Below are 288358 nucleotides of genomic sequence, written 5' to 3' on the forward strand. Positions count from 1 at the left end.
TCTGGGAAGGTTTTCCACGAGATGTTGTAACAATGCAGCGAGAACTTGCTTCCATTCAGCCACAAGAGCATTAGTGAGGTCGGGCCCTGATGTTGGGCGATTAGACCTGGCTCGCAGTCGGCGTTCCAATTCATCCCAAAGGTGTTCGATGGGGTTGAGGTCAGGTCTCTGTGCATGCCAGTCAAGTTCTTCCAAGCCGATCTCGACAAACCATTTCTGTATTGACCTCGTTTTGTGCACAGGGGCATTGTCATGCTGAAACAGGAAATGGCCTTCCCCAAACTGTTGTCTAGAATGTCTTTGTAATGCTGAAGCATTAAGATTAATCGTCACTGGAGCTAAGGGGCCTAGCACGAACCATGAAAAACAGCCTCAGACCATTATTCCTCCTCCTAACTTTACAGTTGGCACTATGCATTCGGACAAGAAGCGTTCTCCTGGCATCTGCCAAACCCAGATTCATCTGTCGGCCTGCTAGATGTTGAAGCGTGATTCATCACTCCAGAGAACGTGTTTCCACTGCTCCAGAGTCCAGTGACGGCAAGCTTTACACTGCTCCAGCCGACTTGGCATTTTGCTTGGTGATCTTAGGCTTGTGTGCTGCTGCTCGGCCATGGAAACCCATTTCATTAAGCTCCTGACGAACAGTTATTGTACTAATGTTGCTTCCAGAGGTAGTTTGGAGCTCAGAAGTGAGTGTTGCAACCCGAGAACAGAAGATTTTTACGCTCTATGCGTTTCAGCACTTGGGAATTCCATTCTGTGAGCTTTGTGGCCTACCACTTCACAGTTAAGTCAGCGATGCTTCTTGACGTGTCCACTTTACAGTAACAGCACTTAAAGTTAACCGGGGCAGCTCTAGCAGGGCAGAAATTTGAGAAGCTGAATTGTTGGAAAGTTGGCATGCCGTCCTATGACGATGCCACATTGAAAGTCACTGAGCTTTTCAGTAAGGTCATTCTACTTCCAATGTTTGTCTATGGAGATTGCATGGGCGTGTGCTTGATTTTTATGCACCTGTCAGCAACGGGTGTGGCTGAAATATCCAAATCCACTCATTTGAAGGCGTGCCCACTTACCTTTGTACATATAGTGTATGTGCATTAGGGAATCACATGGGTATTTGGGATCTCGGGACTGTCCCGGGAACACTCTTCACATTTCCTGAAAAAATAAAATGACAAGACCCGGGAAATTACATTTCCCCCCAAATCAAATTGTATTGGTCACTTACACATGGGTAGCAGATGTTATTGTGAGCGTAGCAAAATGCTTGTGCTTCTAGTTCCGACAGTGCAGCATTATCTAACAAGTAATATCTAACAATTCCACAACAACTACCTAATACACACAAATCTATGTAAAGGAATGGAATAAGAATATATAAATATATGGATGAGCAGTGACAGAGCGGCATAGACAAGATGCAATAGATAGTGTAGAATACAGTATATACATATTAGATGAGTAAACCAGTGTCACCACTAATGCAATTCCACAAAATACACAACATTCACAGTATCAGATTAGCAAAACGTAAAACAGCACATTATCCGAACATGTTGTCCGTGGAAGCCTTTAGTCTAACGTGTACTGCACACAAAGTTGCCATAAAAAAAATAAACATGGACACTGCCGGATTGCACACGCGACCCGGATGCAGTTAATAAACCCTCCAGTAACCCCCGACACACCTATATAATGTATACAGCCTTTAAAATAACGCTTGCCTCTTTGAACTGTCACTGTGACTCTTCAGACAGTGACAAATTTGATAGGCCGTGGCACAATTCACTACATAGGCGTGTCTCTGTCACAGACATGAAGTCTGTTAATAATTCAGAAAGGCATGAATAATGGTGATTGAGAAAGTTACAGACGCACAAATATCATACCCCTCCAAAAAAAAATTAAGCTCCCCGTTATTGTAATGGTGAGAGGTTAGCGTGTCTTGGGGGTATGATATTTGTGTGTCTAACTTTCTCACTCCTCATTATTCACAGTTCATTCAGGACTATCCGTAATCATGGTAGCATCCACATCAATGTCGAAGTTTTTAGAAACATTATTTACAGTAAGTGACTCTAAAATTACACAATACATAATTTACCATTCATTTCTTTTGGGCACAAAATCATCTGAACAACTAAACCAAAACAAACAGCAAATGCATCCAACAAGTTTGTAGCGTCACAAGCGTGATGTAATCAATGTGTACTAGGAATATGGGACCAAATACTAAACGTTTGACAACTTTAATACACAAGTGAATTTGTCCTCCCCCCCCTAAAATGGGGGGACTATGTACACAAACTGCTGTAATTTCCAAACAGTTCACCCAATGTCGATTTAAAATGTCCTCAAAGTAAAGCTGACAGTCTGCACTTTAACCTCGTAGTCATTGTATCATTTCAAATTCCAAGTGCTGGAGTACAGAGACAAAACAATAACAAAAATGGTCACAGTCACAATACTTTTGGAGATCACTGTATGTGACCTAATGCACAATTTTCGGAGGCTATTTTTGGCTCGTGAGCTTTACCTTCAGAACTACTGGCTAAAAAGTATACAAAAGAACCGGAGAATCTCTTTAAGGTCAATGGCATCATGAAGTTTACCAAGTACCAGGATATTTTAGCCAAAAACCTGGTTGCCTCTGCCAGGAGGCTGAAACTTGGCCACAAGTGAATCTTCCAGCAAGACAATAACCCATAATCCACAAAGAAATGGTTAATTTACCACCATCAGCCTCCAGACTTGAACCCCATTGAAAACCTGTGGTTTTAATTTTAGAAAAAGGCTGTGCCATTATCCTCGCAAGGGTAAGGTCCTGGAGTACTGAAAGCAGGGTTGCCAATAATTTAACAAAAATTACTTGTTAAAGAAAATCTCATTCTCTGAGCAATTATATTAGTATAAAATAATCATACTTTCCCAAAAATTGGAGCATGCAATATAGCTCTCTCTCTCCCTCACTACCCCTCTTTCTCCCCCCCCCAACATAAGATTCACACCGTTTTTGAATGCTTCCCAAACCAAGGGTGTATTCACTAATGCACACCGTAGCAAAACGTTTGTTGTTGGACAAGTTGAGGTAGTTCCTCCCCGCTTTGTTTTCTTCAATTTGTTTCAAAGACATTCTGACAACGGCAAGGGAAGATGTTATCATTTTGACATAAAGTAACACAGCAAGGCCACGCAGATGTCTTTTGACTGTCAGTCAAACAATCGATCATACAGCAGAGCAGGGTGGTGTTGGATTTAGAGTCACTCAATCATGCAGTGAACCCCAAACACACACCTGACTTCTTCTCCATCGCTCGCTCCCCATAAACTTCAACCCTTTAAACAGAGGCAATAAAAACAAAGACAGTGTGTCCCTGCCGTTCTCTCTCCCTCTCCCCCCCCCCCCCCCCCTCTCTCTCCCTCTCTCTCTCTCCCCCACCCCCTCACTCTCTCGAACTCTCTTTGATCTCTGCTTCCCTCTTTCCGGCAACTTCACTTCCATCGGCCATCCAACTATTGTCTGTAGTCTCTCTCTTTCTCCCCCCTCCCCCTTTCTTTCTTTCTCTCTCTCTCTCTCTCCTAGTGCCCAGGATTTTTTTGTTGTTGGCATTGCTCCTGTTTGTTTTCAGCCATTTTGGGGACTGGCAGTGCTCGTAACAAACTGCTTAAATGGCGTCCTCTGCCTTTCTCTCTCTCCCTCTCTCTCTCTCTCTCTCGCCCTCCCTATCTTGCCGGGCTTTGTGTATATAAAGTAGTGTGTCTGTGTGTGTGGTTGGAGAACAACACTTCCAAATAAAAAGAGGATTGGATTCGGGGTGTGGGGGGGAATTCACTTGCTGGAAAAAAAGACAAAAATACTGACAATCATGTGCACAACTGAAGTGAGAGAAAGAGAGTGGAGCAAGTGAGAGAGAGTGGATCAGGTGAGAGAGAGTGGAGCAAGTGAGAGAGAGTGGAGCAAGTGAGAGAGAGTGGAGCAAGTGAAAAAGAGTGGAGCAAGAGAGAGAGAGAGTGAGGGGGAGAGAGAGAGCGAGGGGGAGCGAGCGAGAGAGAGAGAGCGAGCGAGAGAGAGACCGAGAGAGACAGAGTGTGAGAGTCGCTCCTGCCCTCTGTCTTTACACACTGCTGCCTGTGTGTGCGCCGTCTCTCCTTGCCTGCACTCTCTCACACACACACACTCACGCAGACGCACGCTCACACAGACCGAGGGAGAGAGCGGATAGAGCGAGCAAGAGAGAGAGGAGGGAGAACACATCGCAGCAGAGATGCAGCAGGAGGTTTTCCGAGGTACGTTGTCTTGTTGTGTGCTTGCCTAGCAGTGAAAGGGAGGCTGATATGTTTCTCTCTCTTTTTCGTCTGCTTGTTTCTCTCAGTCACGCCATTGCCTGGTTGTTTTGTATGTCAGGAGAAATGTAATATTTGTTTTAAGTGTGTGTAAGGGTTGGTGTGTGTGTGTGTCTGTGTGTGTGTGTGTGTGTACTGTGTGTGTGTACTGTGTGTGTGGGGCCAATAAGAGGCCTTGTCTCCCTCCTCCTCCTCGGTCTCGCTGGCGTACCACGCAGTTCTTTTTCAGGAGCGATGACTCGTTCAGAGATTGTGATGAAACTTAAAAAATCTCTGCGTCTTTCGCATCTGCATGAAACACTCCAGATTGGGGGGTCTAGCTAATGTGTATCAGAGCAAGGCGGTAGACGTGAGCATGACATGGGCTCTGTGTGAGAAACCTTTTCTCACTGTGACTGGTCAGCCGACTTAACTCCCAAAATGACACAAGGAGTTGGTGAAAAACTTGCACATACACGTCCCTGATAGCGAATCTAGTGCCGAGGTTAAATTATTCTCGCCTCTCCTGTCTGTTCTTTGGTGTGTCATCAAAATATCCTTCTAGTGCCAGGTTGTTATTTTGGAAGCGGAAGGAGGTTCTTGCTAAGCCTTGGAGGGCATTTTAACGTCACAGACCCATTGTTGTTTCCCTAACCAACCCTGCTTTCTTTTTCCAAAACAACAGTCCCTCTGCCAAATATTTCCACATTCCTGGTCACCATGGCCACCAAGCCTCTGCCTTCACTGTATGGGAAATATGACCTACAATGCCACAGGGCTTTAGGGGTCAGAGGTCAGGAGTTATAGGGAGCCTCGTTGCTTAGCGCCAGTGGCAGTTGATGAATTTCCAGCCAACAGTTTTCTGTTTGACTTGTTGTTTGTATACTGGCTAGATTATGTCAATGGCATCCAATGGAAGACTTGAATACCCTGGCAATGTTGGTTTTGCGTACAATTTCCACTTAAACCATTCCAGTTGTCCAGTTCGGAAATGGAGATTTCAGCGTGCAATGTTAAGCATAAATCTCTCGTTGAAATGAATGACTTCCGCAGAAGTATGATTTGACCAGAGGTTTGAGTTATGTATGCATCTATAAAGTCAGGATTTGTCCCTTTGCTGGGTGATGCGCTCTAGTCGTACGGTTGAGAAATGACGAGAGCAGAAGACACATTTCCGTTGTTCGCTGTAACTGTGGACAATAAAGTTGTATTGTTTTACGCTGCACAAACCTAACTGACCTGCACTGTGTCTTCAGAGGGACTGTGTGCGAAATTTAAAATGGTTTTGGGGAAAATTACCCCAAAAAGGTCAGTGGGTGTTGTTTCCATTCTTTATTACAGGGGTCAGAATGATGATAATTATGTGCCGGGTTGAGAGCTAACGGACCATGGAGTGTGGCGTTTTAACATGGAGCAGGCTCGCTGGTGCGTGGAGTGGCATGCCAAATTGTAGCGATACCACAGATTACACTGAGGGGGGGGGGGGGGCCATGTTGACACGCTGAGCAGGATCTGAAAGACAAGGAAACCATGAAATCTGGACCAGGAAGAGATGTGTTTGAAGTTACACTATCTACCCTTCCAACCCTCCTCTCTCCACCCTCCTCTCTCCACCCACCACTCCCCGACCCATACCATCATCCCTTCCTCCCCTTCTCTTCTCCTCCTCCTCCCTCTGCCCATCTGGCTGGCTCCTCCATGTTTTCTGGGCCGGGGGGTTATGGAGAGTTCAGTGTCTCTCCCTCTCTCTGTCTCCAACGACAGCCCCCTTTTCACGACCCAACTGGTGCCCCCCTTGCTGGCCGTTCCACACTGGGGAGAACCCAACCGACACCTTCCTATTTCCACAATCCCACTCCACTCGCTCACAGTGCGGAACGAGTAAACCCCCCCCCCCCACACACTCCAATCCGGCCCCCCACATTTCCCCCCGTGTGCTGGCTGAAACCCACCCACCAGTCTCTTGCAGTAACTAGTCTATGGCTGGGCTGTACATATAATGGAGATGGGATCAGAGCCATTGCATACTAACTGATTAGGACTCTAGGTACTTTTAATAGTGGCATGGTCACTGTGACCCGAGTATAGCGTTGATGTTTTTCCTCTTGCTGACGTTGTGATTCTGCCTTGTGTTCATCTACATAGCTTAGTCAGTCATTTGTGCCACACAAGCCGTACTTGCACTTGCTGTTCTGTTTTTTTGTGTGTTTTTTTTCTCTTTTCAGCACCGTGGGTGAAAATAGATGTACAATCCTTCAGCGGACATGTTTGTTTGTGCGGAACACTGTGCTTCAGAAGGGCACTGTATTTGTGGGGGGCGAGGCTGGGTCCTTGGCACACTGAGGGTCAGATGCTTGCTTGCGTGTGAGGGGGGAGGGGGTGTATGCATGCGCGTGACTGTGTGTGGTACGTGATTGTGTTGTGTGTGTGTGTGTGTGTGTGTGTAAAGCTCCCCGTCACGCTTGGCCAGACCGTCGTTCAGGGCCTGTTTGTGGAGAGGCAGTTGTGTGCGTCACAGCGAGATGAAGAGAGAGAGGGCGGCAGACGCATTTTCCCATTTGCGGCGTAAACACCAGATGAAATCGTGACATTTTTTTGCCCTCACGCCGTCTCACGGTGTGTCCGCCTACGAGTAGCTGGCGTCTAAATGACATTTGTTTGTCATTTAGCAGACACTCTTATCCGGAGCAACTTGCTGTAGTGAATGCAGACATTTTTCGTACTGGTCCCTCATGGGAATCGAACCCACAGCTCTGGTTTTGCAAGCTCAATGCGCTACCAACTGAGCCACACGGGACTAATACCAAGTGACAGTGTGTTGTCAGAGCAGACTGCACAGTAAACATATCCACATATTTCTCAAGAAGACACATCTACTTTAAAGGGAGACTTCAGGATTTTGGCAATGAGGCCTTTTATCTACTTCCCCAGAGTCAGATGAACTTTTATGTCTCTATGTCCAGTATGAAGGAAGTTAAGCCGTGTAAGGACAGGATATGGTTTACTGGGCATGAGCACAACCCACCACATTTGTCATTTTAGTCCCGTCTGAATCTGCCATGTCAGTCATTACTTGGCATGTAGTTATTATTCCAGCCCTGAAAAATCCCTGTTTTTTGGCTGAACTCTCAGGTCCTCTGATAGTCCCGTGTGAATCGTCATCCCCGTGTTTTGGCTGAACTCCCAGGTCCTCTGATAGTCCCGTGTGAATCGTCATCCCCGTGTTTTGGCTGAACTCCCAGGTCCTCTGATAGTCCCGTGTGAATCGTCATCCCCGTGTTTTGGCTGAACTCCCAGGTCCTCTGATAGTCCCGTGTGAATCGTCATCCCCGTGTTTTGGCTGAACTCCCAGGTCCTCTGATAGTCCCGTGTGAATCGTCATCCCCGTTAAGCAGGTGCTGCACCCAGGTCCTCTGATAGTCCCGTGTGAATCGTCATCCCCGTGTTTTGGCTGAACTCCCAGGTCCTCTGATAGTCCCGTGTGAATCGTCATCCCCGTTAAGCAGGTGCTGCACCCAGGTCCTCTGATAGTCCCGTGTGAATCGTCATCCCCGTGTTTTGGCTGAACTCCCAGGTCCTCTGATAGTCCCGTGTGAATCGTCATCCCCGTTAAGCAGGTGCTGCACCCAGGTCCTCTGATAGTCCCGTGTGAATCGTCATCCCCGTGTTTTGGCTGAACTCCCAGGTCCTCTGATAGTCCCGTGTGAATCGTCATCCCCGTTAAGCAGGTGCTGCACCCAGGTCCTCTGATAGTCCCGTGTGAATCGTCATCCCCGTGTTTTGGCTGAACTCCCAGGTCCTCTGATAGTCCCGTGTGAATCGTCATCCCCGTGTTTTGGCTGAACTCCCAGGTCCTCTGATAGTCCCGTGTGAATCGTCATCCCCGTTAAGCAGGTGCTGCACCCAGGTCCTCTGATAGTCCCGTGTGAATCGTCATCCCCGTTAAGCAGGTGCTGCACCCAGGTCCTCTGATAGTCCCGTGTGAATCGTCATCCCCGTTAAGCAGGTGCTGCACCCAGGTCCTCTGATAGTCCCGTGTGAATCGTCATCCCCGTGTTTTGGCTGAACTCCCAGGTCCTCTGATAGTCCCGTGTGAATCGTCATCCCCGTGTTTTGGCTGAACTCCCAGGTCCTCTGATAGTCCCGTGTGAATCGTCATCCCCGTGTTTTGGCTGAACTCCCAGGTCCTCTGATAGTCCCGTGTGAATCGTCATCCCCGTGTTTTGGCTGAACTCCCAGGTCCTCTGATAGTCCCGTGTGAATCGTCATCCCCGTGTTTTGGCTGAACTCCCAGGTCCTCTGATAGTCCCGTGTGAATCGTCATCCCCGTTAAGCAGGTGCTGCACCCAGGTCCTCTGATAGTCCCGTGTGAATCGTCATCCCCGTGTTTTGGCTGAACTCCCAGGTCCTCTGATAGTCCCGTGTGAATCGTCATCCCCGTTAAGCAGGTGCTGCACCCAGGTCCTCTGATAGTCCCGTGTGAATCGTCATCCCCGTGTTTTGGCTGAACTCCCAGGTCCTCTGATAGTCCCGTGTGAATCGTCATCCCCGTGTTTTGGCTGAACTCCCAGGTCCTCTGATAGTCCCGTGTGAATCGTCATCCCCGTTAAGCAGGTGCTGCACCCAGGTCCTCTGATAGTCCCGTGTGAATCGTCATCCCCGTTAAGCAGGTGCTGCACCCAGGTCCTCTGATAGTCCCGTGTGAATCGTCATCCCCGTTAAGCAGGTGCTGCACCCAGGTCCTCTGATAGTCCCGTGTGAATCGTCATCCCCGTGTTTTGGCTGAACTCCCAGGTCCTCTGATAGTCCCGTGTGAATCGTCATCCCCGTGTTTTGGCTGAACTCCCAGGTCCTCTGATAGTCCCGTGTGAATCGTCATCCCCGTGTTTTGGCTGAACTCCCAGGTCCTCTGATAGTCCCGTGTGAATCGTCATCCCCGTGTTTTGGCTGAACTCCCAGGTCCTCTGATAGTCCCGTGTGAATCGTCATCCCCGTGTTTTGGCTGAACTCCCAGGTCCTCTGATAGTCCCGTGTGAATCGTCATCCCCGTTAAGCAGGTGCTGCACCCAGGTTGGGGAAGAACACGGGACCAAAGTGCTATGCCCGTAGCCTACAGATGAAGGAACTGGTTTGTCACATATCAACTTTCCTGGTGCCGTACTTCTCTTTTTTTTTAAAAGATGAAGTGGACGATATTGTGCCAATGAGTTGATAAATTGCCAAATCTGTCAGGTCGTTTAAATGTCTGCGTAGGTTAGTTCATGGTTGTCATTGATATGGATTGTTATTCTGACTGTCTTTGACCTGAAGGTCATTAGGTCAACATTAGGTCATCCCTAGACATTTGAAATATCTTTACGACAAGAAGAGCCTCCAGGCTTCTGTCTTAACGGTCCATTTTGAATGAAGAAAAAAAAAAAGAAATACAGGGGCAGTCTGGGAAAACTAATTCCGTCCGTTTTGTGCTGGAGTAACCATTACACAACCGACATTGTATAGTAATACTAGTCCTGTGCGAATAGGGCTATAGAGGTAGGTTGCCAAAATAGTCACTGTGTTTGCCTGTATATCCAGGTAAATACTGAGCAAGTGGGATTAGCAGCGTAGTTGTGCGACTTTACTGTGTATTTCGTTGTGTATCATTTCAGTGTATGGGTGGCGTGTCCCTTTCCGCCTTTATATCCTCTTTCTTCAAAGCTCCTCTTATTCTGTTCTGTAATTCAGTTCATTCCACCTGTACAGACTCTCTGTCTGTTGCGGATTGCGCCCCTGCTTCTCGCCATTGTTTTACGTATAGTTTTACACCCATGGCATCAGTAGTTTGTTTTTGTGGCTGTGGGTGCTTGCCGGTGCCTTTATTGTATATATGACTGCGTGCATTTCTGCCAATGGGGATGTGTTTGTGTCTGTCTGTCTGTGCGCTATCTGCCTTTCCGTCGGCCTGTGCTGTGTGTATGTGTGTTCCTGTTTCCAGCCTGGCCCTCTCTCTTCCTTTCTCTCCCTCTCTCTCTCTCCCTCTTCCCTCTGCAATAACAGTGCTGACCTAGTTTCTGCCTGTTCAGGGCTGCCTGTGGAATTTTACAGAGGCCTTTCTGCCTTGCTGCTTGAAAACACAAGCAGAAAAGCATGACTGTGGATTTTTATTTTTGTCGCATCATTAAGGCCTCAACATCCATCTCCCCAATCTGCAGACCCCACAGAACGGCCTGTGCTAAATAAGTAATTACAATAAAATTGCCTATTGCAGGCAAATCTGTGAGCTGGCGTGTATGAATAGATAGCAGGCAAGTGGATCTGCCGCAATCGCTGCTAGAATTAGAATGGAAATGGGAAGCGCCCCGTCGATCTTTGCTCGTCCTCTCGAGCTTAACTGCGACAGAACCGGATGCAGCGGGCGGAAAAACACCCCTCCTCCACTATCCTCCCTGCCTCTCTCCCTGGCTTCCACTTTCCTTCCCTCCCTCTCTCTCTCCCTCTGCCTTCACAAATAATGGTTAGAGTCATGGCCGGCAGTTTCTGACCACTACCAGGAATGGGCCAGCAGGCTGTGATGAGAATCACCCCCCTTTTCCCCCCACCGTGTCTGTTAAACGGGACCTATTTGTTTTAAGTCCACAGGGCTATGGGATGCAAGTCGACACTCTATTCCAAGGGAATCTTGATTAAATCTTGATTAAATCTGAACGCCTTCCAATTAGGTGACGTGAATGTTGTGACACAGCCAAGATGGATCCCTGGAACTTCTTTCCAGTCTCTGTGTGCTGAAATCTAAACCAGCATTACCACATATTCCTTCTTCTTCTCTCTTTCCCTGCTCTCGCCATTCCTTTTTGGATTTTAATATCAGCTGACGTTTGTTGCGCTCTTAAGCAACTTTAAGCATTTCCTTAGCATAATTTCCTTAGCATAATTTCCTTAGCATAATTTCCTTAGCATAATTTCCTTAGCATCGTTTCCTTAGCATCGTTTCCTTAGCATCGTTTCCTTAGCATCATGAAGGAATCTTTTTTGGATAGGAATGGGTATTTTCTTTCTTGTATAATACATTCAAATGTAGTGCTTATCCACAGCGACTTACAAAACTCGCATGCAGGGATCCATTCTAGCTGTAACACTCATCTCTTCTTGTCGTTTCGCAGGTTTTGGGGGCTGGTCATGGTGTCCTGGCTGGAGGTGTTGGACCCCCTCCACGCAGGCCTCTTCTTGCTACGCCTGAACGAGCAGCACCTGCCCGCCGGGCCCACCCTCTTCTGTGACGTCAACCTCATCGCCACCAGCGACGCCAAGTTGGCCGCCTGCTGCCAGTACTTCCGCCAGCTGCTGCTGTCGACGTCTTCCCCACCGCCTACGACTCCTGTATTAGGCAGCCACCACCCGCCGTCTACCCCCTCTTCCAGGCTCATCCAGGGGGCTGAGCTGGACCTGCCTAACCTCCAGTCCTGTGTGCTGTCCAACCTGCTTGACTTCATCTACTCCTCCCGTGTTGCCCGCAAGGGCTCCAAGGGGACCAGGCATCTGTCGGAGGCGGGCCTCAGCCTTAGAGTGCCCATCTTGACCAATCTGGTTGAGGAAGAAGAGGAGGCGGAACCAGGGCAGATGAAGGGTAAAAGCCGGCAGTGCCGAGGAGGGGAGGCCATGATGGAGGGGCTGATGAATGATGAGGCAGACGGCCCCGAGAACGCTAAGATCACCCTCAGCTTCCCCCTCAGTGCCGCCCTGCCCGCCGCCCTCACCGTTCACAACCACCGCCCCTCCTCAGCCACATCCTACCCCCGCCGCCGACACTCCTCCTCGGCCTCCAAGGCGTCCAACGAGGTGTCAGCATGGAAACTGGATGCCACCACCACAGACAAACGGCGGCCCTTTAACCCCCCCCAGCGGGACAGCTCCCCGTCCTCTTCCTCCGCCTCCTCTTCCCCTTCCTCCTCTTCCTCTCCTATGGATCTTACCGCACTGGTCAAAAAGGACATCAAATCCCCCCCACCTCTTTTCAAAGCCGGTCTGGACTCCCAGTTCCACAGGTTCCCCCCCAGGTCTTCCAATGGACCTTTAGGTGGTTACCCAGGGGAGGGTCACAGACTGACCAATGGCACGGCCTCACCCTCAAAGACTGCACAGATCCTGTTCAACCTGAGCACTGTGGCCTATCGGGGCCAGGGGGGGCGGGGCACAGACAGAAAGGAGAAAACAGGGAAAAAAGGAGGGAGGGTGGGCAGCCCCCAAGTTGGAACAAACCTACGTCCACCCAACCTCCACCTTTCTCCTCCTCTTCCTCACCCCTCTGAGTCTTTCACTCTTCCTCCTCACTCCTCCTCCACCCCCCCAGATGGCCCCGAGCCGGAGCTGATATGTGGGGTGTGCCACCGCCTCTTCAGCTCCGCCTTGTCTCTCACGGCCCACATGCGGCTGCACCGTGGCGGCCGGGCCCTCAGCTGCCAGCACTGTGGCAAAGCATTCATCCACAACAAGAGACTGCAGTCCCACGAGGCCTCCTGCACGCACGCTCTGAACCCGGCCCTCCCATCTAGCATCCCCCTTCTCCCCATCCTGGCCAAAGAGGAGCCCCTGGAGGAAGGGGAGGTTAGGGTGGAGGGAGGACAGATTGTGGGGGCAAGTGAAGAGGATATGAAGCCTGGGAAAGGGAAAAAAGGGCGAGGTCTCCTGGTTCGGCATGAAGGCGACGTGTCAGAGCTGGTGGGGGACGAGGACCACTTCGTCAAGGTGGTGGACGGCCATGTCATCTACTTCTGCTCGGTGTGCGAGCGCTCCTACATGACCCTGTCCAGCCTCAAGCGTCACTCCAACGTGCACTCGTGGCGCCGCAAGTATCCCTGCCACTTCTGTGACAAGGTGTTCGCCTTGGCCGAGTACCGCACCAAGCACGAGGTGTGGCACACGGGCGAGCGACGCTACCAGTGCATCTTCTGCTGGGAGGCCTTCGCAACGTACTACAACCTGAAGACCCACCAGAAGGCTTTCCACGGCATCAGCCCGGGCCTCATCTCCAGCGAAAAGACAGTCAACGGCGGTTACAAGCAGAAGGTCAACGCCCTCAAGTTCTACCGCCTGCTTCCTATGCGTTCCCAGAAGAGACCCTACAAGACCTACAGTGACTCCCTGGCCAACAGCCTGCTGCTGCCCCCGTCTGACCCCCCTGCCGTCCCCTTGCCTCAGCCCCTGGACTGCAGCCTGCCCGGCTCCCTGGACCTTCACAGCCTCATCAGTTGCTCTCTACCCAAGGGTGTGAAGCCTGACCCTGACAAGTTCCCTGCTGGCTTCCCCCTCTCAGTGGGCCTAGAGCAGGGAGAGATCCCCACACTGCCCCCCTCCCTAACAGGTATGGCCTTAGGGAGAGTAGCTGACAGAGAGACAGAGTCAGAGCAGGTAGATAGCTGTGGCAGCAGCTCCAAGGCATCCGTTCGTAACAAAGTCAAAACTCCAAAGGTCAGCGGTAACCCAGAGTTGGGTTTGTCTTCTGTCATCACGTACGGCCACTCCAAGCCCTCCGTCATAGTGCATGGCACAGCGGCGCCATCCGTCATTGTCCATAGCAACCAGGTCACCTCTGGGGCCGGGAAAGGCCCCCTGAGCAGTCCCTCCCCTGAAGCTAGCAACAGCCAGACACTCCCCAAGGTCAGTGCCAAGCCTGTTAAAATTCACAGGGAAAGTACAGAGAGCCATAGGAAGAGAGCTAAATTAGTGGATAGTTCAGATGCCACAGAGGAGGGGGAGAGGAGATCAGAAACAGGTCGGTCCCATCATAAGTCCCGCAAGGGGCACAGCAAGAGTGACAGCTCCTCAGCCAAACAGTCGTCCACAGGGTCAGAGGGCAAAGGGGCCGGGCCGCTGTGCCAGATCACGGTGCGGATAGGCGAGGAGGCCATGGTCAAACGCAGCATCTCCGAGACGGACCTCAAGAGGGACAGGAGCCCCCCTCCTTCCAGAGCCAAAAGGATGGACTCCTCCCCACATGACTCCAAGGAACCTCGCCACTCCCACCACCACCACCACAAACACCGCTCCCATCGCAGCTCTAGTGTCGAAGCTGAGGGGGAGAGAGGAGGAGATGGGGTGAGAGAAAATGGAGAGGGGGACAGCCGGAAGAAAAGCCCAAAAGCCACGGGCAAGGTCAGAGAGTACTACTTCCGCCAGGAGGTGCGCAAGCAGGGGCAGAGTGAGGATGATGAGGACAACCTCTGGAGGCCCTACTACTCATACAAGCCCAAGAGGAAGGCCCCTCATGCCCACAAAACAAAGAACTGGCAACGCAAACTCCACTACAAACGCTCCCTCCGGCTAATGAGGAGGGCAGAGAGACTCATGGACCATGTGAATAAGGAAGACCAAGAGAAGGAGGATGGAAAGATGGATGAGGTGGAGCAGGAAGTGGGGGAGGTGAAAGATCACATGGTGCAGGAGGAGGGAGAGGCACCTGAATCGTTCAGTACTTCCTCTATACCTTCAAAAGAGAAGGACAAAGAGGGGGAGGAAGAAATCGGGGAAGCCCACCTTAAGCTCGCTGATCCTCCCCTGGTCTCTCCCCAGCCCCCATTGTCTACCTCAGTCCCCCTTATGGACACAAAACGCCGGCCCTGGTCCGATGGAAGTGCGTCGGAGTGCGATACGTGTGGCCGCTGGTTCTCCAGTTCCAGGAAGCGGGATAAACACGAGCTTAGCCACCTGCTAGAGTTTGTGTGCCTCCTCTGTAGGGCCCCCTTCCCTTCCAGGGACCAACTAGAGGACCACCAGAGAGCCCAGCACCCCAAAGCCCCCAACCCCTCGTCTGTGCCATCCCGAGCGGGGTGTCAGTCACGAGATGAGGGCATGGAGACAGAGACGGAGTTAACAGAGGTAGACAGGGCGAGAGAGAGGGCTATACTAGGGAAGGGAAGTCCAAGTTGCCTAAGCAGAAGGTCATTGGCGAGACACACCTGTCCGCAGTGCCATAAGGTGTGCAAGACATCCTCAGCGCTAAACCGCCACGTGAGGCGCCACGAGTTAAGCAGCTCCCCGGAGAGAGAAAAGGAGGAGACGCAGACAGAGTCAAAAACAGCAGCAGCAGCAGAGACAACAGTTAGCACTGTTAGCAAAGACGTAGACACCACGAGTGACCATGTTCCCATTGTTCACTCTGTCCCCGTTATCAGCTACCCTATCCCAGAGACACAGCATAGTAGCGAGGCCATAGAGCCGCTGCAGTGCGCAAGCCAGCCTAGCGAGGTGAAAGCAGAGCACCAAACTCCAACACTGTGCAGCGGCCCTGAACTCAAAGAACTTAATGAACTCACAACTCCCATTCCTGACAGAGAGCCCAGTCCTCAGATTATTCAGCCCCCTCCAGAGATCCCCACAGCCGACCGGCCGACACCATCTCCCTCCCTCTGCTACTCCTCGGCACTCCAGGGTGTGCTGGTCATGAGCAGCGGAGCTGAATGTCTGGACTACCGGACCCCCAGGAAGAGGAGTCTGGAGGGGCAGAACCACAGGAGGACCAGCCCTGCACCTGTCACTTCTCCAAATATGGCCCCGACCTTGCAGATGAGAATCAGCCATACTGCTGCTCCTCTGTCCGTTGCCATGACAACAGTGCCCCTCCAAGGGGTCTGTGGTGTGAAGCAGGAGGGTGATATTGTGGGGAAAGGACAGAGGGAGGGATGTGGGATGGGCCTCCTCCATCATGCTGGTTTTAAGAACTCACCAGTGGCCCAAGATCTCAGGGTCCCACCCTTGTCCAGGAGCCCCAGTCCCAACCAAGCACAAGACCTGACCATGTCCTCGATTCTAGCCAGGGAGAGGGAGGTGGAGAGGGAAAGGCAGAGAGAATGGGAGAGGGAGATGAAGAGAGAGCTGGAAAGGGAACAGGATATGGAGAGAGAGTTGGAAAGGGGGAGGCAGAGGGAAAGGGATATGGACAGAGAGCTAGAAAGGAGGAAGCAGAGGGAGAGGGAGATGGACAGAGAGCTAGGAAGGAGGAAGCAGAGGGAGAGGGAGATGGACAGAGAGCTGGGAAGGGAGAGGCAGAGAGAAAGGGAGATGGAGAGGGCTCAGCAGTCAAGGGGAGCATCACTACAGGAGCAGCCCAGAGACATGGAGGGGACCCTCCTGGTACCCAAAGAGGAGCCGATTAGTCCCGCACCGTCCCCGATACACACACCAATTCAAACTGCTATTAACAGCCCACCCTTGCAGAGGCGGCCCTCCAAGTTTCCCAGCCACTTCCCCACTGCTATGGACCTGCTGATGCAGGCCAACCAACAGGTTGCCCAGTCCCTGCGTGGCACACAGGGTCTCCAGAGGTTTCAGTTGCCCCCTGGGTCGGTCAGTGGCAGCGACCGCCCTTCTGCCCATGCCCTGTTGCTCCCCCGGGACCCCCCACCGTCCGAGGAAGAGCCCCTGGACCACTCCCCAACGCCATCGAGAGACCCTCACAGAGGGGAGGTCACTGCCAGGGGATACCCCATGCAGGACTACCCGCTGCCCCTCATCGTCCAGGGTGGCTACCGCTCTGGCAAGAAGCAGGAGGACAACCTGCTCATGTCCTACCCGACGGGGCCTCTCGCCTTCGGGCCGCTGGGGAAGATGGTGCCTACCGGGGATCTTGCCAAACTGCCGTTCTACCCCGACCCCTACCACCTGCTTTACGGGCCGCAGCTGCTGGCCTACCCCTACAACCTGGCCACCCTGCCCATGGCTCTGAACATGATGGCCCCCGGGGGGGAGAAGGTGGAGCCGTTGCCCTTCCTCCCTGCCCTCTTCAACTACGCTGCTGCAGCTGGTCCCTACGCTGGCATGGCGCCACACCACCTAGTGGGGAACCCCAGCCTCTACAACAGCAGTGGCGGCAGCAGCAAGAAACAGCGGGACAACAGCAACGGAAAGTTGTAGAAGGTGTATATAGAAATGACATCTGAGGAATATTTCAAAGCGGACGACCAGTCCCTGTAGTGGAGAAGGAAGGGTGCCATCGGCTCCTTTGTAGTGCGTACACTTGCACAGTCCCCTGCCTCTCTTTTGTAAAGTAGCGATCAGAGCCAAAGCGTTGAATCAGGAGGAGGGATGATGGGAAGTGGGGGAGTGAAGTAAGAGGAGGAGAGAAAAAAGACAGATCCATCATTCCCCTCTCCTTTCCTCTGGCTCGCCCCATTCACCTCTGGTTTCTGTTCTCACGTCTTTCAGTAGTAATAGTTCTAGAGCTTGATTAATTGTCCTCTCAAACTTGTTACGACAATATCTATAATATAAGAATAACAACAGCTAACAGGGTGTGTTTTGCGAATCATTTGTTTCGGTCCGCTTCCCATTCTGTTGACCGCATATAAATACAGGGGAGGCCTTGTTTTAGGGACAGAAGGGATCAGCCAAAATGGACATAATTCGACATGGTGGGAGTCGGAGCATTAAATTACACTGTGTGAGTGTGTGATATGTGTGATTGCTTTAGTAAACTTGTGCTCCAAGTGTCTGTGAGAGCTTTATATGAACAGGTAACATGCACAGTATGTAGGAATTCTGTTTGTGAACGCTGAGGTGGGATTCTGCTTGTTTGGCGTGGATGTGTGTGAGTGGCTGTATGGCTGCCATCTGAGTGCTGATCGTTCCATGGGGTTCTGAGGCGTTAGCAACATTCTAACACTAGATGGACTAGGCATTATAGGTCAGTGCATAGAAGCATTAGAAGGAATTCCTCTATTTCCCGTTCACAAAGCAGCAACTCTAGCGAACCTTTTGCCTGGAGTAGAATCTGTATTTGTGTCAATTGCCGATCTTGTGAGCTTATGTTACCTCCAGTAACCATAGTGGCCAGATGACTTTCAGTCCAGGTCACTAACCTAAGACCATAGTGGCCAGATGACTTTCAGTCCGGGTCACTAACCTAAGACCATAGTGGCCAGATGACTTTCAGTCCGGGTCACTAACCTAAGACCATAGTGGCCAGATGACTTTCAGTCCGGGTCACTAACCTAAGACCATAGTGGCCAGATGACTTTCAGTCCGGGTCACTAACCTAAGACCATAGAGTGGCCAGATGACTTTCAGTCCAGGTCTGCTTCGAGGTTCATGTTAGTTTTTACCTTGTGCATAACAACTGGAAAACATTCCTAGAAAAAGGGAGGGAAGACTTGACACTTGTAGCTGTTATGCACATGTACTGTAGCTGGCCACTGGGTGACAATCATAGGCTAGTGTAGACCATACACTTCCAGTTGTCCTTGTACTCATCTCATTTTTTCCAAGGATTGAAAATAATAAAACAAGAATCAGTCAACCTTTTTATTCTTGTGGCCTTTTCCCTCCCCCTGATGCCCCCTGGTGTCCACCAAAGACCCACTCCATTTGCTAGGCCGTGTTGAAGAGAGGGAGTGTACAAGGAAATACATAGAGATGGAATCAGGGCAGGGCAATTTCTGTGATCCTAAGAGAGAGATTAAAAGAGAAACACAGAGGCCAGGGCGCACCTAGGCCAGTACCCTCAACGGCGCTTCCTACATCTTGATGTCGAATCAAAAAGACCCCTCCCCCTCCACTGAAAGGAGATAGAAAAGGACAAGGCGAATGGAGTCGGAAGACGCAGTAAGATCACGCCACACTGAGGTCTGCTTGTCTCAGACAGCTTTTTGTGTTCCAATAGCTCCTCTCCTCCCTCCCTCCTTCTGCGCTCTGGGGTAGAGAAGCGAGAGGTGACGTAATCGTCTCCCACAGAGCTGGTGTTGAAGGGCCGGGCTTAGCAGCATCCACTGTGCCGCTCTGAGTTTCCCAGAATCCTGTGGGTCTTTTTCCTGTCCTGAGTCTTTCTCTGTGTGATTTATGTGTTACACTACATTTTTGGATTTGTTTAACTTTTTCTACCCCCTTTAGCTAGCGAGACAAAAGTGGATTCAGCAAAAGGGGGTTTGAGTACACTTATAAATATGAATGTAATTTTAGTCAAGAGGTTATTGAAGTACAAAATGCATTAAAGGTAGATGGATTTCAGTTTTTCTGACTTGAAAAATAACATGTGTAAAGAGTCGTTATGAAGTCTGGTATGCATATATACTGTACAGTCCTAGGAACGTCAAGAAACTTGGGTTCTGTATCCACTAAAGCATGAGCAACACTCGCTTCCTAACAGTTTATATCCTCCTAGGTATCCAAAATCACTCACTTTCTCTTCCCCATAACTTTGTTTCTTTTTCCTTCCACATCCTGTCCTTTTCCCCATTATCTCAGCTCTCAATCTCGGTTTTGTCTCGGTTGTATTTGTTCCGGAGTATAACCCCCTCAAAAAGAGCAGCTGCCACGTTTATTTCTCAGAATCAGTATGGGAGCTGTCCAATTATCCCCCTTCCTCCCCAAACAAACACACACTTTACACCACCTCTTTGAAGTGTGTAATGGGTATGTGTGTATGATGCCACCGCTGTGCTGTTCGTTTCGGGCAGGAGGACGAAAACACAGCGTGACCAACCGCAGGGGCTTGCGGCCTCCACTTGGGTGTGGTTACAAGCCTTTTGTGCGTCTCGTGTGTGTGTGTGTGTGTGTGTGCGCATTTCTCTGTGTGTGTGTGTGTGTATGTGTGTGTCTGTGAAAAAGGAAAACCAAAACAAATCTGCTTCTATGCAGCATATCCCTCGGGGTATTGGGACCTCCTGTATTTTTTATGTTGCCTTTTTCAGTGGTTTTGTTCCAGAGCCCCACCTCCCTACCCAGCTGTAAAGACTCTCTCCATACTATACCTATCGAAGGCCATTTCACTATATGGACATATTTGTGTTTTGTAAAAAAACATTTCTTATGCCATAGTTTTGCCATCATGGCAATCAATCATTGACCAAACGCCTGCAAATAGACATAAAGAGTGAATTCTGGTGATGAAATACACATTTACAGTATGTTTAGTAAGTTCAAATGAATTGTGCCTCCGCTTTGATATATTGAAACGTAGCTGTATTGAAATGGTGAGGATCTTCCAGATTTCAGACAAGGTGCCTTTTTATGGCATAAGAAATGTAAATGGTATATGGCTGAATTGATCAAAATGGCAAATAACTTGAAGAAAAACCATGTGGTTTAGAGTGCTATGAAGCTGGTCATAGTTCTAGGGGTGTGGCTAAACAGTTTGGTATTGTGTATGTTTAGGTAAATACTGTGCCATAGTTTTTAGAGTCCTCAAATACGTTACCGTTTTCTTTCTTCTTCAAATATATCAAATGTTTTACTGTTGCCTGATAACGTTGTCTCTGGATTTGATACAAAGGCTTGTAGCCACAGCTTTCCCAAAGTCTCTTGTTTGTTTACTTCCTTGTTTCTTTAACTTGTTCCTCTTGTTCTCCTCTCTCCTCTTCGCTACAATCAAACAAATAAAGTATTAACCTGATGACCCAACAGAAAGAAAGTCTCATGTCTGATTTGAACATCTGCACTGAGATAAAAACCGATTTGCCCTATTATTTTAATCACTGTATAACGTGTTCCTCAACATTCTTTGTTCTCCACAAGGTACTGTGGTACTGGTTGGTACTGTGGTACTGGTTGGTACTGTGTTTGTTGAAGCAAATTCAAAGTATATAACAATAACAATAGCATAACAATAGCTGGTGTTGTACTACACCACCAAGCAATACAGTTAGCTGTTACTGTTGTTGTACTACACCACCAAGAAATACAGTTAGCTGTTACTGATGTACTACACCACCAAGCAATACAGTTAGCTGTTACTGTTGTTGTACTACACCACCAAGCAATACAGTTAGCTGTTACTGTTGTACTACACCACCAAGTAATACAGTTAGCTGTTAATGTTGTACTACACCACCAAGTAATACAGTTAGCTGTTACTGTTGTTGTACTACATCACCAAGCAATACAGTTAGCTGTTACTGTTGTTGTACTACACCACCAAGCAATACAGTTAGCTGTTACTGTTGTACTACACCACCAAGTAATACAGCTAGCTGTTACTGTTGTTGGACTACACCACCAAGTAATACAGTTAGCTGTTATTTTTGTACTACACCACCAAGCAATGCAGTTAGCTGTTACTGTTGTACTACACCACCAAACAATACAGTTAGCTGTTACTTTTGTACTACACCACCAAGCAATACAGTTAGCTGTTACTGTTGTACTACACCACCAAGCAATACAGTTAGCTGTTACTGTTGTTGTACTACATCACCAAGCAATACAGTTAGCTGTTACTGTTGTTGTACTACACCACCAAGTAATACAGTTAGCTGTTACTGTTGTACTACACCACCAAGCAATACAGTTAGCTGTTACTGTTGTACTACACCACCAAGCAATACAGTTAGCTGTTACTGTTGTTGTACTACACCACCAAACAATACAGTTAGCTGTTACTGTTGTTGTACTACACCACCAAGCACCACAGTTAGCTGTTACTGTTGTTGTACTACACCACCAAGCAATACAGTTAGCTGTTACTGTTGTTGTACTACACCACCAAGCAATACAGTTAGCTGTTACTGTTGTTGTACTACACCACCAAGCAACACAGTTAGCTGTTACTGTTGTACTACACCACCAAGTAATACAGTTAGCTGTTACTGTTGTACTACACCACCAAGCAATACAGCTAGCTGTTGCTGTTGTACTACACCACCAAGCAATACAGTTAGCTGTTACTCTTGTTGTACTACACCACCAAGCAATACAGTTAGCTGTTACTGTTGTACTACACCACCAAGTAATACAGTTAGCTGTTACTGTTGTACTACACCACCAAGCAATACAGTTAGCTGTTGCTGTTGTTGTACTACACCACCAAGCAATACAGTTAGCAGTTACGGTTGTACTAAACCACCAAGCAATACAGTTAGCTGTTGCACAACACCACCAAGCAATACAGTTAGCTGTTGCTGTTGTACTACACCACCAAGCAATACAGTTAGCTGTTACTGTTGTACTACACCACCAAGTAATATAGTTAGATGTTACTGTTGTACTACACCACCAAGCAATACAGCTAGCTGTTGCTGTTGTACTACACCACCAAGCAATACAGCTAGCTGTTGCTGTTGTACTACACCACCAAGTAATACAGTTAGCCGTTACTGTTGTACTACACCACCAAGCAATACAGTTAGCTGTTGCTGTTGTACTACACCACCAAGCAATACAGTTAGCTGTTACTGTTGTGTTTGTTGTACTACACCACCAAGCAATACAGCTAGCTGTTGCTGTTGTACTACACCACCAAGTAATACAGTTAGCCGTTACTGTTGTACTACACCACCAAGCAATACAGTTAGCTGTTACTGTTGTGTTTGTTGTACTACACCACCAAGCAATACAGTTAGCTGTTACTGTTGTTGTACTACACCACCAAGCAATACAGTTAGCTGTTACTGTTGTACTACATCACCAAGTAATACAGTTAGCTGGTACTGTTGTTGCACTACACCACCAAGTAATACAGTTAGCTGTTACTGTTGTACTACACCACCAAGTATTACAGTTAGCTGTTACTGTTGTTGCACTACACCACCAAGTAATACAGTTAGCTGTTACTGTTGTTGTACTACACCACCAAGCAATACAGTTAGCTGTTACTGTTGTGTTTGTTGTACTACACCACCAAGCAATACAGCTAGCTGTTGCTGTTGTACTACACCACCAAGTAATACAGTTAGCCGTTACTGTTGTACTACACCACCAAGCAATACAGTTAGCTGTTACTGTTGTGTTTGTTGTACTACACCACCAAGCAATACAGTTAGCTGTTACTGTTGTACTACACCACCAAGCAATACAGTTAGCTGTTACTGTTGTACTACATCACCAAGTAATACAGTTAGCTGGTACTGTTGTTGCACTACACCACCAAGTAATACAGTTAGCTGTTACTGTTGTACTACACCACCAAGTATTACAGTTAGCTGTTACTGTTGTTGCACTACACCACCAAGTAATACAGTTAGCTGTTACTGTTGTTGTACTACACCACCAAGCAATACAGTTAGCTGTTACTGTTATACTACACCACCAAGCAATACAGTTAGATGTTACTGTTGCTGTACTACACCACCAAGCAATACAGTTAACTGTTACTGTTGCACTACACCACCAAGTAATACAGTTAGCTGTTACTGTTGTACTACACCACCAAGGAATACAGTTAGCTGTTACTGTTGTACTACACCACCAAGCAATACAGTTAGCTGTTACTGTTGTACTACACCACCAAGCAATACAGTTAGCTGTTACTGTTGTTGTACTACACCACCAAGCAATACAGTTAGCTGTTACTGTTGTTGTACTACACCACCAAGCAATACAGTTAGCTGTTACTGTTGTTGTACTACACCACCAAGCAACACAGTTAGCTGTTACTGTTGTACTACACCACCAAGTAATTCAGTTAGCTGTTACTGTTGTACTACACCACCAAGCAATACAGCTAGCTGTTGCTGTTGTACTACACCACCAAGCAATACAGTTAGCTGTTACTCTTGTTGTACTACACCACCAAGCAATACAGTTAGCTGTTACTGTTGTACTACACCACCAAGTAATACAGTTAGCTGTTACTGTTGTACTACACCACCAAGCAATACAGTTAGCTGTTGCTGTACTACACCACCAAGCAATACAGTTAGCAGTTACGGTTGTACTACACCACCAAGCAATACAGTTAGCTGTTGCACAACACCACCAAGCAATACAGTTAGCTGTTGCTGTTGTACTACACCACCAAGCAATACAGTTAGCTGTTACTGTTGTACTACACCACAAGTAATACAGTTAGATGTTACTGTTGTACTACACCACCAAGCAATACAGCTAGCTGTTGCTGTTGTACTACACCACCAAGCAATACAGCTAGCTGTTGCTGTTGTACTACACCACCAAGTAATACAGTTAGCCGTTACTGTTGTACTACACCACCAAGCAATACAGTTAGCTGTTGCTGTTGTACTACACCACCAAGTAATACAGTTAGCTGTTACTGTTGTGTTTGTTGTACTACACCACCAAGCAATACAGCTAGCTGTTGCTGTTGTACTACACCACCAAGTAATACAGTTAGCCGTTACTGTTGTACTACACCACCAAGCAATACAGTTAGCTGTTACTGTTGTGTTTGTTGTACTACACCACCAAGCAATACAGTTAGCTGTTACTGTTGTTGTACTACACCACCAAGCAATACAGTTAGCTGTTACTGTTGTACTACACGACCAAACAATACAGTTAGCTGTTACTGTTGTACTACATCACCAAGTAATACAGTTAGCTGGTACTGTTGTTGCACTACACCACCAAGTAATACAGTTAGCTGTTACTGTTGTACTACACCACCAAGTATTACAGTTAGCTGTTACTGTTGTTGCACTACACCACCAAGTAATACAGTTAGCTGTTACTGTTGTTGTACTACACCACCAAGCAATACAGTTAGCTGTTACTGTTATACTACACCACCAAGCAATACAGTTAGATGTTACTGTTGCTGTACTACACCACCAAGCAATACAGTTAGCTGTTACTGTTGCACTACACCACCAAGTAATACAGTTAGCTGTTACTGTTGTACTACACCAAAAAGGAATACAGTTAGCTGTTACTGTTGTACTACACCACCAAGTAATACAGTTAGCTGTTACTGTTGTACTACACCACCAAGTAATACAGTTAGCTGTTACTGTTGTACTACACCACCAAGTAATACAGTTAGCTGTTGCTGTTGTACTACACCACCAAGCAATACAGCTAGCTGTTGCTGTTGTACTACACCACCAAGTAATACAGTTAGCCGTTACTGTTGTACTACACCACCAAGCAATACAGTTAGCTGTTGCTGTTGTACTACACCACCAAGTAATACAGTTAGCTGTTACTGTTGTGTTTGTTGTACTACACCACCAAGCAATACAGCTAGCTGTTGCTGTTGTACTACACCACCAAGTAATACAGTTAGCCGTTACTGTTGTACTACACCACCAAGCAATACAGTTAGCTGTTACTGTTGTGTTTGTTGTACTACACCACCAAGCAATACAGTTAGCTGTTACTGTTGTTGTACTACACCACCAAGCAATACAGTTAGCTGTTACTGTTGTACTACACGACCAAACAATACAGTTAGCTGTTACTGTTGTACTACATCACCAAGTAATACAGTTAGCTGGTACTGTTGTTGCACTACACCACCAAGTAATACAGTTAGCTGTTACTGTTGTACTACACCACCAAGTATTACAGTTAGCTGTTACTGTTGTTGCACTACACCACCAAGTAATACAGTTAGCTGTTACTGTTGTTGTACTACACCACCAAGCAATACAGTTAGCTGTTACTGTTATACTACACCACCAAGCAATACAGTTAGATGTTACTGTTGCTGTACTACACCACCAAGCAATACAGTTAGCTGTTACTGTTGCACTACACCACCAAGTAATACAGTTAGCTGTTACTGTTGTACTACACCACCAAGGAATACAGTTAGCTGTTACTGTTGTACTACACCACCAAGTAATACAGTTAGCTGTTACTGTTGTACTACACCACCAAGTAATACAGTTAGCTGTTACTGTTGTACCACACCACCAAGTAATACAGTTAGCTGTTACACTTGTGTGTGTGTGTGTGGGGGGGGGGGGGGGGGGGGGGGCATACTAAATCAACATATGCATGGCTTTTCACCCTTAAACCTAATCATAATTATACATTGTTTTTCACTAAATGCAGTTATTTGGTTAAAACTGGGAAAGGATAGGGTTATTAGGAGGTAGTTAGTGAAAGGATAGGGTTATTAGGAGGTAGTTAGTGAAAGGATAGGGTTATTAGGAGGTAGTTAGTGAAATAATAGGGTTATTAGGAGTACGTTCGTGAAAGGATATGGTTATTAGGAGTACGTTCGTGAAATAATAGGGTTATTAGGAGTACGTTCGTGAAAGGATAGGGTTATTAGGAGGTAGTTAGTGAAAGGATAGGGTTATTAGGAGGTAGTTAGTGAAAGGATAGGGTTATTAGGAGGTAGTTAGTGAAAGGATAGGGTTATTAGGAGGTAGTTAGTGAAAGGATATGGTTATTAGGAGGTAGTTAGTGAAAGGATATGGTTATTAAGAGGTAGTTAGTGAAAGGATGGGGTTATTAGGAGGTAGTTAGTGAAAGGATAGGGTTATTAGGAGGTAGTTAGTGAAAGGATATGGTTATTAGGAGGTAGTTAGTGAAAGGATAGGGTTATTACGAGGTAGTGAAAGGTTTTGTTTGAGGTCGGAAGTGATTTCCAAGACCAATGTCCATTTCCGAGAACATGTAACTTTTTGAAACCCCTCTTAAGAGTGACACACAGTGGCACAAGAAGGTACTGCAAGATTATATCCCTGTAACGTAAAACCGTTGAACTCTTCTCCAGTTAACTCTGTGGAATCCAGGTTGTCTGGTTATTAAAGGAGCTTTCCAGTAATACGCTGACGGGAAAAATGTTAATCAGGGCATTTGACTTGTACTGCAGGAGTAGAACAGTGCTGATCTGGAAGTGGTCTCAACTGCCAATCACTAAAGCAATTTACAGATTTATTTTTAGGTGCACTAAAGAAGTAATCTCATATTTTGCAAAAACTTGGGGATGTCAAACAGAGCAAGATGTCGGGACACTGTGACGTAAAACCAATCAGACTAAATATTTTGACTCCTTCGTCTGGTGATAGCTTTCCCGTTGCAGGGCATTTGATTTTATTTAACTAGGCAAGTCAGTTAAGAACAAATTCTTATTTTCAATGACAGCCTAGGAACAGTGGGTTAACTGCCTGTTCAGGGGCAGAACGACAGATTTGTACCTTGTCAGCTCGGGGGTTTGAACTTGCAACCTTCCAGTTACTAGTCCAACGCTCTAACCACTAGGCTACCTTGGCATGAGAGGACTACTCTTGTCAGCATCATCGTACCCTTCCTGGAAGCGGAGTGTGTCCTCAGATGACCATACAGGAATGCTGCCAAGACAGCAGCGTAAAGACACCCCAACACACTTAGCCACTGCTCTCTCAGCCAACAGTCAAGGTCTCAGTAGAACTGGTAAACAACCATCAGTCGACACTGACGTCTGTTTGACCATAGATAGAGAGGTAGTGATGGATCACATCGATCAGTTGCGATCTCATTATCAGTTGAGAAAAATCATGCCATGATCTCTTGTTCTGTAAGAGAACATTCCGTATTGAAAAGTTGGTCTCGGATGGCCTATGAGCTCATCAATACTTTGTCCTGGTTTTCTCTGTCACTGACACTTCCTCTTTCCCCCTCTTGTCTTTTTATCAGTCTCTTGCTTTATTTTCACTGGTTTTCTGTGTTTCCCCTTGCACTTTCCCTCTCTCTCATCTACAAACAGTTACATTTGACATTTGAGCAATTTAGCAGACACTCTTATCCAGAGTGACTTAAAGTTAGACATAAACAAGCAACAAATACTCCTAGGAATCAATAGCCACTGCATATGTACACTAAATTACCAAACGTATGTGGACACCTCCTTGTGGAACATCTCATTCCAAAATCCTGGGCATGAATATGGAGTTGGTCCCCCCTTTGCTGCTATAACAGACTCCACTCTTCTGGGAAGGTTTTCCATGAGATGTTGGAACATTGCTGCGGGGACTTTCTTCCATTCAGCCACAAGAGCATAAGTGGGGTTGGGCAATGATGTTGGGCAATTACGCCTGGCTCGCAGTCCAATTCATCACAAAGGTGTTCACTGGGGTTGAGGTCAGGGCTCTGTGCAGGCCAGTCAAGTTATTCCACACCGATCTCAACAAACCATTTCTATATGGACCTCGCTTTGTGCACGGGGGCAATGTCATGCTGAAATAAGAAAGGGCCTTCCCCAAACTGTTTTCACAATGTTGGAAGCACAGAATTGTCTAGAATGTCATTGTATGCTGTAGCCTTAAGATTTCCCTTCAGTGGAACTGTTGGACTGCCAGATGGTGAAGTGTGATTAATCCCTCCAGAGAACACGTTTCCACTGCTCCAGAGTCCCAATGGCGTTGAGCTTTACACCACTCCAGCCAATGCTTGGTGATCTTGTGTGCGGCTGCTTGGCCATGGGAGGCTTGTGTGCGGCTGCTCGGCCATGGAAACCCATTTCATGAAGCTCTCAGTTAACAGTTCTTTGCTGAAGTTGCTTTCAGTGGCAGTTTGGAATTTGGTAGTTAGTGTTGCAAACGAGGACAGACTATTTTTACGCACTACACACTTCAGCACTCGGTGGTCCCGTTCTGAAAGTTTGTGTGCCCTACCACACAAACTAGACGTTTCCCCTTCACAATAACAGCGGTTACAGTTGACCGGGGCAGCTCTAGCAGTGCAGAAATGTGAAGAACTGACTGGTTGGAAAGGTGGCATCCTATAACGGTGCCAAGTTGAAAGTCACTGAGCTCTTCAGCAAGGCCATTCATTCTACTGCCAATGTTTGTCTATGGAGATTGCATGGCAGTGTGCTCGATTTTATACTTTTGTATGTATAGTGTATTTGCCCTATGGTCTCTTTGAAGCACAGAAGGTTGGTGCCATCTTAATTGGGGAGGATGGGCTCGTGGTAATGGCTGGAGTGAAATGCTGGAATGGTATCAAATACATTAAACACACGGTTTCCATGTGTTTGATTCCATTCCATTTGCTCCATTCCAGCCATTATTATGAGCCGTCCTCCCCTTAGCAGCCTCCACTGCTTTGAAGGTAGGATTCTGGCGGGCTCACGTAGCTCTGGCTCACTTCAAGTCAGGCGTCAGAGTGTTACGGTAGATCACTAGCCCCACCACTACTACCACAGGGTTAGTTCAGAGTGAGTGGAATGGATCAACTACTGTGTGGTTCTGGATACTGGTAGGGTGGCTCGTTGAAGATGATGTCAGGTGGACTGCTGCTGGGTTTATGTCTCACTTTTCTGGGATTGGAAGCTGAGGGACAAGGGAACGAATGCGGAAAGGTACGTAAAAATTCTCTCACAACTGAAAATGTACAGGTTTCAAATGAGGTCCAAGGTGTTTTTCTCATGATATTCCTTTTCTAGGTTCATTATCATTGGATTTGGGAAAATATACAATATTGGTTGTAGTGTTGCCTTTACTGTAATCTCTTGTGGGCAGACTATATAAACGAAACATCTGACCAAATTACGCATGATTTTACTTCTGGGCTAACTGAGATTACCTTTACTGTAATACAGAGAAACTGAATGGCGCAGTGAAAGAGACTTTGCTCAGTAGTCTGTGGGTGTCACGTTTGTCGTAACGATGAGACCAAGGCGCAGCGTGATAAGTGTACATAACTCAAAAAAACACACATACCATCCTCGTCACACCCTGATCTAACCAAAATAATAAAGAAAACCAAGATAACTAAGGTCAGGGCGTGACAGTACCCCCCCCAAAGGTGTGGACTCCCGGCCGCAAACCTAAACCTATATGGGAGGGTCTGGGTGGGCATCTAACCTCTGTGGCGTCTCTGGTTCTGGACGCCGCCCCCCTTCTTTAGCCTGAGTCCGTCTTGTAGCACTGATCCGTGGATCATCGTTGGAGGCTCTGGACTGCAGATCCTCGCCGTAGGCCCCGGGCTGGGGACCCTCGTTGCGTGTTTTCGCCGTTCCTCCCGTGCTATCTCCACCTGCCTCTATGGTAGGCGATCCTCTCCTGCCAGTATTTCCTCCCACGTCCAGGATCCTTTACCGTCCAGTATTTCGTCCCATGTTCATGCTTTCTGCTCCATCAAACGCTGCTCCTCCTTTTCACGCTGCTTGGACCTTTTATGGTGGGTTGTTCTGTCACGTTCGTCGTAACGATGAGACCTAGGCGCAGCGTGATAAGTGTACATAACTCCTTTAATAAAAGAGAGAACACTGAACAAAACTATACAAAACAACTAAATGAACCGTGAAGCTACGTACCGTGCCTTGCGAAAGTATTCGGCCCCCTTGAACTTTGCAACCTTTTGCCACATTTCAGGCTTCAAACATAAAGATATAAAACTGTATTTTTTTGTGAAGAATCAACAACAAGTGGGACACAATCATGAAGTGGAACGACATTTATTGGATATTTCAAACTTTTTTAACATGTCAAAAACTGAAAAATTGGGCGTGCAAAATTATTCAGCCCCCTTAAGTTAATACTTTGTAGCGCCACCTTTTGCTGCGATTACAGCTGTAAGTCGCTTGGGGTATATCTCTATCAGTTTTGCACATCGAGAGACTGAAATTTTTTCCCATTCCTCCTTACAAAACAGCTCGAGCTCAGTGAGGTTGGATGGAGAGCATTTGTGAACAGCAGTTTTCAGATTCTCGATTGGATTCAGGTCTGGACTTTGACTTGGCCATTCTAACACCTGGATATGTTTATTTTTGAACCATTCCATTGTAGATTTTGCTTTATGTTTTGGATCATTGTCTTGTTGGAGGACAAATCTCCGTCCCAGTCTCAGGTCTTTTGCAGACTCCATCAGGTTTTCTTCCAGAATGGTCCTGTATTTGGCTCCATCCATCTTCCCATCAATTTTAACCATCTTCCCTGTCCCTGCTGAAGAAAAGCAGGCCCAAACCATGGTGCTGCCACCACCATGTTTGACAGTGGGGATGGTGTGTTCAGGGTGATGAGCAGTGTTGCTTTTACGCCAAGCATAACGTTTTGCATTGTTGCCAAAAAGTTCAATTTTGGTTTCATCTGACCAGAGCACCTTCTTCCACATGTTTGGTGTGTCTCCCAGGTGGCTTGTGGCAAACTTTAAACAACACTTTTTATGGATATCTTTAAGAAATGGCTTTCTTCTTGCCACTCTTCCATAAAGGCCAGATTTGTGCAATATACGACTGATTGTTGTCCTATGGACAGAGTCTCCCACCTCAGCTGTAGATCTCTGCAGTTCATCCAGAGTGATCATGGGCCTCTTGGCTGCATCTCTGATCAGTCTTCTCCTTGTATGAGCTGAAAGTTTAGAGGGACGGCCAGGTCTTGGTAGATTTGCAGTGGTCTGATACTCCTTCCATTTCAATATTATCCTCCTTGGGATGTTTAAAGCTTGGGAAATCTTTTTGTATTCAAATCCGGCTTTAAACTTCTTCACAACAGTATCTCGGGCCTGCCTGGTGTGTTCCTTGTTCTTCATGATGCTCTCTGCGCTTTTAACGGACCTCTGAGACTATCACAGTGCAGGTGCATTTATACGAAGACTTGATTACACACAGGTGGATTGTATTTATCATCATTAGTCATTTAGGTCAACATTGGATCATTCAGAGATCCTCACTGAACTTCTGGAGAGAGTTTGCTGCACTGAAAGTAAAGGGGCTGAATAATTTTGCACGCCCAATTTTTCATTTTTTGATTTGTTAAAAAAGTTTGAAATATCCAATAAATGTCGTTCCACTTCATGATTGTGTCCCAATTGTTGTTGATTCTTCACAAAAAAATACAGTTTTATATCTTTATGTTTGAGGCCTGAAATGTGGCAAAAGGTTGCAAAGTTCAAGGGGGCCGAATACTTTTGCAAGGCACTGTATATGACTAGTGCAAACAGGCAACTAAACATAGAATATAACCCACAAAACCAAAATGGAAAATGGCAACCTAAATAGGATCCCCAATCAGAGACAACGATAAACAGCTGTCTCTGATTGGGAACCAATTCAGGCCACCATAGGCCTACATACCTAGACATACCAAAACCCCATAGATATACAAAAATCCATAGACAAGAAAAAACACACATACCACCTTTGTCACACCCTGACCTAACCAAAATAATAAAGAAAACAAAGATAACTAAGGTCAGGGCGTGACAGTGGGCGGAAAGAGCGTGTCAGGTCACCCTTACTCTACTCCACTGGTTTGAACTCACCCATATTTAGCTCTATAAATGTATAATTATGACTGGTACATAAGAGAATGCCATATGTTCATTTGACTTTGCCATACATTTGGCATGATGTTAAATATATGCACAAGTAAAGAGTGTGGGTGTTCTGTGTATATTGAGACTTAGGGATGTGCCACTGGGAAAAAACTGGTTGAATCACCGTTGTTTCTATGTCATTTAAGGTATTTTTTTATCAATGTGATGACCTGAACGTGGAAAACTGATTGGATTTGCAAAAGGTCATCACCATAAGGGCATGTGTAAACCATAAACTAAAAGCACAGCTATCATGCTTGTAAACCAATCACAGTGTTCCAAAACCATATGAATAGATGGCTCTTCATAAAAAAATGTTTTGTTGTTACATTTAAAAATGACGTTATTTTCTTAGTAGGTAACATCAGAGGTCGTCAGCCTGTGAGAGAAGTCGGAGCTCAGGGTGTCACGACTTCTACCGAAGTTGTTCCCTCTCCTTGTTCGGGCGGTGTTCGGTGGTCGATGTCACCGGCTTTCTAGCTGCCACCGATCCATGTTTCATTTTTCCTTTTGTTTTGTCTGTTTACACACCTGGTTCCCATCTCATAATTATGTTACTTATTTAACCCTCTGGTTTCCCTTTCTGTTTTGTCTGTTTTACACACCTGGTTCCCATCTCATAATTATGTTCCTTATTCAACCCTCTGGTTTCCCTTTCTGTTTTGTCCTTGTTTTGTAACGGGACTTTTGTTCCGTTCTTGGATTGAGTAAATACAGTGTTTTTTTACTCTTACCTGTGTCCTGCGCCGGACTCCTTCGCTCTTCTAGATAGACTCTGACACAGGGATGATAGACGAGTTTCACCACTGTTAATGCTGCATCCATAACCAAGTGGGAAGGTGGTATTTTTACTGAGAAAAATCCACTTGAATGCCCCTCCAACTCCTAATTACTAGTGGGAAACTCGACTATCATCCCTCAGCTCCGACTTCTCCCACATGCTGACCTCTGACGTCACCTACTAAGGCAGGGGTCAAAGTCATTCCACGAAGAGCCTAGTGTCTGCGGGTTTTTGGTTTTTCATTTCAATTAAGACCTAGACAACCAGGTGAGGGGAGTTCTTTACTAATTAGTGACCTTAATTCATCAATCAAGTACAAGAGAGGAGTGAAAACCTGCAGACACTCGGCCCTCGGTGGAATTGACACGTGTACTAAGTAAATTCCCTCCATAACAGCATTTTTGGCAGTTAAATGTAACAACAAACCATTATTTATAAAGAACAATCTATTCATATGGATTTGGAACACTACGATTGGTTTACAAGTATGATAGCTGTGCTTTTGGTTTATAGTTGACACAGTTTGTAGGCTATTAGCCAATCAGTGTTTCTCAACAAGTTCAAAGCATGTGAATGCATTCAAATAGTATTTAAGACTTCACAGACGTGCACATGATTCTTTCACTGCAATAATACCTGACATTAACATTATTCCAGGTGGTCACTCTTATCTTCTGTCTTCGGTTCTCCCTGTTGCACACAACAAGCTTTGATTACCTGTCGCAACGGGATTTATGGCAGATTTTAGACGACATCATCAACCCTGTTACAGTCAACTCGGCTATACTTGATTTGGCAATTAATAATTAGTATTTTTTTCATTTAACCTTGATGGGCAAAACATTTTTTCAATTAAAGTTCAACATGCATATTTGTGACAGAATGTTAAAATGAGGTGAAATAAAACATTTGTTTTTCACGAAGTTACACTACCCAACAAGGTACTAATTTGGTGGAATGACCCTTTCACATTATTTAAAGGGGTCACTCTGTCTTCTGTCTCGATTTAGTTTTCTTGCAGCACTTGCGGAAGCAGAAAATGCATGTTTTAATGGATACAACTATGACAAGTGCCACTATGGTGAGCAGAGCAGCTGCCACATCTAGAGAGTGGTACTGGTACCAGCTCAGGTTATGGGCCTCCACCCTCAAGTGCTTAGCCCCTTTGTTACGCATCACAAACTCGATCCAGAACACAGCTGTATCCAAGGGTTTCATTGGTTGGTCGTGGTGGATTCTTGACAGCCTCATCATGCTTGCTTTATACCTGGTGAAAGGGGAATAGAGACAGTTATTTCACTGCACATTTTCAACAGTTGCCCAAAAGGTTGGCGTGAGGAAACCAGTTGTGTATTTGTGACTTACGATGGATCATTGATCACACTGTTGAGGCCATCCACAAGGTCTTTGGATGTCATCTTGTTGAAGTCCACCATTACAGCAGCTCCCTTGTTTTTCATGTGGATGATATTGTCTGGCTGGTCAGCGAACAAGGGGATGCCCACCATTGGGACTCCATGGTAAATGGATTCATATAGTCCGTTAGTCCCACCGTGGGTGACAAAGGCTTTGGTCTTTGGATGACCTTTTTGATACAGCACAACGAGAGGAAGCAGGGTTGTTGAACACTGTTGTACGCAAGGAATGTTTATATGTTTATGACTGTTATCAAGAAAGACATATCACCAAGTAAATCATTTTGTGGAATCCATTCATAAACTCTTGTGTTGGGGGCGAGAGTCTCTGGTTTCTCCCCACTGTATCTCCACAGCACCTATGGTGAGAAAACAGGAATATGAATGAGAACCTGCAATGAAACGGTACTTATAACAAGAAGCTATGTTTTTTTGAAGGCTCCCTGATGGCCAAATGCAAAGTGTAAGCTAGCTGGTTTGAATCGTACAAATGGATCCAATATCGGGATCAAGGAGACGATGACACCTCTACTTATAACAATGTTACAAAGCTTTTTTTTTTTTTTTTTAAAGCAACAGACTAACCTTCTGTGGTATTTGTCCCAATGCAGTGGCTATGGTGTTTCCCCTCTCTTTAGTGAGGTTCTTGATCATGGATCCCAGGGAAAACACCACGATTCCATCATCTCCTGAACTCTGCACAAAGTCCTCCATGGCCTGAAATTCAACACAATCTGTTTCCTTATGGTTCAATGTTATCAGCCCAATAGACTGTAGATAATAGATCATCTTGTAAGACAGTCGATACGTTTGTGTTGAAAAGCCTTACTTTTGAAAGGAGTTTTGCAGGTTTGCAGTGAAGGCCTCCCACAAATTTAAAGTTGGGAAGGAAAGGTCGAGGATACTCAAAGTCCCAGTAGGTCCGTATCAACCAGATATCTGCCTTCCCCAAGATCTCGCATAAAGTCGTAGGTCTGCCTGATAAATGTCGAGATGCATTATGAATTAGACGCAGTACTGCTGAATAAGTGGTCCACAAAAGCTATACAAGCTAATCAGTAATTATATTGTTACAACTTTTACAGCGGATTCTCTCTCTCAGAATGTTACAGTTATTGTACTAGAAAAGCCATTGTGCATATGAATCATTCGATAACAAACATGTTGCAGATTTGCACACAGAACAGCTTCAGTAGAGTGTAGACCTAGCCCTATATATAACATCAATGGGGAAAGCACTGCTTCAATCAGAGCTCTGTCAAAGGAGTACCTAACTTGATTTAGCTTATCCACTTAATCAAATATATACACAAATAAACCAAGTCATGATATTACATTCCTCTTGTAGATATTCCAATCTTTCTAAAAACCAAAACCTGAGATTGAGCTTGTGGTGCAAGGACCCTTCCAACTTTTTGACAAATTCTGATCAACTTACCCTTGATGCCACTGTAGTACTTATCAATGGTCTGTAGGCAGTGTATAGAGAAAAAGCTAGAATGTATCATGTACGTAACAAAATTGTGAACCCGCTCAAAAAAACTCATTTGGTCTGTGTACGTCAAAGGGGGGGCAGGAACAAAAGAGGGGGGCGCTGGTATCTGCCCGCAGTGCCTCTCCATAGTCATGCCAAATGTAAACCTCAGCGAGATAATGAAAGGCACGTTAAGAGCATCTGCCATTAAGTCACTGCATGGCATCATTGGATCAGAAAGGACTGCGTCAAACTCCCACTGTCTCAGTGTGTCCATAAGCTCTTTGTTGTGGAACATGGCATCACACATGTTGAGATGTAGAGCTGTCATACTTCCCAACACTTCCCGGATCTTCAGGCCCACCTGCAACATTGAGGCGTTCTGAGCCTCGTATATCCAGAAGTTTAGGAAGTCCTCCTGGAGAGACTCCAAATCATGTCTCTCAAAAGGAACATTATACACCTTGAAGCTGAAACCCTCTGGTTTGGTATAGTTGACTGAAGGTGAGGCAGAGCAAACCAGCACTGTGACACTATGGTTTCGCTCCACTAGTTCTTCCAGGATCACACGCATGTTGAGCCAGTGACTGAACTCCCCAGGAAAGACCAGCACATTACCACTGTGTGTGCCCTGACACCCACAGAGAATGAGGAGGGCCATGGACATCAACAACCTCCCAGACACCATTGTAGCGGAGTAGATAGAGACAGAGAGGACCTCTATGCGTTCAACAACGACATACAGGTTTTGACTAGAATTGTGTAAGATCAACCTGACTATAAAAGAGTTATGTGTTCTCCTCTGCAGTCTCAAAGTCTATAGGTTATGTCAGAGATAACCATGGTACACATTTGCACACTGCACAGCTGTGTAAAATCTGCCACTGCCAATTTACCTTGGACTTCAGAACCTGAACCCTCTTTCTTCAATGAGGCAAAAGTGCATGTCTAAAACGACGTATACTCGTTCACCTTTCGGTTTTTGTAACTTTTTCCAGAGTAGTATAAAAGAACAGGGTTTCAAGTTTACAATGGGGTATTAGAATCAAAATTTGATGAACCTTGATTTGCTTACTTCTGACCGCAAGAGCTGTCAGCCCAAAGTAGTTTTAGGAAGGCACCTGTGCGACCAGTTTCTATCCGGTAGATGGCAGTGTTCCTTTCTCTATGGTGGCAATGCTTATATGTTGATTTCTTTCCTTGACAGGCATGCTAAGGAAAGAAGCTAGCAGCAGAACGTTCAAAGGACTTAGCATGTTCATACGTGTCATTGTATAAAAATACAATTATGGCGAATTGTGACTATTTAACAACTCAGCTAACATCTGTCTTGAACCCACTTTTGAAAATTGTGGTCCTGGAACGACTGGGAATTGTAGAGGATGGCGCATTTTAAACTTCGGCTGGAGGTGTCCAAGATTACATTTGAGAACGAACAGTGGTGTAAAGTACTTAAGTAAAAATACTTTAAATAACTACTTAAGTAGTTTTTTGTGGTATCTTGTAACAATATGTGGTATCTTTTTTACTTTTTACTCCATACATTTTCCCTGACACCTAAAAGTACTCATTACATTTCGAATGCTTAGCAGGACAGGAAAATGGTCCAATTCACGCACTCATCAAGAGAACATCAAGAGACTCCCAAAACATAAATGCTTGGTTTGTAAATGATGTCAATGTTGGAGTGTCCCCCTGGCTATCGATAAATAAATAAAAAACAAAAATTGTGCCATCTTGGTTTGCTTAATATAAGTAATTTGAAATTATTTATACTTTTACTTTTGATACTAAAGTATATTTTTGCAATTACATTCACTTTTGATACTTACATATATTTAAATACTTTTAGACTTTTACTCAAGTAGTATTTTACTGGGTGACTTCCACTTGAGTTATTTTCTATTAAGGCATCTTTACTTTTACTCAAGTATGATAATTGGGTACTTTTTCCACCACTGACAACAAAGCACTGAAACTGTTGAATGAATCTAACAAAAATAAATTACAAATTACTGTCGACAGCGGGGATCGACAATGTTCCATTTGTCGTCGTCATGTCGGATTTCCAGCTCCTGGTAAAGGTAGCTAGCTTGCTCTCGAAAACCTTTCTTCTTATCGATAGGGTTTACAGCGGTTAGCTCCGCCCATGGTTGGCTGCGCGTGAACTACAATTATGATGCGATGTTTCAACGTTTAGAAACATAAATCATCCCTTGCGAAACGGTTTTCGAAATGTATGTTGTTATGGATATGTGTACGGTTCGTTCAATCACTATCTGAACTTAAACAACTAAGACGGATAATCATTTGAACAGTGCAGACGAGAACCTCACTCCCAATTTGTTTTTTTCCTTCCGTCAAGACCAGTATGTATATTTGTATGTAGAGAGTGCCAATCGAAACAGCATGGGAAAGAGAACACTGAAATTGCTTATTTCTTTAAGTCTCGACGTAGCCTCGAGACAGTGGAAAGTTTTGCTGGAGAAACTGAGGAAGAAGGGGAATTTCCAACACCAACATCACAAATAAGGGATCCGGGTGACTCAAAGTGAAAATGAAACCCAAACCGGGGTGGTGCGAATAGTTTCCAATAGAAATTAATTTTCATTTGGCAGGATTTGCAGAGGCGCTTGGGAAGATGCCTTTTGTAGACCTGAGGCCAGAGATCAAAATCAAGAGCATCATTATGGCGAGAAGTGGTTCGGACAGAGCTGGGGTTGCCCAGCATTCAAATACTGGAATCTGGAAAATGAGTCAAAATGGCAATGCAATGTGGGTGTAGAGTCATTGTTTTTATTTGACATGCTACCTCAGTGATGATTCATGTCGCAACCATAGATGTGTGGTACTGTGATACCAACGTACTGTTCGTAGAGGACTGTCAGATTTATTAAAATGTTATTTTCTTTCTGTTCATTTTCTATTGAATAATGTTATTTGACTCATTAATTAAATACATCTTAACAGATAAAATAAGCTTATTGACATGTTTTAAATGTGTTTTTAAAAAACATTTATACTGGTATTCTAAATATACTGTAATTGATTAATATTGAGATTACAGTGGGAAGGCACATTTTAAGATAGAAAGACAGTTTGTAGCCTATGAAGTTAATATAATATTGTTTGACCAGTGACCTCATTGTTGCTTGCTTTATAGTTGTGCAAGTACATTTTAAATGCATTTTAAAATCTTAATCTCAAATTGAAATGATAAAATTCTAAATTCCTTTTGGTACTTGCACCACACCATACTTACTGCATGACCAACTCGTCAATAGCTCCTCCCCAAATAGGAAGTCGTGCACAAGCATTGTTTACAATTTGCCAGGCAAAGGTAGAAGACAACGTGAATACGTGTAGGTTTTGATGACAATTCATCACATTATTGTTGTTTTCTAAAAAAAAAAGTTTAAGATTTATTAGCAAATGACAATGGAGAATGCTGGCCACTTTCAAAGTCAGCTAACCTCCCTCATGAACGCGGTAGTGACGGCAGCGGTCGTGGAAATAGTCCGACTGGTAGAGGACAGCGCCGTGGTCCTTCGCCAACAGTTGTCCAAAAGTAAACTGGAGAACGAAGCATTAAAAGTCGAAAACGAGTCGAATAAAAAGAAGCTGCAAATTTTGGAAGGCAAGTCGATGGCGGCAAAGCAACGTTCTGTCGCTCGTCATGAAGCTGATGGCAGGAAATGTAACTCGTGTGGATGGTTGGAAACTAAGTTGATTGCATTTGCTTTGTTACACGATTTATTTTTTGGCAAATAATCAAACATGTATTTTATGGTTTCTTTTGTTTATGGTAATTGTATAGATGAACTTGTCCACACAAAAGACGATGGAAAGGGAGAGAAGACAGGTGCAGGGCTGCAATCTCAGGATCCGGCTGGCCAATCCCAGGTTTGTATACGGGCATTTCCATGTAAAAGGCCCATGAGTACTAATTATTAGTTCATAGGAGTACATTACATTTGGTGTCAAATGAAAGCTAAGAGGCTAAATGAAGGCATATATAAATGTTTCAACCATTTTCCATCCTAAAAATTAGCAATAAGCAAAGACTGATTTCTGGTCAAACATGGAAAATGGATCTTACTACTACTACTACTACTACTAGAGGTCGACCGATTATGATTTTTCAACGCCGAAACTGACTATTGGAAGACCCCAAAAAGCTGATTAATCGTCGATTTTTTTATATCTATATTTGTAAAAAATGACAATTACAACAATACTGAATGAACACTTATTTTAACTTAATATAATACATCAATAAAATCTATTTAGTCTCAAATAAATAAAGAAACATGTTCAATTTGGTTTAAATAATGCAAAAACAAAGTGTTGGAGAAGAAAGGAAAAGTGCAATATGTGCCATGTAAGAAAGCTAATGTTTAATTTCCTTGCTCAGAACATGTGAAAGCTGGTGGTTCCTTTTAACATGAGTCTTCAATATTCCCAGGTAAAAAGTTTTAGGTTGTAGTTATTATAGGACTATTTCTCTCTATACCATTTGTATTTCATATACCTTTGACTATTGCATGTTCTAATAGGTACTTTAGTACTGCCAGCCTAATCTCGGGAGTTGATAGTCTTGAAGTCATAAACAGCGCAATGCTTGAAGCACAGCGAAGAGCTGCTGGCAAATGCAGGAAAGTGCTGTTTGAATGAATGCTTACGAGCCTGTTGCTGCCTACCACCGCTCAGTCAGCCTGCTCTATCAAATCATAGACTTAATTATAATATAATAACACACAGAAATACGAGCCGTAGGTCATTAAATGGTCAAATCCGGAAACTATCATTTCGAAAACAAGATGTTTATTCTTTCAGTGAAATACGGAACCGTTTTGTATTTTATCCAACTTATGGCATCCATAAGTCTAAATATTGCTGTTACATTGCACAACCTTCAATGTCATGTCATAATTATGAATAATTCTGGCAAATTAATTACGGTCTTTGTTTGGAAGAAATGGTCTTCAGACAGTTCGCAACGAGCAAGGCGGCCCAAACTGCTGCATATACCCTGACTCTGCTTGCACAGAACGCAAGAGAATTGACACAATTTCCCTAGTTAAAAGAGGCAATATTACCTAAATATGCAGGTTTAAAAATGTATACTTGTGTATTGATTTTAAGAAAGTTCATTGATGTTTATGGTTAGGTACACATTGTAAAGAAACGGCAGTAACGACAGTGCTTTTTTCACGAATGCGCTTGTTAAATCACCTGTTTGGCGAAGTAGGCTGTGATTCAATGATAAATTAACAGGCACCGCATCGATTATATGCAACGCAGGACAAGCTAGATAAACTAGTAATATCATCAACCATGTGTAGTTAAGATTGATTGTTTTTTCTAAGATAAGTTTAATGTTAGCTAGCACCTTACCTTGGCTCCTTGCTGCACTTGCATAACAGGTGGTCAGCCTGCCATGCAGTCTCCTCATGGAGTGCAGTGTAATCAGCCATGATCGGTGTCCAAAAATACAGATTATGTTAACTTGAAATCGGCCATAATTAATCGGCAAATCCGATTTATCGGTCAACCTCCTACTACTACTATTACTACTACTACTAATACTACTACTAATAATAATACAAAGAGAATCACAAAGATGCTGTGAAAACAAACAAAACCAATGTAGAGATCTGGCACATCTTGGGCAATCGTCTTCCACAGCTTCAGATGATAAGGTGCTGTTCAGCTGGGCAGTAGTTTAAGTGGAACAAGTGGAGTGGATGTTTTCTTAAACGACATCTAGCAGAAAATGTCTTACAAGGTATTTGAAATGCATCAAAACACAATGTTACCACTACCAACTAATATCAACATTTAAATGTAGTTTTGCAGAAATCATTAGCCTGTAAGTTTAAGAAATATATTGTTATATTTTTACCAAAACACCACATATCTTTAAGTGGGAAGATTATGAAAGTTTACAGAAGTAACAATTAAAGGTAGAGCTACCAATTAGTTGTAGTTTACTGATCATTTGGTTTATGATTTATTTAGTGATTAAAACGTGTCACTCTGTTTCCAAATCGGTAACAGAATGACCAAAAAATTATTTGCAAAATGACTGCAACTGAATTGGCTACAATAGGAAATCATAGTAGACACAAACCACAGTTGTGTCTCCTGCTACTGTCCTGCCTTCCACTGGTATAACTGTTATGTTCAGCTCATAGTGTCTCCTGCTACTGTCTTCCCTTCCACTGGTATAACTGTTATGTTCAGCTCATAGTGTCTCCTGCTACTGTCCTGCCTTCCACTGGTATAACTGTTATGTTCAGCTCATAGTGTCTCCTGCTACTGTCTTGCCTTCCACTGGTATAACTGTTATGTTCAGCTCATAGTGTCTCCTGCTACTGTCTTCCCTTCCACTGGTATAACTGTTATGTTCAGCTCATAGTGTCTCCTGCTACTGTCCTGCCTTCCACTGGTATAACTGTTATGTTCAGCTCATAGTGTCTCCTGCTACTGTCCTCCCTTCCACTGGTATAACTGTTATGTTCAGCTCATAGTGTCTCCTGCTACTGTCCTCCCTTCCACTGGTATAACTGTTATGTTCAGCTCATAGTGTCTCCTGCTACTGTCTTCCCTTCCACTGGTATAACTGTTATGTTCAGCTCATAGTGTCTCCTGCTACTGTCTTCCCTTCCACCAGCCTACTGTTATGTTCAGCTCATAGTGTCTCCTGCTACTGTCCTCCCTTCCACTGGTATAACTGTTATGTTCAGCTCATAGTGTCTCCTGCTACTGTCTTCCCTTCCACCAGCCTACTGTTATGTTCAGCTCATAGTGTCTCCTGCTACTGTCTTCCCTTCCACTGGTATAACTGTTATGTTCAGCTCAGTGTCTCCTGCTACTGTCCTGCCTTCCACTGGTATAACTGTTATGTTCAGCTCATAGTGTCTCCTGCTACTGTCCTGCCTTCCACTGGTATAACTGTTATGTTCAGCTCATAGTGTCTCCTGCTACTGTCCTGCCTTCCACTGGTATAACTGTTATGTTCAGCTCATAGTGTCTCCTGCTACTGTCTTCCCTTCCACTGGTATAACTGTTATGTTCAGCTCATAGTGTCTCCTGCTACTGTCCTGCCTTCCACTGGTATAACTGTTATGTTCAGCTCATAGTGTCTCCTGCTACTGTCCTGCCTTCCACTGGTATAACTGTTATGTTCAGCTCATAGTGTCTCCTGCTACTGTCTTCCCTTCCACTGGTATAACTGTTATGTTCAGCTCATAGTGTCTCCTGCTACTGTCTTCCCTTCCACTGGTATAACTGTTATGTTCAGCTCATAGTGTCTCCTGCTACTGTCTTCCCTTCCACTGGTATAACTGTTATGTTCAGCTCATAGTGTCTCCTGCTACTGTCCTGCCTTCCACTGGTAAAACTGTTATGTTCAGCTCATAGTGTCTCCTGCTACTGTCTTCCCTTCCACTGGTATAACTGTTATGTTCAGCTCATAGTGTCTCCTGCTACTGTCTTCCCTTCCACTGGTATAACTGTTATGTTCAGCTCATAGTGTCTCCTGCTACTGTCCTGCCTTCCACTGGTATAACTGTTATGTTCAGCTCATAGTGTCTCCTGCTACTGTCTTCCCTTCCACTGGTATAACTGTTATGTTCAGCTCATAGTGTCTCCTGTTACTGTCTTCCCTTCCACTGGTATAACTGTTATGTTCAGCTCATAGTGTCTCCTGCTACTGTCTTCCCTTCCACCAGCCTACTGTTATGTTCAGCTCATAGTGTCTCCTGCTACTGTCTTCCCTTCCACTGGTATAACTGTTATGTTCAGCTCATAGTGTCTCCTGCTACTGTCTTCCCTTCCACCAGCCTACTGTTATGTTCAGCTCATAGTGTCTCCTGCTACTGTCTTCCCTTCCACTGGTATAACTGTTATGTTCAGCTCATAGTGTCTCCTGCTACTGTCTTCCCTTCCACTGGTATAACTGTTATGTTCAGCTCATAGTGTCTCCTGCAACTGTCTTCCCTTCCACTGGTATAACTGTTATGTTCAGCTCATAACTTTATTTATTTATTTTTCTGTCCAGTGGGGTTCACAGCAAGAGTGTGAAAACAGTCTGGACAACCCCCTCACTCTCCCTGTCTCTCTTCTGTCTCTCTCCAATTAATGTCACTTCTCTTGGCTCTTACTGACGCCTACCCATGAGTCCCCTCTCTTTCTATTTACTGTAACCAGCCACCTCACCCACTGAGCACCAGGTTTCCATGGACGTTGAAAAGTAGTTGAAATTTGGTCAATCCACATCTGAACCAATCATAGACATCTCTTTCACAAGTTTGGACAACCGTAGGGAAAAGTAGAGGGTAGCTCAGTACAGTCGGAGAACTCCTGTAAAATATTGTACATATTTAGTTGATTTAAGTGTTGTTTTTTAAATTGTAACATCTTTTTGTGTGTTTGATAACTCATTGAATTTCTAGCGAATATGTTTAGTGTCCTTGACCAATGGAATGGCAGATTGATTTGTTTGCTTTGCTTAGCTGCCTGACTACTGTTTGCATTACAGAGATGCATTCAGCACCGCTTCTAGTTAAACCCAGCCAAAGTGAGTGGACTACAGTGTGGAGATGGCTGAGGGCTCCCTTGTAGTGAGGGTGGCTTTATACACTGGACTGACGTGAGGTGAGTTTTTAGCGCCGTATCGGCAGCAGAAGAAGCGTCACCCAAGTGGATGTTACACATCACTAGTGGAGGAGTTGTCCTGTGGCTACCGAGGGCTGGGGACTGAGAACAACGTCAGGACCGGCTAGCTAACTCTGCCATCATCTAACCTGTCCCTCCCTAGTACCATCTAACTCGGCTGCCAGATGAATGGAGGCCTTCACCAAGAGCAGGCACCATCTGAAGCTGTCAAGAATTCACTCTCATATTTTTTCTTAATTTTTTTTACTGCAGTTTTGTGTTCTTGTACCGATTTGTACTGTGATGTCCAAACTTGTGAAACATAGACGTCCATGATTGGTACAGATTTGGTCAAGCCCGGACCAACCAAATGTGGTAGCCAGTATGTGGAATAATACTCAAAATGATATTATATTTTTGTACCATGAAGAGAATGACATTCGTAATTATACATTTCTGTGTAGCACAAATCAGAGACCCATGATGTCATTCTGTCACTATAATTGTGTTATAGGGTGTTAATCCACTTAATTTACTGTAGTTCAATAACTAAAATCGTTTTTTTTATTTTTTTATTTGAAGGTGTCATTCTTTCTGCAGACATCATTCTGTCTTAATTCAAAGTTAGATATTTAAGAGTTTTTGGAAAATTTAGTAACATAAAAAAACAGATTTTACCTGCATTCTGTTACCAAACTTTACATCTGCACTGCACTTCCTGTAAATTAATTTTTGTAACATTTTCAGTGGAAATTGTTAAAAGTTGTTACCATGGAGAAGGATGGAATGAAAGTACTTCGCATCAAGAAGGAAATAAATGATGACACAGAACATGACACACCATCTCCAGTGACAGGTGAGTGTGACAGTTTGACGTATCACAGTTCTATGTTTGAGAATAGTGCATAACCTTTTGCCCAGACTGTACATATGAAGCTTTTTGAAGTGACTTTCACAAGTTGTATTTACTGTAATGGCACCTGTGTCTGTTTCAGATGAGCAGCTGTGTCCCAAAGAGGACATGGTGTTTTATAAGGAGTGGAGCCAAAGCCTGTGGCGAGACGACAGAACAGAGGAAGAAACTCCAGGATCATCAATGACCCAGCATCAGGTCAGTCCACTTTCCATCAGAGTTTTTTAAAATGTTTAAATCTTAGTTCAGGCCTATGTGATACAAACACACATGCTGTTGAGATGGTTGGTTGTGAGATACACAAATCTATTGAGCCATGTTTTGGTCATAAAAAAAAACTAATCAGAGACATGACAAAAGATGGGAAAGGGAAGTAAAATACAACAGTCAAATAATCAAACCCAAACAATGGAAAAGTTCTTCAAGAAGTGAACCTGTCCCAGTCATCGAAGTGTCTCCAAAGGTCCAGCAGCATCTGGAAATGAACAACTAACTCAATCCCCTAAAAAGACAACAAAGACCGACACATAAAAAAAACTAAAAAAACACTCATGAAGCTTTTTGAATGTACAGAAGTGGCGTGTTGTATCGACATAGGCCTCTGACTACCAGGCAGGCTACAAAGTCCCTCTACGTGTTTACTTACATACAGTTGGTCGTCTTCTTACAGAACGGAGGGCTACTTCAGTGCAGTAAGCTGAATCCCTCCACTCCCATCCTCAAAGTCTTCTGTGATCCTGAACGAGACACGTATCCCGACTACCGATTGAAGAGGGAATCTCTGAATTATCTGTTCTCCTTGGCCCTGACTGGTCAAGACAGACAGACGGCAACATTCAAGATCCTCGTCTTTATTTACTGGTTGGCCCACGGGACCTCCTATAAAACTGTCTCGGAGACTTTCGGAATCCCTCTGTCCAATGCTACCAGCATCGTCCGCGACGTTGCGGACAAACTGGTCAAGCTCTCTCTGAAGATTGTAAACAAGCCCTCTTCAGGCGAGCTGGCTCTCACGGTGCAAGGGTTCGGCAGACTGGCCCGTCACCCGGTGTTTGAGAAGGCTGTGGGGGCCATAGGTGGGTGCCACGTCAGGGTCAAGATCCCCGGTGTACCGCAACCCCAACAGCGTCCAGGTGACCAGCCCCTCCCTGAGAAGGCCCTCCCCACCATCAACTTCCAAGGGGTCTGCGACCACACGGGCAGCTTCATCGACGTCTTTGCGGGGCTGCCTGGGTCTATGACCGACGTGAGGATCCTGAGGCACAGTCCCCTTTACAAATGTGCCCTCTACCCTCCACCTGGATGCTTCCTCCTAGGCGACGGCGGGTACCCTTGCCTACAGACGCCTGTGTGCATCATCACACCCTATTCAAAGTCTGACCAGAACCCGGTGCACGTCCAGTTCAACCAGCACCACGCCATGGCTCTCTCCTCCATCGAGAGGACCTTCGGCATCATGAAGAAGCGCTGGCACATGATCTTCCTGCAGCCTCTTGAGCTCCACCCAAGCTTCATCCCCAAAGTGCTGGCGGTGTGCACCGTGCTGCATAACATCTGCCTCAGGTCGGGAGACTTGCTGGAGCCAGTGAAGATTGAGGATGGAAGCAAGGTGACAGAGGCTCTGAAGGAGTGGCTAGCGTCCAATGAGACCAGCGGAGAGGTGTTGAGGGACAGTTTGGCTCAACAGATCTCTACAATGAAATGCATGGCCACTGTGAAAGATGAGCGAGGTACATCTGCACCAGCAAACATGACAGCAGTGCAAAAAGAACACGCTTACAACATAGTGGTGATGGAACATTGATTTGGTGATCACAATTGATGGGTCGAATAAGTCACCATCAGTCACCGATTACACCACTGGCTAGCTGTGATACTTCATGTGCCCTTAAGTGGTGGTGGAACTGTTACTACTGACATTTTTGACTTTTTCACTAAAACAATTAAGCATAGTCATATGCCAGTGTTTCTTTACCATGTCAAAAATCATCCACTTTATTTCAAATATGATTTCCTTTATACTGTACACAGTATAGTGAAACACGATTTGGATTATGTTTTTGTGGGTGGGGTAAATGAGTGGGTCAGGTATTCAAATATGATTTCCTTTATACTGTACACAGTATAGTGAAACACGATTTGGATTATGTTTTTGTGAGTGGTGTAAATGAGTGGGGCAGGTATTCGAACTTGTTGCTGTCTTTTTGATCAATTCAGTGATTATTACAAGTGTGATCTACTCAAACGAGTTATACTGTATACTCCATATGATTGATAGGGGGCGCTACCACCTTGCCCCCATCTTGGCACTCCCCTATTTAGCATAAAAATTAAGTGAGAAAATATATGAACATTTTCCTTAAAGTACATTTATTTTTAGAGTACTAATGTTACCGTCCCCACTACAACAACAAAAATACTTAAATACATGTAATTTTGTCCTTAACATTTAAACTACTGTAGAATCCCTTTCATTCCTATGGAGGACTGCTCCTACTAGGGAGTGCCATATGGCTGACTGGTGGCTTCAAAGCCTCTCAATGACCAATACATGGCATCAGTAGTCCTTGGTTTATATACATCGTTTCTACTTGTTACGTTTTCTTTTTCGGTTGAGTTGAAAATAAAGCAATATATCTACCTCCAAATCCTTTGTAATGCGAATGGATTAATTATTTTCTTGTGCCTTAGCCTTTCTGCCCTATAATACTATGGTTTATTCAAATGTGTGTGTGTGTGAGAAGGTTTTCCTGAATTTTCAATGCAGTAGTTTCGGCTTAGAAAAACTGAAAGGTTATGTTACTTCCCAAAGGTACCACCAGGAGGCACTGAATGAATTAGTGTTATTACTGTATGGATACTCAAAGCATCCCCTATAAGCAGGCGGGTTTAAATCTGTCTTCGGGGACCCGCAGCCGTTTCATGTATTTGAACTATTCCATAGCTAGCTCACCTGCTTCATCTAGTCACCTAAGCATCAAGCCCTTGAATAGGGGAGTTGGGTCAAGACTACAACAAAATTGTGAAGCATCTGGGTGGGGTCCCCAAGGAGAGGTTTGAAAACCACTACCCTATAGTCTTTGATAAAAGCATTCTTCATTGTGCCACCTAAAGGGACATTTTTACCTTAGAGAAAAATACGACATGGTAGGTTCATGGTGCCAGGCTAATTTCAACCACCAATGCACTCCGTGATAAAACAGACCAAAGCACTCTTCCATCCTCAAGGCATATATTATTTTGGCAACTGATTTCAATGTTTCATTGATTCTCATTTATTATTTGGTCTTTTCACAGAGAAGGAAAAGGAGAGTTGTAAATGATGCAGATTGGATTAAAGAGGAGGATGATTGGATTAAAGAGGATGAGGACATCCTAGAGCAAACCCATGGAAGTGCAAGTGTTCTTCGAGTAACCATATTTAGGTTTGTGAAGTGGATATGTTCAGTGCTCACTTAATAGCACTCAATGAATAGTCAAAACCAACTGATTCAGTTATTTTACAATTGAAACATGGTGTTTTAAAATCGACAAATCATTCTTCTCCATGTTTTTTGCAGATTGATACTTCAGTCAATCCACTCAGTGATTTGTCAGATTTGAACAGACGCTTTCCTCATTTTGCAGCCAAGAGAATTACATGGCTAGGATAACAGAGTTTGAGAGGCAGATTATGGTCTGTTAAGGACAAACAACAGGATTGTTGGGGGATACCAATGCCAACAGTGGTGGAAAAAGTACCCAATTGTCATACTTGAGTAAAAGTAAAGATACACTTTTACTTAAGTCATTTTCTATTAAGTTAAGTCGCCCAATAAAATACAACTTGAGTAAAAGTCTAAAAGTATTAGGTTTTAAATATACTTGTAAAGGCAAAAATATACTTAAGTATCAAAAGTAAAAGTACAAGTATAAATAATTTCACATTTTTTATATTAAGCAAACCACAATATTTGTATTTTATTTTAAATTTACGGATAGCCAGGGGCACACGCCAACACTGACATTATTTACAAATTAAGCATTTGTGTTTAGTGAGTCCGCCACATCAAAGGCAGTAGGGATGACCAGAGATTCACACTTATCAATTTCTCTGTCCTGCTAAGCATTTGAAATGTAATGAGTATTTTGTGTATCAGGGAAAATGTATGGAGTAAAAAGTCCATTATTTTCTTTAGGGATGTCTCAATTTACATCAACATAGCTCAGGCAGTAGGAAGCTCTCTCATCCATTTATATGTAGATGATAGTCTTATACTCAGCTGGCCCCTCACCGGATTTTGTGTTAAATACTCTACAACAAGCTTTCCTAGTGTCCAACAAGCTTTCTCTGCCCTTAACCTTGTTCTGAACACCTCCAAAACAAAGGTCATGTGGTTTGTTAAGAAGAATGCCCCTCCTCCCACATTTGTTATTACTACCTCTGAGGGTTTAGAGCTTGAAGTAGTCACCTCATACAAGTACTTGCTCATCACTGTCCTTCTCTCAGCACATATCAAAGCTGCAGGCTTAAGTTAAATCTAGACTTGGTTTCCTCTATCGTAATCGCTCCTCTTTCACCCCAGCTGCCAAACTAACCCTGGTTCAGATGACCATCCTACCCATGCTAGATTACGGAGACATAAGTTATAGATCTGCAGGCAAGGGGGCTCTCGGGCGGCTAGATGTTCTTTACCATTCGGCCATCAGATTTGCCACCAATGCTCCTTATAGGACACATCACTGTACTCTATACTCCTCTGTAAACGGATCATCTCTGTATACCCGTCGCAAGACCCACTGGTTGATGCTTATTTATAAAAGTCTTAGACCTCACTCCCCCCTATCTGAGAGATCTACTGCAGCCTTCATCCTCCACATACAACACATGTTCTGCCAGTCACATTCTCTTAAAGGTTTCCAAAGCACACACATCCCTGGGTTGTTCCTCTTTTCAGTTCCCTGCAGGTAGCAACTGGAACTAGCGGCAACAAACATTCAAACTGGACAGTTTTATCTCAATCTCTTCATTCAAAGACTCCATCATGGACACCTTACTGACAGTTGTGGCTGCTTTGTGTGATGTATTGTTGTCTCGACCTTCTTGCCCTTTGCTGTTGTCTGTGCCCAATAATGTTTGTACCATATTTTGTGCTGCTACCATGTTATGTTGTGTTGCTACCATGCTGTGTTGTCATGTGTTGCTGACTTGCTATCTTGTCTGTCTTTATGTAGTGTTGTCTCTTGTTGTGATGTGTGTTTTGTCCTAATATTTATATTGTATTTATTTTTAATCCCAGGCCCCTGTCCCCACAGGAGGCCTTCTGCCTTTTGGTAGGGCGTCATTGTAAATAAGAATTTGTTCTTAACTGACTTGCCAAGTTAAATAAAGGTGAAATAAAAAAAAGTACAAGTTGTTACAAAATATAAATTAAGTACAGATACCCCAAAAAACTATGTAAGTAGTAGTTTAAAGTATTTTTTCTTAAGTACTTCACACCACTAAATGCCAAGAAGAAACAGAATAAAACAACTAATCTGGATGGACAGTGAACAAGAGCAAGAGTACAAGCAAGTCAGGACGGTTAACGGTGGAGGTACAAGACACTGTTGACAAAAAGGAGAACCGTTGAGGAAGTCCGAGTAATGGCAGAGGAAATGTTTTTCCCAAATGGACTTTCAATTAAAAAAAGACAACTGAAGGACTATCATAGAGAAATCAGATAGGTATTCTCAAGTAAACAATTCAAGCACTGCGGAGGAACGATATGTGGAAACCAAAGTCTGAGGTCTTTGACTCTCTTTGTACAAAGGCACACATTAGAGATTTTTACCTTTGTCGTACTTCAGTTTGGTGGTAGTTAGCCTTATTTAGGAAGTGCCTAGTTCTTGTGTACACAAGTACCATGTCTTTGATTCATTTGATTATATTTGGCTATATAAAATATGTGAGTGGAACTCTTCAGTCTACTGTGTTATATGTAGGCTAATCAAACTGCAGTCTACTTGTTTAGGTTTTTATTGATCTCGAGTAAAGTTTATCTGCTGCTGTTTTGGATATGTCATACATTTTCATATTCCCTTATTGTGTGTTTTGGCTATGTATGGGGAGATTGAAAGCACAACTGTAAATTCAATGCACTCCTCCCATTCTCACCTTCTAAACTCAGCAAAAAAAATAAATGTCCCTTTTTCAGGACGCTGTCTTTCAAAGATGATTCGTAAAAATCCAAATAACTTCACAGATCTTCATTGTAAAGGGTTTAAACACTGTTTCCCATGCTTGTTCAATGAACCATAAACAATGAATGAACATGCACCTGTGGAACGGTCATTAAGACACTAACAGTTTACAGACAGTAGGCAATTAAGGTCACAGTTATGAAAACTATGGACACTAAAGAGGCCTTTCTACTGATTCTGAAAAACACCAATAGAAAGATGCCCAGGGTCCCTGCTCATCTGCGTGAATGTGCCTTAGGCATGCTGCAAGGAGGCATGAGGACTGCAGATGTGGCCAGGGCAATAAATTGCAATGTCCGTACTGTGAGATACCTAAGACAGCGCTACAGGGAGACAGGACAGACAGCTGATCGTCCTCGCAGTGGCAGACCACGTGTAACAACACCTGCACAGGATCGGTACATCCGAACATCACACCTATGGGATAGGTACAGGATGGCAACAACAACTGCCCGAATTACACCAGGAACGCACTATCCCTCCATCAGTGCTCAGACTGTCAGCAATAGGCTGAGAGAGGCGGGACTCAGGGCTTGTAAGCCTGTTGTTAGGCAGGTCCTCATCAGACATCACCGGCAACAACGTCGCCTATGGGTACAAACCCACCATCACTGGACCAGACAGGATTGGCAAAAAGTGCTCTTCACTGACGAGTCGCGGTTTTGTCTCACATGGGGTGATGGGTCGAATTCGTGTTTATCGTAGAAGGAATGAGCACTACACTGAGGCCTGTACTCTGGAGCGAGATCGATTTAGAGGTGGAGGGTCCGTCATGGTCTGGGGCGGTGTGTCACAGCATAATCGAACTGAGCTTGTTGTCAGTGCAGGCAATCTCAACGCTTTGTGTTACAGGAAAGACATCTTCCTCCCTCGTGTGGTACCCTTCCTGTAGGCTCATCCTGACATGACAATGCAACCAGCCATACTGCTCGTTCTGTGTGTTTTCCTGCAAGACAGGAATGTCAGCGTTCTTCCATGGCCAGCGAAGAGCCCGGATCTCAATCCCATTGAGCACGTCTGGGACCTGTTGGATCGGAGAGTGAGTGCTAGAGCCATTCCCCCCAGAAAGGTCTGGGAACTTATAGGTGCCTTGGTGGAAGAGTGGAGTAACATCTCACAGCAAGAACTGGCAAATATGGTGCAATCCATGAGGAGTTGATGTACTGCAGTACCTAATGCAGCTGGTGGCCACACCAGATACCGACTGTTACTTTTGATTTTGACACCACCTTTTGTTCAGGGACACATTATTAAATTTTTGTTAGTCACATGTCTGTGGAACTTGTTCAGTGTATGTTTCAGTTGTTGAATCTTATGTTCGTACAAATATTTACACATGTTAAGTTTGCTTAAAATACACACAGTTGACAGTGAAAGGACGTTTTTCTTTTTTTGCTGAGTTTATTAGTGATGGGTCGTTCGCGAACGAGTCGGCTCTTGTAGGTGAAAGTTGGGAGCCAGCTCGGGTATCAGAAGAGCCTAATCTATTTATAAAAAAAATAAGGATATGAATAATCAAAAGATTTAAATGAATAGAATGAACTAATTCAAAGGATTAAAAAATGTAATAATATAGGCCTAAATGCTCAAGCGCGCACATTAGTTCTGACTGTCTGTTCAGACTAACAGCCTCACCTGTTGTTCCTGTCAATCAGACATGCAGTGTCAACCAATGAACCAAAGATGCGTGAGGGAGGGCCGAGCCAACTCACTCACAGTCACACACTTAGCAGCCGAGGAGAGGAAGGACAGCTGTGAAAACAACAGCTAGAAAATGAGTCGGAAGCACAGTAGCATTTGGGTGCATTTTAGTAATGTAGATAATGTTAGAGCACAGCGTAGAATTTGCCAAAACAAAATCTCATATAAAGCCGGTTCTACACACAACCTACACCGGCATATGCAAACTGTGCACCCAACTGTGAAGCGAGCTGTAGCGGAGCTTCGAGAAAATAGCGGGCCTGCTAGTGATAGTGGTGGAGCCAGCAATGTGTCCAGTCAGTCAAGTAGGCCTACTCCTGGACTCACAGCAACACAGTCTTCTATGGACCAGTTTATGCCAAAGTCTATGTCTGTAGCAAAACAAGGCCAAATTGATATTGCATTGGCTAAAATGATTGCCAACAATTTCCAGCCATTTTCGATCATGGAGATCAGAGGTTTTAGATATTATAGCAATAGTCTAAATCCAATGTAGACAATTCCAAGCAGGAAAACCCTTTCAAAATCACTTATTCCACAACTGTACGAGAGCACACAGGCTTCAGTGTGGGAAAGAGTCCAAAAAGCTACTGCTGTTTGCCTTACCACTGACTGCTGGACATCAAGGGTAACCACTTCTTACATGTCGGTTACATGTCACTTCATTGAAGATGTTTCGATGTCTAGCTGTCTTCTGGACTGCTTTGAGTTCAGCGACAGACACACCTCAGAGAACTTGGCAGAGGAACTGTTGAGAGTGGCCAGAGAATGGCAAGTAGATGGAAAGGTGGTTTGTTATGTTAGCTAACATAACCAAAGCCATGAAAATGTTTAAATGGACCCATCATCCATGTCTTGCCCACACAATCAACCTGATTGTAAGAGATGCTCTGAAGGTGAAGAAACCCACTGTGGACAAAGTTAAAGCAGCTGTGGAATACTTCCACAGGGTACATACAGTAGGTGCTGAAAAACTAAACTCTACACAACGCCAGATGGGCATGCCTGAGCTGAGGCCTTAACAAGACTGCACTACAAGGTGGAATTCAACATTTTATATGTTGAAGCGGTTTCTTGAGTCAAAGGATGCCATCATCTCTACCCTGGCCATTGTCAATGCACCTGTTGATGCTCTGACCCAAGAGGAATGGGAGGTGGTTGAGGAGGTGTGCAGAGTCCTGGAACCCTTTTAGCAGGTCCCTGTGGAGATCAGTGGAGAGAGGTACAGTAAGCAGTTATTACTACATCATTATTTAATCCAATATTATATATGTACAGTTGAAGTCGGAAGTTTACAAACACCTTAGCAAAATACATTTAAACTCAGTTTTTAACAATTTCTGACATTTAATCCTAGTAAAAATTCCCTGTCTTAGGTCAGTTAGGATCACCACTTTATTTTAAGAATGTGAAATGTCAGAATAATAGTAGAGAGAATGATTTAAGTTGGGTGAATTTTGTCCCATTCCTCCTGACAGAGCAGGTGTAACTGAGTCAGGTTTGTAGGCCTCCTTGCTTGCACACACACTTTTTCAGTTCTGCCCACAAATTTTCTATAGGATTGAGGTCAGGGCTTTGTGATGGCCACTACAATACTTTGACTTTGTTGTCCTTAAGCCACTTTGCCACAACTTTGAAAGTATGTTTGGGGTCATTTTCCATTTGGAAGACCCATTTGTGAAAGCCTTAACTTCCTGACTGATGTCTTGAGATGTTGCTTCAATATATCCACATAATTTTCCTTTCTCATGACGCCATCTATTTTGTGAAGTGCACCAGTCCCTCCTGCAGCAAAGCACCCCCACAACATGATGCTGCCACCCCTGTGCTTCACGGTTGGGATGGTGTTCTTCTGCTTGCAAGTCTCCCCTTTTTCTTCCAAACATAATGATGGTCATTATGTCCAAACAGTTCTATTTTTGTTTCATCAGACCAGGGGACATTTCTCCAAAACGTATGATGTTTGTCCCAATGTGCAGTTGCAAACCGTAGTTTGGCTTTTTTATGGAGGTTTTGGAGCAGTGGCTTCTTCCTTGCTGAGCGGCCTTTCAGGTTATGTCGATATAGGACTCGTTTTACGTGGATATAGATACTTTTGTACCTGCTTCCTCCAGCATCTTCTCATTTTTTGCTGCTGTTCTGGGATTGATTTGAACTTTTCACACCAAAGTAAGTTCATCTCTAGGAGACAGAGCGTGTCTCCTTCCTGAGCTGGCTGTGTGGTCCCATGGTGTTTATACTTGCGTACTATTGTTTGTACAGATGAACATGGTGCCTTCAGGCATTTGGAAATTGCTCCCAAGGATGAACCAGACTTGTGGAGGCTGAAGAAATTCGGTTTGTCACCAAAAGCACTCACAAACTTCTACAGATGCACAATCGAGAGCATCATGGCGGGCTGTATCACCGCCTGGTACGGCAACTGCTCCGCCCACAATCGTAAGGCTCTCCAGAGGGTAGTGAGGTCTGCACAACGCATCACCGGGGGCAAACTACCTGCCCTCAAGGACATCAACCACCCGAGCCACTGCCTGTTCACCCCGCTATCATCCAGAAGGCGAGGTCAGTACAGGTGCATCAAAGCTGGGACCGAGAGACTGAAAAACAGTTTCTATCTCAAGGCCATCAGACTGTTATACAGCCACCACTAACATTGAGTGGCTGCTGCCAGCACACTGACACTGACACTGACTCAACTCCAGCCACTTTAATAATGGGAATTGATGGGAAATGATGTAAATATATCACTAGCCACTTTAAACAATGCTACCTTATATAATGTTACTTACCCTACATTATTCATCTCATATGCATACGTATATACTGTACTCTATATCATCGACTGCATCCTTATTTAATACATGTATCACTAGCCACTTTAACTATGCCACTTTGTTTACATACTCACCTCATGTATATACTGTACTCGATACCATCTACTGTATCCTGCCTATGCTGCTCTGTACCATCACTCATTCATATATCCTTATGTACATATTCTTTATCCCCTTACACTGTGTATAAGACAGTAGTTTTGGAATTGTTAGTTAGATTACTTGTTGGTTATTACTGCATTGTCGGAACTAGAAGCACAAGCATTTCGCTACACTCGCATTAACATCTGCTAACCATGTGTATGTGACAAATACAATTTGATTTGATTTTGATTTGATTTCTGCGGTCTTGGCTGATTTATTTTGATTTTCCCATGATATCAAGCAAAGAGGCACTGAGTTTGAAGGTAGGCCTTGAAATACATCCACAGGTACACTTCCAATTGACTCAAATTATGTAAATTAGCCTATCAGAAGCTTCTATATCCATGACATAATTTTCTGGAATTTTCCAAGCTGTTTAAAAGCAGTCAACTTAGTGTATGTAAACTTCTGACCCACTGGAATTGTGATGCAGTGAAATAATCTGTCTGTAAACACTTGTTAGAAAAATGACTTGTGTCATGCACAAAGTAGATGTCCTAACCGACTTGCCAAAACTGCAGTTGAGAAGAAATGTGTGGAGTGGTTGAAAAACAAGTTTTAATGACTCCAACCTAAGTGTATATAAACTTCTGACTTCAACTGTATATGAGCAGTAGATGAGAATGTAGTATCAGTAGACAAAATATGAACCTGAACTCATAACTTACTGTTCTCTCGTTTCAGCTATGTGACAGCCTCAAAAATGATACTCCTGTGTAAGGGTCTGCAGCGAATCACAGCCAGCCGCCAGAGAGAAGCAAATGTAACCACAGGACATGTGGCAGAGTTGATGGACACCCTATGTTCATCAATGGACAGAATGTTCCACAGAATGGAATATGATCATGCGCTATCAGAAACCGCTGCACTTGACCCCAGGTTTAAGAAGTTAGCCTTCAGTGATGCCAGAGCAATTGATGAGGCTCTTCAAAGAATAACCTCAGCAGCAGGGAGGGACAGCTCCAGCAGTCTGTTGGCTCAGGCACCAGGGCAACAGGAAGAAGAGGGATCAGATGGAACAGAAGCACCAGCAGTAGTGCCACAAACGTCTGCTGTTTGGATGTTGTTTGACGAGAGAGAAACTGGGGATGCAGCACGAAGGAATCCCTCAGCAGATGCCATAACGGAGGTCCGATCCTATTTGGAGGAGCCCCTCCAAATATCTGCAGATCCTCTGAGCTGGTGGAAGAACAAGGCCTCTGTCCACCCACGGCTTACTAAGTCATGACAGGGAGACTTTGCATAGTGGTCACATCCGTTCCCTCTGAGAGGGTCTTCTTGAAAATGGGACAAATAATTACTGAGAGAAGAATCCGCATCAGCCCCTCGAAAGTGAGGCAGCTTGCTTTTCTGAATGCAAATCTCTCATAAAAGCAAAATATGATCAGCATTGCTGTGTGCTGCTGGTTATAACATGGCAATAAAGAAGAGAGAGAAAAGAGGGACCAGTTTAATGTTTTCAGTGGGATGCTGCAGTTTTGCACATGATTTGTTTTTCTTTGATATGGTGCAATATTCTATTATTATGTTGTTCAGATTGTATTCGTTTTGAATTGTTACATTTATATGCACTTTGTTTATATACATTAAAAAAGTTATACTTTAAATGCACATGTGTAAAAACATCCTTTTTACATTTATTTCAATTTGTGGGATGCTGCAGTTTTGCAAATTGCTATTTATTTTTCTTTGATATGGTGCAATATTCTATTATGCTGATCAGATTGTATTCGTTTTGAATGGTTAGATTTATATGCACTTTGTTTATATACATTACAAATGTATAATTTAAATGCAAATGTTTAATAGTATTATGTTACATAACAAACCAATGCGTCTTTAAATACATTGTGGTTAAGGTAGATTATGATTTCATTTAATAATTTAATCATAATTGTTTTCACAGCAATCATAGTCAAACTATCGCAAACGGTTTGACTTGAAAAAATACAAAACATATATTTTTTTTAAAGAGCCGTTTGGGAGCCAAAAGAGCCGAGCCGAACGAGCCGGCTCACTGAAAAGAGCCGGAATGCCCATCACCACCTATTGCCGATGGCCGAAAAACTAGTAGTGCGCTATGATAACATATGGGGAGGGGCATCCGAGCAGTGAGCTATGTTGTATTTGGTTGTATGTGTAACTTCTTATTTATACCTCAATGTGTGTAACTCCGAGTCGGGGAGATGATGAAGATTAGCCTACGCGCTATGTAAAATTGTTACAGCAGCACAGCCATTCGTAACTATTTGGCGCTCGCGCCACGTGGAGCGAAAGGCTACATTTATCGTGTTACATTTTATCCTACATGTTATCGCTTTGGTTTTTTAGCAACAACCGTCTTTTTTTGTTGCGTAGCAATAATGAAAACACAGTGATCTGACTGCCGCACTTCTCATCTCTACAAGGTTAGTAGGCGTGACATGACTCTTCTTGCCTAAACCACGATTTGTCATGAAAGGCGGGAATTCATTGTTACAGTGTTAAACTTAATTGTAGCAATGAATTGTTTTACAATCGTGTGAACGGGCAACAGTCCATACGTTTGGCAGGTTTTCTTTGTTATTGGTCGTTAGGTGATGCGACACGACAACGGCTCTTGTTCGCCTGGCTGCGCGGTTTCTGTGACGGATAAATGGGCCTCTGCTCTCTTATAATATTGCTAGAATAACGTCGCTTGCTACAACGGTCAAATGGGTTGTTTAGTGAAATTAGATGATTGGAAATGTGCGGACTGGATTTTTCTTTTTTTTCTCAAAATCACATTCCCAACGTCTTTAGGCTGAGCACTTACTCAAAATGTATATGCCAACGCAGGCATGTTGTCATTCACACATGGCTAAATCTTACATAACATCCATGTGTGGATTACAGCCTGCCTCGGTTGGCATATGCATTTTGAGTAAGTAACTAAACAACCCATTTGACCATCACTCACAGAGAGGCTGCTGTCTATATACAGACTCGAAATCATTTGCCACTTTAATAAATGGATCACTTGTCATTTTAATAATGCCACTTTAATAGTGTTTACATATCTTGCATTACTCATCTCATATGTATATACTGTATTCTATTCAATCTATTGCATCTTGCCTGTGCTGCTCGGTTATCGTTCATCCATGCATTTATATGTACATATTCATATTCCACCCCTTTACTTAGATTTGTGTGTATTAGGTAGTCGTTGTGGAATTGTTAGATGACTTGTTAGATATTACTGCACTGTCGGAACTAGAAGCACAAGCATTTCGCTACACTCGCATTAACATCTGCTAACCGTCTGTATGTGACCAATAAAATTTGATTTGATATATATATACAATTTATGCTTGCTCTGGCAATGGGGTCCAGAACGTACTAAGGGTGTGGCACAATAGCGGAGTCTGGAAGCCAAATATAGCTCCATCCATCCCCATGCGCCTCCCAAATGTAACAATGGCCTTCTCCCATTTGACTGTCTGCCCATCTAATTTCATTACTGTCTGAATAGTGTCAAACGACCTAAAATATATATACATATCTTTCAAAAGATATTAGCATACTTTCAATATCATCCCTCAAAAAAGTAGTCGGATTTTGAGTGCTCATTTAATGTTCAAAGCATCTGACCTGTGTTTTTTTATTTTATTTTCCACCTGGACATAGCCCTAAACCATGTCAAAATATGTAGAATAGTAGGAAATTAGCTTTAAAATATTCAATGTCCTCCCTTCTAGGGTTTGTGCCAGTGGGCAAGGAAATTCACACAGCAAATCTCACTCCAAACTTTCTTCAAAAGTTGTCAGCCCTGAAAATGCATGTGTTGATGAATTGCATGTGGCCAGTCCACCTGCATGGTGTGTGTGAGCTTTGAGAAATAAATGTACACGGTCGCGGCCAAGGGCGTCTGCGTAGCCAGGTTATATTTTAGATGCACGATGCGCTGCAAGCTCCGCCTCTCCCAGCTACTCATTGGTTTTTAAAAGCATGTACACAGGTGGGTGATTAAAAGATGAACTAGGTGTCCAGTTGGTGGCGGTAATGCACCTTCAATTTGTTTGCCAACCGCCATATAAAATCCACAGAAGAAGAAGACAGATGAAGGAGGAGAGATTTATCAAAGAAAACAAACAAAGCTAACCTAGGTTTCCTCTTTTTATCTGTGGATTAATTGTCGGAGTAGAGAACACATGATTTTGTTTGAATCAACATGGGTCAAAATTCTACAAAGATCCAGTTGGTAGAGCAGGAGTACTTGCAACGCCAGGGTTGTGGGTTTGATTCCCACTGGGGACTTGTACGAAAAAAATATGAAACTGTAAGTTTCTCTGGATAAGAGCATCTGCTAAATAACTAAAATGTAAAAAAAGAAAAAAAGGAGCATTTGAATTTCAGGTAAAATAACAACCCAATGTTTATTTTCCAGGACAAATTAGCTAGCCACAGCAAGCTAGCTAAATGTCCATGAATGTTTCATGTGTGTTTCGACCTATCCCCAAAATTAATATAGTTGGTTCACAGTTGATTTAGGTATTTTAACCAGCGTGTCATGAACATGTCTGGTGGAGATAGACAAAATCAACATGCACAGGATGGTGCACGCGCAGAGCCTATCTGATCAGCTTGTTACGCCTCGTTATTGAGCAAAATGGTATGCAGCAGCATCATATGTATGCAACAAAAGTTCAACATTCACCTTCTGCAATCATTTCTGTCAAGCTGTCTACACGTAAACATTTTTGTTATTGTGTGTTTAAAAAAAATGTTTACCCCCCTTTTCTCCCCAATTTCATGGTATCCAATTTTTACTAGCTACTATCTTGTCTCATCGCTACAACTCCAGTATGGGCTCGGGACAGATGGTTGAAAGTCATGCGTCCTCCGATACACAACCCAACCAAGCCGCACTGCTTCTTAACACAGCGCGCATCCAACCCAGAAGCCAGCCGCACCAATGAGTCGGAGGAAACACTGTGCACCTGGCAACCTTGGTTAGCGTGCACTGTGCCCGGCCCGCCACAGGAGTCGCTGGTGCGCGATGAGACAAGGATATCCCTACCAGCCAACCCCTCCCTAACCCGGACAACGCTATGCCAATTGTGCGGCGCCCCACGGACCTCCCGGTCGCGGCCAGTTACGACAGAGCCTGGGCGCGAACCCAGAGTTTCTGGTGGCACCGCTGGCGCTGCAATACAGCGCCCTGAACCACTGCGCCACCCGGGAGGCGCTACACATACAATTTGATGCATACGTTCGATAAATCGAACGTATGCACCACACAGAACGCATTGCAACTGCTTCTGCAACGCAGTGCTGCAAGGCAAACGGAGCGTTCCATTGGAAATGAATGTACAGTACCAGTCAAAAGTTTGGACACCTACTCATTCAAGGGTTTTTCTTTATTCTTACTAGTTTCTACATTGTAGAATAATAGTGAAGACATCAAAACTATGAAATAAAGCATATGGAATCATGTAGTAACCAAAAAAGTGTTAAACAAATCAAATATATTTTATATTTGAGATTCTTCAAAGTTGCCAACCTTTGCCTTGATGACAGCTTTGCACACTCTTGGCATTCTCTCAACCAGCTTCACCTGGATTGCTTTTCCAACAGTCTTGAAGGAGTTCCCACATATGCTGAGCAGTTGTTGGCTGCTTTTCCTTCACTTTGTGGTCCAATTCATCCCAAACCATATCAGCTGGGTTGAGGTCGGGTGATTGTGGAGGCCAGGTCATCTGATGCAGCACTCCATCACTCTCCTTCTTGGTCAGATAGCCTTACACAGCTTGGAGGTGTGTTGGGTCATTGTCCTGTTGAAAAACACCCCACACCAACACACCTCCTTCTCCATGCTTCACGGTGGGAACCACACCTGCGGAGGTCATCCGTTCACCAATTCTGTTTCTCACAAAGACACAGCGGTTAGAACCAAAAATCTCACATTTGGACTCATCAGACCAAAGGACAGATTTTCACCGGTCAATGTCCATTGCACATGTTTCTTGGCCCAAGCAAGTCTCTTCTTCTTATTGGTGTCCTTTAGTAGTGGTTTCTTTGCAGCAATTCGACCACGAAGGTCTGATTCATGCAGTCTCCTCTGAATAGTTGATGTTGAGATGTCTGTTACTTGAACTCTGTGAAGCATTTATTTGGGCTGCAATTTCTGAGGCTAGTAACTCTAATGAACTTATCCTCTGCAGCAGAGGTAACTCTGGGTCTTCCTTTCCTGTGGGGGCCCTCATGAGAACCAGTTTCATCATAGCGCTGTTGGTGTTTTTTGTGACTGCACTTGAAACTTTCAAAGTTCTTCAAATGTTCCGTATTGACTGACCTTCATGTCTTAAAGTAATGGTGGACAGTTGTTTATCTTTGCTTACTTGAGCTGTTCTTGCCATAATATGGACTTGATCTTTTATGACATAGTGCTATCTTCTGTATACCACCCCTAACTTGTCACAACACAACTGCTCAAAAGCATTAAGAAAGAAAGAAATTCCACAAATTAACTTTTAGCAAGTTAATTAACCTGTTAATTGAATTGCATTCCAGGTGACTACCTCATGAAGCTGGTTTAGAGAATACCAAGAGTGTGCAAAGCTGTCATCAAGGCAAGGCTGTTCGCTGATCCATCGGCCAGTTTCTTGGACCACTATACCCATTTTGCCAATTGGACTTGGACCCCTCTGCTACTTGGAACCCTACTAATTCCATGACTGGTCTATCGATGTCACCGCACGAGGAGGCAAAAACAGAGTTTTCCCCATCGCAACATCCCTCTAAGACCATTCTGCTAACTTGCTAGCCCCGGCCTGCTAACTGCTAGCCTGCTATCCTCGGCCTGCTAACTGTCTGAATCGCCGTGTCCCCAGCCAGCCCAACCACTCACTGGACCCATACAATTCACTTGGCTGCGCATGCCTCTCCCTAATATCAATATGCCTTGTCCATTACTGTCCTGGTTAGTGATTACTGTCTTATTTCACTGTAGAGCCTCTAGCCCTGCGCAATGTGCCATAAACAACCGTGTTGTTCCATCTCCCACATATGCGATGACATCACCTGGTTTAAATGTCTCTAGAGACTATCTCTCTCATCATTACTCAATGCCTAGGTTTACCTCCAATGTACTCTCTTCCTACCATTCCTTTGTCTGTACATTAAGCCTTGAATCTATGCTATCGTGCCCAGAAACCTGCTCCGTTTACTCTCTGTTCTGAACGTGCTAGACGGCCAGTTCTTATAGCCTTTATCCGTACCCTTATCCTACTTCTCCTCTGTTCCTTTGGTGATGTAGAGGTTAATCCAGGACCTGCAGTGCCTAGCTCCACTCCTACTCCTCAGGTGCTCTCATTTGTTGACTTTTGTAACTGTAAAAGCCTTGGTTTCATGCATGATACCATTAGAAGCCTACTCCCTAAGTTTGCTTTATTCACTGCTTTAGCACATTCTGCCAACCCGGATGTCTTAGCCATGTCTGAATCTTGGCTTAGGAAAACCACCAAAAGCCCTGAAATTTCTATCCCTAACTATAACATTTTCCACCAAGATAGAACTGCCAAAGGGAGCGGTGTTAGCCTGCAGAGTTCTGTCTTACTATCCAGGTCTGTACCAAAACAAGTCGAGCTTCTACTTCTAAAAATGCACCTTTCCAGAAACAAGTCTCTCACCGTTGGCGCTTCCTATAGACCACCCTCTGCCCTGGACACCATATGTGAATTGATTGCCCCCCATCTATCTTCTGAGCTCATGCTGATAGGTGACCTAAACTGGGACATGTTCAACACCCTGGCCATCCTACAATCTAAGCTTGATGCCCTCAATCTCACACAAATTATCAATGAACCTACCAGGTACAACCCCAAATCTGTAAACACGGCACCCTCATAGATATCATCCTAACATTACGGGCATCCGTAATGGGTCTGCGGTCAAACGACCACCCCTCATCACTGTCAAACGCTCCCTAGAACACTTCAGCGAACAGGCCTTTCTAATCGACCTGGCCGGGGTATCCTGGAATGACATTGACCTCTTCCTGTCAGTAGACGATGCCTGGTTATTCTTTAAAAGTGCCTTCCTCACCATCTTAAATAAGCATGCTCCGTTCAAAAAATGTAGAACCAGGAATAGATATTGGATAGCCCTTGGTTCACTCCAGACCTGTCTGCCCTTGACCAGCACAAAAACATCCTGTGGCGTTCTGCATTAGCATTGAATAGTCCTCGTGATATGCAACTTTTAAGGGAAGTTAGGAACCAATATACACAGGCAGTTAGGAAAGCGAAGGCTAGCTTTTTCAAACTGAAATTTGCATCCTGTAGTACAAACTCAAAAAAGTTATGGGACACTGTAAAGTCCATGGAGAGTAAGAGCACCTCCTCCCAGCTGCCCACTGCACTGAGGCTAGGAAACACTGTCACTACCGATAAATCCACAGTAATTGAGAATTTCAATAAGCATTTTTCTACGGCTGGCCATGCTTTCCACCTGGCTACCCCTACCCCGGTCAACAGCCCTGCGCTCCCCACTGCAACTCACCCAAACCTCCCCCACTTTTCCTTCACCCAAATCCAGATAGCTGATGTTCTGAAAGAGCTGCAAAGCCTGGACCCCTACAAATCAGCCGGGCTAGACCATCTGGACCCTCTCTTTCTAAAATTATCTGCCGAAATTGTTGCAACCCCTATTACTAGCCTGTTCAACCTCTTTCATATCGTCTGAGATTCCCATATCCCCCTCTTCAAAGGGGGAGACACTCTAGACCCAAACTGCGACAGACCTATATCTATTCTACCCTGCCTTTCTAAGGTCTTTGAAAGCCAAGTTAACAAACAGTTTACCGACCATTTCGAATCTCACCGTACCTTCTCCGCTATGCAATCTGGTTTCAGAGCTGGTCATGGGTGCACCTCAGCCATGCTCAAGGTCCTAAATGATATAATAACCGCCATCAATAAGAGACATTACTGTGCAGCCGTATTCATCGACCTGGCTAAGGCTTTCGACTCTGTCAATCACAACATTCTTATTGGCAGACTCAACAGCCTTGGTTTCTCAAATGATTGCCTCGCTTGGTTCACCAACTACTTCTCCGATAGAGTTCAGTGTGTCAAATCGGTGGATCTGTTGTCCGGACCTCTGGCAGTCTCTATGGGGGTGCCACAGGGTTCAATTCTCGGGCCGACTTTCTTCTCTGTATACATCAATGATGTCGCTCTCGCTGCTGATTCTCTAATCCACCTTTACGCAGACGACACCATTCTGTATACCTCTGGCCCTTCTTTGGACACTGTGTTAACTAACCTCCAGATGAGCTTCAATGCCATACAATGGCCTCCAACTGTGGCCTCCAACTGCCCTTAAATGCAAGTAAAACTAAATGCATGCTCTTCAACTGTTTGCTGCCTGCGCCTGCCCGCCCATCCAGCATCACTATTCTGGATGGTTCTGACTTAGATTATGTGGACAACTACAAATACCTAGGTATCTGGTTAGACTGTAAACTCTCCTTCCAGACTCACATTATACAATCGGCTTCCTATTTCGCAACAAAGCACCCTTCACTCATGCTGCCTAACATACCCTCGTGAAACTGACTATCCTACCGATCCTCGACTTCGGTGATGTCATTTACAAAATAGCCTCCAACACTCTACTCAATAAATTGGATGCAGTCTATCACAGTGCCACCTGTTTTGTCACCAAACCTCCATATACCACTGCGACCTGTATGCTCTCGTTGGCTGGCTCTCGCTTCATACTCGTCGCCAAACCCACTGGCTCCAGGTCATCTACAAGTCTCTGCTTGGTAAAGCTCCGCCTTAGCTCACTGGACACCATAGCAGCACCCACCAGTAGCATGCGCTTCAGCAGGTATATCTCACTGGTCACCCCCAAAGCCAATTCTTCCTTTGTCCGCCTCTCGTTCCAGTTCTCTGCTGCCAATGACTGAAACGGACTGCAAAAATCTCCCTCACTAGCTTTAAGCACCAGCTGTCAGAGCAGCTCACAGGTCACTGCACCTGTACATAGCTCATCTGTAAATAGCCCATCCAATCTACCTCATCCCCATACTGTATTTATTTATTTATCTTGCTCCTTTGCACCCCAGTGTCTCTACTTGCACATGCATCTTCTGCACACCCTACCACTCCAGTGTTTAATTGCTATATTGTAATTACTTCGCCACCATGGCCTATGTATTCCCTTTCCTCTCTAATCTCACCTCATTTGCACATGCTGTATATAGATTTTTCTACTGTATTATTGATTGTATGTTTGTTTATTCTATGTGTAACTCTGTGTTGTTGTATGTGTCGAACTGCTTTGCTTTATCTTGGCCAGGTCGCAGTTGTAAATGAGAACTTGTTCTCGACTAGCCTACCTGGTTAAATAAAGGTGAAATAAATCAAATAAAATGGCAAAGGGTGTGTACTCTGAAGAATCTCAAATATAAAATATATTTGATTTGTTTAACACTTTTTCTGGTTACTACATGATTCCATATGTGTTATTTAATAGTACTGATGTCTTCACTATTATTCTACAATGTAGAAACTAGTAAGAATAAAGAAAAACCCTTGAATGAGTAGGTGTGTCCAAACTTTTGACTGGTACTGTACATTCATTTCCAATGGAACGCTCCGTTTGCCTTGCAGCACTGCGTTGCAGAAGCAGTTGCAATGCGTTCTGTGTGGTACATACGTAGGATTTATCTAACGTATGCGTTAAACTGTATGTGTAGACGGCTTGACAGAAATGACAGCAGAAGGTGAATGTTGAACTTTAGTTGCATACATATGATGCTGCTGCGTACCATTTTGATTGGTACTGTGCTTCCCGTTGTACCTAAACGCAATGACGCTGTCCGTGTGATCGAGGCGTTAGGTCATGCCTTCATGGTCGTCATTCAGCCAGTCAGCCTTTACAAATGGAATCTGTCACATCACCCGCCTTGACGAAGTGCTTGGTCACTCCTTCATGGAAATCATCACCAAGGACATGTAGGCTATCTTTGAATATTCATCATGTTGAATGGAAATTGCTGTAGTCCACCATGCGACATTGCTGTTTACTAAACACCACATGGCCAAGATTGACACAATGGAGGATTACTCCTACTCCCTGATAGGTGATAAACCGCGTGGCTTTTACTCCATTTCTTCTTGGTGACCAGACAGGTTTATTTCATGCGGGTTTCTGCCATATGATTTCGAACTGGAAATGTTCAGCACTGAAAATCTACAGTTCTACTGAGAAGGGCCCAAATTATTATTTTTGGGATCACAATTTTCCCCACAGATAGATTCCATCAATGTAATTGTCTGCATAATTTACAAATCCCCCATATATTTTTTAGTACATATGTATTCCCTTATTTTCCCCTAACCCTACCACCCCTCACCTAATTGGAGCAAACTAATGGACAACAACAGGCTTCTACATCCAGCTTATACACACTATATACATTTTACGGACACAGTATATTTTACAATAATGATCTTTTGTTTGTTTTTAGTCCCGTCCTTCAGCGACCCTCAACCTCCCATCTATCTGAACACATCCAGTTTTCATGTCTATTTGCCATATATTTTTGATCTGTTCTGTGATGATCCACAACGGTTCTGAACCTTTTCTATTCTCGTAGTTTCTACAGATTGTAAAGGAAAGATAAACCTTTTTGCTAAGAGTATTATTGATCGATTGACTATGACTTTTTAAATCACTAAGCAGTGCTATTTGCAGAGTTGGCTCCAGGTAAATGTTGCAATTTCTGAACCTGCGACCAAAAACAGGCTACTTAAGGACAGTACCAAAACAAATGATCTAATGACTCTGCCTCCTCACAGCAAAATCTGAAGAGCTGGTATGGTTGTATCACCCATATATATAACATTATATTGGTTTCAAGAATTTTGTATAATTTAAATAGAAAAATTCATAAGTTTTGAATCCAGCTTAGTTTTGTGTATCAGTTCATAAACCATGGGCTCAAGCTGGCTAGATTTACATCTAGGTTATTTTGATTGTCTCCCTGTATAGCCTAAATAAATAAGCCTAATGCGTAAAATGAGCTATTTGAGTACATTTATTTGAAAATCTATTAAATGGAGACAAACCTTTTTATCATGTTAGATATGAAAACAGACCGTTTGAACAGATGGAAGGCCTAATCTTTCTGGTTTTGTTATGACAGTAACAACTAGGGCAGTTGGTGCTCGGAGACACTGATATATTTGGTAGTGGAGCAGCTGTCTGGTTTACTCGAGGCTGGAATGATAAGGTGTGGGGGGAGTAAAGAAACATTTACACATTGCTATGACACGTTAATGGCTTGGGAAAACTGGAAAATAACTCTTTGTAGTCCTGCTGTTCAAATGTCCGCAATAAAAATCATTTCAATTTCATGGAGGGCTGTTCTTGTATAGAAAACATCCTGCATCAAACCTGCTCAATGGTGGCTTTAAATAACTGGAATGAATGACATTTACCCCACTAATAGGTCTGTGGTTGCTAGGCTGCCAGTGTTTCTTCTAGAGGCGTTGAAATGGTGCCTGGGGCTGCTTTAGGGCAGTGACAGCCTTTCGAGAAAATAGCCCAGGCTCACCTCTGCACACATATGATTTATTCAGGAGACAAAGGGTGGTGTCCTGTTCATGGAGATCCTGAGCGCCCTGCTTTCCTCACCACAGAGCAGCAGCATATTTCCAACCCCACTCTGACGGCTCTGGGCTGCTACACCTCCACTCTATCCACCCACCTTCACTTCACCTCCACTCTATCCACCCACCTTCACTTCACCTCCACTCTATCCACCCACCTTCACTTCACCTTCACTCTATCCACCCACCTTCACTTCGCCTCCACTCTATCCACCTACCTTCACTTCACCTCTATCTACCCACCTCCACTCCACCTTTATCTACCCACCTCCACTCCACCTCTATCTACCCACCTCTATCCACCCACCTTCCCTTCACCTCTATCTACCCACCTCCACTCCACCTCTATCTACCCACCTCTATCCACCTACCTTCACTTCACCTCTATCTACCCACCTCCACTCCACCTCTATCTACCCACCTCTATCCACCCACCTTCCCTTCACCTCTATCCTCTATCTACCCACCTCTATCTACCCACCTCCACTCCACCTCTATCCACCCACCTTCACTTCACCTCTATCCTCTACCTACCCACCTCTATCTACCCACCTCCACTCCACCTCTATCCACCCACCTTCACTTCACCTCTATCCTCTATCTACCCACCTCTATCTACCCACCTCCACTCCACCTCTATCCACCCACCTTCACGTCACCTCTATCCTCTATCTACCCACCTCTATCTACCCACCTCCACTCCACCTCTATCCTCTATCTACCCACCTCCACTCCACCTCTATCTACCCACCTCCACTCCACCTCTATCCACCCACCTTCACTCCACCTCTATCCACCCACCTCCACTCCACCTCTATCCACCCACCTTCACGTCACCTCTATCCTCTATCTACCCACCTCTATCTACCCACCTCCACTCCACCTCTATCCTCTATCTACCCACCTCCACTCCACCTCTGTCCACCCACCTTCACTTCACCTCTATCCTCTGTCCACCCACCTCCACTCCACCTCTATCCACCCACCTCCACTCCACCTCTATCCACCCACCTTCACTTCACCTCTATCCTCTATCTACCCACCTCTATCTACCCACCTCCACTCCACCTCTGTCCACCCACCTTCACTTCACCTCTATCCTCTGTCCACCCACCTCCACTCCACCTCTATCCACCCACCTCCACTCCACCTCTATCCACCCACCTCCACTCCACCTCTATCCTCTATCTACCCACCTCTATCTACCCACCTCCACTCCACCTCTATCCACCCACTTCCACTCCACCTCTATCCACCCACTTCCACTCCACCTCTATCCACCCACCTTCACTCCACCTCTATCCACCCACTTCCACTCCACCTCTATCCACCCACCTCCACTCCACCTCTATCCACCCACTTCCACTCCACCTCTATCCATCCACCTCCACTCCACCTCTATCCACCCACTTCCACTCCACCTCTATCCACCCACCTCCACTCCACCTCTATCTACCCACCTCCACTCCACCTCTATCCACCCACCTCCACTCCACCTCTATCTACCCACCTCCACTCCACCTCTATCCACCCACTTCCACTCCACCTCTATCCACCCACTTCCACTCCACCTCTATCCACCCACTTCCACTCCACCTCTATCCACCCACTTCCACTCCACCTCTATCCACCCACCTTCACTCCACCTCTATCCACCCACTTCCACTCCACCTCTATCCACCCACCTCCACTCCACCTCTATCCACCCACTTCCACTCCACCTCTATCCTCTATCCACCCACCTCTATCCACCCACCTCCACTCCACCTCTATCCACCCACTTCCACTCCACCTCTATCCACCCACCTCCACTCCACCTCTATCCACCCACCTCCACTCCACCTCTATCCACCCACCTCCACTCCACCTCTATCCACCCACCTCCACTCCACCTCTATCCACCCACCTTCACTCCACCTCTATCCACCCACCTTCACTCCACCTCTATCCACCCACCTCCACTCCACCTCTATCCACCCACTTCCACTCCACCTCTATCCTCTATCCACCCACTTCCACTCCACCTCTATCCACCCACCTCCACTCCACCTCTATCCACCCACTTCCACTCCACCTCTATCCACCCACTTCCACTCCACCTCTATCCACCCACTTCCACTCCACCTCTGTCCATCCACCTCCACTCCACCTCTATCCACCCACTTCCACTCCACCTCTGTCCATCCACCTTTACTCCACCTCTATCCACCCACCTTCACTCCACCTCTGTGCACTAACCTCACTCCACCCCTGTGTACTCCAGTAACAACAATTAACCTGTGGGCCAGAGTCAATGGCATTGCTGGGACTGTAAGTATAGCTTGATAAGATTCAGGTTTAGCTCTTTGTGTTCAGTGTTTGTTCTGTTTTGTGTGTGGGGTAGTGTACTAACGACTTTCCGTGTGCTGCTCTAGGGAACCACTGCACTGAGACGTTAGTATCCTGTCTCCCCAGATTTAGAATCTGGCCTCCCTAAATTTAGTATCCGGCCTCCCCAGATTTAGTATCCGGCCTCCCCACATTTAGCATCCGGCCTCCCCAGATTTAGTATACTGTCTCCCCAGATTTAGTATCCTGTCTCCCCAGATTTAGTATCCTGTCTCCCCAGATTTAGTATCCGGCCTCCCCAGATTTAGTATCCGGCCTCCCCAGATTTAGTATACTGTCTCCCCAGATTTAGTATCCTGTCTCCCCAGATTTAGTATCCTGTCTCCCCAGATGTAGTATCCTGTCTCCCCAGATTTAGTATCCGGCCTCCCTAGATTTAGTATACTGTCTCCCCAGATTTAGTATCCTGTCTCCCCAGATTTAGTATACTGTCTCCCCAGATTTAGTATCCGGCCTCCCCAGATTTAGTATCCGGCCTCCCCAGATTTAGTATACTGTCTCCCCAGATTTAGTATCCTGTCTCCCCAGATTTAGTATCCTGTCTCCCCAGATTTAGTATCCTGTCTCCCCAGATTTAGTATCCTGTCTCCCCAGATTTAGTATCCTGTCTCCCCAGATTTAGTATCCTGTCTCCCCAGATTTAGTATCCTGTCTCCCCAGATTTAGTATCCGGCCTCCCCAGATTTAGTATCCTGTCTCCCCAGATTTAGTATCCGGCCTCCCCAGATGTAGTATCCTGTCTCCCCAGATTTAGTATACTGTCTCCCCAGATTTAGTATCCTGTCTCCCCAGATTTAGTATCCTGTCTCCCCAGATTTAGTATCCTGTCTCCCCAGATGTAGTATACTGTCTCCCCAGATGTAGTATCCGGCCTCCCCAGATTTAGTATCCTGTCTCCCCAGATGTAGTATACTGTCTCCCCAGATTTAGTATCCTGTCTCCCCAGATTTAGCATCCGGCCTCCCCAGATTTAGTATCCTGTCTCCCCAGATGTAGTATACTGTCTCCCCAGATTTAGTATCCTGTCTCCCCAGATTTAGCATCCGGCCTCCCCAGATTTAGTATCCTGTCTCCCCAGATGTAGTATCCTGTCTCCCCAGATTTAGTATCCTGTCTCCCCAGATTTAGCATCCGGCCTCCCCAGATTTAGTATCCTGTCTCCCCAGATGTAGTATCCTGTCTCCCCAGATTTAGTATCCGGCCTCCCCAGATTTAGTATCTGGCCTCCCCAGATGTAGTATCATGTCTCCCCAGATTTAGTATCCGGGCCCCAGATTGAGTATCCTGTCTCCCCAGATTTAGTATCCTGTCTCCCCAGATTTAGCATCCGGCCTCCCCAGATTTAGTATCCGGCCTCCCCAGATGTAGTATCATGTCTCCCCAGATTTAGTATCCGGACCCCAGATTTAGTATCCTGTCTCCCCAGATTTAGTATCCTGTCTCCCCAGATTTAGTATCCGGCCTCCCCAGATGTAGTATCATGTCTCCCCAGATTTAGTATCCGGACCCCAGATTTAGTATCCGGCCTCCCCAGATTTAGTATCCGGCCTCCCCAGATGTAGTATCATGTCTCCCCAGATTTAGTATCCGGACCCCAGATTTAGTATCCTGTCTCCCCAGATGTAGTATCCTGTCTCCCCAGATTTAGTATCCGGCCTCCCCAGATTTAGTATCCTGTCTCCCCAGATTTAGCATCCGGCCTCCCCAGATTTAGTATCCTGTCTCCCCAGATGTAGTATCCTGTCTCCCCAGATTTAGCATCCGGCCTCCCCAGATTTAGTATCCGGCCTCCCCAGATGTAGTATCATGTCTCCCCAGATTTAGTATCCGGACCCCAGATTTAGTATCCTGTCTCCCCAGATTTAGCATCCGGCCTCCCCAGATTTAGTATCCGGCCTCCCCAGATTTAGTATCATGTCTCCCCAGATTTAGTATCCGGACCCCAGATTTAGTATCCTGTCTCCCCAGATTTAGTATCCGGCCTCCCCAGATGTAGTATCATGTCTCCCCAGATTTAGTATCCGGACCCCAGATTTAGTATCCGGCCTCCCCAGATTTAGTATCCGGCCTCCCCAGATGTAGTATCATGTCTCCCCAGATTTAGTATCCGGACCCCAGATTTAGTATCCTGTCTCCCCAGATGTAGTATCCTGTCTCCCCAGATTTAGTATCCGGCCTCCCCAGATTTAGTATCCTGTCTCCCCAGATTTAGCATCCGGCCTCCCCAGATTTAGTATCCGGCCTCCCCAGATGTAGTATCCTGTCTCCCCAGATTTAGTATCCGGCCTCCCCAGATTTAGTATACTGTCTCTCCAGATTTAGTATCCTGTCTCCCCAGATTTAGTATCCGGCCTCCCCAGATGTAGTATCCTGTCTCTCCAGATTTAGTATCCTGTCTCCCCAGATTTAGTATCCTGTCTCCCCAGATTTAGTATCCTGTCTCCCCAGATTTAGCATCCGGCCTCCCCAGATTTAGTATCCGGCCTCCCCAGATGTAATATCCTGTCTCCCCAGATTTAGTATCCTGTCTCCCCAGATTTAGCATCCGGCCTCCCCAGATTTAGCATCCGGCCTCCCCAGATTTAGTATCCTGTCTCCCCAGATTTAGCATCCAACCTCCCCAGATTTAGTATCCTGTCTCCCCAGATTTAGCATCCGGCCTCCCCAGATTTAGTATCCTGTCTCCCCAGATTTAGTATCCGGCCTCCCCAGATGTAGTATCCTGTCTCCCCAGATGTAGTATCCTGTCTCCCCAGATTTAGTATCCTGTTTCCCCAGATTTAGCATCCGGCCTCCCCAGATTTAGTATCCGGCCTCCCCAGATGTAGTATCCTGTCTCCCCAGATTTAGTATACTGTCTCCCCAGATTTAGTATCCTGTCTCCCCAGATGTAGTATCCTGTCTCCCCAGATTTAGTATCCTGTCTCCCCAGATTTAGTATCCGGACTCCCCAGATGTAGTATCCTGTCTCCCCAGATTTAGTATACTGTCTCCCCAGATTTAGTATCCTGTCTCCCCAGATGTAGTATCCTGTCTCCCCAGATTTAGTATCCTGTCTCCCCAGATTTAGTATCCTGTCTCCCCAGATTTAGCATCCGGCCTCCCCAGATTTAGTATCCGGCCTCCCCAGATGTAGTATCCTGTCTCCCCAGATTTAGTATCCGGCCTCCCCAGATGTAGTATCCTGTCTCCCCAGATGTAGTATCCTGTCTCCCCAGATGTACTATCCTGTCTCCCCAGATTTAGTATCCTGTCTCCCCAGATTTAGTATCCGGACTCCCCAGATTTAGTATCCTGTCTCCCCAGATTTAGTATCCGGACCCCAGATTTCGTTCTCAGTTTTTTACTTAATGATTTTGGTCACTTTTCTGATATTTGTTTCTGTGACATTGTATATGAAAGGTAAGATAAATCTAATGGCATTTCCCAATGGTCCATTTTCAACAAAGAAACGACTCATTTGGACATAGCAAAATGCTCTGCATTTGAAGGGAAATGGAGGGTTGGAAAAGCTAATGAAAATCAGAAAAGACGAGTGGAGCTGATGATTAGTAGACCGTTGTTATGTTATGTCTTACTGTTCAAGTGTTGGACAAAGCGTTTTTCCTTTCACCCTTTCATATCTCATCATATATCCAAAAGTCCATCATTGTTTCTATAGAACACATATTGTAACAGATTATATTTAGGTTTTAAACCTCAAAGTACCAATTCATCTTCTTACACATTATTTGCATAGCTAAGTCATAATACTAATCCCTGACATCAATTTGCAAGCTGAACACCGTCTTCACCCGCTTTGAGGATAATACAGTGCCACCGACACTGCCCGCTCAAGGACTGTGGGCTCTCGTTCTCTGTGGCCGACGTGAGTAAGACATTTATGCGTGTTGACCCTCGCAAGGCTGCCGGCCCAGACGGTATCCCTAGCCACGTCCTCAGGGCATGCGCAGACCAGCTGGCTGGTGTGTGTGTTTATGGACATATTCAATCTCTCCCTATCCCAGCCTGTTGTCCCCACTTGCTTCAAGATGTCCACCATTGTTCCTATTCCCAAGAAAGCAAAGGTAACTGAACTAAATGACTATCGCCACGTAGTACTCACTTCTGTCATCATGAAGTGCTTTGAGATGCTAGTTGAGGATCATATCACCTCATATACCCTATACCCACTTCAATTTGGATACCGCCCCAATAGATCCACAGACAATTCAATCGCACTGCACACTGCCCTATCCCATCTGGACAAGAGGAATACCTATGTAAGAATGCTGTTCATTGACTATAGCTCAGCCTTCAACACCATAGTACCCTCCGAGCTCATCATTAAGGTCGGGGCCCTGGGTCTGAACCCCGCCCTGTGCAACTGGGTCCTGGACTTCCTGACGAGCTGCCCCCCTCCCCTGATCCTCAACACTGGGTCCCCACAAGGGTGCGTGCTCAGCCCCCTCCTGTACTCCCTGTTCACTCTTGACTGCGTGGCCATCTATGCCTACAACTCAATCATCAAGTTTGCAGATGACACAACAGTAGTAGGCCTGATTACTAACAATGACGAGAGCCTACAGGGAGGAGGTGAGGGCCCTGGCGGAGTGGTGTCAGGAAAATAACCTCTCCCGCAACGTCAACAAAACAAAGGAGCAGATTGTGGACTTCAGGAAACAGCAGAGGGAGCACGACAATATCCACAGTGACGGGACCGCAGTGGAGAATGTGGAAAGTTCCTCGGCGTACACATCACTGACAATCTGAAATGGTCCACCCACACAGACAGTGTGGTAAAGAAGGCGTAACAGCGCTTCTTCAACCTCAGGAGGCTGAAGAAATTTGGCTTGGCACCTAAATCTTTTACAGATGCACAATTGAGATCATCCTGTATGACCGCCTGGTACGTCAACTGCACCACCCGCAACCGCAGGGCTCTCCAGAGGGTGGTGCGGTCTGCGCAACGCATCACCGGGGGCACACTGCCTACCCTACAGGACACCTACAGCACCCAATGCCACAAGAAGGCCAAAAAGATCATCAAGGACATCAACCACCCAAGCCACCTCCTGTTCACCCAGCTACCACCCAGAAGGCGAGGTCAGTACAGGTGCATCAAAGCTGGGACAGAGAGACTGAAAAACAGCTTCTATCTCAAGGATGACTGTTAAATATCCATCACTACCCGGCTACCACCCGGTTACTCAAACCTGCACCTTAGAGGCTGCTGCCCCATATACATAGACATGGAATCACTGGTCACTTTAATAATGGAACACTGGTCACTTTAATAATGTTCACATACTGCTTTACTCATCTCATATGTACAGTGCCTTGCGAAAGTATTCGGCCCCCTTGAACTTTGCGACCTTTTGCCACATTTCAGGCTTCAAACATAAAGATATAAAACTGTATTTTTTTGTGAAGAATCAACAACAAGTGGGACACAATCATGAAGTGGAACGACATTTATTGGATATTTCAAACTTTTTTAACAAATCAAAAACTGAAAAATTGGGCGTGCAAAATTATTCAGCCCCCTTAAGTTAATACTTTGTAGCGCCACCTTTTGCTGCGATTACAGCTGTAAGTCGCTTGGGGTATGTCTCTATCAGTTTTGCACATCGAGAGACTGACATTTTTTCCCATTCCTCCTTGCAAAACAGCTCGAGGTTGGATGGAGAGCATTTGTGAACAGCAGTTTTCAGTTCTTTCCACAGATTCTCGATTGGATTCAGGTCTGGACTTTGACTTGGCCATTCTAACACCTGGATATGTTTATTTTTGAACCATTCCATTGTAGATTTTGCTTTATGTTTTGGATCATTGTCTTGTTGGAAGACAAATCTCCGTCCCAGTCTCAGGTCTTTTGCAGACTCCATCAGGTTTTCTTCCAGAATGGTCCTGTATTTGGCTCCATCCATCTTCCCATCAATTTTAACCATCTTCCCTGTCCCTGCTGAAGAAAAGCAGGCCCAAACCATGATGCTGCCACCACCATGTTTGACAGTGGGGATGGTGTGTTCAGCTGTGTTGCTTTTACGCCAAACATAACGTTTTGCATTGTTGCCAAAAAGTTCAATTTTGGTTTCATCTGACCAGAGCACCTTCTTCCACATGTTTGGTGTGTCTCCCAGGTGGCTTGTGGCAAACTTTAAACAACACTTTTTATGGATATCTTTAAGGCTTTCTTCTTGCCACTCTTCCATAAAGGCCAGATTTGTGCAATATACGACTGATTGTTGTCCTATGGACAGAGTCTCCCACCTCAGCTGTAGATCTCTGCAGTTCATCCAGAGTGATCATGGGCCTCTTGGCTGCATCTCTGATCAGTCTTCTCCTTGTATGAGCTGAAAGTTTAGAGGGACGGCCAGGTATTGGTAGATTTGCAGTGGTCTGATATTCCTTCCATTTCAATATTATCGCTTGCACAGTGCTCCTTGGGATGTTTAAAGCTTGGGAAATCTTTTTGTATCCAAATCCGGCTTTAAACTTCTTCACAACAGTATCTCGGGCCTGCCTGGTGTGTTCCTTGTTCTTCATGATGCTCTCTGCGCTTTTAACGGACCTCTGAGACTATCACAGTGCAGGTGCATTTATACGGAGACTTGATTACACACAGGTGGATTGTATTTATCATCATTAGTCATTTAGGTCAACATTGGATCATTCAGAGATCCTCACTGAACTTCTGGAGAGAGTTTGCTGCACTGAAAGTAAAGGGGCTGAATAATTTTGCACGCCCAATTTTTCAGTTTTTGATTTGTTAAAAAAGTTTGAAATATCCAATAAATGTCGTTCCACTTCATGATTGTGTCCCACTTGTTGTTGATTCTTCACAAAAAAATACAGTTTTATATCTTTATGTTTGAAGCCTGAAATGTGGCAAAAGGTCGCAAAGTTCAAGGGGGCCGAATACTTTCGCAAGGCACTGTATATACTGTATTATATTCTACTGTTCTTAGTCAATGCCACTCTGACATTGCTCGTCCTAATATTTATATATTTCTTAATTCCATTATTTTACTTTTAGATATGTGTGTATTGTTATGAATAGTTAGATACTACTGCACTGTTGGAGCTAGGAACACAAGCATTTCACAACACCGGCAAAAATATGTGCATGTGACCAATAAAATTTGATTTGATTGTGAGCTTTGATTTCATTTTCACCCAAAACATGTTTGACAGTAGCCAATGACAAGGTCTGTGAACATAGGAGTAATATTTGCCATTCTTTTTGACAGATTCCATCAAACTTTCCTGTTATCACATATTACTGGGCACAGTGAAACCTTCACCGACTGTAGGGAGACCTTGCCTGTCTATGACCTTATGTGACTTGGCTTGACTTTACTGAAATGGCAACTAGCTTGAAAAACTGCTTGAAAAACTGTTGACAACTCAAAGGACAACTTCACTGAAATGATTCTTTCATGACACAGAATCAGGTTGCTCTGTTCAGTTTATTTTCTTAAGAAGCCTCAGGATATAGGATACTGAGGATACATCTCATGTTTCTTTCAGGAATTCTAACATTAGTCTAATAAACCTTTTTTCCGACTTATTCCCGGACCCTTATACTCTTCGCCTCTAGTCTGAGTCTAGACTGAGACTACAATTCTCAGTCTCCCAAGTCGCTGTTTTATCAGCGAAAAATAATTCTCAGAAATGCTTAAATTGCCACAGGGGCAGTGCTTCTGTACATGCTATTCTTTTGATCTTCTGACTATCACCCTCTCTCTCTGGGTGATGAGGTAGAGCAGGTTTCTCTCTCTCTGGGTGATGAGGTAGAGCAGGTTTCTCTCTCTCTGGGTGATGAGGTAGAGCAGGTCTCTCTCTCTCTGGGTGATGGGGTAGAGCAGGTCTCTCTGGGTGAGGAGGTAGAGCAGGTCTCTCTCTCTGGGTGATGGGGTAGAGCAGGTCTCTCTGGGTGAGGAGGTAGAGTAGGTCTCTGGGTGAGGAGGTAAATCAGGTCTCTGGGTGAGGAGGTAAAGCAGGTCTCTCTGGGTGAGGAGGTAAAGCAGGTCTCTGGGTGAGGAGGTAGAGCAGGTCTCTCTCTGGGTGAGGAGGTAGAGCAGGTCTCTCTCTGGGTGAGGATGTAGAGCAGGTCTCTCTCTCTGGGTGAGGTGGTAGAGCAGGTCTCTGGGTGAGGAGGTAGAGCAGGTCTCTCTGGGTGAGGAGGTAGAGCAGGTCTCTGGGTGAGGAGGTAGAGCAGGTCTCTGGGTAAGGAGGTAGAGCAAGTCTCTCTCTCTGGGTGAGGAGGTAGAGCAGGTCTCTCTCTGGGTGATGGGGTAGAGCAGGTCTCTGGGTGAGGAGGTAGAGTAGGTCTCTCTGGGTGAGGAGGTAAAGCAGGTCTCTGGGTGAGGAGGTAAAGCAGGTCTCTCTGGGTGAGGAGGTAAAGCAGGTCTCTGGGTGAGGAGGTAGAGCAGGTCTCTCTCTGGGTGAGGAGGTAGAGCAGGTCTCTCTGGGTGAGGATGTAGAGCAGGTCTCTCTCTCTGGGTGAGGTGGTAGAGCAGGTCTCTGGGTGAGGCGGTAGAGCAGGTCTCTGGGTGAGGAGGTAGAGCAGGTCTCTCTGGGTGAGGAGGTAGAGCAGGTCTCTGGGTGAGGAGGTAGAGCAGGTCTCTGGGTAAGGAGGTAGAACAAGTCTCTCTCTCTGGGTGAGGAGGTAGAGCAGGTCTCTCTCTCTGGGTGAGGCGGTAGAGCAGGTCTCTCTCTGGGTGAGGAGATATAGCAGGTCTCTGGGTGAGGAGGTAGAGCAGGTCTCTCTGGGTGAGGAGGTAGAGCAGGTCTCTCTCTGGGTGAGGAGGTAGAGCAGGTCTCTCTCACTCACTCCTTCATAATGCAGCATTGTCCACGATTTACCCAGTTTTATCAGTTCAGCTTGACTGCTTCAAGCTTGTTATCTACGCTCTTAGAAAAAAGGGATCCAAAATGGGTATTTGGCTGTCCACATAGGAGAACCCTTTTAGGTTCCATATAGAACCCTCTGTAGAAAGGTTTCCACATGGAACCCAAAATGGTTCTACCTGGAACCAAAAAGGTTCTACCTGCAACCAAAAAGGGTTTTTACAAAGGGTTCTCCTTCAAGGTTCTAGACTTGTTTTAAAGGTGAGAGTGTGTGTAGTTAGATTATGAGTAAGAGTGAAGTTAGATTATAATGACTTTGACCAGACCGATTCACAGCATGACCAAGCTATAGGTCTACCGCATGTCTATTACTATATCATTTGTCATTGACTTTCAGGCATTTGTATGAATTTCAAAGGAAATGTCTGAATAAACAATCTTATCAATTAGAAACTAGAGTTGGTTCTTAGTGAAAGCATGCCTCCTGGCAGAAATGTTGCTTTTGGTGAAATGACACGAAACAAAGCAATGAGTGTAGGGGTTGAATGCATAAATACTTTCCATGTTCTCACACACTCACATTCTGACTTGAAATATCACTCACAACTTTTCGCTCTGCTCCTGTTACATTTGTGTTAGTGGGTCGGAGTGCGGAACCTATGCATTTCTGTGCATTGAGGACCAAGAATGTACACAAGGATTGGGCTCTGAATTCTTGCTTAATCTACAGACAAAGGGAGAACAGGTATTCGGGCCTCGTCTTTGACTCAAATGCCAAGCGCTTTATAGACCGTACATATTTAAATAAATGGAGTGTGAAGTTGTGACCTGGCAGAGGGATGGATATCTCAGCACAGCTAATAGTACAAGCTACAATCCAGTGGGTCTCGGACATACAGTGCTGTAGTGTAGTGAGAATGGCTCCATCTCCTCCTCGCAGCAATGTGCTAGTATGTAGAACATGTCCTGTATTTCTATTATGTAAATAACGTGCTTAGAGCTGATTAGACAAATCTTCTCTCTGTCTTTTAGATGTTGATCGTGTTCCCCACTCTTTTGCCCCTAGTTTCAACCGATCCCCCGAGCACAGGATGAAGGGTCGAACAGATGCCCCGCGCGATAGGTGAGTGTCTACCTTTTTTTACTTGACAATCATGGTTCGTTTTTTTCTGAGTGACTTGTTAATTTTAGTCGTTCGTTTGACCTGCATGATCGGAATATAGATCATGCTGCAGACTGCATTGAGAATAAAAAATATGTTTAGAAATGTTAATTGATGGCATGGTGCAAGAATGAATGTGATTCATTGATTATTGAATGTTATGATGGACACAGCTTTGTAGAACCAAAACATACATCTAGTCCTCTGCTCAACAAACGCGAACTCAAGAACGAATCGTTTGGGGGTCTGCAGTTCGCGAACGATGTTGTGCTGATCACACTCACGGCAGTTAAGCAATGCATTCCGACAACAGTTGTTCACAATCTAGTCCGGTTTCGTCCACAGCTAGACCTACTGTCAAAAGTATCAATAAATAATCTTATTTGTTTGCCTACCAATCAACAACTCTACATTGTTTAAAGCAGACGTTTACAAGTCTCGGTCACAAATGACAGCTCCAATACACCCCCTATGGTGAACGAAATGTGAACGAGAGGCTTGTAGAAACATGACTCTTTCAAGTTTTCAGTTCATCGTTCGCCGGTAGGGGGTCCTGTGGGCTATAGGCATTACTGACTCAAATGAACGAAATTAGTCGAGAGATTTCTTCTGTTGATTTAACGAGTCGAAAAGATCGGAGTCAGTAAAAAGAGCCAAACTTTCCATCAGTTCTGCCCATGGTGCCTCTTCCTCTCACTTGTTTCTCGCTTCCGCTCTCAATCTGAACCCCGTCGTATTTGGGGTGGGGGATTGCAATGTGTGGCATTGCCTCTAAGCAAAGCTATGGTACTGAAAAGTGACTTTGTACTGTTTTCAATCAATTAATGTAGAGAATAGATTACATTTCCAATGTACTTTTATAAAATCTGCTAATGCTCTTTGGCTGGTAGCACTTTATTTCACGGTACATAAATTACTTTCTATTTATTAAGAAATTACATGGTAAATACACATCAATAACCTATGAATTACTTGCTTGTTTCTAATATTTCCCTCCCTAACCCAGGGGCTGGTTGGTGGGGGTTATCTTCTTCATCCTGGGACTCGGGACGCTGCTACCATGGAACTTCTTCATGACCGCCTCCATGGTAAAACTAACATGCGTCTTTAACCACAGGTCCAGGATCAGATAGTTATTTAGTCCCCTAAAGGCTACAGTTAGCATATAGGGTAATCTGATCCTAGATATGTGGTTTTGGGCAACTTTAGACAGATCTAGGATCAGATCTACTCTGGCTCAGGTTCAACACTGTATGTATGATACATACACACTTGTTGAACTTTATCCAAAGTAGAACATTGACTTCCTAAGGAATTCACTTGAAAAGTAAGTCTTTTTTGAAAATCAGGTGGAACTGTTATTTTATGTTACCCTTTTTTTTTTACCAGGTAAGTTGACTGAGAACACATGCTCATTTACAGCAATGACCTGGGGAATAATTACAGGGCAGAGGAGGAATGAGCCAATTGGAAGCTGGGGATGGTTAGATGGCCATGATGGGCAGATTGGGAATTTAGCCAAGACACCGGGGTTAACACCCCAACTCTTACGATAAGTGCCATGGGATCGTTAGTGACCACAGAGAGTCAGGACACCAGTTTAACTTCCCATCTGAAAGAGGGCACTGTACACAGGGCAATGTCCCCAATCACTGCCCTGGGGCATTGGGATATATACAGTGCATTCGGAAAGTATCCAGACCCTTTGACTTTTTCCACATTTTGTTATGTTACAGCCTTATTCAAAAAATGATTACATTGTCCCCCCCCCATCAATCTACACACAATACCCCATAATGACAAAGCAAAAATATGTTTTTAGATTTATAAAAAAAAAACTGAAATATTACATTTACATAAGTATTCAGACCCAATAGTCAGGACTTTGTTGAAGCACCTAAGGCAGTGATTACAGCCTCGAGTCTTCTTTGGGTTTCTCCCATTCTTCTCTGCAGATCCTCTCAAGCTCTGTCAGGTTGAATGAGGAGTGTCGCTGCACAGCTATTTTCAGGTCTCTCCAGAGATGTTCGATCGGGTTCAAGTCCGGGCTCTCGCTGAGCCACTCAAGGACATTCAGAGACTTATCCCGAAGCCATTCCTGCGTTGTCTTGGCTGTGTGCTTAGGGTCATTGTCCTGTTGGGAAGTGAGCCTTTGCCACAGTCTGAGGTCCTGAGCGCTCTGGAGCAGGTTTTCATCAAGGATCTCTCTGTACTTTGCTCCGTTCATCTTTCCTTCGATACTGACTAGTCTCCCAGTCCATCCCGCTGAAAAACATCCCCACAGCATGATGCTGCTACCACCATGCTTCACTGTAGGGATGGTGCCAGGTTTCCTCCAAACGTGACTCTTGGCTTTCAGGCCAAAGAGTTCAAGCTTGGTTTCATCAGATCAGAGAATCTTGTTTCTCATGGTCAAAGTCCTTTAGGTGCCTTTTGGCAAACTCCAAGCGGCTGTCTTGTGCCTTTTACTGAGGAGTGGCTTCCGTCTGGCCACTCTACCATAAAGGCCTGATTGGTGGAGTGCTGCAGAGATGGTTGTCCTTCTGGAAGGTTCTCCCATCTCCACAGAGGACCTCTGGAGCTCTGTCAGAGTGACCATTGGGTTCTTGGTCACCAAGGCCGTTCTCCCCCGATTGCTGTTTGGCTGGTCGGCCAGCTCTTAGTGATTCCAAACTTCTTCCATTTAAGAATGATGGAGGCCACTGTGTTCTTGGGGACCTTCAATGCTGCAAAAATGTTTTGGTACCCTTCCCCAAATCGGTGCCTCTACACAATCCTGTCTCGGAGCACTACGGACAATTCCTTGGACCTCGTGGCTTGGTTTTTGCTCTGACATGCACTGTCAACTGTGGGATCTTATATAGACAGGTGTATGCCTTTCCAAATCATGTCCAATCAATTGAATTTACCACAGGTGGACTCCAATCAAGTTGTAGAAACATCTCAATGATGTTCAATGGAAACAGGGTGTACTTGAGCTCAATTTCGAGTCTCATAGCAAAGGGTCTGAATACTTATGTAAATAATGTATTTCAGTTTTTTATTTGCAAACATCTCTAAAAACCTGTTTTCGCTTAGTGGTTATGGGGTATTGTGTTAGATTGATTGAGTAAAAAATGTATTTAATCCATTTTAGAATAGGGCTGTAACGTAACAAAATGAGTAAAAGTAAAGGGGTCTGAATACTTTCTGAATGCACTGTATATTTATTTATTTTTTACCGGAGGAAAGAGTGCTCCCTACTGGTCCTCCAACACCGCTTCCAGCAGCATCTGGTCTCCCATCCAGTACCAACCCTGCATAGCTTCAGAGGCAAGCCAGCAGTGGGATGCAGGGCGGTATGCTGTTATCCCTAAGAGTCAGATGCTGTTTGTATGTGTGTGTACACAACTGTATGTGTGGCAGGTAGCCTAATGGTTAAGAGCATTGTCCCAGTAGCCGAAAGGTTACTGGTTCAAATCCCCAAGCCCACTAGCTTAAAAATCTGTTGATGTGCACTTGAGCAAGGCACTTAACCCTAATTGCTCCTGTAAGTCGCTCTGGATAAGAGAGTCTGCTAAATGACTAAAATGTAAATGCATATTGTTTAAAGAGGATTTGCTGAGTTGTTGGTGTCAAACGTTTTGTCTAAGAGGGATTTAGTGTGACTGGCCGAGTTGGGTAGATTACTTTTTAAACATATCTGTTAGTTACTAGTTACCTGTCCAAAATTGCAATCAGTAACGTAACTGTTAGATTCCCCAAACTCAGTAACATAGACTGATTACTTTCAGTTACTTTTGGATTACTTTTCCTTCCTTTAAGAGGCATTAATTAGAAGAAGACAAACAGGATCCATCAAATGAGTTTGGTGTGTCAACACAGTGGTCTCTAACTTGTAGTCAGACACGCTCAGGTTGGAACAAACTTCAACTTGAGTCTTTTTTCAATGATGAATTGAATTTAAGAAACCAGAAAAGTATCATAATGTATTTTTTACGCAAACAACCTTGCTGAATTTTAAAAGTAATCCAAGAAGTAATCATCTAGTTTTTCAAAAGTATCTGTAATCTGATTACAGTATTTTTGCTGGTAATTTAACTGATTTGTTAGGGGGGGGTTGTAATCAGATTACATGTAGAAGATTACATGTAACCAGTTACTTCCCAACCCTGGTGACTGGCCCCCTGGTGTTTTGTAGTCTTGCGTCACCAAGTACCGGTATGTTGAAGTTAACCGCTCGTGGTGTGGTTAGAGGTCATGGATTTTCCACGTCGCTGTGTGGTCAACCATGTGACCAGGTTGTGTGTGTACAGCCTCTTAGGCCTAGCTCTCTGAATATTCAAATGTCAAACCCCACAACTCATTCCCCTAGGGTAAGCTGTGATATTTGGTATACCCTACACGTTTGTAGAACTACTTAAAGAATAGGCCTATTGGTATAGGAATGAGTGACTTGTGACAAACAACATCGTATTGAACGTTAATGTAAACTAAACTGGGTCATCTCATGAGTCCTGTGTGGCTCGGTTGGTAGAGCAAACGGCCAGGATCCTGGGTTGGATTCCTGCTGGGGCCCACCCATACTAACGTTTTGATAAAAGCTCCTGGAAAATGGCATATATTATTATTTATCTTTTTCTCTTCTGTCGTTAGTATTTCAACCGCCGCCTTAACAAGACTGAACGGAGCAACGGCACGGTGGTCTCCCACAAAGAGTACTACTTCAACAACTGGATGACTCTGCTGTCCCAGCTCCCCCTGCTGCTCTGCACTCTGCTCAACTCCTTCTTCTATCAGCGGTGAGACAGCACTTCTTCTCTCAGGTTTACAAGTCATCCAAATGCCCTTCCAAGAAACACCCTTCTACTGCACACTTGGCTGATGAGCTTGTGTGTGTGTGTGTGTGTGTGTGTGTGTGTGTGTGTGTGTGTGTGTGTGTGTGTGTGTGTGTGTGAACAACCCTTTTGAATTGGCCATTTTATTCAACTGCAAATAGGTGAAAAAGAAAAGTCTATACAGTGGATTTTAGAGGGGCTTTACTCAATAGATAAAAAATATGTCACACACTGTCTGGGTGGTGTAATTTACTACGCTCTAATCCAGTGAGATTGAGAATGAACGTTTTGTGTGTGTTTGTGCGTAGGATATCGGAGATGGTGCGGATAGCGGGCAGCCTGGTCTTCATCTTCATCCTCTTCATCCTCACTGCCATCCTGGTCAAGATCCCCATGGAGGAGGACCGCTTCTTCTCTGTTACCATGGCTACCATCTGGTTCATCAACTGTGAGTAGGACATTATTTTGTGTGTGTGTTTGGGGGGGGGGGGGGGGTCATTGTATGTGTTACTGGGTATTGGGTGGATGGTGGGGAATCATGTTGTGTGTGGGGGTGGAATTGTGTGTGTTTGAGTAAGTGTGTGTGTTTGTGTTTGACTGGGTATTGTGTGTGTGTGTGAGCACGCTATATCATTAACTCTCTCTCACCCTCCTCTCTCTCACTCTCTCTCTCTCTCTCTCACCCTCTCTCTCTCTCACCCTCTCGCTCTCTCTCTCTCTCTCTCTCTCTCACCCTCTCGCTCTCTCTCACCCTCTCTCTCTCTCTCTCTCTCACCCTCTCGCTCTCTCTCTCTCTCTCTCTCTCTCTCTCTCTCTCTCTCTATCTCACCCTCTCTCTCTATCTCACCCTCTCTCTCTCTCTCTCTCTCACTCTCACCCTCTTTCTCTCTCTCTCACCCTCTCTCTCACCCTCTCTCTCACCCTCTCTCTTTCTCTCTCTCTCTCTCTCTCTCTCTCTCTCTCTCGCTCTCTCTCTCTCTCTCTCTCTCTCTCTCTCACCCTCTCTCTCTCTCACCCTCTCTCTGTCTCTCTCTCTGTCTCTCTCTCACCCTCTCTCTCTCTCTCTCTCTCTCTCTCTCGCTCACCTTGTAGCGTTTGGAGCGGTGCTACAGGGCAGTCTGTTTGGCCTGGTGGGCCTCCTTCCTCAGAAGTACAGCGCTGTGTTCATGAGTGGCCAGGGGCTGGCCGGCACCTTCGCTGCTATCGCCATGCTGGTCTCCATAGCCAGTGAGTCACACACACAAACAAATATCTAGAACCCACAAATATACAAATAACTACTTGTAAATAAACATGCAAAACTCACATCAGAGATGCTCAGTGGCAAATCATTCAACTGAGGCAAATGTGGAGTCTTATGCTACAGTACATTGTCGAACATCTCATTCCAAAATCATGGTCATTAATATGGAGTTGGTCCCCCCTTTGCTGCTATAACAGCCTCCACTCTTCTGGGAAGGCTTTTCACATTAGTGAGGTCGGGCACTGATGTTGGGCGATTAGGCCTGGCTTGCAGTCGGTGTTCCAATTCATCCCAAAGGTGTTCGATGGGGTTGAGAGCTCTGTGCAGGCCAGTCAAGTTCTTCCACACCGATCTCAACAAACCAATTCGTTATGGACCTTACTTTGTGCACGGGGGAATTGTCATGCTGAAACAAAGAAAGGGCTGTCCCCAAACTGTTGTTACAAAGTTGGATGCACAGAATCATCTAGAATGTCATTTTATGCTGTATCGTTAAGATTTCCCTTCAGTGGAACTAAGGGGCCTAGCCTGACCCATGAAAAACAGCCCCAGACCATTATTCCCTCTCCACTAAACTTTACAGTTGGATCTATGCATTCGGGCAGGTAGCGTTCTCCTGGTATCCGCCAAACCCATATTTGTCCGTCAGACTGTCTGATGGTGAAGCGTGATTCATCACTCCAGAGAATGCGTTTACACTGCTCCAGAGTCCAATGGCGGCGAGCTTTACACCACTCCAGCCGACGCTTGGCATTGCGCATGGTGAACTTAGGCTCGTGTGCAACTGCTCGGCCATGGAAACCCATTTCATGAAGCTCCCGATGAACAGTTCTTGTGCTGACGTTGCTTCCTGAAGCAGTTTAGAACTCAGTATTGAGTGTTGCAACTGAGGACAGACGATATTTACGAACTACGCACTTCAGCTCTCGGCGGCCCCGTTCTGTGAGCTTGTGTGGCCTACCATTTCACGGCTGAGCTGTTGTTGCTCCTAAAAGTTCCCACTTCACAATAACATCACTTACAGTTGACCGGGGCAGCTTTAGCAGGGCAGAAATTTGAAGATCAGACTTGTTGGAAAGGTGGCATCCTATGACGGTGCCATGTTGAAAGTCACTGAACTCTTCAGTAAGGCCATTCTACTGTCAATGTTTGTCAATTGAGATTGCATGGCTGTGTGCTCAATGTTATACACCTGTCAGCAACAGATGTGGCTGAAATAGCCAAATCCACTAATTTGAAGGGGTGTCCACATACTTTTTTACAGTCGTGGCCAAAAGTTTTGAGAATGTCACAAATATTAATTTCCACAAAGTTTGCTGCCTCAGTGTCTTTAGATATTTTTTTGTCAGATGTTACTATGGAATACTGAAGTATAATTACAAGCATTTCATAAGTGTCAAAGGCTTTTATTGACAATTACATGAAGATGATGCAAAGAGTCAATATTTGCAGTGTTGACCCTTCTTTTTCAAGACCTCTGCAATCCGCCCTGGCATGCTGTCAATTAACTTCTAGGCCACATCCTGACTCATGACAGCCCATTCTTGCATAATTAATGCTTGGAGTTTGTCAGAATTTGTGGGGTTTTGTTTGTCCACCCTCCTCTTGAGGATTGACCACGAGTTCTCAATGGGATTAAGGTCTAGGGAGTTTCCTGGCCATGAACCCAAAATATCGATGTTTTGTTCCCTGAGCCACTTAGTTATCACTTTTGCCTTATGGCAAGGTGCTCCATCATGCTGGAAAAGGCATTGTTCATCACCAAACTGTTCCTGGATGGTGGGAGGAAGTTACTCTCGGAGGATGTGTTCCATTCTTTATTCATGGCTGTGTTCTTAGGCAAAATTGTGAGTTAGCCCACTCCCTTGGCTGAGAAGCAACCCCACACATGGATGGTCTCAGGATGCTTTATTGTTGGCATGACACAGGACTGATGGTAGCACTCATCCTTGTCTTCTCCGGACAAGCTTTTTTCCAGATGCCCCAAACAATCAAAAAGGGGATTAATCAGAGAAAATGACTATCCCAGTCCCAGTCCAATCTCTGTACCGATTGCAGAATATCAGTCTGTCCCTGATGTTTTTCCTGGAGAGAAGTGGCTTCTTTGCTGCCCTTCTTGACACCAGGCCATCCTCCAAAAGTCTTCGCCTCACTGTGCGTGCAGATGCACTCACACCTGCCTGCTGCCATTCCTGAGCGAGCTCTGTACTGGTGGTGCCCCGGTCCCGCAGCTGAATCAACTTTAGGAGACGGTCCTGGTGCTTGCTGGACTTTCTTGGGCACCCTGAAGCCTTCTTCACAACAATTGAACCACTCTCCTTGAAGTTACTGATGATCAGATAAATGGTTGATTTAGGTGCAATCTTACTGGCAGCAATATCCTTACCTATGAAGCCCCTTTTGTGCAAAGCAATGATGACGGCACGTGTTTCCTTGCAGATAACCATGGTTGACAGAGGAAGAACAATGATTCCAAGCACCACCCTCCTTTTGAAGCTTCCAATCTGTTATTCAAACTCAATCAGCATGACAGAGTGATCTCCAGCCTTGTCCTCGTCAACACTCACAGCTGTGTTAACGAGAGAATCACTGACATGATGTCAGCTGGTCCTTTTGTGGCAGGGCTGAAATGCAGTGGAAATGTTTTTGGGGATTCAGTTCATTTGCATGGCAAAGAGGGACTTTGCAATTAATTGCAATTCATCTGATCACTCTTCATAAAATTCTGAAGTATATGCAAATTGCCATCTTACAATCTGAGGTAGCAGACTTTGTGAAAATTAATATTTGTGTCATTCTCAAACCTTTTGGCCACGACTGTATATAAAGTGTAGGTGTGTATATTTGCTTTATATATACAGTGCCTTGCGAAAGTATTCGGCCCCCTTGAACTTTGCGACCTTTTGCCACATTTCAGGCTTCAAACATAAAGATATAAAACTGTATTTTTTTGTGAAGAATCAACAACAAGTGGGACACAATCATGAAGTGGAACGACAATTATTGGATATTTCAAACTTTTTTAACAAATCAAAAACTTAAAAATTGGGCGTGCAAAATTATTCAGCCCCCTTAAGTTAATACTTTGTAGCGCCACCTTTTGCTGCGATTACAGCTGTAAGTCGCTTGGGGTATGTCTCTATCAGTTTTGCACATCGAGAGACTGAAATTTTTTCCCATTCCTCCTTGCAAAACAGTTCGAGCTCAGTGAGGTTGGATGGAGAGCATTTGTGAACAGCAGTTTTCAGTTCTTTCCACAGATTCTCGATTGGATTCAGGTCTGGACTTTGACTTGGCCATTCTAACACCTGGATATGTTTATTATTGAACCATTCCATTGTAGATTTTGCTTTATGTTTTGGATCATTGTCTTGTTGGAAGACAAATCTCCGTCCCAGTCTCAGGTCTTTTGCAGACTCCATCAGGTTTTCTTCCAGAATGGTCCTGTATTTGGCTCCATCCATCTTCCCATCAATTTGAACCATCTTCCCTGTCCCTGCTGAAGAAAAGCAGGCCCAAACCATGATGCTGCCACCACCATGTTTGACAGTGGGGATGGTGTGTTCATTGTGATGAGCTGTGTTGCTTTTACGCCAAACATAACGTTTTGCATTGTTGCCAAAAAGTTCCATTTTGGTTTCATCTGACCAGAGCACCTTCTTCCACATGTTTGGTGTGTATCCCAGGTGGCTTGTGGCAAACTTTAAACGACACTTTTTATGGATATCTTTAAGAAATGGCTTTCTTCTTGCCACTCTTCCATAAAGGCCAGATTTGTGCAATATACGACTGACTGATTGTTGTCCTATGGACAGAGTCTCCCACCTCAGCTGTAGATCTCTGCAGTTCATCTAGAGTGATCATGGGCCTCTTGGCTGCATCTCTGATCAGTCTTCTCCTTGTATGAGCTGAAAGTTTAGAGGGACGGCCAGGTCTTGGTAGATTTGCAGTGGTCTGATACTCCTTCCATTTCAATATTATCGCTTACACAGTGCTCCTTGGGATGTTTAAAGCTTGGGAAATCTTTTTGTATCCAAATCCGGCTTTAAACTTCTTCACAACAGTATCTCGGACCTGCCTGGTGTGTTCCTTGTTCTTCATGATGCTCTCTGAGCTTTTAACAGACCTCTGAGACTATCACAGTGCAGGTGCATTTATACGGAGACTTGATTACACACAGGTGGATTGTATTTATCATCATTAGTCATTTAGGTCAACATTGGATCATTCAGAGATCCTCACTGAACTTCTGGAGAGAGTTTGCTGCACTGAAAGTAAAGGGGCTGAATAATTTTGCACGCCCAATTTTTCAGTTTTTGATTTGTTAAAAAAGTTTGAAATATCCAATAAATGTCGTTCCACTTCATGATTGTGTCCCACTTGTTGTTGATTCTTCACAAAAAAATACGCAAGGCACTGTATGTATATTTGAACATTATCTATGATTGAATGTATGAAACAGAGTGCCCATCTTTCTAACCAACAGAGGATCACAGTGGAAATAGTCTCTAGACTTTTTGTGTATATATCTGTATACCTTCAAATGATCCTATATGTATCTTTTGCCTGGTGTAACATTTCATGTATTTTCAGTTGTCAAATCAAATAAAAAAAAATATAGACAAATGAGTATGATGTGGCCTCTGAAACTCCACTTGTAAGTAGTTCTCTGACCTCTCCTTTCTCTTTTGTGTGTGTGTGTGGTTGTGTGTGTGTGGTTGTGGTTGTGTGTGGTTGTGGTTGTGTGTGTGTGACAGGTGATACGGACCCTGAGACGGCTGCGTTGGGTTACTTCATCACGCCGTGTGTAGGAACCCTGATCACTTTGCTTAGCTACCTCCTACTGCCTCGCCTGGTGAGTTGCTCAGCCTTACAGGACTAGAATGTAATAGAAGCCCTGGTAGATACCACAGGTTGGGCCTCAGAACAGACCCTGTATCCCCCGGGCCTGTAGCTGACCATACTGCAGTACGGCATGACTTTGTTTTACCTGAGGAATCTGTGTTCAAGGTCAGGGAATGTTCAGTCTGTCTCATTTGGCCTCTGCTCCGGTCTCATCCAGGAGTTTGCCCAGTTTTACTTGGACAAGAGCAGGAGTTATGAGGTGGAGACTGCAAATGAGCTGCTGAAAGGTGAGGCTGCTGAAAGCTGTGAGAGAAGATGTGGGTTATTTTGTGCTCATATATCTCACCAATGACCATCCACAGCAGTGCAGATTGTCACTGCTAGTACTCTCCTTTACACTCAGGGGTTGTATGCAAAGTTCCCTTTAATTGTTTTTGGCACTGAGCTGTGCGGCAGTCTCGGGCTTGGGAACATTGGTTGTACATATCCAAACATCTCAGAGTAGGAGTGCTGATCTAGGTCTAGGTCTCCCCCCGTCCATGTAATCGTGTTAATTGTGATCTAAAAGGCAAAGGCGATCCCAAATCAGAACTCCTACTCTAAGACGCAAGATGCATACAGGCCATGGTCTGAATAGAACTGATTCAACAGATCATTATCCCATTAGCCCAGTTTATTCACATTTATCCAATTAGTGCAGCAACCTCTCCCAGACAAAGAGCTGCCCTGTGGGACATTTACAGATCAGACACTATTAAACCACCCCATCACTCTCCTGTTAACGTCAATATATGTTTCCATGGAAATTAACAAAGGTCTAGGAAAGCCAGGGCTGTTCAATATCGGTCCGGGAGGGATCAGGGACTTCTAATTAGGGACTACAGTAATCCAGCCATAGCTTGGTCCAGTTTTTCCTGATGAGGTCATGGGGTGAGGAAAAACTCCTGGCCCTATTCTTAACAGATAATGTAGTAGTCTGGTGGGCTCCAGAAACTAGTGTCCATGCCTCCCTCCCTTTATAATGACATCTGCCATCCCTCCCACACACATTTACATCTGCCTGTTGATTGGTCAGTGTTAGGTCAAGTCAATCTATTTTCCCTGAAATATTTATCTTTCTTTCAGTGACAGAGAGTGGCACGGCGGAGAACGGCAAGCTGTATGGCCACGACAATGGCTCATTGGCCAATGGAGGTGCCAGTGGCGAGGAGGTGGAGGTAAAGGGGGCTGGGGTCAGTCCCAAGCAGGCCTTCTTAACCCTGGAGCAGGCTGAGGTCAGGGACAGGAAGTCCACCGTCATGGAGGTGTTTAAAAAGGTAATGCTGACCTCTGTTGTTACTCAGCAGGCTCTCTACTGGTCATATATTTATTTTTTATTTTTTTATTTTCTAAATATATGGCTCTGGTGTATAGTTGAGGTCCAATTCCCTACCATTTTCTGAAGTGTGCACTTGTTCACTCCCCAACATGCATTAAAAGCACCAGAGGAATTTAAGCATGGGAGAGTTTCCACTATATTTCTTACCTTGTCCCTCTCTCTCTCTCCAGATATGGGTGATGGCTTTCTGTGTTGTTTTTGTCTTCACCGTCACTCTCGCTGTGTTCCCTGCCGTCACTGTGGACGTCAAGACCATATACCCTGGGAAATGGGGTATGTATACACTTTTAGAAAAATCAGTTTCAAAAGGGTTCTTCGGCTGTCCCCGTAAGAGAACCCTTTCTCGTTCCAGGTAGAACCATTTTCTACCTGTAACCAAAAGGGTTCTTTAAAAAGATATCCCATGGGAACATCCGAATAACCCTTTTAGGTTCTAGATAGCACCTTTTTTCCTAAGAGTGTAGATATGTATACTGTATGTTTAATATGCATGAGATGTAAAACTCAGATGAAGCACCTCTCTCCCTCTTCCTCCCATCAGAACCTTATTTCATCTCTGTGTGTTGCTTCCTCATTTTCAACGTGTGTGACTGGATCGGCAGAACTGTCACCACCCTGGTCCAGTGGGTAGGTGTCTGATCCCATTTCATCTCTGTGGATTAATGTCATTTTATTACACATTTGATAGGATCACAATGGATTTGATTTATGTAACAACTTTCGAGGTTTCTCAGTGTTTTATAATCCTTCACTTTCTTTCCCAGCACGAAAGTTTTAGTTCTTAGTATTACATTTAGTTATTATTCTAAAATGATTTTATTGTGTCTATCCAACCTTGTATATCAGTAACATTTCTCTGTGTATGTGGACCACAGCCCCCCAAGGAGAGTTGTCTGTTCCCGGGGCTGGTGGTCTCCAGGGTGGTGTTTGTTCCCCTGCTGATGTTCTGTAACGTCCAGAGCCGCTCCTACCTCCCCGTCCTCTTCTCCCACGACGCTGCCTTCGCTTTCATCATGATGCTCTTCTCCCTCTCCAACGGATACTGCGTCTGCCTCTCCATGTCCTACGCCCCACAGTGAGTAGAAGTAACACACGCGCGCACCATACGTGACAGTCCCCTGTCATAACATTATGCCAGTTATTCACGTATTGACTAATCCAATCTACTTGTCATGGTGTCACTCTTCTTTAGTCACCTTTGGCTTAACAAGTTCTTGGTACCACTTCTCTCCCCCACACACTCTGGAGTTCTCTTCCAGTCACCTGACATACTTTTTCTCTCACCCGACCATGCCAACTTCCTTGTTGCCACTGTAACACCACAACAAAACCTACCCTATATCTGCGGTGTATTCAATAGGAACCACACGAGCAGAAACCGGAAGGGGCCTACCCGAATTTGTCCAATAAGAAATGCTTGTGTTTTATTTTTCCATGACAAATAATTTTGCTACAGTATGCTTATGAATACACGCCTGTCTCTCTCTCCGTCTCCTCCGAGGTTGGTGACTCCTAAAGATGCAGAGACGGCCGGGGCCCTGATGACTTTCTTCCTGGCCCTGGGCCTCTCCATCGGGGCCGCCCTGTCCTTCCTGCTGCGACTACTGGTCTAGACACACACACATCAGAGGACCACCACCATCAGTCAACAGCCACCTCCATCCCCATCCGTAAAGTGACGGGACACGCCATGACACGCCATAACATCATCCACTTCCATCGTCATACCTAGAAGGACCCAGGCTGGGAATAGAGCTGCCTAAACAAAAGCCTGCATCAAAATGATATTAGTACTGACCACAATAGATATTATACCAGGGATTGAATATCATCTCCCCAGCTGCCTGACATGCACAACACGTATTGAAATAACTGAGATATGAAGGGTATGACGTTACATGACTAGCTACTTTACAACTGGTTTACAGTGGTTAGTAGTAAAAGACTCTGGTTGCCTCTCATCGGACAACAATGAATAGACACAGTCGGTGCCAAACAGTTTTAAACTTGGGTCCTTATTTTTGAGTTGGACCATTTTAAGGAGTCTTTTTGTATAATGTGTGTTTCCCTGTTGTTTTCTTAAGGCACTAACCTTAGTCAAGAACAGTAGCTAGAGGAGTTTATGGAGAACTAATGGATTGTTCCACAAAGTAGATTATTTTCTCATGGAAGTCTTATTTTCATAACGACATCAGATGAAATCAGGATTACTAGCTCTGATGAGTAAGTACTTATATTTTTCAACAAAGCCTTTGATTTGATTGAAAACTTCTGATTTATTTTGGATATCATGACAATATGAAATAGTACATTATTTTTGCACGGAAGACCAATTCAATTATTTCCCTTAGTTTGCATTTGGTTACAGATAGGTTTCTTCATTATGTTATTTGCACATCAGTACAAAGGCACTACATTACACAGACAACATGGACATCGGTCTGTGGACATCAGCATACTCATGTCATTCTAGCCCATTGGAGTGGAGAGGACCACTTGGGGTGTGTTCAATAGAGTGAAATGTAGTTCCTAGAAAATACTCCATTCACTTCCTGTTCATGTCAGGATAATGGCCCAGTAGGACAGGTTTTAGAAACAGGATATGATGCAGTGTAATGATAGGAACAGAGGGCAAGGAGGTGATGGGAACCAGACCACATTCCACTCCTCCTCCTTCCCACTGTTCTCCTGAGGGTAGCGTTCAGTCTGACCATAACAGTGTTTCCCAAATTTGGTCCTTGGGACCCCAGGGGGTGCACGTTTTGTTTTAATGTCCCAGCACTACACAGCTGATTCAAATAATCTACTAATCATCAGGCTTTTGATAATATGAATCAGATGTGTAGTGTTAAGGCAAAAAAACTAAACGTGCACCCGTTGGGGTCCCGAGGTTTGATTTTGGGAAATGCTGCCCTAACACCATTCTGTGCTGCTAACCTACCTATTAACCTGTTGCTGTCTAGTCACGTTGTTTGAACAGAGCTTTGGCTTTAGGTATAATGTACAAAGGTGTGCTGTGACAGATTTTTCAAAACAAAAGGGATACACTCCCTGCTTTGTTGTAAACAGGGTGTTGCTTTTGGCTTTCTGTAATAACAAAATGTTTAACTTTTTGTCACCATGAAAAAGTGTCAGCTATTCTGTTTCGATTATGTAAATTAATTGGATTTAAGTAACAGCACTTGTTTTTGTTTCGCTGTTGGTCATTTACTAGACTAAACTATAGTATTTTGAACACAGATGAAGAACAAGAATAGCTTCTAGCGGTCACTGGTTGATGAGCCAGCTAAGGGTAAGGTGTCTGTATCTGCCAATATTTGAGTTCATATTACACAGACACTGGGAGTAAAACACATTACAGAAAAATATTTTTAAATACATTACCATAACACTAAATCACAATTCCATAATTATCTGCCAATTTTCATTCCTTGAATGTATCATGGCCACGATGATTTAATGGAGTCAGATTATACATTTAACGGAGTGCCATTAAACATGAATCGACAACCATTTCTAAAGCTGTGCATTAAGTTATAGATTTATATGTCTATAAACTATTTATTTTTTGCCCATTCTGTTTCCATTCCAGATATGAACACATTGATTAGAACCTTACCAACTCTTGTATGAACTTTGTGTTTGCTCTATTTTGGTTTCTAGACTTTCCTTCCTCTAATATAAGTATCCGTTGTTTTAAAATCCTTTTTATGTTTCTCTCTCATGAAATCTTTGTTTTTGATTTGATTGCTCAACGTTTAAGAGTGTTTTCTGAATGGAGTGAGAATTAACTGTCATACTATATGTAGAAGACAAACAAGGTACCTACCTACCTGTACGTGGTGTTGTTGAGACAAACATCCGTTTGGTTTCAGAATGGCTGGATGAAGGGCTGATGAGGGTAATGGCCTTGTTCAAATACTCTACAGATGCACCCTTCCTTACTTTAGGAAATCACTGGCCTATCACAATTGCATATGTGTTAGCAAGGACTCCAATACACAGCTTTCATCTATTCTGTCACGTTAGAACAGTGGTCGAGGAAGGAAGGAAGCGTTTTTGAACAATACCCGTCTACCTGAACCAGTGGTGTAGTGGTGACTGGAGAAGTGGGTATAATCATTTTGCCCCCAAAAATTCAAACGGCCCGCCCAGGGACGGAAAGGCGCCCTGTGAGAAAAATGCTATGAGAAATAGTGATACAAACCACGTTTCCATCCAGTTTCATACCATATAAAAATCACGACAGCTGTGATGAAAACGGGTAGTTTAAGTACAATTTTATAAATACCGACATATAATTTGTTAATACGCACATGGGATATTTTTGTGTCAGTAAAATTAATTATGCGAGAAATTGTGGTGGAAACACCTTTATGGGTAAATATTGATATAATAAACATAATGAGTCACGCGATGACATGTTGTGTGGTCCTCCAGCTACGACTCTGGAAACCATGCAGTTTATTAGGCTACATATTCAATTAATTATGAACTTTACAGGGTGGTGAAAGTGCATGGTGATCTTGATGCTCCTTTTAAATAAATATTGAGGGTCTGATTCTGGTGACATGGTGATCGATGCATGACTGATTTAGCCATAACCTCATTACTAGTCTACCCTCACTGTCTGCCAGCTGTTGGCCACGTGTCAACATCAGAGTAGGCACATTTGCATTTTAACAGTTTTTGTGACAAAACTATCGATAGAGTTGAAAATGCGGCGTAAACACATTGAACATTCGATTTTTAACACTAAATCGCGTACATTTTGTTTGCATCACGTCATCACGCACTGACTTTTATCCTCAACAAATCTATTTGGTGGAAACGCCACTGGTGGGAAAATGCGTATATTTTCTTTATGCATATTTAAAAAATATATATGCATGAAAATCTGTCGCCAACTGGATGAAAAACTAGCTATACTCTCTGAATGACCTAAAATGATCAATCCCATCCTGGTCTTTCGCAGTCAGGTCAACCCAAGTTGTACTGTGCAAGTAGGCTAATAGTAGGCCTACTATTGAAACAGATACAAGAGGCTGTCAACTAAGAAATTCACAAGTTTCAGATTTTTTTAAAGAAATCTGAAACTTTAAAAAAAAAGATAAACAACCAAATTGGATGCTCTAAGTCCATAACGATGCTTAAACCACATCACGAGACCACTTTTGAGGTCTGGGAAAAATCGAAGAAATATAGATTTTTGTGGTGTTTTAGAAAGGTGTTTTCCCCAAAATTGCATTTTGGAACATTGCTGTGCTTAAAACGTGAATAAATAATAGTTCAACATTTTAAGATTAACATACTGATCGGTTTCATCAGCCTTATTAATTGATTCGGCGAATACCTTCCCCACACTACTTTGGTACGCATCAGGGGTTTAAGAAGTGAGTATACTCAATGCCCACTGAAAAATACGTGGGTATACGGAGTATACCAGCGTCTACCTCCCAATACACCACTGGTCTGGGACCGGTTTCTCAAAAGAGACATGGGATAGGATCCTATGGTTCTAAAAATGAACTTAGTCTTCAGATGCTTTTGGGGAACTGGGCTCTGGAGCATTACTAAGGTTGCATCCCGATTTTCCACCCTTCCCCCGAAGTGTGCACTTACAACTTTCTCGCATGGATGTTAACGACTGTGGAAACGGTAAACTCCCTCCAACCAAATTTTACACCAGTCCTACGCTGTTAAATCCATGACGAGGGGTGTGCAAGTGCACATTTCTGGAAAAGGTTCGAGAATCAGGACCAAGGAGTCAGGACCCAGGTCATGACCATGTCTGAATGATTTAACATTAAATTGTTATCAACACAGATCGTTATCAACACAAAAAAAGACTTACTAGTCGCCAAAGTACCATAGCATTTCTTTAAACATTCATAATGTTGCATATAGATCTCGTTTAAGATAAGACATCCTTCATTTACATTTAGCAGACGCTATCATCCAGAGTGACATCCACTGTTGACACCATAGTGCCGGGTAATAAAACATGAGCAAGAAGAGTGAAATATGGGAAAGACCAGAGTTAACCTTTTGTGTAACAACTTTTTACGATGCGAGACCAGAGAAAAGCAGAGTAGTGATTGAATTATTCGTTTTAGATAGTGAAACGACAGCTATTGTTAAAGTACTTCATGCAATACATATTTTTGAGACCCTGGCTATGAGAAGAACGAGTCTTGTTGGACATAATTGTTACACTGTAGTGTTTAATACATACAAGTCAACTTTGTTTTATGGAACTCCAATCAGTTGGATTGTGGCTGCGAGCAGGGATTTGATTCGTCAGGATCGTACGGTATGATTGGACAACAACAATGTATTATGTGCTACTACAGCGAAGGGAACCATTTGTATAGTTTTTGAGTTGAGGAATTTTAGTTGCTGCTGTTGGAAATAGCTTTGAAATGGTGACATTCAATTTACTTTTATATTTCTGTGTGATTTAGTCTTCTTTTTACAATACTTTGAAGTGTTTTATTTTTCACTGCATTGAAAGCACATATTTCAATGAAAAAGACACTTGACCAACCCAAAAATGTCCCCCCCCCCCCCCATTGTATTTATTGAAAACCCAGTAATTGTCATTAACACCTGTTCTTACTTGACAGGTGGGGTGGGGTGGGGTGAAATGGTCAACTGGGGCTAGTAGTTGTCATTCCGTCATAAGCCAAAAAGCAAGAAAAAAAGTATGAAGAAAAAGCCTCCGATATGCAAACAGAATGACCACCTTGTGTTGTCATTGTTTCCTTTAAAAGCAACTTTTAAAAAAACGGGTGTGGTTGGTTACACATGGGGAGCAGTGCGTGACACAGAACAGTTCAGAGGGGGAAATGACAACAAAAGACACAATGAAGGTGGGGGGCAGGGGGTCATGAAATCAAAAACTTTGCTGTGTGTTTTATCTATGTTTATTTATTTCTGCTAAGTGTTTCTCCATTGTGAAAAACTGATGAGGGACCGTCACTCATCCACGACATCCCTCCATCTCCCTCCCTTCTGCTCTCTCTCTCTCTTCCTTGTTCACCGTTTCTTTGGTGGGACCACGGTGCGGGGCGGGGTGACGGGTCGGCCGGAGTTCATCCCTCCGTACTGGTACTTGGCCTTCTTCTCAGACGGCTTCAGGATCTACAGAGTGACGGTGGACCATTAAGACTATACATCTAAATCCAAGGCATGTTTCACCTGTCAAATGATTCTTTAATCAATAAAACCATTCTATCAAAGCTAAGGGCTGTTGCAGAGTGATAGTACTGATAATCACAACATAGCATTGACAAGTACCTCATTTAAATATATATATATATTTTTACCTTTATTTAACTAGGCAAGTCAGTTAAGAACAAATTCTTATTTTCAATGATGGCCTGTTCAGGGGCAGAACGACAGATTTGTACCTTGTCAGCTCGGGGATTTGAACTTGGAACCTTACTAGTCCAACGCTCTAACCACTAGGCTACCCTGCCGCACCATTGAATAAACAGTGTAGGACTACAAACGTCTGTGTGTAGAATGACACACTTTAGGGACTTATCCTGAGAATACCCTCAGTCAGTCTACCCTAATTACAACCAAACTACTTATTGTCTGTTGTCAGTGGTTGCAATGACACTACGGATATTATACTGACGTTACTTTAGTAACGTTACCTGAAAGGAGCACATCAGGGTCTCGTCAACACTCATCATACCGCCGGCGTTGTCAAACTCTCCACAGTAGTTAGGAGCTGAGAACAGAGTCACCAGCTGCCGCTTGGCAAAGAACTCATAGCCATCCTCCACCACCTGGGGAAGACACACAGTCAGCAAATCAGTGGAGTGGGGGGGGGGGACACACAGTCAGCACATCAGTGGAGTGTGGGGGGGACACACAGTCAGCAAATCGGTGAAGTGTGGGGGGGGAACACAGTCAGCACATCAGTGGAGTGGGGGGGGAAGACACACAGTCAGCACATCAGTGGAGTGGGGGGGACACAGTCAGCACATCAGTGGAGTGGGGGGACACACAGTCAGCACATCAGTGGAGTGGGGGGGAGACAGTCAGCACATCAGTGGAGTGGGGGGACACACAGCCAGCACATCAGTGGAGTGGGGGGGAGACAGTCAGCACATCAGTGGAGTGGGGGGACACACAGTCAGCACATCAAGGGAGTGGGGGGGACACACAGTCAGCACATCAGTGGAGTGGGGGGGGGACACAGTCAGCACATCAGTGGAGTGTGGGGGGGAACACAGTCAGCACATCAGTGGAGTGGGGGGGAAGACACACAGTCAGCACATCAGTGGAGGTGGGGGGGGGGGGACACACAGTCAGCACATCAGTGGAGTGGGGGGGACACAGTCAGCACATCAGTGGAGTGGGGGGGACACAGTCAGCACATCAGTGGAGGTGGGGGGGGGGGACACACAGTCAGCACATCAGTGGAGTGGGGGGGACACAGTCAGCACATCAGTGGAGTGGGGGGGACACAGTCAGCACATCAGTGGAGTGGAGGGGGACACACAGTCAGCACATCAGTGGAGTGGGGGGGACACAGTCAGCACATCAGTGGAGTGGGGGGGACACAGTCAGCACATCAGTGGAGTGGGGGGGACACAGTCAGCACATCAGTGGAGTGGGGGGGGGGAGACACACAGTCAGCACATCAGTGGAGTGGGGGGGGGGGGAGACACACAGTCAGCACATCAGTGGAGTGGGGGGGAGACACACAGTCAGCACATCAGTGGAGTGGGGGGGAGACACACACAGTCAGCACATCAGTGGAGTGGGGGGGGACACACAGTCAGCACATCAGTGGAGGTGGGGGGGGGAGACACACAGTCAGCACATCAGTGGAGTGGGGGGGGCACAGTCAGCACATCAGTGGAGTGGGGGGGGACACAGTCAGCACATCAGTGGAGTGGGGGGGGACACAGTCAGCACATCAGTGGAGTGGACCATCGAAGTCATGAAGTGTAACTACATCAGTGTGTTGCTATAATTAAGCAATAAGGCCCGAGGAGGTTTGGTATATGGCTAAGGGCTGTTCTTTGGCACAATGCAACGCGGAGTGCCTGGACACAGCCCTTAGCCATTAAGGCCTGAGGAGGTGTTGTTAGTCTAAAAGAAATGGTAGATAATGTCTAGATGCTTTTTATAGTGGAGATCAAGTTTATAAAGTGCCTGGGTGGGCTGATGAGACAGTGGATTGCGCAGTCAGATGGAACAGAGTAAATAGGCATTTTAACGTCATAGATTTAGCTGGTGGTAACTTGTGGAATAGACACCGGCTGGAATGCGGTTTTAACCAATCAGCATTCAGGATTAGTCCCACCCAATGTTTAAATGGCCAATATACCACGGCTAAGGGCTGTTCTTATGCACAACGCAATGCAGAGTGCCTGGACACAGCCCTTAGCCGTGGTATATTGGCCATATACCACAAACACCTGAGGTACCTTATTGCTATTATAAAGTGGTTACTAACGTAATCAGAGAAGTAAAAATAAAAAGTTGTTAAGTATCTCAACAGCAATGGGGAAGTGTTTTAAGATTTGATACTTTAGGTTTATGGGAACTGGAGCTGTCAATTGTCTGTGTAGCAGTGTTTGGGTGGATGTACTGGACTACTCTGATGTCTTGTTTCGACTACAATGACAGGTCAGTTGATGGTTACAGTACCTGGTGGGCTCTGCAGATGAGGTCCAGATCGTGACGGTTGAGGAACTTGCTGACCACATCAGCCCCAAACGTGAACGAGACCCCGCGGTCGTTCTCCCCCCAACCCTGAACATCTTTGTCTGGGTCCGACCACAGCAAGTCGCACAGCAACCCTGGAACACACACACACACACACACACGGATCTGAGATGTGTAAAATGGCCTCACGGTCCAGTAGTTCACATCACTCCCATATAAGGAGATGTTTGCTAGAAAGGTCTGATGAGCAGATACTAGATCCCTTGGGTTTTCTGTGACTTATTCAATGATTCTCAGAACCTTATTTAGATGTAACTATACATAGGTCTACTGTATTGACATAACAATGGGTTGATCACGTAGTCATTAAAATGATGTTTAAACAACTCATCTAAATGGTAATGTCAATATTCATTTGGTTTGGAGAATCAGAAACTCTTTAACAAAGAATTAGCTACACTGCCCAAAATCAGTACAATCTGGGATGACCCCTACTGTCTGCTAAAGGATATAGCACATGTTTTTGTAAACAGCTTGGAGAGTTGGAGAGGAGTGTGTGTGTGTGTGTATTACTATCCTCGTGGGGACATTTTGCAGGCCCACACAAGGACAAAGGCTATTTTAGGCTTAGGTTTAGTGTTACAATTAGGGTTAGGGGTTAGGTTTAGGAGTTAGATTTAGGTTAGGGGTTGTTTAGGGGTTAGGAGTTAGGGGTTAGGTTTAGGTTAGGAGTTAGGATAAGCGGTTGTTTAGGTGTTAGGGGTTAGGTTTAGGTTAGGGTTAGGATAAGCGGTCGTTTAGGGGTTAGGAGTTAGGTTAGGAGTTAGGGTTAGGATAAGGGTTGTTTAGGGGTTAGGTTTAGGGTTAGGATAAGGGTTGTTTAGGGGTTAGGAGTTAGGTCAGGAGTAGGGTTAGTATAAGGGTTGTTTAGGGGTTAGGATAAGGGTTGTTTAGAGGTTAGGAGTTAGGTCAGGAGTAGGGTTAGGATAAGGGTTGTTTAGGGGTTAGGAGTTAGGTCAGGAGTAGGGTTAGGATAAGGGTTGTTTAGGGGTTAGGAGTTAGGTCAGGAGTTAGGGTTAGGATAAGGGTTGTTTAGGGGTTAGGAGTTAGGTCAGGAGTTAGGGTTAGGATAAGGGTTGTTTAGGGGTTAGGTTTAGGGTTAGGATAAGGGTTGTTTAGGGGTTAGGAGTTAGGTCAGGAGTAGGGTTAGGATAAGGGTTGTTTAGGGGTTAGGAGTTAGGTCAGGAGTTAGGGTTAGGATAAGGGTTGTTTAGGGGTTAGGAGTTAGGTCAGGAGTTAGGGTTAGGATAAGGGTTGTTTAGGGGTTAGGAGTTAGGTCAGGAGTTAGGGTTAGGATAAGGGTTGTTTAGGGGTTAGGAGTTAGGTCAGGAGTTAGGGTTAGGATAAGGGTTGTTTAGGGGTTAGGAGTTAGGTCAGGAGTTAGGGTTAGGATAAGGGTTGTTTAGGGGTTAGGTTTAGGGTTAGGATAAGGGTTGTTTCGGGGTTAGGAGTTAGGTCAGGAGTAGGGTTAGGATAAGGGTTGTTTAGGGGTTAGGAGAAATAGGATTCTGAATATAAATCTATTTTAGGTCCGAGAAAGGACAGTAAAACATATCTCTGTGTGTTTGTGTGTGTACAATATGTACCATTTGAATGCACAGAGATACCGTGATGAGATCCTGAGGCCCATTGTGAGGCCCACTTCTTTTAAGGTGTCTGTGGCCAACAGATGCGTATCTGTATTCCCAGTCATGTGGAATCCATAGATTAGAGCCTAATGAATTTATTTCAATTGACTGATTTCGTGATATGAACTGTAACTCAGTAAAAGCTTTTAAAACGGTTGCGTTTCATATTTTTCTTCAGTATATGTGTATGTACATGTGCATCCATCTGTGTGTATGTGGACCTACCGGTGTCAGGGACGTCTGTGGGTCTCATGATACGACGGATCTGCTCCATAGACTGCAGGTCTGGAGAGAGGCCTGGTAGGAGACAGAGGAGCGCAGAGACAGAGACAACAGCACTCAGTCATCCAAAATGCATAAAAACCACACACACATTTCAAGGTTAGTTTCCCTGCCAGGACCAGCACGTAGTAGGAGAGGCACTGCTGTGCACAGAGCCTTTATTTCACTTAATCATAGTCATGACTCATGTCTAATGCCTGCTTGCGTTATTATATATACTGTAACTATTTAATACCTATGTAGTATGTAATCATTATTCCAACGCTACATATTCACTTTCTGAGCAAGACAAAACTCTCCATGCTGTTATAACAACCACATCATTCAGACAGGGAGTTTGAGTGACAGCTCTTCCAGCAGTACCTCCATGGCAACAGAAGATCTTCTCATCTACGATGGCAGCGATGGGAAGGCAGTTGAAGCAGTCCGTAAATGTCTTCCACAGCTTTATGTTGAATCTGCGCTTACCTAGAGAAACATTGAGAGATGACGTTTAAATATACTTCATACAATCATCTGGGATCTTCTAGACTCATGTCAGACAGTGTGTGCAAGTGTATTCATCTGCAACTTTACTCTTGTCACAGAGGCTGTATGTGTTCAATGGCAAATAAACATGAATTAGGTGTGTGCCGGGTGGGTATTTAGCTCAATTACTTGTATGATACACTAACAAGTGCATGAGGCAATGTATTGATGTGTGTGTGTGTGTGTGTGTGTGTGTGTGTGTGTGTGTGTGTGTGTGTGTGTGGGTGTGTGTGTGCGCGCGCAGAGTGTGTGTGTGTGTGTGTGTGCGCAGAGTGTGTGTGTGTGTGCATGCATGCATACTACTCACACTCATCATAGAAGCCATAGATGCGGTTGATGGAAGCACACTCGTGGTTGCCCCTGAGGAGGAAGAAGTTCTCAGGGTATTTGATCTTGTAGGCCAGCAGTAGACAAATGGTTTCCAGGGACTGCTTGCCTCGGTCCACGTAGTCCCCCAGGAACAGGTAGTTGGCCTCGGGCGGGAAGCCCCCGTACTCAAAGAGCCGCAGCAGGTCTGTGTACTGGCCGTGGATGTCACCTGAGGAGGCCAATGAATGAATAATAGGTCTTGAACTGGACAACTCATCATCAGCCACCATCCTCATCATCACCACCTACCACAGATTTTGAGGGGAGCCTCCAATTCCAACAGGATGGGCTGGCTGAGGAAGATCTCTCTGGACTTGATGCAGAGGCCTCTCACCTCAGCCTCTGACATCTGCACAATCTTCCCTGGGCGACATCCCCGCACTGACACACAGAGACACAGACACACAGAGATACAGAGACACAGAGACACAGTTAGATTTGATGGCAAAGAGTGCTAGAACTTAAACGCACATTTCCCTCGTCAATGGAACTTTGTCAGATGTTTCCAAACCTCAAAAGTAGAGTAATGTCAAGATGAAACCACACCCCACGACATTGGTTGTGGTTCTGTCTTGACAGACTACACTAAAAGGTCTCAAAACATCTCACAAACTTCGCTTTGAAAGTGTCATGTCCCCATCTCATCTGTGGTGACAATTCACTTTTCTGCCAGGTGCAACAGGCCTACATTTTGTATGTGAGGGTGTTCCTTTATTGCTACTCAGAAGTCAGAGTGCAGCACTACCAAGGCTGAAGTGACGACTGGAGGGAAGTGAAGTGGAGGAGGGGGTGGAGGGTGGGGGGCAGTGAACTAGTCCAGTTCAGGGTACGAGCGCAGGCACAACACTATACTAAGCAGGTACCCCCTACTACCACGCAACACTACTTCCTTTTACTTACTTTTCAAATCTGTGTTTATAACCACAACAGGAACACATGGTGAGTCAGTCCGGCCCAATGTCCCGAGGGTGAGGTTTTCATGAAACAGCCAAACAGGGTAAATATGGTAAATACTGGTACTGCCTGTATATAACCATGTTATTTTCACTCGTTATTGTTATTCACTGTGTATTTATTCCTCATGGCACTACCTTAAACTCTGCATTGTTAGAAAAGGACCTGAAAGTAAGCATTTCACAGTTAGTTAGTCTACACTAGGGCTGTGGCAGTCACAAAATGTTGTCAGCCAGTGATTGTCAAGCAAATAACTGTCGGTCGCATGGTAATTGATCGTTAATTAATATAAACACATTTAGTATCTCCTGGCATCCACACAAAGATTTATTAGACATTTTTAAATGTCTAATAAATCCGTGTTATATAGCCTACACCTTCACAATAAATCCTTTATTTATTTTAGACAGGTCTAAAGAAACATGATTTGAAGAAAATATAGTCTATTTCAGAAGAACAGAATAACATACTCTGAGTAGTCCTGATGTTAGGCCCTGATCTGGCTATGCCATATGGCTGCGGGCTACACTGGTTCATTATTTATTTATATTATATTTATTATTATTATTTTAAAGTATGAAGAATAGAATTGAACGAAGATGAATAAAATCTAAATATTTTCTCCAAATGATTTGAGAGAGTGAACACATGCAGCTATTCTGTGTTGAGGGCTAAACAAAGAAACTGGTCCTCCTATATGTTTCATTTAGAGTTATCAATGTAACTTTAAAGCAGATGAATGTGCTTAATTTCACGACGTTATTTGGGCACTTTAGTTATGATACAAACCTTATTAAAACCTATAGGTCTATGGGCTAGGCTATATCAGGTGTGCGACTATGATTAGAAAAAGCTGCAAAAGAAAGGCATTGTTTCTTACACTGGGCATCATTCACTAGTGATAATATATGATTCACAAGTGATAGGCTAATATTGTCACACATCAGACTATTCTTGATTTAGTTTTGTCATTACATATACTACATAATATATGTGTGAAATTAGTTATGATTTAGAATGGACCATTTATCATGCACCTGTCTCAAAACAGGGGAAACAGGGGCAGTGAGAAAAAAGACATGTGATCTATGCACATGGTTCATTTTCATGCCAGCCAGGTAGACTATACTCCTGTTGTAAAGAGAAGCAATGTGCTTAATATTAGGAAAGTTGAGAAATAAATATAGGGGCCTAGCATATAGAACGCTGATGGGATCCTCCTCTTTTTATTAGCGGCCATCACTCTGTTCTCTACCACAATTGCACAGCCAATAGAAATGTTGCGCAACATGAGCTCATGGACTCTCATGAAGTGTGTGATTAGACTTTTGATTACATTTGCATTGACGTCAGAGTGATTAGAGGGACAATAGAGTGCTGTGTACCAGGCAGTTAGCAAGTTTGCTAGGCTAATAGCATCAGAGCTTGGAGAAGCCTTATTACCATGACTAAACGGTCATGTGGAATTTGACTGCCTTCATGACTCGTGACCGCCGGTATGGCGGTAACACGGTCACCGCAACAGCCCTAGGTTACACTCATTGTTTATGAAGCATGTGACAAATAAAATTGGATTTGATATGAGGGCCTGGGTTGTGTCAACACAGTGGTCCCAATAGACAGACAGCATGCAGAGTGCCTCCACAACGCCAGCCATTCAGAATAAGTGAGGCCTGGGACTGTGTAAGCATCCCTTCTCACATGATGATCGCTACAGTTAGGCCTACTAACACTAGGAACAAAAGCACTGGCTGTGGTTGTTATTTAACAGGAAATAACCGGGTCACGTTCATTTAGTCAGCTACATGTAGACAAAGGTGTCCCTAAAGCATTTTAAATGAAAAGGGTACATTGAACAATGGGCGCAATTCATCATACATTTGAGAAACTAGATATCTTCAGTTATAACTAAGAGAAATGGTTTTCATAGCATGCATTTGAAAAGAAGACATGCACAATGGATTTATTGCCAAACCCCTTTCTAAACATGTACTCCATTTCGCATTGCTAGCTATTTAATGGCAGACTACGGATGAGGCATAGGTATGGGCAGAGAGATTCCTACAAGTTACCGAGACACTGCCTAGCACCACTTGCACTGTCGACTGGAACTTTGTACGACCTGGCTATTTCTGCACCGAGACCTTAAACCAGCTGTATAGACATTCACTGTTCTCCTCCAAAAACACACATGAAAAAGTGATCTAAGCCCATCAGATAATATATCTCGTATCCCAAAGAGAGTCACGTTAACAAGAAGTCAAGGGGTGTTATTCTTAGTAGCCATAGCATTCAGCAGTCTGATCTGTTTGATTTAGAGGGGGTCTCAATCGGAAAAATATAGACACACACCCCTTCTGACTTCCAGCACACACACACACCAGTGAGGATGAAACCTGAGGAGGCTGGGGTCAGATGGGTGTGTGTGTACGTACGTCTGTGTGTGTTGCGCTCAGATCTGCCACAGACACACTCCACCTCTCCCTCTCAGAGCGGTGCTGACGTGTCTGCAGGTCTGTGTTGTATCAGCTGACAGAGAAGCGACTGAAAGGCCCAATATAGGAGAGGAGAGCATCACACCAGACACCACAGCCAGACACTACCACACCGCAACACTGGAGGGGATCGCCTTACAGCCCGTTATGGAAAAGTCTACACGATAGACATGCGCGCACACACAGCCTGCCAGCCACAGTCTTGTGACCTTGACTTCAGATACCTCCCATGAATCCTCCCAGTGGTTGCATCAACCCACTAATCCTGCCCTCTTTTCACTGCACTGCAACAGTCAACGGTGAGGGGTGGAACAACAGGCTGTCACCATGGCAACACACCAGGCAGGTCATTGGTTTTTGGCAAGGTGTTGATGGGTGTTGGTTGCTAGCTTAAGGCGGAGCTGATTGGCAGACACAGAGGCTCCTCCTCTCCAGCTACCTCATGGTTTGAATACTAATGTGTCATGTCATGGCCACTGACTGATGTAGAGAGCAGACTTCCACACCCTAAGCCCAGGATGTTTATGAACAGGCGTCACCACTTGTTTGGTTGAGTCAAAATGCGCACTGTAGAATAAAGTTAAATTTTGTCAAAAGTTACTTGAATTGAAAAGACATTATCGTTTCCTGTGGGTTTGTATTGCTTCATATGTGAGGTTGGTACGAGCTTAAAGTGTGGTTTTTCTTTGGTTCTGTGGGAAAAAAAGAATCCCTCGCTCCACCTTCCAATTCATCACTCCTAATTCGGCCCTGTCCTGACAGTTTGTGTGCACACACTGCTAAAAAGGGTATGTGGAGAATAGGGGTACTACACAAGCTGACCCTTCCAACACCAGTACAAAATGTTCTGCTCTGTACTTTTCCCTCTGCCAGGTCAGATCACCCTCCTATCCAAACCCTCTCTCCTTCTATCCTCTCCTCCTCCCCTTCTTTCCCCCTCTCATCTATTTATCTGACAGCTCTTCTGAAGCGGTAGTCTGTGACATCACAGGACAGCCTGGCCCTGGCCCTCCCCTAACACACACACAGCATTCCACAAGGCCAGCCCACACACGCAGACACACACACACACACAAACGCAGACACACGCAGACACACGCAGACACACGCAGACACACGCAGACACACGCAGACACACGCAGACACACGCAGACACACGCGCACAACAGCAAACCTCCTGAGGGTTAAGCCTGTCCTGTCTGCGCCAAAAAGGAGAGGAATCAAGTTCTTACACTACATCCTGATGTAACAAACCCAACCAAAGAGAGTTGTGTCACAAAGCATTCCCTGGAAGACGATGAGCCTAAACAGGACAGTGTGGAGAGGGAAACTAAAACAGGGTACATATCAAAGAAGCTCAGCATAGAGAGAGACAAACGTGAGCTGGGTTTGTTTGAGAACGCTGTTAGTCAGAGACAGGGCTGAATTCATTGGAGGTAGAGCTTGTTTTTCGTTTTGATATTTAGCAAAGTAAAAGGCTGTCTAAATTTGGATAAAATATAACTTCAGAGATGTATCTGAAAATGGGATGGTTTTATGCAATTAAAGAACATCTGGAAGCTAAAAGACTGGCTCATTGTGTGGGAAACGTCGTATTTACAGCCATTGCATTCAGCAGTCTGATATGTTGTCGTTTTCTAGACAACACAAAGGAAGTCTTGTGGTGGTTATAGGGGAACTTGTAGTCTATTTAGAAGTGATCTTTTTTTAGTTTCTTTAGCTGAGTGTTATTAAGGAAAGAGGTCAGGTGGGTCGAGAACTTTTCCATTCATTTAAAAGAGCAGGGTTCAGTTAATGTTGGAGTTGAAGGGGAGAGAAGCTGAATAACAGTCAGACCGTGCTTCTCCCAGGCATGACCATATATGGGCGCTGTTTCAGAGGAGAGGAAGGAGTCCCTCAGGACAAAAGAGGACTGAGGGAGAGCACTTCAAAAAGTCTCCAGCCTCGGCCAACTGATGCTAAGTGCACTAACACCAGCTAGCACCAACTAGCTAGTCAGGTTCACTTAACAACATCTGACAACAACAACACAAGTCTCCCCCTGGCAGCCACAATGACAGAGCTACAACAATACATGCCCTGTTAGCTGCTGCAGCTAACCATTCACAACATTAGCCCATTCATTATATGAGGCCAGCAAGGGCAGCTCAGACGGTCACACTGACAGACATACCACACTGACTGGGACTATTTTAACAGAAGTTAAGAGGAAAAGAGAGGGAAATGATTAGCTTTTTCTCCATACTACGTCCAATTCAGATATAAACCTTTCAAACTCACTCAGATCAAGGCTCCATATGAGTTAACACAACTCGTGAATTTTAAGCAGGTGAGGGGTGTGCTTTGTCAGACCACCAAAGGTGTAATGGCCCAACTATGGTAATGACCTCAGTGATATTTCACCAGTCTCCATCTTCATGCATCTTGCTTTCTTCCTACCAGGCACCGGGCCAGGTTTCCCCCCCTCCACTCCCTCCTCCATGCCCATGTCCCACAAACAGGGGGTGGAAACCAGTGAACCCACAGTGGACACGCAGCAACCTGACTCTGGGTCCGAGTGGATGTCAAGCAGAAATCCCAACTGCCTTCCATGGCATTTCAGACACGTTTTTCTTCAGAGCACTTTTTTGTTCTTCATGAAGTGTCAGGTGAATGCCTGTGAATGGCAGTCATTGTGTAGCGAGAGAGGGAGACAGAAAGAGAGGGAGAGAAAATAGATAAAAGGGAGAGAAAGTGAAAGGGAGAAAAATAGAGAGTGTGATGGATGGAGAGAAAATAGAGAAAGAGCAGTTTATGTGCAGTGCCATGGTTGGTGCCAGAGAGAGAGACGCTCCGTGCTGCCCTCCCCGCGCCACACACACACCACCATTGTTGTTTCCATAACAGTCAGTGGCGCACCACACTCACTGTCATTGCATACACTACCGTAAATTACCGTCCATTTTTTGTCCATTTTTATAATAACATCAAATTGATCAGAAATACAGTGTAGACATTGTTAATGTTGTAAATGACTGTAGACATTGTTAATGTTGTAAATGACTATTGTAGCTGGAAACGGCAGATTTTTTATGGAATATCTATATAGGCATAGAGTCCCATTATCAGCAACCATCACTCCTGTGTTCCAATGGCACGTTGTGGTAGCTAATCCACATTTATCATTTTAAAAAGGCTAATTATTATTAGAAAACCCTTTTGAAATGATGTTAGAACAGCTGAAAACTGTTGTTCTGATTAAATAAGCAATGAAACTGGCCTTCTTTAGACTAGTTGAGTATCTGGAGTATCAGCATTTGTAGGTTCGATTACAGGCTCAAACTAGCCAGAAACATTTCTCCGGAAACTCGTCAGTCTATTCTTGTCCTGAGAAATGAAGGCTATTCCATGCGATAAATTGCCACTACTCCCTTCACAGAACAGCACAAACTGGCCCTAACCAGAATAGAAAGAGGAGTGGGAGGCCACCGGTGCACAACTGAGCAAGAGGACAAATACATTAGAGTGTCTAGTTTGAGAAACAGACGCCTCCACAAGTCCTCAACTGGCAGCTTCATTAAATAGTAACCGCAAAACAACAGTCTCAACGTCAACAGTGAAGGCAGCTCTGGGATTATATCAGACTGCCCAATAAAAATAAAAGATTAAGATGGGCAAAAGGACACTGGACTGCCTCGAACAAAAGAAATCTCAGAAAACCTAAGATTAAGAATTATTGACTGGCATAAAGCTGGAAAGGGTTACAAAAGTATCTCTAAAAGCCTGATGTTCATCAGTCCACGGTAAGACAAATTGTTTATAAATGGAGAAAGTTCAGCACTGTTGCTACTCTCCCTAGGAGTGCCCGCCCTGCAAAGATGACTGCAAGAGCACAGTGCAGAATGTTCAATGAAGTTAAGAAGAATTCTGGTGTCAGTTAGCATGTTCCAGAGATTTCTGTAAGTTAACATCTCTGTTGATGAGTCTACGATACGTAAAACACTAAACATGAATGGTGTTCATGGGAGGACACCACGGAAGAAGGCTCTGCTGTCCAAAAAAACATTGCTGCACATCTGAAGTTTGCAAAAGAGCACCTGAATGTTCCACAGCGCTTCTGGCAAAATATTCAGTGGACAGATCAAACTAAAGTTTAGTTGTTTGGACGGAACACACAACACTATGTGTGGAGAAAAAAGGCACAGCACACCAACATCAAAACCTCATCCCAAATGTAAAGTATCACGGTTTAGGGCTGCTTTGCTGCCTCAGGGCCTGGACAGCTTGCTATCATCGATGGTAAAATTAATTCCTAAGTTTATCAAGACATTTTGCAGGAGAGTGTAAGGCTTTCTGTCCACAAATTGAAGCTCAACAGAAGTTGGGTGATGCAACATGACAACGACCCAAAACACATTAGTAAATCAACAACAGAATGGCTTCAGCAGAAGAAAATACACCTTCTGGAGTGGCTCAGTCAGAGTCCTGACCTCAAACCGATTTAAAATGCTGTGGCATGACCTCGAAAGCAGTACATAACAGACATCCTAAGAATATTGCTGAACTGAAACAGTTTTGTAAAGATGAATGGTCCAAAATTCCTCCTGACTGTTGTGCAGGTCTGATCTGCAACTACAGAAAACATTTGGATGAGTTTATTGCTGCCAAAGGAGGGTCAACCAGTTATTAAATCCAAGGGTTCACATACTTTTCCCACCCTGACCTGTGAATGCTACACGGTGTGTTCAATCTGTGTTATTAGACTGTGTTTGTCTATTGTTGTGACTTAGATAAAGATCAGATCAAACATTATGACCAATTTATGTAGAAATCCAGGTAATTCCAAAAGGATCACAAAAATGAGGACATGGGCTCTGTTTTAAAAATACAACTTTTCTGTTATATGACAGTGGTTCCACATGTTTGTGACACTCAAGTTGTGTGGGGAAAAGTATGTCTATTTTTAGAAATACATCATTTCTGACCAAATTAAAATCAAAATATGCTATTCTATTCTTTTGAAAATAAATTGTATTGGTCTTATGTTTCTTAGGACCTGCTTAATTAATTAATAATGGTTCTTTGTCCAGCCAGCTCATATAATTAACAGAACATTAGCTAACAACATTGCACAGCCAACCTGTTATTCACCATAACAGGAAATACAAGGTCATTATTTACAAATGATTTACAAGTAGGCAATGGCAAGCTGCTAACTTACGGTTGTGAATGTAAAGAAATTAAAGCAGTGGTGCTGACCACCACTAAGTTAAATGCAAAAGATCAGATGTGGGTTGCTGAATTGGCTGATTTCAACTTCCCCATAAAGTACAGACCTGGTAAGGCAAATGGAAACGCAGATAGCCAATCAAGGATGCCATTGGATACGGAGGCGTTCATGACACAGTGTACAGAGTGAGTAAGTCAGGACACTGCCAGTGCCACAAAGCAGCAAGAAGAGCCTACTCCACTGTTCAGCTCGATCACATTCAACGCCATCCAAGAACGAGACACTACTCAGCACAGTACAGCCAATCTCCAGAGATGAGACACGGGGGGCTCAACACAGGGGGCTCAACACAAAGACCCAGTGATTGGGAAAGTGTTTGAGTACAAGATGAGAAACCAAGTGCAAATGTATTCACACAGTGAAGCGAGAGCTTTACTCAGAGATAAATAGAGATCAAACCAGATGGAACACTGCGCAGGAGAAGTGATTCCACTCGTTCAATGCAGATATCGCCGTCATTCTGCTTTGATCAACCTTTTTTGCCTTGGTGTGTGAATCTGGGAAGGCGATAGGCTACTTTGTTTTATAGAGGAGACAGTACACAATTTCGCCAAAATTAGAGGTGCCGGTACCACGTTCCGGACTAAGTCAAGCACTGCCGACAAATCCCAGTTCCATCATGCTGATGGCAGTGAGGATTTGGCGTAAGCAGCATGAGTCCAAAGGGGTGTCCGACCAGGTCCTAGATGTGTGTACCTAATAAACTGGCCACTGAGTGTAAATGGTATAGTTGAATTGGTCATTTTTAGGTTCCCTGTGCAATGCCAACAAGTAGTTGAAGGTACAGTATAATATACCTGTATAGTTGTAATATCGGGACACCATTTTTCAAGAGGAGGAGAATGTGAGATATATGTTAAACTTTGTAATTTCGAGCTAATCATACAGTATATTTATAGAAGTGTGGTTGTGCTGGGTTTGGGCCAACAGAGAGGGCTGCTCACTCCAGCGTTTTTTTCACGAGCTCTCACTGCTGTAGTTCTCACGCTAGCATGTCAGTTGAATGAGTGACAAGTCAAAGGAGGCTGTACTAAGAGCAACCAGATATAAACTCATTGGTTTAAACTTTTTTTCCAAGGTGAGCGAGTTGTAAATTACATTATAAGAAACAGTAAGTTAAGAGGAGCGTAGTTATGCTATTGTTGTATTGTGCTCGTTACGTTTTCATAGTTAAATTAGTTAGATGTCCGCTAGCATAGAAGCTAACAATAACTAATGGCAGCTCCGTTGTCATGGTAACGGAGGCTCAGTCCAAATGGAAACAGGATATAAACAAAAGCCTAAACATTGTTTCTTACTGTGTATTGAACACTAGCTGAATAATGAGATGATTAAATGTATTTGTGTGTCACAACTTGTCGTTCCCTCTCCTTGTTCGGGCGGTGCTCGGCGGTCGATGTCACCGGTCTTCTAGCCATCATTGATCCATTTTTCATTGGTTTTGTCTGGTCTTCCCACACACCTGTTTTCAATCACATTCATTACCTGTTGTGTATAACCCTCTCTGTTTCCCCTCATGTCTTTGTCAGAGATTGTTTATTGTCAGTGTTGTGTTTGTTGCACAGGTGCGCGACGGGTCCTCGCACCCATGTTTGTTTATATTCTGTTCTTATTAGTGTTATGGAGCATGTTACGTGGACATTCATTAAAAGACTCCATTTTACACTCCGTTTGACTCTCCTGCGCCTGACTTCCCTGCCGCCTATACACACACACACACACGTCTCTGACATTGTGAGATGATTAAATGCATGTAAGAAAATGGATACTTGTAACACTTGTTTATTGTTTTAATATGTTGGCTATTTATTTAGTAATTGTATAAGAATAGAGAGAAATAGTAATGGCGTCTTTTTGCAGGCACCAACTCCGCCATGTTTCGTTGGACAAAGCCTACGAGGAAAATTATAAATGCCAAAAACACAGGCTTAGATCTTCTACATTTGTGTAATGAAATAATCTTCATCAGCTAACATCACTTTCTGTATAATTTAGAAGAATTTATGTAATAATACAAAATAAAGGCTTCATAATTCATAAAGGTAATGTTACCGGACGGCTATTATCTCATAGAACGAAACGTATTAGATCTCCTAAGCCTGTGTTAACCTCTGACCTTTCAGTGTTTATCCCAAAACCCTCTTCTTTCCTCATTCATTTTCCCCATAGGATGGCAGAAGGAACCAGAGGTAACTTTTTTCTGGGTTTTAGGACTACACGCTGGCGAAATCTATAGAGAAGTCTTTTGAATGAGTCACAAGCCAACAGTAGCTGTACTAAAAAGAGCAACCAGATATAAACTCATTGTTTTAAACTTGATTTCCAAGGTGTCAGGCTCAATCATTCTACTCACCACACCCAATTACAAAAGGGCAACATATTTTAGAACGAGCTGCTGTCAGGTTACCATGACAACAGTTGCACAACAGGGTCAAAGTTAAATGTCTCTTGCTCCTACCAGGCAAAAGCAATGGCTATAGAAAAGGTGAATGCCGAGAAGGAAGGGAAGAGAAGAAGAAACATTTCCCATTTATTTTTACAAGCAACATACCGTGAATCTTATGTAAAAGCAATACTAAGGAGAAGCAACTACTGGAGGGAACTGAAACAAGCACAAGACACGAGGAAAATGCATGGAGAACTAAAAGTAACTAAATCCGATGGTATAGGAAACTGTTCAATTAGCCTGCATTTTGCCCTCAAATATGCTTTCCTAGCTAGCATGTGCGAATTGCTGGAATTCCAATGACTTTCCCACATGCTCACAATTCCTGTACAAAACCAGCCCCCACAAAATACACAAATAGAACACAGTGGCAAGATAATGTATTGTATATGTACAGTATGAAGAAGAGGGTACTATACTGTCAGAGGCCAGAGGCTTAGGGACGGACAGACAGTAAAAGAGATGGAACAAATGTCAAACATCCGCTGTTCTTGTGTGAGTGGCCATGACGAGACCACAGGCATGGGACTGATATAAACAATTCATCACACAGGAAGACGCACGCACGCACAGACGGACAGACAGACACATAGCAAATAAGTTTATCTTATAAAGCATGGCGTTACAGGTAAGGAAACACCAACATAGTGTCTTAATAGGGAGTTGGGCCAACACGAGCCAGAACAGCTTCAATGAACCTTGACATAGTTCCAGACACTCCAACAATCTATGTTGGAGTGATGCGACAACACACCATCCTTCAGCGAGAAATTCCATAATTTGGTGTTTTGTCAATGGTGGTGGAAAACGCTGTCTCAGGTGCCTGCTCCCCCCAAGATGAATGGTTTTGACCATGCGCCACTGCTTTGATTGGTCCAGCTAGAAATCATGTGTCTATCCTATAATATAAAAGGCGCCCGAGAAAGAAAATTCCACAAACGTATTTATCTATTTTGTTCTGTTGTTACATTTGTATTGGTGTTTCGTTTCATGTCCGATGCGATCGGGGTGTTGTTAGATATAATTTGCGGCATTCATCATGAGCAAAGTCATTGTGGCCTATCATTTCAATTCCCCTAACCATGGCATGACTTGGCATTGCTGTTGCGCAGCCAAATAGCCTGCCAGCAGCCTACCCTATCCATTACAATGTAGAAAGATGCGTCTCTAGTCCAAACCGTTCAATAGTTAAGCTATCCATATTACCAGAGTTTCATCTTATTATTTATATTTCTATGGCGGATTCACAGAAGCAATTTATGGAACATGCCAAAACTTTAGAGATAACAATAGGTAGCAAAGTCAAAATATACTGGTTTCCCCTATCCATCTGTGGCAAAAATGTTCCCTAAATACTTATGACAAATCCAGCTCCAGAATAAACCATAGCCTAGCCAACTGGCTATTGAATGCGGTGTAGCAACAACAGATAACATTAGCTAGCTAAAAAAGGTAAACAGCCGTCAGTGCCCTGCTTGTTGTTATTTCTCCGCTCCACGTGGAAATCACCACAACGTCCCACCCCCAATCCGTGAATAGGTATTAGCAGCAGGGGTTGGAACTGAGATAATTTTCCAATTGTTTCGTTCTGAACAGAACCATTTTTTTTGTTCCGTTCCAATGTTCTATCCAGAAAAATAATGTTCTGAACCAGTTCGTAAAAAGTTACGTTTATATTGTTCCTTTCTGTTCCGTTTAAAAAAACGTTGATATTATTTATTTTTATAGTTGGCTTAACATGAAATAACTTAACCAATCAGTGCAGATTGAGTATCTTGCTATATTGCGGGCAAGCTATTTACATCCATTGGCAGACGAGTGTCGGGCGCGAGATGCGACTGAAATCTTACGAGTTGGGAGAGCGCGAGAGAGGCTGGACGAGGATGCTTGGCTTGAAGAACTGGGCATTTTATTGTCATGACATACAGTACCAGTCAAAAGTTTGGACACACCTACTCATTCAAGGTTTTTTCTTTATATTTAATTATTTTCTACATTGTAGAATAATAGTGAAGACATCAAACTATGAAATAACACATACGGAATCAGGTAGTAAACAAAAAAAGTGTTAAACAAATATATTTTATATTCTTCAAAGTAGCCACCCTTTGCCTTGATGACAGCTTTGCACACTCTTGGCATTCTCTCAACCAGCTTCACCTGGAATGCTTTTCCAACAGTCTTGAAGGAGTTCCCACAAATGCTGAGCTCTTGTTGGCTGCTTTTCCTTCACTCTGTGGTCCAACTCGTCCCAAACCATCTCAATTGGGTTGAGGTTGGGTGATTGTGGAGGCCAGGTCATCTGAGGCAGCACTCAATCACTCTCCTTCTTGGTCAAATAGCCCTTACACAGCCGGGAGGTGTGATGGATCATTGTCCTGTTGAAAAACAAATGATAGTCCCACTAAGAGCAAACCAGATGGGATGGCCTATCGCTGCAGAATTCTGTGGTAGCCATGCTGGTTAAGTGTGCCTTGAATCCTAAATAAATCACTGACAGTGTCACCAGCAAAGCACCCCCACACCATCACCTCCATGCTTCATGGTGGGAACCACACATGCGGAGATCATCCGTTCACCTACTCGGCGTCTCACAAAGACATGGCTGTTGGAACCAAAAATCTCAAATTTGGACTCATCAGACCAAAGGACAGATTTCCACCGGTCTAATGTCCATTGCTCGTGTTTCTTGGCCCAAGCAAGTCTCTTCTTATTATTGGTGTTCTTTAAGTAGTGGTTTATTTGCAGCAATTCGACCATGAAGGCCTGATTAACTCGGTCTCCTCTGAACAGTTGATGTTAAGATGTGTCTCTTACTTGAACTTTGTGAAGAATTTATTTGGGCTGCAATTTGAGGCTGGTAACTCTAATGAACTTATCCTCTGCAGCAGAGGTAACTCTGGGTCATCCTTTCCTGTGGCGGTTCTCATGAGAGCCAGTTTCATCATAGCGCTTGATGGTTTTTGCGACTGCACTTGAAGAAACTTTCAAAGTTCTTCAAATGTTCCGGATTGACTGACCTTCATGTCTTAACGTAATGATGGACTATCGTTTCTCTTTGCTTATTTGAGCCATTCTTGACATAATATGGACATGGTCTTTTACCAAATATCTTATGTATACCACCCCAACCTTGTCACAACACAACTGATTGGCTCAAATGCATTAAGGAAAGAAATTTCACAAATTAACAAGGCACACCGGGTAATTGAAATGCATTCCAGGTGACTACCTCATGAAGCTGGCTGAGAGAACGCCAATAGTGTGCAAAGCTGTCATCAAGGCAAAGGGTGGCTACTTTGAAGAATCTCAAATATAAATATATTTTGATTTGTTTGACACCTTTTTGGTTACTACATGATTCCATGTGTTATTTCATAGTTGTGATGTCTTCACTATTATTCTACACTGTAGAAAAAAGTACAAATTAACAAAAACCCTGAAGTGAGTAGGTGTGTCCAAAATCGTTTAAAAATATATTTTCCTTTATTTTTTTCCACTAACCCTATCACCCCTCCACTAATTGGAGTAAACTAATGAACACCACTTGGTCTTCTACTTCCAGCCTATAGATACTATATACATTTTACAGACACAATCTATTTTACAATAGTTATATTTTGTTTGTTTTTAGTCCTGTACTTCCTTTACCCTCAACCTTTCCCATCTATTTCTCAACACCATCCATATTGGATTTCTATTTGTTGTCTTCTTGTTATTGGTCCCACCCTTCAGCTACATTCAACCCCTCCCATCTATCTCTTAAAACCATCCATATTGGATTTCATATATTTTTCAACTGTGCAGTGATGGTTCACAAAAGTTCTGAACCTTTCGATTCTCATAGTTTCTACAGATTGTAAATTAAAGGTAAACATTTTTGTACTATATTATTGATTTATTGACTATGACTTTTCAAATCACCTTGTATTGCTATCTGCAATGTTAGATCCAGGTAAATGTTGCAATTCTTCAGCCATTCTTGGACCTGTAACCAAAAACAAGCTATATATGGACAGTACCAAAATAAAGGATCTAATGATGCTGTCTCTTCGCAGCAAAATTTGCGGAGCTGGGAAGGTTGTATCCCCCATGTATATACCATTCTATTGGTTGCAAGAATTTTGTAGAGAGCGAATCTGGAAAAAAATGCACGGAATGGAAAAGAACGCTATTAACCAGTTCCCATGCTTTTAAAATACATTTTCTGTTCCAGAACAGTATAGATCACTTTCGTTCTTGGTTTTGATTCTGTTCATTTATTTATTTTCCAGTTTCTTATTCGTGGAGCTGGCCCTGTGCGTGTGCGTGTGCGCGTGTGTGAGTGAGGTGTGCATGCATGTGAATGAAAGACAAAGGAGAAATAGATCAATAGTGAGTTATAGTGAACCATGAGAGACAATAACCACAAGTATACAGTATGCTGCTTCCATGCGTGCATGTGTGTGTGTGTGTACGCCACCATAGGGGCATGTCGGTAATTACTCAGAGGGAGACAGCTGCATCTGTTGACATTTAATGAGGGATCAGTAGGGGGGTGGGGGAGATGAGTGGCACAAAGGCTCACCGTTAAGGAGGTGAGACCACCATTTGAGGGGGTAACCAGGAACCTCCAACCCTGGGACGTGTTCATTAGGCAAAAAAAGGGAAAACATTGAGAACCCAGAAAATTAAAACAGATTTTCCTATTGGTGAAGTTCAAGTAGTACTTCTTCAGTTTCAAAATGTTTTTTCCCCGTTTGGTGCGGGCTGAAAATGACCCTGTTGTACAGGTGTTGAATTCATAGCCTATGACCCAGGGAGGAGTGTTAATATTTGTTTTCTTGTGTACGGTGATTTTAATGCGGGGAAACTGAAATCCGTTTTACCTCATTTTTACCAGCATGTCACCTGTGCAACTTGAGGCCCTCCCTCACCCTCCCTTTGGCAAATCAGACCATCACTCCATCCTTCTGCTTCCTGCTAACAAGCAAACTCAAACAGGAAGTACCAGTGATGCGTTCAATACAGAAGTGGTAAGATGAAGTGGATGCTAAACTACAGGACTGGTTCGCTACCACATACTGGAATATGTTCGGGGATTCATCCGTTAACATTGACGAGATTACGACATCAGTCACCGGCTCCATAAATGTTTTTTGTAAGATTGTATTTTATTATATATTTTTTGAACAATACAAAACATACAAATGACAACATACAGACACAACACAAACATCCACAACGTCACCCCTGCCCAGACCCACATATCTCCATCGCCTGCATGGCCTCAACCTGCACCATTTTGTTTGTCTACGTCACCAACGCACTTATAACATTTAGATAATAAAATAATTTGACCTTTCCATTCGATGGAGGATTGGTTGATTTAAAGTTGTATGTATTTTCAAGATGATTGATGAGAAAAGTATCGCCCAACCCATCGGGTATCTCATCTCACTGCACCCTCATAAGCCATGTCTTGAAATATGCAGACAGATGGATTAAAAGTACATTTACATTGTAATACTTCTGACAGCCAACTTTCTAACTCCGCCCATAACTTTTGGACTTTATAGCATTCCTAGAAGGCATGGATTATTGAGTCATTGTTAGTTTTACACCTGCTGTAGAATTTGTGAATTTTGTCTCGTGTAATAAATTCCATACATTTGTATATACTGGTTTATACCGGCTTCATTAATAAGTGCATTGACAATGTCGTCCCCCACATTGACCTTAAGTACATACCCCAACCAGAAGCCATTTATTTCCCCCCCCAAGATGGCATAGCAGTGCAGACGTGGTTTGTCGTCCTCTCCTTTACTTTTTGTATTTTTCGTATATATTCCAATTTATTTTTCAATCTCTTTCTCCATTTTGAAATTAAATATACTGTCCGGTAACCCGCCTCACTCAATGTGACACGGATCCGCTATTTTTTTAGACGTTATAGCCAAATCTTTCATCAGAAGCTAGCCAGCTAATTAGCTACTAGCTATTTAGTTATTGTTAGCCACTGCTAGCGGCCTTTACCCTCTGCTCAGGCACCAGCTGTTTTTTAGCCTGGATAATACCTGCCAGCCTCGGACTGTTTTTCTCCACTACAACGGCAGATTCCTGCCGTAAACCCTGGAACATTGATCATCACAGCTAGCTAGCTGCCACTGAGTGACCCAGCCCCGAAGCTAGCCCTGAGCCAGGCGCATCTCCCGGCTAGCAAACGAAATTACCACAACACCTCTTTCGCCATCTGGCCCGGGTCCCTTCGTCGACACAGCGCCCCGCCGTACCACCACGACTGGTCCGCAGACGTAATTCCATCAGCTGTGCCTTCAACCGGCCTTTGCCGGACGTCGGAGCAGACGCTTCTACCTACCCCGGCCTGCTAACTTTAAAACGCTGTGTCTCCCGTGTGCTAGCGTAGCAACAACTACCCCGCGGCTTCCCTGTTCCATCTATTGTTGTACACTGGACCCTATGATCACTTGGCTACATAGCTGATGCCTGCTGGGCTGTTCATTTATCACGGTACTCCACTTTGTTTACCTTTGTTTATCTGTTGGCCCAAGCCTCGAACTCAGCCCTGTGTTTAGTTAACCGACCCTCTCTGCCCATTCATCGACATTTTACCTGTTGTTGTTGTCTTAGCTGATTAGCTGTTGTTGTCTTGCCCGTTGTTGTCTAAGCTAGTTCTCCCTATCAACACCTGTAATTGCTTTATGCCTCGCTTTATGTCTTCAAATGTCAATATGCCTTGTATACTGTTGTTTAGGATTTATTGTTTTAGTTTACTGCGGAGCCCCTAGTCCCACTGTACATCCCTCAGATACCTCCTTTGTCCCACCTCCCACACATGCGGTGACCTCACCCAGTATAACCAGCGTGTCCAGAGATGCAACATCTCTTATCATCACTCAGTGCCTGGGCTTACCTCCACTGTACCCGCACCCCACCATACCCGTCTGCACATTATTCCCTGAATCTATTCTACCACGCTAATCTGCTCCTTTTATTCTCTGTCCCCAAAGCACTAGACGACCAGTTTTGCTAGCCTTTAGCCGATCGCTGCAGCTGTACATATTCCATCTGTAAATAGCCCACCCAATCTACCTACCTCATCCCCATATTGTTTTTATTTACTTTGCTGCTCTTTTGCACACCAGTATCTCTACTTACACACCAGTATCACTACTTACACACCAGTATCACTACTTACACACCATCATCTGCTCATCATCATCTGCTCATCTATCAATCCAGTGTTAATTTGCTAAATTGTAATTACTTGCTACAATGGCCTATTTATTGCCTTACCTCCTCACGCCATTTGCACACACTGTATATAGACCTTTTTTTTCTTCTATTGTGTTATTGACTTCACGCTTGTTTATTCCATGTGTAACTCTGTGTTGTTTGCTTTATCTTGGCAAGGTTGTTGTAAATGAGAACTTGTTCTCAACTAGCCTACCTGGTTAAATAAAAGGTGAGATTAAAAAAACTGATTACAGGCAACATCCACATTGAACTAACGGCAAGGGCTACTACCGCTTGCAAGGAGCAGGACACTAATCCAGATGCTCATAAGCAATCCTGCTACGACCTCCGAATAGACATCAGGCAAAGCATCAATACAGGACTAAGATTAGAATCCTACTAGGCCGCCTCTGACGCTGGACGGATGTGGCAGGGCTTGCAAACTATCACGGATTACAAAGGGAAACCCAGCTGCATGCTGCCCAGCGACGCACGCCTGCCAGGCAAGCTAAATGCTTTCTATACTCACTTCGAGGCAAGCAACACTGAACCATGTATGAGAGCACAGAGCTGTGTGATCTGCCTGTCTGTAGCTGATGGGAGTAATACCTGTATCCCTTTCCTGCAGTTAAATGATCTAGTGGCCTCATGGGTGGAATGTTAATATTTTTCATAATTTCATAATGAACTTCTCTGGGATATGTGGGACGTTAGCGTCCCACCTCGCCAACAGCCAGTGAAATTGCATAGCGCCAAAATCAAAACAACAGAAATCCCATAATTAAAATTCCTCAAACATACAAGTATTTTACACCATTTTAAAGATAAACTTATTGTAAATCTAGCCACCGTGTCCGATTTCAAATAGGCTTTACAGTGAAAGCACACCAAACGATTATGTTAGGTCAGCACCTAGTCACAGAAAACCATACAGCCATATTCCAGCCAAGGAGGGGGCTCACAAAAAATCAGAAATAGCGATTAAATGAATCACTAACCTTTGATGATCTTCATCAGATGGCACTCACAGGACTTCATGTTACACAATAAATGTGTGTTTTGTTCGATAAAGTTAATCTTTATGTCCAAAAACCTCATTTAAAATTGGTGTTATGATCGGAAATGCATTGTCTCAAACAAACATCTGGTGAAAGTGCAGAGAGCCACGTCAAATTACAGAAATACTAATAATAAACATTGATAAAAGATACAAGTGTTATGCATGGAAATATAGGTAAACTTCTCTTTAATGCAACCGCTGTGTCGGATTTCAAAAACGCTTTACGGCGAAAACATACCTTGCGATGTTAGATCAGCGCTAGTCACAGAAAAAACATCCAGCCATTTTCCAAAGGAGGAGGGGTGTCAGAAAAGTCAGAAATAGCGTTATAGTCACTTACCTTTGATGATCTTGATTGGAATGTACTCCCAGGAATCCAAGTTCCACAATAAATGTTTGTTATGTTCGATAAACTCCATCATTTATGTCCAAATACCTCATTTTTGTTTGCGTGTTTAGCCCAGTAATCCAAATGCATAATGCGTGATCACTTGTTCAGACAAAATGTCAAACAAGTTCTATTACAGTTTGTAGAAACATGTCAAACGATGTATAGAATCAATCTTTAGGATGTTTTTATCATAAATCTTCAATAGTGTTCCAACTGGAGAATTCCTTTGTCTTTAGAAATGCAATGGAACGCAGCTAACTCTCACGGGGGCACGCGTGATCAGCTCATGGCACTCTGCCAGACCTCTGGTTGAAACAGCTCTCATTCTCTCCTCCTTCACAGTAGAAACCTCAAACAAGGTTCTAAAGACTGTTGACATCTAGTGGAAGCCCTAGGAAGTGCAATATGACCCCATAGACACTGTATATATTCGATAGGCAAAGAGTTGAGAAACTACAAACCTCATATTTTCCACTTCCTGGTTGGATATTTTCTCAGGTTTTTGCCTGCCATATGAGTTCTGTTATACTCACAGACATCATTCACATTTAGAAACTTCGGAATGTTTTCTATCCAAATCGACTAATTATATGCATATTCTAGCTTTTGGGCCTGAGTAGTAGGCAGTTTACTCTGGTCGCCTTTTTATCCAAGCTACTCAATACTGCCCCCCAGTCCCAAAGAAGTTAATAAACATTAGTTCAAAAACACTCCGAAAATCCGGTGTTTCTAGTCAAACGGTTTTGTTATATTTCAGTCCTCTGTGACGTATATAACGTGTAATATTGGGATGCAAACTGAAAACTGAATACATTTCAACTCTATAACTGACATGGTACCAGTTTCTTATTTTTTCAAGCCCATAAACATGTGTGTGAGGTGTATACTTTTGTTTCAATGCAGATTTGTTTCACACTACCAAGAAACACTGTGTGACCCTGATTTAGCCCACTGCATTAAAAAAGGTTACAGGTTAACATTCGCAGATGGAATACCAGGACGTGTACTCAGAGCATGCGCTAACCAGCTGGCAAGTGTCTTCACTGTCCAGGCCTGTAATACCAACTTCTTTCAAGCAGACCACCCTAGTCCCCGTGCCCAAGAAAGGCAAGGTAACCTGCCTAAATGACTATCACCCTGTAGCACTCACATCTATAGCTATGAAATACTTTGAAAGGGTAGGCAACAACACATCTGCCACATTGACCGACAACAAGGGGGCCCCTCCGGGGTGTGTGCTTAGTTCGCTCCTGTACTCCCTGTTCACCTAACACTGCGTGGTCATGCATGACTCCAACACCATCATCGAGTTTGCTGACGACACAACGGTGGTAGGACTGATGACCAACAACGATGTGGCAGCCTATAGGGAGGAGTTCAGAGACCTGGCAGTGTGGTGCCAGCACAACAGCCTCTCCCTCAACATCAGCAAGACAAAGGAGCTGATCGTAGACTAAAGAAAAAGGAGAGGCGAGTCACTGGTCTACACACAATGTTTTTTAATGACTAACTCATCTCTGTACCCCACAAATTCAGTTCTGTAAGGTCCCTCAGTTGAGCAGTACGTTTCAAACACCGATTCAACCACAAAGACCAGGGAGGTTTTCCAATGCCTCGCAAAGAAAGGCACCTATTGGTGGATGGGTAACATTTTTAAAAAGCAGACATTGAATATCGCTTTGAGCATGGTGAAGTTATTAATTACACTTTGGATGATGTTTCAATTCACCCAGTCACTACAAAGATACAGGTGTTCTTCCTATGCCTCGCAAAGATACAGGTGTTCTTCCTCAGTTGCCAGAGAGGAAAGAAACCGCTCAGGGATTTCACCATGAGGCCAATGGTGACTTTAAAACAGTTAGAGTTTAATAGCTGTGAAAGGAGAAAACTGAGGAAGGATCAACAACATTGTAGTTACTCTACAATACTAACCTAAATGACAGAGTGAAAAGAAGGAAGCCTGTATTCCAAAACATGCATCCTGTTTGCAACAAGGCACTAAAGTAATACTACAAAAAATGTGTCATGAAAATAAAGGATTGTGTTTGTGGCAAATCCAATGAAACAAATTACTGAGCACCACTCTCCACATTTTCAAGCATAGGGGTGGCTGCATCATGTTATGGGTATGCCTGTAAATCGGTAAGGACTGGGGAGTTTTTCGGGATACAAAATACATGGAATGGAGCTAAGAACAGGCTAATTCCTAGAGAAAAACCTGGTTAAGTGTGCTTTCCACCAGACACTAGGACATGAATATTTACCTTTCAGCAGGACAATAACCTAAAACACAAAGCCAATTTTACACTGGAGTTGCTTAACAAGAAGACAGTGAATGTTCCTGAGTGGCTGAGTTATAGTTTTGACTAAATCTATGGCAAGAACTGAAAATGGTTGTTCAGCAATGATTAATAACCTATTTGAAAAGGCTTGAAGAATGAAAAAATAATAATATGTTATGTTGCACTATCCAGGTGTGGAAAAACACTTTTGAGACTTACACACCGAGACTTACAGCTGTAATCTCTGCCAAAGGTGCTTTTACAAAGTATTGACTCAGGAGTGTGAATACGTACAGCACCAGTCAAAAGTTTGGACACACCTACTCATTCAATGGTTTTTCTTTATTTTCTACAGTGTAGAATAATAGTGAAGACATCAAAACTATGAAATAACACATATGGAATCATGTAGTAACAAAAAAAAAGTGCTAAACAAATCAAAATATATTTTATATTTGAGATTCTTCAAAGTAGCCACCCTTTGCCTTGATGACAGCTTTGCACACTCTTGGAATTCTCTCAACCAGCTTCATGAGGTATTCACCTGGAATGCATTTCAATTAACAGGTGTGCATTGTTAAAAGTTAATTTGTGGAATTTCTTTCCTTCTTAATGCGTTTGAGCCAATCAGTTGTGTTGTGACAAGGTAAGGTTGGTATACAGAAGATAGCCCTATTTGGTAAAAGACCATATTACAGTTGAAGTCAGAAGTTTACATACACCTGAGCCAAATACATACAAATATACAAATACATTTTCACAATTCCTGACATTTAATCCTAGTAAACATTGCCTGTCTTAGATCAGTTAGGATCACCACTTTATTTTAAGAATGTGAAATGTCCAAATAATAGTGGAGAGAATTGTTTATTTCAGCTTTTATTTATTTCATCACATTCCAAGTGGGTCAGAAGTTTACATACACTCAATTAGTATTTGGTAGCATTGCCTTTAAATTGTTTAACTTGGGTCAAACATTTCGGGTAGCCTTCCACAAGCTTCCCACAATAAGTTGGGTAAATTTTGGCCTATTCCTCCTGACAGAGCTGGTGTAACTGAGTCAGGTTTAGGCCTCCTTGTTCGCACATGCTTTTTCAGTTCTGCCCACACATTTTCTATAGGATTGAGGTCAGGGCTTTGTGATGGCCACTCCAATAGCTTGACTTTGTTGTCCTTAAGCCATTTTACCACAACTTTGGAAGTATGCTTGGGGTCATTGTCCACTTGGGAGACCCATTTAAGACCGAGCTTTAACTTCCTGACTGAAGTCTTGAGATGTTGCTTCAATATATCCACATCATTTTCCTTTCTCATGATGCCATCTATTTTGTGAAGTACACCAGTCCCTCCTGCAGCAAAGTACCCCCACAACATGATGCTGCTACCCCCATGCTTCAAGGGTGGGATGGTGTATGTCGGCTTGCAAGCCTCCCCCTTTTTCCTCCAAGCATAACGATGATCATTATGGCCAAACAGTGCTATTTGTGTTTCATCAGACCAGAGGACATTTCTCCAAAAAGTACAATCTTTGTCCTCATGTGCAGTTGCAAACCGTAGTCTGGCTTTTTTATGGCAGTTTTGCTGAGCGGCCTTTCAGGTTATGTCAATATAGGACTCATTTTACTCTGGATATAGATACTTTTGTACCCGTTTCCTCCAGCATCTTCACAAGGTCTTTTGCTGTTGTTCTGGGATTGATGTGCACTTTTCGCACCAAAGTATGTTCATCTCTAGGAGACAGAACGCGTCACCTTCCTGAGCGGTATGACTGCTGCGTGGTCCCGTGGTGTTTATACTTGCGTACTATTGTTTGTACAGATGAACGTGGTGCCTTCAGGCATTTGGAAATTGCTCCCAAGGATGAACCAGAATTGTGGAGGGCTACAATTGTTTTTCTGAGGTCTTGGCTGATTTCTTTGATTTTTCCATGATGTCAAGAAAATAGGCACTGAGTTTGAAGGTAGGCCTTGAAATACATACACAGATAGACCTCCAATTGACTCAAATAATGTCAATTTGCCTATCAGAAGCCATGACATAGTTTTCTGGAATTTCCAAGCTGTTTAAAGGCTTAAAGGCACAGTCAACCTAGTGTATGTAAACTTCTGACCCACTGGAATTGTGATACAGTGAATTATAAGTGAAATAATCTGTCTGTAAACAATTGTTGGAACATGTACTTGTGTCATGCACAAACTAGCTGTCCTAACCGACTTGCCAAAACTATAGTTTGTTAACAAGAAATGTGTGTTGTGGTTGAAAAACTAGTTTTAATGACTCCAACCTAAGTGTATGTAAACTTCCGACTTCAACTGTATGTCAAGAACAGCTCAAATAAGCAAAGAGAAATGACAGTCCATCATTACCTTAAGACATGAAGGTCAGTAAATCCAGAAAATTTCAAGAACTGTGCAGTCACAAAAACCATCAAGCGCTATGATGAAACTGGCTTTCATGAGGACCGCCACTGGGAAGGAAGACCCAGAGTTATCTCCGCTGCAGAGGATACGTTCAATTAGAGTTAACTGCACCTCATATTGCAGCCCAAATAAATGCTTCTCAGAGTTCAAGTAACAGACATCTCAACATAAACTGTTCAGAGGAGACTGTGTGAATCAGGCCTTCATGGTCGAATTGCTGCAAAGAAACCACTACTAAAGGACACCAATAACAAGAGACTTGCTTGGGCCAAGAAACATAAGCAATGGTGATTAGACTGGTAGAAATCTGTCCTTTGGTCTGATGAGTCCCAAATTTGAGATTTTTGGTTCCAACTGCCGTGTCTTTGTGAGACGCAGAGTAGCTGAACGGATGATCTCCGCATGTGTGGTTCCCACCGTGAAGCAGGAGGAGGAGGTGTAATGGTGCTTTGCTGGAGACACGGTCTGGTTTGCGCTTAGTGGGACTATCACCTGTTTTTCAACAGGACAATGACCCAACACACCTCCAGGCTGTGTACGGGCTATTTGACCAAGAAGGAGAGTGATGGTGCTGCATCAGATGACCTGACGTCCACAATTCCCCGACCTCAACCCAATTGAGATGGTTAGGAATGAGTTGGTCCGCAGAGTGAAGGAAAAACAGCCAACAAATGCTCAGCATGTGGGAATCTAAAATATAGAATCTAAAATAATTTGTTTAACAATTATTTGGTAACTACATGAGTCCATGTGTTATTTCAATGTAGAAAATAGTTTTTTTTAAATAAAAAACTTGAATAAGTAGGTGTGTCCAAACTTTTGACTGGTACTGTATGTAAATTAGATATCTCTATTTCATTTTCAATAAATGTCTAAAAACATGTTTTCACTTTGTCATTATGGGGTATTGAGTGTAGATGGGTGATAAAAATGTTTTAATCTATTTGAATTCAGGTAGTAACAACAACATTTGGAATAAGTCAAGGGGTATTCTGAAGGCACTGTATCTACAGCCGATTGTCTAGTCAGCCCTACCTATATGCATGTCTCGTGGGCTCCCTCTCTGACCTCTAGGTCACCAGGCTGCTCGTTATGGCGCACACCTCCATCCCCAGGCGTTATTGTTTCTGTTTCATGTCTGTGCGTTGTTCGTGTTTCTTGTTTTGCATTATGTTCTGTTCATTCATTAAATGTATTCACTCCCTGAACTTGCTTCCTGACTCCCAGCGCACACGTTACAGAATAACACCTCACCTAAGGGAAGCATCAGGGAGTAATTTATTTATTTTTGTGTTGGAGGTGATGTCGGGTCCGGGTGTCTGAGCTACCTGGGAGGCCTCAGCCGGTTTGTCGGACTTCCATGCCTCAGCTGGGTGTACAGGTTCCTGTGACTCGGCCGAAGCAGCCGTGGAGTTTTCGGCCGGATCATCGGGCTCTCATGCTTCAGCCGGTTCCTCAGGTTTCTACGCCTCAGCGGAGGCAACCGGTCCGCTCCTGATCCCCGGGATCATCCCTTTGGTTGGCGTCCCGCGGCTGGAGCCACGTGCTGGGGAGGGGGGTACTGTCACGTATGCTCCCTCTCTGGCGCTCTAGGTCACCATGCTCCCGCTCCTTAGCTGGATCGACAGGTTCCCGCGCTTCAGCAAATGTGACCGGTCCGCTCCTGATCCCCGGGATCGTCCCTTTGGTTGGCGTCCTGTGGCTGGAGCCACGTGCCGGGGAGGGGGTACTGTCACGTATGCTCCCTCTCTGGCCTCTAGGTCACCAGGCTGCTTGTTATGTCGCACACCTGTCACCAGCGTTACGCGCATCAGCGCATAAGGACACTCACCTGGATTCCATCACCTCCTTGATTACCTGCCCTATTTATTATGTCACTCCCTTTGGTTCCTTCCCCAGGCGTTTCTGTTTCCTTTTCATGTCTGTGCGTTGTTCGTGTTTCTTGTTTTGCATTATGTTTTGTTCATTCATTAAATGTATTCACTCCCGATTCCCAGCGCACACATTACAATGTACATATATTCCTCAATTACCTCGTAGTCAGCACATCGGCTCGGTACTGGTACTCCCTGTAAATTTTTCAGCGTGTATTTATTCCTTGTGCTACTATTTCAATTTTTTGTTCATCTTTAACTCTACATTGTTGGAAAAGGACCAGTATGTAAGTATTTCATTGACAGTGTACACCTGTTGTTTACGGAAGCATGTGACAAATAGATTGATTATATTTTGAAATATGATTGAGACGTGAGAGCAGCTAGCGTATAACAATGAATAGACCAACTAGAGTTGGTGTGTGCGTGTTTGCGTGTGAGATGAAGGGGGTTCTATCAATGGCCTGACTTTCTGACTGCACCCCTAACTAAGGCTTGACTGTTCAGCAGAGAAAGTGGGCCAGCAGCAGCCCCATAACATTATTCCTGCTAACACACACACACGCACACAGGACCAGATCCGGCCAATTTCCCCCTCTGAGTTTCCTCAGTGCTGTGGAGGTCTCAGATTACCTCAGGGTCAGTCTCAGGCACAATTGGCTCAGCAAATATCCATCTTCTCCGCTACTGTTTCACACTCTCACTGTGGGACACTGTCTCAACTCCAAACCAAGCCAAAGATGATTATATTGGCACATCCATAACATGGGGTCTGCCGGTTTCATCGTATGCGTGTCTGCTGGTGTGTGTATATATTCAACGTTTGTCCATCACTACTTCGGTCCATTTACAGAACACACAGGAAGAACAATGTCTTTGAGTTTGACTTTCCTGCCTAAGAGCACATACTGTAGCCTCACCCATCTGGAAAACCCGTGTGCTTCCGTGAGACATCATGCCCAGCTAACTACTCATAACTGGCTGTGTGGGCACAACAATAGGTTACCTACAGGATCAGGAGCACATAACCCTTTACACTCGTAGTTCTATGTTGCATTAATAATACAATATCTCAGAATAACAGATTTTTTTTTGCCAAGTACACCGTCTTAAACTTTAGGAGAAAACTGACAATTCTAAATGTAGCCTACTTCAGAACAAACAGGCTCTTTCCAAATAGCTGAGACCTAAACTCAGTGCACTTACAATGTACCTTACAGCGTGAAAGTGCCTACTTGTGAACAGAGCCGCCTGTACATGTCTCTGTGGCTGGTACAACATAATTGCCATACTAGAAGAGGAGCAGAGCACTCCTTGAATTCCTTATGATTACTACACTAAATAGAAAACGCTGTAAAGTGCTGAAATAAAACATGCCAGAAATTTACCACACGCACAAATAGCTTATTTCTCTAAAATGTTGTGCACAAATTTGTTTAAATTCCTTTTTACTGAGCATGTATCCTTTGCCAAGATAATCCATCCACCTGACAGGTGTGGCATATCAAGACGCTTATTAAAACACATTTGGGATTGGTTTCCCGTCCACCGATTAGCATGAGGTTGTAAGTGTGAAGAAAATTTCCCAGGACTGGCCAATTAAAAGAAAAGATTAAGATGGACAAAAAAAACACAGAAACTAGACAGAAATATGTCTTTTTCTTTGCAACTCTACCTAGAAGGCAAGCATCCCGGAGTTGACTCTTCACTGTTGACGTTGAGACTGATGTTTTGCGGGTACTATTTAATGAAGCTGACAGTTGAGGACTTGTGAGGCGTCTGTTTCTCAAACTAGACACTCTAATGTACTTGTCCTCTTGCTCAGTAGTGCACCGGGGCCTCCCACTCATCTTTCTATTCTGGTTAGAGCCAGTTTGCACTGTTCTGTGAAGGGAGTAGTACACAGCGTTGTACGAGGTCTTCAGTTTCATGGCAATTTCTCGCATGGAATAGCTTTCATCCTCAACTAGTCTAAAGAAGGCCAGTTTTATTGCTTCTTTAATCAGAACCGTTTTCAGCTGTGCTAACATAATTGCAAAAGGGTTTTCTAATGATCAATTAGTCTTTTAAAATGATAAACTTGGATCAGCTAACACAACGTGCCATTGGAACACAGGAGTGATGGTTGCTGATAATGGGCCTCTGTACGCCTATGTAGATATTCCATTAAAAATCAGCCTTTTCCAGCTACAATAGTAATTTACAACATGAACAATGTCTACACTGTATTTCTGATCAATTTGATGTTACTTTAAAGGGACAACATTTTTTTTAAACGTGTGTGTGCGAGTGTCCTCTAAGGCTGCCTTTACACAAGCATCCCAATTCTGAAATTTTGCCCAATTCTTGCCAAAAGAGCTTATCGGATTTGTCATAACACCAATTAGTGGGAAAAGATCAGAATTAGGCTGCCTCTGTAAACGCAGCCTAAGTGACATAATGCCAATAGGCAACTGACTCAGTAACTGCAGTGCAGTATTAGCATTTGCCTATATGGTGATAAAGGCAAGCATTTGTTGAAGGGTTCTTTGCACCAATGAATTGGTTAATCAAGTTGGAAAGTCCAACAATTGTCTTCACTCTACATCCATCTAGTTACAATAAACTGTAGGAGTATCTCATTATATTATCAGAAATATGCAATCAAGTGTATGCTTTTATGTTACGCTTTACATATAGTAGACAGGCTACTTAAGAAAAATACTAACTTACCTAATTATGTAGGTTAGACTTGTTCACATTTCTGCACATCAAAACAAATCGATATCTAGATCGATTGATTGTGGTTCCACCTCTAATTATCCGTGAGTAGCCTAGAGAGGAAATTGACCCAATACTCAGTTTTTCCTAAAATAGCCTAGGCCTACATCCTTTCATTCAGCCTACCAATAACAGTATAATTCCAAACCAACACTTTAGAGTTTTGCCACTTTGTAAACATTTAAGCAACAAAACTCATATTTTGTCAGATTGTAACAGTTTCAAATGACGTTATTTTAGCAGCACCGAGTGTCAATATAGCAGAAATAGGGGATTGGTAGACTTCGGGATTTTGGCATTGATTTTGGCATTGATTTTGAGCCCTTTCTCTACTTCCCCAGAGTTAGATGAACTCATGGATACAATGTTTATGTCTCTGCATCCAGTATGAAGGAAGTTAGTTTCGCGAGCCAATGCTAGCTAGCGTTAGCACAATTACTGGAAGACTATGGTATTGGCTAGCACGCACAGCAAGCGGTACCAATGCACAAAGTCTGGAACCAACAGGACCCTGAACAGCTTCTACCCCAAGTATTAAGACTGCTAAATATACTGAACAAAAATATAAATGCAACAATTTCATTGATTTTACTGAGTTCATTTGGAGGAAATCAGTCAATTTAAGTCAAACTAATTAGGTCCTAATCTATGGATTTCAAATGACTGGGAATACAGACATGTACATGTTGGTCACGGATACCTTTAAAAAAAAAAAAAATGGGCTTCAGGATCTCTTCACTATATTTTTGTGCATTCAAATTGTCATCGATAAAATGCAATTGCGTTCTTTGTCGGTAGCTTATGCCTGCTCATACCATAACTCCACCACCACCATGGGGCACTCTGTTCACAAACCACTCGCCCACACAACGCCATACACGTGGTCTGCAGTTGTGAGGCCAGTTGGACGTACTGCCAAACTCTCTAAAACGACTTTGAAGGCAGCTTATGGTAGAGAAATTAACATTATCTAGCAACAGCTCTGGTGGACATTCCTTATATTTTTATTCAGTGTAGGTAGTTAAATAGTTAACCAATATCTACCAGGAATATCTGCATTGACCCTTTTTGCACTAATCTCTTTTGACTCATCACATACGCTGCTGTTACTGTTTATTATCTATCCCATTGCATAGTCACTTTATCCCTACCTACATTATATGTACATACTGTATGTACCTCAACAACCTCATACCCCTTCACATCGACTTGGTACTGGTACCCCATGAATATCATTATTAATTTTGTATTTATTCCTTGTGTTATTATTTGTATTCCTAGTGTTATAATTGTTCTATATTTTTCTACTATTTAAAAAGAATAATAATCTCTGCATAGTTGGGAAGGTCTGTAAATAAGCATTTCACCAGGGTATTAGCAACACAATGCCCCCCCCCCTCCCTTTTTTTGCTGACAGACAATCAATTAGCTATGTCAGCTAACCATTTTTTGATTGGTAGTTAGTCTAGCGAGCTATCTGAAATTGAAGTAATCGTGGCCGAATACCGACCGGGAATGAAGGGCACATTCCCAGTGGCCCTGACCTGTTTTGCAGTGAGGTGGGGGGCCCTCCAACCAAAACTTGCTTAGGGTCCCCAAAAGGCTAGAGCTGGCACTGCATTTCACTGTTAGTCTACACCTGTTGTTTATAAAGCACGTGACAAATACATTTTATATGGAGTTACCTTAGACTTCAAGTCATTGCGATAACTCTAGTTAGTAACTTCCTTTAAACCGCAGAGACAATTGTGCTAACAGCAATGTTTTTTCAAACTTCATGCAGAGACATAACAATGGTATCCACGAGTTCATCTAACTCTGGGGAAGTAGATAAAGGTTTTCCTTTCCAAAACGCTTAAACTCCGGGGGCGTATTCATTACGCCTATTCTGTTGCAAAACGTTTAGACGAAATCAAACGGAACGAAACGGGGAAGGACCTTCCTGAATTTGTCCAATAGAAACACTCGTTTTAGCAACTGTTTGGCTAGCGATTTTACACCCCGGTCTCCCCTTCCCTCGAACCAGGGCCTCCACTGCAAGGACAGTGTTTTAAACCGCAACGCAATGGCCAGCCCCCTGATTTGAAATGTGATTTTAAAAATATAAAAGCTATGATACACTCACCCTCTAATAATCGGGCGATCAGCGAGTCGACGTCCAATTCCCCCTCCGCCATTTCTGTAGTGGGTGGTGCTCTCAAACAGCACTCTTTCTCTCCACTGCTTACTGCTGCCACAGTCCCTGGCAGGCACCGCATAAACACCGCCGCCGACTCACAGCCAGCGGAATGCACGTTCCCGGGTCTCTCTGCCCGAAGGTGTTTTGTACTGGGAAAACACTGTAGACCTATACTGTAGGCCTATAATTCCACAGGTTCAATGGTAATAACACAGCTAAGAACATGTAGGACTAATCATGTATGCTAGTGTCTGTGTGTTATAGATCAATAACAAGTATGCAGAAATAGCCAAATAACCTATTGAATGAAATACAATAAAGGCCTATGCATAATGATGATTAGCCATGGCCATATTTCAGTAAGGGGAATTGCAATTTCTTAATTCATTGTGTAATGCTTATAATGTTTTAGTTTTTTTTTCTCTCACATATATAACATCTCAGAAGTCTATTTGTAAATCACTTCAAAATGGGTGAATTGAATTGATTGAAATTACTGGAAATCTTGTAAACTGGCTTGTTTTTATTACTCCTGCAATGGGATTCTTGATTCTCTTGGAGTTGAGAACTGAAAGTCTCGCGTAATTGGTCAGATGCTCGATTAACGGTGCCATTTATTTATTTTACCTTTATTTAACTTGGCAAGTCAGTTAAGAACAAATTCTTATTTTCAATGACAGCCTAGGAACAGTGGGTTAACTGCCTGTTCAGGGGAATAACGACAGATATGTACCTTGTCAGCTCAGGGATTTGAACTTGCAACCTTCCGGTTACTAGTCCAACACTAGGCTACCCTGTTTATGTAGTCTGACCACGAGATATTTCGGAGACTCAAGAGGGCGATGGGTCAACTGTCGATTCCAAATATGACTTTTGGTGCCTCCCTCTGGCCACATGGCGCGCTGCATGATTTTACAGAGTTACAGTACATATAAAGACATAGTCTATTGAAATACATTCATCAGGCCCTAATCTATGGATTTCACAAGACTGGGCAGGGGCACAGCCACTGGGGGGCCAGCGCCAGTCAATCAAAAATTACTTTTCCCCCACAAAGGGGCTTTATTACAGACAGAAATATCCCTCAGTTTCATCAGCTGTCTGGGTGCTGGTCTCAGATGATCCCGCAGGTAAAGAAACCGGATGTGGAGGACCTGAGCTGGCGTGGTTACATCTGGTCTGAGGTTGTGAGGCCGGTTGGACGTGCTGCCAAATTCTAAAAAAAAACTTTGGAGACGGCTTATGGTAGAAAAATGAACATTCAATTCTTTGGCAACAGCTCTGGTGGACATTCCTGCAGTCAGCATGCCAATTGCACGCTCTCTCAAAATTGACACATCTGTAGAATTGTGTTGTGTGCCAAAACTGCACATTTAAGTGTGGCCTTTAATTGTTCCCAGCACCTGTGTAATGATCATGCTGTTTATTCAGCTTCTTGATTTGCCACACCTGACAGGTGGATGGATTGTCTTGGCAAAGGAGAAATGCTCACTTACAGGGATGTAAACAAATTTGAACATTTTAGAAAAAAACACTTTACATGTTGCATTGATAGTTTTGTTCAATATATACAGTGGGGAGAACAATTATTTTTTATTATTTCTTAAACAAAAATCCAGAAAATCACATTTTGATATGATTTTTAAGTAATTAATTTGCATTTTATTGCATGACATAAGTATTTGATCACCTACCAACCAGCTAGAATTCCGTCTCTCACAGACCTGTTAGTTTTTCTTTAAGAAGCCCTCCTGTTCTCCACTCATTACCTGTATTAACTGCACCTGTTTGAACTTGTTACCTTTATAAAACACACCTGTCCACACACTCAATCAAACAGTTTCCAACCTCTCCACAATGGCCAAGACCAGACAGCTGTGTAAGGACATCAGTCGATCAAATTGTAGACCTGCACAAGGCTGGGATGGGCTACAGGACAATAGGCAAGCAGCTTGGTGAGAAGGCAACAACTGTTGGCGCAATTATTAGAAAATGGAAGAAGTTCAAGATGACGGTCAATCACCCTCGGTCTGGGGCTCCATGCAGGATCTCACCTCATGGGGCATCAATGATCATGAAGAAGGTGAGGGATCAGCCCAGAACTACATGGCAGGACCTGGTCAATGACCTGAAGAGAGCTGGGACCACAGTCTCAAAGAAAACCATTAGTAACACACTACGCCATCATGGATTAATATCCTGCAGCGCACGCAAGGTCCCCCTGCTCAAGCCAGTGCATGTCCAGGCCCGTCTGAAGTTTGCCAATGACCATCTGGATGATCCAGAGGAGGAATGGGAGAAGGTCATGTGGTCTGATGAGACAAAAATAGAGCTTTTTGGTCTAAACTCCACTCGCCGTGTTTGGAGGAAGAAGAAGGATGAGTACAACCCCAAGAACACCATCCCAACCGTGAAGCATGGAGGTGGAAACATCATTCTTTGGGGATGCTTTTCTGCAAAGGGGATAGGACGACTGCACCGTATTGAGGGGAGGATGGATGGGGCCATGTATCGCAAGATCTTGGCCAGCAACCTCCTTCCCTCAGTAAGAGCATTGAAGATGAGTCGTGGCTGGGTCTTCCAGCATGACAACGACCCGAAACACACAGCCAGGGCAACTAAGGAGTGGCTCCGTAAGAAGCATCTCAAGGTCCTGGAGTGGCCTAGCCAGTCTCCAGACCTGAACCCAATAGAAAATCTTTGGAGGGAGCTGAAAGTCCAGCGACAGCCTCAAAACCTGAAGGATCTGTAGGTCTGTATGGAGGAGTGGGCCAAAATCCCCACTGCAGTGTGTGCAAACCTGGTCAAGAACTACAGGAAACATATGATCTCTGTAATTGCAAACAAAGCTTTCTGTACCAAATATTAAGTTCTGCTTTTCTGATGTATCAAATACTTATGTCATGCAATAAAATGCAAATTAATTACTTAAAAATCATACAATGTGATTTTCTGGATTTTTGTTTTAGATTCCGTCTCTCACAGTTGAAGTGTACCTATGATAAAATTACAGACCTCTACATGCTTTGTAAGTAGGAAAACCTGCAAAATCAGCAGTGTATCAAATACTTGTTCTCCCCACTGTGTAGCCTACATGTACAACAAACTAAATATGGTTTATAGGTAATTGGCCTTTTTATGGGCAAATTGTTTAAGGAACAAAATAATGAAACCACATGCAGGTAGACCACTGGCCTTAAATTGGGCATACACTGGTTGAATCAACGTTGTTTCAACATCATTTCAATGAAATGATGTTGAACCAACAAGAAATAGACGTCGAATGGACATCCGTGCCCCTGTGGGCGAGTTGTGTACCTTTTAACAGGGATTCCTAAAATGCTTCACTCAGGCATTGTCTATTTCTATGGGCACAAGCACTGTTCATGACACAAACTGTTCACACCCTTCTTGTTGGCGAAGAGACATGTTTGCAGGTTTAAAGCTTATTTCCGGCAACTATACACATTTTGCTATGGGGTGCAGAACAATATTGCAGTTTTAAAGAAAATGTTATTGCAATTCTATACATTTTGCCATGTCTACAAAATCTATGGGCTAAACAACATAGCTGACATACAGTGGGGCAAAAAAGTATTTAGTCAGCCACCAATTGTGCAAGTTCTCCTACTTAAAAAGATGAGAGAGGCCTGTAATTTTCATCATAGGTACACTTCAACTATGACAGACAAAATTAGAAAAAAAATCCAGAAAATCTAATTATAGGATTTTTAAAGAATTTATTTGCAAATTGTGGTGGAAAATAAGTATTTGGTCACCTACAAACAAACAAGATTTCTGGCTCTCACAGACCTGTAACTTCTTCTTTAAGAGGCTCCTCTGTCCTCCACTCGTTACCTGTATTAATGGCACCTGTTTGAACTTGTTATCAGTATAAAAGACACCTGTCCACAACCTCAAAAAGTCACACTCCAAACTCCACTATGGCCACGACCAAAGAGCTGTCAAAGGACACCAGAAACAAAATTGTAGACCTGTAACAGGCTGGGAAGACTGAATCTGCAATAGGTAAGCAGCTTGGTTTGAAGAAATCAACTGTGGGAGCAATTATTAGGAAATGGAAGACATACAAGACCACTGATAATCTCCCTCGATCTGGGGCTCCACGCAATATCTCACCCCGTGAGGGGGACCTAGTGGGGGACCTAGTGAATGACCTGCAGAGAGCTGGGACCAAAGTAACAAAGCCTACCATCAGTAACACACTACGCCGCCAGGAACTTAAATCTTGCAGTGGCAGACGTGTCCCCCTGCTTTAGCAGGCCCGTCTGAAGTTTGCTAGAGAGCATTTGAATGATCCAGAAGAAGATTGGGAGAATGTCATATGGTCAGATGAAACCAAAATATAACTTTTTGGTAAAAACTCAACTCGTCGTGTTTGGAGGACAAAGAATGCTGAGTTGCATCCAAAGAACACCATACCTACTGTGAAGCATGGGGGTGGAAACATCATGCTTTGGGGCTGTTTTTCTGCAATGGGACCAGGACGACTGATCCGTGTAAAGGAAAGAATGAATGGGGCCATGTATCGTGAGTGAAAACCTCCTTCCATCAGCAAGGGCATTGAAGATGAAACGTAGCTGGGTCTTTCAGCATGACAATGATCCCAAACACAACGCCCAGGCAACGAAGGAGTGGCTTCGTAAGAAGCATTTCAAGGTCCTGGAGTGGCCTAGCCAGTCTCCAGATCTCAACCCCATAGAAAATCTTTGGAAGGAGTTGAAAGTCCGTGTTGCCCAGCAACAGCCCCAAACAAATCACTGTTCTAGAGGAGATCTGCATGGAGGAATGGGCCAAAATACCAACAACAGTGTGTGAAAAACTTGTAAAGACTTACAGAAAACGTTTGACCTCTTTCAATGTCAACAAAGGGTATATAACAAAGTATTGAGATAATCTATTGTTATTGACCAAATACTTATTTTCCACCATAATTTGCAAATAAATTCATTAAAAATCCTACAATGTGATTTTCTGATTTTTTTTTCTCATTTTGTCTGTCATAGTTGAAGTGTACCTATGATGAAAATTACAGTTCTCTCTCATCTTTTCAAGTGGGAGAACTTGCACAATTGGTGGCTGACTAAATACTTTTTTGCCCCACTGTAGGCTAGTTGATCTGGACATTTCTGACAAGTTATAAATAGCTCTCTAAGGTATGCAATGACTGACAGGGCAAGAGGAAAACTGGTGATACACACCCAATTTAAACATGGCACCTTGTGCATTCTATTATTACACCTTTCGAGAGTTGAAAGGCGGACTGAGTTCCTTAAAAAATATATACAGTACCAGTCAAAAGTTTGGACACACCTACACATTCAAGGGTTTTTATTTATGTTTACTTTTTTTACATAGTAGAATAATAGTGAAGACATCAAAACTATGAAATAACACATATGGAATCTTGGTCAAGTAGCCCTTACACAGCCTGGAGGTGTGTTGGGTTATTGTCCTGTTGAAAAATAAATGATAGTCCCACTAAGCGCAAACCAGATGTGATGGCGTATCGCGGCAGAATGCTGTGGTAGAAATGCTGGTTAAGTGTATCTTGAATTCTAAATCAATCACAGACAGTGTCACCAGCAAAGAACCCCCACACCATCACACCTCCGCCTCCATGTTTCACGGTGAGAACCACACATGCAGAGATCATCCGTTCACCTACTCTGCGTCTCACAAAACACTGCAATTGGAACCAAAAATCTCACATTTGGACTCATCAGACCAAAGGACAGATTTCCACCGGTCTAATGTCCATTGCTTGTGTTTCATGGCCCAAGCCAGTCTCTTATTCTTATTGGTGTCCTTTAGTAATGTTTTCCTTGCAGCAATTCAACCATGAAGGCCTGATTCACGCAGTCTCCTCTGAACAATTGATGTTGAGATGTGTCTGCAGCAGATGTAACTCTGGGTCATCCTTTCCTGTGGCGGTCTTCATGAAAGCCAGTTTCATCATAGTGCTTGATTGTGTTTGCGATTTCACTTGAATAAACTTTCAAAGACTGACCTTTATGTCTTAAAGTAATGATGGACTGTCGTTTCTCTTTGCTTATTTGAGCTGTTCTTGCCATAATATAGACTTGGTAATTTACTAAATAGGGCTATCTTCTGTATACCACCTCTACCTTGTCACAACACAACTGATTAGCTCAAACTCATTAAGAAGGAAAGAAATTCCACAAATTAACTTTTAACAAGGCACACCTGTTAATTGAAATGCATTCCAGGTGAATACCTCATGAAGCTGGTTGAGAGAATGCCAAGCATGTGCAAAGCCGTCATCAAGGCAAAGCGTGACTACTTTGAAGAATCTCAAATATAAAATATATTTTGATTTGTTCAACACTTTTTTGGTTACTACATGATTCCATATGTGTTACTTCATAGTTTTGATGTCTTCACTATTATTCTAAAATGTAGAAAATAGTGAAAATAAAGAAAATCCCTGTAATGAGTAGGTGTGTCCAAACTTTTGACTGGTACTGCATATATGTGTTATATTTGCGCATCCTCTCTGGATGCACCGCACAGTTTGGGAACAACTGGACTTTACAAGACAGGATACCAAACCATTGTATTTTACTATGTTGAAATATTTATTCTCCATTGACTCAGTTTGAACATATCAACAGAATAGAAATATTGTTGATATGCCTACTTTATTGTCAAATTTGCGCAACATAGTGGCTACAAAGACGCAGTTAAATTGCACTCAATCTCACAGTCGGTACTTGTGACTGTTTTTAACTTTAAATGTGTTATGACTGTACGAAACCAATATACATTTTCTGTTCCTTTACGTCATTTGGGTATTTCCGCCCCATTTTACAGGGTGGTGGCAAGTTGCATTGGAGACTTCAAGGCGGAGGTGGCTAAGAGCGATCTGTCACGACAAGTTTACAAATTTACCTGTTTTCAAGGGACAAACACCCTAGGGGAAAGGCTATTCCAATAACCAACGTGGCAGAAGTAGAATTCGGAAATGGATGGTAAGTTTGTTTACAAACTGATCCTCAAAGTAAATGCATGTTCGAGTCTCGTGTGAAGCTTAGCAACTTGTTTGCGCACAAGGGGGAAGCCCCGATACCATTGGTTTTGTACTACCGCAGGAGGAGTCAATACAACATAATGGAGATCACTGTCCGCGACTTGCCAGCACTGTAGCCTACTAGGAAGTTGGACATGGTTTGAGATAGGCCCACATCTATTATAGATGTATTATTTTACATCATATCTAGTAGAACGTGATCCTTCGTGACATTGAAGCTGTATAGGCTATCAGTAGCCTATGCATATTATGGATGCCTTTTTTTATCCCAACACTAGGGTAGTGCGATAGGAGGCCTAGTCTACGCGGTTCTCCGATATATTTGACTTTAGCCGCAGGGAGATATTTCACTTTTTTGACCAATTATACAACTTTGTTGACGCTTAGCCTAATTATTAAGGGGGCAATGTCCCCGAAATGACGTCATAGTGTTTACATAACATTGCATATGTCTATTTGATAGATGTAGCTGTATGTTTAATGCCTAAATGTTTACAATGTATGACATTTAGGAAATCGTTATACGTCGTCATAGCGAGGGTTTTGCGCTGATAGGTTAATAACAGGTTAATAAAGCAACGCAACAACAATGTGACTCAAAGTTACATTGTACCTAATGGGCTTGAAGGTCGAACGTCAACAAGCGGTATACTTTGTAGCCAAATCAGTGCTACAACAACACTGAGGAATGGACAACACACATGCGCAAGGCGCGTCTCACACACGTTTGCCCCTCACAAAAAGCAAACGTTATTGTAATATGTCACGTGTGGGACAGTCGGTGATGGCACATTGAAATAATAAAGGCACTGGGTTTGTGAACTGCGTCGCCAGGGCGTTACTTTCGCTTTGAAGATGGCCTTAGTTTGGTAACAGTGGGCTTCTGCATTGCTTGCTGTTAGGGGTTTTAGGCTGGGTTTCGGTATAAGCGCGTTGTGACATCTGCTGATGTAAAAAGGGCTTTATAAACACATTTGATTTGATGAGCACCCACTTTCACTAATTAATCAACTTCTTGTCAATATAGCCAAAGTTAAACATGTATTCGTTCCTGCTGCATTATTTACATGGGTTTAAAAATGAGTCTGAATATCGAGTAATATACTGTTTTATCAGGAGTTGAACATCATTGTCAAAGTTAACTATACAATCATCAAAGCTACAACACAAGGGAGTTTTTGAAAGCTTTCTAAAAATGTTAATGTCATGTAATGACACTCAACTCAATCCATGCTCAAACACCATGTGTAATCAATCTTGTCTACCCAGTTGATGCAGAATCGACCATAGACTATCAAGGGAGAAACACAGTTTCCAGTCCTTTTTCCATGAACTAGAAAACGTCTGTATTTCAGATGTGTTCTATAAACCGACTGCTCTATTGAACTATTTCAGACACAATAGAAGTGTTGCCAGGTGGTAAAAATAACAGTAATCTGACAATCTTTATTTTCTCTGTGTTTACTTGACTTTATTCATCTGCAGTTCACTCAGACATTATGATCCGTTATACCTTGCCTGCTATTGTGTTTTAGAGGAACCTCCTTTGTTTTCAATGCATTTAGCGTTGCATTCCAGCTATTTGGGGCAGCAGGTAGCCTAGTGGTTAGAGCATTTTGCTGGATTGAATCACGAGCTGACAAGGTAAAAATCTGTCGTTTTCCCCCAGAACAAGGCAGTTAACACACTGTTCCTAGGCCGTCGTTGTAAATAAGTGTGTTCTTAACCTGACTTGCTTAGTTAAATAAAGGTTAAATAAAAAATAAATAAAAAGTTATATTTAAGGGAGAGTTCACCCCAAAACACTCCTAGGCCGTTTATAACACTTGCCTAGCCATTGTCATCGCCCCAGACAGTTTGTAGGTCCATTGCTTGAGTATTTAGATTTCTGTATTTTTATATAAAAATGCTACTTTTAAGGTTAAGGTTATAATTAAAATCACATTTTAAGAAGAGAAATTGTGGAGATAGGCAGGTTTTATGACTTTGTGGCTGTGGTAACCAGTGACGACCCGACTTGCGGAACACATGAATGTACTTCCTGGATTTCAATGCGAAAATAGTGGGTAGAATTCTCTTATAAGCTACATCTAAATCAGGGTTCCCAAACTCTGTCCTCAGGACCCCAAGGGGTGCACGTTTTGGTTTTTGAAGGGTCCAGGGCCCTCAAACTCAACTCTGGACCTCGAAGCCAGTTCCACTGCATTTTTTCATTGTTCCCCTCTAATCAGGGACTGATTTAGACATGGGACACCAGGTGGGAGCAATTTATTATCAGGTAGAACAGAAAACCATCAAGCTCCAGACCTCATAGGGTAGGAGTTGAGGGTGAACTTCCCCCTTTAACTTCTACTTTTAGTTAACACCCTTCTGCTTATGGAGAAGGAGCTGAATTTGTACCACGAAGCTGTTGTGATCTTCAACGTTAGCAGTTCTTGTCTGCCTTTTCTCATCTGAGAATAGTTGAGGGGAATTATGGGTTGTGGATTTTGGTTGATAGTTGTATCTTACTGACTTATTTGTTGTAGTAATTTTTTTGTTGTTGTCAATTTCTTTCATCTCCATAGGAATGTATGGATGGGGACAGCCCCCTTTGAACCAAGGTAAGGAGAGTTATATCACGCTGTTGACCTGTTTTCTGTTTGTCTCTGTTCACTTTATGGCGTCTCCCTTACCATGACTGTATTCACGTGAAGCATCAGCTTTATTTTGAAACGCATACTGATATACATACACTGCTCTTTCCATGACATAGACTGACCAGGTGAATCCAGGTGAAAGCTACAGTACTCGTCAAAAGTTTGGACATACCTACCCATTCAAGGGTTTTTCTTTATACACACATGGAATCATGTAGTAAACAAATAAGTGTTAAACAAATCAAAATATATTTTATATTTGAGATTCTTCAAAGTAGCCACCCTTTGCCTTGATGACAGCTGTGCACACTCTTGGTATTCTCTCAACCAGCTTCTCCTGGAATGCTTTTCCAACAGTCTAGAAGGAGTTCCCACATATGCTGAGCACTTGTTGGCTGCTTTTCCTTCACTCTGCAGTCCAACTCAACCCAAACCATCTCAATTGGGTTGAGGTTGGGTGATTGTGGAGGCCAGGTTATCTGATGCAGCACTCCATCACTCTCCTTCTTGGTAAAATAGCCCTTACACAGCCTGGAGGGTTGTTGGGTCATTGTCCTGTTGAAAAACAAATTATATCCTATCTGGTTTGCGCTCAGCTGTAACCATGCTGGTTAAGTGTGCATTGAATTCTAAATAAATCACCGATAGTGTCACCAGCAAAGCACCCCCACACCATCACACCTCCTCTATGCTTCACGGTGGGAACCACACATGCAGAGATCATCCGTTCACCTACTCTGCATCTCACAAAGACATGGTGGTTGGAACCAAAAATCTCAAATTTGGACTCATCAGACCAAAGGACAGATTTCCACTGGTCAAACATCCATTGCTCGTGTTTCTTGGCCCAAGCAAGTCTCTTCTTCTTATTGGTGCTCCAAGGATATAGCTCATTAGTTGAGGATGTGCCACCAGGAATTAGCAAGTGTAGCGAATTCGGGGTGCATTTTCTACCAAGAATGAACATACTAGCCGATGTCGACCCTGTATCGAACCCCGACACGGCTGCTGTATTTAGCTCTTAATTGTTTCTTAATGCTTTATTTTCCTTCCCGTGACAATCTGAGAGGAGAAAAGCATCGAGCTTCATCCGACAATCATTGTTCCTCTCAGCCCGTAAAGCTGTCATCATCACCCATAAGGTTTCCTTATGAAAACATCTCTTTTTGTCAAACCGCTCACCCTCTACAGGACTCAAACTTGAAGAAGGGGAGCCTAAATGTGTTAAGCCTAAACACCACAGGAGTTAAATCTTGTTTATCTCAAAAAAAGAGAAATGGCTTAATCTTTACATTTAATATCAAGTTCACATTGAACACGTAATGTTGGCTAAATTGTTTTGATTGTAAATCAAGAAAGTAATTCAAGACACAGAATTGGAGGAAGACGCGAGAATGACAAATATATTCTATTTGTTTGAAATCAGTGCACAAGGCACACTAGCAGGAACATTACATAGTATATACAATGGAGCATTCAAAGACTGACACTTGATCAAAATGTAATTACAGAATTCAGCTAAGGGGTTTTGTGCTCAGAGTGAATTAAGAGGAAGGAGATAATACTGTTGAGAAAAACATCAATGACAAATTATGCTGTTTAAACAGTTAAATAAACACCACAGAGGGACAAAGACAGAGACAGAGTCAAAGACAGAGACCAAGCCGGGCACAGGTGTGGAATTCAAAGACAGAGACCCAGCCGGGCATAGGTGTGGAATTCAAAGACAGAGACCCAGCCGGGCACAGGTGTGGAGATCATGAACAAAGGTCCAGCCGGGCACCGGTGCCAGCCAAGGGGGTCAAGGCCATGGACAGAGGTCCAGCCGGGCACATGTGTGGAGATCATGAGCAAAGGCCCAGCCGGGCACAGGTGTGGAGATCATGAACAGAGGCCCAGACGGGCACAGGTGTGGAGATCATGTACAGAGGCCCAGCTGGTGGTGGAATAGTACATACAGGAGTGGAGGACTGATGCCGGTAGATGTGTCGACTGCATCGTGGGGCGGGACCTCCAGATACACCTTCAAAGTAATGTGATTGGCAGCATGTTTTTTTTGCGTCACTCTTCATCGATGCCACCAAATACCCAGCATACCACAGAGCATTTTCAACAACCCACTTGAAGGTCTGCTTCCTCTAAAGGCTGAACTGCATCTTGTGTTGACCCAAAAAGTGTGCCTTGTTGCTGGGTTGCCAACTCGAAGCAGTACAGTCCTGGCCAAATTGATCCAGAGATATACAGTAGCCCCCGTGTACTCTCTTTCAGAACTATGTCTCCTGAAATGGCAAGCATCCTTACTGTCAAAAATCAACTAAAATCAAACCCAATTTTATGAATCGTATATACAGAATACAGCAGGGTGTAAACAGTGCTATGAAATGCTTACTGCAAGCCACCTCTCAACATAGCCCTTGTGTCATACATCATGATATTTGTGCTTCTGTAACTCTCTCACTCATCATTATTCAGAATTCATCAGGACTCTCCGTAATCCTGGTATCATCCACATTAATGTAGAAGTGTTTAGAAACATATTGTATTCTTATTTACAATAAGTGACTCAAAAATGACACAATACATTAAAAACCAGTCATTTCTATTGGGCACAAAATCATCGGAAACTCAACCAAAACAAAGAGCAAATGCACCCAACCGTTTGTAGAGTCACAAGCTTGATGTAATCATTGTGTGCTAGGAATATGGGACCAAATACTAAACGTTTGACTACTTTAATACACACAAGTTCATTTGTCCCAATACTTTTGGTTCCTCTTAAATAGGGAGGACTATGTACATAAAGTGGTGTAATAAAAAGAGCTGTAAATGGATGAAAACACCCTCAAATTAAACCTGACAGCCTCTTTGGATAATTTCAAACCCAAAGTGCTGGAGTACGGAGCCAGAACAACCAAATTTTTCACTATCCCTATACTTTTGGAACTCACTGTATATTTAGTTTGTATTCCAACACTTTGCTTCTCCTGAGATAGCCTGTTGATCATGACTCTCGCTTCATTACATTACACATAAGAGTCATTGGATGAAGGCGTCTTCTGTACGGGGGAGTTTTGTTTAGAGCCCAGACTCTCTAAACAAAAGGTTAAAATTGTACACACCTTTATTGGGTTAATGTTACCTTACCACACGGCCATATCTCCATGTTACAGCGCGTGTTTTCAGTGTCGCCTACCTGTGCTAAAAAGCTTTCTGTGTCTCCTAACACCTATGTGTAAACAGATGAAGGGCGCCGCAACATGTTGTCACAAAACATTATTTTGCTGTGTTTTATGTTTCTAAACCCGTACCCGAATTGAGAATCGATTCACGTTCAGAAGGTGTATTTGGCTGTTTTGACTGCCAGAGTCAATTCACACTTTAAAAATAACATTTATGGTCCTGGACTAAGGAGTAATGTTAACCCGAACTGGAGTGGAGGACAGGGGACTGACTGATGCAGCTGTGGACTCGATTCTGGTAGAGGGGGTGGGAGTAGGGCGATAGGTGCCAACAAGTGGCAGGGCTGTCTCCACCACTGGAACTGTCAGGTCCTGAAATTCCACAAGCTCCACAAAGCCCTCATCATCCTCCCCTTGGAAATCAAGATCACCTGTTTCCAGTTCCTCAATGGCAGCCTTGTAATCCTGCAGCACCAAACCAGTTTGATCAAAGAGGTACTCCAAACCTATCAGTTCCACTAAAGAAAAAAAACAACATCAATATTTGAGAATACACAGGATTGAGTATGGAATAATTATATAATAACATTTCACAAATAGAAATGTGTTGCTGTTTGTATTAAATAGAAATGCTGCATTAGATTATTAATTGCATTATGTTGCCATTACCAGTCAAGATGATGGCGCCGGTGGGTAGGGCTGCCATTTTATCGGCCCTCAACCAATCATGCTATTTTGTTTGTTTTTTCGTGTTGTTTGTAACTTGTTTTGTACATAACGTTGCTGCTACCGTCTCCTATGACCAAAAAGGACTTCTAAACATCAGAACTGGGATTGTTCACCTCAAACTGGACAAAGAGTTTTTCTTCAATGAGTTTGACGCGAGGGATATACTGTTGACACCCGACCAGGCCCGATCCCCGTGACTGGCTGGAGAAGGAAACGTATATTTCGAGGCAAAAGATCAGGGTGCCTTGTGAGGACCAGGCGACGAGTGGCTAATCTGCCCTTGCTCTCCGTTCTGCTAGCTAAAGTTCAATCGCTAGAAAATAAATGTGATGAACTGAAAGCACGTGTATATCCTAACAACGGGACTTAAAAACGGCAATATTTTATGCTTCACCGAGTCGTGGATCAACGACGACATTAAGAACATAGAGCTGGCGGGTTATACACTTTATCGGCAAGGCAGAACAGCAGCCTCTGGTAAGACACGGGGCAGGGGCCTATGCATTTATGTAAACAACAGTTGGTGAACGATATCTCAGGAAGTCTCAAAGTTTTGCTCGCCTGAGTTGGAGTATCTTATGATAAGCTGCAGACCTCACTATTTACCCAGAGTTTTCATCTGTTTTTTTCGTAGCTGTCTATATACAGTGCCTTGCGAAAGTATTCGGCCCCCTTTAACTTTGCGACCTTTTGCCACATTTCAGGCTTCAAACATAAAGATATAAAACTGTATTTTTTTGTGAAGAATCAACAACAAGTAGGACACAATCATGAAGTGGAACGACATTTATTGGATATTTCAAACTTTTTTAACAAATCAAAAACTGAAAAATTGGGCGTGCAAAATTATTCAGCCCCCTTAAGTTAATACTTTGTAGCGCCACCTTTTGCTGCGATTACAGCTGTAAGTCGCTTGGGGTATGTCTCTATCAGTTTTGCACATCGAGAGACTGACATTTTTTCCCATTCCTCCTTGCAAAACAGCTCGAGCTCAGTGATGTTGGATGGAGAGCATTTGTGAACAGCAGTTTTCAGTTCTTTCCACAGATTCTCGATTGGATTCAGGTCTGGACTGACTTGGCCATTCTAACACCTGGATATGTTTATTTTTGAACCATTCCATTGTAGATTTTGCTTTATGTTCTGGATCATTGTCTTGTTGGAAGACAATTCTCCGTCCCAGTCTCAGGTCTTTTGCAGACTCCATCAGGTTTTCTTCCAGAATGGTCCTGTATTTGGCTCCATCCATCTTCCCATCAATTTTAACCATCTTCCCTGTCCCTGCTGAAGAAAAGCAGGCCCAAACCATGATGCTGCCACCACCATGTTTGACAGTGGGGATGGTGTGTTCAGCTGTGTTGCTTTTACGCCAAACATAAAGTTTTGCATTGTTGCCAAAAAGTTCAATTTTGGTTTCATCTGACCAGAGCACCTTCTTCCACATGTTTGGTGTGTCTCCCAGGTGGCTTGTGGCAAACTTTAAACAACACTTTTTATGGATATCTTTAAGAAATGGCTTTCTTCTTGCCACTCTTCCATAAAGGCCAGATTTGTGCAATATACAACTGTTGTCCTATGGACAGAGTCTCCCACCTCAGCTGTAGATCTCTGCAGTTCATCCAGAGTGATCATGGGCCTCTTGGCTGCATCTCTGATCAGTCTTCTCCTTGTATGAGCTGAAAGTTTAGAGGGACGGCCAGGTCTTGTTAGATTTGCAGTGGTCTGATACTCCTTCCATTTCAATATTATCGCTTGCACAGTGCTCCTTGGGATGTTTAAAGCTTGGGAAATCTTTTTGTATCCAAATCCGGCTTTAAACTTCTTCACAACAGTATCTCTGACCTGCCTGGTGTGTTCCTTGTTCTTCATGATGCTCTCTGCGCTTTTAACGGACCTCTGAGACTTTCACAGTGCAGGTGCATTTATACGGAGACTTGATTACACACAGGTGGATTGTATTTATCATCATTAGTCATTTAGGTCAACATTGGATCATTCAGAGGTCCTCACTGAACTTCTGGAGAGAGTTTGCTGCACTGAAAGTAAAGGGGCTGAATAATTTTGCACGCCCAATTTTTCAGTTTTTGATTTGTTAAAAAAGTTTGAAATATCCAATAAATGTCGTTCCACTTCATGATTGTGTCCCACTTGTTGTTGATTCTTCACAAAAAAATACAGTTTTATATCTTTATGTTTGAAGCCTGAAATGTGGCAAAAGGTCGCAAAGTTCAAGGGGGCCGAATACTTTCGCAAGGCACTGTACCACCACAGAGCGAGGTTGGAACTAAAACCACACTAAATTAGCTGTATTCCGCCACAAGCAGAAAGGAAAACGCTCATCCAGAGGCGCCGTTCCTAGTGGCCGGTGACTTTAATGCAGGGAAACTTAAATCAGTTTTACCGAATTTCTATCAACATGTTAAATGTGCAACCAGAGGTAAAAAAAAGTTCTAGACCACCTCTACTCCACACACAGACGCGTACAATGCTCTCCCTCGCCCTCCATTTGGCAAATCTGACCATAACTCTATCTTCCTGATTCCTGCTTACGTGCTAAAATTAAAGCAGGAAGCACCACTGACTCGGTCTATAAAAAAAGTGGTCAGATGAAGCAGATGCTAAACTACATGACTTTTTTGCTATCAGACTGGAACAAGTTCCGAGATTCCTCCAATGCCATTGAGGAATACATCACATCAGTCACTGGCTTTATCAATAAGTGGACGTCGTCCCCACAGTGACTGTACGTACATACCCCAACCAGAACTCACGGATTACAGGCAACATTCACACTGAGCTAAAGGGTAGAGCTGCCACTTTCGAGGAGCGGGACTGTAACCCGGAAGCTTATAAGAAATCCTGCTATGCCCTCCGACGAACCATCAAACAGGCAAAGCGTCAATACAGGACTAAGATTGAATTGTACTACACCGGCTCTGTCGCTCATTGGATGTGGCAGGGCTTGCAAACTATTACAGACTACAAAGGGAAGCACAGCTGCGAGCTGCCCAGTGACACAAGCCTACCAGACGAGCTAAATAACTTCTATGTTTGCTTCGGGGCAAGTAACACTGAGACATGCATGAGAGCATCAACTGGTCCGGATGACTGTGTGATCATGCTCTCCGCAGCCGATGTGAGTAAGACCTTTAAACAGGTCAACATTCACAAGGCCGCGGGGCCAGACGGATTACTAGGGCATGTACTCCGAGCATGCGCTGACCAACTGGCAAGTGTCTTCACTTACATTTTCAACCTCTCCCTGTCTGAGTCTGTAATACCAACATGTTTCAAGCAGACCACCATAGTACCTGTGCCCAAGAACACTAAGGTAACCTGCCTAAATGACTACCAACCGGCAGCACTCACATCTGTAGCCATGTAATGCTTTGAAAGGCTGTTCATGGTTCGCATCAACATTATTATTCCAGAAACCTTAGACCCACTCAATTTGCATACCGCACCAACAGATCCACAGATGATGCAATCTCTATTGCACTCCACACTGCCCTTTCCCACCTGGATAAAAGGAACATCTATGTGAGAATGCTATTCATTGACTACAGCTCAGCGTTCAACACCATAGTGCCCTCAAAACTCATCACTAAGCTGAGGACCCTGGGACTAAACAGCTCTCTGCAACTGGATCCTAGACTTCCTGACGGGCCGTCCCCAGGTGGTAAGGGTAGGTAAACACACATCTGCCACGCAGATCCTCAACACGGGGGCACCTCAGAGGTGCGTGCTCAATCCCCTCCTGTACTCCCTGTTCACTCATGACTGCATAGCCAGGCTCAACTCCGACACCATCATTAAGTTTGCTGATGACACAACAGTGGTAGACCTGATCACCGACAACAATGAGACAGCCTATAGGGAGGTCAGAGACCTGGCCGTGTGGTGCCAGGACAACAACCTCTCCCTCAACGTGATCAAGACAAAGGAGATGATTGTGGACCACAGGAAAAAGAGGACCGAGCACACCCCCTTTCTCATCGATGAGGCTGTAGTGGAGCAGGTTGAGAGCTTCAAGTTCCTTGGCGTCCACATCAACAACAAACTAACATGGTCCAATCACACCAAGACAGTCGTGAAGAGGGCACGACAAAATCTATTCCCCCTCAGGAGACTGAAAAGATTTGGCATAGGTCCTCAGATCCTTAAAATATTTTACAGCTGCACAATCGAGAGCATCCTGATGGGTTGCATCACTGCCTGGTATGGCAACTGCCGGGCCTCCAACCGCAAGGCACTACAGAGGGTAGTGCGTATGACCCAGTACATCACCGGGGCCAAGCTTCCTGCCATCCAGGACCTCTATACCATGCGGTGTCAGAGGAAGGCCCTAAAAATCGTCAAAGACTCCAGCCACCCTAGTCATAGACTGTTCTTTCTGCTACCACACGGCAAGCGGTACCGGAGTGCCAAGTCTAGGTCCAAGAGGCTTCTAAACAGCTTCTACCCCCAAGCCATAAGACTCCTGAACAGCTAATCAAATGGCTACCCAGACTATTTGCACCCCCCACGCTGCTACTACGCTCTCTTATTATTTATGCATAGCCACTTTAACAACCCTACCTGCATGTACATAATTATTTCAATTACCTCAACACCGGTGCCCCTGCACATTGACTCTGTACCGGTACCCCCTGTATATAGTTCCAAGTTCCAAGATGGCGTAGCAGTAGGACGTATTGTCGTGTTGTGTCCCTTGTATATATCGTTTGTTTTCGTTTTTTTTTTTTTTTTTTTTTTTCTTCACATATCTTTAAAACTTTTTGCTGAACCTCAACTTCTTCTAAATACTCTCCTGCAACCCGCCTCACCCAACGTAGCTATTTTTCCTAAAGTATTTATATTTACTTCGGACCTTGGAACCCCTCAACTGAAGCTAGCCAACGAACTACCAGCTTCAGCAAAACATTGCTAGCGGTCTTCAGCTAACCGGTCATCAGCTAACCTTTAGCTCGGAAAGCTCTCGCCAGTTCGAACAACGCGACTCTAACCAGAGCATAACGGACCTATTTATTATTTTATTTTATTTTTCATCCCCGGATTCCCATCGCAAACGGAACATTTTGAGCTCCTGGGCTACAATATCCAGACCCACGACCGGTCCATCGATGTCACTGCATGAAGAGGAATAAACAGATACCCCCATCGCGACGTCCCCAAAGGCTAACTCTCTAGCCCCTGCTATCTCCTTGCTTGCAAATTCGGCCTGCTAACTGCTAGCTTGTTTAGCCCGGTCCGCTAACTGCTACCGTGTTTAGCACCGTCTACTAACTGTTAGCTTGTTAGCACAGGCCTGCTAACCGTCTGAACCGCCGCGTCCCAAACACTCACTGAACCCATATTTACTTTCTATCCCTTTTCGATTTTTAATTTGTTTATACCTTCCGGTAACCTGCCTCACCCAATGTGATACGGAACCGCTATTATCTTTACATTTTTAGAACACACTCAAGAACCTCCAGAAGCTAACCAGCTAACTGGCTACAAGCTATTTGGTCATTGTTAGTTTTCTAACCTGGATAACACTCGCCAGTCCAGCTTCCCTGCCCCATCCACCGCTGCCCCTTGGACACTGATCACTTGGCTACATAGCTGATGCATGCTGGACTGTCCATTAATCACGGTAATCCATTCTGCTTGTTTATGTTTTATCTGTCGGCCCCAGCCGCACTTAGGCTCTGTGTGTAGTTAATCCGACCCTCTCTGCCTAATCAATCGCCATTCTACCTGCTGTTGTTGTGCTAGCTGATTAGCTGCTGTCTCACCTACTGTTTTAGCTAGCTCTCCCAATTCAACACCTGTGATTACTGTATGCCTCGCTGTATGTCTTTCTCAAATGTCAATATGCCTTGTATACTGTTGTGCAGGTTAGTTATCATTGTTTTAGTTTACAATGGAGCCCCTAGTTCCACTCTTTATACCCCTGTTACCTCCTTTGTCCCACCCCCCACACATGCGGTGACCTCACCCATTACAACCAGCATGTCCAGAGATACAACCTCTCTCATCATCACCCAGTGCCTGGGCTTACCTCCGCTGTACCCGCACCCCACCATACCCCTGTTTGCGCATTATGCCCTGAATATATTCTACCATGCCCAGAAACCTGCTCCTCTTATTCTCTGTCCCCAACGCCCTAGGCGACCAGTTTTGATAGCCTTCAGCCGCACCCTCATACTACTCCTTCTCTGTTCCGCGGGTGATGTGGAGGTAAACCCAGGCCCTGCATGTCCCCAGGCACCCTCATTTGTTGACTTCTGTGATCGAAAAAGCCTTGGTTTCATGCATGTCAACATCAGAAGCCTCCTCCCTAAGTTTGTCTTACTCACTGCTCTAGCACACTCTGCTAACCCTGATATCCTTGCCGTGTCTGAATCCTGGCTCAGGAAGGCCACCAAAAATTCTGAGATTTCCATACCCAACTATAACATCTTCCGTCAAGATAGAACTGCCAAAGGAGGAGGAGTTGCAGTCTACTGCAGAGATAGCCTGCAAAGTAATGTCATACTTTCCAGGTCCATACCCAAACAGTTCGAACTACTAATTTTGAAAATTACTCTCTCCAGAAATAAGTCTCTCACTGTTGCCGCCTGCTACCGACCCCCCTCAGCTCCCAGCTGTGCCCTGGACACCATTTGTGAATTGATCGCCCCCCATCTAGCTTCAGAGTTTGTTCTGTTAGGTGACCTAAACTGGGATATGCTTAACACCCCGGCAGTCCTACAATCTAAGCTAGATGCCCTCAATCTCACTCAAATCATCAAGGAACCCACCAGGTACAACCCTAACTCTGTAAACAAGGGCACCCTCATTGACGTCATCCTGACCAACTGGCCCTCCAAATACACCTCCGCTGTCTTCAACCAGGATCTCAGCGATCACTGCCTCATTGCCTGTATCCGCTATGGAGCCGCAGTCAAACGACCACCCCTCATCACTGTCAAACGCTCCCTAAAACACTTCTGTGAGCAGGCCTTTCTAATCGACCTGGCCCGGGTATCCTGGAAGGACATTGACCTCATCCCGTCAGTTGAGGATGCCTGGTCTTTCTTTAAAAGTAACTTCCTCACCATTTTAGATAAGCATGCTCCGTTCAAAAAATGCAGAACTAAGAACAGATATAGCCCCTGGTTCACTCCAGACCTGACTGCCCTCGACCAGCACAAAAACATCCTGTGGCGGACTGCACTAACATCGAACAGTCCCCGCGATATGCAACTGTTCAGGGAAGTCAGGAACCAATACACACAGTCAGTCAGGAAAGCTAAAGCCAACTTCTTCAGGCAGAAGTTTGCATCTTGTAGCTCCAACTCCAAAAAGTTCTGGGACACTGTGAAGTCCATGGAGAACAAGAGCACCTCCTCCCAGCTGCCCACTGCACTGAGGCTAGGTAACACGGTCACCACCGATAAATCCATGATTATCGAAAACTTCAACAAGCATTTCTCAACGGCTGGCCATGCCTTCCGCCTGGCTACTCCAACCTCGTCCAACAGCTCCCCCCCCCCCGCAGCTACTCGCCCAAGCCTCTCCAGGTTCTCCTTTACCCAAATCCAGATAGCAGATGTTCTGAAAGAGCTGCAAAACCTGGACCCGTACAAATCAGCTGGGCTTGACAATCTGGACCCTCTATTCCTGAAACTATCCGCCGCCATTGTCGCAACCCCTATTACCAGCCTGTTCAACCTCTCTTTCATATCGTCTGAGATCCCCAAGGATTGGAAAGCTGCCGCAGTCATCCCCCTCTTCAAAGGGGGCGACACCCTGGACCCAAACTGTTACAGACCTATATCCATCCTGCCCTGCCTATCTAAGGTCTTCGAAAGCCAAGTCAACAAACAGGTCACTGACCATCTTGAATCCCACCGTACCTTCTCCGCTGTGCAATCTGGTTTCCGAGCCGGTCACGGGTGTACCTCAGCCACGCTCAAGGTACTAAACGATATCATAACCGCCATCGATAAAAGACAGTACTGTGCAGCCGTCTTCATAGACCTTGCCAAGGCTTTCGACTCTGTCAATCACCGCATTCTTATCGGCAGACTCAGTAGCCTCGGTTTTTCGGATGACTGCCTTGCCTGGTTCACCAATTACTTTGCAGACAGAGTTCAGTGTGTCAAATCGGAGGGCATGCTGTCCGGTCCTCTGGCAGTCTCTATGGGGGTGCCACAGGGTTCAATTCTCGGGCCGACTCTTTTCTCTGTATATATCAATGATGTTTCTCATGCTGCGGGCGATTCCCTGATCCACCTCTACGCAGACGACACCATTCTATATACTTCCGGCCCGTCCTTGGACACTGTGCTATCTAACCTCCAAACGAGCTTCAATGCCATACAGCACTCCTTCCGTGGCCTCCAACTGCTCTTAAACGCTAGTAAAACCAAATGCATGCTTTTCAACCGTTCGCTGCCTGCACCCGCACGCCTGACCAGCATCACCACCCTGGATGGTTCCGACCTTGAATATGTGGACATCTATAAGTACCTAGGTGTCTGGCTAGACTCTAAACTCTCCTTCCAGACCCATATCAAACATCTCCAATCGAAAATCAAATCAAGAGTCGGCTTTCTATTCCGCAACAAAGCCTCCTTCACTCACGCCGCCAAACTTACCCTAGTAAAACTGACTATCCTACCGATCCTCGACTTCGGCGATGTCATCTACAAAATTGCTTCCAACACTCTACTCAGCAAACTGGATGCAGTTTATCACAGTGCCATCCGTTTTGTCACTAAAGCACCTTATACCACCCACCACTGCGACTTGTATGCTCTAGTCGGCTGGCCCTCGCTACATATTCGTCGCCAGACCCACTGGCTCCAGGTCATCTACAAGTCCATGCTAGGTAAAGCTCCGCCTTATCTCAGTTCACTGGTTACGATGGCAACACCCATCCGTAGCACGCGCTCCAGCAGGTGTATCTCACTGATCATCCCTAAAGCCAACACCTCATTTGGCCGCCTTTCGTTCCAGTTCTCTGCTGCCTGTGATTGGAACGAATTGCAAAAATCGCTGAAGTTGGAGACTTTTATCTCCCTCACCAACTTCAAACATCTGCTATCTGAGCAGCTAACCGATCGCTGCAGCTGTACATAGTCTATTGGTAAATAGCCCACCCATTTTCACCTACCTCATCCCCATACTGTTTTTATTTATTTATTTTTCTGCTCTTTTGCACACCAATATCTCTATCTCTACCTTTACATAACCATCTGATCATTTATCACTCCAGTGTTAATCTGCATAATTGTAATTATTTGCATACCTTCTCATGCCTTTTGCACACAATGTGTATATATAGACTCCCCTTTTTTCTACTGTGTTATTGACTTGTTAATTGTTTACTCCATGTGTAACTTTGTGTTGTCTGTTCACACTGCTATGCCTTATCTTGGCCAGGTCGCAGTTGCAAATGAGAACTTGTTCTCAACTAGCCTACCTGGTTAAATAAAGGTGAAATAAAAAAAAAATAAAAAAATATAGCCTCCACATTGACTCTGTACCGGTACCCCCATGTATATAGCCCCTGCACATTGACTCTGTACCGGTACCCCCTGTATATAGCCTCCACATTGACTCTGTACCGGTACCCCCTGTATATAGCCTCCACATTGACTCTGTACCGGTATCCCCTGTATATAGCCTCCACATTGACTCTGTACCGGTACCCCCTGTATATAGCCTCCACATTGACTCTGTACCGGTATCCCCTGTATATAGCCTCCACATTGACTCTGTACCGGTACCCCCTGTATATAGTCTCCACATTGACTCTGTACCGGAACCCCCTGTATATAGCCTCCACATTAACTCTGTACCGGTACCCCCTGTATATAGCCTCCACATTAACTCTGTACCGGAACCCCCTGTATATAGCCTCCACATTGACTCTGTACCAGTACCCCCTGTATATAGCCTCCACATTAACTCTGTACCGGAACCCCCTGTATATAGCCTCCACATTGACTCTGTACCGGAACCCCCTGTATATAGCCTCCACATTGACTCTGTACCGGTACCCCCTGTATATAGCCTCCACATTGACTCTGTACCGGTACCCCCTGTATATAGCCTCCACATTGACTCTGTACCGGTACCCCCTGTATATAGCCTCCACATTGACTCTGTACCGGTACCCCCTGTATATAGCCTCCACATTAACTCTGTACCGGAACCCCCTGTATATAGCCTCCACATTAACTCTGTACCGGTACCCCCTGTATATAGCCTCCACATTGACTCTGTACCGGTACCCCCTGTATATAGCCTCCACATTGACTCTGTACCGGTACCCCCTGTATATAGCCTCCACATTGACTCTGTACCGGAACCCCCTGTATATAGCCTCCACATTGACTCTGTACCGGAACCCCCTGTATATAGCCTCCACATTGACTCTGTACCGGTACCCCCTGTATATATCCTCCACATTGACTCTGTACCGGAACCCCCTGTATATAGCCTCCACATTGACTCTGTACCGGAACCCCCTGTATATAGCCTCCACATTGACTCTGTACCGGTACCCCCTGTATATAGCCTCCACATTGACTCTGTACCGGAACCCCCTGTATATAGCCTCCACATTGACTCTGTACCGGTACCCCCTGTATATAGCCTCCACATTAACTCTGTACCGGAACCCCCTGTATATAGCCTCCACATTAACTCTGTACCGGAACCCCCTGTATATAGCCTCCACATTGACTCTGTACCGGTACCCCCTGTATATAGCCTCCACATTAACTCTGTACCGGAACCCCCTGTATATAGCCTCCACATTAACTCTGTACCGGAACCCCCTGTATATAGCCTCCACATTGACTCTGTACCGGTACCCCCTGTATATAGCCTGCACATTGACTCTGTACCGGAACCCCCTGTATATAGCCTCCACATTGACTCTGTACCGGTACCCCCTGTATATAGCCTCCACATTGACTCTGTACCGGTACCCCCTGTATATAGCCTCCACATTGACTCTGTACCGGTACCCCCTGTATATAGCCTCCACATTGACTCTGTACCGGTACCCCCTGTATATAGCCTCCACATTGACTCTGTACCGGAACCCCCTGTATATAGCCTCCACATTGACTCTGTACCGGAACCCCCTGTATATAGCCTCCACATTGACTCTGTACCGGAACCCCCTGTATATAGCATCCACATTAACTCTGTACCGGAACCCCCTGTATATAGCCTCCACATTAACTCTGTACCGGAACCCCCTGTATATAGCCTCCACATTAACTCTGTACCGGAACCCCCTGTATATAGCCCCACTATTGTTATTTACTGCTGCTCTTGAAATATTTGTTTTTCTTATTTTTAAACTTCTTTTTTTAGGTATTTTCTTGAACTGCATCGTTGGTTAAGGGCTCGTAAGTAAGCATTTCACTGTAAGGTCTGAATATCTGTAGTATTCAGTGCATGTGACAAAAAAAAAATGATTTGACGAGTGTATTTGCGTGGAACAGTGTAAGGAACAATTTGTTCCAACTGATGACCTTCACTCTAGCAACCTATGTTGTCATCTCTAGCTACTTGCTAAAGCACAATTCTACCACAAACAGATGCAAGTGCATAGGATATCACTTGTGCCTTTTCATTCATAACTAACATGATGACACTAGCTTATTTGATATCAAGACAGTGTTTGCCCAATAGCTATGTCTAGTCCAATTTGCAAAATGAATTAAAAGAGAAAAGAAGTGGTTTGCTGATGCTGAGTTGAGTGAAAAAAGACAACTACTAGCTATAAAAATCACACTGTTTAGATAGCTAGCTACGGTAATAAGAAAATAATAGCTCCAGATAAGTATGGAAATAACGTTAGTGGGGTTAAGACTATTTTGATGGTCAGAGTCATCGGACATTAAGCTAGCTGCGTTACTTCGATAAACTGTGCCAGTGTCAAAACACCAGTTTACTAACTAGTTAGATAGCATTAATGTAACTACACTGTAAATCTTGTTAACCGTGCTAACGGTTTAACCAGCTAGATATTTTTACCAGCTAGATATTCCAATTGATGATGATGATGAAAAGTTGTAGCTAACATTACTTAAGATAACTCAAACAAAATGACCAGAGAGGAAATATATTTGTCCATGGTCCTCTTCTAGCGTTTAAAGGTCCTGCCATAGCTCTATCCTCATTGGTCAATTCTTGGTTACTTCTTGGTTGCACTGGCGTCTCGGATTGGTTGGGCAGTGCAATTCTTGGTTACTTCTTGGTTGCAGACGACAATATGATTGGTTGTCGCAACCAGAAATTGTAAGAGGGTGCCATTAGTAGTGGTTTCTTTGAAGCAATTTGATCATGAAGGCTTGATTCACGCAGTCTCCTCTGAACAGTTGATGATGAGAATTATTTATTGGGCTGCAATTTCTGAGGCTGGTAACTCTAATGAACTTATCCTCTGCAGCAGAGGTAACTCTGGGTCTTTCTTTCCTGTGGTTGTCCTCATGAGAGGACATAGCGCTTGATGGTTTTTGCGACTGCACTTGAAGAAACTTTTAAAGTTCTTGAAATGTTCCGTATTGACTGACCTTCATGTCTTAAAGTAATGATGAACTGTTATTTCTAATTGCTTATTTGAGCTGGTATTCCCATAATAAGGACTTGGTCTTTTACCAAATAGGGCTATCTTCTGTATACCACCCCTGCCTTGTCACAACACAAGTGATTGACTCAAACGCATTAAGAAGGAAAGAAATTACACAAATTAACAAGGCACACCTGTTAATTTAAATGCATTCCAGGTGACTACCTCATGAAGCTGGTTGAGAGAATGCCAAGTGTGCAAATCTGTCAAGGCAAAGGGTGACTACTTTGAAGAATCTCAAATATAAATATATTTTTATTTGTTTACCATTTATTTGGTTACTACATGATTCTACATGTTATTTCATAGTTTTGATGTCTTCACTATTATTTTACAATGTAGAAAATAGTAAAAATAAATCAACTCTGGAATGAGTAGGTGATTCCAAACTTTTGACTGGTACTGTATGATGCCCTTATTGATGTCTCCTGTTAAATCCACCAGTAGATGAAACCAATGGGTAAAATCACTGGGGAAGCCAAGCCAGAAATGTTTTTGTTTCATCACATATCCGGAGAGCAACAGTAACATGACCTACAGCATGGTCAAGCAAGTTCACGTTTCCAACATTTTCAGACTACTATACAACTACTGATTTAGAACCACAGAGAGTTACCACAAGTTGCAAAGAAACAGGAGCTGCCTCCACTATTCCAGCACCATTTCATCATCATAAAATCAGTTATGCTTAGTCCAGTACAGTGGTAAGATACCAAAAACTATTTAGTCCAATCAAAGTAAGCTAAATATGATGTGGCTGTCCATGGTTCTGATTTCTGTGTGTGTGTTCGTGTGTGTGTTCGTGCAAGTAGAAAAAACATGTTGACTCACCCTACTTGTTGAGAAATGCCAATGCCATCCTCCACTCTTTTCATGTTGACGAAAAGGTCTATGACTCTGTGATACAGTACACTTCGCTCTTACATTTTTTGTTGTCGTAGGCTACCTTGCTAAAATGTTTGCTCGCTAGCCTAACTTCCTTTAATGGGCAACGTTAGCTAGTTAACATTAGCCTTCTACATCTAGCTACATATTGAACTTCCATCGTCTCAGGCCAGGGGCACAATGTATGAATTTATGGCTGGGTCAGAATTGCCGTTATAATCATTGGCCAATACGGAGAATTAAGTAAAACCACATGTCCAAATCCTTATCTAGCAGGTATGAAGGTAAGACCCAGATGCAGACAACGTCGAATTAACAATGGTTTAATAATCCAACAGGAGCAGGCAATAGATTCACAGTTGAGCTCACTCAGTTTAGTTCAACGCTGAATGGCTATTATTTAATACTTTTTTATTCATCAAGCTTCCCTTATATTCAATGCTACGGGCGGCAACAATGTCATACTCTTTTTGACCAGACAGCATCAGATAGATGGCCTACACATACAGAGACAGAGGGGTGCTGTTTTGCCCGCTCGGATGCTTTCTCCGGCGAGACCCATTCAGCCCCTTGCGAATTGAAGGAAAATTATGAAACACGGAGACAAAAGCCTGACTTCCCTTGGCATCCATGAATACACTGAAATCAACTTCAATCGGCGTACACGAAGGGGAGGAGCTATGTTAAATAAGGATTTGAAGCCTTCAGACAATTGAGACATTGATTGCGAATGTGTGCCAATCAGTCACATTGAGATAGTAATGAGATCCCATTGGAATGAAGGTCACAGTGTATTTCTCTCTCTCTCTCTCTGCAGGGAATTCTTTCATAGAGATCATTGAGCAGCCCAAGCCGAGAGGCATGAGGTTCAGGTACAAGTGTGAGGGGCGCTCGGCGGGCAGCATCCCGGGAGAGAAGAGCAACGATACCACCAAGACACACCCCGCCATCAAGGTTAGGCCACCCTTAAATTACACACAATGAGCTAACTATGTATTAAGGGGCCATGCTTTATTTGCACTGTAGCTTATTGAGACGTTCAGAGACCTTCAAAACCATGGCTACGTTCACCATATATTGTAATATACTGTAGTTGATGGACAAATTATTATACAGTGTGTTATGCAAATTAGCCATTTTGTCTAGTTATAACCATAGCTGTCTGTTTTACTAAAACACAACAGGGGCTTAGTCTTTAGCTTTTGTTAAAATGGACTTTTTTAAAGCAGGTTTAGGATACCTTACACAGCAGGTTAGGTTAATTAATGTGTCAAGTTAAGGTTAGGAAAAGGGTTAGGGTTAGCTAAAATGTAAAAAAATATATTTTTTATGTCAAATTTGACAGAAGCTGTATCCCATCTAGACATGACCCACCTTGCTTTATGACATAGGAAAGGAAGTGGTGGAGATTTTGTGGCGGGTGATGGCACACATCCTGCTAACCTGGTTTGCTCCCATGCAGGTGCACAACTACAATGGTCCCCTGCGTGTCCGTGTCTCCTTGGTGACCAAGAACCCGCCTCACAAGCCCCACCCGCACGAGCTGGTGGGGAAAGACTGCAAACATGGCTACTATGAGGCAGACTTGCAGGAGAGACGAGTACACAGGTCAGACTGTGTGTGAGTGTGATAGAAGACATATACTTGGATGACCAAAAGATTACCAGTTAATCATTTATATGACCATTTAGGTCAGGAAAAGTTGTTTCACATAGTCATGATTTTTTAAAGACTAGAACCAGAGCGTGGTTGAATGAAGCACCCTCTTGTGGTCGATCTCTATCTCAGTTTCACACACGTTCACTCTGACTCCTCTCACTGTCTGATCTCAGTTTTCAGAACCTGGGCATTCAGTGTGTGAAGAAAAAGGATGTGAACGAAGCAGTTTCCTGTAGACTGCAGACCCAAAACAACCCTTTCAACAGTGAGTACAGACAGACAAACACACACAGTCAGTCCATTGTCATAACATTGACTGTTATGCACATATTAACTCATCCAATCTCATTTTCATGTTTTGTTAACCTTGGCTTAATCCAATAATATTGTGTGAATAGTAATGTATTTGTCCTCTGTGACCATGACACGATATAGTCAATGCTAGGGCTGGGAATTGCCAGAGACCTCATACTATCACGATACTTATGTGCCGATACGATATGTTTTGTGATTCTCACGATTCTATATATATTGCGTTTGATACTGCGATTTTATTGCAATTTGATGTTACAAACATATTGCTCACTATATGTTTGCTGTAGCATGAGAAAAATATTATTGCGATATGTAACTATCGATTTTTGTTTTACCACTTGTCAATGCCAGATAGCCAATCCCAGATGCCACACCCTTTGGCTTTGTGACTGACTGTGTTGTGTTTTTGCGGTAGTTCCCGAGGCGAAGGTGTGGGAGGAGGAGTTTGACCTGAATGCAGTGAGGCTTTGTTTCCAGGCCTCGATCACTCTACCTACCGGTGAACTTCACCCTCTGGAGCCCGTGGTGTCTCAGCCCATCTACGACAATAGTGAGTCTGCCACACACACACACACACACACTCACTGAGTACACACTGGCTCCCTCATCTGTCACTGTTCTGTCCAGGCTGTTCCTGTTCCACTGTTTACTCTGTCAGTTTCACTCATTTATAAACATGAACTAGACAGGTGCTGTGGCCCTTTAACGCTCCTTCACTCCCATCTCTCTCTCTCACAGGAGCACCCAACACAGCAGAATTGAAGATCTGTCGAGTGAACAGAAACTCTGGGAGCTGCAGAGGAGGGGACGAGATATTCTTACTCTGTGACAAAGTGCAAAAAGGTTTGTCTGACACAAACACTACAATTGTTGTTGGTGCTATTGTGTTGAGCCTGTTAGTTATTGTTTGCCTTCATTCAACGGCTTTGTTCTCCTGTTAGTGTGTGGACTCTTTTGAAGTTCCTCTTTGCCAGACATCCATTTGAAATCATGGTGTATAAGCCCACTGGTAACCACTTACTTAATTGACATCCATTTGAAATCATGGTGTATAAGCCCACTGGTAACCACTTACTTAATTGACACTCATTTGAAATCATGGTGTATAAGCCCACTGGTAACCACTTACTTAATTGACACTCATTTGAAATCATGGTGTATAAGCCCACTGGTAACCACTTACTTAATTGACACTCATTTGAAATCATGGTGTATAAGCCCACTGGTAACTATTTACTTAATTGGCATCCATTTGAAATCATGGTGTATAAGCCCACTGGTAACCACTTACTTAATTGACACTCATTTGAAATCATTGTGAATAAGCCTACTGGTAACCACTTAGCTAATTGAGACTCATTTGATAGTATTGCGTATAAGCCCACATAATTGTTCAAACGTAGAACGAGGGAACTATTATCTCCTCTCTGTATGACATGAAACTGTGGGCTACCAATTATGTTGTTACAAAATATTACCTGGTCAGCTGGACTGGCGCGGAATGAATTCTCCCAGCCAGAAACTCACCTCCTCCTTCCCATCCCTGCTTCCACCCTCTTTGTTCCCTCCACAGAGGACATCGAGGTACGGTTCTTCCAGGACTCGTGGGAGGGGAAGGGCACCTTCTCCCAGGCGGACGTCCACAGGCAGGTGGCCATCGTGTTCCGTACCCCGCCCTTCTACGACACCAACTTGACCGAGCCAATCAAAGTGAAGATGCAGCTTCGCAGGCCCTCGGACCGCGAGGTCAGCGAGCCAATGGACTTCCAATTCCTGCCCTCCGACCCAGGTCTCTTCCCTTTTCGTTACTATGACGACCCGTTTGGTTTCTTTTGGCGACACTCCTGTATGCTGTGAGGTTGTCATGCAAAACCTTTCACACAAGCTAATTATTTAATTTTTTCATTGTACAGATGAATATAGACTGATAGAGAAGCGAAAACGGACAGAGGGAATGTTCCAGAATCTGAAGCTGGGGTCCATATCAGGTAGGTGTCAGATAATGATCCATGTCTCTCACTGAACTAGACAGCTGTGTCATCTGATGGTTTTGGTGGAGTGAATGTGTGATGGTTTATGTTTGAATTCCAGGGGCCATGCCAGCAGAGAGGCCTTTCAACACTGCCAGAAGAACAGTCGCCACCAAGCCAGCAGCTAGCCAGCCTGGTAAATCATCCTACTTATTTAGCTGTTTCTTCTTCATACAGTTAAGGGTGTTCTGTATGTAACATCAGTGGCCAGAAGTTAACTGTTTAGGGACCCTAAGTTAATTTGTAAATTCAACAGCATTGGGTAGGGGACAGTGGTATTGACTGTTTGTGTCTTGCAGTGAACCTAGTGGCGCCCCCTCGTGCCGCCTCTGTGAAGCCCCAGCCCTACTATGATAGCCCCCAGCCTGGCCAGCTGTTCCGAACCCAGCCCAAAGCAGAGCCCTCCTCCTCCACTCCAGCAGAGACCTGGAAGTTCCTCAACAGCCTGACCTTGGACTCCCAACACAAAGCCACCCCCGTGGCCCAATTCACCAACCCCCAGGCATCTGCAGCCACCTCACAGGCCTTCCCCACCGTCAACCTGTCGGACCTTCACGGCTTCACCTTCTCCACCTTCGCTAGTCCCCAGGAGCCAGTTGGCGCAGCCGCTACCCCAGAGCCCACCTCTACCTACGGGGTCCAGGATTCCCAGTTCAGGGTGGATGGCCCCATGGTGGATGAGGAGCTACCCGAGTTCCCCAGCTTCTCTGAGGTCCACCAGTCAGGGACACTAGATAACATAAACATCGACGACTTCCAGGCTATGCTGGTCCAGAGTGGTCTGGCTGGAGAGGGGCCAGGGAACAGTAGGGTGTCGGTCGCTCAGGCACCCTGCCACTTACCTGCCACCAACCCTGTGGTCAACAACAGCTGTGGCGGCAGCACCTGGATGAACTACCCCAACAGCATCGTGAACCTGCTCCAGAGTGAGGGCATGATCGACAGTTCTCCTGGCAACTCCAGCCAGCCGGCCGTCCTCGACGACCTGGACGTCTTCAGCTCCATGGACGAAGACCGTCTCATTTCCATCCTGAACAGTGGCAACCAGGCCGGTTTCGTGTCCGGACATCAGACTTAGAGACCGCTCTGATTTTACAGATATTTTTACTGCAATACTACATTTCTGTAGACCCAGCTCCCTTCCAACCAAACTTCCCTTGTACTTGTTATTCTAATGGACTACAAAGAAAATACATTTGGCTGGCTGATCGAGAATCAGATGGTGCTGTTTGCGCTCTTCTCTATGTGGATTGTGGACATGTTAATTGGGACAGCTGCAGAACCCTACCTGTACTCGATGAACAGAGTGAATATGAGAGAGGGCTACAGGGAACCCCTGGTAACTGCCAGTTTGTGGGCAATCACGAGACCCAAGGATTTGTCACTTTTTGTCAACCCATAAAGATACACCTCCAATGGGTTGTGTATAAACCCAGGCTTGTATCTAGTCTCCAAAGGCAGTGGTATTCACTCCTGGTCCCTAAGAACTTCACGGTTTGAAATGTGTATTCGTGAATCATTGTCAATGTATGGACTGGATAGTCCAGGTCCCGGTTTCCCGATAGCAATGGAACTTAGGCTGACGATGTTTTTAACACTGCATCTTTCCTACAACGCCTGAAGATGTAACATACAGAGTACACACAACATTAAGGACACCTGCTCTTTCCATTACATAGCCCAGGGATATTCAACTCTTACCCAGAGGTCCAGAGCCTGCTGGATTTCCTGTTCTACCTGATAATAATTGCACACACCTGGTGTCCCAGGACTAAATCTCTCCCTGGTTAGAGGGGAACAATGAAAAAAATGCAGTGGCACTGGCTTTGAGGTCCAGAGTTGACCAGGTGAATGCTATGATCCCTTATTGAGGTCACTTGTTAAATCTACTTCAATCAGTGTATGAAAGGGAGGGGACAGGTTAAAGAAGGATTTATAAGCCTTGAGACATGGATTGTGTGTCAATCAGAAGGTGAATGAGCAAGACAAGATTTCAGTGCCTTTGAACGGGGTATGGTAGGTGCCAGACGCACCGGTTTGTGTCAAGAACTGCAACGCGGCTAGGTTTTTCACAAGTTTCCCATTTGTATCAAGAATGGTCCACCACCCAAATAAAATCCAGCCAACTTGTGCTGTCAAGTTGGAGACGTGCCAGGATCCCTGTAGAACGCTTTCGACACCTTGTAGTCGTGGTTGCTCTCCAAATAAGAATTAAAATGATTGCTCTGTCATCTATTATATTGTGCTTGTTTGTGTGCTATATATTTTGTTGGACTCGAAGAATGTCAGTAGATTCTGATTTTTACCAGAAATCGGGTCATAATATTAACCTTGGCTTTCACAGCTTGTCATTTGGAACTTTAACATTTTGGATGTGAAAGGGAAAATATTTCTCAAAAAAAGGGAATCATTTTTGCAAGCACAAAATAAGTTCCCAGTTTAGTTACCTAATCTAACAACCAATAAATCATTAATGGTTGGTCCTCAAACTCATTCCACGGAGGGCCAAGTGGCTGCAGGCTTTCGCTCCTCCCATGTACTTCCTTGATGAATTAAGGTCATTAATTAGTAAGGAACTCCCCTCACCTGATTGTCGGTCTTAATTGAAAGGGGGAAAAAAACCTGCAGGCCCTCCGTGAAATGACTGACATCCGATATATTTGTAGATGAGGCAGATGTCTATGCATTACAACCATTCAAAATTTAAATTGGAAGTGTACTACTAGCCTATAGTGTAGGTAGTGTAATATCACTGTACTATAAAGCAAGAGAAGAATACATTGAAACGACAATGTGCTTAGGCTTTAGATCACGTGTCAAACTCATTCCACGGAGGGCCGAGTGTCTGCGGGTTTTCGCTCCTCCCCTGTACTTGATGAATTAAGGTTACTGATTAGTAAGGCACTGCACTCACCTGGTTGTCTAGGGCTTCATTTAAAGGAAAAGCCAGCAGCCCTCAATGGAATGAGTGATGCCCCTGCCTTAGGTGATATGCGCGATATAGTACTCACCTTGGTGACATATCTAAAATGTTATGTAGTTTTACCATGTTAACATTAACTTGTCACTGTAATTTTCAATACATCGTTGGAAAAGGAAGGATATTGTTTATAGATGTCAGAAATGTAGCAGATTCACTGATATGCTTAGTAAAAAAGATTTGTTAGTCGAGTCGGTATCTCATATCATTTCCGCCCGTCAATTATGCTCATTCAGTGTAGTTTGCTTTTAGGCCAGTGTGATACGATTACATTTTGCGGTATGGTATATGAACTTCGGCTGCAGTTCATTTTACATAAAATAAAACATGTTTAATTAAACCATAACTCTGTACTTAAACCAATGCTGCCTCACTGAAAACAGACACTTGTATAATAATTTTGTAGAAGTATATATGCAGACAGAAAATGAGATTAATTGAAACATTTGGGTTTGCTAAGTGATTGTACGTGTTGCCTACTACACTTCCCACAATGTCCCTCAATACAGTATAAATAATCCTCTTAAGGAGCTGCCCCTTAAATTTTACCTGAAATGACTGCCTAACTGCCTGTAGCTCAGGACCTGAAGCAAGGATTTGCATATTCTTGATACCATTTGAAAGGAAACACTTTGAAGTATGTGGAAATGTGAACTAGGAGAATAACACAGCTCTGGTAAAAGTTGGTACAAAATAACGCATTGTTTTTAAAATTTGTATTACGGTTTGAAATGCAAGAGAAAGGTCATGTATTATTCCAGCCCAGGTACAATTTAGATTTACCACAAGATTGCAGCAGTGTATGTGCAAGGTTGAAGATTGATCCAATGAACCATTGCATTTCTGTTAAATTTTGTATCAAGACTCCCCAAATGTGCCTAATTGGTTTATTATTAACATTAAGTTCATAACTGTGCACTCAAACAATAGCATGGTATTCTTTCACTAATAGCTACTGTAAATTGGACAGTGCGGTTAAATTCTTGTTAATCTAAGCTTTCTGCCAATATCAGATGTCTATGTCCTGGGAAACTTTCATTACTTACAATCTCATTAGCATACGTTAGCTCAACCGTTCCATGGGGAACCCACCGATCCTGTAGAGGATAACTGACAATACAACAGAATGTTTAAAATACATTTATTTGGCAATTGTTGTAATTGATAACATTGAGTACAAAACATAGAAGCCAAACAATGAAAGTGGTAAGACATTTTTATTACAGATACCTTGACATCTTTGTAAATGTTAAATGTACAGAATCACAACAAAACATGCATGTATTCAGTCACTGCATGACCAGTGGCAAGCTCTAGTTTCAGAGTTGTGGATGGCAGCCGCACTACCAAATAAGTAGATTAAAGACTTGATTTACAACATTTTTGTTGAAGTAGTAAAACATTTTTGCTTGTATGTAAACAATATAATCTGAATCTTGAAGCACACTAATGAACTATGGCAAGAAATTATCTGAAATTAATTTCAGCACGATGAACAAGTCTGCTTTGAGATGTATAGGAAGGACTCAGAAATATTAAACCCCATACTTCGGGGAATTAACTGAACCCAAGTCAGAAGTACAGTACTGTACAACATAGTGTTGGACACATGCCATGAGTCAGGCTAAGTGCTTGTTTAGCAATAGCAAACTATCCTCCCACACTCCTTTCCTAGGTGACCTCCAGATTGGTGACTTTGTTGACGATGTGGGAACGTCGGGGCACACACTCCAGGTCGTACTTGCTCTCGTAGATTGTGGGGCAGAGATTCCAGCGGTTGTTGCGATAAATACCCAGGTAAGTGTAAACATCCGGCTTGAAGGACAGCGAGCACTTGACCCCCGTGGCCCGGATGACTGCATCCAGCCTCATCACCTCGTTCTCGTCTGTGAAGTCCTTGTTATAGGAACAGATGACGTGCTTACGGTCAGACTTGGGGTCGCGCGGGCTCACTTTGGTCTGGAAGATCTTCCCTTCCAGGGCTGCTCTGGCCACACACTCCCAGGCATGGTCCACCTTGAAGCCTGAGTCCAGGTGCATCAGCCACTTGCCGGTGAGCACCCCGTGGTTCAGTGCCAGTTCCTTCACCGTCTGGAAGGTGATGGTTCTCCCGCTGGTCAGCAGCCTCTCCCAGCTCGCCTGGAGTCCAGTGATGTCCCCTGTGGCAGGGCAGTGGTCCGGGCCCAACACAGCAATCCACCCCACAGGTCCCTTACCACCCTCCTCGTCCCCAAAGCGCCCCACCTGGGATGGCCTGTTGGTCTCCAGCCAGCCGTCAAACTCAGCTGCAGGCGTTTTGCGAGAGTCAAATATGATCCAGGGGTCCATGTCTGCAGCCATGGACTCTGCTGCATAGCTCTCTGCAGATAATGGCTCTGGGTTCTCCACCTCTGCCCCCTCCTTTGGGACATCTTCCTCCACCTGAACATCCTCCATGGTGGAATCTCAATAAGGGGTTCCTGGGATGGGTTCTCAGCAATGGTCAAATGGGTGCACAATTCTCCTGTAGATAAGCATGGATGTTAGTTTGAGTATGAAAAGTTATAAAAAATTGTTCATGGGAAAACTGCCTTTGCACTCATCCCGAACAAGCATACAACAGAGCATGGAAAGCCCACAATGATCTCGTACAACCAAAAATAGAAGCTGTTTTGGCCTAGCTTTGTTAAACAGCTAGCTAGCTAGCTCGTTAGCATGGATAAATGTTTAGAACTGTATTTACATTTTACTTGCATGAACAGAGCAACTTACAGTATAGTAATGAAATATTTCTGTACTAAGGTAGCTGACCAGCTAGCAATGTTTAAGCCTGCTCAAGTCTCCATGATTTCAATGTCGCTAGCAAAACTTTGAAACACGCTGTATACAAAATAGCAGGTAGCCTAGCGAACGGTACCTAAGAACACAGAACGAGCAGTATGGCAGGTGGCATTGTCATGCTGGAGGATCATGTCAGGATGAGCCTGCAGGAAGGGTACCACATGAGAGGAGGATGTCTTCCCTGTAACGCACAGCGTTGAGATTGCCTGCAATGACAACGAGCTCAGTCTGATGATGTGACACACCGCCCCAGACCATGACAATCCCCCCACTTCCAAATCGATCCCTCTCCAGAGTACAGGCCTTGGTGTAACGCTCATTCCTTCGACGATAAACGCAAATTTGACAACCACCCCTGGTAAGACAAAACCACAACTCCTCAGTGAAGAGCACTTTTTGCCAGTCCAGCAACGGTGGGTTTGTGCCCATAGGCGACGTTGTTGCCGGTGATGTCTGATGAGGACCTGCCTAACAACAGGCCTACAAGGACGATCAGCTGTCCGTCCTGTAGCACCGTCTTAGGCGTCTCACAGTACAGACATTGCAAATTATTGCCCTGGCCACATCTGCAGTCCTCATGCCTCCTTGCAGCATGCCTAAGGCACGTTCACACAGATGAGCATGGACCCTGGGCATCTTTCTTTTGTGTTTTTCAGAGTCAGTAGAAAGGACTCTTTAGTGTCCTAAGTTTTCATTACTGACCTTAAATGCCTATCGTCTGTGAGCCATTAGTGTCTTAACGGCCATTCCACAGGTGCCTGTTCATTATTTGTTTATGGTTCATTGAACAAGCATGGGAAACAGTGTTTAAACCCTTTACAATGAAGATCTGTGAAGTTTTGGATTTTTACAAATTATCTTTGAAAGACAGGGTCATGAAAAGGGGACGTACATTTTTTTGCTGAGTTTATTAGAAAAATAACGAAGGTTACATGTGGATCACTCTTGTGTGTAATAAGTGTAACCATTTATGTGGATAACTCCCATATGGTACCCTTCCGCGCGGCAGGATACATTGCGTAATAATTTCCGATTAGTCCGGTGTAGTGCTGCGGCTGACCCCCTTAAGTGATCCAATAGCTCAAATAACCTTTGTTATATAGCACTATATTGGATCACTCCAATATGGTATCACAATACAAGATTAAAAATCTGTGAACTAGGTAAGGGTAGGACTGAGCTCAGGGCAGTCATAGTTGCTATATCCCTCTATCCCCACTCAGGGAAATGGAGGCAACACCAAGCCAAGCGCAACAATGACTCGATAGTAACTAGAAAAAGGTGCTAGATGATGCCCAACTGGCTAAAGCACACGTCATTGAGGGGAACTCCTTGCAGCAGTGCCCACGATGTAGCTAGTCCTCTAGTAGAATGCGCCACTACAGCAGAAGCCGCAGGAAGAGCATTTGCTGACAAATGTAAGGGCCGGTTCACATGTCTGTCAAACAGGACCTTCGTCAAGAATTGTCTGGACTCATTCTGAAATGCATTCAGTGCTCACTGAAAAAGGCATGAAGTTTACTCACCCTCTTAGTGGAGGTAATAGCCAACAGGATTGCCATCTTCATGGATAGGTGCTTCAAAGTCATCGACTCTAGGGGCTCAAGGGCGGCTTAGCAAGCGCTAACAGCACCACGTCAATGTTCCAGTTTGGCACAGAGCGGGCCATTGCTGGACACTGACGTCGAACTCCATAAAATTTGGAGAGCAATGGGTAGCCAGCCATGGGTCCCTCTTGGCCTTCGTCATGACGGCTAAATACACTAAATGTGGATTCCGCTCAGACCGGATCAAGCTGTGACTGAAAACCATTTGCACATATTGCTCTCAAACCATGTACACAATATGCCCCACCACATTTCATATGACGCATTGGTAGAAGAAACCATGGCACTCTGCAACGTGTTCACCACATTGTCCTGAAGGCCAAGACTGGTCCACTAACGGCTCTGAGGCCAAGCCCGAAGCATGTGGGTCCAGATGCCAGTGGTCCCCCAGCCTGAAGAGAAGGTTGGGCCTTAAGGGCAGCTGCCATGGGGTCCCCGAGAGGCTGAACCATTGTAAAGCATCATCTCTCAAGAGCATGTCTGCTGCATTGTTCAAGAACCCTGGGATATATGCTACTCTGATCAATGCTGAACGGGTCTGGGCCCATGGCAAGAGCTCCCGAACCATTGGATTAGGAAATGCTGTCCTACCAGGTAGGGCTGGAATTGTTGAAGAGCTAGGCAAACCACCCTGAGCTCCAGTTGCTAACTGGCTCTGAACACAGCACCTCAACCTGTCAGAGGCTTCAGTGCACACCAGCTCTCTGCGGTGGACTCGGATCAGGCTCCCACCCTTTACCAGGAAGGAGCGGGATAGCCACTTCGATGAAATCCTCAAACATTCACTAATCACGAACAGTTGACGGTGTCTGTTGATTTGGGGCCGCCTGTGGGAGTTGAACCATCGCATGAGTGGCCTGATGGAGAATGCCAAGTGGAACCAACAGTGAAGCCACCAATTTTGTTACTCTCGCCTAAGGGAGATGTGCCCTCATGAGAGTCGAGTCTATGGACATCCTGAGGTAGATCACCTTCCGTGGGGGGGGGGGGGGGGGGGGGGTTCATGTGACTTCTCATTAGGTTGAGTCCCATAACTCGAATGTGTCAATAGGGTCCTTGTGTCTGTGGCCTGTTCACTGATTGGGCAGACTATCCAAACATCCAGGTAAGGCAGTTAATTCCTACAATAGAATGTGCCACCACAGCAGAATGTGCCACCACAGCAAAAGGCAAAGGCAGACAGGGCGGCCAAAATGCTGCAGTAACAGTGTGCACCATGCAATGTGAGAATCCGGTTGGATAGGCCCTTGCCCAACACTCTCACCATAGTTACCTGATGAAGCTTTCGTATTGCCTGCGTCTGTGAAAAGTGTCTATTGCCCTAGCAAGGCACAACACACTGGGGGAAAACTCTAGTTCACCTGAAACAGCGAGTGTGGACAACTTTATTGACAGGTTAACGTGTCTGTCAGACAGAACCCTTGGCCAGAATGAGGGGTTTGGATGTAGGTAATCTGAACTCCTTCTGAAACATTGTCAACCAAGGCATTAACACTAGAAAACCAGAACTACAGCGGTGGCCAGCATCATAGGTCATAGCCTTCCATCACTGTATTCAGTGCCCATGTGGACTCCACTTGCGTCTCTGTTTGGCTTTTGGGCCTGTGAGAAGCTGCCAATGCCAGCACCTCAGGGTGACTACAGAGTGCCACACAGGCAGGGACACCTGGCAAAAAATGAAATAGGCATTTCCATAAGTATTCAGTCTGTTTCCTCAGTACTTTGTTAAAGCACATTTGGCAGCGATTACAGCATCGAGTCTTCTTGGGTATGACACTTCAAGCTTGGCACACCTGTATTTGGGGAGTTTCTCCCATTATTCTCTGCAAGCTCCGTCAGGTTGGATGGGTTTGCAAAGGGTCAGAAACTTTCCGGAATTTTCCCATGGGAAGTTAATTTCCAGGGCAAAAAAAATAATTTTAAAAAGTTAGATTATGACAGTAAGCTTTTGTGGGATACACAAGGAAATTATAGGTCTTGTGGCATATTTTGGATAAACTATCCTCAATTCATAGGAATTGTAACCCTCCGCATGCACAGTGCATTCTTCCATCACATGTACAGCTGATTCTCAAGATCTTGCACACTAATGAGATGCTATGGAGCCCACACTACTACACTGTCTGAGCCAAGGACTACATGCTTTCTGGTAAGTTTTGATTACAATACTGGGTGTGGTGAATATTTTATATGACATACATTATTTTTTGTTAACTAGTAAATAGTTGCCTACAGCAAAGTGTGTTTAAATTAGTTAGAAATTAACACTTACTAGTAGTTAGTTTCTGCTACCATGTGGGATTTAGCTTGCTTGAGCCTGCTAACTGAGGAGTGTTCATTCACCTGTTCCCATACATGTTTCATTTTAAAACATTTCTTACAAAGGAGTTGTTTAATCTAACTGCTTAACTATTTATCTGTAAATGGAAATTAATTTAGGGTTTTCTATTTTTTTCCCCCCTAATCTTAACAGGAAACTGCCACCATCTGATGTGTGGAGACATTTCACTGCAGCTAACGGAGAAGGAAAAGCTGTGTACATTTGCAAATACTGTGCCAAATGTGAAGAATGGAACACAGATGCAGAATCTGGCCAAGTGCATAAAGTTCCCTCAGCGCTAACAACCTCTGACAAAAGCCCCTCTATTTCTGTTCGAGGTGAAAATGATAAATCAGACACCTTATCGGTAGCAACAGCTCATGCTCCTCTTGGAGTCATACGTTTGTTTGACTCAATGGAGGAACTTAGAAATGCTGATGAATGTCTTGCTCGAGCTGTGTATGCAACTGGTTCACCTCTGATGCTCACAGGCAATGTGTATTGGAAGATATTTCTGAATGTTCTTCGCCCAGCATACACCCCTCCAACCAGACATGCTTTATCTACTCATTTGCTGGATGCAGAGTTCAAGGTCAAGCAAATCATAGAAAGCAGACTATTGCAATCGTCTCCGATGGATGGTTGAATGTTCGTGACCAGGAATAATTAACTGCATCATCTCCACCCCTCAACCAGTATTCTACAAGAGCACAGACACAAGGGACAGACACACCGGTCTCTACATTGCAGATGAGCTGAAAGCAGTCAATGACCTTGGACACCAGAAGGTATTTGCACTGGTGACAGACAATGCTGTGAACATGAAGGCTGCTTGGTCTAAAGTGGAGGAGTCCTACCATCACACCCATCGGCTGTGATGCTAATGAATTGAATCTACTCCTCAAAGACATCATGGCACTCAAAACAATGGATACTCTACAAGAGAGCCAAGCAAATAGTTGGGTATGTGTAGGGTCTTCAAGTTATAGCAGCAATCTACCTCACCAAGCAACGTGAGAAGAATAAGAGCACCACATTGAAGCTGCCCAGCAACACCCATTGGGGTGGTGTTGTCATCATGTTTGACAGGTACCTGGAGGGGAAGGAGTCTCTACAAGAAGTGGCCATATCACAGTCTGTCAATATGCACAGCCCCAATCAAGAGTATCCTCCTGGATGATGCATTTTGGGAGAGTGGTACACAGCCTGAAACCTATAGCAGTAGCCATTGCAGATTGAGGGAGACAATGCCATCCTGTCTGATGTTCAGACTCTGCTTGCAGATGTAAGAGAAGAAATCCATACTGCCCTTCCCACTTCACTGTCGCGCCAAACAGTGGAAACTGCAGTTCTGAAATACATCAAAAAGCTTGAAGACTTCTGCCTAAAGCCCACACACGCCGCAGCGTACATGTTGGACCCCAAGTATGCTGGCAAGAGCATCCTATCTGGTGCAGAGATCAACAAGGCCTATGGTGTCAACACTACGGTGTCTCGCCACCTTGGCCTGGTGGCAAATTTGAGGCTTTTTGAGAACGAGTCATCAACAAGATTGGAAAGTGACAGGGAAGATGAGGCTTCAGAGTCTGACGTTCAAGGAGGTGGACATTGAGGTCCATGGAGAAGACATGGAAGCCTGAGAGGAAGACAACCAAAGCTTTAGTTTCTAGACTATCATTTCACAGATGTATGTTAAATATTTTGGGGAGATGCGATGGATCAATCAATATTCCCTTTTGTTGTTCAGTGAAATCATCCCATGTGAAGAGTCAATTCATAACTAAATTGTTTTTTGGTTTTAATCTATTGGAAGGACTTATCATAAGTAGACATGGCAAATGACTAAGGTAAAAGTTTGAGTTCGTCTCCACATGATATGGTAAATAAACTCAGCAAAAAGAGGAACAACCCCTTTTCAGGACGCTGTCTTTCAAAGAATTCGTAAAAATCGAAATAACTTCACAGATCTTCATTGTAAAGAGTTTAAACACCGTTTCCCATGCTTGTTCAATGAACCATAAACAATTAAATGCACCTTTTGGAATGGTTGTTAAGACACTAACAGCTTAGACAGTAGGTAATTAAAAGGTCACAGTTATGAAAACTTAGGACACTAAAAAAAGGCCTTTCTACAGACCCTGAAAAACATCAAAAGAAAGATGCCCAGGGTCCCTGCTCATTTGCGTGAGCATGCTGCAAGGTCCGTACTGAGAGACGCCTAAGACAGCGCTACAGGGAGACAGGACGGACAGCCGATCATCCTTGCAGTAGCAGATCACATGTAACACCTGCACAGGATCGGTACATCCGAACATCACACCTGCGGGACAGGTACAGGAAGGCAACAACTGCCCGAGTTACACCAGGAACACACAATCCCTCCATCAGTAGTCAGACTCTCCGCAATAGGCTGAGAGAGAATTGACTGAGGGCTTGTAGGCCTGTTAGGCAGGTCCTCAGACATCACCGGCAACAACGTCTCCTATGGGCACAAAACCACCGACGCTGGACCAGACAGGACTGGCAAAAAGTCCTCTCCACTGACGAGTCGAGGTTGTCTCACCAGGGGTGATGGTCAGATTCGCGTTTATCGTCAAAGGAATGAGCGTTACACCGAGGCCAGTACTCAGGAGCGGGATCAATTTGGAGGTCCGTCATTGTCTTGGGCGGTGTGTCACAGCATCATCAGAATTAGCTCGTTGTCATTGCAGGCAATCTCAACGCTGTGCGTTACAGGGAAGACATCCTCCTCCCTCATGTGGTACCCTTCCTGCAGGCTCATCCTGACATGATCCTCCAGCATGACAATGCAACCTGCCGTACTGCTTGATCTGTGCGTGATTTCCTTCAAAACAGGAATGTCACTGTTCTGCCATGGCCAACAAAGAGCCCGGATCTCAATCCCCTTGAGCACGTCTGGGACCTGTTTGATCGGAGGGTGAGGGCTAGGGCCATCCCCCCAGAAATGTCCGGGAAGGTGCCTTGGTGGAAGAGTGGGGTAACATCTTACAGCAAGAACTGGCAAATCTGGTGCCGTCCATGAGGAGGAGATGCACTGCAGTACTTCATGCAGCTGGTGGTCACACCAGATACTGACTTACTTTTGATTTTACACACTTCAAGGACACATTATTCACTATCTGTTAGTCACGTCTGTGGAACTTGTTCAGTGTCGCAGTTGTTGAATCTTATGGTCATACAAATATTTACACAGGTTAAGTTCTGAAAATAAATGCAGTCGACAGTGAGGGGACTTTTGTTGCCGAGTTTAAATCCAATGCAAAAAAACAGCTACATTTAAATAGTATTAATATTAATTCCCACGTAAAAGTTTGCACCTCTGAATATTCCCCAAAATCTGCAACCCTAGTTGCTGCCCAGCTATTTTCAAATCAAAGTTTATTTGTCAAGTGCGCCAAATACAACAGGTGTAGTAGACCTTACAATGAAATGCTTACCTTTCAAGCTCTAACCAATAGTGCAAAACAGGTATTAGGTGAACAGTAGGTAAGTAGGCTATAAAACTTGCGAGGCTACATACACCGGTTAGTCATGCTGATTGAGGTAGTATGTACTAGAGGTCGACCGATTAATCGGAATGACCGATTAAGTTTCCATAAATCGGAATTTTGGGATTTTTTTTTTTTTTTTACACCTTTATTTAATCTTTATTTAACTAGGCAAATCAGTTAAGAACACATTCTTATTTATTTTCAATGACGGCCTAGGAACGGTGGGTTAACTGCCTTGTTCAGGGGCAGACCGATAGATGTTCACCTTGTCAGCTCGGGGGATCCAATCTTGCAACCTTACAGTTAACTAGTCCAACGCAATAACGACCTGCCTCTTGTTGCACTCCACAAGGAGACTGACTGCCTGTTACACGAGTGCAGTAAGCCAAAGTAAGTTGCTAGCTAGCATTAAACTTATCTTATAAAAAAGCAATCAATCATAATCACTAGTTAACTACACGTGGTTGATGATATTACAAGATATTATCTAGCGTGTCCTGCGTTGCATATAATCTGACTGAGCATACCACTATCTAAGTATCTGACTGAGCGGTGGTAGGCAGAAGCAGGCGCGTAAACATTCATTCAAACAGCACTTTCCTTGCGTATTGCCAGCAGCTCTTCGTTGTGCTTCAAGCATTGCGCTGTTTATGACTCCAAGCCTATCAACTCCCGAGATGAGACTGGTGTAACCGAAGTGAAATGGCTAGCTAGTAAGCGCGCGCTAATAGCGTTTCAAACGTCACTCGCTCTGAGCCTGTGGTTGTTTCCCTTGCTCTGCATAGGTAACGCTGTGTCGAGGGTGGCTGTTGTCGTTGTGTTCCTGGTTCGAGCCCAGGGAGGAACGGAAGCTATACTGTTACACTGGTATAGAGGGAAATAGTCCTATAATAACTACAACCTAAAACTTCATACCTGAGAATATTGAAGACTCATGTTAAAAAGGAACCACCAGCTTTCATGTTCTGAGCAAGGAACTTAAGCGGTAGCTTTTTTACATGGCACATATTGCACTTTTACTTTTTTCTCCAACACTTTGTTTTTGCCTTATTTAAACCAAATTGAACATGTTTCATTATTTATTTGAGACTAAATAGATTTTATTGATGTATTATATTAAGTTAAAATAAGTGTTCATTCAGTATTGTTGTAATTGTCATTATTACAAATATTTTTTTTATTTTTTTTAATCTACCGATTTAAAATCGGTATCTGCTTTTTTGGTCCTCCAATAATTGGTATCGGTGTTGAAAAATCATAATCGGTCAACCTCAGTATGGACATGTAGATATGGTTAAAGTGACTATGCACGTGATAACCAGAGTAGCAGCAGTGTAAAAAGAGGGGTTGGGAGGGGCACACAATGCAAATAGTCTGGGTAGCCATTTGATTACCTGTTCAGGAGTCTTATGACTTGGGGGTAAAAACTGTTAAGAAGCCTTTTTGTCCTAGACTTGGCACTCTGGTAACTGCTTGCCATGCGGTAGAGAACAGTCTATGACTGGGGTAGCTGGGGTCTATGACAATATTTAGGGCCTTCCTCTGACACTGCCTGGTGTAGAGGTCCTGAATAGCAGGCAGCTTAGCCTCAGTGATGTACTAGGCCGTACGCACTACCCTCTGTAGTGCCTTGCATTCAGAGAACGAAAAATTGCCGTACCAGGCAGTGATGCAACCAAAACTCTCAATGTTGCAGCTGAAGAAACCTTTTGAGGATCTCAGGACCCATGCCAAATCTTTTTAGTTTCCTGAATAGGCTTTGTCGTGCCCCCTTCACGACTGTCTTGGTGTGTTTTGACCATTCTAGTTTGTTGTTGATGTGGACACCAAGGAACTTGAAGCTCTCAACCTGCTCCACTACAGCCCCATCGATGAGAATGGGGGCGTGCTCGGTCCTCCTTTTCCTGTAGTCCACAATCATCTCCTTAGTCTTGGTTACGTTGAGGGATAGGTTGTTATTCTGGCACCACCCGGCCAGGTCTCTGATCACCTCCCTATAGGCGGTCTCGTCATTGTCGGTGATCAGGCCTACCACTGTTGTGTCGTCTGCAAACTTAATGATGGTGTTGGAGTTGTGCCTGGCCATGCAGTCGTGGGTGAAAAGGGAGTACAGGAGGGGATTGAGCACACACCCCTGGGGCAGCTCCAGTATTGAGGATCAGTGAGGCAGAAGTGTTGCTACCTACCCTCACCACCTGGGGGCGGCCCGTCAGGAAGTCCAGGATCCAGTTGCAGAAGGTGTTTAGTCCCAGGATTCTTAGCTTAGTGATGAGCATTGAGGGTACTATGGTGTTGAACGCTGAGCTGTAGTCAATGAATAGCATTCTCACATAAGTGTTCATTTTGTCCAGGTGGGAAAGGGCAGTGGGGAGTGCAATAGAGATTGCATCTGTGGATCTGTTTAGGTGGTATGCAAATTAGAGTGGGTCTAGGGTGTCTGGGATAATGGTGTTGGTGTGAGCCATTACCAACCTTTCAAATCACTTCATGGCTACGGACATGAGTGCTACGGGTCTGTAGTCATTTAGACAGGTTGCCTTTGTGTTCTTGGACACAGGGGCAGCTTGAAACATGTTGGTATTACAGACTCAATCATGGACATGTTGAAAATGTCAATGAAGACCCCTGCCAGTTGGTCAGCACATGCCCGGAGCACACGTCCTGGTAATCCGTCTGGCCCCACAGCCTTGTGTATGTTGACCTGTTTAAAAGGTCTTACTCACGTTGGCTACGGAGAGCGTGATCACACAGTCGTCCGATCAGATCTCTCCAGAGATGTTTGATCGGGTTCAAGTCCGGGCTTTGGCTGGGCCACTCAAGGACATTCAGAGACACGAAGCCACTCCTGCATTGTCTTGGCTGTGTGCTTAGGGTTGTTGTCCTGTTGGAAGGTGAACCTTCACCCCAGTCTGAGGTCCTGAGCGTTCTGGAGCAGGTTTTCAACAAGGATCTCTGTACTTTGTTAATCCTTCCCTCGATCCTGACTAGTCTCCCAGTCCCTGCCTCTGAAAAAAAAAAAAAAAAACATCCCCACAACATGATTCTGCCACCACCATGCTTCACCGTAGGGATGGTGCCAAGTTCCCTCCAGATGTGATACTTGGCATTCATGCCAAAGAGTTCAACCTTGGTTTCATCCGACCAGAGAATCTTATTTCTCATGGTCTGGGAGGCTTAAGGTGCCTTTTGGTGAACTCCAAGCGGGCTGTCATGTGCCTTTTACTGAAGAGTGGCTTCCATCTGGCCACTCTACCATAAAGGCCTGATTGGTGGAGTGCTGCAGCGATAGTTGTACTTCTGGAAGTTTCTCCCATCTCCACAGAGGAACTCTCGAGCTCTAACAGAGTGACCATCATATTCTTGGTCACCTCTCTGACCAAGGCCATTCTCCCCCGATTGCTCAGTTTGGCCGGGCAGGCCAGCTCTACGAAGTGTCTTGGTGGTTCCAAACTTCTTCCATTTAAAAATGATGGAGGCCCCTGTGTTCTTAGGGACCTTCAATGCTGCAGAAACGTTGGTACCCTTCTCCAGATCTGTGCCGACACAATCCTGTCTCAGAGCTCTACGGACAATTCCTTCGACTTCATGGCTTGGTTTTTGCTTTGACATGCACTGTCAACTGTGGGATCTTTATAGACAGGTGTGTGACTTTCCAAATCATGTCCAATCAATTGAATTGACCACAGATGGACTCCAATCAAGTTGTAGAAACATCTCAAGGATGATCAATGGAAACAGGATGCGCCTGAGCTAAATTTCAAGTCTCATAGCAAAGGGTCTGAATACTTATGTAAACAATTATTTTTTTTTAAATTATACATTTGCAAACATTTCTAAAAACCTGTTTCACTTCGTCATTATGGGGTATTGTGTGTAGATTGTTTTATTTAATGCTTAGGAAATTGTTTTATTTAATACAATTTCCTAAGCATTTTACAAGGCCGTAACGTAACAAAATGTGGAAAAGGTCATGGGGGTCTGAATACTTTCTAAAGGCACAGTATATACTGAAACACTCAGTGTAATAGTTCTGAGGTTAGTTTCCAGTGGAAACTAAGAGTTAGTGTTAACTGTAAGTACAACAAAACTAATAACCCTAGCTACACACTGCAACATGGCAGTGTAATAGCTAAAAAGTGAGTTTCCAAGGGAAACTAGGATAGTCACTGGAAACTAGCATAGTTACTCTGTAACCTACTGTAAGTAGTGCAACAGAAAAACTATAGTAAACCCAGCTACACACTGGAAAAACTCCGATAGTTATGTTTAAATTAAGGGGTATTTACAGTGTACTGTAAATTAGCGCAACAGAACTATAGTAAAAACAGCTACACACTGAAACCCTTAAGTGTAATAGATTACTGTAAAACAGAAACAAACTATCACAACGCAGCAACTACGTTTAAAAAAAACCCAGTGTAATCTCACTATGGCTGGGCTAACAAATTTAGCCCAATACTGGAAAATGAAGCCAAAAGTATTATTACTGTGTCTATAGTAAACACATTACGATAGTATAGAATGGGACCTACAGTATCATACTTAGTCTCATTATCTGGAGGCGAGCTGAATGGCTGCAGCTTTTCGGTGTGGAAAACTTAAGCCAACAGTGTGAACTGCCTGACCATGAAGGGGCATGGCATTCTACCTCACACGTTTATAGCTTATTTCTTGCTTTATACGTGGGTGTGCTGGTTGGCAGGACTTCAGGAAAGTGTGTTTACAACTGTGCTTAGTCCTACAATGGTCACCTCTCGTTAAGCTAGCTACTTTGCATAGCTCGTTCACCGTGGAACACACAAGAGTCTAGGCAACATGGCTGCGCCCTGTGAAGGATGAAACGGTGCACCTCACATCACCTAGTTCACGCAGGGGGAAAACTGCAAGCCCGCCAGAGCGAAACAAACAGTCTCCCGATCTTGTGGGGTAAACACGGTCCCCGAAGCCGAAGGCTATTACCGGGAGGGTTCCGGGGACAGACAAGTCACAGACAACTAAGACGAATCCTCAACGCTGCAATACTGGTAGACAAAACAGAGTATCGCACAGGTCAGTACACTGTCTCAAGTTTTTTTTAAAAGGACAAAACCCAAACTAGATGGCACAAGCCATTCCGTGTGGGGGGACAGCAGAGCACCCTGATGGAGAGGATAGTTAGCTAGCTGGTCCAAGATATTGAAGCTGCAGGTATACTTCCACACTAACAGATCTTACCATGCAAATCCTCTGGAATGAGCCAATAAAAGGAAGAGGGTCAGTCGCAGTATTACCTGGTACTAATCTGAAATTCTGGCTGCATTTCAATTGCGTAAAATACAAACCCTCCACTTACCCTTGTGGGAATCCTCGTGCAATCTTTTCCACCGGTCCTAACAATTAGCCAAGCAAGGGAAGTTGGCAACTCAGTCCTCGTTTGTGATAGTGTAAGATTCTGTTCACTTCAGGGCCTAAAACGTTCCATAATTCAATTTGAAGATTAAGTCACCCAAAACGTAAAACCAACATCAAGTCACCATACAATTGTAAGTAAAAACGAATCTAAAGTTCAAGATTGTGCTACTAATGCACAAACACGTAATGACGTTTGTTAAGCTTTTGGAAATGCTAGATAGCACATACAATATGTGTTGTCAGGGAAAGTTGTAATTTTCAATTTACCCGATATCGTCGGATGGCTAGTATTCGATGTCTGCGGATGGTTTGTCATCTAGCCATGACATGAAATACAATCAAAATGGACTGAGCGCATATGAAAGCACACACAGCTACCGGTGGTTCCATGATGAATGAAAACATCCGTGGGACTAACTTTAGGCCAAGGTCGACCATTTAAAATGAATTCCCTCTGCCAGCGCACCTTGCCCTGCAAGTGTCAACTCATCATGCCTCATGTTATCATAAGTGTGCACTTAATTTGAGGGCTGACGGGGGAAGGTGTGTGTTTGGAATTCAGCCAGTTGGTGTCTTTTATGTGTTTGGACTGAAGCATCTTACTCGGACTGTATCCTGCCGCACGAAATAATACCACACTGGAGTGATCCAATATAGTGCTACATAACACACATGAGTCTAGACAAGATAACTGCGACTTGTGACACCTAGTTCATTCTCAGGGAGAACTGCAAGCCGGCCGAAATTAAACATACCGTCTCCGGATATTGTGGGGTAGGCGCGGTCCCCGAACCCGAGGGCTATGACCAGGGGGGTTCTTGTGGACAGACAACTAAGCCAAACCTTCTGCACCACAATACTGGATAAACCAAATAAAGTATCGCCCAGGTTAGTAATAAAAACAAGGACGAAAACCAAACGAGATAGCACAAACTAAACCGAGTGGGGGGACAGCAGCGCACCATGATGGAGAGGCTAGCTAGCTGCGGGTATTACTTATGCGCTTATACACTAACATAGAGCTCTTACCAAACGAATCCTCGCTGGAATGAGACGAGAAAATGAAGAGATGGAAGTAGTGCGCCGACAGTTATTTAAGGGTGTCAGCCGCAGCACTACCCGGTACAGCAGACTAATCGGAAATTCTTACTCGGGGTGTATCCTGCCGCACGGACGGAGTGATCCAATATAGTGCCACATTACAATTGTATCATGCACTTTTAGCTTTTTGTCACGTATAGCTTGCAATGTTGCATTTTACCTCAACACGGCAGTCATTTGATAATAATCAATCTGTGTTTGTTTATTATGTCAAACCCGCGTGCTGTCTATTTGACCAGACCAGACAGTGTGCAGGCTTAGGCGAGAGACCTACGGACCGGGAGACCCTGCGGAACATCTCGAGAAGACGACGTTGCTACGTGCTAGGCTAGCTAGGAGCCAACGATAGGTACCCACTTAGGTGCGTGTTGGAGGGACATATAATAACACACCATTGAAGATTGTTTTAAGTTAACTAGCACGGTTACTCAATAATGCCCAGCAAAAAGAAGAAATATAACGCCAGATTCCCTCCGGTAAGTTGATACTTTGTTTGCTAATCAGTTAGCTAACGGTAATGATCTAGCTAAATATGAGCTGGGACTGCCAACGCGTTTGCTAAGTAGCTTGCTAATGTTTGCTAAAACAGTGCACCCATGAATGGGATTTGGGCTTGGTTGCTAGCTAGTTTGCAATACAAGAAGACAAAACTAACTAGTTACTTAGTAGCTAGCTAGCTAGAGCTGTATCGTTCGACATGTTATCTAGCTAATGTGGTAACGAGTTAGCCAGCCACTATTTAGGTGCGGGTGGCCATTAAAAATGAATTGCTGTCTAGCGTGGTCATTGTTATTTGCAAGCTTGCCATCTGTGCTGAGAGACCTGGATTAATTATTGACCAAAATCAGTATTACCATGTTAGGTTGGGATTTGCATCAAAATAAGTGACACATCTTGTATGGAAAATAAGAGGCTGTTGCGAGCTAGTATAATGGCTAAGTGGTCAGCAAACCAGTCCCCCTATGAATGTCATGATACCTGCTGCCGCTACTCACTCAGTCAATCAATGAGCATTTATTAATAAAGCCCATTTTACATCAGCAGTTTTCACAAAGTGCTTATACAGAAACCGAGCCTAAAACCCCAGAGGGCAAGCAATGCAGTTTTAGAATCACGGTGGCTAGGAAACACTCCCTAGAAAGGCTGGAACCTAGAGAGAAACCAGGCTCTGGGGGGTGGCCACTCCAGAAGGTAGAGATGATAAAAGTAAAAAGTAAATGGCCACTAATACCAGATTGTTCTTCAAGATGTTCATAGATGACCGACAGGGTCAAATAATAATCCCAGGTCAGCACCTCATGAGTAAATGTCAGTTGGCATTTTCATAGCTCAGCATTCTGAGGTCGAGACAGCAGGTGCAGTAGAGGGAGTGAGGTAGCTAGATGGCTTTGTAGATGACCTCCCTGTCTTGAGATGAGCCAAAACAGACTGGGCTGAAACCAAGTAGGTGCATGGTGGTCTCTAGCTAGGTGAACTTGGTAGGAGAATTAACAGGTACAGCTTCAAAAGAAATAGGCCTGTAGATGATATAATCGTCACCATAACAAACAACTAGCTCCCAGTTCAGGTGTGGTACTATTAGCTACCTATCAAGATTGTCACCATGTTATGCTCTGCATGACTTCTGCTCATTACCTAAATCCTCAGGTGTTGCAAACAGATGGGCCAGCATTTCACAAACTCTGTCCTTGGGACCCCAAGGGATGCATGTTTTGGGTTTTGCCCCAACTCTACACAGCTGATTCAAATTATCAAAGCTTGATGATTATTTGAATCGGCTGTGTAGTGCCAGGGCAAAAAAACTAAACGTGCACAAAGTTTGGGAAACCCTGGGTTTTATTATTATTTATTTATTTTCACCTTTATTTAACCAGGTAGGCTAGTTGAGAACAAGTTCTCATTTACAACTGCGACCTGGCCAAGATAAAGCATAGCAGTGTGAACAGACAACACAGAGTTACACATGGAGTAAACAATTTAGCAGAAAAGTAAATAAATATAAACAGTATGGGGATGAGGTAGGTAAAATTGGGTGGGTTATTTACCGATAGACTATGTACAGCTGCAGCGATCGGTTAGCTGCTCAGATAGCAGATGTTTGAAGTTGGTGAGGGAGATAAAAGTCTCCAACTTCAGCGACTATTTTATTATTATTTATTTTTGCAGTTCGTTCCAGTCACAGGCAGCAGAGAACTGGAACGAAAGGCGGCCAAATGAGGTGTTGGCTTTAGGGATGATCAGATCAGTGAGATACACCTGCTGGAGCGCGTGCTACGGGTGGGTGTTGCCATCGTGACCAGTGAACTGATAAGGCGGAGCTTTACCTAGCATGGACTTGTAGATGACCTGGAGCCAGTGGGTCTGGCGACGAATATGTAGCGAGGGCCAGCCGATTAGAGCATACAGGTCACAGTGGTGGGTGGTATAAGGTGCTTTAGTAATAAAACGGGTGGCACTGTGATAAACTGCATCCAGTTTGCTGAGTAGAGTATTGGAAGCTATTTTGTAGATGACATCGCCGAAGTCGAGGATCGGTAGGATAGTCAGTTTTACTAGGTTAAGTTTAGGCCTATGCGTTGCACATTCAGCCATTGCTGTCTGTAGCCTAGTTTCCTTGTCATCTAAACACTGTCAATGTGCTGTTCATGTGTGGTTGATTGATTGATCAATTAGTACAGTCATGCAAATGCTTAATAGCGGTATAATCTTTAAAGCGCTCTTTCACTGACGTTTTCCCATTCCTATTACAGGCCAGGATTAAGAAGATCATGCAGACTGATGAAGAGATAGGCAAAGTGGCTGCCGCAGTTCCTGTCATCATATGTATCCTTATCAGGCCCGAGAGCTTCACCTGGCTGTATTTCATTGCATGTTTCAAGTAACTGCATTTCAAAAATGTGTTTATTTGCCAATGACAATATGGAGATTTAGCTTATAGGGTAATTGTTTGTGATTGTGTTGTGCAGTTGAATGAAATTCATTTGACCCACTGTTTTGAGGGTTTGTTGGCCTAGTAACAGTCTAGTGTTCACTCTTGAGTAGTTGTGAAATATCGAACTGTAATTGAGTAATTGAAGACAAGAAAACATAGCTGCCTGGTCCTGTCGGCTGGTGGCTACTTTTCCCTTTTCTTAATTCAACCACCAGCACGAGCTTTGGAGCTGTTCCTGGAGTCTCTCCTGACGAAAGCCTGTCAAGTCACCCAGTCCCGGAACGCAAAAACAATGACAACGTCACACTTGTAAGTCATTTATTCAGTTATCAGTGTTGGTCACAAAAGTTCGTAGGACTACAGATCGTAATGGTCAGCATTCTTGCCTATCAGTGCTTTTGGATCTCTGGGAAAGTAATGTTTTAAACAATGTGTGTCTGTGTGCAGAAAACAGTGCATTGAGCTGGAGCAGCAGTTTGACTTCCTGAAGGACCTGGTAGCAGCAGTGCCAGACATGCAGGGCGAGGGAGAGGAGAACCACGCAGAGGGGGGGGAAAAAGGTGCACGCAGGTAACGGACACTGAATGATACCCACTGTCGACTTGGATAGGATACGACTGATTGCCCCCTAAAGTTTTGGTCAATGGAAAATGTGAATTATGAAATCTTAACTTTGTGTTCTTACTTGGTGTCCTGCAGAGGTCGAAAGCCGGGGTCAGGCCGCAAGAACGGAGGAGCCCGCTCCAAGGGAAAAGACAAGAAGCTATCAGACACAGAGTCGGAGCAAGAGGTCGGTGTTGACCTTTCAATTGGCAGTCACTAAACACAACCTTACCTTTGGTAACAGTAACCTTGTATTGGGGGAAATGTTAGTTAGTTTGGCTAGGTGGCCAATTTAAGTTAAATCAGGTGTGATGGGGAAGAGTTTTGAGAGGGAAGAGTGTGGCTTATTTAGCTTTTTGTTGACATGGCAACAGGATGACTCTGAGGATAGCGAGACAGATGGGGATGAGGAGGACGGTTCTCAGTCAAGCACAAACCTGCAGCCGCAATCCCGATTCCACAGGTAAACACGCACTGCCTGCCACTCCAGTATCCCTGTAAATTGTAAATATGGTTTTGGGACTGACCCTGTATATAGCTTACTTACTTTCTACTGTTGTTATTATTTCTATTTCACTTGTGTTTTTGTTCTACTCTTTGTGCTACTGATATTGATTACTGTGTTGTTGGGAAAGAGCAAGCAAGAAAGGCATTTCACTGTACTGGTGCACGCGACAATAAAAACTTGAAATGCACGCACACACACACACACACACACTGAAGTGAAGCAGATATTCGCTTTTCTGGGTGGTGTCCAGTAGAGTAAAAATATGTTGATACTTGGACAAGTTCAATGATTACTTCTCAATTACAAAACGTTTCACCAATGTTTTCCACGTCCAGAACATGACTCTTCTCTCTGTTGTGTGACACAGCCCAGACACCATACCACCTCAGTACCTCCACATGGGCACCACACAGGGGGGCCTGGCCATGTCCCTAGGCTCCTTTGCCCCCCACCCCTCGCTGATGGGCACCGCACCCCCGCCTCCCCCATCCATGCCGCACAAAGACGATGACGACGACGATGAAGACTATGACTCTTAGCTCCCCCCGCTCTTTTTACCTTTCATTTTCTCATAAGTTGTTCTCTTGTTTGGCTGCATTGACAAAGAGTTGGGTCTGGGGAAACGCTCACATGCAGCTCATTGTTCAGGAAAAGTCTACAACTGTCAGTAAGGCTCGTAGACATGACAGCTGCCACCGCTGAAGATGAGCGTAATCGGTTGTATATTATGTTTTAATTATCATTTTTTTTCTTATTTTATTGTGGAGAGAATTTGAACCAGGTTGTTTTTTTAAGACAGGTGGTCGTTCTATTTGGACTACACACACAAAAAAACCAGTTGATGCGTCAAAGCCTCTGGCCTAGCCCAAGGACAGGTTTGATTATTAAGTCCCATTGTAGTTTGCACTTTGGTTATTCTCTCTCTGTGTTTTCTGTTTGCGACATTGGTGTTCGAAGAACATATCACTCCATTTCCGCTTTCAATGTCTGCTCAAGTTAGTTTGTGGATCTCAACCGAACCCCTGCGCAGCCTAACAGCCTCATAGAATACTGTACACACAGACACCTACTTGATGATTTCAGAGCAGCAGTATGTCATATTTTAAAAGTGATCAGCACTTACCTATAGGAAAAGGAGATGAGGTTTATTGTCTGTGAGGATTATCATGAATTTGGCAGAGTGGCAGGTCATCCTCTCCAACTAGTTTGATTGTTAGGCTACATAGGCCCTCAACAAATGGGTAAGGAGATGTATTTTACGAAAGGTTATGAATTCTTGTCAATGCATTTTTTTCCCCTTTTTAATTAAACTTTTTATGATAATTTATCCTCATGAAGACCTTGACCGTTAGCTTACTTCAACCATATTCAAATGTAATTATGCTAATGTTTACAACTCCAATTGGATGTTCTTGTTTGTTCATTTGAAATTTGGGTGACAAGTCACTACTTTGGAGGTATGACATGAAATATGTTGTTTTGTACCCCCCCCCCCCCCAAAAGAAACATCTCTTGAAGACAAAAGTGTCTGTGCTGGCTATTCTTATCTGAAAGATACTGTGACGCTCCTGAAGCATAACTTTGTTTTTAAAGTTGTTAAACCCCTACCCCTTCTCACCTATAATTTGTTTTCAAGAAGATATCGTACCCCCCCCTCCCCACTTGGAATAAAATTAGCCTTTGTATTACGTGTTGTTCTTTCTCTCTTTTTAGATTGTTTTAATGTCTGTGTCTGTCTTGATATGAAATGTTTAACGGTAGGCAGTTAAACTTGATGCTGTATGTAAACTTTAACATTCTTTTTATTTTGTATGGGTGAAATAAAGTTCAGATTTCAATAAAACACTGCTAACTTTTTCAATTTTGTTTTACATAACTGCATGAGATGTTTTACCAAACAATTCTGTGACATTACAAGCCATGATGCCATAAGCTATTTGCTATTGAGTCCATTGAAACTGGCAATGAACTGAATTCCATTGGCACATAAGCAAAATGTTGCACACAGCTTCACCGTAGTGTAAAATGTTCTTTGTGTTCAACCCCACCCTGCTACCCACATTCTCTTGGCTTCACATTCCTATATGGAAAATCTATATTTCTCTAAACAGCCTTCATGTCTCCAAAGATTTCCTGAGGGGCGTGCCAGACTCTCAGGCATGGATAAAAGAAATGGCCAAGCCGACCATGCATTAGTTGTCAGTACTCCTATGACGTGTATAAACTTTTAAACAATGGCCGTTTGTCACCACAGCTGATGTGTGTTTTTGCCTGTCAAGGCCATGTCATCAACAGAGTAGGCAAGGTGATTGAAGTGCAGGCCAGCACAGGTCTGATCTGTGGGAGAGGTTTATTTGATTAGACACTGCACAGAGGAAATACTCTTTCTATTGTCACTCTGTGCACTGTTTACTCCCCTTCCCCTCCTCCCTCCTTATCGTCTGAGTTTGCTTTCATATTGTAAATGTAGCATTAGGCCTGTCTTAGCCACCAGGCCACAAAAACAACTGCATCCTTCCTGCACAAGCAATGAGTCAGTGCTGGGTAGCATGGGGTGGGGGATACATTTTTTAAATGTAACTAGTTAGGATCTAATTATTATTTACAATGACGACCTACTGGGGAACAGTGGGTTAACTGCCTTGTTCAGGGGCAGAATGACAGATTTGTACCTTGTCAGCTCTGGGATTCGATCCAGCAACTTTTCGGTTACTGGCCCAACGCTCTAACCGCTAGGCTACCTGTCGCTTCGATAAATGGGATGGGGGATACATGTGGTGGGAGATGCATGGGTGGTGTTTGGTGGGGGAGTTGACTTTAGGAAGCAGCGGAGCAACAAGCACCTACCACGGGGCAGGAAAGCTATTAAAGACCAACACTGTTTCCACATAGCAGCACACGGCAAAGTTGCCCCCCCCCCATCCATACTACAGTAATGACAAGGACAATTATCCCTGTTTCACATGACTGTATGATCAACCACACTATTATTTGAAACTATGTAACCCATTATAGGCCTTATGAACTCAATGACGATGTTTATATGCCAACATTTGCACATTGGACCGGACCACTAATTTGCCCCAAGGTAAAGAACAGCCTCAATTCGTTGGGGAATGGACTATACAAGGTGTCAAAAGTGTTCCACAGGGAAGCTGGCCCATGTTGACTCCAATGTTTCCAACAGTTGTGTCTAGTTTGCTGGATGTCCTTTGGATGGTGGACCGTTCTTGATACACGCGGGAAACTGTTGAGCTTGAAAAACCCAGCAGTGTTGCAGTTCTTGACACACTCAAACCGGTGCTCCTGGCACCTACCAACATACACTTACATATTTTGTATTGCCCATTCACCCTCTGACTGGCACACATACACAATTCATGTCTCAATTGTCTCAAGGCTTAAAAATCCTTATTTTACCTGGATTCACCTGGTCAGTCTATGTCACGGAAAGAGCAGGTGTCCCTTGTGTTTTGTACACTCAGTGTATAACCTCATCCAGTTGTGACACTTGGCCCATAACAATTAGCGGCCCAATGACAATAAGGCTCCCTTGTGCGACATGCGTATTTATTTGGCACTCAGATATTCAAGTAAACCTCAAATGCAGAACACGGGTATTAGGAATTAGTCCCCATATTACTGCCTACTCCATCCTCTCTCGACCAGAGCGAGTTGTTGCGTTGTTTCTCTAATCTGGGCGCAGGGGTATATTCGCCGATTTTGTTGCAAAACGTTTCGTCTGTTGCAACAAAACCGTTTACTCCAAACGGGAAAAGTTTTGCAACGAAAACGAGAGCTTCTATTGGACAAATTCAGGTAGGTCCCTCCCCGATTTGTTCCGTTTGCTCAGTTTGCTTCCGTTTGGTTCTTAAACGGTAAACTGTTTCCGTTGCAAGAAGTAATGAATACACCCCTGATTCTTTTCCTGTTGGGAAAAAGTTTCTAAACCCCACCCTCTTCTTTGATTGTAAGCACAGACGTAGAGTGGTTCGAGAACGGGACGAGGGAAGACTGCTTAAGGAAGAGGGGACATGATAACAAATATTAATGCATTAAGTATGACATTGATAATAACGACGAGCTTGCCAGGGCTTGGCACTAAAGTATCGTTACGCACAATACAGGATTTGTTTTTGGTGTGCGTTTCTCTTTTAGAAAACGTAGACTCCTAAACAGGTTTGTACAACTCTTCCTGTTGCGAACTAGGTGGATATCAAGTTCTTATTGAAAATACATACGTGTACAATTGAGACATTGTATGTCACCCCCGGGTAAAACAGCAAATATGGATACAGTTGCGCAAACAGGTGCGGGATTTGTTGACAGAACGCATAGAAGTTTTGGCCAGACACCGTTATTCGTGCTCATGGTTTAGGGCGAGTTGGTAAGCTTTGAAACTTGTCGTAAAGCACGGGGTTCTCAGGACTAAATGCGCCTTTCCTGCTATTCTTCTCCTCTTCTCAGCGCTTCCTGCTTCTGGTGGCCACCGCACTTCATGGCTAAAAATGCAGAACTCAAAATGGACAGCTAAACGGAGTTGAACTCTTCCGTTGGGTTATTATTGTCCAATGATCTGGATATTCTACAACCACCTGATGCTCATTTTGGTATGATGTGATCCATCCTGTGTTCTACACGGTCGTGGTTTTGCTATAGTTGAATAAGTTCACCTTTTATTTCATATCTCAAGAAGCAGCACCTAATCATTGGTCAATATGTGACAATTTGTGGTATAGTAATAGAGTAATTTAGTGAGCTATGTGCTCAAACCACGCATTGAGAAACCACACCACAACAGTCGAGTAGAAATTTGTTTTATGGAGACAATTCTGCCTTTTTACACATTGGCACACTTGGTAGGACTGGTCACATCCATGGCCTCTGTTTGATTGTTGCCAGCTCTAATGGAAACATCTGCAGTCCATGTCAGGTTGCATGAGAGACATTTTTTATCCTGTTGTCTTTGAACACGGTTGTGTTCCTGTTGGCCAGGCCTTTGAACAAATTTCATTGGTCCCTGATGAGCCAACTAGACACAGACGAACGGGAGAGAGGCACAATAAAGTACATTATTGTACTTTATTTTCAAAAGCATACAGAATCAAACCCAGTGTCTGAACATCTGCTCGTTGTGGCTCCATGGAGCCGCTGAAGAACATTTTTACCCGCGGCCCACTGTCGAACTGGAAAGGTCTGGAACAATCACAAAAAGGGACCTTCACCAATCCCGTGTGGACGGCTTTATTCGACTATGAGGCGTCCGGTAAAGACGAGCTCACCCTCCACAAAGGTGACTTGGTGGAAGTCCTGTCACTGGACTCTGAGATATCCGGTGACGAGGGCTGGTGGGCGGGCAAGGTCAACAACAAAGTGGGAATCTTTCCCTCGAACTATGTCTCCTTCAAGCCTCCTTCATATGGGAAACTGCAGGGCAATGGAGTCGGCGTGGTTGGGGAGCTTGGGCCAGCCGTAGTGGGGGTGGGGGAGTTCGAACCGGAGGCTGTGGATTTCAGGGAACTGAGCCTCGAGGAGGTCATTGGGGTAGGTGGCTTCGGCAAGGTGTATCGCGGTACGTGGAGAGGTGGGCTGGAGGTGGCCGTGAAGGCGGCCCGCCAGGACCCAGACGAGGACATCAGCGTGACGGCCCAGAACGTGCGTCAGGAGGCCCGACTGTTTGCCATGCTCACTCACCCCAACATCATCGCCCTCAAAGGGGTTTGCTTACAGGAACCCAACTTGTGCCTCATCATGGAGTACGCATCCGGTGGCCCGCTGAGCCGTGCGCTGGCTGGGCGCCGCATCCCGCCGCACGTCTTGGTCAACTGGGCAGTACAGATTGCTAGAGGGATGCTCTACCTGCACACAGAGGCCATCGTTCCTGTCATCCATCGTGACCTCAAGTCTAACAACAGTAAGTCACTACACTGGTCACGTCCACAGTAGGCTGGTTTTAACGATGCACAGAGGTTAGAACATTGTTATAGACAACACTATAGAGAGCTAAAAGGCCAAACACGTGTCAACTACTGTGAATTACTGCATTTGCTTAGCTCTATGACAAACTGTCAAATTCAGTTTCACCTGTTCAATTGTCTCTGAGTGAAATGGTTAGTCTTTCTATTTGCTGGGGAGCTTGACCTACAGGCCTCAGGACATTGTACTATAGGTTATATTGTTGCATTGCCAGAGGCTACACCTCACCACACACTTTCTTTGGCAAGGCTCACTTTTCTCCCCCCTCCACTACAATACCGGCTCTAATAGCTCACAAATTACAAGCACAAACATACACATTTGATTATTATTGTCCCTTCAAATGGCAAAATGGGACACTATTAATTCACTTTGGCTGCAGTCCAAAAGGGATTTCAATTTTGTCACAGGTTTTGTTGTTTGCTTTTGGCTTGATCTCACAGGGAGCGTGGGAAACGAGATGATTATTTGGACAGAGCATCTCTCTCTCTGTTGCGCTACGTTATTGCTTCATGTCATGTGAGCACTGTAGCCTGTATACATATAACAGAAAGAAGAGAGCTCTCAGTCTGAGGAGATTGTGAAACGTCTAGCGAGCATTTCTCGATAATGAGACCAGCCGCTTCACAAGCAAAGGTCAAGAATTCTAGTGGGTGAATTTTAAAGACCGTCAGAAGTCACTCTGAACTTTGATGACGTTGATTGCGAGAATGGCCGTCATGTAGGCTTATGTAGGTGTTTTGGGCTCTAGCTTTGGCCATCTAGGCCCTTCCATGGACCTTGTCATTAAACCACATCAAATCGATGCAATGAAGGTGATGCAGAGAGAATTCAACCCTCTCAAACCAAACGCTTCTCGGAATTGTCAGGCTGAGAGGCTTGATAGTACCCTTGATTGTCAATACACAAGGCCACCTGAATTCACACAGAGGCAAAACCATTATTATCATAATTTTGACAAGTCCGATAATCCCTGTCAGTGGCTTGGCAATATCTGTAATGGTTCAGAGTTTGTTTTCGTTCCACTTCCCCTCCTTTTCCATTCGTTCAGATCACCACAGACCCACTTCCATCTTGGATAATCTCTCTGTGCAGCCGTGTTACGTTAGGCAAACAGAAAAAGATCAAGGTAGTGTTTTTGTTAGATGAGACCGACACCACTTCGGAGAATATGGACCATGGTAGGTCTGTCGTCTTAGTTCTACACCCAATTTCAAGGTTTTCGGTCACACCAAACACTAAGTAGGCCAAAGTATCACTGTTTCAGTCCGTCACCTCAATCTTCCTCATTAAGAGGCAAGCCAGCAGCTGGGAGAATCCCGGGTCTGACGGGAAAATAATCTGTTTGGGAGTGAGCTGGCAACCGGAGGGTGACTGGTATAAAATCCTTGATGCCATTGCCTTGCCTGACGTTGTGCCCTTTAGCAAGGCACTTAACCCCCCACAGCAACTGCTCCACGAGCGCCCAGTATGGCAGCCCCCTGCCTCAACCTCTCCAACCTGTATGTTTGCCTTTTGGAGGGGTTGGGATAAAGCAGAAGTCACATTTTGGTTGGACATTGACTTGATTTGTCAATTGTACACAATCTTAACCCCTCCACTCTCATTCTCCACTGTTCTGACTGAACAGACATCAACGAATCCACTGGACTGGAAGACATCCCTGTTGCGCAAATATATATATATATGTTTTCATGTAGGGTTTGTAGGCTATATGGAGCAACACAACCAACACAGTCCCTCTTTGTGATGTAAAGATGTTATCTCTGCACTACCTCCTACCTCTTGTTTTCTGTTTCTTTCTTTCTTCTCTGAAGCTTTGTCCCAGACCTGCCTATACTTGTCTCTCTGTTGTGGCAGTGAGCAATATACAGTTGTTTGGGGAAAGGGAGATCTGTGTTCTCTCCCGGTGGGTTTCAAAAGACACGATCTGTTCCTATAGAGAGAGCGAGAGAACAAGGGCATGGTTTCCTCAGTGTTTCACCGATCATTTCAAAGTGTACAGGAGAACCACCCCTTTAATCAAATCAAATTATATTGGTCACATCCCATACACATATTTATCAGATGTTGTTACAGGTTTAGCAAAATGCTTTAAGGGTTCAAGGAAAGGTAGAGAGGTGCACAAGTTGGCGGCCATTGAAGGAACATTGAGGTGTTCGAGCTTCTAAAATTAATCACAAACCATTGATCCACAACGAAGTTCCTGCTATTAGGTGAACTGTGAAATAGGTAGCGTAGAGATGTGGTCTTAAGGGCAGATATTCAGAAGAATGCAGAAGGTTCTGGTGCAAAGGTGTCCAATTTTTATTTCTAGTGTTCAATAGTGATAGCTGGTGGAGACCCCTATTAGCAGGAACAGAACCTGGTAATACCTGGATGTAGGATGGGACATAAACCTAACAACTTCAATTACTAATTTCTCTGAACAGGGGGAAAGAATCATCACCAAATTCACTGAGAATACATTACATAGGATGAAGAATCAATACTCTGAGCCACATCTCTATACTACTTGTCAAACATAGAAACCTGATACTATATTTTGTTGGGATGGGCGTTGGGTGTCTTTAGGCTGCTTTTGACAATTTCTTTGGATTCCTCATCTCATTCATTGTTAGAAAAAAGTTTGGTTCAAATCTGATGTTAGGTAATATAATTATTGAATATAATATGAATCCTACAAATTAAAATGACCAATTTGGGCACAACCAATTTAGTTTAATTTCTCAAAGATCAAAATCTATTTCAACAAAATAATTTTGCCGGAATGCTCATTTGATATGTTTCTAACGACAGCAATTATTTCAGAACAATCTGAGATGGTGGGTGTCATTTAAAGACTTTTAAAGTGAATTAAAATAGTTTTTTTTAGTGCACTGTTGCAACAATAGAGCTGTGTTTAGGGTGACAGACACTATTTATAGCTGTAGAGATTTGAAAGGAGGAGAGCCTGTAGCTTTGTGCTGTAGTTACACATCAGTGAAGCGTACTGATTTGAACAGGACCATTGAAGAAAGTGCACACAGAAGACTGCCTTGAATGCAGGCCAGAGGCCATCACTGGAAAGTAGATGCAGAGAGACACACACACACACACACACACACAAGAGTGAGCGTGTACACGTATACACAGGGCTGGATTAAGAAATCATGAGCCCCGGGGATTTTAAAAACACATTTCATGCAATTCTACCTCGTTTACATGGTAAAAGACATTAGCTGAATCTTTTTTTTAATACCACACAAATGACCTAAATGATTGGCTACTCTGACACTGAGAAACGGAGCTCAATCTGGCTACTAAATACAATTTCCAGTGGCACACTGACTCGCCTAATGTTGAAGATGAAGCCATAGGTTACTCGCTGTGATGGCCGATGCGCTCGTCATTGGTCATTGCAATATCCCATCTCAAGATGAGCTACTTTGAAAAACAGTTCTGCTGTTAGCCGCAAATAAAATTAGCAAAAGGCAAACCGACAGCTGCAGCAACTATAGAAATATAATCTATAGATGGCAGTTCCCATTCAAGTCAGGAATGGCATCCAATGCTAGTGTGCCCATGAGTTTAGCAGTCAGATTGCCAGGGTCAGAGGTTACAAAACCCATCTATGGATTGCATGTCTATGGCCACAATGCAACAAACTGTAGCCTATATTTGGCTCACATGCTGCCAAAACTGCAACCTTCTGGACTGTAGACATACCGGTAACCGGTACCAAAATAAAGCAAACACTTGAGTAAACAAGGGACACAAAGTATATGTTATGGTGTGGGGTGCATTTTCCTGGCATGGTTTAGGGCCACTTGTAGAATCTATGCCAAGGTGCATTGAAGCTGTTCTAGCAGCTCGTTGTGGCACAACACCCTTTTAAGACCTTTTATGTTGGTGTATCCTTATTTTGGCAGATACTTGTATGTGCTTGTGATAACTTAATTCAGTTATTTTTACAGTATATATTTCCTTAATATTGTAAAAATATATATATATTAGTACCTGTCAATTTTGGACACCAACACATTCAAGGGTTTTTCTTTATTTTTACTATTTTCTACATTGCAGAATAATAGTGAAGACATCAAAACTATGAAATTACACATATGGAATCATGTAGTAACCAAAAAAGTGTTCAACAAATCAAAATCTGTTTTATATTTGAGATTCTTCAAAGTAGCCACCCTTTGCCTTTGACAGCTTTGCACACTCTTGGAATTCTCTCAACCAGCTTCACCTGGAATGCTTTTCAAACAGTCTTGAAGGAGTTCCCACATATGCTGAGCACTTGTTGGCTGATTGTGGAGGCCAGGTCATCTGATGCAGCACTCCATCACTCTCCTTCACGGTCAAATATCCCTTATAAAGCCTGGAGGTGTGTTGGGTCATTGTCCTGTTGAAAAACAAATGATAGTGGGACTAAGCGCAAACCAGATGGGATGGCGTATCGCTGCAGAATGCTGTGGTAGCCATGCTGGTTAAGTGTGCCTTGAATTCTAAATACATTATCTACGATTGTCACCAGCAAAGCACCCCACACCATCACACCTCCTCCTCCATGCTTCACGGTGGGAACCATGCATGCGGAGATCATCCGTTCACCTACTATGCGTCTCACAAAGACACGGCAGTTGGAACCAAAAATCTAAAATTTGGATTTATCAGAATAAAGGACAGATTTCCACCGGTCTAATGTCCATTGCTCATGTTTCTTGGCCCAAGCAAGTCTCTTCTTCTTATTGATGTCCTTTGTTGTGCGTTCTTTGCAGCAATTTGACCATGAAGGCCTGATTCACGCAGTTTCCTCTGAACAGTTGATGTTGAGATATGTCTGTTACTTGAACTCTGTGAAGCATTTATTTAGGCTGCAATTTCTGAAGCTTGTAATTCTAATGAACCTCTGCTGCCGAGGTAACAATGGGTATTCCTTTCCTGTAAGCGTTCCTCATGAGAGCCAGTTTCATGATGGTTTCTGCGACTGCACTTGAAGAAACTTTCAATCCCTACCTTGTCACAAGACAACTGATTCGCTCAAATGCATTAAGAAGGAAAGAATTTCCACAAATTAAATTTGAACAAGGCACACCTGTTAATTGAAATGCATTTCAGGTGATTGGTTGAAGTTGGTTGAGAGAATGCCAAGAGTGTGCAAAGCTGGCATCCAGGCGAACTTTGAAGAATCTCAAATATAATCTCAAATATAAATAAATAAAATAACACTTTTGTTTTAGTTACAACATGATTCCATGTGTGTAATTTCATAATTTCGATATCTTCACTATTTTTCTACAATGTAGAAAATGGTAAAATAAAGAAAAACCCTTGAATGAGTAGGTGTGTCCAAAATTTTGACTGGTACTGTATATAATTAAGTGTCTTAAATACAATAAAAAATGTAGATATATATAATAATTTTTTGCTGCCTCTTGGGCCCCTCACGGGCCTGGGATCAGGGGCTAATCCGACACACACACACACACACATCAGTCAGTCATTGACACATTGGCCCTCAGATGCACACAATCGGTCGTAAACACATTGTCACACACACACTATAAATACACACTTATAATTAGAGGTCGACTGATTATGATTTTTCAACGCCGATACCGATTATTGGAGGACAAAAAAAGCTGATACCGAATAAAATGCTAATTAATTACTTAAAAATCATACAATGTGATTTTCTGGATTTTGTTTTCGATTCCGTCTCTCACAGATGAAGTGTACCTATGATAAACATTACAGACCTCTACATGCTTTGTAAGTAGGAAACACTGCCGATTTTGCAGGTTATCAAATACTTGTTTTCCCCACTGTATATACACACACACATTTTTGTAATAATGACAATTGCAACAATACTGAATGAACAATGAAAACTTATATTCATATTTCTCATGCTCATATTTCTGTGTGTTTATTATAGTTAAGTCTATGATTTGATAGAGCAGTCTGACTGAGGGGTGGTAGGCAGCAGCAGGCTCGTAATAGTCAAAGGTATATGGTTTAGAGAGAGATAGTCGACTCGTTATAATTCCTGTAATAACTTGCGTCTGAACTTGGCGGTTTAAGTCTGAACGAAACACAGACCTTATTTGAAGTAGATCAAGACATTCTCTATGGAAGACATGAACAGAGGCAGTTTAAGCACGAAACACAGACCTTATTTGAAGTAGATCAAGACATTCTCTATGGAAGACATGAACGGTAAAATAACGAAGGTACCCCTTTCAAGTTCAGACGCAAGTTATTACAGGAATTATAACGAGTCGACTATCTCTTTCTAAACCATATACCTTTGACTATTACGAGCCTGCTGCTGCCTACCACCCCTCAGTCAGACTGCTCTATCAATTATCAAATCATAGACTTAACTATAATAAACACACAGAAATATGAGCCTTAGGTCAAATCCGGAAACTATCACCTCGAAAACAAAACGTTTATTCCGTTCCGTATTTTATCTAACGGGTGGCATCCATGAGTCTAAATATTCCTGTTACATTGCACAACCTTCAATGTTATGTCATAATTACGTAAAATTCTGGAAAATTTGTTAGTTCGCAAAGAGCCAGGCGGCCCAAACTGTTGCATATACCCTGACTCTGCGTGCAATGAACGCAAGAGGTGACACAATTTCACCTGGTTAATATTTCTTGATAACCTGGATTTCTTTTAGCTAAATATGCAGGTTTAAAAATATATACTTCTGTGTATTGATTTTAAGAAAGGCATTGATGTTTATGGTTAAGTACACATTGGAGCAACGACAGTCGTTGATTGTTTTTTATAAGATACGTTTATTGCTAGCTAGCAACTTACCTTGGCTTACTGCATTCGCGTAACAGGCAGGCTCCTCGTGGAGTGCAATGTAATCAGGTGGTTAGAGCATTGGACTAGTTAACTGTAAGGTTGCAAGATTGGATCCCCCGAGTTGACAAGGTTCTTAGGCCGTCATTGAAAATACAAATGTGTTCTTAACTGACTTGCCTAGTTAAATAAAGTTTATTTTTTTATTTATTTAAAAAATAAAAAATAAAAAAATTATAATTATTAATCGGCAAAATCGGCGCCCAAAAATACAGATTTCCGATTGTTATGAAAACTTGAAATCGGCCCTAATTAATCGGCCTTTCCAATTTAATCGGTCGACCTCCACTTATAATGGGACTTATATGCCACTTTTCAATGACCCAAAGTCGCTCTACATTTGTAGAACGAGATCAATACAAGGCCAGACTAACAGCAGGAAGAAACACACATTTAACAAAGAGTGTGTGTGTGTGTGTGTGTGTGTGTGTGCGCGCGCGCTCTGGAGCTTGGCCAACTATAGTTGGAAATCACATGGAAAATGCTACACTAAGCATTGGTGGAGTCAAACTAAACTTAATTGTCATTTCAAGAGGAACAACAGTTTAAAAACCGGTTGATAGCTACCAATTAATTTCCAAGAATATTGCGTCTGTCTGTGTGGTGCGTGCGTTTGTCAATCACTCTGTGTGTAGCCAGTTGATGTGATAACCATCTTGTGGGTTGACAGAAATACTTTCCCCAAAACCTTAAATGTTATCTGCAAAGTAGACTTACCTGGCAGAAGTAAATCTATTATTTGTTATTTGCAAACTTTGCCATGAAATGATCAGCAGCAGTACAGAACCATCGCTAGACCGGCACATTAGACCACATTCCTCACTCGCTAGATTCACAGTTAAAGGGACAGAATGGGAATTAAAGGGGAATTACACCCCCCCCCCCCCCCAAAAAATCACATTTGTTAATTTTCTTCCAGACCTAAAAAAATTATGTTATTCAGATGTGGTTTAAGCATTGACATGGACTCAGAACATCCAATTTATTTCATTGTTTCTCTATAAACAATTTTAATTTTGAGAGTGAAAAACAAAAAAAATCTAAAACCAGCAAAAATACAACTGAGAAAACAACATAATTTGAGAATTTTAAACCGTTTTCAAAATAAATAATGTATAGGGCTCCCTTAGTTGTTTATCAACCATCATTCTACCAGGTATATTGACAGAACTTACTGCACTAAGGACCCGAGAACAGTCGCAAAGGAGAAGAATGTGCCTATTTAAAGGAGCTCTCATGCTAGAAAATGTTTAAATACCCTGGTTTAAATAAATCTTGGATCAACACTTTTTAAAAGGAGCTCTCGTGCTAGAAAATTTTTAAATAAATCTCGGATCAACACTTTTTTTCCCCTGAGTGGACAAGCATCTGACACAGCTGTGCACCACCAGCATGTTTTCACTCCGGGCCCCTAGTGCCCCAACGCAAAACATCCCCTGTGTTATTCTTCCCTCACAAACACTTGCAGTCTCTTGCTACTCACACACAGCAACATTCCCAAGTTCACTGAGGGGAATTATGAGGGCAATTTGGACATTTAGGCCACAGTGGTGGCATGTAAGGTATTCAGTCCAGGAAATAGACATATTGAACTTGATAAACTCCTAAAATGCATAGTGACTTCTATTATCTGTAACAGGGGTTGCTGCGTCAATAGACTTGCTTTGCCAGTCACAGGTATGTAGGTGGAGACTAGAGTCAAGCAATACTAGGCTAAAGAGTGCTGATCTTGGATCAGGTCCTGTTTGTCCATGTCATCTTATTCATTATGATCTAACTCTGAGACGCTGTAAGAAGACGAGCCCTGATATGGACATTAGAAAGAGAATCCTAGAGGAATTTTATGTAAATAGAAGTACAGTGCCTTCTGAAAGTATTCACAACCCTTTACTTTTTCCACATTTTGTTGTGTTAGACTTATTTTAAAATTAATTAAATGTAGATTCTGTGTCACTGGCCTACACACAATTTGCCCTATTGTCAAAGTGGAATTATGTTTTTAGAAATGTTTACAAAGTAATTAAAAATGAAAAGCTGAAATGCCTTGAGTCTAAGTATTTAACCCTTGAAGTTATGGCAAGCCTAAGTTCAGGAGTAAAACTTTGCTTAATAAGTTGCATAGACTCACTCTGTGGGCAATAATAGTGTTTAACATGATTTTTGAATGACTACAGAATCTCTGTACCCCACACATACAATTATCTGTAAGGTCCATCAGTCGAAGAGTGAATTTCAGACACAGATTCAACCACAAAGACCAGGGAGGTTTTCCAATGCCTTGCAAAGATGGGTAAAAAAAAGCAGACATTGAATATCCCTTTGAGCATGGTGAAGTTATTAGTTACACTTTGGATGGTGTATTAATTCACCTAGTCACTATAAAGATACAGGTGTCCTTCCTAACTCAGTTGCTGGTGAGGTAGGAAACCGCTCAGGGATTTCAAGATGAGTTCCATGGGGATTTTAAAACAATTACAGAGTTTAATGGCTGTGATAGGAGAAAACTGAGGATGGATCAACAACATTGTAGTTACTCCACAATACTAAACTAAATGACAGAGTAAAAAGAAGGAAGCTTGTACAGAATAAAAATATTCGAAAACACTCATTCTGTTTGCAATAAGGCACTAAAGTAAAACTGAAAAAAAAATGGCAAAGAAATTAACTTTATGTCCTGAATAAAAAGCGTTCTGTTTGGGGCAAACACTGAGTACCACTTTTCATATTTTCAAGCATGGTGGTGGCTGCATCATGTTATGGGTATGCTTGTCATTGGCAAGGACTATGAAGTTTTTTGGGGGGGATACAAATAAACAGAATAGAGCTAAGCACAGGCAAAATCCTAGAGGAAAAACTGGTTCAGTCTGCTGTCCAACAGACACTGGGAGACAAATTCACCTTTCAGGCGGACAATAACCCATAACACAAGGCCAAATATACACTGGAATTGCATACCAGGACAACATTGAAGGTTCCTGAGTGGCTTAGTTACAGTTCTGACTTAATTTGGCTTGAAAAACTATGCCAAGACTTGAAAATTGCTGTCTAGCAATGATCAACAACCAACTTGACAGAGCTTAAAGAATTATGTGCAAATATTGTACGATCCAGGTGTGGAAATACTTTCTCTTAGAGACAACCAGAAAGACTCACAGCTGTAATTGCTGCCAAAGGTGACTCTAACATGTATTGACTCAGGGGTGTAAATACTTATGTACAGGAGTTATTTCTGTATTTCATAGTTAATAAATGTTCAAACATTTCTAAAAAATATGTTTTCACTTTGTAATAGTTACATTTTTAAAATCCATTTTGAATTCAGCCTGTATAACAAAAAATGTGGAATAAGTCTAGGGGTATGAATACTTTCTGAAAGCACTGTGATGGTTAGAGATAGGGCATCACCGTTATGGCCGATTAGTCATTTGAAATAAAGTGGTTTGTTAAGTAGGTCATGGGATGAGTAGGAAGAGACGGTACTCGTAAATTCAAATCAATAACTACTCTGCATTTTAAAATGGCAAACAAGCTATTCTCTATTTGTGGCTTGAAATACAACTAGGAAGAAATCCTGGTCTTGTAGATGGAAACAGGTTGAAATGCTAAATGTAACCACAAATCGATTGAATAAATTACCTTGCTATTAGTTAATTCCAATCTTCTATATTAATTCTCCAACCAATCAAGGTTTTTTTCTACAAATACCTTTGTCACAAAGTGCATAGTTTCGCTTACTGTCCATGTTAAGAGAGACAACAAAGTTCAAAACCCCCAACTATAGCACAGCCGACACAGAGAGTGGCAAGGAAAAACTCCCTCAGTCTTGATTGGAACAAACCTGTACTTATCCTTTCGCTGACATTGGCATATCCTCAATGCCAGCGTGTTGCTGCAAGACAGGCATCACCTGTGATGGTTCAACCAGGGCAAGGCTCCGGTGTGTTTCCATTGGCACAGTGTCTGACTGGCTGTGATAAGAGTTCACTAGGCCCAGGCCCCCCCTCTCTTTATTTTGGAAATGCCGGCAGGCTGCATCCGGAGATCCCAGGCTCTGATTGGGTTGGGGGGGAAGGATGGTGGAGCAGGTAGGAGTTGGCACGGGATTCCCTTTCATGCACTGCTGGCCCCATTGGGTAACTCTGGCTTGGATTCACACATGCATTGATACACACACACACACACACACACACACACACACACAATCCCCCTACACACACACTTGACTAATGTTCCAGAATAATAATATGCTGTATAGAACAGAGAGCTTTAGGATGACGGCCCGAACAACATAACTCCAGGGGACGAGAGGGGACAACGAGGCACTGTAAGGTCACACCAAACAGGATGTGAAAGGATTCCAAAACCCAGGAAATTGTTGAATTTTTATCCAGGTTTAGGCTAACATTTGGTTTCTCTCACTAGCTTGGTTTGGAATCTTTTCTACAGTGATCCGAAGGCAGTTGTCATGTAGACACCACTGTCTGGTGAAATGCTAAAAGGATCCGGCTGATATTGGGCTAGAAACATTTGACACATTTTCCTGTATTATGTTTCCAACTCTGTACCTGAGCATGTGTATATGCAGTTGTTGTATTAGAGTTGAGGGATACTTATCATACTTCTACATTTCCGTTTGGCTCTCAGTCAGTTGAAACTGATTTATCTGTTGCAGTGCTGTTCTACACGACTGTGCAAACATTGGAGAGTGTTTAGTCAGCCAAACCTTGATTAGCTAGGTAGGTCAACGCACGACATTGGACCAATGCATTGTACCATGTTTTAAAAAGGGGTAGTTAAAAAGGAAGTGACTGCCCACTTACCACCAGCTACGTCTGACACAACCTCCTGACCTCGACCCCTGATTGACCCCTTGGCGACCCCCACATTCTGGATTTCCCAGAATACCAGAGAGGAAGAGGTGAAGTGATAGGGTTGACTCCGCCCCCAAATTGGTCTGTGCGAGCATATAGCCTTGAGCAGACCAAGTGGGGAATATTTTATATAGGAGTTGTGCTTGTTGTTCACATACGTGTCTGCCCTCTCATTTCCAGAATGTTTCCGACTCCTCCCTTCCTGCCTTCCGCCTTTGCGGACATTTTTTCATATTGTTAGAGCAGGCAGTCCAATATCTTGTCAATATATAGAGGATACGCAGCGAATGGAAGTTAAACTTCAACAACTGGCAGCCATTTTGTCTCCAGTAGTTTGTGTTAGCTAGCGTTGGTTAATAGGTGAGTTATCTCAGGCCCCTGGTGCATTACATGATGCAGAGATCATTAACTCTCTCAGACAGCGTTGATGTTAGTGTTGATGTTAGCATCACTGTGATTTGGACATGTATCTCTGTCTCTCTTCTGTCTCGGTCTCTGTTTCTGTGTCTCTCTTTTCTGTCTCTGTCTCCCTCCCTTTCCCTCAGAGTTTGAGGTTGCCATACTGTCTGTCAGCCTATGGCTCCGTCCCTCAGGGGACAAAGCTCTCGTTCTTCCCGGGGAAAGCCCCCACCCCTGCCGGAATTCTCCCTCGCCTACGGACAGAGAGCAGATCCGGCCCAAACCCACAGGAGGGGAGGGCAGAGAGAGAGAGGAAGATATGGAGAGAAATTAACAGTAGAGACAGATGACCACTTTATGAGTTACTGATCAGTGTCATGCTACTAATGGATTTAGTTGTCAACGCAGGTGAGGCCTTATTCCGTAACGTTGCAAAAAGAACAACCAAGCCTCTCCTGTACTCCCTGTTCACCCACGACTGCGTGGCCATGCACGCCTCCAACTCAATCATCAAGTTTGCAGACGACACTACAGTGGTAGGCTTGATTACCAACAACGACGAGACCGCCTACAGGGAGGAGGTGAGGGCCCTCGGAGTGTGGTGTCAGGAAAATAACCTCGCACTCAACGGCAACAAAACAAAGGATATGATTGTGGACTTCAGGAAACAGCAGAGGGAGCACCCCCCTATCCACATCGACGGGACAGTAGTGGAGGGGGTAGTAAGTTTTCAGTTCCTCGGCGTACACATCACGGACAAACTGAATTGGTCCACCCACACAGACAGCAATGTGAAGAAGGCACAGCAGCGCCTCTTCAACCTCAGGAGGCTGAAGAAATTTGGCTCGTCACCAAAAGCACTCACAAACTTCTACAGATGCACAATCGAGAGCATCCTGTTGGGTTGTATCACCGCCTGGTACGGCAACTGCTCCGCCCACAACCGTAAGGCTCTCCAGAGGGTAGTGAGGTCTGCACAACGCATCACCGGGGGCAAACTACCTGCCCTCCAGGACACCTACACCACCCGATGTCACGGGAAGGCCATAAAGATCATCAAGGACAACAACCACCCGAGCCACTGACTGTTCACCCCACTATCATCCAGAAGGCGAGGTCAGTACAGGTGCATCAAAGCAAGGACCGAGAGACTGAAACAGCTTCTATCTCAAGGCCATCAGACTGTTAAACAGACACCACTAACATTGAGTGGCTGCTGCCAACACACTGAGTCAACTCCAGCCACTTTAATAATGGGAATTGATGGAAATTGATGTAAAATATATCACTAGCCACTTTAAACAATGCTACTTAATATAATGTTTACATACCCTACATTATTTATCTCATATGTATATACTATACTCTATATCATCTACTGCATATTTATGTAATACATGTATCACTAGCCACTTTAACTATGCCACTTTGTTTACATACTCATCTCATATGTATATACTGTACTCAACACCATCTACTGCATCTTGCCTATGCCGTTTTGTACCATCACTCATTCATATATCTTTATGTACATATTCTTTATCCCTTTACACTTGTGTGTATAAGGTAGTAGTTGTGGAATTGTTAGGTTAGATTACTCGTTGGTTATTACTGCATTGTCGGAACTAGAAGCACAAGCATTTTGCTACACTCGCATTAACATCTGCTAACCATGTGTATGTGGCAAATAAAATTTGATTTGATTTAACACAGTGTCCAAAGAAGGGCCAGATGTATATAGAATGGTGTCGTTTGCTTTGAGGTGGATCAGGGAATCACCCGCAGCAAGAGCAACATCGTTGATATATACAGAGAAAAGAGTCGGCCCGAGAATTGAACCCTGTGGTACCCCCACAGAGACTGCCAGAGGTCTGGACAACAGGCCCTCCGACTTGACACACTGAACTCTGTCTGAGAAGTAGTTGGTGAACCAGGCGAGGCAGTCATTTGAAAAACTAAGGCTGTTGAGTCTGCCAATAAAAATATGGTGATTGACAGTGTCAAGCCTTGGCCAGGTCGATGTACTGTGCAGCAGTCTTACATCTTTTATCGATGGCGGTTATGATATCGTTTAGTACCTTGAGCGTGGCTGAGGTGCACCCGTGACTAGCTCAGAAACCGGATTGCACAGCGGAGAAGGTACGGTGGGATTCGAAATGGTCAGTGAGTTGTTTATTAACTTGGCGTTCGAAGACTTTTTAGAAAGGCAGGGCAGGATGGATATAGGTCTATAACAGTTTGGGTCTAGAGTGTCACCCCCTTTGAAGAGGGGATGACCTGCTGCAGCTTTCCAATCTTTAGCGATCTCGGATGATACGATAGGGAGGTTGAACTGACTGGTAATAGGCGTTGCAACAATGGCAGCGTTTTAGAAAGAGAGGGTCCAGATTGTCTAGCCCAGCTGATATGTACGGGTCCAGGTTTGGCAGCTCTTTCAGAACATCTGCTATCTGGATATGGTTGAAGGGGAGGCTTGGGCAAGTAGCTGCGGGGGGTGCGGAGCTGTTGGCCGGGATTGGGGTAGCCAGGAGCAAAGCATGGCCAGCCGTAGATTTATCGGTGGTGACAGTGTTTCCTAGCCTCAGTGCAGTGGACAGCTGGGAGGAGGTGTTCTTGCATTAGGAAACCTTTCTTCCCACAATGCAATGCAACAGAGCAAAATATCTTGTTTCCCATATAGGTATCTATTGTATACAGGGCCAGTAAATACATTTCTCTGCTCCCGAGAGAGTCATTTCAGTAAGTGACTACTCTGTTTTCTGAACAACAAACTTTACCAAACAGAGTCCTGTTGCCATGGGGATGGAGCAGCCGTCTTTCGGGCGTCTGTTTGGTTGCCCTGCCTCTGTCAGGGGGTTGATTGTTTGGAGCTGGGCAGAGAGGCAGGTACCACCTGACTTGCCTAGTTAAATAAAGGTTAAATAAAGGTTAAATTAAAAAAATACCATAAAATAGCGACATTTGATGGATGGAATGGAGATTCGTTTTTATTGTTGTTTACGTTTCGCTTACAAGGCCTTTCCAAGACGAGGACTCATCATGCAGCTAACAACATTGACAAAGAAAATTCTCCTGTCTAAGGTCTCATATCTACCCCATTTGGTTTGTTTTTCTGTAGTTACCTGATAACCTATGATTCTAAGACAATGGTTTTACTGTAAATCCTCTGAATGAGAGGAAGTCTGACGCACATAAATGAGAAAAACAGTATGATTCTTGGAAAGACAAAATAGAGGCCAAGCGGGACGGAGGGCATTTGTCTGGTTCTCATCACACAATTTAATGCAATCAGCTCTCAACTGTGTCTATGCTAAGTTTTTAGATAGGCCTCCTAAGGCATCTCTGTGTTTACAATATGCATGTTTATTTGGCGCTGTGTGTGAAACTGCGTGTGTTGTTCCCATGTGCATACGCCTGTGTGTTCCGCTGTTCTCTCCATCTTTCTAGTAGTTGAAGTGTGTGTGTGGGTGCGCGCGCCAGAGCGAGCACTGTGTGAGGGTGCAGAGGTTACTGTTCATTGTGAGAGCTGAGCCTTTTCACGATACCCCCCCCCCCCCCCCCCCCCCCCCCTCACCCCAGACTTTTGTGATGCATTCCTTTGTGACGTCAAACATGGCACGCCCGCTGGGCTGCCAGGCAGATGTCTACAGAGGGAGGGATCCAGAGTGTGTTTGTGGGTGAAACAGAGAGAAAGCAAGAGAGACGCAGAAAGAAAGCATGCACTTATACTCTGAAATAAACTGAAAGTGTCTGAAAATAGCACAAGGCTTACTTCCCTGTAACACTTCACATTCTTCCATAATGCCGACTCTCTGTCTGGACTTTGGATGCCTGTCATTCACCCTGAAGATGCCCATTTGGGCAGTGAAGAAGGAGGGCATGGGGTTGGTCAAATCCTACCGCATGTTTGGCTTATTTCCAGAGCTTTAACCTCTTCATCTCACACCAGAGAGAGCATATCCACACCAGAGAGAGCATATCCACACCAGAGAGAGCATATCCACACCAGAGAGAGCATATCCACACCAGAGAGAGCATATTGGATGTGCATAAAACCCATCATAGTCTGCATTGTTTTAATATTATATTCCCCCGGGAGAAATGATGGTGCCTTTAAGTGTGACATACAGTGCCTTGCGAAAGTATTCGGCCCCCTTGAACTTTGCGACCTTTTGCCACATTTCAGGCTTCAAACATAAAGATATAAAATTGTATTTTTTTTGTGAAGAATCAACAAGTGGGACACAATCATGAATTGGAACGAGATTTATTGGATATTTCAAACTTTTTTAACAAATCAAAAACTGAAAAATTGGGCGTGCAAAATTATTCAGCCCCTTTACTTTCAGTGCAGCAAACTCTATCCAGAAGTTCAGTGAGGTTCTCTGAATGATCCAATGTTGACCTAAATGACTAATGATGATAAATACAATCCACCTGTGTGTAATCAATTCTCCGTATAAATGCACCTGCACTGTGATAGTCTCAGAGGTCCGTTAAAAGCGCAGAGCATCATGAAGAACAAGGAACACACCAGGCAGGTCCGAGATACTGTTGTGAAGAAGGTTAAAGCCGGATTTGGATACAAAAAGATTTCCCAAGCTTTAAACATCCCAAGGAGCACTGTGCAAGCGATAATATTGAAATGGAAGGAGTATCAGACCACTGCAAATCTACCAAGACCTGGCCGTCCCTGTCAAACATGGTGGTGGCAGCATCATGGTTTGGGCCTGCTTTTCTTCAGCAGGGACAGGGAAGATGGTTAAAATTGATGGGAAGATGGATGGAGCCAAATACAGGACTATTCTGGAAGAAAACCTGATGGAGTCTGCAAAAGACCTGAGACTGGGACAGAGATTTGTCTTCCAACAAGACAATGATCCAAAACATAAAGCAAAATCTACAATGGAATGGTTCAAAAATAAACATATCCAGGTGTTAGAATGGCCAAGTCAAAGTCCAGACCTGAATCCAATCGAGAATCTGTGGAAATAACTGAAAACTGCTGTTCACAAATGCTCTCCATCCAACCTCACTGAGCTCGAGCTGTTTTGCAAGGAGGAATGGGAAAAAAATTCAGTCTCTCGATGTGCAAAACTGATAGAGACATACCCCAAGCGACTTACAGCTGTAATCGCAGCAAAAGGTGGCGCTACAAAGTATTAACTTAAGGGGGCTAAATAATTTTGCACGCCCAATTTTTAAGTTTTTGCTTTGTTAAAAAAGTTTGAAATATCCAATAAATGTCGTTCCACTTCATGATTGTGTCCCGCTTGTTGATTCTTCTACAGTTTTATATCTTTTATGTTTGAAGCCTGAAATGTGGCAAAAGGTCGCAAAGTTCAAGGGGGCCGAATACTTTCGCAAGGCACTGTAGTCTATTTAAAACAAGTTGTTGGTTTGTTTTGTTTAGAATTTGATTAGAATTATTATTATGATTTTTTTTTTAGGCCTTAATTTAATCTTGCTTATTGACAATGTTCGGCATGTCCTCGCTCAGCCATAATGTTATTTACAGTAGGCCTAGCCCCTATATCAGTGTGAATGGTATTGAAACCATACAATTCTTTTAGAACAATGTGGACTGCAAATGGGTTCAAGTTAACATATAAAGTCTACATTTTTATTTAGTTCCTGTAAGCCATTTAACAAACTATAACGGACTAACATTGGAATTAGAGTTGATTCCAAGGCAATATATAAAATACTGTAAATACACAATCTGAAGCAACCACATATTTTGCCATGGAGTACATTTTGATTGGCCGGTGAGGAGACAAACCTCGGCACACCCACAACTTGTTTATACTTAAAAATACAGCCCTTTCACTGCATCGCAGTGCCAGCTGTGCCACCAGAGACTCTGGGTTCTAGCTGTGCCACCAGAGACTCTGGGTTCTAGCTGTGCCACCAGAGACTCTGGGTTCGCGCCCAGACTCTGTCGAAGCCAGCCGCGACCAGGAGGTCCGTGGGGCGACACAATTGGCCTAGCGTCATCCTGGTTAGGGAGGGTTTGGCCGGTAGGGATATCCTCGTCTCATCGCGCACTAGCGACTCCTGTGGCGGGCCGGGCGCAGTGCACGCTAGCCAGGTCTGTTTGTTAAAATAGAGCCATATGTCGTAACGTTGTATCATTAATGTGACGACTGCTGTTTATCAATTAATTAACTTAGTTTGTAATTACATGATTCAATTAATCAGGTGATCATTAACTCAGTAACCTGGGGCACTTTGGGAAACGTTTGTTAAATGAGTTTCCATTTCCCAAATTAACTCAAAGAATATCAGAATATAGATTTTTACAGCAGTCGCTAATCAATTAATTTCCTTTACAGTCTCATCCTGAACGTCACATAATTCGTAACACAAACCCGGCTCTCACTAAATCATTCCGTACCGCACCAATTGAGTTGATTATTTATTTATTAACAAGCTAAATGATAATATACACAAACACACAGTCTAGGCTATTGATTAGAACTTAGTACAATGAAACAGATCTCTAGCGGGCCAACATAATATGACACGTGTTACACAAGATGGGGATTTAGAAAGAGAGGGAGAGAGCACGAGAGAAAAGCACACTTGGATACATTTGTAAACTATGCTTAGTCTAGCTCTAACACCTTGCCCCGAACTGCCGCTCTAATGGGTCAGCGTTATAATGATGTAATTACTTGTTGAATGTCTCTATTGGGTATCTCTTCGTGGACCGAGTTCCTCTTAGGAGGTTTAGCCGACAACCTTCTCGGGTGGCGGCACCTTCTTCGTTACCGGGTGTAAGTCTCTGATTGTCCACACAATGTCAGTGTCCTTTCTCTTAGTGGTCTGTTCCCTCGCACTCGTTTTGTGAGAGTGGACTTCTGAGGAGGCTAATCAGCCGTGTCGACGCTCCCAGCTTGGGTAGGAGGGAAGTGTAGACAACCGATGATTTGAAGAGAATAACTGGCTGGTTCTTCTTGAATTCCCCTTTTTTTAGATACAGTAATCAACCGTAGCCTTGATTGTTTAGAGGTTCCTTTGCCCTCTTCCTTGCGTTGCGTTTGTGGGGTTGCGACTTATCTTAGATCACGCTGCAGCTGTGGTCCGTTTCAGTCTGATATGTAAATTAACTCATGTTTTATACCCCAGGGTAGAAGGTGGCGTTTCCGTCTTTATGACTATTATACTTTCTCTGGGATGTATCTAGTTACGAGGCATTATCTTTGATCTGGACATTTTCTGCACAACGCTCAGTATGTAAACATCATGTATATATTATGAAAACTCTTGAAGTTACACTGTTTTCGTTATAACGTCCTCATTTAACTTTTGATAACATAGCAGAAACAACATTCATTTTCATATTCCATCTATCGTTGTTACCTCCATTTCGGCTGATGAAATATATTGTCCCAAAGTCCATTTATTACATGTTACCGTTCTGAGGTAGATTATCCATAGGCCCACCATACATTCCAACCCTCCACATTGAGATGAACATTGAGAGGGGTCATAACCCCCCTGTGATCCATGGTAACCTGACCCGAACAGGCCAGTCATGACACAATATATTATCAGTGTAAAACTACAATGTTGGGTTGTTAAAATAGAGCCCATGGGGCCCCCCCGAGTGGCACAGCGGTCTAAGGCACTGCATCGCAGTGCTTGAGGTCATCGCTACAGACCTGGGTTCGATCCCAGGCCGTGTCACAACTGGTCGTAACCATTGGGTGGCGCACAATTGGCCCAGCTCCGTTTGGGGAGGGTTTGGTCGGGGGGGCTTTTCTTGGCTCATCGCGCTCTAGCGAGCTGGGCGCCTGCAGGCTGACTTCAGTCATCAGTTGAACGGTGTTTCCTCTGATACATTGGTCCAGCTGGCTTCCGGGTTAAGTGTGCGGGTGTTAAGGAACGCGGTTTGGCGGGTTATGTTTCGGAGGACTCATGACTCGACTTTCGCCTCTTTCGCCTGCTGGGGAGTTGCATCAATGAGACGAGATCGAAATTGGGGTGAAAAAAAGGGGGTAAAATAATAAAATACAATAAAATAGAGCCCATATCTTAGCCGTCTAAAACGACAATGTTGGTTTGTTCTTTGTATTATAAGTGTGACCTCACTGATCTAAGAGTAAAGGGGAAGAGTGCGTGTGCGTGTGCGTGTGCGTGTGGCTTAAGACTTGTCTTGCATGGAAGTTTCTCAATTATGCAGGAAAAGTGCTGAATCCCCTTTTGCAATGATGCATTTAATTGGATTATAATTACTCAATGCATTTAATAGTTTAATAAGAGTGCTGAGGAAATCTTTCTTAATTTCTTCATTCCCACTTTCCTTTGAAGCCAGTACCAGTGTAAATTAGGGCTGACCCCAAATAGTTGACTGGTCGATTGTTTGGTCGACCAGAGATTGTTTTAGTTGAGCAGTAACAAATATATGTACAGTATTTGCACCCATCTCAGTGAACTCATCCATGATGGAGGCCTCGACTAAAAGCCCATTTATGCTTGATCCGAAAATGTGGTCGTCGCTTCCAGAGGCCACATCGAGCTCTGTACCACATCGCCATGCGCCTCCCAAATGTTGTGACAATGCAGAGGGCTCTGTATAGCTCCGCATTGACATCCTGTATAAACACGAACTCACTTCCTTGACAACAGCGCTGCACTTCTCTGGGAAGGGGAAGAAGTATGAATGCCCTGACGTATCATCATAAACGCTGCATGGCCAATGCAGACTTTGGATTGACCATGCGCCCAGATGCACAATGCACATCCCGCTCCAGAATGCGCTCTCTCCCGCCAATTTGTGCACATTTATTGTTACATAGCTTCATTGTGTGAATTGTTTGCGTTGGATTGTTGGTGTATATCAATTCCCCATTACATACCGTGCATCTGGAAAGTATTCAAACCCCTTGACTTTTTCCACATTATGTTACATTACAGCATTATTCTAAAATGGATTTTAAAAAGTTTTCCCTCAATCTACACACAATGTCCCATAATGACAAAGCAAAAACAGGTTTTTATAAATAAATAAAAATCATATTTGCATGAGAATTCAGACCCTTTACGCAGTACTTTGTTGAAGAACCTTTGGCAGCGATTACAGCCTCGAGCCTTCTTTGGTATGACGCTACAAGCTTAGCACACCTGTATTTAGGGAGTTTTCTCCCATTCTTCTCTGCAGATCCTCTCAAGCTATGTCAGGATAGATGGGGAGTGGTGCTGCACAGCTATTTTCAGGTCTCTCCAAAGATGTTTGATCGGGCTCAAGTCCGGGCTCTGGCTGGGCCACTCAAGGACATTTAAAGATTTGTCCTGAAGCCACTCCTGTGTTGTCTTGGCTGTGTGCTTAGGGTCATTGTCCCTTTGGAAGGTGAACCTTCTCCCCAGTTTGAGAACCTGCTCCAGAGCATTCAGGACTTCACCAAGGATCTCTCTGTACTTTGCTCCGTTCATCATTCCCTCGATCCTGACTACTCACAGTCCCTGCCGCTGATACCGTTCCCCAGATCTGTGCCTCAACATAATCCTGCCTCTGAGCTCCAAGGACAATTCCTTCGACCTCATGGATTGTTTTTTTGTGCTGACATGCACTGTCAATATATAGACAGATGTGTGCCTTCCCAAATCATATCCAGTCAATTGATTTTACCCCAGGTGGACTCCAGTCAAGTTGTAGAAACATCTCAAGGATGATCAATGGAAGCAGGATGCACCTGAGCTAAATTTCGAGACTCATAGCAAAGGGTCTAAATTCTTATGGAAATAAGGGATTTTTGCTTTTTATTTTTTAATACATTTGCAAACATTTCTAAACTCTTTTTGCTTTGTCATTATGGGATATTGTGTGTAGATTTGAGGATTTTTGTTTATTTAAAACATTTTAGAATAAGTCTTTAACATAACAAAACTATACAATAGTTCCTCAATGTATTTTAACAATCTTTCCAGCTCTCTCCCTTTCCACCACTCCACATAAAAGGGAATAATGTCATGCTCTGATCCAGTGGAAACATCATAAAGTAAAACTCATTTTGGGTGCTGGTACTGCTTATATTTAGGTGCAGGATCTCCACAATACTTTTGAGCTAATATTCTATAAGAGGAACAGGAGCTCAAGCAGTTGAAAATGTGAGGTGCAGGTACTCAGCTCCGGTAATCTCCTGCCCAAGTCGAGCACTGCTTCTTATCCATTGTGCAAATAGCCTACAGTTGTGTCTGTCATGAGCTCACTGGCACTGGAAACTCTGAGGGCCCAGAATATTTTATACAATGTTGCAAGTTCACTAGGCAAGCTTCGGGACAGTTTTTTGCAGACAGGCCAGGTGTAGCCAATATGATTGATAGGATATTTATTTTTATCAGCATATTTTATACCTGCAGGCTGCAATGTTTTTATTTGTTGGCTTTATGTAGGCTATTTGTCATAGTTGGCAATGGCAATAGAAGTAACTTTTTAGGTTTGTATCATTTATTTGGATAGAATGTTGATTAACCAAATGACCATGATTTTGAGATATGAGATATTATAAATAAAATTAAACTGTTTCTCGAAAATGTGCATATGAAAACCGTAACGGGCATGCAGATCGGTAGATTGGCATTCATTATGAGAAAGGTTGCCTTCTCCTCGTGTAGCCTGTTACCGGCAAATTCAGGAGAGGAATGACAGAATCTGGAAAGCCAGCAGGAGTGGGAGGAGAATAGCTTGGTCAGGTTTTTTTCTTCTGGTTATCTAGATCTCTGGCACCCTCTTGAGGCATTTGTCTTATTTCATCAAACCGTAAGCCATATAGTTGATTTTATTCAAAAACATAGTGTGTCTATATATTGAAAAAAACACTTTTTTTTTACCAATCAATTTGTTCGAAAGAACAGACGACTTTCGGTTGACAAATATTTTTTTTTCGTCGGGGATTGGCCTTGCGTAAATATGATTCAGGTTTCACTTCTCTTTTCTTACTGTCACTTTCCTGATAGCTGCTTTATTGAGGAATGTTTTTACTTCACTATGACTGATATGTGGTTGTTGTTCCTACCTTAACTTGAATTCTCTAACTGTAAGGGGCGGAAGGCTGGATCGTGGTTAGACCGTTGGGCCAGTAACCGGAAGGCTGGATCGAGTCCCCGAGCTGACAAGGTCAAAATCTGTCGTTCTGCTCCTGAGCAAGGCAGTTAACCCACTGTTCCCCAAGCACCGATGACGTGGATGTTGATTAAGGCAGCCCCCCCCCCCCCCCCCCCACACCTCTCTGATTCAGAGGGGTTGGGTTAAATGCAGAAGACCCAGTCCAGTTGAATACATTCAGTTGGACAACTGACCTTTCCTCTTGAGTCGCTCTGGCAAAGATCATCTGTTACATGTCTAAAATGTAAAGGAGGATAAAAACATCTCTTTCTTTCCTTTCTCCCAGTCCTCCTGGCCCAGCCTATGGAGAATGATTGTATGGAAGGGATAACTCTGAAGATCACAGACTTTGGCCTGGCACGGGAGTGGCACAAGACCACCAAGATGAGCACAGCGGGCACCTACGCCTGGATGGCACCGGAGGTCATCAAGTCCTCAACCTTTTCCAAGGGCAGTGACGTCTGGAGGTAAGATTGTGTGTGTGTGGTAGAGCAGTGCAGAAGCAATATCCAGCAGTAAATAGCTACATACCTCTACCGTTACAATGATGACGAGAGATGAGATCTTCCCTGCTACAATAAGGGTTACATTCCAATACAGATAAATGACGAGTATATTTAAGGGCCATTACTGTTGTGTGTGTGTAGGAACCTATTCTCCACCTTCTCGGACCGTGATGGAATAGAGGGATATGTTGTAGGAGGGTGCAGCCACGTGATAGCAGCAGTGATACAATATAAGGATATGTTGCAGTAGGGACACAGCCATGTGATAGCAGCAGTGATACAATAGAAGGATATGTTGCAGGAGGGTGCAGCCACGTGATAGCAGCAGTGATAGAATAGAAGGATATGTTGCAGTAGGGACACAGCCATGTGATAGCAGCAGTGATAGAATAGAAGGATATGTTGCAGGAGGGACACAGCCATGTGATAGCAGCAGTGATAGAATAGAAGGATATGTTTCAGGAGGGACACAGCCACGTGGTAGCAGCAGCACTTCATAGCCTGCTTTGTGTGAGACGTGTCGTGCACACTGTCCTATTGGCCACAAGTACGGAGAGAGCGAGAGAGGAGGGTGGAAGGCCACGCTGCAGACCTGACCGCAGACCTGACCGCACCCCTTTTATCTGTGAAGGGTGTGTCTGTGTGTGTGTGGCCAAGCACAGGATGTACATTCAAAATAGCACATCAACACACACAAATATCTCTCTCACACTCTCCTTGGACATGTCACTATTCCCAAACAAGCTTTTTCCATTTTACCTTCATAACAGATACTTTGCATATCTTAATGAGAGGGTTGTGGAACCTGCTATGAAAATTAAGGGGTAATCTTGACCCCCCCCCTATTCTTTATCATCCATCTCCCTGGCTGCATCCCAACTGGCTCCCTATTCCACACAGGGCTCTGGTCCAAAGTAGTGCACTATTTAGGGAATAGGGTGCCATTTGGGATGCTTCCTGTTACTACTTCATCATAAAGCTGTAGATCTCAGATGATGAGGTAAAAACAGAGGAGTGGAGTGGCACAGTCTCTGTTGGATGGTGTTATTAAAGGACTATATTAAAACGCTGAAGGCTACACACCCCACTTGCAGGCTGCCTACAGGCCTTTTAGAGGAGTTTGTGTGTTGATTGAATGGATGTAATTGACAGTGTGGGAGATCCAAGCACTTTGCCACTCTGAGGATTGGTAACTGTGTGTCAGTGGGGCAAAAAAGTATTTAGTCAGCCACCAATTGTGCAAGTTCTCCCACTTAAAAAGATGAGAGGCCTGTAATTTTCATCATAGTTATACTTCAACTATGACAGACAAAATGAGGGAAAAAAATCCAGAAAATCACATTGTAGGATTTTTTATGAATTTATTTGCAAATTATGGTGGAAAATAAGTATTTGGTCAATAACAAAAGTTTCTCAATATTTTGTTATATACCCTTTGTTGGCAATGACAGAGGTCAAATGTTTTCTGTAAGTCTTCACAAGGTTTTCACACATGGCCCATTCCTCCATGCAGATCTCCTCTAGAGCAGTGATGTTTTGGGGCTGTTGCTGGGCAACACAGACTTTCAACTCCCTCCAAAGATTTTCAATGGGGCTGAGATCTAGAGACTGGCTAGGCCACTCCAGGACCTTGAAATGCTTCTTACGAAGCCACTCCTTCGTTGCCCGGGCGGTGTGTTTGGGATCATTGTCATGCTGAAAGACCCAGCCACGTTTCATCTTCAATGCCCTTGCTGATGGAAGGAGGTTTTCACTCAAAATCTCACGATACATGGCCCCATTCATTCTTTCCTTTACACGGATCAGTCGTCCTGGTCCCATTGCAGAAAAACAGCCCCAAAGCATGATGTTTCCACCCCCATGCTTCACAGTAGGTATGGTGTTATTTGGATGCAACTCAGCATTCTTTGTCCTCCAAACACGATGGGCCTTTTTTTTTTTTTTTACCAAAAAGTTATATTTTGGTTTCATCTGACCATATGACATTCTCTCAATCTTCTTCTGGATCATCCAAATGCTCTAGCAAACTTCAGACGGGCCTGGACATGTACTGGCTTAAGCAGGGGGACACGTCTGGCACTGCAGGATTTGAGTCCCTGGCGGCGTAGTGTGTTACTGATGGTAGGCTTTGTTACTTTGGTCCCAGCTCTCTGCAGGTCATTCACTAGGTCCAACCCGTGTGGTTCTGGGATTTTTGCTCACCGTTCTTGTGATCATTTTGACCCCACGGGGTGAGATCTTGCGTGGAGCCCCAGATCGAGGGAGATTATCAGTGGTCTTGTATGTCTTCCATTTCCTAATAATTGCTCCCACAGTTGATTTCTTCAAACCAAGCTGCTTACCTATTGCAGATTCAGTCTTCCCAGCCTGGTGCAGGTCTACAATTTTGTTTCTGGTGTCCTTTGACAGCTCTTTGGTCTTGGCCATAGTGGAGTTTGGAGTGTGACTGTTTGAGGTTGTGAACAGGTGTCTTTTATACTGATAACAAGTTCAAACAGGTGCCATTAATACAGGTAACGAGTGGAGGACAGAGGAGCCTCTTAAAGAAGTTACAGGTCTGTGAGAGCCAGAAATCTTGCTTGTTTGTAGGTGACCAAATACTTATTTTCCACCATAATTTGCAAATAAATTAATTAAAAATCCTACAATGTGATTTTCTGGATTTTTTTCCTAATTTTGTCTGTCATAGTTGAAGTGTACCTATGATGAAAATTACAGGCCTCTCTCATCTTTTTAAGTGGGAGAACTTGCACAATTGGTGGCTGACTAAATACTTTTTTGCCCCACTGTATATATAGAAACAGCGCTATCATATTTTTGTTGTTGTAAAAAAGTGTCTTTCTACTCTATTTGTCTTTATGCATGCTTTATAGATTCATAGTGCACTTCCATGAGCACCATATTTATTACAAATAAATAACTATGAAATATATTATTATTTATGTATTTAACTTCCCTCCACTTCAGCTGTTGATATCATTTGCCTGCTCTGACCAGTGTGTGATGCTATACATACATAAAACAAACCCCTCCTTGAGGTGCCCCAGCCATTCCACATATTTGTTCCAACACTGGCACATCTGATTCAGCTTGTCAATCAATGGCTTCATGATTAGTTGACTAATTGAATCAGGTGTGCTAATACCGGAGACGGCGGAGGAAGGGAGATATCCCACACAGTGTTTTTTTCTGATTCAATGAAAGTCAATGAACTAAGTCAGGGGTTCTCAAACCTCTCCTCGTGCACCCCCGGCCGTTCCATGTATTTTAACTATTCCACAGCTAGCACACCTGATTGAAAATGTGAACTAATAATCAAGCCCTTGAATAGGTGAATCAGTTGAGTTAGTTCAGGGCTACAACAAAATTGTGAACTGTCTGGTGGTCCCAGATGAGAGGTTTGTAGAATCCAGCTGCTATTGCATTGGTGTCTATGGGAGACCCACTCCATCATCTTTGCTAATACTAGAAGGACCAGGGACTGGCTTGATAAACTGCCCTAACTTTTCATTGAATGCTCCTTGCTCTCCCTCTCTCCTCCCCAGCTATGGTGTTCTATTGTGGGAGTTGCTGACAGGGGAGGTTCCCTACAGAGGGATAGATGGTCTGGCAGTGGCCTACGGGGTGGCCGTTAACAAACTCACCCTCCCCATCCCCTCCACCTGCCCAGAACCCTTTGCCCAGCTCATGGCAGGTAAGAGTCCTGTGTGTGCTCATGCGCATACTTGTGTGTGATGAATTTGGTGTTACCATAATGCTCTCTTTCTCTCTTTCTCCATTTCCTCAAACCTGGAGGAGAAATATGAAATGTTCCGTATAATGTTACATTTGGTCACATCCAGGAAGAACACGCTGATCAGCTGGTTATGTTGTGTAATGTATTTTGGCTGCCGTTCATATATCTTCTGAAGGATGTTGTTGGTTTGCGGTTGTTGTTGATTTGCTGTGCCAGTTATTGGTGGCGGTTCCGTTTGATAAAAGCACAAAAGTCACTCCCAATTATTGTAATGGTATCAGCCTTGACAATGCCTGGCCAAAATTTAGCTAAAATGCTACGAAATAGTTGGAGAGTTGTTTGTGCTTGAATTGTGTCATGACCTGAATGCAATCCTGCACTTTATAGATACAAGTCCCATGATTATACTTTGGTAGTGGAGCATCTATCATTTGCATGTTTTTATAATGTATCTTAACTAAGTGTTTCTGCCTTGACAGAGTGCTGGGATCAGGACCCACACCTTAGGCCCAACTTTGCCTCCATCTTGGTTCAGCTAACTGCTCTTGAGAGGCAGGTGGTGGAGGAGATGCCTCAGGACTCCTTTCATTCCCTACAGGAGGACTGGAAACTGGAGATCCAGGACATGTTTGATGAGCTCCGAGCCAAGGAGAAGGTGAGGGAGACAGAGCCAGCTGTCTTTTCTATTAAAGAGAGGCTGGGAGAGTAGGATTGAATGATGATTATTTTGTGTGTCCGGGGGGGTGCGTTTGTGATGGATATGTATGTAGGACAATGAGTGCATGTTTATGCATGTGCACAGAACATTTTGTAATGGTGTAAGTGTGCGTGTGTGTAGTAAAACAATAATAACCAGTAATAACTCCAGGAGCTGCGTTGTCGCGAGGAGGAGCTGAAGCGCGCGGCGGTGGAGCAGAAGTCTCACGAGGAGTTCCTGAGGCAGAGGGAGCAGCAGCTGGCCCAGTGGGAACAGGATGTGTTTGAGAGGGAGCTCAGTCTCCTCATCCTGCACATGAACAACCAGGAGAAGCCCAACGTCAAGAAGAGGAAGGGAACCTTCAAGAAGCACAAGTTGAAGGGCAGTAAGAACGGAGAGAAGATCAGCATGCCTCAAGGTGAGGGGACGGCGATGAAACTTGCTTGGGATGTCTTGAAATGTCTCTACACACGTTCCAAAAAGGTTATTCGGCTGTCCCCATAGGATAACCTTTTTTGGTTTCAGGTAGAACCATTTTTGGTTTCAGTTAGAACCCCTTTACCCAAAAGGGTTCTACCTGGAGCCAGAAAGGGTTCTTCAAAGGGTTTTCCAATTGGGACAGCCGAAGAACCCCTTTACGTTCTTGATAGCTTATTTTTCTTACAGTATGTACTTCAGCATTTTGCATTGAAGATTAAATGTTTGAGGTGACAGTACAGAATGTCACCTTTTTGATTAGAGTTTTTTTCATAAATATCTGTTTTGCCGTTTAGAAATTAAAGCACTTTATAGATCTAGTCCCTGCCATCTGTAAGTGAATTTATCCAAATACTTATGACACCTTGAAATGGGGGGACTAGACAGATATGTATGAAAATACCCTCAAATAAAAGGTCACATTCTGTACTGTCACCTCAAACATGTCATTTTCAATAAAACAAATCTGGAATATAGAGCCAATTTAAAATACATGTATAATAAAATAGATAAATAAAAAGAAATGTCATTCACCTCAGCTCACCTCACACTTCTTCACTACTGTGTCAACTGAGTGTGCAGAAGAATCATATACCCGTTATCTGCTGTAGACTCACTTTCTCTTGTAGACCACTCCTATTGTCTACTGATAAGAAACTCACCATAGAAACAAACAATGCTGTACACTCATCATGCCTGACACAGAGGCACTCAGTTTCTCATACAGATGCTCTCTCTCTTTCCAAATGCACACAGACTTACTTTGTGTGTGTGTGTGTGTGGAGGCTGTGGAGGCTGTGGTCAGGCCATTCCCAGCAGCAGGGTAGTGATTTGGTGGTGGGTTGATGAAAGGGACATGGAGCTAACCCAACCACGCCTCTGGGCTTCCTGTCACTCCTGGCTGGCCGCTCGCTCTCTATCTCTCTCTCCTCCAACTCTAACTTCTTTCTCCCTTCCAGCTATATCTCATTCCCTGTCTCTCTCTCCCAGCTGTTTCTTAATTTTTCTCCCAGCTCTCCCTTTACTTCTTGCCTCTCTCTTCTTCTCTCCCAGTACTTCCACAACCAATGTATCTTACTACGACAAGCTAGCCAAGGACAGATATCCTTCAGGCCTCATGTTTTCGTTTACTTTGGCCTCACAAATGACCATATTCTCACATATATTACCATATTCTCATGGCATGAAAAGGAAATTCAGACACCCATGCCACCACATAAAATATACATTTATTTCTAAGGTAAACAATCTTTTTGAAGACAAGCACGTTAGTGTCTTTGTCTTTGTTTGAACCTGGGTCAAATTCAGTGGGCCACACTGTAGCAAAGCACTTTTTACCTGTAAAATCAATGTGTTCTTATTGGATGAAGCTAAGGTAGTACCTCTCCGTTTTACTCTGTTTCAAAACGTTTCCTCCCTACTGAACAGGACCCAACTACTTTAATTTATGATTTATTTTCTGTCTGTGTAGTCTGGTCTCACATCTGCTGTATGTCTCTTCCAGACTTTATCCATAAGATCACTGTCCAGGCGTCTCCGGGGCTGGAGAAGAGACGCAACTCTCCCGATCTGGGCACCGGCACCTCTCCCTCTTTCGGCCCACGCTTCCGAGCAATCCAACGTGAGTGTGGTCTTCATCCACCACACACTCTCAGTTCATACAGACACACACTCCTCCACCAAACACACATCATCCTTTTTTTCACCTCTACACGCTCACCTCACCATGCCCTTACATTCTCTGCCTCTTTCCCTACAGACTTCCTCTCTCCCTCTTACACATCCTTTCGCAACAATAGCTGTTCCAATCCAAATATCCTCTCTTCCTTCCTTTTAACAATGGATCAACAGTGTATTTGCTTTAGCCTTTAGTTCTCTATATCTGCAATGTCCTCTTTCTACCAGCTAGGGGAGTCTTTGCTCCATGTGCTACAATGACAGAAATCATCTCTGTATTTTTACATGCGTGTGCTGTTACACAATGTCTCTTTACTGAATAAGAAACCAGCTAAATTCATTGGTCTGTGTGTTACAGTGCTAAGTAGGAGTGGAGGGGCATTTGATTAACAGCACTGTTCTGGAGTTCAGCGCTAAAGACTAATTCCATTATAGTTTCCCCTTAGTGGGAGAATTCTCCCCATAGGTCCTATACCACACCTACAGGAATTTTCTGTGTCCCAACAGACTGGAAGGGGTTTTCCTAAAATGCCCATAAAATAGGTCTATCCACAATGGTTGAGTTTAACAGCACAAGAAAGATTGCAATTTAATTTATATTAAATATTTTATTGGATTAGTGGTTTTCGATTTTTTTTCTTCCGTTTTTTGATTCATTTATGCGTTTTAAAATGTGGGTTGGATTCATGCGTCTGTAATCATTTGTAGGCTTAATGGTACTTTTTAGGGCTCAGTGTGCGGTTGTCATTAAAATGTATTTCCTTATTTAGCAAACATCTGTGCTAGCTGTGTCACGGCAGACAATGACTTACTGAACCCAGGGGCCATATGGTTAGAATTCTGTTAGCATTATGTTAGCGCTTTAGCGTCTTAGCATCTTTGCACTGTATCTAGCATCTTTGCACAGCCCATAGAGATTGCAGCGACGTCGTGAATGACTAACGTGACAGCAGTTTGCATCTCGGAGTCAGAACCCCCTTTAGGACGGGATGCCTGTTGTGTGACGGCGCTGCGAGAGCTGCTGAGTCATGCAGTCAGTGTTTGTTTAACATTAGCGTAGCTGAGTTAGCATCGCTAGCCCTGAGGGGATGAGAAAGTCTAAGTGTGCAGCACCAGGTGGAATATCACTTCTATTATTGCCCACTTTGATTCCCCCATTCTCTGTCACTCCATGCCTCTCCCCTCTATTCCCAAACCTCTCTCTTTCTCTCTCTTTCCAGTCAGCCCTAGTGAGAACAGCAGGGCGTTTGGTCTGAGCTCCATGTGGCCCCTAGAGGCCCCTCCCCACAACAAGCAGGCCAACGGGGACTGGCTGGGGCCCCACTGGAGGCCCCAGAGCCCTAAGAGTCCCAAAGTTCTGCGCCTCAGCCCACAGGAGAGCAGGTAGTAACCCCCTCCCTTATACTGACAACAAGCACATGGCCTAGCTCTGTAATCACCACTTCATTAAGTCAGGATTCCTATTTGACTCAGCCATGCCTCCTTGCCCGTCCAATATTTCCTCATCTCCCTCCCCTTCTAATGCAACTATCCCTGATGCTCCTCCCTATTTTTCCCCTGCCCCGCTACTAAGTTTCTCCTTACAGGAAGTCACTGAGTCCGAGGTGCTAAAGGATCACATGAAACTTGACCCCCCAAAAAACATCTGGGTCAGATGGTTTAGACCCTTTCTTCTTTAAGGTTGCTGTCCCTATCATCACCAAGCCTATCTCCAACCTTTTTAACCTGTCTCTCCTGTCTGTGGAGGTTCCCATTGCTTGGAAGGCAGCCACGGTTCATACTTTATTTAAAGGGGGAGATCAAGCTGATCCTAACTGTTCAATGCCTATTTCTATTTCCTGTTTATCAAAAATGTTGGAAAAACTTGTTAATAATCAACTGACTGGCTCTCTTGATGTCTATAGTATTCTCTCTGGTATGCAATCTGGTTTCCATTCAGATTATGGTTGTGTCAACTCAACCTTCAAAAGGTCCTCAATGATGTCACCATTGTCCGTGACTCTAAGCAATGTTGTGCTGCTATTTTTATTGACTTGGCCAAAGCTTTTTATACGGTAGACATTCTATTCTTGTGGGCCGGCTAAGGAGTATTGGTGTCTCTGGGGTCTTTGGCCTGGTTTGCTTACTACCTCAGAGTGTAGTGTATAAAGTCAAATCTTCAGCCACTGCCTATCACCAATGGAATACCACAAAGCTCAATCCTAGGCCCCACGCTCTTCTCAATTTACATCAACATAGCTCAGGCAGTAGGAAACTCTCATCCATTTATATTCAGATGATAGTCTTATACTCAGCTGGTCCCTTCCCGGATTTTGTGTTAAATGCTCTCCGACAAGCTTTCCTAGTGTCCAACAAGCTCTCTCTACCTGTAACCTTGTTCTAAACACCTCCAAAACAAAGGTCATGTGGTTTGGTAAGAAGAATGCCCCTCTCCTCACAGGTGTGATTACTACCTCTGAGGCTTTAGAGCTTGAAGTAGTCACCTCATACAAGTACTTGGGAGTATGGCTAGATGTTGCACTGTCCTTCTCTCAGCACATATCAAAGCTACAGGCTTAAGTTAAATCTAGACTTGGTTTCCTCTATAGTAAGCTCTCCTCTTTCACCCCAGCTGCAAAACTAACCCTGATTTCAGATTACCATCCTACCCATGCTAGATTACGGAGACGTAATTTATAGATCGGCAGGTAAGGGTGCTCTCAAGCGGCTAGATTGTCTTTACCATTCGGCTATCAGATTTGCCACCGATGCTCCTTATAGGACATATCACATCACTGAACTCTATACTCCTCTGTAAACTGATCATCTCTGTATACCTGTTGCAAGACCCACTGGTTGATGAATATTTATAAAACTCTCAGACCTCACTCCCCCCCCCCCCCCCCCCCTCCCCCCCCTTCCCTATCTGAGATATCTACTGCAGCCCTCATCCTCCACATACAACACCCGTTCTGACAGTCACATTCTGTTAAAGGTCCCCAAAGTACACACATCCCTGGGTCGCTTCTCTTTTTAATTTGCTGCAGCTAGCGACTGGAACGAGCGGCAACAAACACTCAAATTGGACAGTTTTATCTCCATCTCTTCATTCAAAGACTCCATCATGGAAACTCTTACTGACCGTTGTGGCTGCTTTGCGTGATTTATGGCTGTCTCGATCTGCTTGCTCTTTGTGCTGTTGTCTGTGCCCAATAATGTTTGTACCATGTTTTGTGCTGCTACCATGTTGTTGTCATGTTGTGTTGATACCATGCTGTGTTATGTGTTGCTGCCTTGCTATGTTGTCTTATGTCTCTCTTGTGTTGTCTCGTTATAATTGAATTTAATTTTTTTATCCCTGTCCCCGCAGGAGGCCTAAATAAGAATTTGTACTTAAGTGACTTGCCTAGTTAAATAAATCAAATCAAATCCACCTCTCCATACACACAGGGCCAGATATGAATCCGATGCGGAGCACTGTATTGGCTGAATCAGAAATATTGTGTTTTAAAGCAATTATGTTTGTTCCAGTCTTTCAATGAGAGCCAAGCTTCTGGACATGGACAGCAATGAGAACGGAGAATCCAAGGATGACTTTGAGGAGTACAGACCCTCCACCCCTGTCCAAAACGGTATGCTCTTCACCACTACCAGAGTTACTTTACCATATTCACACAAAATCCACCTCTATCCTAACTAATTGGGTCATAGCTGATTATAAATTGTGCTAAATTAGTATTCTGTATGCATGAGCTGACCAACCAACCTCTCTCCTCTTGCTCTCGCTCTTTTTCTTTCTCTTTTTCTTTCTCTTGCTCTCCTCAGGCTCCTCGGTGAAAGAGCCCCCAAGGCCTACTCTACCTCAGGGGGACTCTGGCATCGAGGAGGGGGTCTCCCCGGCCGGCTCCCCCAGGCCTGAGCACCGCTCCCTGGGAGGCTTGCTGAGGAGCACCCACCGGGCCCTCCTGGGCGGCGGCTCCCTCCTGGCCTCTGTGGCCCTGGGACGACACCTGGACGTGCCTCACATCCCTCCCAGGGTTCCCCCCCGGACTAATCCCCCGCCCCTGGACCACCACCACCTTCTGCAGGAGGTCCCCATCACGGCCCTCAAAATCCCCTCCTCCTTGGACCCCCCGGTGGTGGATGACCTTATCACCTTCTCCAACTTGGAGCACCTCCCCCGGCCCCTCTTTGACTTCCCCTGCGCCCTGCACGCCCCCGGGGTGAATCCCCTGCCCCTCACTCCACCTCCGCCTCACCGCCGGGAGAGGGCCTGCCACAGGCACGCCCAGACTCCTCAGAGCCCCCGGAGCCCCCATTACCAGGTCCAGAGGCAGGCTAGCCCAGCAGACTGGGCTCCGTCCCACCACCACACCAATGGGGAGGCAGGCTGTGACGCCTGGGGCCAGGGGTCAGACAGGAGGAGGAGGTCCAGCCAAGGCCTGCTCTCTGCCTCTCAACTAGGTGAGTGTATATGCACAGATACAGACATATGCACACAACAAACACACACACACACACACACACACACACACACACACACACACACCCCACTTCCCCCTTCAGACTCCAGACAGGGGATTTTTATTATTTCATCATTACGAAGCAAAAACACACATCTCCCCCATATGTGTTGCGTGTGGCTTACTTAATAGCAGCTCTGACAGTTATAATGATGGTGGAGCAGGAGCTAAAGAGTAAAGGTAATAGATTCTCACAGTCAGTTAAGGGCTGTTTTAAAGAGTTGCCCTCCGGTGCCATTTTATATGTTAACTTCATATCTAGTCTTGTCTGTCAGACAACAGTGTTCTCTCTAAGGATGCCATCGTGGAACAGCCTCGAGCCCTTCATCAAGCCTGCCTCTGCTTGTAATGCTGCTAATAACTTGCATCTTCTAGTCAAGCAACTCATCACAAGGAGCACTTAGAGTCAAAAGCTAATAAAACAAATAACAACGCAATTACCGTACACCGTAATATGTTACGTTTTATTAGATGTAATGACATGAAAATAACAAGTCCTTATAACGTTTTTGCCAGCAACTTGTTTGGACAGAAATGGTATTACTAGAAGGAAGAAAATAAAAAATCTGAGAACACTGCTCAGCAATTTGACTATACTTTCATGGGTACACTCAGTATGTCTGTGTAATTGTATTTCTATGTTTCTCTAGGATGCGTCCCAAATGGCACCCTAGTTCCTATACACTGAGTATACACCCCCCAAATGGCACCCTAGTTCCTATACACTGAGTATACACCCCCCAAATGGCACCCTAGTTCCTATACACTGAGTAAACCCCCCCCCCCCCCCCCCCCCCCCCCAGAACAGCCTCAGTTTGTTGAAGCATGGGTAGACACTATAAGGTGTCGAAAGTGTCGTGGAGGTGCATTTGATTAACAGCACTGCTCTGGAGTTCAGAGCTAAAGACTAATTCCATTATAGTGACTGTTTCCCCTTAGTGGGAGAATTCTCCCCATAGATAATGTCCTACACCACACCTACAGGAATTGTATGTGTCCCAACAGACTGAAAGGGTTTTTTCCCAAAATGCCCATAAAATAGGCCCAACCACAATGGTTGAGCTTAACAGCACAATTAAGATTGCAGTTATTACTATTATTACTGCCTCCAGAGAGCTGTCTCAGGTCATCTGACACACACCTTTTCAACCCTATCGTCTACATGGAAGCTGATGGTGTAATTTCCATCACTGAAAGTGAGGTTTTTGTCAGTCTGTAATACAAGACTAAGACAAATGTCTGCACACTTAGTCAATTGCCATTTATGTGATTTATGTGATATGTGGTTTATATTAGCTAAGCTGTCAGGGAAATTGTTATTTATTTTCCTGTCTCTTAGCAACCTGTTTGGGGCGTGTGGTAGATTTTGATGCTTCAGTCTTCCGAGACCTGTTTTAATTCATTGTTACGTAACATATTTATTATCATCTCTGTGTTCCACTCATCTAATCTGCTCTCTCTCTCTCAGGCCTGGACCTCCCCATGTGCCAGGACAGTCTGGAGTCAGAAGACAATCCCTTGGCGGTCCCCTTCTCCCTTTTCCCTGACCCTCGCCTCTGGAGCCCCAAAACACGTCGCCTGGAGGTCAACGTCATCCCCCGCCCGCGCCCCTCCCCCATCCGACCCCGCATCGACCCCTGGAGCTTTGTCTCTGCTGGGGGCGGTGGCGGAGTGTTTGGTGGTGCCCGCAGCCCTCGGCGGTCAGATAGCCACCCATTGGGGTACCAGCCCTCGCCCACCAACCCCTTCACGAACTGTGACCCCTTCCCCTCCCCGGACTGCGACCCATTCTCACTGAGAGCCGACCCATTGTCAGGCATTACGCCCGACACGCCCTCGCCCTTTGACCCCTTCTCGCCACCGTTCCCCACCTCCCGCTCGGCACCCTGCTCCACCAACGGGTCCCCAACCCTGCCCACGTTCCGGGTGGCGCCTCTGAACCCGGCCGACTCGCCGCTTATTGACCTGGGCTGGGCGGCGGTGTGTGGGGTCGGGGTCAAGTCCCTGGAGGTCACCAAAGAGAAGACGCGACCCGGGAGGACTCTGGGACTCAAGCCCTTCAAGTCCCCCACGCAACCCAGAGACGATCGTTTCTAAACTAAACCTCCAACCCTGGCCTTGCCTTTCTCATAGCACAGAGTTTATAGAAGCATTTTTTTTAAGGAATGCGGCCCCCAGCCCCCTAAATGGACAGGTACAGGTTGTGTATATCCTGTGTTAGGAATGAGGAGGATTTGGAGTCCTATTCAAAACAAAAATGACACTCATGCATGCTCCCCTTTAGGGGAAATGGGGTGCCCAAACAGTGGAGTGGTTTCGTGTTGCCTTAGAAACCAACAAGGAAGCTAAGCCTGCCTGCCATCTAGCTCCGTGACAATGGATTGTGGGAGTGGATTTCTGTGCACAACAAACCAACGTCTGATGCCCATTTCATTCCAGAGGATTTCTCTCTCACATCTATTTTGGAGAGTCCGATCGGTGGGCTTCTCCAGACTCAATCAGACGTCCCTCTATCGCTTCCACTCGTGTCTCTTACTACTTTTTTGAAGTGTGTGGATAATATGAAGCTGGAAACAGCAGCTTGCTTTATCTGTGGCTCTGTAAGCATTCAGGGCCTTGGACATTTAGAGTGCAATTTGCTTTATAAAGCATTTTAAAAGGTTTCTGGTCTTGAGTGGTGAACCTACTTCAGAACCTATTTTCTATGATTTGGCTTAAAGGTGCAAGGACTAGGAGCTAAGTGAAGCTAGGTGCAAGATATGACGACGATTCTGGTCTTACCCTCGACAAACAAACAAACAAATTCTCAAGCGTGTTTGTCTCTCTCTGCAATAAATACCGTGTGATGGGTCTATGTGAGAGAGTACTCCAAGTATGGCTACAGAGGTGCCATATCATCCAATCGATAATTCCTTAGAGATCCTCTGGATATTAAAGCCAAACAAACCCAGGACCCAGGCATTCCAACAGGAAAAAGATAACATTCCAATAACATTCTGACCACATTCCCAAAATGCGACTGAATTATTTGGCAGGTCAGCAGGCGACAAAGCCTGGGTGGACTAGAGGCGCCTCAAAGCACATTCCGTTCATGTGGCAAAGAATGTGACTGCTTCAGCCCACAGCATTATACATGTTTGCCCTTACAGTGTGGTAGGGTGCATAACTATAGCCCCTCCCCCATTTGTCCAGTATTATCTACCAGGATTGGTTCTGTCCAGTCCAACATGGGAATACTGTTAAATCTTGATTGGATGAAATCCTGGAAGTAGCAACTTAAAGAGGATCACTGAATATTACACTCATTTCTTAGTGACTAATTGGCATGTTAGAAGGGAAGCTACAGTATAATAACCTGCAAACAAATTGATATCCTCTCACAAGAAAACGTGCCATTAGAATCCAATGGCTGTTTCGTTCTAGGGGAAGAGAGTTTACCCAAGTGGCAAGCTTTGTAATTAGTCTTAATGACTGTGCTGACGAACTGAGTGATAATATTAATTAGGATTGTGATAAGGACAGGGTTAATTTATTAACATGGAGATATTTGCCTAATTGATACATTTCCCCCAACATAAAGTTTAGACTAAATGAGTCGGATTCTTTAAAGGGATTTAAGCAGTGCTGTTCGATATCGCATCCACGGCAGGAGTCCCCTTTTAATGCGATTCCAGATGATACAGAAGCCTGCCCCCTTTAGAGCAATGCCTCATTATAAGGGCTTGGAGTTTTTCCTGACCAATGGACATGACCAGGGGCCCAGAGTTCTTCGTTCCTGGTCAGGTCGCGGGACCAGGGGCCCAGAGTTCTTCGTTCCTGGTCAGGTCGCGGGACCAGGGGCACAGAGTTCTTCGTTCCTGGTCAGGTCGCGGGACCAGGGGCCCAGAGTTCTTCGTTCCTGGTCAGGTCGCGGGACCAGGGTCACAGAGTACTTCGTTCCTGGTCAGGTCAGATGGTCAGCAGAGACTCCTAGCCTTACCCACCACTTATATCCCCCTTCTTCTCAGGTCAGGCAAACTGCTCCTCTCTTGATCCAAAGAGATTGGGTCCGTTTTCGCTTCACGCCATTGACTACTGACTGGACTGCATCTCAACCTACAAGGTGCCTCCCCTCTCTACCTCTCCCCCTATGTGATGTGCACATAACTACTTAGAGACATATCATCTTTGATCTTTGTCATCGTTCTTATTGAGATTTGTTTGAGAGGCAGGTGTGGCCTGAGACTACAGTATATGTCAACCCCAAATCGGTCTGTCATCATTTCATATCCGATAAAGAACAGAAAGTGAGCATTCATTCCAGGCGAAGATACGTGTACTATGGAATTTAAATTGTGATTATTGGAAATAAACAGCTAGCGGTGTCAATGTCTGAGTCGATAAGGGCAGTCCAGTGCAACTCTGAGTCGGAGTGGTCTAGTCATCACCAAAGGACAAGGAAATGGCCAAGGATGTTTAGGATTATAAAAGTCAATTGCAAAAAGTAATTTTATTCCCATTCATAGTATTACAAATTGGTATTTCAAAAGGGTCCTTTCTAGGTTTAGTTTGTAGATTTGTAAACCATCCATGCAGTGCCCTGTGACACTGAATGCTCAAATACACCCTTATTGTACTGACTTGTGTTCCAACCCAACACCCCACGGTGTGTGTGAATGCCTGCCAAAAAACTAGTGTACATATATGGAATAGGGTGCCTTTGAATATAGAGCAGCTCCTCTGCTCTGCGCCCCTGGCTTTTCCCTCTCCCATCACAGAGTCATCTAAAGCTGTGGCAGGTGTGTTATTGCCTACTATACTAGTCCATACAAGACCCCTGCACTTTAGCCTCAACATACAAGTCAACAGACAACCCCTGTAATACCCATAGGGATGAAACTGAAGAGCATCGGTATTGCTGCCTGTCCGTCTGTCTCGTCATGTGTCAGTCTGTCTCGGTCCAAGCCCTCATGTCCGTCTCAGTTCTTCAAGGTCTTATCTGTGATATCCTTTACACCACACTCTGCCAGTCGGATGTGTCCAACCCTTTAGAAGCTGTAGTGTAGTGCACAGATAACCCCAAAGAGAGTTTACTCAACTTATGCCTCTCTACATTTTTGTGAAGTTGTATGTTTGCTTTACTAAGGGCACAGTCACTATCCACCTATGTGATGATCTTGTGTAGATGATCAGTTTGACTTCGTTTGATTGTTTTAGGGTCAAGAGTCAGAGTGATCAGTTTGAGGAGTCTGTTTTGATCTTGGCAAGCCATCAGACAAGCAGAGACAGTGGAATCTCCCCTTCATGTTGGGTGTCATACTACACTGGCAGTGAGATTGAACATTTACAATTTTCTTGAAATAACTAGCTGTATTTGTATTTATTATGGATCCCCATTAGCTGCTGCCTTAGATGGACTCTTCCCAGGGTCCAGCCAAATTAAGGCAGTTAAAACGATACAATACATTCACAACACATTAAGTGTGTGCCCCCTCAGGCACTTTCTCCACTGCCACTTATCTACAGTACAAAATCCATGTGTGTTTGTGCCTGTGTTTGTGTCTCTTCACAGTCCCTGCTGTTCCATACGGTGCAAAGGTCATTAGACGATAAACTTTGGGATGACCTTTCGGTTGTACACAATTCAAATTCACTCAGGATGTCTGAATAGAATCAAAAGTCTACCTTATCTCCCTGGCCTTAACCCAATTGAAAGAAAAAAACCCTCCGCCCTTGTTTCTCTCTTTTGATTATCTCCATGGTCTTCTAACCTGGTCATGGTGATGACAGGTTTTTGGACAGGAAACTAGATTCCTTGAGCGCTCCTAGACCGCTGTCGGGTCGCGCCGCTGGTCCCTTGATTGATGCGGATGACAGGCGGCGCTCCAATAAGAATCTCCTGACGAGTTGTTTGTGACGCGCCGCCCTTTCAGGCATTGCCTCATCCGTCATGGCGAATCGGCGTCCCCCCATCCGTGCTGACAGGCCTGAATGAAACAGAACTTTGCAGAGGAGGAGAGGAAAGTAAGCCAATAGACCATGTTAGGTCTCTAGGACAAATACTGGCTTCATTCATGCATACTTTGTCCATTTGTGTCAAGCCTTGAGGTGTATCAGTTAGTAACATAACCAAATTATTGAAGCTCTTTTATTTTCACTTAACAAATCGCAACGGGTCTATTACGGTAATTGCTTCCTGCCTCAGCCAAGGCATGCTCGCCCTCTCCTTCATCGTTAGTGGAGATTTAGGGCCGGACGCGGCTCATTTACCCAGCATCCTCGCTACTTACCTGGACTGAATGAATTAGACGTTCATTCAAATAAACCCGATTTATGGACTCCATTTCCACCCTCTCGTACCCAGCTATTATTACCAGAGGGGGATTATGTCTCTTTGTGAACACCTGTCATGTACTTTTGTTCTGCATGATGTTGTCAAACAAAATGATTAAAGATTACCTTTACCAACCGTGGGGGAAAATAGTCTCTAGGGAGCCAACAATGTGTGAGGCTAAGCCAATACCAGGCGTCGTCTAGTTCTGAAGCCAGCTCTTAAGCCTATTTCTCATCTGTTTTCGTCTGAATGCTCTTCAAGGTCACAATCGGTTGTCCTCTCGTTCAAATGATAACAGTTAAGATGCCTAAGTCAAATAAATGAGGCAGATTTGTTTCCAAGACAACCACACTAGAGAACCACACTTGGGCTCCCGAGTGGCTCAGCGGTCTAAGGCACTGCATCTCAGTGCAAGAGGCGTCACTACAGTCCCTGGATTGAATCCAGGCTGCAACACATTGGCCCAACGTCATCCGGGTTTGGCCAGGGCAGGCTGTCATTGTAAATAAGAATTTGTTCTTAACTGGCTTGCCTAGTTAAATAAAGGTTGAAAAAATATATATATATACACACACACAGGGAGGATTCAAAATATAGTACACTTTAGAGGAAGCGATTGGCTGTAGACTAAACAATTACACATGCATGTGCTTTTGACACATCTTTGTTAATTGCTCATACAGGTAACGGCTTTCTTTCTTACACTCGGTCAATAGTCAAACAGGACAATAATAAGAGCAGTTTGGCTACGGAGGAGACGCATCTAGACCTTGGAACTAAATAACCACAGATTGGCCCATGCGTCGTTCTCCCACACTTTATGAACTGAACTGAACAAATCTGAACTTTTATTTAACTAGGCAAGTCCTTACACAAAAGCATATGGAACACATCAATTGAATAAACCAAATTAGAATATCTCTGATGGAGCTGTCAGAGAGGTTTACCCTGTCAACCTGAATTAGACTGATTCCGATAAAGGAAGTATCTGATTTCTCTCTCTTGTCTTTTCGGTTTATTTGAGTAAACAGTTCAGATGCAAGATACTTGGGGGGTATTTGTTGGTATAGGTCATCTCCCTAAAGTCCTGCTTAAATGGACTAATTTAATCAAAATCGTCAAACAATAAGTAACCTATAAAAGATTATTTGGATGGTGCAATTCCCTCGGATATGTTCGGACTCACACTCAGATAATCACAGTACTGTACACAGTGCATTTGGAAAGTATTCCAACATTTTGTTACGTTACAATCTACACACAATGGGGTATTGTGTGTAGATTGAGGGGGAAAAATGTATTTAATCCATTTTAGAAAAAGGCTGTAACGTAACAAAATTAGAAACAAGGGAAGGGGTCTGAATACTTTCCAAATACACTGTAGTATTCCTTACTATGACCAGCTCCCATCAGCTTGCTATGGAGTTTTATATAGGGTGACAAGTGATAGGATATCCTATTTTTATAATGGCCCTTTTTCTATTTTAAACACTGGACTTAAAACATTTTGAAGAGGGCCAGAGACTGTCTACGTTAGGATGCTTGATTGCTTCATATTTTTGGGACGACATAGTTTTTAATTGTATTTCACTATTAGGTTTTCAGTGGAGTATTTAAGATGGAACAGTATGGGTGTTTCAGTGGGGGAAAACTCTGACGTTCCTGCTTCCAAATTGAACCAAATGGTTCTGTAAAATCTCTCTAGCCATAAATATTTTTCGAGCGATATCCTTCTGACTTGTACATTGAACAAGATCCCAACCGGAGATCCATTCGAGGCACCCATACTGATAGACTGCTATCAACCTAGTAGAGATGAGGTCTTCAGTTTGACTGAAATATGTCTTGACAACAGTGGACATTTTGTGACCTCCTCCCTGTCTTTGTAGAATATATATTTGCTTTCTTCAAAACATAGGCTATGTGATGAGTATTATGTTGCGTTTCCTCAAAGCAGTACATTTTCCCAGATTTGGGGCTCTATTCAGTCTGTATCGCTGAAGCGTTACAGATTTTGCGAATAGAAATTTAAAGGTAATTTCTGAGTGAGCCGACATATGCAGCATTTACCTGGAATGCTGTCTCCGCCAACGCGGGAACATTGCCTTTAAATTTCAGCTTGGCAATAGGAATTGAATAGAGCCCTTGGTTTCTGTTCATATGAGTTTGTCGTTGGGCTTTGAGAGGATGTCGTCATTTGTTGAGTTGTTTGTGAAATCCGCACTGGGCTGGGCCTAATCAAAAACTATTTTATTGTTGTGCATCAGAGGCGTGTTTGTGTGTATGTGTGAGAATGTATGTACTTGTTTTTTCCACAGTTTAACCTGTGGAAAAACATAAAGGAAACACTCAAAAAGAAAATGAGACCAAATAAAATGTAACACAACCCTGAGATGTGTGGTTTTGTTATTTGCCTTTGGGGTTTTTCAAATGAAAAGCTAGCAATAATTAATCCATATATTAATCCAAGTCCATTCATTTTTATATATATATATATATATATTCATATATATATATATATATATATATATATATATTCATATATATATTCATATATATATTCATATATATATATATATTCATACATATATATATATATATATATATATATTCATATATTCATATATATATTCATATATATATTCATATATTCATATATATATATATATATATATTCATATATATATATATATATATATATATATATATATATATATATATTCATATATATATATATATATTCATATATATATATTCATATATATTCATATATATATATTCATATATATATATATTCATTTATTTTCCTAGAAAGTGTAGCTACACTTCCTCTCTACACCTCGTGTAAAAATAAAAGTCCCCAAAAAGCCTTGTGCGCATGGATTGCTGCCCACATATGGTGCACATGCAGGACTTTTATTTTGTGGTGAGCAGAGAAGAAGTGACCTGTCACCTGTAAGGAAGGTTACCTAAAGCAGATCCCTGTTTGGAAAGTCTGTTTAATAATACTTTGCTGTGGATGTTTTGTTACCAGCTGCGTATGGACTAACCACACAGACAACCGGCTAGGGAAATTGAAATATAATTTTATTCAACATTTTGGCTTGCAGGGAACTTTTCAAAAATAGTCTAACTGTGAATAGCTATAGAACATCTCTTGAAGTAAAGCTACACAATAGATTTAGTTAATGCCACAACAAATATCTGTAGAATATCAAGCTGCACAATTCATTTAAATGGGAAATAGGCTATTTGTAGGCTATATGCTTCCTCCGCGGTGCAGTGTGTTAGACACGTGAAAGGATCAGCAGTCTTCATCTTTCCCACTTTTTCTGTGTGACCGTGCACATTTATATGGTGTGGCAGTTGTGAAGCCCAATGCTTTTCAGATACACGGGTTATACATGGGGTGAGGAGCAGTGTGTGTGTTCACTGACCCATATGTTACACACACACACACACACACACACACACATCAGAGTGAGGGTGGGTTTTTGTTCTTCATGGTCAGTGCTTTGTCTCACATCGCCTCGCTTACGTTGTGACTAACCCAGTGCCATTTTGTAAAGACAGACCAGGTAGAAATGCATGTTCCCCTGAAACAAAAGAGAACCCCAGACACTCAGACACAGTCACCTCCATAAGGATTGGCACCCTTGATAAGGATGAGCAAAGAATACCGTATATAATACAAATACTGAGCTGTATTGTACACTCATAAAAATTTGACAATTTACTGTGTTATACTAATACTTTGCTCAGAGAAAAATATTTTGTCTAACAAAAGTGTTTTAACAAAAAAGTTTTTTGACATTGCTGTTTTCAATACTTCTGCGAGGATGACAGCACTTTGGCTTTCTCTCTAATGTTTTATGAGATTGGATAGCACATTGGGAGGGATTTTAGACCATTCCTCCATACAGACTCTTTCTAGATCCTTCGGTCTGCACTTATGGACTGCCCTCTTCAAACCACAGATTTTCACTGGGATTCAAGTCTGGAGACTGAGATGGCCATTGCAACATTTCTTTGTGGATTTAGATTTTTTTGTGCTTGGGTTATTGTCTTGCTGGAAGATCCACTTGCAGCCAAGTTTCAGCCTCCTTGCAGAGGCAACCAGGTTCTTGGTTAATATGTTCTGGTACTTGGTAGAGTTCAGGACTATTTTCATGTCGTCTGACCATAGCACCCGGTTCCAATTTAATTGCCAATGCCATTTAGCAAACTCCAGGCCTTTACATGTGTTGGTTGCTGTCAATAAAGGCTTTTTATGGCAACCCTTCTAAATAGACTATTGGCATGGAGGTGGGGTCTAATTGTAGATTTGGAGACCCCAAGATGTGACCAAGTTCTGTAATTCTCCAACTGTGGCCCTTGGACTTTTCTTAGCCTCCCGAACCATCTTCCTCACTGCGTGGGGACAAGATGCAATTGTCTCCTCTCCAATGTAAGTTTACTGTCGTTCCTGTCGTTTTAAACTGCTTCATTGTAAGTTTACCACTTCCTGTCGTTTTAAACTGCTTCATTGTAAGTTTACCACTTCCTGTCGTTTTAAACTGCTTCATTGTAAGTTTACCACTTCCTGTCGTTTTAAACTGCTTCATTGCACCCAATGCCTGATTTTGTGAAAGTCAACAACCATTCGTCTCTTCATTTGTGACTTCCTTGCAGTTCACCTTGGTGATGAATGACACTGATTTTTCATGTGTTTTACCAGATGTTTAAACCCCAGTGAAACCGGAATCCATGGAAAGCCACAATCCAGTAAAATGTTAACACAGATTACGTTTTGTTTTATTTATAAGGGGTACCAGTTTGTATTACTTGTTAAACAAAATGTGTTTCTCTGAGCAAATGTATTAGCATAACTTATTGTGATTATTTATTATATAGTCTTTTTTTGCTCATTTTTATCAAGTGTGCCAATAATTCTGGAGATGACTGTATATGCCTGGCTCAGATATTCAATGCAGCGTAACTAAATGGCAAGTTCTGCAGTGCATATTCACTGCCCTAAAGGAAAACTACACACCAAAAATAGTTTTGGGGTATTTGTTTCATTAGTCCATTGTTGACATAGTCCCAAAATGTTTTTTCTTTACAGCAATCCTTTAAGTATCTGAGCCAGACATTTAGACGGACTGTAATGTAATAATATGCTGCAGCCAACTCAGTATGAGCTCGATTCAGATTTAGGAAATGTACACCTTTCCTGTGCACACCTTTCCTACTCACTTCTCAGTAGTTGGTATTCAAACGTACTTTTATGCAGGTGCAGTAACGGGCTTTGCAGGCGTGGTTGCTTTACGCGCACTAAATACATTTTAATTTAAACGCTGAAATTAAATTAAACATTCAATACAAAGCCATCCCTTTAAATTTGGTGAACCTTTTTACTTTTCTCGACATACACACTAGAATATATGGAGAGAACAGTTCAGAATATTAAGTATCAATGATACTTTGATGACAACGGTCCAGTCGTCGGGAACCGTGCTCCAGGTTTAAATTGCGACGTATGGTCTGCATTCCATAACGATTCAAATAGGCTACATGTCCCAATGATTGCACAACTTGTAATATGTTAGCCTAGTTGGATCCACTATTGCTAGCAATAGTCAGGAACACCCATACTACCGTGACAGAGGAAAGTGCTCCCCCAACTCACGCTATATGTAAAAGGTGGAAAACTGTTTCAGAATTGAGGCTATTTCTAGTTGTGAGGTCTAAACATGCAAATTAGCTCTGCAAATCTGACTCCAAAATGCAGTGCCTTTACGTTTCTAGAGACGTTATCATTAAATGACTCTTGCCTTCAGAAAGTATTCATACCCCCTGATTTACTCCACATTTTATTGAGTTACAGCCTCAATTCAAAATGGATTAAATATATATTTTTCTGAGTTCAGAAGGATGCCAGTACTTTTGTACTAACTTGGTGTATTGATACACCGTCTGAAATGTAATTAATAACTTCACCATGCGCAAAGGGATATTCAATGTCTGCTTTTTTTTTCACCCATCTACCAACCTCCCTGGTCTTTCATGTTAACATGTTAACCATTATTCTTGCACACAGTGAGTCCATGTAACTAATTATGATGAGTTGTTAAGCACATTTTTACTCCTGAATTTATTTAGGCTTGCCATAACAAAGTGGTTGAATACTTATCGACTCGAGACATTTCAGCTTTTCGTTTTTTATTCATTTGTAAAAAATGTTAACATAATTCCACTTGGGCATTATGGGGTATTGTGTGTAGGCCAGGGATACATCTCAATTGAATCCATTTTAAATTCAGGCTGTAACACAACCAAATGTTGAAAAAAATCAAAGGGTGTGAATACTTTCTGAAGGCTCTGCATCTAAGTACTACTCTGAGACTTTGCACTTTAAAACTCTTACGCCTCATAGAATCTCAATTCAGAAAGCAATTATTCCATCCCAAATGGCACCCTATCCCCTATATAGTGCACTACTTTTAACCAGCGCCTTACGAGCCTCGGTCAAAAGTAGTGCACTAATTAGGGAATAGGGTGCCATTTGGAAGATACATCCAGAGGGTACTCCTTTTATGTATGACGCTCTTCCAACCCGACCGAGGTCTTTGAGGCTCTCACTGTTGCCATGTGACGTGAACGTCTATAGGTATCTGTGCATATTTCTATAGTATTTATGTATTTGTTCTGTTTTCTTTTAACTTTGCTTTTAGTACATAATCATTTAATGCTAGAAATAAATGTTTTACATTTCCCCCCAAATCCTACTTTCAAGTAACAAAATACATTTTTCTTATACTATATTTGACAAATGATTTTAGCGTGGGTAGGCCTAATACATCGAAGCAGTAAAAATGTAATTAAATCAGAATCCCCACTCGTCCAAAGCACTCCACTCCTCAAGGGAGGACGCCATCCTCATCATTAATAAAGAATAGACACAGACTTTCTCTTAGCATTCCGATCTGCCTCTGTTCTGGTGATTCTCCTTTGAACTGATTCCTTTTCTTTGAGGGAAATCTGAAGGAGCAGAGAACCTTGAGCCCTATGCGAGATTACATTTGTTTAAATCCAAATCCATAAAGAGTGCATTTCCCTGTTCATCAAAGCGTAATGTTAAGAAGATGATTAAGGTTGGGAGAACTTGGTAAAAATTATGATTTTTATCTTTGACTGGTGCTTGCAAGCTTTCTGAGGGAAAGAAAGGCTTCTAAACTTTGTTATTCCTTCTGATTTGATAGTTTGCTGGCTTCCATTTTGTATCCAGGGATGATTTTAACACAACCACACCATTGAACTGAACTCCAATGCCATGCAAAAATATAATTGGGTGAATATGTAATACCTATGCCGTTTGTAGTCCCACTGAAAAAGTAAACAAGACCAACTACATTTTTCTGAGGGCCTTTAAGTTGAGGCAAATAGAGCTAAATTGTTGTTTTCTTTCCATTTTTTTTAATTATCACAATTTGTTAGATTAACTTCCTACAAGATCAGAAAATTATGAACACACAATTATATCATCATCATAAAAGGGGTAGTTCTATATTAGGAAAGTGCGTTTAGTTTAGACAGCATCACCACTTAATCACACTCCATGCCCACAGGCCACAGACGGTAGCTAGCTATACTCTAAAGGCTACTCAAAGGAAGGATGTGGCTAGCCTAGCTCTCGCTCAGATTCCATGTGGTGGTCAAAGATGGTGGATAAATGAAGATAGTTCACGCAGGCCTTTTACTGTTGGAAAAAAGTGGGTGTGTTTCCCATAGACACCAATGCAATAGCAGTTGGGTCTGGTCTACTTAGTTCATTAACTTTTTTGACCCCCCCCCCCCCCCCCCCCCCCCCCCCCAAAAAAAAAAATAGCAAGTGGGGTGTTTTGCTTCCTCCTCTATCTCTGGTGGTGGGAGGGCTGGTTGTTTGGTGTGCTCAGAGAGGAAGTGAGGTTTTACTCTGCCCATGAAAACAAGCCTACGAAGTCGGATAGTTGAGAGAGTCAATGATGATTACAAATCTTTTCCGAGGTGTGAGATAGTTAACTTGTTTTTAGTAATATCGTATAGCTTTGGAATCGTGACATTACGTACATTCAAGGAAAATGGGCAAGTTTCTCGACTCACCCTGACTTTGAGAAGGGTTTGCCTGACAATTATTTTAGCAATCGCATGACAATGTGAACACGATTGGTCGACAGTTTGCTGGGTGGGGCATTATACTTTCCTCCGTTCATATTCACAATGGGATTCCTATCTCTGGTGTCGCCTTGTTAACATCCAAAAGCAGGCTCTCTTTCCATTTCCCCTGAGAACTGGAATATCTGGTTGCTGGGGCCTTGACAAAGGCTATGAATGCATTGATATAAGTGGATGACTTTATATCGGAGATGTGCCTGTTGTCATAGGGATAGATAGAGGTGTCATCGTGGCTATAATCTGTTTTAGCATGGACATGGCCATTGAGGGCTTACACCATTTTAAAGTAGTCAACTGGGCTGGGATTCCTATGAGTTAGGAGCAATCAGCCAGTGAAGAACAAAATTCACTACTTTAAAATGGAGATAGCCTCAATGGTTCTGCCCATGCTGTCACAAACGCTATAATGGCACAGATACAAAGCTGAGTCCTCTATCTATCTCTATGGCCTGTTCACATACGTTTATCTGCCCTCTCATTGGCTAGAATGATCCGACCTGATCTCGTCACCTCCCGCCTGCCTTCCGTCTTTGAGGTCACTTGACTATCTTGTCAATATAATTGACACTCTTTGGTGTGTTGCTGCACATGGAGACCGGACGTCCCTTTCATTGAACTACAGGGTGAAAACTTTATCAAGGATAGCCTGGACAACAGAAGATTGGTGGCACCTTATTAATTGGGGAGAACGGGCTCGTGGTAATGACTGGAGCAGAATCAGTGGAATGGTATCAAACACACGGTTTCCAGGTGTTTGTTGCCATTCCATTTGCTCTGTTCCGGACATTATTATGAGTCGTTCTCCCCTCAGCAGCCTCCACTGGCCTGGAGTATATGCATAATATTGCGGCGTTCAAGCAAAACAATAGTGAAATCGAGTGATATTCAGTGTGCATTCCAGGCTATCCTTTGACATAGAAAAACTGAATACCACGTAGGTCAAATAAAGTGACTTCTGGTCCCCATGTGCAGAAACACAAAAAGAGGGCATACTATGAGGGTCAAAATGGCCTGTTTTCTGAAGATGGACAGCAGGGGGCAGTGTTTCAACGTGCATCATGCACCTCCAATTGCATGATGCATGTTCAAAGATTCTCTGAATTAATTTATCGTTTACATTTTTATTTATTCCTTTAGATCACTTGCACATTTTGATGGATCTATCAAGGCGAAATGACAAAACATACACAATGTTTAGGCAGTCGTCATCATGACTCGTTGCTGAGCTTGTATCTTTCGGCTGATCAACCCTTTCCCTCAAATTGGTCCAACGATGGCTTTCCCTATGGAATAGTGTTTAAAGAAGATTGAACAATGCTTCTATCATAGTGAGTTATGGTAAGCCAAGACTGCATATTGTTAGATTGAGAACAGCAACATTACAGAAGAAAAATGCTTTGTAAAGCCTGCCTTGTAGAATTCTACTGTACTTGTGAAATTACTCTTTTGCCACATGTATTATCTGAAAAAGATGGCACATGGCAAAGAAAATGATCCTGTTTAAATGTCCTATTAAATCTATGGCAGAATGTATTTTTGGATCAAATACTCAATTATAGTTAAGTTATTCTCTAAACACAAGACCGTGTTTTTGCACTAGTTATAGCTCCACTGAGAAGTATGCCAAGCCTCCTTTTGCAATTTGTCACGATATCTTAACTTTCTCCTTAGTACAAGATTCTAAATTACTCAGTACTGTAGTTGTTCTATGGTACTGGCATCCCTAAAATGTGTAACATCTTTTTAGTTGATAGCCAAACTAATTCTACAAAAACCATGGCCGTGTTTTGGGGCTGTGAAGTGCATGCCAGCACACAAACAACTACAAAAGCTGCTATTTTGAGGCGGCTGATAAGAGAAGCTGAATAAATAGTTGTGTTTACACAAAATACTTCAGAGAAGGAGTGTTTGAGGGTAAATATTTCAATTGGCCTCTGCATAATGTGTGCAGAACAATTACATGCTTCATTATTGTGACAAAATGGCCGACACAACGGCAGTTATTTGTTCTTCACTTTGCTTGAGAAGCGCCGGGCACTTTGTATTCATTTTGTTCGGCTGTGTGTCACAGCGCACAAGATAATAAATGTTGCTTGTTTTGAAGCTACACTGTATTATGCAATGTGCATATTAAGAGGTGGGGTGGTTTTTCCTAATAAGCCACACTGTGGATCAGCACACCATGTAAACACACAAGTGTTCTGTTGGAAAAAGATGGTTACAACTGCAAATGATTGAATGATGTCACACTGCTCATGCTCTGAAATGAATAAAGCTGCAATATGGATTGAACTTGTCAGTGTACTGTCCTGATCTGTAGTACAGGGTACGCCTTTGACAGAGCATTGAGATGCACCCCCAACAATAGAGAATTGAAATTTAAATCCAGGAAGTCCATAGCCCTGCTGTGTGAACGATGATGACAGATTGGTCCCATCTCTTATCCAAATGAAATATAGGAAGTCCATCCTTCCACCGACCACCTTTAACAGATAACCAGTTGGATATGTACCTGGGGACTGTCTTCATAATAGCTGACCCTCCCTCCTTGTTTTCTATATATCCCACTCTGTTTCTTTCTCTTCTTTCCTCATCAACCCTCTGTTTTCCTTTCTAACCCCTTTTGCTCTTCCACAGTTGGTCTATTAATTATCCTTACCTGTTGAAAGTCATCCCAATACTGTGTTCGGTCAACCCTGCCAGTCTAATCCCTGTCCTCTCAATCTCTGTCCTCTCTATCCCAGTTTTCCAAATCCCTGTCCTCTCTATCCCTATCCTCTCTATCCCAGTCCTCCCAATCCCCGTCCTCTCTATCCCAGTCCTCCCAATCCCTGTCCTCTCTATCCCAGTCCTCCCAATCCCTGTCCTCTCTATCCCAGTCCTCCCAATCCCAGTCCTCCCAATCCCTGTCCTCTCTATCCCAGTTCTCCCTATCACAGTCCCTTCCTATCCCAGTCTTTCCCTGTCCCAGTCCCTCTCTATCCCAGTCCTCCCAATCCCTGTCCTCCCTATCCCAGTTTACCCAATCCCTGTCCTCTCTATCCCAGTTCTCCCTATCCCAGTCCCTCTCTATCCCAGTCCCTCTCTATCCCAGTCCCTCTCGATCCCAGTTCTCCCTATCCCAGTCCCCCTCTCTCAGTCCCTCTCTATCCCAGTCCCTCTCTATCCCAGTTCTCCCTATCCCAGTCCCTCCCTATCCCAGTTCCTCTCTATCCCAGTCCCTCTCTATCCCAGTCCCTCTCTATCCCAGTTCCTCTCTATCCCAGTTCCTCTCTATCCCAGTTCCTCTCTATCCCAGTCCCTCTCTATCCCAGTCCCTCTCTATCCCAGTTCCTCTCTATCCCAGTTCCTCTCTATCCCAGTCCCTCTCTATCCCAGTCCCTCTCTATCCCAGTCCCTCTCTATCCCAGTCCCTCTCTATCCCAGTTCCTCTCTATCCCAGTTCCTCTCTATCCCAGTTCCTCTCTATCCCAGTCCCTCCCTATCCCAGTCCTTCCCTAAGACTTCTCATACACTGTGTGTGGTATTTGCCATCACTAACGCAGAGAGGCTGCTGCCTACATACAGACTTAAAATCATTGGCCAGATAATAAATGGATCACTAGTCACTTCAATAATGCCACTTTAATGTTTACATATCTTGCATTACTCATCTCGTATGTATATACGGTATTCTATACCATCTATTGCATCTTGTCTATGCTGCTCTGTCACTGCTCATCCATATATTTATATATTCTTATTCCATTCCTTTACATAGATTTGTGTGTATTAGGTAGTTGTTGTGGAATTGCTATTTTACGTGTTAGATAATGCTGAACTGTCAACCAGTAGCACAAGAATTTCGCTACACTCGCAATAACATCTGCTAACCATGTGTATGTGACCAATAAAATTAGTTTTGATTTGGTTTGGTATTGTTTTCCCCTGACAGTGTATTAATAGTCAGCTCCAATATCCTCCTTAGTTTGATAGAGTTGAATGGAATGATGAGTAGATTTAAGTAGAATAGAATGTGACTACATTTAAGGAATATATCTAGGTGAGCTGGATACTTACTTTAAAGCCACAGTGGCCTGATTACAACAGTATATGAGAACCTATTCATTCTTTTGTGTCCTTAATTTGTTCTGTGTGAATGAGCGTAGGATTAATCTCAAACGTGATTAATTAATCAATGACAATGATGTAGTTTGTTATTGGTACTGTGGTGATTAGAATTCAACATGGAGTGGTTGTATGGGCTGAGTGAAGAAGCCTCTGAGTCTTTATAGACAAGGGCTTTTCTTCTATCTGTGGCGTCTGCTGCTGGTCTCAACATGGCCTTTACACCCTAAACAAGCACGCACTGGCCGGACCTGGTTACCATGGCAAAAAATGGTAGGGGAAGGATGGCGCAGCTCGGAAAACGCGCGCACAGACACACACACACACACACGGACACACCTAGGCTTGCTCCTCCAATCTCAGCTATGTCTCCCCTTTGCAGTACAGATCACTTCATCCCATTCCCATGTCCTCCATCTCTCCATCTGCCTCTGAGCTGCTGTAATCCTCTGACAGTCAGATTGATAGATAAGCGCAGTGAGAATGGCTCTATTCCAGTGACTAGTGTTTGGAGGCAGGTAGCTAGCTATATGTTCATCCATCATTCCACGTCCCTGTGCTTCAGTATGTCTGCAGGGCTGCAGAGTTCTGCACTACACTGACAGCCTCGCTCTCTCTTACTCTCTCGCTCTTTCTTTCTTACTCTCTCGCTCTCCCTTTCTCTTACTTTGTCTCTTTCTCCTACTCTCTCCTTCTTTTGCTGTCTCACTATCTTTCTCTCTTCCATTATCTCTCTCTCCCTGGCTCCCATCCACACAGATAGCGCACGATACATATTTGACTTGTAAATTGGGCATCTATGTGTCATCCTCACCCGTGGCTATCAATGTGTCTGTCAGCCATGACACATCTTGTGCATTTCTACACACTCAGATGTGTGGAGAGAGAGAGACATTGAGAGAGAGGTTGAGAGAGAGATGTGGAGAGGGAGAGAGAGACAATGAGAAAGTGTGAGAGGAGGAGGATCGTCAGAGGCTGCTGCTGCTGTTGTGTTATCAGAGAAAGCTTCCCGCGGTTTCCACAGGTCCTAGATCAGCTGGTGTGTCATCAGAGAAGGCCCCCGGCGGTTTAGAGAAAGGTTCTGGATCAGTAACACATGATGCACCCCGTGGAGGAGACTTGAGTGTGGGGGAGTAGTAGGAGAGAGAGACTAGGTTGGCTCTCTCACCATAGTGGAGAGAGAGAGAGGAGTTAGATACTGTTTGGGATGGTGTTAACACACAGTAGTTCAGAACACTGAAGCTGGGTTGGTAGTGGCACTGAGAACTATGATGGACAAACGTTTATACACGCACGTACGCACACACACACACACACAAACACACACACTTTTCTTGATATTTGTCCATGAGGCAATATGAGACACAATGTCACTGCATCTTTGATTGTATGTTAACAACATAATACCAGTAGTTATATCGTGACCTAGCATCTAAAAGCCCTGAGGAGTCCCTGCCCCAAACCCCTTTTAGAGGTAATAGGCTGGGAAGGATTACCTGCCCTGCTCTCTGCAGGGGCACCAGTTTTAACCCTGAGGGATGCTCCTCTGTCATTTAAAATGATGTGCCTGGAGGGAACACAACACACACACACACACACACTTCAGACACACACACACATCAGACACCGTACATCACACAAGACATTTGAGCTCAGAAAGCGAAGTGAATAAACAATAATCTGGGATTGAAGACCCATCGCAAACGCACAGTAACACTAATTTGTGCGTGCTGAAGCGGCTGCTTCAGATGATGTCAGAGCTGATGGCTCGTTGGGGGAAGTGATGATGTATTCCTTAAAGCAACGTTCGAGGCTTGTTTACCACAACGCTTTTCTCAACAATGCGTAGTTATGAGACGCCATAGACGTTTTGATGAATGCAGAGGGAAGCAAGCTGAGGAAGAACAGAGATTAGTATTTTCAGAGAAGGGGTTGGCGTTGGTGCGAAGCTCTCGCTCTCATGCCTTCAGACTAGTTAGGAGTCGTAGCGTTGGAGGAGACCTGTCATGTTGGTAAGGTGTGGCCGCGGGGGAGCGTTTGTTTTTTAATGGAACAAAGGGGAGTGAAAGAACAAGGGATGATGAAATAGAGGGGAAACACCAACAATAATTGGAGGGAATTCTTTAGGATGTGAAGTCGATGATCAAGCCATCCTTTACCTAGCTTGCTCCAGAGAACTCTGTGACTGAGTTGGGTTTGGGTTCTCTGTTCATGTTTTTATATAACATTAGTATCATGCTTGGAGAAAGAGAATATTTATTTGGTACCCAAGTCTTTTTTGTGGTGAGAGGCGTGTGTGTGTGAGGCGTGTGTGAAGTGTGTGCATGCGCATTCTGTTATTTGTGTGTTTCTGCCGGCTGACTGCTGGACTAGTGTAGGGAGAAATAAAAATACACATTTCAATTATCAGACTTTCCTATTAGTGTCTCCACTGGCTTTCATCAACACAAATAACTCTGTAACCTGTATCCTTGTCTTCCAGCCGCAGGTCTTGGTCAGACAAAATACCCCCAGGATTGTGAGAGCCAAAGGGATGTAGAAGATACCATCACTACCAGTGTAACATTCACCTCTGTGGGGTTGGAAGCCAGATGTTCTCCATAGTGTGTGGAGTTGGAAGCCAGATGTTCTCCATAGTGTTTGGAGTTGGAAGCCAGATGTTCTCCATAGTGTGTGGAGTTGGAAGCCAGATGTTCTCCATAGTGTGTGGAGTTGGAAGCCAGATGTTCTCCATAGTGTGTGGAGTTGGAAGCCAGATGTTCTCCATAGTGTGTGGAGTTGGAAGCCAGATGTTCTCCATAGTGTGTGGAGTTGGAAGCCAGATGTTCTCCATAGTGTGTGGAGTTGGAAGTCAGATGTTCTCCATAGTGTGTGGGGTTGGAGGCCAGATGTTCTCCATTATGTGCGTGCTCATTATATGGGAGTATACACTGGGTGGTTGAAGCCCTGAATGCTGATTGGCTGAAAGCGTATACCATGGGTATGACAAAACATGTATTTGTACTGCTCTACGTTGGTAACCACTTTATAATAGCAATAAGGCACATTGGGGGTTTGTGGTATATGGCCAATATACCACGGCTAAGGGCTGTAACCAGGATGCGTCGTGCCAAAGAACAGCCCTTAGCCGTGGTATATTAGTCATATACCACACCCCCCATGCTTTATTGTTTAAGTATAGACTCAGTTTATTAGGTACATCCATCTAGTACCGGGTCGGACCCCCTGTCCCTTCAGAACAGCCTGATATCTTTGAGGCATGGATTCTACAAGTCAAAAACATTCCACAGTGATGTTTGTCCATGCTGATGTGATGGCATCGCGCAATTGCTGGAGATTGGATGGCGGTACACCACAATTTTTGCCATCCTCCTTCAACCTGAAGCAGCAGGTAGCCTAGTTGTTAGAGCGTTGGGCCAGTAACCAAAAGGTTGCTGGATCGAATCCCTGTGCTCCATTATGTGCGTGCAAGGTAACAATCTGTTGTTCTGCCCCTGAACAAGGTAGTTAACCCACTTGCCCTGGTAACTGACTTGCCTAGTTAAACATTTTTTAAACCCACTCTCATAAACAAGCTATTTTCGTCCACTGTTCTGCATCAAAAGCCCCGATACGGGATCCGGCGTGCCTGGCACAGACGATCATACCAAGCCCAAAACTCGCTTAGTAACAGAATGCTTGTCCGCCTGCTTTATATAGCAATCCAAGGCCACGTGACTCACTGTCTGTAGGAACAATCCATTTTCCTGAATGGGGTACCTAATAAACTGTCCGGTGAGTGTACAGTATTTCAGCTGGTAAATACAGTATGACCTATGTGTGTAGGTAAGGAAACAATGCAGCACTCTTATCTCCTCTTCCACTCGTCACCTAGTCAACCCTGGAAGGCAGACAGGATTGTTATGTTGTGATGTCTGTTGTGATGTCTGTGCATGTGTATTAACGACTCCTGACAGGTGTACTGGACTAACATTATGCTGGAATTATACCTTAAATATCCAGCCTCATTAGTCCCTATAAAGCGCCAGCTTCAACTTCCCCTTCTGGAAGTGGAAGTAGGATATACTTAGTGTTAAGTACGTGTTAAAGTAGGAGTTCTTTGTGTTAAATATGTGTTAAAGTAGAAGTGACTTAGTGTTAATTATGTGGTAAAGTAGGAGATACTTAGTGTTAAGTACGTGTTAAAGTAGGAGATGCTTAGTGTTAAGAAGATACCTTGTGTTAAGTACGTGTTAAAGTAGAAGTGACTTAGTGTTAAGTATGTGTTCAAGTAGAAGATACCTTGTGTTAAGTACGTGTTAAAGTAGAAGTGACTTAGTGTTAAGTATGTGTTAAAGTAGTATATACTTAGTGTTAAGTACGTGTTAAAGTAGGAGGTACTTAGTGTTAAGTACGTGTAAAAGTAGGATATACTTAGTGTTAAGTACGTGTTAAAGTAGAGGTGACTTAGTGTTAAGTACGTGTAAAAGTAGGATATACTTAGTGTTAAGTACGTGTAAAAGTAGGATATACTTAGTGTTAAGTACGTGTTAAAGTAGAAGTGACTTAGTGTTAAGTTCGTGTAAAAGTAGGATATACTTAGTGTTAAGTATGTGTAAAAGTAGGATATACTTAGTGTTAAGTACGTGTAAAAGTAGGATATACTTAGTGTTAAGTACGTGTAAAAGTAGGATATACTTAGTGTTAAGTACGTGTTAAAGTAGAGGTGACTTAGTGTTAAGTACGTGTAAAAGTAGGATATACTTAGTGTTAAGTACGTGTAAAAGTAGGATATACTTAGTGTTAAGTACGTGTTAAAGTAGAAGTGACTTAGTGTTAAGTTCGTGTAAAAGTAGGATATACTTAGTGTTAAGTATGTGTAAAAGTAGGATATACTTAGTGTTAAGTACGTGTAAAAGTAGGATATACTTAGTGTTAAGTACGTGTAAAAGTAGTATCTACTTAGTGTTAAGTACGTGTAAAAGTAGTATCTACTTAGTGTTAAGTATGTGTTCAAGTAGAGGTGACTTAGTGTTAAGTACGTGTAAAAGTAGGATATACTTAGTGTTAAGTACGTGTAAAAGTAGGATATACTTAGTGTTAAGTACGTGTTAAAGTAGAGGTGACTTAGTGTTAAGTACGTGTAAAAGTAGGATATACTTAGTGTTAAGTTTGTGTAAAAGTAGGATATACTTAGTGTTAAGTACGTGTTAAAGTAGAAGTGACTTAGTGTTAAGTTCGTGTAAAAGTAGGATATACTTAGTGTTAAGTACGTGTAAAAGTAGTATCTACTTAGTGTTAAGTACGTGTAAAAGTAGGATATACTTAGTGTTAAGTACGTGTAAAAGTAGTACCTACTTAGTGTTAAGTACGTGTTAAAGTAGTATCTACTTAGTGTTAAGTATGTGTTAAAGTAGAAGTGACTTAGTGTTAAGTACGTGTTAAAGTAGGATATACTTAGTGTTAAGTATGTGTTAAAGTAGAAGTGACTTAGTGTTAAGTACGTGTTAAAGTAGGATATACTTAGTGTTAAGTACGTGTTAAAGTAGTATCTACTTAGTGTTAAGTATGTGATAAAGTAGAAGTGTTGAAATAAGTGTTGTGTTAACACTCCTCGATGTGAAAAACAACATCTGGAATATGTGTGACTGATCGAGACCAACAGACCACGCAACAAGAGATATAAGAAGTATATAACCAAGTGTATTCCCCTCTGTTAATGTACACATATTTAGAGTCATCTCACTGGAACACTTTACAATAACATTTAGAAAGAACAGGTAGATACTGGGAGGAGGAGGACGGAGAGGAACATAAACCGGACAAACTGGATGAGGAAGAAGGATGGGATGGAGCCAGTCTCCAGACTTGGCAGCCGTTTTGACTCTAGCAGTTACAGAGATAGATATAAAACAATAGAAAATAGATAAGACCCTGTTCGGTCTTCAGTTAATGAATGGTTACATACAATCTGCCATTGTGAGTAAAGGGGGATGAAGGATGGGGGGGATTGATTTAGGAAAAGAACGGAGAGGCATGGAGAGGAAAGTATCTTTTCTCCGTACTGACAAGGAGAAAACACGGTTTTATGTTTGTAACCCAAATCACATTTGCTCAATTACCAATTATATATCAATTTCCAATTTCCCAGAATCAATTATCTTTGACATACTTTTTTCTCTAAACAGGAAGGGAAAACACATATTTTCTTAGTAATGGGATGAGAGATTCAAATATTTAGACATTGCACAAACTTTTTTTGGAGGTTTTTCTTTTCTTTTCATGGTACAGTTTCCTTTTTTAATAGTTGAGAAAATTGGAATACTAGAGTTCTTGTCCATCTGCAAGGGAACTGCTGTTTGCCTTGTTCTGCAATTATTTTTTTCATTGAATGTTTTTCACTAGACTTGCCCTCATTGGCTGTCATCAGTCTTGACCAATGAGAGGCAAGAACGCAGATCCAAGGTAACGTACACTTTCCCCCCAACACTAGGGGGCGAAAGTGGGACTCCAGCAAATTAATTCACAATTTCCATCAAATGTCTCGCATTTTTTGAGGGAAAGAAACCTGCGTTTCCCACTGTCGTTGAAAGTTGGTCATAGTATGTATGATTGGTGGGTGTGTGGGGGTAGGGGGGGGAAATCGGTCTCACGTCAAAGTATCAATAGTCCATCAAATTTGTTATTTATCACCCAGTCCACTGATACACACGCATTCGGGTGAATTTCTCCTCTTATGCTCTCAGTTAGGTCCATAGTTTTTTTTTTCTCTGAAACTTCTATACATATATATATTTATTTAGAACAAAGTCAGTTTGTCTGCTGGAGGTTGGTTTCTGGTCTGTGTTTGATAGTAACGACGTGAGCTGGTTCCTCTGCATTAGTGGGCTCAGTAGGGGGAAATGCTGTGTGGAGCCCAGAAGAAAACACATGACAGATAGCCTATCTGTTGGAAAACTGAAAGACGACCCAGGGTTTTGGCCTCAGAAGTTGGTTTTGCAGCTAAAACGTAATAAGTAGCATCCGTTGGTTGGTTGGAGCTTTTGTTGTTCTCACACGCTAGTTAAACGTTATCAATCAGCATCATCATTTTTTTTCCTCCACAGAAATAGTCATCTCTTTTTTGTAAATTAATACTACATGCTTGAAACACAGCAGAATAATGTCGCATCAGCTCCTCGGGAACCACAGACATGGAGAGAAAGAGAGCGCACGAGTGAAAGAGAAGGGGAGGGGGAGAGAACGAGAGAGACTTTACGAGAGGAGCGAGGTGATGTTTCAATACTTGGAGGAGGGAAGAAGGCAGACTTGACACCTAGTTTCTGTATATTGGCAGTCATTTTGTGTTATCATACTTGGCTAGCAGTGGGGTTTCAACTTCCAATACAAACCCATCTATTTAGATATTTACGATTGTTGACTGTTTAGACCCGCTACATAGCATCTGATACCAAACAATAGGCCTCTGCTCTAACACTGATGGTGGGTCTTCCTTCTCTGTGTCTCTCTGTAGCCCCATGCTTAACTCTGATTGTAGGCTATATACAATACAATACCCTTTCAAACGCTGCTGGATTAGCTGGCTCCATTGTAGCATGAGCTCTGGGTCTGGTGATTGGCACAAAATTACGTTGCATTGAGCGAGGTTTGGCAGCCATTTGTTGTAGCCAAGACTTTCTCTCTCTGTGTTTAAAAAAAAAAACAAGGTTATACGGCCATGTGAGAAAAGAATATTACTGTAATGGAGAAAAATACCACACGTTTTTTGTAATAACTGTGGTTAAAAATGAGTATGTGTAGATCTAATGAAATATGTTTCTTTGCCAATCTCATCTTCTATCTCTCTGCTTTAGGCTCTAAATGGGTTGAGAAGGAAAGCTAGGAGGTCATTTTGTCAGTAAGGTTACCTCTATACTAAACAAAATAAAACTCTGCCAACAAAGATTTGACTCATTACTCTACAGTTGTCAGTTCATCTAGTGCCTCTCTCCTACCTATACCTTCAACTCTTCCCTCTCTCCTCCTCTCCGTCCCTCCCTCTCTCTGTGTGTCTCCTTTTGTCCTCTGTCTCTGGCTAGGCCGGTCTCAGACGTAGTACTCCTTGTCTTTGTTCTTCTTGTTCTTGATGGTTGTCTTGGCTGTGCCTGGCTGCTTCTCCTTTACCAGGGTGCCGTTGCTCTGCGTGGCCGAGTTACTGATGTAGTTACGGCTCTGGTCCACCTGGTAGGAGCCCTCGTCCCGGTTACGGTACTTGTACATGGCGTAGAGCAGGATGAGGATGCAGAGGGCGGCGGCCGCCACGATGCCCACCACCATGCCCGTGGTGCTGGTGGACTCCCTGATCACCTCTACCGCGCCGGGAGGCCCTCCTCTCTCCGGGGATGTGGGGTCTGGGGTGGGCACATGGGGGAAATTGGGAGGGTAGGTTACGCCCGGGGCATGGCGGTGGCGGTCAGGGTCGGAGGAGGGGTGGGTGGGCGGCAGCAGCACCTGATCCCGGGTGTTCATCTTGCCGGCAGGAATGTTGCTGCTGCTGCCGCCTGGCTTGTTGAGCCTGGGGCCTAGCTGGTCAGGGTTGGCCGTGGGGGTGGACGACAAGGGGGGGTGGTGGGAGTTGGGGGGCCAGTTGGAGAAGTGGCGGTCGCGGGGGTTCTGGACGCTGCCCTCGTTGGGGGGAGGGGGGAGGACCGTCCTATCGGTGACGAGGGGGGAGTTTTTGTAATAGTCCTCATCGTCCGACTCGGTCATCTCGCCCGAGCCGTAGGCGGACACCTCGATGGGTCCCGCCTCCTCGCAGTCCTCCTGATCCAGTGGGCAGGGGGGGCGGCCGTTGGGCAAGGGGAGGGATTCTTTGGTGGTTTCGAGGAAGGGGCGGTAGGTGGGGGGCGGGGGGATTACGGGGTAGCGGGTGGCGTAGGGGGGGTCTAGGGAGTCCACAGTTATAATGGGCAACACTAATTCACCTCCTAGGACAAGAAAGAGACAACGGAGGGAAGACGGCGTTAGTGAGAAACTGAGGGCACCTCCTCAGGACCAAAATAGAAAAGCAACAACAGTTCAAATGAAAACACCAACACCATTATTAGAACATCACTAAAACCTAACATGAGGTCAGTTCTAAAGCTAGTTTAGTTAGTCTCTAGTCTTCTATTTAAATAGTTAAGTTGACTAAACAGATGTACAATACATTGTATAAGATAATAATAAATATTCTGCTATTCCTGATATCTCCCTGACGCTAGACTGGACATGACTACACAGATATGTTAAAGTACATGTTTAAAAGACTAAACAACATATCAACATCTACTAGATACAAGTTATCCTTCTCTATCTGCCTGTCTATGCTGTTCTATTTCTACGCTAGCTTTCAGTTTTTCTTTGGGTTAAATAAGATAGCAAACCACGGAGTTCAGGTCACTTACATCAACAAATTGGCCGCATGATTTTTGCATGAAAAAAAAATTACAAAAAGAAAGCTGTGTAAGATTGTTCTCGGATAGTGATAAACAACTTTCCCCCCATTTTCTTTTTTATTTTATTTTATTTTTTTGTGTGAAAAATAAAATAATTATCTGAAGAATTCATTGTGTTTTTCAGTTTTCATGAAGAATGGTTCAAATCCCATTCTGCATGGGGGCATGGTGATCTGTATTCAAACCCTGAAGACCAGCTGGGGGAAACTGATTCCCCTAGTTTCTACCCTGAAACACAGTCTACAGATGTGGTCCCAACACCCATATCCTCCCACTAGATATGCTAAAACATGGGACATGAAGAAATCCTATTCACTTGACACAGTTAACAATTTGTCAGATCTTTCTGTCTTACCCGGATCTCTATGCCTTCATATTCAGTCTTAGAAGGGAATTGAATGTAAACAAATTGCAAACGGCTTTTTTGTCCTTTGTAATATAATCACACCCACAGTTAATAAAACATTTTAGGGTGTTACACATCAGTACATTGCTTTGAAGTTAAGTCAGGACAAAAGTCATTGAGTCAAACACAGGAGTGCCAATAACAGAATAGGAAAGTGTTAGCAGTACATAGCACAACATAAATAACAAGTTACATTCCTTCTTCAAAAAACAATTTGCTACCCTCTGCCGCATCCCGTAATCGTGTTAGGGTCACAATCCCAGAGACAATTAGCAAAAATGTTACGGGGCAATTTGAAAGGTTATGACATTTCTCTTTATGGACATTGATAATGTGAGCCACAGAAATGTCCATAACATGAATCATGCATAGTCTTAACGCTGGGCCTTTCTTGAGTTGATGAGGTGAATGAATGTATCTAAACAGAATAGGGGTCGGATAAAGCGAGTGCGTGTGGAGGGAGGAACCTAGAAATGTGTACCGAGGGTATTTTGGGGTGTATTCGTCACCCCCAGGCCAACATATCACACCAGCGCTCAAGCCCCCACAAGCCACATTTTTCCTGACAACCCCACAATTAGTAGGACAAGGGACTTTCAGAAGGGTTATAGAGCAACCTTTACACAAAACCTGTCAAAAGATTATCAACAACGATACACAGCGCACTAAAACAGGCCTTGAAAGGGAGTAAAAACATGAATGCTGAGAAAGAGAAAAGTTAGTCAGTAATTCAACCTACAACTCCTACCGCACAGCCAAAATGGCCGCCGTGTTACCCTGGCAACATAAAGGTGCCTACTTGTATGTGTGTATCTCTGTGTCTGAAGGTTAAGATACACCTTTGAAGAAAGTGGTGGCATATTTGAGGAAAATAGAAAAATTCACAGAGAAAATGAATGAACCATTAGCCCAAATAAGATAGCACTATAGATTATAAAATGACTTGTCTTACATATTCTGTAAACTTGTCAGATTCTGAGTTATCTTTCAAACATTTCCTACTTTCCCTTCTTCTGGACTCCAGAGATAGTTAGCTTCTTCTCTGAGTGTTTAGATAAGATGGAGGTGCAGATTCACTTCATTTACAAAAGTATGTGGACACCCTTTCAAATGAGTGGATTCGGCTATTTCAGCCATACCCGTTGTTGACAGGTGTATACAATCGAGCACACAGCGATGCAATCTCCATAGACAAACATCGGCAATAGAATGCCCTTACTGAAGAGCTCAGTGATTTTCAACGTGACACCATCATAGGATGCCACGTTTTCAACAAGTCAGTTCGCCAAATTTGAGTAAAAATTGTCCTCGGTTGCAACAGTTACTACTGAGTTCCAAAATGAAATGGGTTTGGCCGAGCAGCTACAAACAAGCACAATGACAACCGTTGGCTGGAGTGGTGCAAAGCTCGCCGCCATTGGACTCTGGGGCAGTGGAAACGCTTTCTCTGGTGTAATGAATCACGCTTCACCACTTGGCAGTCCGATGGACAAATCTGGGTTTGGCGGATGCCAGGGGAACGCTACCTGCCCAAACGCATATTGCCAAATGTAAAGTTTGGTGGAGGAGGAATAATGGTCTGGGGCTGTTTTTCATGGTTACGGCTAGGCCCCGTAGTTCCAGTGAAGGGAATTCTTAATGCTTCAGTATACAATTACATTATAGACCATTCTGTGCTTCCAGCTTTGTGGCAACAGTTTGGGGAAGGCCCTTTCCTGTTTCAGCATGACAATGCTCTCGTGCACAAAGCGAGGTCCATACAGAAATGGTTTGTCGAGATCGGTGTGGAAGAACTTGACTGGCCAGCACAGAGCCCTGACCTCAACCCCATCAAACACCTTTGGGATGAATTGGAACGCCGACTGCAAGCCAGGCCTAATTGCCATACATCATTGCCCGACCTCACTAATGCTCTTGTGGCTGAATGGAAGCAAGTCCCCGCAGCAATGTTCCAACATCTAGTGGAAAGCCTTCCCAGAAGAGTGGAGGCTGTTGTAGTAGCAAAGGGGGGACCAACTCTATATTAATACCCAGGATTTTGGAATGAGATGTTTGTCCACATACTTTTGGTCGTGTAGCTTTACCCCGCCATCTGTCTGTCTGACAGAAATGGTGCCAACGCGATGCCTCGCTGTCCCCCTGCCTCTCTGTAGGCCGACTGTCCCTCACTGCGTTCCGCTACTGCGTGGCCCAGTTATAGGTGTCTGACACTGAAAGAGTGTTGTGAAAAAACCTAAAGCAGCTGTGCATCTGCTGGAGCTGCTCATTGTGTCTACAGAATGAATATATAGTTAAAGGAATTGTTCAAGAGTCTTTGTACACCTGCTTCTAATGTGAATCCAAGACTTCCTTCGAAAGTACAGTCATTTATTACTGTTCACATTCTTCTCAAATATGTTGCAGGCCTTCGGGCCTAATTATCATAAACGAGTTTGCAAAAGCATTTTGAGAGGACCACCTCTGCAAACGATACCACCACTCTCTACTGGCCACAGAATTCGCAGCTTTAGCGTGAGTGCCATAAGCTTTGTCATTGGTGCCATGATAGGAGAAGTTACTGTTAACCACAGGATGGACAAGATAATGGGTTCTCAACCCTCAAACACAGACGTCTACATGTACAGCTGCACCTGACTCGCTCATCTCTTCATTGAGTGTTTCTTTGTCTGGACACAGTCCTGTCAACACCTGATATATTTCCCCTTCCCATGACTGTGCCCTGTAACGGCATATGCAGCTTCTGATTGGTCAGTTCGCACCCATAGGTTGGCCACACAGCCACGCCATTGGCCGTATGATGAATTAGCTGGTGTGAATGGACTTGTTCAAACAGGCTTCAAATGCTTTGGTCATCGTCACAATGAGAACTGCCAAGAACCCATAGAGAACCCATAGAGAACCCATAGAGAACCCATAACACTGCCCTTCGTTTGGAAAATTGAAAATCCACTTTACTCACTCCATTGTGAAATGATTTGACCTGTTGAGAGAGTCTGAGCTTTTCCACTAGTTAGGCTAGCCTGCTGTGGTCACTTGCCTGTGTGGGTCACCCTCTCCGCAGCACTAGAGGAATACTCACCTTTTTAAAAACCGAACCAAAACTCAAAAGGGGTGTGTATTTTCCCTAATAAGCAAGCAGATCGTTAAAGATGGATAATGATGTAAACACTGGGACTTAGTTATTCTGCCTATCACGTTGGCTTATTCTGAACAAACACTGGGACTTAGTTAATCTGCCTATCACGTTGGCTCGTCCTGAACAAACACTGGGACTTAGTTATTCTGCCTATCACGTTGGCTCGTCCTGAACAAACACTGGGACTTAGTTATTCTGCCTATCACGTTGGCTCGTCCTGAGCCACTTGAAATTTTAACAGTCGAACGACTGACTGTTCAGAGTTTGTACGTTGCATAGAAATTGCTTCTACTACGTTGTGGATGGAATCGAGATTATAATTTTCTAGTCTCTGTCTAACCTAATGCATTCTCCATCTCTGCAATGGTCTGCTATACTGGGTAATAATCCATTTCATGAAGACTACATCCTTGATTTAGTTAAGAAGTTCTTTGTCTGGACCTAGTTTGCATTCAATAGCGAAAAGCACACCGTTTCCTTGCACATAGACAGTGAATAATTGAATACACAGTCCACACATGCCGTCCTACGTTCTGAGGGAGGGTAATGTATTCTGACGTTGATTGATGAAACTACGTTCACCCCGTCTGATTGATTACGGATTGCTCCTTTCCACGATGCTTTCTGCAAGGCACTTCTGGATGGGGTCCATGAATTCTCCCTGGTTTTGGCTTGGTCGGCAGCCTAGTGTTTCTACCTCAGCGTGATGCAAATTAGAGAGTCTTGAGGCCCTGACAAACTCTGCTTGATCCTGGGCTGAGTCAACGTATGAAATATCAACCTATTTACCTCTGTTTGATCCTGGGCTGAGTCAATGTATGAAATATCAACCTATTTACCTCTGTTTGATCCTGGGCTGAGTCAATGTATGAAATATCAACCTATTTACCTCTGTTTGATCCTGGGCTGAGTCAACGTATGAAAAATCAACCTATTTACCTCTGTTTGATCCTGGGCTGAGTCAACATATGAAATATCAACCTATTTACCTCTGTTTGATCCTGGGCTGAGTCAACGTATGAAATATCAACCTATTTACCTCTGTTTGATCCTGGGCTGAGTCAACGTATGACATATCAACCTATTTACCTCTGTTTGATCCTGGGCTGAGTCAATGTATGAAATATCAACCTATTTACCTCTGTTTGATCCTGGGCTGAGTCGATGTATGAAATATCAACCTATTTACCTCTGTTTGATCCTGGGCTGAGTCAATGTATGAAATATCAACCTATTTACCTCTGTTTGATCCTGGGCTGAGTCAACGTATGAAATATCAACCTATTTACCTCTGTTTGATCCTGGGCTGAGTCAATGTATTAAATATCAACCTATTTACCTCTGATCCTGGGCTGAGTCAACGTATGAAATATCAACCTATTTACCTCTGTTTGATCCTGGGCTGAGTCAATGTATGAAATATCAATCTATTTACCTCTGATCCTGGGCTGAGTCAACGTATGAAATATCAACCTATTTACCTCTGTTTGATCCTGGGCTGAGTCAACGTATGAAATATCAACCTATTTACCTCTGTTTGATCCTGGGCTGAGTCAACGTATGAAATATCAACCTATTTACCTCTGTTTGATCCTGGGATGAGTCAACGTGTGAAAAATCAACCTATTTACCTCTTTGATTTTTCTATCTCCCTCATTTCTCTCCATCTTGTCTCCTTTGTTCCCTCTCTCTCCATCACGGTCAGTCTTCTCAGATTTACTGAAATATTATTGTATTTTATCTTAAAATCCACAACGGTATTTAATCCCACAATCTCATTAAGGACTGAGGGAGTAAGAAAAAGTGACACTAATCTGCCAAACAACATTTGTTTACACCTTTTCACAGTTTTTATGTGATTTCTGAAACCTTAATTCATTTTGATTTTGATATGGCTGCAGTGTTTTTTTTCCTTTGGAGAGTGGAGTTGAAGCTAGTTGATATTCTGCCTCAGTGAGCATATTGGATTTGATGTACCTCATAAGACAGACAATATACTATGTATTGATGCACAGAAAATGCCTCAAATATAGTCTATTGACACATGGAAATATATATGTAGTATCAACCAGCATAAGTGTGTACATTCCTCTGAACATCTGAATTCAGACACTGTATAATACATGTGCAAGAAGAAATGAAATATTTGATTATAACTAATGAGGTAACTTTTCAATTATCTCTTTTGTCTTGCCCATTCACCCTATGAATGGCAAACATACACAATCCATGTCTCAATTGTCTCGAGGCTTAAAACTCCTTCTTTAACCTGTCTCCTCCCCATCATCTACACTGACTGAAGTGGATTTAACAGGAGACATCAATAAGAGATCATAGCTTTCAACTGGATTCACCCGGTCAGTCTATGTGTACACTCAGTATATATCAACATCACCATACAGATACCCACTGTTCTCAATGGATCAGTTTGACCAACGTTATTTCTGCCCCACCATTTGTTCTTTAAAGCTGCAGTATATAACATTTTGGGAACCTGACCAAATTCACATAGAAATGTGTGTTATAGATCTGCCATTCTCATTGAAAGCAAGTCTAAGAAGCGGTATGTCTGTTCCATGTGCAGTATTTCTATGCTTCCCTTTTATAAGTTTCATTTTTGCATATTTTACTTTGGGTTTTGTACACCAGCTTCAAACAGCTGGAAATACAATGTTTTTGGTTATGGAAAACATATTTCACATCTGCTTAGATGATACAATGATTATCTACACTATACTTGCTTGCTTAGTCACATAAACTGAAATTAGGTGAACTATTCAAATTTTTGCAACCAGGAAATTGCACTGCGATTTCTGCATAGTGCACCTTTAAAGGGAAGTGAACCTTCCATCTCACTGACCTCTCATGAGACATTACTGTAGTGTACATGTGTGGGAGAGAGAGAGAGGTAGAGAGAGAGAGCGAGAGAGATAGAGGGAGAGTGAAAGAGAGAGGTAGAAAGAGGTAGAGGAAGAGAGAGATAGAGGTAGGGAGAGGTAGAGAGAGAAGTAAAGAGACAGAGGGAGAGAGCGAGAGGGAGAGAGGGGTAGATAGATTGTTAGCAGGCTAAAGGGCGACAGGTAGTCTAGTGGTTAGAGCATTGGGCCAGTAACCGAAAGGTTGCTAGATTGAATCTGTCAATCTGCCCCTGAACAAGGCAGTTAACCCACTGTTCGTAGGCTGTCATTGTAAATAATAATTTGTTCTTAACTGATTTGCCTAGTAAAATAAAGAGAGAAGACTGGAACTATCTGTATCTCTTTGTGTGACTATGTGCGTGAGTCCTCCAAAGCTGATGCTGTGGTGTAGATAGCAGGGCTTTGTTAAAGGGAGCCCTGCTATGTATTCTTCCTATTCTGTCTGGGGCTCATTAAAAGTGAACGAAACCAAATCCAGGCTCGGTTGGATGATGTAATTACAGCAAGTCTAACGAGGCCAAATATTAATTAGCCCGGTGGGAGAGGCAGGCAGGGCAGATAGAAAACTCAGAAGTTACGCAGGGAGGGATCCAACATCTCTTTCTCTCTTTCTCTGTCGCTCCCTCTCTCGTCGGAGAGCAAGGAGACGTGACGCACATCTCAACGCCAATCACTCCTCCAAGATGTGCCTTTCCACCCCTCTCTCTCGCTCTCTCTCACTGTCTTTCTGTGGCCGCTTCATTCTTTCATGATCGGTCTCACTCTCTCCCTCTCTGTCGCCTGTTCCCCTTATTTAACTTTGTATGTGTGTTTTGATATATATATATGTGTGTGTGTGTGTGTGTGTGTGTGTGTGTGTGTGTGTGTGTGTGTGTGTGTGTGTGTGTGCGTGTGCGTGTGTGTGTGTGTGTTTCTTTCCCTTTGGACTTCAGAGAGTTACAATGCCCCTGCAGCCGGTTCATATGAGGGGTAAATCTCCCCAGTCATTGGCTCATATGATAGGTAGATCTCCCCAGTCATTGGCTCATTTGAGAGGTAGATCTCCCCAGTCATTGGCTCATATGATAGGTAGATCTCCCCAGTCATTGGCTCATTTGAGAGGTAGATCTCCCCAGTCATTGGCTCACATCAGATAATGCTAGGTCTCTCACAGGGGTTTTGTTTTCAAGGAGGGATTCAGGCTGTTGCCACCCCCCTCTACCACGACTGTGATATGTGGTTGTCTCACCTAGCTATCTTAAGATGCACTCACTGTAAGTCGCTCTGGATAAGAGCATCTGCTAAATGACTAAAATGGAAAGGTTTACAGAACATAATGTGTGTGTGTGTGTGGAGGATAAATGTGTGTGTGTGATGTTCTGTCTCTCATGGAAGGCCAGACTGAGTAGAAACTTTCCCCGACAATAGTGTGAGAGACAGCCTAGTGTCTATCAGGAGCTGTGTGGTACCGCTCTGTCTTCTGGACAGCTACCGAAAAACTATCATTTCTCATTCTGATAACACCTCTATTTCGGCTTCCACCACCTACAGTTAAACCACGCAGAGAATTGATCTAGTGTGGAATATTTCGGCTTAGTGTAGATCAGTGTTACCTACTAAGCACAGTGATTCCCATAATCTCCACCCACTTAATTAAGGTGTAATACGATTTTCATGTGGTTTTTAACAACACCTTAACATCGATTTAATAAAAATTGTCAAACGTAACGTAATCTTTGCTGAGTTCTATTCCACGTCAAATGAAAACAAGATTTAAAAAAAACTGAACATTAACTAAATATTTCATAAAGGTTATTTCTAGACCTCCTAGGTTGCTGTAGGGAAAGCATTTGATTTGAGTCTTCACTGGAGAACACAAACATGCCCAGTGGAACCTAGCTCTGGCAGTCTTAGCATTATGATGCATGTAAGAGTTCTTGGCAGTTCCCAGGCAACCGGCCAGCGCACAGGCAACAAGCCAGTGTCCTGAAACCACGGTAAAATCTATCAACATCCTGCCCTTTTCACACCCCCGTCCATCCCGTGTCAGAAGTTCGTTTGACCTTTCTGTTCACGTCGACATTGCTCAGCTCCGAGTCCACTCAGCCGCCACTGTGAGGCGGACGGTCGAGAGGAGTTCAATGTTGAACCTGTCCGGCCCCAATTCGATCGGAGAGACTGATTGGTGCAGCTCGTCTAACACCTGCAGCTACCCAATTAGGATGCTAGGTTACCTTGCAGATGGCTCGGGAGACTTTGGAGCTGTCACTGTGCCACTTTGAGATCTTAGCCAATGAGAAACCAGGGTGGGTGCACATCTGACCAATCAGAGCTGCATATGAGATGTCATGGGGTCACAGTAGTAGAAAAAAGTGGGTTAGGGGAGCTAGCTGTTTCTGTTCTTGTGGGTCTCTGCTGGGCTGATGGACCCCCTGTAGTGGACACAGAACCCCCAGAGTGGACTCACCATTTCCAGGCTCACACTCCTCCAAGTCCTCGTCATCGCTGGGACACTCAGCAGACGCTACCAATATGTCATCCGTGTTCTGGAACAGAGAGGGAGGGAGAGAAAGAGAGAGTGGGGAGGGAGGGAGAGGGTGTGAGAGTGGGTTCTATTTCTGGGGCAAACAGGAGTTTTCTCCTGTCAATGGGACCTGACTAGGATCAACTCTGGTTGTAGGATGTAACTAGAGCCCAAAGTTTACACATCTCCATTTTGAGTTCACCACACTCCATATAATACAACCCAGTGATAATACATTGTTGATGTCCATTAAGCCCAGAGCCACAGCACACTACATTATCACAGTGGAAGTTAGGTTAATAGCGGCCATAATAAAAAGCCCATTCAGAACTCTGTCGCTCGTGTGCTCTCACACCACTGTACTGCCTGGCAGAATACCTTATCTATTCTCCTCAACCCCCAGGCTCAAGTTAATATTCAAGACAAGCTCAAGCCTGAAGGAATACAGGGGGGAGGGATGAGGGCTCTTTATCATGAGCAGCACAATTGATTTGAGCACAGTGATTTGTTCACTGTGTCTGTACACAGAGTTCTCCTTTATGTATCCATAGCCAGGATGGATTTACTTATTCATCAAATGGTGTGTGTGTGTGTGTGTGTGTGTGTATGTGTGTGTGTGTGTGTGTGTGTGTGTGTGTGTGTGTGTCCACCTGGACTTAATGAGCCCATGGTAAAATCTGCACCAGACACACTCTTCCATTTCATTTACCATCTTCTAAATGGGCAGCGCTCCCTTTGATAACAAATATCTAATGATGTTGTAGCCTAGAATGGATTTCTAACGTTGTGCTTTCAAAGTATTGGTCTTTAAATGTATATTTGATGAGTATTTTCTCTGTCTGGATATAGAACGTCGTTAATGAGAGGGGGAAACAGTAGATGAATACAGATATGAAGGATCAGGTGGTGTCTGAACCCTTGTTACGTTACATTTTAGGAATGCAGCTTGTTTAATGAGAGGGGGAAACAGTAGATGAATACAGATATGAAGGATCAGGTGGTGTCTGAACCCTTGTTACGTTACATTTTAGGAATGCAGCTTGTTTAATGAGAGGGGGAAACAGTAGATGAATACAGATATGAAGGATCAGGTGGTGTCTGAACCCTTATTACGTTACATTTTAGGAATGCAGCTTGTTTAATGAGAGGGGGAAACAGTAGATGAATACAGATATGAAGGATCAGGTGGTGTCTGAACCCTTATTACGTTACATTTTAGGAATGCAGCTTGTTTAATGAGAGGGGGAAACAGTAGATGAATACAGATATGAAGGATGAGGTGGTGTTTGAACCCTTGTTACGTTACATTTTAGGAATGCAGCTTGTTTAATGAGAGGGGGAAACAGTAGATGAATACAGATATGAAGGATCAGGTGGTGTCTGAACCCTTGTTACGTTACATTTTAGGAATGCAGCTTGTTTAATGAGAGGGGGAAACAGTAGATGAATACAGATATGAAGGATCAGGTGGTGTTTGAACCCTTGTTACGTTACATTTTAGGAATGCAGCTTGAAAAAAAACTATTCATATCTGAAAATATCGGCACTACAACAGAATTGGTATTTATTTATTTAGGATAGTCCACTCGGTAACACTTGCCACTGTTTTCGAGTCTAGCACATTATTCCGGGCACTGAAGACGTGGATGTCGATTAAGGCAGCCCCCCTGCACCTTCCTGATTCAGAGGGTTTGGGTTAAATGCGGAAGACACATTTCAGTTGAAGGTATTCAGTTGGACAACTGACTAGGTATCCCACTTCCCCTGTCCCTTATTAGACGCTGTATGTATGTTATCAAGGAGTTGTCTCAATGCCTCCCCCTGGAGTTAGGTATGCAGACATTCACTTCCTTCATCTGGACACCTGGACGACCTGCGCAAGCTGCACTGTTGACGTCTTGCTGCAATACTTTTCATTCATCCAGATCAGTGTTAAGCAAATCTCTTCACGGGCCAGTTCCATTTATTTAGTCTATTCCAGTACCAGCACACCTCATTAATTAGGGCTCCCGAGGGTGCAGCGGTCTAAGGCACTGCATCTTGGTGCTAGAGGCGTCACTACAGACCCTGGTTTGATTCCAGGCTGTATCACAACCGGCCATGGTTTGGAGTCCCATAAGGTGTTGCACAAAATTGGCCCCAGTGTCATCCGGATTAGGTTTTGGCCAGCGTAGGCCGTCATTGTCAACAAGAATTTGTTCTTAACTGACTTGCCTAGTTAAATAAAGGTTAAATAAAATAAACAAATTAATTCAACTAGTAACTAATCATCAAGCTTTTGATGAGTTGAATCAGGATTTCTACATGTAGTACTGGAATATACATGTACCATGGTAGTGTAATGGCTGGTGGTACTCAGAGTAGGGTAAAGTTGCTCCTAGACGCTGATCTGGGGTCAGTTGAGCATTTCCACCAATAATGGTTAGGGTTAAGATTGGGGAGGGGAATATGATCCTATATTTCTACCAAGGGGAAACTTCAGGAGAAGAGATGACTCCCCCCATTCTGTACCATGTAGTCTGCTATCAGTGCAAAACAAAACCAGCAAAAGTGACGGTATTATTTAAAACATCAAATAATTATTTGTCATGATCAAAGCGTCTCAATCAGAATAGCTGAACGTTTTTTTTTTCTTCTCTGCCTTGGAGAAATCTGGGTCAGTTCCCCTGTGCCCCGTCCCCCTATCCCGTTCCGATGGTGTTGGTGTAGCATCACTTAGAGCAGAAGGGGGGCTCCTGGCTCGTTAAAGCAGTCCTGCGACATTAGCTTGCGCCCCCAGTTGAGGCTGTACAGTACTTATAGAGCCATTACCAGGTTTGGTCTAGCGCAAAACACATGACAGCCTCCATAAGCTGGCCTATTAACTGCACAGACGACAGTGTGTGTGTGTGTGTGTGTGTGTGTCTGTGTGTTGGGGACGCAATGCTAGCTAACTGATAAATGCATGGGTCATGTGAACAGGGCTGAGAGGAGCGCCCCATCAGATCGCTGGCACAGGAAATGGAACTAAGAAGATCAACAGGATCTGACGGGCAGACATCTTAGCTGTTGAATGTAGCGTATGATCTCTGCACTTCTTCAGCTGTAAAGCGATGGGCCATTTCAGCCATAGTTGTAATGTTTGATATGGGAATTTGGGGGTGACATGTTGGCTTTTCCTTTGTCTTTGTCATCGTTGTCTTTCCACTCCCCCAAAACTGAAATGCTCATGTTCCGTCTCTTCCTGTCCTCTCTTCCCCATACCGCCATCCCTCTCTCGGTCTCCTCTATCTCCATCTATCTATTTGTTTGCCTCCGTCAGCTACACTCTACCTCCCCTCCATCCCTTCATCTCTGTCTTTGTCTCATCTCTCTCTCCTCGTCCACCAGCGGGAGAGCAAGGCGAGCTCGCCGGGCCGTGAAAACGACACATCAGCTATTAGTGTAGCAAAAGGAAGATATACCAGGAAAAGCAGGGTATTGACAGAGCCATCCGTTAGAGTGGTGAAAGCTGGGTTAGACCAACAAAGCATCTGTACTAATGCACACGGCTGAATTCCACCAATTTGTTTTGGGACAATGGACTAATGAAATAAATACCAAAAGATAGTTTTTGGGTGGACTTTTCCATTAAGGCTTAGATCATAGAATTTGTAATTATGGTACTTGGTCGAGTAACTTGTTCGTAATGGGCGTTGCTTTTGTAATAACATGTTCTTTAGGGTTATCTTCTGTAGGTACAATGCAATATAGCAAAGCCATTAACATTTTTGAGAAATGCGGGAAAAGGACTTATTAGCTCTAATAACACACTGAAGGTAGGATCTGAGGGTGTGTTATGACTTTGTGCCGTGCATAAACGTCAAGCCATAAACATTATGCTCATTAACGATAGAAAACAACTGTGCCTCCGAGTACCAGGATGCATACAGACATGAATCATTGATCTCATGTTTACTAGGCTCTGAGAGTAGCTAAACAGCACACCATCATGTCTCCTGCGTAACCATAGCAAAGAGGTCATCAGATATAGCATAGGTTGTGTCCTAAATGACACCCTATCTCCTATATAGTGCACTACTATTGACCAAGGCCCATAGGGAATAAGCTACCATTTGGGAGGCACCCATAGTGTGTAATATGGCTCTACAGAGGTCCCTAAACTCCATTCCTAACAGTAGTGCCAGTTGCGTCATACTGTACATCATTGACTTTGGAAGGACCGACTATCTGCATTGATAACTGTGCAGAACCCCTACCATTGAATTATACATTACTTTGGAAGGATGGCGAAGCTAGCAGCATTGATCTTTATACTGTCTACAATGTGTGATCTCCTCTCTCCTCACAACCGATAGATAGAGTACATGGACAGTCCGCGACTGCTTTTATAACACCATGTAGAGATAATTAAGCGACTGCTTTGATAACACCCTAGAGATAACAAAGCGACTGCTTTGATAACACCATGTAGAGATAATGAAGCGACTGCTTTGATAACACCATGTAGAGATAATGAAGCGACTACTTTGATAACACCATAGAGATAACGAAGCGACTGCTTTGATAACACCATATAGAGATAATGAAGCGACTGTTTTGATAACACCATGCAGAGATAATGAAGCAGCTGCTTTGATAACACTATGTAGAGATAATGAAGCGACTGCTTTGATAACACCATGTAGAGATAATGAAGCGACTGCGTTGATAAAATGTAGAGATAATGAAGTGACTGCTTTGATAACACCATGTAGAGATAATGAAGCGACTGCTTTGCTAACAGCATATAAAGATAATGAAGCGACTGCTTTGCTAACAGCATATAAAGATAATTAAGTGACTGCTTTGCTAACACCATATAAAGATAATTAAGTGACTGCTTTGCTAACACCATATTAAGATAATTAAGTGACTGCTTTGCTAACACCATATTAAGATAATTAAGTGACTGCTTTGCTAACACCATATTAAGATAATTAAGTGACTGCTTTGCTAACAGCATATAAAGATAATTAAGTGACTGCTTTGCTAACACCATATTAAGATAATTAAGTGACTGCTTTGCTAACAGCATATAAAGATAATTAAGTGACTGCTTTGCTAACACCATATAAAGATAATTAAGTGACTGCTTTGCTAACAGCATATAAAGATAATTAAGTGACTGCTTTGCTAACAGCATATAAAGATAATTAAGTGACTGCTTTGCTAACACCATATTAAGATAATTAAGTGCATTTCCCCCCATTTATTGAATTTAGTCAAGCTGAAGTCAAAGGATTGTGGCTCTAGCTATGCAGTGCGATCAGGGATGGACAATGATGGTGCAATAGCTCACATTGAATTAGATGGGACTTGATTGGTGTTTGCAGTGTGTTAACCAGCGATATGAGACACCCACCCCTCTCTAGTCTACCCCTACACACCCTCTCATCCCCCTGGCACGATCAGTCTCTCTCAAGCAGCCTATCTCTCTCTCTCTCGTTTCTCTTCTCTCCGAGAAGCTTTTAGTTCCACACAGTAATTAGCACTGTGTTATCAGCTCAGGAGAGAGAAAGAGAGAGAGAGAGAGAGAGAGAAGGGAGAAAGAAAGAGGGGGAGTTAGGGAGTTGGTATGAGAGCAGTGTTCTTCGGCAGAGAACGCTTAATCATGGTAGACTGGCATGCTGAGAGCTTTGTGTGATTGAGCTTAGGTAAGCTTGAGGACAACAGGGTTGGGTAAATTACCATTACTCCCAACCCTGGAGAACAAGGAGGGTGGTAATGAACAACTTGTTGGAGACAAACCCAATGTTAATTGGTACTTTTTCATATTTGCAACGCAACACCGCGCAAGTTTGTTGAAATGTTAGGAACAGCCCCAGCTTGCGTAAGAACTGAGCCTTACCTAATCCATCCGTACATAATTGGGTATTCTGTAACGCTTGAAACATGGAACAAAGTAAACAAACGGATAGACAAAAACAACATCCTTTTCACGCCCCTGTCCATCCCGTGTCAGAATTTTGTTTACTTGATGTATTGACTTTGAGTGATTGAGACTGCCTGGAATGGCAGATGTCCGGGGTTTGCACTTTAGGGACTAATCCATTTGTTCAGTTGTGTCAGGCTAGCTCAATCAATATAGCTAAACTATTTGGAAGAAAACCATTTGAACTCTAAAACCAACAGCTGGTCCTCCACTAAATTCCCATGTCTCTCTAGGTCCCTGGAGCCTAATAATATTCCAATGCTATGACACCCACTGCTGCTGCATAGCTGCATTTACATTACATTTACAGTATAATGTATGCGGCTTGCGGGCTAATTAATAGATGGTAGGGGCGCTGAAATGGGGGGAAGCGATTTCCTCTCCTGGAGGACATGGGGCCTGCTATCACAGATTATTATGGACTGCGTGCGGACTGGGAGGCATGGTGACTACATGGGGACTGGGAGGCATGGTGACTACATGGGGACTGGGAGGCATGGTGACTACATGGGGACTGGGAGGCATGGTGACTACATGGGGACTGGGAGGCATGGTGACTACATGGGGACTGGGAGGCATGGCGATTACATGGGGACTGGGAGGCATGGCGACTACATGGGGACTGGGAGGCATGGTGACTACATGGGGACTGGGAGGCATGGCGACTACATGGGGACTGGGTGGCATGGCGACTACATGGGGACTGGTAGGCATGGCGACTACATGGGGACTGGGAGGCATGGTGACTACATGGGGACTGGGAGGCATGGCGACTACATGGGGACTGGGTGGCATGGCGACTACATGGGGACTGGTAGGCATGGCGACTACATGGGGACTGGGAGGCATGGCGACTACATGGGGACTGGGAGGCATGGTGACTACATGGGGACTGGGAGGCATGGCAACTACATGGGGACTGGGTGGCATGGCGACTACATGGGGAATGGGTGGCATGGCGACTACATGGGGACTGGGTGGCATGGCGACTACATGGGGACTGGGTGTGACTGTATGTCTACTGTAGGTGGTGCATTAGTTCTGTCCCCTATTCTTCCCTAGCTGCCACTGAGGAGTGAGGGATCCAGTCCAGATTAGTCCTGCAAAATCATAGCCTTCAGACAGACAGACAGACAGACAGACAAACACACACACACAGAATAAAAACATGTTTAGAGGGTTTGCCACTAGTGTCTGGCTATGTGTGATTGGCAGGTCTGGATGGGTATGATTGGTAGGTCTGGATGGGTGTGATTGGTAGGTCTGGATGGGTGTGATTGGTAACTCTGGATGGGTATGATTGGAAGGTCTGCATGGGTGTGATTGGTAGGTCTGGATGGGTATGATTGGTAGGTCTGGATGGGTGTGATTGGTAGGTCTGGATAGGTGTGATTGGTAGGTCTGGATGGGTGTGATTGGTAGGTCTGGATGGGTATGATTGGTAGGTCTGGATGGGTGTGATTGGTAGGTCTGGATGGGTATGATTGGTAGGTCTGGATGGGTGTGATTGGTAGGTCTGGATGGGTGTGATTGGTAGGTCTGGATGGGTGTGATTGGTAGGTCTGGATGGGTGTGATTGGTAGGTCTGGATAGGTGTGATTGGTAGGTCTGGATGGGTGTGATTGGTAGGTCTGGATGGGTGTGATTGGTAGGTCTGGATAGGTGTGATTGGTAGGTCTGGATAGGTGTGATTGGTAGGTCTGGATGGGTGTGATTGGTAGGTCTGGATGGGAGAGATTGATAGGTCTGGATGGGTGTGATTGATAGGTCTGGATGGGTATGATTCATATTGCCCCTAACAATGTGTTTAGGCTTCGATCAGTGATATTGCTTTGGAAGGACTCAAGACTCAGTCTGCATTGCTAGGGTACACTAGACTGTGAAATTTATATGGAGTTCATTTGAAGTTCAAGTGTGATTTTGTAGAGAAGGATAAACTTCATGAAACATTCATGACCCCTATTATCTCATACCACTACTAAGCCATCTACCACTGTGGTTAGAAAGTTGTCCTTATGGGCACAGCTCTAGGATCAGATTATCCTTCCCAAACCCCATCATCTCAAAGGAAAAAACTCAAAACTGCTTTTTGATTACTTCCTTGGACCCCGGCAGGGAAACTTCATCCCCTTTCCTCCTACTCAGCCCAGGCCAGTCTAAAGTCTACATCCAGCCTACCTAACCCTACCCTAACCCAACCCACCCTACCCCATCCTAACCCACCCTAGTCCCCATCCACTAACCTGTGTGACACTGTCTCTCATGGTGGGTGAGCGCTGCTTGCGGGTGGTGGTGGTAGCCATCGTGGTGGTTGTCTCCATGATGGTGGTGGACATGTCGGCCAGCGGCGTGGTGCTGGTGGTGTCTGTGGTGAGCACCGAGGGCACGTCGCCCACCAGCCGCAGGTTGCCCTGGGCCTGCACGTTGGGGTCGCCCTCGGCCGCCAGCTTGAGCACCTGCAGCCCGTTGTAGTAGAGGCCCGAGATCTGGCCCTGGAAGTGACGGGCCTTGTCGCCGCCACCACCACCGATCTTGATGAACGCCTGGCTGTTGAAGATGGTCAACTGTCGACCTGGTGGAGGGAGAGCAGAGAAAGGGGGGAGAGAGAGAGAGAGAGAGGGAAGAGAAAAGTGGTAGATAAAAAGGGGTAGAGAGGTGGGCAGAGAAACAAAAAGAGACAGACAGAAGAGAAAGAACAAAGCAGAAAGAGGAAAGGAAAGCGACGAGGAAGACACCATCAGTCTCTGTCTCTCCGTATGCTGACCAATTCCCCACACTCACACATACACAGACACAGAGTAATGAAACAACGGGGGACAGTATCCATCACATGAGGGGGATTTCCCCTGGTAACACGTTAGGGAGATTGGAACCTTGCCTGAGCCGTTCTGCTGCAGGTGGCGGCCATTACGGCTCGACTCTGGCACACGCAGGCCGCTCAGTTTCATAGCAGAGCCTGAAGAATGTGGAAACTGGCAGAGTAATAGATTGCAGGCTGTAGTAGTGGTCTGACCCTGAGGCAGGGGGCTGGGTGGAGATGCATCTCATTCCCCACAGAGGTGGAATACATTACAGGCGGTGCTAGCCAGTGTCATTGACCCCACCTCACCTGAGACACACAAATGATGAAGTGCCTCGGAGAAAAAAATAAAAAAACATCCCATCCCAGAGAACGGAGACGGACGAGCCGTTTAGCCAAAATAAACCCCTTTGATGGAAATGGTTTTCATGTTTAATTCAACGGCGCTCTCTCTTCTCGTCCTCCAGTCATTACTATGCATCTGGATTGGACGGATGAGGGCTCGTCCCATGATCCAATACTAATGTGTTACCAGGGGGGGGTGGGGGGGGGGGGGGGGGGGGGGACTTGTTTTCATTTATTCTCCTCTTTTTCTTTGCTGATGCCAGTTCTTTTTTATTTCCCCTCTGCTTCCCTCACACTCATGTTCTCAGTGGATGGGGTGTCATACTGGGCCAATCAGGTTGCATATCAGAAGTGATGACACTTGACCTCATTCATGGGCTTCCCGGGGGGTGTGGAGGGTGGAGGGAGGGGTGAGAGAGGATTACTGTTGGATATTTATTTGTAGGAAGTGGGTTAAAATGTAACTTGATGAGGTAATTACGGCAGAGAGAGAAAAGAGAAGAGGAGAAACCAAGAGAGGCCTGTCTTAATGGATTAATCAATCCCTGTTGAGAGAGAGAGAGGGGAAGGAGTGTGCATGTGTGTCTAATGCGTGCACAATATGTATAGTAATAATTGACATTAGGAAGATGAGATTATTTTGACATTTCTACATTATAAACTCCTAGAGGACAGACTTCAAGCCTTTAGAGGACAGAAATCCAAAATAGCTTCCATTCCATTTCAATTAGCATTACTTTTTTATTATCCTAATGGGGTAACATTATTGTGTGTGTGTGTGTGTGTGTGTCAGCAATAAAGCCTCCAGAGAGACAGTCCATTACACATGTCATGCCATCATTAGATGTGATGACTAGGTCCTCCATGCCTGCCATACAGTATGTTGACAGAATATAGCTCCCTCTCACTCTATTATCTCTGTAAAGATGCAGTTTAACATGTTCTGTTGGGAAAGGAGGGGGAGGGGAGAAGAAGGGGAGAAAGAGGGGGGGGGGTGTGTGGAGGGGACAAGGAGGGGGAGGGGAGAAAGAGGGGAGAAGGAGGGGAAGGGGAGAAGGAGGGGGAATGGAGAAGGAGGGTGAGGGAGAGAAGGAGGATGAGGGAGAGAAGGAGAGGGAAGGGAAAATGAGGGGCAGAAGGAGAATGAGGGGAGGGGATAAGAAGGGGAGGGGAGAAGGAGAGGGAGAGGAGAAGGAGATTGGATTGAGGATGGACAATAGGAACACACATGCATGTAGTAGGTGCACACACACACACACACACACTCACACACACACACACACACACACACACACACACACACACACACACACACACACACACACACACACACACACACACACACACACACACACACACACACACACACACACACACACACACACACACACACACACACACACACACACGCACACACACAGGAGTTTTACCATGGTCAGGTCATGTGGTCAGGAAATACTGCTGTCTCAAATTAGTTCAGATATCAACTAGCGGATATCTGGAATCTCCAGTAGCTATGAGGAAGCTAGGGAATACAGTATTCTGCTGAGTCTTAGCCACTAAGAAGGAAATGCGTAGGCTGAGAAAAGTAAACTAAAACAATATTTTTAAACATTATTCAACACTTGAGAGGTCCTTGGGGGATCCTTGAAGATGTTTTATTTTCTCCTCTACACCAGTCAGAGGAATAGATGCCCTCAGGAAGAAAGTGGAGGGAATCAGTGTTTATTTGTGAGACTGTCCGATGGAAAGGAGACTTTAACAGGGGCTGATGAAGTTATTGTTTCAGGGCCTGCCGGGTTAAATTGAAACTGACGTGTCACTTCAGAGCCAATTTGGCCTGGGAGGGTTTAGAGGAAGGGAGAGGAGAGAGGAGAGAGGTGAAGGTCTGGGCACAACTGGCAATCAGACTGCTTAATATGACACAACCAGGTGTGTGCGTGTGTGCATGACCGCTTGCATAATAACATGCGTGAGCTGTCTGAGACGTGTCATCAAGGTGACCTTTACCTGTACGTGTGATAGGTAGCCATTTAGAACAGAAGGTTGTTTCCTCTGCGTGGGTGTGTGAGTGTGAGTGTGAGTGTGTGTGTGAGTGTGTGTGTGATCTAACGGTGGACAGGGCTGGGCTGCATTAATGAGAGTTCATTGTACCAATTTGAGTGTTGGATCAGGTGTCAGCTCCCTGGTCTCCTCTCTCTCTGGGCCCTTATGATGATGGGCACATAATGGCCCTAGGGCCCGGGGCCCAGGCTCCAAAGGCTGGGAAGGGAGGTGACAGCCACTAGCTGGTCCTCATTAAAGCAGACATTCAGGACGATACACACTACTGCCTAAATAACTTCAGCCCTGCTGATTCTAGAGTGATGGACGTCCTTCAGCCTTGCCGACTCTAGAGTGATGGAGTCCCTCTGCACTGAAGGAACTCAAGTCACTTAGGTGCTTGCCTGATATTTATTTGTCTATCTCACAATCTCTCTTGTCTCTCTCCCTGCATCTCCTTTTCTCTCACACACTTGACATGTAGCTCTTCTCTGTTCTCAGCTTCCTCTATCATTAGGACATGGCTGTAGCTCTTCTCTGTTCCCAGCTTCCTCTTCCTCTATCATTAGGACATCGCTGTAGCTCTTCTCTGTCCCCAGCTTCCTCTATCATTAGGACATGGCTGTAGCTCTTCTCTGTCCCCAGCTTCCTCTTCCTCTATCATTAGGACATGGCTGTAGCTCTTCTCTGTTCCCAGCTTCCTCTTCCTCTATCATTAGGACATGGCTGTAGCTCTTCTCTGTCCCCAGCTTCCTCTTCCTCTATCATTAGGACATGGCTGTAGCTCTTCTCTGTCCCCAGCTTCCTCTATCATTAGGACATGGCTGTAGCTCTTCTCTGTTCTCAGCTTCCTCTTCCTCTATCATTAGGACATGGCTGTAGCTCTTCTCTGTCCCCAGCTTCCTCTATCATTAGGACATGGCTGTAGCCCTTCTCTGTCCCCAGCTTCCTCTATCATTAGGACATGGCTGTAGCTCTTCTCTGTCCCCAGCTTCCTCTATCATTAGGACATGGCTGTAGCTCTTCTCTGTTCCCAGCTTCCTCTTCCTCTATCACTAGGACATGGCTGTAGCTCTTCTCTGTTCCCAGCTACCTCTTCCTCTATCATTAGGACATGGCTGTAGCTCTTCTCTGTCCCCAGCTTCCTCTATCATTAGGACATGGCTGTAGCTCTTCTCTGTTCCCAGCTTCCTCTTCCTCTATCATTAGGACATGGCTGTAGCTCTTCTCTGTTCTCAGCTTCCTCTTCCTCTATCATTAGGACATGGCTGTAGCTCTTCTCTGTTCCCAGCTTCCTCTTCCTCTATCATTAGGACATGGCTGTAGCTCTTCTCTGTTCCCAGCTTCCTCTTCCTCTATCATTAGGACATGGCTGTAGCTCTTCTCTGTTCCCAGCTTCCTCTTCCTCTATCATTAGGACATGGCTGTAGCTCTTCTCTGTCCTGGGACATCCAGTCTATTTGATTGACGGCTAGCGCTGGGGGTAGGAATAGCACTAGGGACCAGGGAAACCATGTAGACAGAGAACATGAGAGAAAGAGTGATATAAAGGAAGTGATTTACAGGAGAATAAGAGGGGAGGATGAGAAATGCTGTAGAGAGAGTGAAGCGTCGTAGCACTCCGGCCTCATCACGACCTTCTCTAAGGCCTCACACTTTATCACTCATTAGTGGTGCAACCAGGAAAATAGTCCCAGTCTCTTGGTTGTTCTGAGACAAGAGAGGATCAGGGAAGCAATGAATGCTCCTCACTCCATAAATGGGGCATCTGGGTAAAGGGGAAGGAGGCGTGGAGGCAATCACTTGCGACAACGGCGAATCACACGAGAGCTTAGTGGCTGATAGCTTAGCAGGGAGGCTAGGAGGTAAGAGAGTTATTCCCGCTTCGATTTCCTCACTGAGGGGATGTGGTAACAATCCCCTAGCCCAATGCTATGACCCCCTTGTGTAGCTGTGAAGGAGGGGTGTGCTATTTTTTTGTGTGAGGAAATGTCGAGACGGGTTGAATTGTTCTAGGTGTCGTAATCTCCCAATTGTTAACATACGGAAATGAAAAAAGATTGACTCTGCAGTTGTACCCGTTGGCGGTTGTTGTGAAATTAGTGGTTATATGGAACAACGGAATGATGAAATAAAACATTGAATACTATTCATATTACCAGATTACACATTTCAGTAAGTGATTTCTTCGGGTGTTTTTTTGTTTGTTGGGGGGGGGGCCGGAAGCCTAGGCACACTAAGATAATCAATTAATAAGATATAATAAGATATAATGTTGATCTTGGTGTTCCTTTGTGTATGTTATGTGTATATTATTGTGTTTTAATATGACTAAATAACCTAGTTGATCTGCCATTTTAGCTTCTGTTTTTTTTTTACGATCAAATAAACAAAACCCCCAAAAATGGAATCTACGAGGGAGAAAGAGAGCCAGACTGATGGTGAAAGAAAGATCTGTGGTTTTACAGTCATTCTTACTATCTTTATGATTTCTCTTTTTATTTCCATCGAAAATGAGTGGAGACGGACAGTGCTATAAGACACCCAGAGAGACTATAGCCTGTACGAGTTAACCACATGAGTTAACCATACGAGTTAACCACATGAGTTAACCACATGAGTTAACCATACGAGTTAACCACATGAGTTAACCATATGAGTTAACCATACGAGTTAACCACATGAGTTAACCATACGAGTTAACCTGTAGACATAGAAGAAAGATTGGGGAATTGGGACATGAGAAAGGACAGGAGAGAGGGAGGGAGACAAACGAGGACTAAAGGAAGATAACAGGCTGAGGATGGTATGTCATAGAGTCAGGGGAGGGAGGGACGAAGACATGACAGGCCTGATAAAGGAGAGGAGTGAGAAAGGGTACGAAAAGAGTGTTAACCAGGGATTATGGAAAGGGAAAAAAGGTTTAGAGAGAGAGAGTGAGAGAATAAAACATAAATAAAGGGAGAGAAAGGAGGAAGGAGTTTGTAAAACAAAGGGAGAGAGAGAGTGATGGAGAGAAGAGCATTGTGAGAGAAGGGGGGAGAGAGAAGATGAGAGAGAACCCAGGGGAGAGAAAGGAGCAGAGTTACTGTAACAGAGGGAGAGATGGAGAGAATGTGTCCACTGATGTGCTAGCTAAATGCACGTAGGACTGATACAACTTCAGTGGTTAACTAATCATACTGCTATCGAAGCAGCTAGGCTGAGAAAAACCACAGGACTCTGCTAATGGATCCATAGGAAACCTGTTCACGTCAACTGTCTCACTGCTCCACTCTCCAGTGACCAGAAGAGAATCGCTCACAGGGGCGTAGTGCATCTACATCTGTGTATCCATCCACCTCCTATGTTTGCTTGACAAGAGAAAAAAAGGACAGGGTTTTCAGATGAGCCGTCAATTAGTAGCTGAGCCCACGAAGCCGTGGAGGAGTGGGCTGTGTCCGGGGCCACGCTCGGCTGCCTTATGCACAGATTGCCTGTCTGAAGACTGAGGTAATGAGAGCAAGACTACAACCTTGATGTGGAGTGGAGGGGGTGGCTTGAACACAGCTTAGCCCCCTTCCAAGTGGCTAAGGTGGGGGGGAGTGGCAGGAGGAAGGTGGGCTGTTCTGGATCTAATGGAACCCTAGTGGGAAGGATCAGAGGGATTGGAATTGGAGACGAGGTGACTCTTTCTCTCCGACATCATTATATTACCTCTCTTTCTGATTATCCAGGAGAGAGGGAGGGACACGCGGGCACAGAAGAAGAGGCTACCATCTTAAGTGTTTGCGGTGGCGACTCGGCTAGTAGAGAGGATGGAGGGATTACCCAGGCTCCTCCACTGCCTAAGCACTGTTTGGGGGTTTTGATTGACAGAAGCTTGGAACGTTTACACTGAGAAGTTTTCATTTGGCTCTTTCCATCGGAGATTCCCTCCCTCGTCCCCTCCTCTTTTCTGGCCTTCCGAGCCAAGAGAGAATGGGGTGCGCTGCAGACAGAGTTGATGATGAAGTGGGTAGTAGCTATCTCTTTAGCACAAGGCGCTCTTTGCTAATTAAGTCTTTCACTTTTTCTTTATTCCCCTGGAAAAGTAGACGATTTGGTCACGTTGTGAATTAATTGTGTTTGACAAAGGACGGCGAGGGCCAGAATGCACGTGACTGTAACGGGTACACTGGGAATCGGGAAGCAAGTACTGGGAGGGAATCGTTTAATAAATAGAACACGGTACAAAACAATAAACAGGAAAAGCATACAGACATGAAACCGAAACAGAGTTTGTAACACCTGAGGAAAGAACCAAGGGGAGTGACAGATATAGGGGAGGTAATCAAGAAAAGGGAGTCCTGGTGAGTGTCATGAGGCGCAGCTGCGCGTAACGAAGGTGGCAGGTGCGCATAACGATGGGTAAACTGGAGGCAATGGGCGCCAGCGAGGAGGAGCGGGAGTAGACGTGACAGCGACATTGGAAGAGAGCCAGGGGACATAGATAGAGACACACTGTGGTGGGTAGGTACACGAGGACTCCAGATTGGGTACAATACACTAGATAGGACAGGGGTACTGGCTTTTTCCATATCTGGAGAGATCTAAGAAGTGCTGAAGAGCATATCAATGAGCTCGGGACAGATCCTATTTCTCCAGTCACTCCAGCTGCAACGATGCTGTTCCAGGCCATTTCATGGTAGGGGACAGAGAAATAACACAGCCAAAGTGCCCCATTATTTAAGCCAGGAGGAAATGGTGTCTCGCAGCCACTTAAAAGAGAAAGAGTGAATGAAAAGAGGTGAAAGAGGAGCCAAATAAACTCGCCATGGGCGGCCTGGAGGGGCCTGCAGGGGCCACAGAGCCGGCCCCACTGGTGAGAGGCCCGGGTTGAAAAAATATCTGCAATAAAGCCAGGCTCACGCATGCCCTGTCTGGATGGGCGCCCAGCCAGGAGGGGTTGATTTGGGCCTTGGCTCTGGTATCGAGTGGGAGGACTCGATCATTCTCGATTAGGGAGAAAGGGGGAGCCTGAACCAGACCATTAATCACTGAACATTAAGCCTCAATCACTCACTAGATGACAGCCAGGCACCACTGTTGACACAAAGGCCTTGTGGTGTGTTGTGTTCCTCATTCACTCCCTCCCTTCCAGTCTCATCCACCTAAACAAGTCTCGGGCCGTTCCCTTCGGGTCCTTAATTGAAACGGAGGGTTTGGCATCCTCCCTAAACCCAGATGTATGCCATAATGCTCCCAGGCATCCTCCCTAAACACAGATGTACTCCACAATTCTTCTCTTCTCTCTGACTGGAATATATGGGAGTAAAGCCAGGAAGTAAATATACCCTCATTGGCAAAAAGCAGAGAACAAGGGAAATCGATTCTCACTGGTTATTTGTCATCTCTATTTTCTTCTCCCTCTCCGCTCTCTCCCCAGAGAGATTAGGAAACAGTCTCTCATTCTTGTTCTAGAAAAGAGGATGTGCTGTCATTGGGAGTTTGTGGTGCCAAGACTTGCGAGGATGAGACAAAGAAAAGTGAGGGAGAGAGAGAGAGAGAGAGAGGTGAGAGGGATAGAAAACAGCAGAGGATTTGGGGTGCTGGATATGAGGTGAGAGAGAGAGAGAGAGAGAGAGAGAGAGAGAGAGAGAGAGAGAGAGAGAGAGAGAGAGAGAGAGAGAGAGAGAGAGGTGAGAGGGATAGAAAACAGCAGAGGATTTGGGGTGCTGGATATGAGGTGAGAGAGAGAGAGAGAGAGAGAGAGAGAGAGAGAGAGAGAGAGAGAGAGAGAGAGAGAGAGAGAGAGGTGAGAGGGATAGAAAACAGCAGAGGATTTGGGGTGCTGGATATGAGGTGAGAGAGAGAGAGAGAGAGAGAGAGAGAGAGAGAGAGAGACAGAGAGAGAGAGAGAGAGCGAGAGAGAGAGAGAGAGAGAGAGAGAGAGAGAGAGAGAGACACGAGGCACAAGGGAAAAGGAGGGCACATCCGAGCGAGTTTGGTTGGATTGAGCTGCTAAAAACTTTTGAGTCTCTTATTTCCCCCCCCTCCATTGAATACCTATAGGTGCTGCCATTTTGGATTTATTCAGCAGGCCCTGGGAGGGCCAGAGATGTTCTCTCTGATCTGCCTCAAAGTCTGGAGGAGAACAGAGAACGAGAGCTGCACACTGAGATGTGTGATCCAACAGCCAGCTCTGGGCTGGGGGAGATATTGTAATACCTACTAAGCTCTTCCTGCTTCAGCCAGTAAAGTCTGTTGGGAGCATTGATAAGCGTGTGAGTGTGTGTGTTACCTACCTTTTCCTCTGCTTGATTCTACTCCACACTTGACTTTAGGGGAAGTGTATTGCTCTAAGGTAGCATGCAATCTCATGCAATCTTTATGCCACAAAATAAACCACTCTTCATTCCTCTAGTTACCCCAGCTAGTTTTTACATCAATGAGAGCAAATGTCCATTCTCTGTGGTCATACAGTTCCTCAGACTTGACCACACTGACCACACTGACCACACTGACCACACAGACCACTTGACCACAGACTGACAATGAGTCCAGGTCAAGACATCTGAAGCAATGAATACCCTCTGTGACCATTTAAGGGTTGGACCACAGTTTAACAACAGGGGTGTGTGGAGGACCAACTCTATAAGTTATATGCCGTCTGGACCAGTACAGACCAGGCAGCAATCTCCACACGATACACTCTCTTTCATTCATACACACACACGCACGCACGCACGCATGCACGCACGAGCACACACACACACACACACACACACACACACACACACACACACACACACACACACACACACACACACACACACACACACACACACACACACACACACACACACACACACACACACACACACACAC

General features: G+C 43.9%; 10 protein-coding genes across 28 annotated transcripts in view; 6 read left to right on the plus strand and 4 right to left on the minus strand.

The window, feature by feature from the left end:
- Positions 1-4027: 4027 nt before the first annotated feature.
- Positions 4028-19406, plus strand: LOC110500686 (zinc finger and BTB domain-containing protein 38). The gene is made up of 2 exons (XM_021578185.2): positions 4028-4293; positions 11469-19406. Exon 2 carries the CDS (start codon positions 11485-11487, stop codon positions 17212-17214), a length of 5730 nt encoding a protein of 1909 aa, XP_021433860.2. The 5' UTR covers positions 4028-4293; positions 11469-11484; the 3' UTR covers positions 17215-19406.
- A 10369-nt stretch (positions 19407-29775) lies between these two features.
- LOC110500688 (UDP-glucuronosyltransferase 2B15) lies at positions 29776-38039 on the minus strand. 4 transcript variants are annotated; one of them, XR_005038632.1, is made up of 7 exons: positions 35855-36924; positions 35246-35394; positions 35002-35133; positions 34688-34775; positions 34367-34586; positions 33638-34268; positions 29776-30121 (listed from the first exon to the last, which is right to left on the minus strand). XR_005038632.1 is itself a non-coding variant. In XM_021578191.2 (6 exons), the coding sequence occupies exons 1-6, from the start codon at positions 37947-37949 to the stop codon at positions 33986-33988; spliced, it is 915 nt and encodes a 304-aa protein (XP_021433866.1). In that variant the 5' UTR covers positions 37950-38039; the 3' UTR covers positions 33480-33985. The 4 variants fall into 4 exon arrangements, 3 of the variants coding, with proteins under 3 accessions (XP_021433866.1, XP_021433867.1, XP_021433865.1); XM_021578191.2 differs by lacking the exons at positions 29776-30121; positions 35855-36924 and adding an exon at positions 37907-38039 and having other exon boundaries at positions 33480-34268; XM_021578192.2 differs by lacking the exons at positions 29776-30121; positions 35855-36924 and adding an exon at positions 37900-38001 and having other exon boundaries at positions 33480-34268.
- A 487-nt stretch (positions 38040-38526) lies between these two features.
- On the plus strand, positions 38527-48748 carry LOC110500687 (protein ALP1-like). Of its 5 annotated transcripts, none has more exons than XM_021578189.2 (5): positions 38527-38665; positions 39708-39793; positions 45299-45407; positions 45547-45662; positions 46135-48747. In XM_021578189.2, the coding sequence occupies exons 1-5, from the start codon at positions 38653-38655 to the stop codon at positions 47266-47268; spliced, it is 1458 nt and encodes a 485-aa protein (XP_021433864.2). In that variant the 5' UTR covers positions 38527-38652; the 3' UTR covers positions 47269-48747. The 5 variants fall into 5 exon arrangements, with proteins under 5 accessions (XP_021433864.2, XP_021433862.2, XP_021433863.2 ...); XM_021578187.2 differs by lacking the exon at positions 38527-38665 and adding an exon at positions 39159-39527 and having other exon boundaries at positions 46135-48746; XM_021578188.2 differs by lacking the exon at positions 38527-38665 and adding an exon at positions 39161-39603.
- Positions 48749-57934: 9186 nt separating this feature from the next.
- LOC110500885 (equilibrative nucleoside transporter 2) lies at positions 57935-100461 on the plus strand. The gene is made up of 13 exons (XM_036958136.1): positions 57935-58773; positions 81302-81358; positions 82404-82485; positions 86033-86178; positions 86523-86662; positions 87307-87441; positions 92215-92312; positions 92520-92589; positions 93428-93618; positions 93851-93953; positions 94222-94307; positions 94556-94755; positions 95182-100461. The coding sequence occupies exons 2-13, from the start codon at positions 81327-81329 to the stop codon at positions 95291-95293; spliced, it is 1395 nt and encodes a 464-aa protein (XP_036814031.1). The 5' UTR covers positions 57935-58773; positions 81302-81326; the 3' UTR covers positions 95294-100461.
- A 127-nt stretch (positions 100462-100588) lies between these two features.
- Positions 100589-137702, minus strand: LOC110500690 (serine/threonine-protein phosphatase PP1-beta catalytic subunit). 2 transcript variants are annotated; one of them, XM_036958137.1, is made up of 9 exons: positions 137553-137693; positions 107141-107149; positions 106490-106621; positions 106179-106409; positions 105707-105811; positions 105287-105358; positions 103356-103507; positions 101345-101479; positions 100589-100823 (listed from the first exon to the last, which is right to left on the minus strand). In XM_036958137.1, exons 1-9 carry the CDS (start codon positions 137683-137685, stop codon positions 100719-100721), a joined length of 1074 nt encoding a protein of 357 aa, XP_036814032.1. In that variant the 5' UTR covers positions 137686-137693; the 3' UTR covers positions 100589-100718. The 2 variants fall into 2 exon arrangements, with proteins under 2 accessions (XP_036814032.1, XP_036814033.1); XM_036958138.1 differs by lacking the exon at positions 107141-107149 and having other exon boundaries at positions 137553-137702.
- Positions 137703-144441: 6739 nt separating this feature from the next.
- LOC110500691 (putative transcription factor p65 homolog) lies at positions 144442-173102 on the plus strand. 2 transcript variants are annotated; one of them, XM_021578194.2, is made up of 11 exons: positions 144442-144619; positions 147246-147281; positions 165556-165692; positions 166201-166358; positions 166571-166662; positions 167128-167262; positions 167451-167555; positions 168286-168501; positions 168626-168700; positions 168804-168878; positions 169042-173102. In XM_021578194.2, the coding sequence occupies exons 1-11, from the start codon at positions 144613-144615 to the stop codon at positions 169818-169820; spliced, it is 1815 nt and encodes a 604-aa protein (XP_021433869.2). In that variant the 5' UTR covers positions 144442-144612; the 3' UTR covers positions 169821-173102. The 2 variants fall into 2 exon arrangements, with proteins under 2 accessions (XP_021433869.2, XP_021433870.2); XM_021578195.2 differs by having other exon boundaries at positions 166201-166346.
- c21h11orf68 (chromosome 21 C11orf68 homolog) lies at positions 172921-188537 on the minus strand. Of its 4 annotated transcripts, none has more exons than XM_021578196.2 (3): positions 188402-188537; positions 187314-187428; positions 172921-174225 (listed from the first exon to the last, which is right to left on the minus strand). In XM_021578196.2, exon 3 carries the CDS (start codon positions 174156-174158, stop codon positions 173394-173396), a length of 765 nt encoding a protein of 254 aa, XP_021433871.1. In that variant the 5' UTR covers positions 174159-174225; positions 187314-187428; positions 188402-188537; the 3' UTR covers positions 172921-173393. The 4 variants fall into 4 exon arrangements, with proteins under 4 accessions (XP_021433871.1, XP_036814035.1, XP_021433872.1 ...); XM_036958140.1 differs by lacking the exon at positions 188402-188537 and adding an exon at positions 188128-188150; XM_021578197.2 differs by lacking the exon at positions 188402-188537 and adding an exon at positions 187640-188032.
- A 274-nt stretch (positions 188538-188811) lies between these two features.
- LOC110500694 (dr1-associated corepressor) lies at positions 188812-194359 on the plus strand. 2 transcript variants are annotated; one of them, XM_036958139.1, is made up of 7 exons: positions 188812-188949; positions 191224-191351; positions 191565-191714; positions 191853-191975; positions 192105-192195; positions 192383-192471; positions 192884-194359. In XM_036958139.1, the coding sequence occupies exons 1-7, from the start codon at positions 188908-188910 to the stop codon at positions 193053-193055; spliced, it is 795 nt and encodes a 264-aa protein (XP_036814034.1). In that variant the 5' UTR covers positions 188812-188907; the 3' UTR covers positions 193056-194359. The 2 variants fall into 2 exon arrangements, with proteins under 2 accessions (XP_036814034.1, XP_021433874.2); XM_021578199.2 differs by having other exon boundaries at positions 191224-191296; positions 191621-191714.
- A 2137-nt stretch (positions 194360-196496) lies between these two features.
- On the plus strand, positions 196497-242044 carry LOC110500695 (mitogen-activated protein kinase kinase kinase 11). 2 transcript variants are annotated; one of them, XR_005038634.1, is made up of 11 exons: positions 196497-198430; positions 222029-222209; positions 225794-225942; positions 226464-226639; positions 226853-227099; positions 228663-228779; positions 230056-230218; positions 232346-232446; positions 232640-233278; positions 234806-237202; positions 237285-242044. XR_005038634.1 is itself a non-coding variant. In XM_021578200.2 (10 exons), the coding sequence occupies exons 1-10, from the start codon at positions 197659-197661 to the stop codon at positions 235432-235434; spliced, it is 3174 nt and encodes a 1057-aa protein (XP_021433875.2). In that variant the 5' UTR covers positions 196497-197658; the 3' UTR covers positions 235435-242044. The 2 variants fall into 2 exon arrangements, 1 of the variants encoding a protein (XP_021433875.2); XM_021578200.2 differs by having other exon boundaries at positions 234806-242044.
- Positions 242045-257612: 15568 nt separating this feature from the next.
- The window catches only part of LOC110500696 (neurexin-2), a 1070834-nt gene continuing 1040088 nt past the window's right edge, over positions 257613-288358 (minus strand). For 4 of the 5 annotated variants that reach the window (XM_036958142.1, XM_036958143.1, XM_036958141.1 and 1 more), the window contains 3 exons: positions 278565-278893; positions 270312-270390; positions 257613-260895 (listed from right to left, as the gene is read on the minus strand). In XM_036958142.1, coding sequence (XP_036814037.1) covers positions 260015-260895; positions 270312-270390; positions 278565-278893 — 1289 coding nt within the window. In that variant the 3' untranslated portion in view covers positions 257613-260014. The remainder of the gene's footprint in view (positions 260896-270311; positions 270391-278564; positions 278894-288358) is intronic. The other variant, XM_036958144.1, reaches the window with a different exon arrangement.

The sequence above is a fragment of the Oncorhynchus mykiss genome, chromosome 21 (genome assembly GCF_013265735.2).
Source record: "Oncorhynchus mykiss isolate Arlee chromosome 21, USDA_OmykA_1.1, whole genome shotgun sequence".
Lineage (NCBI taxonomy): Eukaryota > Metazoa > Chordata > Actinopteri > Salmoniformes > Salmonidae > Oncorhynchus > Oncorhynchus mykiss.

Bases quoted from the DNA above. Each gene is read 5' to 3' on its own strand.
- LOC110500686 (XM_021578185.2), top strand. From the start codon at position 11,485: ATGGTGTCCTGGCTGGAGGTGTTGGACCCCCTCCACGCAGGCCTCTTC.
- LOC110500688 (XM_021578190.2), bottom strand. From the start codon at position 36,578: ATGGTGTCTGGGAGGTTGTTGATGTCCATGGCCCTCCTCATTCTCTGT. The intron at 34,776-35,001 runs GTTAGTCTGTTG...TTCTCACCATAG, and splicing joins TGGGACAAATACCACAGAAG to GTGCTGTGGAGATACAGTGG. The intron at 34,269-34,366 runs GTAAGTCACAAA...CCCTTTCACCAG, and splicing joins AGTGTGATCAATGATCCATC to GTATAAAGCAAGCATGATGA.
- LOC110500687 (XM_021578186.2), top strand. From the start codon at position 39,323: ATGACAATGGAGAATGCTGGCCACTTTCAAAGTCAGCTAACCTCCCTC. The intron at 39,794-45,298 runs GTTTGTATACGG...TAACATTTTCAG, and splicing joins ATCCGGCTGGCCAATCCCAG to TGGAAATTGTTAAAAGTTGT. The intron at 45,663-46,134 runs GTCAGTCCACTT...GTCTTCTTACAG, and splicing joins CATCAATGACCCAGCATCAG to AACGGAGGGCTACTTCAGTG.
- LOC110500885 (XM_036958136.1), top strand. From the start codon at position 81,327: ATGAAGGGTCGAACAGATGCCCCGCGCGATAG. The intron at 82,486-86,032 runs GTAAAACTAACA...TTCTGTCGTTAG, and splicing joins TCTTCATGACCGCCTCCATG to TATTTCAACCGCCGCCTTAA. The intron at 86,663-87,306 runs GTGAGTAGGACA...CTCACCTTGTAG, and splicing joins TACCATCTGGTTCATCAACT to CGTTTGGAGCGGTGCTACAG.
- LOC110500690 (XM_036958137.1), bottom strand. From the start codon at position 137,685: ATGCGGTGCCTGCCAGGGACTGTGGCAGCAGTAAGCAGTGGAGAGAAA. The intron at 106,410-106,489 runs GTAGGTGGTGAT...TGGCCTCCTCAG, and splicing joins GGCTCCCCTCAAAATCTGTG to GTGACATCCACGGCCAGTAC. The intron at 105,812-106,178 runs GTGAGTAGTATG...ATGTTTCTCTAG, and splicing joins CTATGGCTTCTATGATGAGT to GTAAGCGCAGATTCAACATA.
- LOC110500691 (XM_021578194.2), top strand. The intron at 167,556-168,285 runs GTTTGTCTGACA...TTCCCTCCACAG, and splicing joins CTGTGACAAAGTGCAAAAAG to AGGACATCGAGGTACGGTTC. The intron at 168,879-169,041 runs GTAAATCATCCT...TGTGTCTTGCAG, and splicing joins GCCAGCAGCTAGCCAGCCTG to TGAACCTAGTGGCGCCCCCT.
- c21h11orf68 (XM_021578196.2), bottom strand. From the start codon at position 174,158: ATGGAGGATGTTCAGGTGGAGGAAGATGTCCCAAAGGAGGGGGCAGAG.
- LOC110500694 (XM_036958139.1), top strand. From the start codon at position 188,908: ATGCCCAGCAAAAAGAAGAAATATAACGCCAGATTCCCTCCG. The intron at 191,715-191,852 runs GTAAGTCATTTA...GTCTGTGTGCAG, and splicing joins ACAATGACAACGTCACACTT to AAAACAGTGCATTGAGCTGG. The intron at 192,196-192,382 runs GTCGGTGTTGAC...ACATGGCAACAG, and splicing joins ACACAGAGTCGGAGCAAGAG to GATGACTCTGAGGATAGCGA.
- LOC110500695 (XM_021578200.2), top strand. From the start codon at position 197,659: ATGGAGCCGCTGAAGAACATTTTTACCCGCGGCCCACTGTCGAACTGG. The intron at 198,431-222,028 runs GTAAGTCACTAC...CCTTTCTCCCAG, and splicing joins TGACCTCAAGTCTAACAACA to TCCTCCTGGCCCAGCCTATG. The intron at 233,279-234,805 runs GTGAGTGTATAT...TCTCTCTCTCAG, and splicing joins GCTCTCTGCCTCTCAACTAG to GCCTGGACCTCCCCATGTGC.